The sequence below is a fragment of the Ictidomys tridecemlineatus genome, chromosome 1 (genome assembly GCF_052094955.1).
Source record: "Ictidomys tridecemlineatus isolate mIctTri1 chromosome 1, mIctTri1.hap1, whole genome shotgun sequence".
Taxonomy (NCBI): domain Eukaryota; kingdom Metazoa; phylum Chordata; class Mammalia; order Rodentia; family Sciuridae; genus Ictidomys; species Ictidomys tridecemlineatus.
Genome location: NC_135477.1, coordinates 9,003,258 through 9,291,615, shown reverse-complemented (window position 1 = coordinate 9,291,615; position 288,358 = coordinate 9,003,258). Strand labels below are relative to the sequence as shown.

At 49.0% G+C, this 288,358-nt stretch overlaps 2 protein-coding genes and 3 long non-coding RNA genes across 28 annotated transcripts in view; 1 reads left to right on the top strand and 4 right to left on the bottom strand.

The window, feature by feature from the left end:
- LOC144374982 (uncharacterized) overlaps positions 1-113,488 on the bottom strand; it is a 262,307-nt gene extending 148,819 nt beyond the window's left edge. For 5 of the 8 annotated variants that reach the window (XR_013434224.1, XR_013434266.1, XR_013434269.1 and 2 more), the window contains exons 1-5: positions 113,313-113,488; positions 84,366-84,493; positions 79,362-79,508; positions 63,902-63,962; positions 26,823-26,923 (exon numbers count right to left, since the gene is read on the bottom strand). Coding sequence is in view for 1 of the 8 variants with exons in the window: in XM_078037890.1 (XP_077894016.1) it covers positions 5,259-5,294; positions 26,823-26,923; positions 63,902-63,962; positions 79,362-79,433 (270 nt within the window). In the remaining 7 variants the exon portion in view is untranslated. Of the gene's footprint in view, positions 1-3,094; positions 5,295-26,822; positions 26,924-63,901; positions 63,963-79,361; positions 79,509-84,365; positions 84,494-113,312 lie in introns of those variants that run through there. The other 3 variants (XM_078037890.1, XR_013434273.1, XR_013434250.1) reach the window with 3 other exon arrangements.
- A 28,266-nt stretch (positions 113,489-141,754) lies between these two features.
- On the top strand, positions 141,755-142,866 carry LOC144366174 (uncharacterized). Its single transcript, XR_013425090.1, has 2 exons — positions 141,755-141,876; positions 141,992-142,866. It is a non-coding gene; the product is annotated as an uncharacterized LOC144366174 (long non-coding RNA).
- Positions 142,867-157,313: 14,447 nt separating this feature from the next.
- Fgfr2 (fibroblast growth factor receptor 2) lies at positions 157,314-256,525 on the bottom strand. Of its 17 annotated transcripts, none has more exons than XM_078034014.1 (18): positions 256,056-256,525; positions 251,909-252,186; positions 231,410-231,676; positions 230,322-230,399; positions 218,054-218,223; positions 207,595-207,718; positions 190,932-191,122; positions 189,804-189,951; positions 186,293-186,495; positions 177,737-177,888; positions 174,732-174,853; positions 173,305-173,415; positions 171,631-171,821; positions 164,432-164,554; positions 163,823-163,893; positions 161,883-162,020; positions 160,380-160,485; positions 157,314-157,609 (listed from the first exon to the last, which is right to left on the bottom strand). In XM_078034014.1, the coding sequence occupies exons 2-18, from the start codon at positions 252,072-252,074 to the stop codon at positions 157,445-157,447; spliced, it is 2,526 nt and encodes an 841-aa protein (XP_077890140.1). In that variant the 5' UTR covers positions 252,075-252,186; positions 256,056-256,525; the 3' UTR covers positions 157,314-157,444. The 17 variants fall into 17 exon arrangements, with proteins under 17 accessions (XP_077890140.1, XP_077890478.1, XP_077888165.1 ...); XM_078034352.1 differs by lacking the exon at positions 256,056-256,525 and adding an exon at positions 252,334-252,481; XM_078032039.1 differs by lacking the exon at positions 256,056-256,525 and having other exon boundaries at positions 186,299-186,495.
- Positions 256,526-257,922: 1,397 nt separating this feature from the next.
- On the bottom strand, positions 257,923-264,634 carry LOC144366173 (uncharacterized). Its single transcript, XR_013425088.1, has 2 exons — positions 264,526-264,634; positions 257,923-259,775 (listed from the first exon to the last, which is right to left on the bottom strand). It is a non-coding gene; the product is annotated as an uncharacterized LOC144366173 (long non-coding RNA).
- A 9,195-nt stretch (positions 264,635-273,829) lies between these two features.
- On the bottom strand, positions 273,830-281,483 carry LOC120885642 (uncharacterized). The gene is made up of 2 exons (XR_013430465.1): positions 277,954-281,483; positions 273,830-275,807 (listed from the first exon to the last, which is right to left on the bottom strand). It is a non-coding gene; the product is annotated as an uncharacterized LOC120885642 (long non-coding RNA).
- Between the last annotated feature and the right edge of the window lie 6,875 nt (positions 281,484-288,358).

The following is a 288,358-nucleotide window of genomic DNA, read 5'->3' as shown; positions in this document are numbered from 1 at the left end:
AGTGTTTGCTCCAAATTCTAATCACTGTTCTCTAAACATCCCACCTTGGACTCTTCTGTTGGGAAGCAATGAGACGTTAAGCATTTCAAAGTCTCCCAGGATTATCGAGGAACCAAAAATAAATCCCAAATTGCCTCTTAAGTGTGAAATGTGGTTTTTTTCCACTCTCGGTTGAAAAATGGCTGCCGAGATGTACTCAGATTTTCCAAGCTATAAATCTCTCTCAAGCAAGGACTAGGCAAGGACATTTTTAGCCTCAAAGAATATTTTTGTCAGAAAGATATGACCAAAGGAATCGGGGACAGGGATGGCTCTGGGTGCATTGCCTTGGCATGGTAACTTGGCATGGTAACCAGGGTGGTGACATAAGGTCATTACCAAAGAATCAGGATACCAAAAGTAACAACAAAAACAGAAAAATGCATGCAATCCAATCAAATCCAATGAAAACAGTATCCATCAAGGGCCATAAAAATGTTCATGTTCTTGGGTTCAGTGATCCTGTTTTTAGAAATTTATCCTAAAGAAAAACAAACCACAGCAGTGTGATTTACAACAGGAAAAGATTGCAGGCAGCCCCAACTTGAAACAATAGGAATTGGTTAATTGAATTATGGTACATCCTTTGATGGAATGTTATGTCTCCATAAAGGACTAAACGACATGGAAATGAACTCATGATATATAGCTGTGGATATAATGGGGAAAGGGTAGAATATACGCACACTGTAATAATTATGCAAGCAAATGTACCTGTATGGGAAAGAACTAGAGGAGAGACTTGGAAGGGTGTACCACTGAGCTAGGGTGGTGGGCCGTGGTTTGTCTCCATGTTCCTGAACTGCTGAAATATCGTCATACAGTCTTTAGAAGAAAATGAGTCAAGCGTACCAGTTTTATGGGAAGGAATTCCATTAATCAAGATGGACGGTCACTGCTGACTACACTTTTACTTGGCTATTTATGTCAAAGTAATGGCCATCAGAGACCCCTCAGTCAAAAGGCAGGGAAAGGAAACCCCGGGCTTGGCTGTGGGTCCAACTGTGATTCCACCATTAACTCAGCAGTGAGAATGATTTTCTGGGCAACAGAAGTAACGGAAGAGGCCCCTTCTGCTCTCTGAATGCTGCACGTGTACCAAGAAACTTTACCGTTAAAGTCCATTCCATGTCTTGGGAGGAAATGGCAGGTGGAGGAAGATCAGAGGGTCTTCCCTAATCTCCTGAGCCCCTTGGTAACTCACTCTTCTGCAAGGGGAGCAACCCGGCTCCGGCAAGTGGGGCCAGACAGCCCACCACTCAGAACCCTGGTGGCAACATGGTGGGCAACTCCGTGGGTCAACTTGACTGGGCCAAGCTACCCACATATGTGGTCAAACATTCTACTAGGTGTTTCTATGAAAGTTTTTAGATAAGATGAACACATCAATAGACTTTGAGTAAAGGAGATTATCCTCGACAATATTGGTGGGCCTCATCCAAAGAGTTGAAGGTCTCCATGGAAAGAAGACGGACTCCTTGAAAGAAGAAAGACTTTTACCAGCAGATGGCCTTGGACTTGAGCCAAAACATCAGCTCTTCCCTAGTCTCCAGCTTGCTGGTCCACCTTGCAGATGTTGGACTTTCCAGCTTCCATAATTGCATAATCCAATTAAAATAAATTTTTCATATATATATATATATATATGTATATATTCTTGATGTTTTCTATACATACACATATGTACATAGTACACATATAATACATATACAGTTGACATCGTGAATGCACGCACACGTGCACACACACACACACACACACACACACACACACACACCATCCACATCCTTTCTGTTTTGTTTCTCGGGAGACCCCTGGCCAGTAGAGCCCTAATTCCTGAAGGATTGTGTGAGCTGTCACTTGGCACAGAAGAGGTGTTCAAAAGACATTTGTGGAATGAGGAAGAGAGGACTGAGCTGCCCTGGGTCCTGGAACAGAGCCCTCTGGGGACAGTTGTTCACATGCCTCCGGGCAACTCAAGTGAATTAAAACAAGAGGCAAAATCCACAAAGTTGCTAACTCAGAGAGCTCCTGCGCTGTGGATCTTCCGTCTCATTAATGTTGGATGTTTGTTAAGGAATCCCTGTTGCCCCTCCACTCCCAACCCTGGTCCACCTGCCTCTGAAACCAGCAGGTACACACCTGAGGCCATCGTCGAGGACAATGAGGTCACAGCTGTCTACCAAGGTTGGTCCAACGTGAAGTCACAGCGATTGCAAGACTCAGCTGCTTCTCCAACTCCCCCTCCCAGGTGAACGTCACAGTGTCCCTAACTTCGGTGAATACCACTGCCACAGATGATGCGCCCCTCTCTTTTCCGTGACCTTTCTGATGAGCCCTGGTCCTCAGTGTTATGAGGACTTCTCACATTTCAAGACATGTATCTGCTCGTGTTAGTATTTAATCTAATTCTAGTGTTTAATTTTCAGCTCCTCATTTTTGACCACTCTAATCCTATAGTTCAGTCCAAGTGAGACATCTTTGGAATTTTAAAAATTGCCCTTACAAAGTTTTTCTTTTCGTGGTAAAAACCAAAGTTCTGATTTTAACACAACCTTTTACATAACTGGTTTAAAGGAGCAGAGTGTACCAGAAGCATACTGATTTATAGTTTTAACTTGTTTTTACTGAAAAGGATGATCTCTTACTTCCAGGAGTGAATTGCCTGATTGTTTTACAGTCCTAAAGCCACCCTGCCCACGGGCACACACACCCGGGGCTCCAGCAAGGTATGGGAAAGTGTCATCCTGAGGCCGCACTGACACCCAGGACTTAAGCACCTTCGTAAGGCAGAAAATGCAGAAGAAAAAATCAGCATTTTGCCTTCTCTTCATTTCCCTTCAGTGAAGACATTCTGAAGCCCAGTCTTAAGGGAGAGTCAAGAGTCAGTCTCCTTTGGGGGACTTGCTCTATCATGGAGTCAATGAGAGCTGGTCTGACTGAAGGTCATGTGACATTGACGCTTTAAGGAAGCCAGTCTGCAGATGAATGACAACAGAACACCCACCAGTGCTCTACTCCCCAGGAACACCGATTCCATGATGAAGTTGTCATTGCAAAGAGCCAAACATCCACTTCTATCCCCAGAGGTGGACGTGCGCCCCTCATATCTGCGAGGTAGCTTGAATTAGGACCGTGGACCCTGACCACCAGCTCATCACACCTGCCACTAGATCAGGGGTTCTCCATCCTAACTAGAGTCATAGGATCGCCATTGTCCAGGGGGACTTTCACAAAGCAGGATTGCTGAGCCCCACCCCAGACCAGTTAAGTCAGAATGGACAGGGTGGAGCCTGCGTCCTTCCCAGTGAGTCAGGTAGAATGCTCCCAGGCACAGGCAGAGGGCTTTCTAAAGAAAGCCTCGAGATTCAGATGAAATAACCCCCTCTGACAACTGCCCCCCAACATGCTGCAGGCCCCACACCTCACTGAACAGGTAGACGGTGGGCTCCAGAGTTCCTCCACTGCACCCTCAAAGTACTTTTCTAAAATGACAAGCCTTCCAGAGAATTCCCCAGAGGTTCCTGTGTGCAACAGTTGAATCTATGTTGTGTTGAGGGTTCCCCCCCCCCTGAAAAACACATGTGTTCTTTTGTTTCACGGTCTCACTTGGCACCAAGTACCCAGTTCATGTGCCCATCAGATTAGCTCGAATTACATGCTTTCACTGCTCCACAAGCTAATGCAAGAGACCTACAATTACCTGTGGGCTGGTTTAAGCTCTAAATGGAACTAATGTCTGCCCCGACCAAATGCCTCAGGACCCGCTCTTTTTTTTTTTTCCTGTAAATTGCTATTTTTATAGGCTGTTTTCCAGAAGCTGAGCCCCCAAACAAGTTGGAACTGCAAGCCTCCCAGATTGTGCCCACAACTCTTGTTAAGCCTTTGCCACTTGCACTGTGTCCGAAGGCTCTGCCAAAGGCACAGCACTGTCCTCACAGTGGAAGACAGAATCGCTACTCCCAATGTAATCTCATTCCAGCTCACAGGAAAGCCGAAGTGAGGGGAAACCAGCCACACCCCGCCTTCCACGGGCAGGTTCCAAGTGTCGGGCCTACCAAGGCATGGTATCGCCCGCCTGTATCTGCATATCGAAGAGCTCACTCGTGTCTAAGGAAAATGAAATCTATTTGGCGCTCGAGCTGAAAATACCAGGGACGTTAGAAAATTCCAGCGCCAGTTCTCAAATGATGACAGGGTACACAAATTTGTTCTGGCTGGTTAAATTGTGCAAACCTCACAAAGAGAAAAAGATGAATGGATAATAAGCATGATTCTTGCTTATGGGCCCCCATGGAAAAGTAGCATGATATCAGTATTACATTACCTTTCATTTCCATCAGCATCGAGCTCCACCATGTCAGTCCCTGAGAGGGACAATCAGATAAAACCCCACCGAGCGCCTGTGGAATTCGCTGCTCCTGGCTTTGGCACTGAAAGAGCGAGAGGGGATCCAACAAAACCCCTCCCAACAAAATCCCTCCTCAGAGGCCGGAGGGACGGGCCACCTGTCTCTTCTGCAGAGCTGCAGGCTTTGTTTGACCACAGCTCTGTCGCTGCTGTCATAAAACCCAGGGGCGCAGCTCTCACTCACGGGAGCTGGAAGTGGGAAACAGGGTCCCGAGTTCAGTTCTTCCCTTGCCTGACTCTGAATCCATGTCCTCTGCGACGGCTGGGATCAGGACCTCCCTGAGAGTCAGATTCTTGGCCTGACACCCTTAACAGTCGAATCAGAGTGCCATTTCCTTGGGCTGGACTTTGGTATCAAACCATTCTTAGTGGACCATGGTCAGTGGTAGCTTCTACAGAAAGGTCAAAAGGTCCACCGGAGGCTAAGAAGATGAACACCGTCGTGGTATTTGAAAAATACCCATTTCTCCCTCCCTTTGGGATTGAAATATACCTGGAATGATGGTTCCCAACCTCTGGGTACCTACGAGTCCACTTGTTCAGGAAGCAGCAAAGAGACGGTCTCCACCATGTGGACACGACAGTGTTCAATACGGGGAGACGATATCTTAATGGTGACGCACAAATTCATTTAAAGGCATTTCTGAACTTAAAATAGCTTTTTGACATTATGTGTTTCACTAATGTTTGATACTAAATATACAACTGTAACCTGTGAGCACCTGCACAACTTCTGGAAATCAGGAACAGCTCTGCCACATTCAGGATCACTGAGCCAGGGGTTCATCGGATTTCGTCATCGTCTAAAGTTACTTTCGGATCCCCAGAAACATCCTCTTGAAGGTCTGAGAAACAAAAAGATGCTGTAGCTTCATTTTTCCTGTTCCACACGTTGGGAGTGACACACCAAAATGAGAGTCATCCTGATGCCACTGGGAGCAGCTTCCAGAAATCGCGAAGACCTGCCCCAGGAGTGTGGGGTCCTTGGGTTCCGGACCCGGGGCCTGCTCTCCTCCAGCACCCTGCACCCTTCCTCTCAGGTCCTCCTGTTGGTCATTTCTCCAGGTCCACGTTCTCCTTTGCCTAGGTAACAGCTAAGAAGGCAGACTCTGGAGTCAGGCCGAATTTGGATTCCAGCTCTCCTCCTCACAAGCCCTGGTCATCTCCTCTCTCCACCGCAGGATGCCCATGGGAAAGACGAGTGCCCCGTGAGATGATGGGCCGTGGGGGCCTTTGCCTCATGGTCAGTGTCTGCCCTGCAGACTGGCTGCTGCTTCTCACACTTCCCTCCTGACAGTTCACCCAGCCCTCCTTGACACATTATTTTGGAAACACCTCCAAGCAAGGCACTGACCACAGTATGGTTCTGTTCCTGCCTCATCCAAAAACTTTTCCACATTTTAATTTTTTTTTTTTTTTGAGTCCTCTACATTTTCAAGCTTAGCTACAGATTTGTTCACGATACAATGCTTTCGTTTTCTGGATCTTTATTTTTAAGCCCTGGCCATTCATGTCCAGGGGTAGAGTGTAGAACATGCTCCCAAGCTGTCTGCAAAGACACAGTTAACCACTGCCTGAATGTGCACCGCACACGCGCGCACGCACACACACACACACACACACACACACACACACACACACACAGGTACACATCAGAGACCTGTCAGCAGGTAATTATCTTCCGTGCTGATGGCTCTGAATTGCTGGGTGCCTTCCAGCCACCTTCACTTTGCAAACTTCCCTTCCTGTCCTCCCCAGCTCTTCCTGACTCTGGGCCCCGGGGCAGCAGACCAGCCCAGCCTTTCAGTCATGCCTCTTCTTGCCCCTATAAGAAGTGGGCCCCGAGCTATACAATTTCCAGAACAAACAGGCAGGACACTTTACAGCCAGCGCAGCGCAGGAGCAGAAAGCCATCTTTCTGTAAAGTCAGTCCAACTGCTCATATTAATTAGTATTTTATTGGCCAAACGGTGCTTGCCCAGACACACGGGGGCTATTTTTACCCAGGCTGTCACTTTGCAGGTGTGGCTGGCAGTGGCGCCTGGGCCTGGGTGGAATCATCCAAGGAGGGGATGGAGGGAGCACACAGGTGTGGGCTTGGTGAGCTCAGACACCTGCGGGCCCCTCCCTGCCCCACGGGTGAAAACTGCTGGGGCTTTGGAGCCAGGCAGGAGCCTTCCCCCGCCTGCCTGCGTTCCTCAGCAGAGGGGGCTGCTCCCGTGTGCACTTCCTGAGGGAACAACAAGAAGAAAAAGACAAGCCAGAGGGCGAAGTGGTTCTGCAGAGCCGGCCTGACACCCAGGCGGCTCTGGGGTCAGAGGGTCACTGTTCCCGCTGCTAGTCAAACCGTGTCAAGGTTTCACTCCCTCAGCCTTATTATTCTGCCGTCTTTCTGCATTTGTATGATGGCTAAATGCCTCCCAATTTGACCTTGTTAGAGGAAAATTGCTCTCATTTGGCACTTTGGGGATAATAAGCAATTTTAGAAGCAAGGTGTGAGGGCATTGTAACTATTCTGAAAGATTCGCCTAGACCAAACCTCATTCCAAAACTCTTGTATGTGACTGTCACTCTCCCCCTTCTCCTTCCCGGTCCTCAAACAACCAACCCAAAGAGCATTGCTTCTTGTTTTCTCTTCATGCTTTCAGAAAACCCTACTCCATGTGTGTTCAGGACGAATACACCCCTGTGGCTACTTGCAAGAGAAACAAACCCCAGCAGGAAAATACCAAAGCTTTCCTCTTTTCTTATGTAAATAAATCTCCAGATGGCTCATTTGCAGGACTGTGTTTACTAATTCTTGTTTTCTTTCTAGACAATCTGTTCCCAGTAACCATTTTATCATTGAAATTTGAGGTAATGCTTACAATTCCATCCAGTGAAAAGCTCATCAGAAGACTTGCTCCACCTGGGGTACAGCTTGGTGGTACCAATGCCCCCACCATACACACACACATTCACACACACTCAGAAAAGCTAGCAATTCTCATGCAGTTGTCCTTGTTGCTGGACAGAGATGTTTGTAGTGAGAATCAGAAGAGAAGATCAATTTCAGAGTTACTGGAATATCAGTGCTGGACAGGGCCACAGACAGTTCTAGTTGAGGAATGGAAAATCAATCGTGCCTTGTACCTCTTTCCCCTCTCTGTGGTTTAGCTCACGGCAGACATCACCAATCACTCCTGACATCCTTTTCAGAGGTGATCTCAAAAATGTTTTCAACTGGACTAAGTCATTACCAATCAATCACAGCTAGCATGAGCAATCACAACGGACAGATAAGGTGATACACCCTTGCCGTCACTAAGCCTCTCACTTTACTGACCAGGAAAGGCCACAAGGATAAGAACAATATCCCTCAACATCTCTCAGGTAGTTGGGAGCATTAATTCTTAGGCCAAGAAATTCAAACAGGGCATTATGACACTGGGGGCGAACCTAAAGTAGCTTACCACTGAGCCATATCCCCAGTCCTTTTTATAGTTTGGTTTGAGACAGGGTCTCACTGAGTGGCTTAAGGCCTCACTAAGTTGCTGGGTCTTATTTCAAACTTGCAATGCTCCTGCCTCTGCCTCCGAGTGGCTGGGATTACAGGCATGCAGCACCATGGGGGGCTCTAGTCCTTATTTTCACTACCTCGACCATGATTCTTTCTTTCATCTGAGGACAGGTGACATATCACAGTAGCATTAGAGTGTCTGACCGTGTCCACAATCAGAAATAACAGAGGTTTCATGTAATATCAAGTCGTGTACTTCTCAAAATGTCCCTTCTGCTCATGGCTAATTCTACATTATAATGGTTATTGAGCCTATGATGACATCTGATCTTTTAATGTATTAAGAGGCACATCTATTACTAGATCCAAATTTTTAAAAAATGTTTTGATAAGTATACCTCAATATGTTTGGCTTCCTTGGTAATTCTATATATTTTACTTTATGTGTTTAAGGCATTGTTCTAAGGAATCCAAGACTTTCTCAGACTTCAACAGGGTTCATGACACAAAACCTAAATGTTCACCCTCCTGTTATTAACACACAAAAAGAGCCTCCTGCCATCTGGGGATGGGTGTAACACCTACTCCCATATCTAATAAGGGCTTTTTAAATCAAAAATCAATCATGTTGAGGCGGGGGCGGGGGGTTGGGGACCGAGATACACACTTACAAGTCTCCAAGTTCCTCTTCCCAGAACTTCCAGTTGGAGCTTCCGAGTTCCAATCCAGTAACAGAAACTAGGCTGCGGGTCCTGTGCTCCCCATGGTCTTGGGCACACTACAGCAGATGTCACCATCAACGCTCTGGGAGGTGGTGATGAGCCTTGAATTCTACACTGCAGGACCCAGCTAGAGAGGGTGCCACTCTGGGCCATGGGATGATTCTCCTCCTCAGCCCTCTGTCCCCAGATTCAACTCCTGCTCTGGCCATACAGGACCCTCTACAAACCCTTCTGCTTCAGAGTCACAACCAAGCCCAGCCTCCTGGGACTGTCATCAGTAGCTACGGGGTAGATGAAGAGGGGGCTCATTAGTCAAAATCACTGTGCCAAACACTACTACGGCGCCCAGGAAACTCGGGCCAATGCAAGATCAGAGGCTACAAATAACAGGAAAAGTTGTTTTCAGAAAATGAAATGATGAGACAGTGGGGCCCCACGGAGCAGGCAAGACCCCAGCAAAAGGCAGCTCTTGGCTCCCCTCAGTGCCTCAATGTGCAGGAGCCCTGGACCTGGAACCCAGGTCCCCTGTGCTATAGGAGGTGGCTTCCGTGCTGGGACCTCGTTTCCCCCACTGTGACATTAAGGACCAGCCATGAGAGCCCTTTCTACTGGACACCATTGCCCTGCCTGCTGTCCTTCATAGCTACCAACACTCTGCACCCAGCTGGCCCCAGAGCAAGGGGAGGCAAGACCTAGGAGAGAGCTCCGGCCCCGACACCTTTTCTTTCTCTTTGTTTCTGTGTTTCTCAAAATTGGGCTGCCACATCTTGCACCTAACCCAGGTAAGAAGTTCTCTTCTCTTCCCACACACTCTCCAGCTTCCCATCACATCTTGCCGGCTCCATTCTGCTTTGGGTTTCAGCAATTTTAAATTCTCTGGCTTGGAGTCAGCTCTTCTATCAGAACCAATGTGGCTCCAGACTGTTCTACCCCATTCGATGCAGGAAATAAAACAAAGCCGGGCTTGTTCCCAGTTTGATAGGCTGCAAGTTTAGGGAACGGGGGCTTCAAATCTTTTTGCGATTTTGTTTTGGCACCAGAGCGTCTGTGTTTAATTCTGCGTCTCCTGCCAGACTTGGGAAGCTGAAGTGATAATATCAACATGCGGAGAGATGGAGAGCACCGCCCGCCAGCGTCTCCAACCAGGCGGGGGGGGGGGGTGCCCTAAATGCACAGGGACACACATGAGCACACAGAGACACACTCTCACATACAGAAGCACACATCCCTCAGTCATGCGAACACACCCACATGTGAACATGACATACAAGCACACACATACACACATACACAGTGACACTCCCACAAGCACACAGACACACATGCACACATTGACACTATTGCACACACTAGAACATATACTCCCATAAATATAGTTATGTGCAGTCACCCACACGTAAGCACACATGGACACATATATCCATTATACCCATCACACACATTCTCACATTCTCATTTACGCACATATATACCTCCCCACAAAGTCACGATCACACACACACACACACACACGCACACGCACATGGGTGCACATTTCTACTCATCCACAGAGACGCACAGCCATACACACACACATAGGCACACACATATCCACAGGTATGCACGTTCATGTGCACTTCCCACTCATTCACCAGCAAAGGCTCATACGATTGTCACAGGTGAGTGGTCACAACTGACCCTAAGCCCAGGACCTGAGAGAAAGCAGTTCTGATCAGCAGGCCTCTCCAGGAGGGCCCATCCTGAAGTCTAACCCACGAAGCCTCCAGTTTCTATGGAGATGTTTACTTTCTGGGTTCTGCAGTTCAGCAGCCCTGCGCCCTGGCAGATGGGATGCAGGTGCAAGCTGTGGTCAACCTACAGCAACTGAGAAACATAATATCTTTGGATTACTCTCTGCAGATAACTGAGTGGTCATTCATTTAAAAAATAATAATAATAAGGCATGGGACTGAGATGGAATCAGCTGACCTGAGTTCCTGAGATGCCCAGAGAGCATCAGCGAGCACCCCAGGAGCCAAGCAGGCTGGGCTAGAGTTCACCACGGCCCGATCCAGCCAGGAATACCCCAGAACTGATGGGAATCCCCTCTCGGATGCTGCAGGCCACCCAGGCCTGTCAATCACCCACCCTCCTCCTCCCCTACTCTCATCCTCAGCCAGGCATTCCTGAGGGCCATGCCGGAGCCATGCAGCTAGAGCCCAGGCCCTCGGAGCAGCTCGGGGAACCAGGTCCAGTCACAGAGAGTTAGGTTAGGGTTTGGGTAGAGAGGAGCCCCAATTCCCCCATCAATTAAGGTAGGGGAACAAGACCCTTTCACGCAGTAGCAGGGGACCAGGAGAGATAGACATTAGGAGCCTGCCACACACCTGGCCCATGTGGGTACCCAGAGACATTACTGCCATTGTTAATGTCACCTGATGCTGTAGAGCCCAGAATCAAGAAGTCGATAATCTAAAAACTCATGAAAATCCCCCTGGTCGCACATGTGTGTGCAGCTGGAGATGTCTTCGCACGCTTTTAGCAAGAGAAACAGATTTAGGAGAAACAGGCTACTGAGAAAAATAAATAAGATAATGGCTGTGTGGCGCCAGCAGTGCGCCTGGCACCCAGAGGTTGACTCCTGAGAGTGGCTGGTGCAGTGGTTAGATTATTTAGTATCCAAGTCAGCTCGCCTCCAGGTCTCCAGCAAAGAGGTGTGTGTCCCTCAGAGAGAAAAGAACTGGCCCTGAAGGTGGGAGGGGTCCAAACACCCCACAGGGGGTGCAGACAGGAGCCAGGCAGGTGGGCTAGAGTTCACCGCTGCATGATCCAGCCTGGAATAAGCCAGACCTGATGGGAATCCCCGCTCTGATGCTGCAGACGGACCCTTGGAAGAGTGCTGCTAAGTACATGGAAAGGAGAAGGTCACGGCAGACGGTCACATAATGGGGAGGACATGGGGCGGAATGGAGTCTGCTGTCTTTTCTGAGCAAAACCCACTGCCAACAGCCTGTGCTTCCCCAGAGCTGCTGGCCCATGAGTACAGGGAAGGAGGGCGCCACCAGCCCCAAGTGTCCGGTGATCGCCATGAGGGACTCCTTCTCCCCTGAGCTTAACAAGTAGGTTTCATGGGACCTCTGCCCTGCCCTGTCACCAGCTCCTCCCGGAGGTGTAGACCTACCCTGAAATCCAGTCCCGACGGTCCTGGATAGCTGAGGAGCAAGGTTTCAACATGATGTGCATCCACACACACCCACACACAAAATGGTATGACCCAACGACTCGGGATTCTGACAAACCCTTAAATCCTGCCCTGGCACTGACAAGCGGGGACCTTGGGCAAGTCTATCATCACTCAAGCCTTAGTTTCCTTATCCTCAACATGGGAAGATTAGCCGGGCACTGGGGTGCACACCTGTAATCCCTCAGGAGGCGAAGGCAAGAGGATGACAAGTTCGAGGCCAGCCTCAGCAATTTAGGGAGACCCCGTCTCAAAAATAAAAAGGGCTAGGGATGTAGTTCAGTGGTAGAGAACCCCTGGATTCCATGCCCGGTACAAGAATAAAATAAAGAGAATCAAAAGACCTACATTGTGCAGTTACTGTGAGAATTAGAGGAGACAATGCCTATAAATAGTGCACCATTTGACACGCGATGAGTTCTATGTAAACGTTAGCTTCTATCCATTCCTTTATACTCCACCTTTGTCCAGAAGAGGTACAGGGGGTACGCGTGCGGTCTAGGTTGGGTAAGTCAGGAGGGTGGAAGGAAAAGGGGAAGGATACATAAAGCTAACACATTCCATGAAGGCGTCCCATGAAGATGTGGGGTGGGCCACCAACACAGCCCTGGTAAGCTGTTCGGGCCTCCACCCTCGCACTGTTGGTGGGTTCAGCACATACCAGTTGTTCAGCAGAAGTATCACATTTCATAATGGTAAGATCATATAGAAATTTTCTCCCCAGGACACACTACTTTTTTAATTATAAACACATTCCAATCAATGCCTGATGATCAAAATGGAATTTAAACTATCTCTTGTAATGGTGATTTAAAGCCTATTAATCCCTGTACATCATTTTGACACCCAAGCGAAAAGTCTTCTGTAAGGCTCTTAGAATCCCATTTTTATTCAGCATTAATTAAGAGGCCACTAGCCATAACATATTAATAAAACCAAATTCCCCAAAGGAGCTCCCAGCTGACAGGCTGTGGCTCTGGGCGAGTTAGGGGACCCTGAGCAAAACACAGGCCATGATAAAAGTTTAACCATGGAGATGCAATCAGCGTGACGGTGACCAAGAAAGGGCATCTCCCAGGAAGATAACAGATACTTTCTGTAGTATATTTTATGATCATCATTAGCACAACTCTAGCAGTTTATGGCTATTCTGGGCTACTCAGCAAAAGACTTTCAAACCAAACAACCTTAGAGACACACTGTAATGCTGAGTGCTGCTCCTTGATTATCCTGTAAATATCGGGCCCAGGATACGTATCGGAGGGAGGGAAGTTGACCCTGGTGGTATCAGAGCAGAAGAATGTGAGGCTAAGACCACAGACAATCCCTGGACAGTGACCAGAAAACTGAGAGAAAGGCGGACGTCACTCCCAGAGTTCATGTCCTAAAGAGCCAAGGTTGCCCACCCACGCCCTTCCTCAGTCAAGGCCAATGTCAATTGCTGTGGAGTTCCTTTGATCCTGAGATGCTGGAGACTGACTGGATGTCCTATTCGCAACACCAGCCCCGCAGCTAAGCCCAGGTGAAGGTGGAACTGTCTTCCCAGGCAGCTGCGTTTCCAAGGTTACGCCAAGAAGCCATCATGGCAAAGGAGGGACCCTGGGAGATGCGTGCACATATGCAGTGCTTCTGCTTGAGTCTGAGACTTCTCCTGGGACGGCTCTGCTGTGGTTGGACACCACTTGTCCCTCAGCATCTGGGTAGGAGGTGTTGAAACTTCAAAAGGCGGGGCTTAGTGGGAGGTGATCAGGTCACGGGCACTGCTTGGACACTAACTTGGGACCCGGACTCTTGAGAACAAGTTTGGCTATCCCCTGCCTCCATGGCTTCCTGTCTAGGTGTGGGATGTCCCCTGCCCTCCCGCCCTTGAGATGCCATCAACTCTAGGCCCTCCTCACAATCTGATGCTGGTGCTGTGCCCTTGAACCTCCAGAACTGTGAGATAAATAGATCTCTTTTCTGTATAAAGTTATCCAAGTGGCGGTGTAACAGAAAATGGACTAATACTGACTTCAGCAAGTCACTGTATTATGTCCCCCCTCCCTGCCTTGGACAATTCAATGGAACCCAGATATTTTTAATCTATACTCCATGAACTAAAAACTGTGGTTAAACATCTTTAACACTTCTTGCTTCTACACATGTCCCTCTGAAATCCAAATGATTTACTGAAACAGAGGTTGTCATTAATAAAGCTATTAGTCCCGATTCGGGCCCCAGCTTTACACACTGGGGGCTTTGTTGTCATTAGACAGTGCTCTTCAGGTGTGGAGAAATGTCTCCGCTTGGCTTTGTGGCATAAAGTCCCCATGAAGATCACTTCTAAAATAACGATAATTGTTATTGCTTAGCTTCCATCCAAATAAGGACTTTCTCCATGGTAGAGGTGCCACTGTCCAAAGACAACACTTCCATTCCAACAGCTTAATGATCTCCATTGCATCCATTAAAGTCCCTAGGGAATTCATCTTTAGGACCATCTCTAGAGCCATAGAGAGGTGAAGGAAGAAGGATCTGGACATCTCCCAACCCTGTAACTTCATGTAGGATAAATCTGAATGAAATGACTATTGAGTTGTCCAATTCTTGTTGGAGAAGAAACAGCCAAGCCCCTAACTTTGGGAGAGGGAAGGATATTTAAAGATGCTAATTTCGTCTTTGAAAGTGCCTGGACTTTTTCACATCACCCTTCCCAGCCACCGCAATCTCTCTTCAATCAGGGCCCCCCAGTGCACAGCTCCTCCATGATGTGAGACCTCAAGAGAACACTGTGATCCTCTGCTTTTGACAGTGCCATTCACTTAGGTGGGCAAGGATCCCCCAGCGTTCTGCTGCAAGCTCACCAGCTGAGCAGGCAACAATGAAAATGAGGAGCAGATGGGATAGCAGAAGTGATGACAGGCCAGCCCTGCCAAGGCACTTGGGCCCTGCCAAGTCACTTGAGAGGGGACCCTAGGGTCATGTGACCAGGGTGTTCACAAATCCATTGAACTTATCCATCTAAATGGTGGCTGTTCTCAAGAGATCACCTTAAAAGGAAGTATAATTGCTCTTTTCCTCAAAATCTACGCAGGGTAGACAGTTCCCAAGTCACTTGGTAAAAGGGAAACTTGAGGATTAGGTGAGAGGATTAAATGAGGTTGATTGAAAGCACAGCTACCATGGTGCTAGGTATGTGGTAGGCACTTAGTAGATGCTGGTTTTTATCATAAGTAATACCTCTGACCTCCCGAGATGTGGTTGGATGCAAGGAAGCCTGAGCCAAAACAAGTAGAGGCTGTCAGTCATCCAAATTACTTCTCATCTTACTCCCATGAGGCACTGGGAGCACATTATGCAAATCAAGGAAGAAAACAGTATTCCCTGGTTAAACAATGCTACTGTGGTGCAGGATTCCATCAAGGCAGGCTTGGAGCCACGTCTTCAGAAGCACAAAGCAAGTTCTAGTTTTATTCTGAAATCTGCTATACCCTAAGGGCTAGGGATAATCATTCTGCTTCTATCTCTTTATTCCTCCAAAGCAGGAGGCCAAGTTACTGTGACACAGATAGCACCATTTGCATACCAAGCCTGGCCCGCCTCCTGGCCACACAGGAAGAGGCCTTCACAACATCTTTGAAGTTTGGCTGAGAACATGTGCTTCCTGGTGCTGCCGTCTTCTTCTTCTTCTTCTTCTTCTTCTTCTTCTTCTTCTTCTTCTTCTTCTTTTCTTCTTCTTTCTTCTTCTTCTTCTCCTTCTCCTTCTCCTTCTCCTTCTCCTTCTCCTCCTCCTCCTCCTCCTCCTCCTCCTCCTCCTCCTCCTTCGTCTTCTTCTTCTTCTTCTTCTTCTTCTTCTTCTTCTTCTTCTTTGTCTTCTTCTTTCTCTCTCTCTCTCTCTCTCTCTCTCTCTCTCTCTCTCTCTCTCTCTCTCTCTCTCTCTCTCCCCCTCAAAACCATCTCAGATAGAACAGAACCAGAGGAAAAAGTGGATCAGCTAAGACCTGGGTAGGACACTCAAGATGTATTGATAAGGTCCTTGCTTAGCATCTGGACGGCCATCTTAAGAGACAGCCGCCATTTTAAGGAAAAAGTCTCTCTTTTTTTCCGCCCAAGGTCATTTCTGAGAAAGGCTCAGCATTCCCTCATACCAACCCAACCCCTAACCACCTGCATTAGGACCCACCCGGCTCTGATTTCTGAGCCTCCCCCCAAAAGTCTCAGAACCCATGCCTGTGTTGCCTCTCTCTCCTATGGAGAGATGGCCTTTATTTGTCAGCTCGACACACAAACTCTCTGGTGTATCTCTGCCTGGTCTCTGCTTTCATTTCTCACTCGCCCATCTCTTGTTCCTCACTTTCCCATCAGTATTCCCATCTCAAACAGGTTGGAGCTCTAAGCTAAAGTCTAAAAAAATCCTTGTTCTGTGGGGAGGAGCTGATGTACTGCCGAGGAAGACTGTAGATCATCTGTTTCCTGCTTCCCAACTAGTTCTGCAGATGGTGGAGATAAAGACATCCATCCTAGAAACTTAGCTCGAGGGCTAGAATCAAAGTGAGATGGGGACACAGAGCCCAGAGAAAGCTGAAGTGGATTAGGCAAGAGGGTTAAACGAGGCACTACCATCTGAGGCACCACTGTTAGCACAGAGCCCCGGACCCTCACCTTCCACCTCTAGTCAGCCTGCCCACTTCCTTTCTAGTCTAAAGAACTAAAGCCTGGATGCTTCAGTGAGGGAGAGAGGGTATTTCTACAGCAGGTGGCTCCAGGGGATTCTTCATAAACTGTGCCTTTGAAAAACTACTGAATGGTTGATTCGGCATTGTTGGGTCTTGACTTCAACCAAATAAACAAAGTGATGAGAGAATCAAAAGGTTCTTCTTCAAAGAAGCCATCTCCTAGCTTCTGGGGTGGATGTAGAAGTTCACTGCTAGAAGGGCCTTGATTTGAGAGAACAATAAGAACAATCTTTGGAAAAGAAAGACGCTCTCTTTCAGCATCACTGACGCTGGTCCAAATCCTGGTTGAAATGAGAAAGACGTTTTCCAAACTGTCTCTACACGAAGAACAGCATCCACCGAGCCATCAGGTGTTGCCCAGCTGCATATTCACAAGTAATTAGCAATCACCGTGGATGTTTGGCCCAGGTCCCGGAGAAAGAGGCTCCGTGTTCAAGTAAGGGGCACTGACTGCACACAAAGGGCAAAGGACAGTCTGAGTGTGCTTCCCTGCTCCGTGAACAGGACAGCATGGGTGACCGGAGGGAGGGCAGGGGCGAGCTCAGGCCCTGGGCTGGGCTGTGTGTTGGTGGAACCAATCTCCGATCTAACCAGAGGTCTGGTCTTTCAGCTGGAGCCTGTGAACCTCTAAGACTCTGTCCCCTCTGCACGACTCACACCTGGGGGTATAGGGAGTTGAATGGTGGCCCCCAAACAACATGTTCAGATCCTAACCCCAGAACCTGTGAATGTGGCCTGGTTGGAAAAGGGGCCTTGGTAGATGTGATTTACTCTAAGATCTCAAGATGAGATCATGCTAGATACACAGATGGCCCCTAAGAGCCATGACAGATGTCCTTGTAAGAAATGAGAGAGAAGAGGGGATACCAGGAGAAGACAGCCAGCAGAGAGACACAGGCGCAAGGCAGGGGACACCTGAGCCACCGGAAGCTGGAAGAGGCAGGAAGAATTCTCCCTAGAGCCATCTGCAGGACAGTAGCCCTCCTGAGGCCTGGGTGCCGGACTTCTGGGCTCTGGAACTGTGAGAGGATGCACTGCTGTTGTTTTCAGCCACCAGGTTTGCGATGCTGTGTTACAGCAGGTCTGGGAAACGGATCCAGGGACTACTGGGAAACGAGACCTGCCCAACGTCTGTGTCACCTCAGATCAAGCCAGGGACGCCTCCCTCCTTCTCTTAGAGTAACAAGGAGATATTCAACATCGACATTCATTTATTCACTCAACAAACCTTCGCTCATCGAGATGTCCACTACCCTCAACCGGTTCATGGTTGAGCAGAGAAAGGTGGGACTGGGAAGAACTAACAAAAGCAGTGTGCGACCCACCAGAGGGAATCCAATGGCAGGAGACTGGGATGGGGGCCCTGAGTCCCCTAAGACACCTCCAAAAGGAGGAGCATGGCTTTTGTCACCCAAGAATGCCAGGGTCGTGAGCAAAATAGCCCTGTGCATTCCTCCCTTCTCTTCCGCTCCGCACTCTGGGCAGGCAAGGCAGGGAGCAGGGAGGCCGAGAGGACAGTGAATTGGTCTCCATGGAGGGGCAAGGCTCAGATTCTCTCCAAACCCCCTCCCAAGTCTATGGTTGGATGCACAACTGGGTGAGGCGGTAGCTATACGGTAACGCCTGCTACTTCACACGGAAAAGTCGATTCAAGCAAGGTGCCACCCAGAGCAGGCACACACACGAGAGTCTTCCCTCGGTGGTGCCCAGCAGAGTCCTCGGTTAACTATGAGGACCAAGCGAGGGCGGGGAATTCTTCCTGAAAACTCACACTTTCCACTCGGTTTTTCTCAGATTGGAAAATGAAAGGCGAGTTCTAATCTGCTGAAAATAAACTTTGAGGAGGATTTACAGATTCCACGCATGGAAGATCAAATGTTGCAATCGAAGGGAATGAGGATGTTTAATCTAACCGGAAAAGAAAGCTCCACACTGAGGAGCAATCAGAATCCACCGCGTCTGTGCTTTTGTGACAGGAAACCACCAACTTGGACACTAGAGATGTTCATTCAGAAATCCAAAGTCTTGGTTTTTGATGGCTCCGGTCCTTAAAAAATAACAGCAGGGGCCAGACCCGCAGGAGTGGAGGTCTCGGGGCTGAGAGTGAGAGAGGATGTGGATGTGGGGTGGGCAGATGCCCACAGGACCTCCAGAGCCAAGTTCAAGCAGGGCTCGGGGTCAGTGACCCCAAGTGAAATCGCACAACTGGTCAGCAGCCTCCGACTAAAACCAGTTCTGGGAAAGAGACGACATCCCTGGAAATGTTTATAGCACGCACTGGCTCGGCTCTTTTCTGCTCTCCGAGGAGGACTGAATCCATTTTGCTCAACACAGCATTTTTAGACAATGTGGGTTTTATGGGTTTTGTGAAACAGAGGAAGGAATGAATTGCAAAACCAAATATAACTAGCAATGTCTTTGTAATTTTAAAATAAAATAAATGAAAACAGTTCAGACCAAGGATTGCCCTCCAAGAATGGAAACCCAAACACAATCTCTTTCTGCTAAAATATAGGGGAAGGAGCAGAAATAAATCCAAACAGACTGAGCTCCAAAAACTGAAACCCAATAAACTCAATGGTAGAAATTAAATACAAATTATTAAAATCTTACCGACCCTAGAGGCTAAGAGTAACATACACAAAGAAATCTATTGTCCTTCCAAATTTTCATGGGCCAGCGTCAAATGTCGATTTTTAAAGCTTCCCATTGCTTTGGGAACATAGAGGTTTATATTGTGATCAGTATTTCCACCTGAGAAATCCTGTCTTGAGTAGCCAAAGAACCAATGAATTGCAAATGCTCTGTAAATGCCCCAGCAAGGTGAGACTTAGAGCTGTCCGACTTATTTTTCTTCCAGAGCAAGTGTGGATACAAAATCAGGGTCTTCTGTGTTTACCCAACCCATCTTACTGTCCAGAAGGAGAATGGTTGAGTCAGTACTGAATAGCCACGCAGGAGAATAACACGCAGTCCTTAGAGATGGCTGAGACGCCTGACAGCCAGAGACGGCTTGTAAATGAGGCTCTGGCAAAGGCGGGGTTAAAGACACTGGCACCATCAGCAACACCCCATCAAGTCCACTGGGCTCACACCAGAATGTGAACCCCAACTGTCAGTGGGTGCTAGGATTAGGCATGATATTTTCCTCTTGCTTTTTCAAATTTAATAATACGATTATAATGAAGAAAAACAATGGATGACAGATGCTCTTAGAAGTTTCTGGAAAACATTTGATCCTCAATTATTTGACTCCACGTTGTCTTCCCAGTCGAGAGGCAGCAACAGAAGGGAAGGGGAGATTTGTTCTTGCCCTGGACTTTGTTCTTTCTGGGGCCCTGGGGTGCAAGTTTGGGGAAGGAGGAGCTTGTTTTGGACACTTGAGGTCTGAGGCGTCTGCGAGGTATACAAGTGGTAGTGGCAATTAAGGGGCTGAGCCCATAAATCTTCAATGAAGAAGATTCTTTTTATGTACTTTAAATTTTACAATTGGGACTATTGGGGGAAAATATTTTCTATCTTCAGCTAATGGTTCTTTGGACCAATTTTAATGTGAAAAGGCATTGAAATTGTTTTGTTTTGTATCGGGTATTGAACCCAGGGGCACTCTACCACTGAGCAACATCCCCAGTCCTTTTTATTTTTCTTTTGAAATAGTCTCGCTGGGTTGCTGAGGCTGGCCTTAAACTTGCGATCCTCTTGCATCAGCCCCCCCAGTGGCTAGAATTAGGGGCATGCACCTGATCACTTTTAATATATGAAATAGTCATACAATAAAATAACTTGGCCAGCCATTCAGATCCAAATTTCAATGCATTTTGAGTTTAAGTTTCCATCCAACTGAAATTCTACCATTTTAAGTCAAATACAGATAAATACTGAAACAGAATTTCTGCTTGCTGGTGACAGAATCCAACAATGCTAAACAGCTTCCATCCATCCTTTTAGCAATATGCAGATTGCCAAGAAACATAATTCTGACAGGCTTTGCTTGGTCACGTGGTCATATCTTGACTCAGGGAGGGCAGGGTATCCCAGTTGATAACCCCACCATGACCGGACATAAGGTAGAAGGAAAGACACCAACCCCAGAGAAGGAACAGACAGGGCAGGAAGATGACCAGTGCCCCGTTCCCTGGTAGCCCATGGACATGTGTCCCATGAACGGTGTTTTATACGGGTGCGACGCGGAGAGAAAACAAGAGCAATACCCACCACTGTGCTCACAGCCATGTGCATGAGACGGCGCAGGGGCGCCCCGCCTGACAAAGACCTTGAGTGCACACACTGCACACAAGACCCATGACTCAGAGCTTTAGAAAACAGAACAAGAAATTAATAACAAAGACAGTGACTTTGCAGTTACGTTTATAAATTCAAAACCAAATGAGCCAAATAGTGGCTGGGGGGAGGGGACAATTCCTTTGAGTGAAATGCTTGGAGAGTCAAATTAACAACAGAGGCCCCATGGTACCCGGAGATGCTTTATTGACTTGTTTTCTAACTCACTTTTGAACACAATGAAAGTTGTGTTTTTAAATAAAACAAATATATTTTTTTCCCCTTCTCAATACTACATAGAAACCTCCAGGGCAAAGTAAAATAAAACCTCATTATTTCGGATTCCACTCATTCCAGAATTATAATAATTTGGCTTGGGCTGTACTGAAGCCTGCTTTGTACTCAATCTTTGAGTCATGGTTTTACTAAACAAATCACTGATACAAACAGGATTGCTGGGAGTCAAGTTCAAGAGAGCCTCCGGGCACAGCTCACACGCCAGCGCCTGCGGCTCCTTAAGGAGCCTCTTAATCACCATTAAAGCAAACGGGAAGGACTTGGTAGCAGCTGGTTCCCATTTCCACAGGCCCCCTGTATTTCTTTTAAAACTCGTCTATAATTCCAATCTTCCACTTATTACAATAAATTTTCATTCTGTAAGTTCAATCAATGTTGGACCAAGTGGTTTAATGTAAAAAGATAGAGACCGTAGAACCCGTTTGCCCATCAGCCTTGAAGTACAGCCATGGGGGCTGCTTTTCCTTTGGGGTGAGGCAACACTATGGAATGGCATGTACCAGTGCCAGCAGGCGTATCTGAGTGAGCACATCCATGTCTTGTAACACAATCCTCTTAGAAAGGTGGTAAATCCCTTAAACATTCTATAATCTCTAATCTCATTCAAACATCATGGGACATACGTGAGATCCCTGTGGCAAAGACAGGAAGTGCTCAGCCAACAGTCCGCGGGCTCCCTGGCATTTCCCAGCCTCCCTCGAGGGACGAGGGCTGGGAGCACAAGTAACAAGTGGCACTTCCGTCAGGGCAGGTAAGAAGGCAGCGTGCTTCCTCCACCTGCCCCTCTTCCCTGACACCGTGACTGCAAGCCCTTTAGTGAGATGGCGAAAAATAAGATGTAGAGCACTGAATCCCTGAGTCACCAGATGGAAGAGACACTCGGGCGAGCTCCAGAATTAATAAATAAATAAATTGTGCTCCTGGAAAAAATTAGGTGCTGCGACTAAGCCACGGAGATTTGGCATCCTAGTGGCTACCTCAGTATAGCTTAGCCTACTCTGATAGTGCACTACCTGTTGGTGTTTTTGTCTCACAGATAAGAAAGCAGAGACTGAAAGAGAATACCTGCACAGATCGAAAATCACCTTGGTAGTAAGTGGCAGGGCTCAGAATAGAACTTAAACCTTTTGATTCTGGGGTGCTTTCTCCCAAGATCCAAATGTTAAGATGTTGCCTGAATGCAAAAATTAATAACCAACTGATATTCAGTGACAAACTATACGACCAATATGCGCTACCAGAGGGACACTTCATTCCCAATTTGTTTAAGCCAGGCCTCTCCCAGTTCACACACGGGAGACCAGAGAGTTGTGCACACCAACGAGGCCTAGACCATGCCGTGGACCTCTGTAGCACTTTGTCCTTTTTTGTAAAGGCTTCTTCATACAAATCAAAAGAGTATTGTTAGGGGCAAGTGGTGAGAACAGACTTGGGAACCAGAAAAATGTAAATATAAGTCCAATTTTTCATCCTGCCAAATTCAAACAAACATCATTTTAAAGACCTGGCAGCCCCCAAAAGTCAGCAGCCACCAGTTAAATAAAAAGCCCATTCACTTAGGAGCAGAAGTGTCAACATGAGCCTTTAACATAAGTCAGGTTTCCATAGCAGAGCGACCCTGTGTGTGTATGGTGACAGGCACATGTGGGCTGGAGTTAGCCAAACAGCATCACCCAAAGTAAATGCAAGGAACACACAGAAGCCCCCCCTCCCAACTCACACTCCATCTCAGGGGCAGATCCTAATGCAAATATGGGGAACTTAGTTGGGATTTTCTAAGGTTGTCATAATTCATCACTCTGGGAGGTAACGTGTCCTCCATCAGTGTTCATAGGTTATAAAAGTAGCAACTACCAACTTTTCTTGTCAGAAATATAAATTGCACTATCTATCCAGAACAAATTAGCATATGCTTCATAAAAACACAAAACTCATAGAAGAAAACTTAAGAACACATCCTTATGACCTTGGAGGAGACAGAGATTATTTAGTGAAGTCAAAGAAAAAACAATTATTGAACAAAGTCAAAATTTAACATTTTTGCTTATCAATAGATACTTTTTAAAATTTATTTATTCATTCTAATTTGTTATATAGGGTAGCAGAATGCATTTCAATTCATGGTACTCATATAGAGCACAATTTTTCATCTCTGGTTATACACAAAGTAGAGTCACACCATTTGTGTCTTCATACGTGTACTTAGGGTAATGATGTCCATCTCATCCCACCACCTTTCCTATCCCTCTGCCCACTCCATTCCTCTCCTTTCCCTTTGTCCTATCTAAAGTTTCCTCCCATGCTCCCCCCACCCCTTTCCCATTTTGGATCAGCATCCTCATATCAGAGAAAACATTCGGCCTTTGGTTTTTTGGAATTGGCTTACTTAGCATAATATTTTCCAGCTCCACTCATTTACCTGCAAATGCCATGATTTTATTATCTTTTAACACTGAGTAATATTCCATTCTGTATATATACCACAGTTCCTTTATCCATTCATCTATTGAAGGGCATCTAGATTGGTTTCACAATTTAGCTATTATGAATTGTGCTGCTATAGATATTGATGCGGCTGTGTTACCAATAGACACTTTTTAAGTGAATAGGCAAGCCATAGACCAGGAGAGATGATTTGCAACCTGAATATCTACAAAATTACCTGATTCTGGAATACACACACACACATATATATATTCATATAAATCACTAACAAAAAGACAACTCAATAAAAGATAAGGAAAAGGTCTGAACTGACATTTTACCAAAGGAAATATTCAAATAATCAGTAAGCACCTGGAAGAGTGCTCAGCATCAGTAGTCATCAGCTGAAACCACAATACCTGTTCCATACCCTCAGGATGGCTCAAATGAATGACTGGTAACACCAGGTCTAGTTGGGATATGCGGCAACAGAACCCTCATAAGATCCCTTTTGTTACACAGGTTGAGCTCCCTCAAACTTAAGTTTTGGATTTCAGAGCATTTCAGATTTTTCAGAGCATTTCAGATTTCAGATTTGGGGATTAGAGATGCCCAACCAGTGAAGTCTATGCAAATGCTCCAAAATCTGAAGTACTTCTGGTCCCAAGTGTTTCAGATAAGGATGCTCAACCTGTATAGCTGGAGACATCTACCCTATGACCCATCAGTCTCCTAGCCAGGTATTAGGAAATCAAAACACATCCAGAGACTTGCTCATAGGAGCTTTATCCAACAGCACAAGCTGGAAACCTCCCAAGAGCTAATTAATAGTGAAATGGATCAGTGAATTGTGGTAGAGTCAGACAATAGAATACCACAGGGAAACAAGGTTCAAAGGGCAGAGACATGAAACAGTGCAGATTTCCAAGACATGACAGACGGACGAGTGTGGAGTGAAAACATCCTATTGAATCTACCTACATGCAAAGTAACACATGCCAGATCATCCCATCTATATGGAGTTTTTAACATGGAAAAATTATTGTATGGTGATAGAAATCAAATCAGGGATTGCGTCCAGAATGGGGAGGGAAAGGCTGGGAAGGGCACAGGATGCTTCCTGGCATGGTGGGAATACTCTCTATCCTTCTGGGGTGTACGATACACAGGGATATGCATTTGTCAAAATGAATCAAACAAAAACACTTAAAATCTGCACATTTCACTACATGGAAATTACACTCTGATTTTTTTAAAAACCATTGAAAAAAAATCTTCCTTTATTAGGCCAAGACTACGGACTCAGCTCAAAGGGAGCACGTATACACACCAGAAGAAGAGAGCAGGCTCCCTCCAGGAAGCAAAGCCCACCTTCTGACCCAGGAGGTGGCTGGGCATTTATTTTCAGCTAGTCTGCAGTCTTGGGCCAAGGTAGGGGGTGACTGCATGAAGCAACCCACATGTCCCAGTGGACTGCATGCCTTTGTGGCATTTGGTGAGATGAGGGCCAGTGCCAGATGCCCCTGTGCAGGAGCATCTTCAGATCTGGTGCCGTCCCTCTCCTACTGCTTGGTGCAGGGTCAGACGGGGTTCACTCAGGGCAGCTTGACAGTGCCCAGCCATGGCCTCACCACAACCTCCCACCTTCTGCCCTGGAGCTCCCCTGACACCTGGAGGTGGGACCCAATAAGAATGCACATGCGTTCAGGGAGCACAGGTGAGATAGAGCCCTGGGGGCCACCTGGACAATACCAGGTGGAGGCTGGGAGCTGATGCATCCCTCTGCAACACTGTGCAGGTCTCTCTTGTCCTAAGGCTTCTCAGCAGGTCCTTGGGGAGAGAGTACCAGTCCCTACATGGTGGGCAACACAGTAACACAACCCTGGACTGACTCGCCTTCCTTCCCTTGTCCCTCCCTGCTGTTCCCTGGAACCACTTTTCAAATAAACCATCTGCACATGGTCCTTTGTCTCGAGCTCTGCTTCCAGAGAACTGGCTAAGACAAGGTTTGTGAATGTGTGTGTATAGAAATACACATCGACATACACAAATGCTCCTCCAGGTACCGAAGCCTTGTATAACACAGATCCCCATTTGACTGGTTGCTTGCCTGGATGCTGTCCCTTGTATAAACCCAGGAAAGACTGATGACCTCCTGCTAAGAAAGTCAGCTCTTGCGAAGACACGCACCTTGATGGGAAACAGCGCGAATCATGACCTCCTGCCCACTCCAGAACCCTTGCGTGGTAAAGGATGAGCCCGTGGCTGGACTGAATTCAATCCTGGGATGAGTGATTGATGGGGGAGAGACTGTTGCCTCCAGGGGAGCATCTATCTTGTCAAAGAAAAACTCTAAAACTTGTGATTTTAACTTTTGAGTGGCTATTGACTTCATACTCAGTGAATCATGATGAAGAATCAAAGCTGTATTGAAAGAGCCCTGACCCATGCCGAGCACAGCTCTGTTCCATAGCATGTTGGTGTGGTTTAAAGCTCCTGCGTGAGACAATGCGAGAGGGTTTAGAGGTGAAATGAGAGCCTTCACCTAATCAGTGCATTAATATGGAGGCTATGGGCAGGTAGGGCTGGAGGAGGTGGTCACTGGGAACTGTGCCTTTGGGGTCTATATTTTGTTCCTGGTGAGTGGAGTCTGTCTCTGCTTCCTGGTGCCGAGTCCTGAGCATGCCCTTCTACCCTGAAGCTCTGCCTCACCTTGGGCCGAGAGCAATGGAGGTCTATATATTAAGACTCTGAAACTCTGAGCCCCACAATAAACTTGTCCCCCTCTGCATTGTTCTTGCAGGACTTTTGGTCACAGTGGTGCAAAATCTGACCAAAACACATCTCTTGTCGGGCCCCGTGGTCCCGCTGATGCTCTGGTCACACAGAGGAGCCTCTGGACTTCCCGTCTCAAGTTCCCCTTTATTTACCCCCTGTGAACTCTGTGTGGACCACGTGGCCCCATGCAAGAAATTTTGCCCTTTGTGTTCTGTCTGTCTCACCTGGGCAGCTGTGACTCACTTTTAAGATTCTTTCTTTTGTTTTGTTTTTCAGCCTCAGAAGAAGCTAGTCAGTGAAAGACAGAGTGTAAATACGGCAAAATCCCTTCCGAGGAGATAGTTCATTAAAATCAAAGGGCTTGTTACAACAGGCTTCCAGGAGAATTGCTTCATGTATGTGTTATAAGGCTTTACAAGGCCTTTGCCAACACTTACCCGGAGTGGCAGGTTGGTGTGTCGGTTCTCTTCTGCAGGGAAGATTCGAGAGAACGGTAATGGGATGTGAAGACAATTACTTAGAAGTATGTTGATGAAACCTGGAAAAATAAATGAGAAGCTATTAAATCAGCCAGAACTGAAGCCAGGCTCTAACCACGTGCAGAGACAGACAGGCCTGGGCCCCGCGGAGGCATGTGGAGATCAAGGCCGCGGAGAGTTCATCAGTCCTAATTGCGGCTGCTGCTGTTCTCTGTTCCACACAGTTATCGCCCCAGACACAGGGCACAGAGAGCCCTGCAGAGATGCAGCTTAAACTAGAATCCCTGTGTGCAGGAGGGACATGAAATGCATCCTGACGGATCCTGTTCTCTCTAGTTTCTAGATTAACCCAAAGAGACTTGGGTTTCACTGACAAAGAGGATGCAATCTCTACTGGGAGGAATATCTACTGCGAAGTGCCCCAATAACCTTTTTTGACATAAACTGCTCAAAGTTGAACAGTGAGGAATGCCTGGGCGCGTGGCTGCCACTGTCTGCCCCTCATACCCTCCAGCCGCCTCCACCCACGTGTTCCAACGTTCCAGATGCCTGCTCTTCCTGTGCACACCTGGTGGCCTCCGGTCTCTGGGCTTTCACCCTTCCCGCCCCTGGACCACAGTATGTCACTTTTTGTCTCCTCCTCCTCCATGACACAGCTCACAGGCCAGCTTCTCCAGGAAATTCCCACCCGAGCTTTCCCATTTCTTCTTTGGTCTTCCCTCTGCAGCTAGTTCCTCCTCCCATCTAGTCTCCCAGAACACTACAAAGCAGATTCCTCGCGAGAGGGAAGCTCTGTCAGGCTCATTTCCACACTTCCCTGCTAGCCCTACCCTGAACTCAGACAGCTGGATTTCTTTCCCTGAGAAAGTAAGAAAATATTCAAGGGTTGCTGTCTTGAAAAACACCTGGAAGGATTCAGGGCTACGTTCAGCTGGAGACTCCACCACACTGCACACAACACGCTCACAATGCCCCAAGCCTCCTAACACTATGAAGAAACAGGTCCTGCAAAGTGACGAAATCCACCCGGAGTCCAGGTCCACGCAGGCTTAATCCACAAGTGGCCACATGTGGATTTCCTGATTAAAATGCACACTGGGCTGGGTGCAGCGGCACACACCTGTAATTTCAGTGGCTGGGGAGGCTGAGGCAGGAGGATCACCAGTTCAAAGCCAGCCTGTCTCTAAACTCTTGTCTCTAAATAAAATATAAAATAGGGCTGGGAGTGTGGCTCAGTGGTCAAGTGCTTGAGTTCAATCCCAGGTACAGTGGGTTTCTAGAAGAATCACTCAGCCAGACAAATGAATGAGGAAGATGAGGGAAATCATTTGCATGGTGAACAACAAAGGCTCTTAAAGTCTGGACTTCTCTAACTTGTGAGAATGTTCCTCCTGGAAGAACCCTTGAGTGAACACAGCACTGTGATCCTGAACATGACCTCTCTTGGAATCTGAAGGGCCGAGCGGGAAACCATGACATTCCTAATATCTCATGCATCCAGAGACCCCTTCTTAATATTTCTCTGTCTTCCTGCCTTCATCATGAATACACAACAAGGCTCCTTCAAAAACTGAAAATTTACTTCAAGTAAAATTCAGTGATGACATAGCGAAGAAACCAGAAGAGAGGAAAAAAAGAATATAATTTAGAAATGCTTTTCCTCCTATGAAGGAACAACGAGTTATTATGTCACATTAAAAACAATGGTTTCACCAGGCAAGGTGGCGCTCACCTGTAATCCCAGCAGCCTGTTAGGCTGAGGCAGGAAGATGGTGAGTTTAAAACCAGCCTCAGCAACAACAAGGAGGTGCTAAGCAACTCAGTGAGATCCTGTCTCTAGATAAAAAAAAAAATACATAAAAGCACCAGGGATGTGGCTCAGTGTTCGAGTCCCCTTGATTCAATTCCTGGTACTCTGGTACCTTAAAAAAAAAAAAATGGTTTCTCACAATTCATCAAAGAGAGAAATCTGAACGCACCAGCCATGGCCTGATGAATGTCCTGGGCAGGCCATGGACTCAGGCTGCACACCCCACAGGGGGGAGAAGGCTAAATCAGCTGGAAAAAGGTGGAGCCAGACAGCTCCATGAGCATGAGTGTAGACAAGCGTGGATAATTTTAACTCTCACTGCAGCTAGACTGACCACGGAACTGTCACCTCACATCGAGCCTGTAACTGAGAAACCACAATTATCCTTTTGAGCACATTTACGAGGAAGCACAGGGAGCCCACGGTGGTGTCACAGTGAAACCATTTAGAGCAGGTGGATGGGGCAGTGAGGAGGATTGTCACATGCGGGTGCCTGCAGAGATGGAGAAAGGCAGCCAGAAGGCCAGCTCCCCAGCAGCTGACTATAAAGGGGACCGCAGAGGCAGGGATGAATAATGGAGCTGGAAAGGGGACGAGGAAGGGGGCGCAGAGGACAGTGGCTGACTTGGTCACAAGCACCCACCCTGCAAAGTCTCTGAGGTCCAAGAAGTGGCTCTGAAATGAGGGCAAAGACGAGTTCCTTTTTTGCTTGCATGGAAAAAGCTTCCCCCAGCTAAATCGGATTCTCCTTTCCTTTCCAATCTCTGAGCCCCAGGCGGTGACATGTGCAATGTTATCTAGAGCTTGATCCAACATTTAACCACAACCTGAGAACACCCGCTGACATGTTTGGGATCATTAAGATAATGAATCATTTACATTCTGTGAATTTCTTTAAAACTCCTCCAAAGAAATAAGTCATGAGTGCAGCCCCCAGTTTGGGATGCACAAACGGCTCCTGTTTCTAACTGTCCCCAGCGACTCCCCAGCTTCAATTTGGAAAGATCATCAAGCAGTCAAATTCTGTAGCTTTCACCATGACGTGACGGTCCCATTTTCTCCCACTTTAGAATCCTGGTACGTGAAAATCCCCTCAGGTCTTACCCTGGTCATACATACATTTGGGGGCAATGATGAATCTGGGGGATTCAAAACCCAGGGCACTGGTTTACTTTACACAACCCCAGGACTTCGATTTACAGCGTTCTCCAGGCGTGGTAGAAGATTTGGAGGCCAGTGTCTCCAAGTGAGGCCAGACGTTGTCCACTCCTGTCAGTCACTAGGAAACTCAGATAACAGGAGGAAAGTTACATTCTAAGCACGTGTCAGGCGGCATCAGTGAGGAGCCATGGGCCAAGTGTTGCGACACAATAATAAGGTAAGAAGAAACTGGCAGGAGAGATCCCAGGATGGAGAAAATTATCTGGAGGAAGGTGGAGCCATACAGTTCAGCAAGCAGGAGTGTGGGCAAGGCCAAGGCCGGGACTCCTGCACCAAAATGCCAGAAGCCCGGCACTGGGCCTCTTCCTTACCTGAGCTCTCCTGCTCAGCTCTCTCAGAGAACCCCACTCCTGGGGAACACCTCCCTTGTGTTACTAGTAGGGATCACCAAACAAACAGCAGCCATCTGTATAGAGATTGCTCTCTACAAACAAAGCCAGGATTGTGCGTGTTTACATTTAAGACCAAAAGAAAATTACAATAGTTCCCCCTTATCTGTGGGGGATACATCCCAAACCCACAGTGGATGCCTGAAACCACAAATGGGGTCAAACCTTATACCTACTATGTATTTTCCAAGGCATGGATATTCATGGCAAAGTTCAATTTATAAATTAGATACAGTCAGAAATGAACAATAAGTATAATGATATACTATAATAAAAGTTATGTGAACATGGTCTTTCTCTCTTCAAACAGCTCATTGAACTGAAGATTTTATAAACTTTTGTATAGAATTTGTTTTCGAAAGTTGAGGACTTTCACGTTTTTTCACTTAAAGGAAGCGCTTCACGGCTGGCTTCTCCCTGGCATAGCTGAATTGCCAGCCTTACTAATCTTGCCTTTGGGGCCATTAGTAAGTCAGAAAAGTGTAACTTGAACACAACCACTATGACACCATGATAGTGGTTCTGATAACTTAAACTGCTTCTAAGTGACTAACAGGCAGGCAGTGCATACAGGGTGGATACACTGGACAAAGTGGCAAATCAAATCCCAGGCAAAACAGAGAGGGACAGTGTGAGATTTCATTATGCAACTCAGGACAACACATCATTTTAAATGTAGAAAATGTTTGTTTCTGGAACTTTCCATTTACTCTTTTCAGATTGTGATTTACCCTAGAAAACTAAAACCATAGGAAATGAAACTAAGGATAAAGATGGACTATTGTATTTTTCACATGATAGTTTCTCCTCTAAAATGGACAAGAGAAGTAAAGAATTATGTCCAGCATGAAAGTTTGGCCTCTTTCCCTTTGACCTTAAATGATAAGGCCCTTTGTGCCTTTTAGCTTATATCAGTGATGTTCAAAATATGCTCCAGCAGCATCTAATTCACCTGAGGATTGGTCAGAAATGCACATTCTCAGGGCGACCCCTACCCATGGCTAACTGAATCAGAATTCCTCAGAACAGAGCCCACAACCCAGCTTTCATAAAGTCTCTCAGTAACTCTGATGCTCAGAGAGAGCACAAGGACCGTTTCTATAGATGAACCAACCTTCTTCTCTGGCATTCTCCATCGGTGCCCACAGGCTCATTCTCCCTGCAGAGGGGCACAGGCAGAGGCAGCTCCCTGCTCTGCTCTCAGTTGTTCCCTTCTGGTCTGTTTACGGTCTGCTCTATTCTCCCCATGCACTGGGAGGGCACGTGCTTAACTAGGAACAGTTTTCCTACAGACAGCGAGAACACCTTGTGCCGAGTTCTGAAAAACATTTTTTTTTAGCCATTTCAGGTGACGATCCCCCAAGTGACCATAACCCCCAGAACTCCGGTGGAGGTTCCGAGTGCTCTGCGGACAGGAAGCGACTGCAGCATTTACACTATCCAGAAGTGAGTGGTGATGAACTCTGGCACTGCTACAAAAAGAAAAACCCAGGCTCAGAGACGCAGAAAGTCCAAGAATACATTCTGCAGTGGAGAGGAAAAACCCACACAAACTCAAAACAAAACCGGTTCAAATAAACCTCACTGCTCGCCATCTATAAACAGAGCGAGTTCAAGGGAGAATCTTTTGGCCCCAACAAGAACCATGGGATGAGATAAGATGTTTTCTCCTTCATTTGAACGTGTGAGCCGCACGGCTCCCCATTATCATGGCATTTCAAACATCCATTAATGATTTAATTGACGAAGTCCTTTTCTCCCCACGTTGGGTTTATCTGGGCAGCGCTTCCTGTCATTATCTGACATGTCTGGCAGCTTAATGAAGGCTGCATGTCAGCAAACACTATTTCTTAAAAATGGGAGGGTAAACTTACAAGGAGGCAAGTCTCCATCAGACGCCGAGGCCACTCGTGCCCCGACTTGACTTGCACGTCTGACACAGCTGCTCTAAGTGGTCCACGTGGCTTGGGGCAACGGAGCTGTTAAATCATGTTCACAGAGGACGTGCTTCGGGCTTGAAATACAACCCGGTTCATGAATTTACCTTCTTCACGTCCCAGGTACCGCTCTGCATACCCGACGTGAAAATCTTTTGTGCTAAATATTTTCAAAATCTCTATCATATTGAATTCCGACAGGAAGTCAGCCCTGGGTTTTGCTTCTCTGAAAAAGGCATGCTTCCAGTCCGTGGTGACATATCTCAACTGTTCGGCCTGGCTGTGTTTTCCAGGAGCCATGGCTGGAATTCTCTCTAACCCAACAGAACCCCTTTTAACGACTTCAGGGGAATCAGCGTGTTTGTGTTGGCTCGCGGGGTTCCGAGGCTGCGGACCTGGCCCGCTCAGGTCCGGAGGCAGCCGGGGAAGGCATTAGTCCCCCCGAATGGCTCCCCCACCAGCTTCATGGCCAAGAGCAATGCCAGGGAGTTCAACTGATTACTTGCTTTGTGGAAACAAAAGCCAAAGCCCAGGAATCAACGTCCCCTGGGAAAGGTCAATAGTCCTCGGTGCTGTAATGGATGTAACAAATATTTAAATAAGGATAATATAAAAATGTGTGCAGTCATTTTGATTTATTTCCAATTTCTTGGCTTTCACTCCACGGAGTGGTTCACAAATTCAGACCTGATTTCTGCTGACTTGTCAAGCCATACCACTTTTATTTTCCTTCCTTCTACTTGCCTTTCAATCATATTTCACAGTCGCTTCCAAAAGGACCACAAAGTGTAGCACCAGCCATAGGCTCAGCCTATCGAGTGACTCCATATTATGTGGTTTTACAGAGCAGGCAAGCTGAGCGGAGCTCTGGACAATGGAGAGAGAAGGTCAAGGCTCTAGCCATCTAGAGGTCCAAAGCCAGTGAATGGCCAGCCCCAGTTCAGCCCCAACCCTTAGGGCAGCTTCTTCCCTGGCCAAGGCATGAGTCCTACTGGCATGGGGAAGATGAGAACCTCTTGAATTTAGAATTGCAATGTGCTTCAACTGGAGGGACCCAGAACCTTCTCTGGGCTGGATGAAGTGGGTTGCCGAAGATGCTCGGCAAGCAGTACGTGAGTCAAAACACAGGGGGAAGGGCGTGGCCTGGCATGACATTCTCCCTCACACGCACCAGCTGCAAAAGCGTTCATTCAACTTCATCCTAAGTGAACTCAAAGGGCAGCGAGGCCCTGCTCTGGCCCCTGCTGGGCCATAGCCCAATTCCCAATGTAGAGTGGATTCCGTGGGGTGGGAAGGAAGGCAGATGGGAGATGGGCTCCACGGACTGGTACTGGTACCTCCCTCCATACCCATTCCACACACTCTCTCAGGACACCAATGGGCATGTGTGCTTCTCTTCTTTTATTGTGAAAAAAGTTTCCATGGGCATGGCAGCACCACTTCAAGATCATTGGCTGCATCCTTGTCACTGTGCCCATTGGTCTCTTAATGAGGGCCAAAAAATGATAGTCTTTAACCTCAGCTGTTCTCTCAACTCAAAAAGTTACCATTGCACCAGGAACAACTACAGAAATGCATTTTCTCACTGATTCTTGCAACAGCCATCAGATCAGTCTTATGACCACTCTGTAAGATACGACGATATTTGCGCTGAATCATATAATATCTATTTTTTTGCTCCCTTTTTTTTATAACTTTAAATTTCAAGCAGAATGCAGGTTCGACAATAGTGGTGACCTTGTCTCTCTTGCTGACAATTCTATTTCCAGCACCTAAAAGCATACACACATATTTAGTAAGTTTTTACTCTATGAATGAAAATCATCATTTCAGTTAAGGAAGCTCAGTCTTAGGGAAGTGAGTTAATTTATTAGAGGGAAAGTTGTCTTTCAAACACACACGCGCACACACACACACACACACATATATATATATGTATATATACTTCATAAATATAATTAGATGCAAAAGATGTCCTCATGATAAAAGGAACAGGGAAATATCCATATTCCCAATGGTCTTTTCTAAGGCCCATATAGCACAGGTGAACTTCCTAGAGACCCTGACCTTTATGGTTATAACACAAAATAACAAAATATGCTTTTAATAGATGGAGCATTGTACCTCCAAGACATATTTCTAAGACTCTGGAGACTGGAAATTTGTTGAGAAATCGCATCTACTGCTACTAACCTTACCAGAACAATGGCAGCTAAGTCCATATCAACCCTATAGGTAGAACGCCGGGTTCTTCAGGTAGACCACAGTTGGTGACGAATTCCATGTCACACAAAATGAATCATTAGGAATTTTGCTAAACACCTAGAGTTAACAGGCTTCCATGGTAGATATAACAGAAATCAATCAGGGAGAGGAAAAGACTGCTTGGGGAACCATTAATGGGCTTTGGGTTCCTGAACGTTTATTGAACAAAGGATATTTTCCAGATGCTCAGGGTCTTCACAGAACCAGGCAATAACTGGAACTGGAGCCTGCAGTGTGGCAGTAAGGGCTCTATAAAGGAGAAACTCCCCTGAGGCCAGGTGGAGGTGGGGAAATGCTATGTCCACAAGTTTTCTGAAAATAGAGCCGCCGCACGGGGCTGGCGGTGACCTAAGCCAAGGCAGGAGTGAAATGAGCTGCCCATCACAGGCCCGGAATGATTCATCTTTTACATTAGAAGAGGGTAAAGGCCACCTCAGAAAAGAAAGTCACCAGCATTCAAGTAAGCTGCTTTGTACCGTGTTACAAATGAAATTTAAGGAATCTAACAGACTCTTAATGAAAAAAAATAAATCTTCAGAAGTTATTATCTGGGAAACCTGGACATTGTCTGAGGACCTGGTGGCCTGTGACAACTCAACATTTGCCTGGTGGGATTGCCAAGGGGTCAGATATCAGCCCATAAAGTCGCTACTATAATTGATGCAGCTTGATGGGAGGGAAAGGATCAGCCGGAGCTGGAGGTCTGCAGCAGAGGGAGGTGGGCGGGCGTGCCAGCTCCACGGCCTTGCTTCTGAAAACAGAAGGGCTCTGTGGAATTTTTCCACAGGCTACAATGAGAGGCCAAGTAAAACCAGGCGCCAGGAACAGGTGATGAGCCCCAGACTGGACTTCTCCACGTTCAGGATGTGGCCTACTTATTTCCTCCAAATTACAGCAACCGAAAAAATTTACTTCTTTCTTTCAAGGATGACTTCGAAGTTTAGAAAATCCCCATTTTAAGTCGTCCATGTTTGATAGCAAACAAGAAATAAAGAAACTACACATGAACAGAAATATACAAACATGGAGTCATTTCACTTGGCTTTCCAGATTCCACAGGCGGAGGGTTGAGTTTATTTTATACCTGGGTTCATGAGCTAATATCCTCCACAGTCTTGGAAAATCTGCCTCTTGCATTATTTTGATTATTTGCTGTCTCCCCCACCCCATCTCCTGCTCCTTTTCTCCTCTCCATACAAGCCACAGTTCTAAAGGATTTAATCTGTATCCTCAAACTGGTAAGTATCTCTATAAAATGTTTGACTGTTTTGCATGTGTGTCTATAGTTTAATTTTACATCAATGGCATTTGGGCTAAGGACCATATTTTTCCCCTTTTGAAATTCAATGCCAAGTTTTAAAGATCTGTTCCCATTGCTGAGAGTACATCAGTTGTAGCTCTGTCTACTTAGTGATGCCCTCCTCTACATGGACTAAACCACTCCTCTCCAATGGACGTGCACATTGACTCCATTTCCGCAAGACACAAACAGTAAGCTGCAAGCATCTGCACCTATGTCTTTCTCTGGACTCATGCATGGAATTTTTTCGGAGATTGCCCATAGGTGGGATTCTGAGTGCCCTATCCCCATTGCTTTCCAGGATGCTGACTAGTTCCCCTTTCCCCAGCAGGATACAAGGGTTCCTATTATCCCATCACTGCCAACCCGTAGGCATAAACTTGATACAATATTGCTGATTAAAATGGGTAGAGAATTTATCCTACTCTAATTTTAATTTGCATTTCTTTGAAATCCACTGAGTTTGAGCATCTCTTCACGTATTTGTTAGCCACACATTTCCCTTCCGTGAACTGCCGCTCATATGCTGTGTCCATAATTTTCTAGAGTTTTCTCTCTTATTTCTTCGTGGAATTCCCTGCATCCTAGTTACTGGTCTTTCACTGGTCTGGGACATATGTTTTCCTAATCCCTCATCTGTCTGTTAACTTTGTCTCTGTTGTCCTTTTTAAAACAGGTCCCTTTGTGTCATGTATAAATAGTTTATTCCACGGGGGTCATGTTGAAGAAGTCCACCTTTGGCGTGAAGTCCAGTGTCTTCTCCCCTGGAAGTCTAGATTTACTTCACACACTGTGGTTTTCCATCCAGCCTGGTCTAGGCTCTGTATGGCATGCGGCAGGGCTCTGGCTTGGTTTTTCTCTATATGGTGTCTTCATTTTCTCCACACTATTAAGAAATTTCTTCTACTGCCAAATGACCTTTATCATATCCAATTGCCACATCTAAAGGAATCAGTTTCTGAGCCATTTACATTCAAGAAGTCTGTTTCTCCATTTTTGTAACAGTAGCACCCTGTTTTATTCCTGGAGGTTTGTCCTAGGTAGGTCTCAACATCTGGTAATGGAAGGTTGTCTTTTTCCTCTTCTTGTAACATAGCTATTCACGGACTTATACATTTATGAACATAGAGTAACTTTGTCACATTCCTTTAAAAAAGAAAAAATAAAGTTCACTGAAATTTAGATTAGTTTGGAGAGAATTGGCGTATTTAAATGTCAAATCATCCCTTTTGAAAGAACGGAGAAGCTCTCCATTGAGTCATAAATTCTTAAAATGTTACCTGTGACCTACATTCCTTGTTAATTCCTATATGATTTTACAATTTTTGTTTCATCTCTTCCTTTCTATACATTTATACTTGTGTAGCTTGTATTTCACTGTGCATTTTTTAATGTTTATGTTCCAAGGTGAAAAGGCCATTTGCACTGTCTTTGATAGAAATGGAGTCAAGAATATCCTCGTCTCAATGATTAAAACAAATAAATACATAGAAGGAAGACCAGTGGAAGAGAGGAAGGGGATCGGGCAGGGAAGAGGTGAGGGAAAGGGAAGGTACTAGGGATGAAATGAGAAAAATATGTTGCATGCATTTGTGAATAGGCCCCAACGAGCCCCAACATTATGCGTAACTATCGGGCACAAATAAAAACAATATATACTTGTCTCATAAAAGGATCTCGATGCCTTTACCATTTTTCTCTTTTCTAGAGTTGTCTATTTCTTAAAACTTTGGTAGAACTCACCAATAAAAACCACAGGATCTGGGACTTTTATGAGAGAAAAGACCTTGATTGCCATTTTTTATTTTATTACCACTTACTGATCTATTTACATTTTCCAATTTTTCTTTCATCAACTGTGGCATTTTATATTTTTCCAGAAATGTAGTTTTCACAGAAAAGTTTCCATGAATGTTTCCATTTCCTGTAGTTTTTAAATCTACTGATAGTTTTTCATTCTATTCTTTCACAGTACTTTCCTCAACTGTGTCTCGTTTATTTCCTTCTTTTTCCTGCTCTATTTTTATTATTTACTTTTTTACTCTTTATCCTGATCATTCCTGCCAGGAGGAAGTGGCCTGCCTTCTAGGGTCTTATATTTGTTTTCACACAGTACTCAATTCAGGTTTTGTTAACCTTCTCTATTATTTTTAATGTATCTTAAATTCCTATCATAAATTTATTGTCTCTATCCTTCTAATGACTTTTTTTTCTAACTCTTCCATATGAACTCTTTCTACACAATCCCACCAAGTCCTATTTTAGCTGTATAAACAAATTTTAATAGGTGACTTTTAGAAGCTTTTTTATCCTTTTGTTCTTTGTATTTTTTATAATTTCCCTTATGGTTCCTGGTTTAACCTAGATTATTTAGGTTCCAGATATTTGGGCTGTTTTTGTGATCTTTCCTCTGACACAGATTTCTCATTTTATTAGCTTTATTGGAGAACACTTTCTGCATTAAATATGAATCTTCAGAATATAGAAGATTCTTTGGTTGCCTAGTAGATAGAGATTTTGGTGAACAATCTATTTTAAAAAAAAACTACCTTTCCTGTTGGTTGGGTCTAGAATTCCATACATATCTTAATAGTTTCTCAGTTTGCTACATTAATCAGATACATCTTATCTTTACCCACCTTTGGTCTACTTGATCCATCAGTTTGAAAGAACTGTTTTAAAATTACTGTCCAACAACAAATCCTATCAGCACATATAACTATAATGCACCAATTTTTAAAAAGTGAGAAAAAAATAAAGAAAGTTATTATCCACAGTGGTTGACTTATTTCTTCCCAGAGTTCTGACAATTGTGATTCGATATATTTTAAAGCAGTATTATCAGGAGGACTTGTGTTCATTATGGTGACACATTACCCCAGAGTTGCACTAATAAATACGTCATGTTTCCTCTGGGTCCCTTCATAGTTTTTATCTTTAACTTAATTTCATCCGAATATGGAGATTCCAGCTTTCTTCTGTTTCACATTTGCCTAGAATGTGTTTTTTTCTTTCTCTCGTTATTAGTCTTACTGAATTCTTTTCTATCACTGTTCTCTTCCTGACAAAATATCATTGGAGTTCAGTTCTGTATCGGATCTGCATACTTGACTTTTAATTGTAATGTAATTATAGTTACATTAGGATTTTCTTTTCCCAACTTATTTTATTTTTTTGAGTCACGATACTTATTTTGAGTTTTTTTCTTCTTCTTTCCCGCTCTCCACTGGGTTGACCAAACTCTTTGCCTTGTTGAAACATTTGCATTCTGCTTTTGTTTTTGAGAGTTCCTCCTAGTTCATTAAGATCCATAATCACATTTCCCTCCCCATTGTTTCTCAAACTCATCAATAACTATACCTTGCACTGAAGGAAGCCGAGCCTTGGCCTGACTGGCCTGCCTGTGTCCCTGCTGCCCTCCCCTAACCCCCCGAGGCTAGGTTCATTATGGCTCCGACTAGGTTCTTGATTGTTCTGCACATCACTGATGGGGGAAGCGCATCAGTTTCTCTTCTGGAGGTGGATAACTTCAAAGATTCTTCTCCAGGGCCCTTCCTTCTTTACTCAATAAACTTGGACGCATGTATGGTAAGAACATAAGCTTTCTCCTTGTAGAGCATAACATAGCTGTTGACTCACAGGCAATTAACAAAAACAAACTTGACCACATGAATGAACAACCCATCATCACAACAACGCCAGACCAAACAACTTGGAGACCTTGTGGGTGAGAAAGGAGTGTTTCACCATGCCCAGGAGACGAGTGATCCCTCTTTGTGGCTTGAAGAGAGCCAAGGGTGTTAATGGCCCCAAGTTCCAAACCACACTCTCCTGAACAGCTAGCACCTATGTTCACAGAAGGTCCAAGGATAAAATGCATAGCAAGCAAGCAGGCATAAGCCAAGGCCTGCCCTTGTGTGTGCTACCTTGCAGAGAGGCCTTGGTGGCAGCTAGATGTGTGTTTCTACACGTGCACACATAACTATGCACACTCACATGCATGCACACTCTAAAAATACTTAGTTTCAGGATTCAGTAATTTGACCATGCTGTCCTCATTCCCTTTCTAATCTAAGTCAATGTTATTGCTTGCACTACCACTCACCAACAAACAATACTCCTCTGCTCACCAAAACCAACGCTAAAATACCTACAACAGACCTCTTCTCTAACTCTCCCACTCACAGACCTTGGCATCAGCCAACCTGTTTAGCCCTGTTCCTTACACAGACTCTTTCAAATCTTCTTGTCACACAACTGGAATGTCTCCCAGCTTCATAAGACTTTGGATAGAAATGGATTGATATTAAATGAATGCCTAGAATCTGCAAGCTCCTAAACTCCCCTGCTTATCTGCAAAAGCTCAGCCCTCCACTTCCACCTTCCCCAGCTACTTCCAGGATGACACAGGTGCATCTCCCCTGTTTCCTCACTCCAGCCTGCTGCTCAGTGCTACCATCTGAAGAAGGCACCTCACGTGTGCTCCTTCACAGTCACAATGATGCCACAGCCACCTCAATGAGACCTTACTGGACAGCAGGGGAAGAAAGAGGAGGTGGCTCCCATCTTCACTCCGGGGTGCTCCACCATCATTGAGACCCCCGCCCCACCCCTACTTCTGCTACACTACTTCTATCCAGAATCTTACAGAATACTTCATCAAAACCACTCCTACAGCTCTTTGTGAAGCTAATTCTCTCACCAGCCCTCTTAGTCCAACTCCATGGCTTTCTCCAATAAAGATAAATATCAAGTCATTATAGACAGGAAGCCATGGAAGGAGACGTGGGAGGGGCATTATTCCAACACAGCCACTCCCTAAATCTCGGTTTAACCTGGTGAGAAGATCTCCTTTATACTAATGACTCTTTTTGTAATTTCCTTTCTCTGAAAAAAAAAACTATGGATATTTTGAGATAATCATTTTATTCAACAAATATTTTTGAGGACTTGTCATCAAGATGGAAAGGTATCCCAGGAATTACCTGTGTAGTGTTTCCTTAATAATATCCTATTCACACAGTACTATTTTTTTGCATTTCGAGGTTGTGGTGGTTATTAGGCTGTTCACAAACACTCTGCCTCACCTTCTCCCAGGTGCATGGTAGGACTGTTCTTCTCTGTCCTCATGAAGTTAGGCATAGCCTGTGACTTGGTTTAGCCAAAGAACTTTACAAGAAAATGATGAATATCACTTCCAGAAATTTATGATTGCCAGTGTAAGACATGAAGCACTATGAAGATTTTGACATGCCACAAGAGAGTCCATAGCAGCTTGTGTTTCCCAATAACTACAAAAAGCAGAGTTATCTTTGACCCTACAGGATATATAGCATGAATGAGAAATAAATCTTTGATGTTTTTCATCACTGAGATTGAGGGGATGTTTGTTAGCATAGCATAACTTTACCAGTCCTGACTAATATAAAGGGAGAAGTATTCTAGGGACTTCTTTAGGATCTGTAAACTCAGGGCTGATGTCTTGCACAACTCCAGGTGGCACCACTCATGCTGACTCTATGGGACTAGCATGCATGAATCGTAGATGTTTGCTTTGTGTTCTGTGTCCATGGACTTAGGCAGCACTTTGAACCTAAATTAATTATTTCCTGAATCTGTCAGTTTAACTCCTGAATAGGGACATTCTTACTGTGATATAATAGTTTAATGCCTTTAGAAAAAAAAAATCTTTGTTTACTCTATACATACTTTTTGAAGTTCTTTCTTTGCAGTGCCGCCACAGTAGCATGATTAATCACAAGGGTGTAGTTCTTAACCAGGGGCGGGGGTCAGGAGGAATTTTGCCCTCCAGGGGACATTTGGAAATTTCTAGAGGTGCATTCTGTTGTCTTCACAGAGGTAGGGTGCTGCTAGTGTCTGGTACATGGCACTCGGGAATGCTGGCAAACCTCCTCCAAAGCAGAGGTGGCCCCATGACAACAAATCATCCTGCTCAACACATTCACTGTGTCACTGTGGAGAAATCTGGTCTGGGGGGGAAGCTGAGGGACATGTAATCATCATCCTCAGGGGTGTCCTCGTTTTATACTGACCAAATGCACTCCGTCACTGAGAAAGGGGGAAAACATCTAAATGGTATAAAACCTATAAAGCTCCAGTGGAACTTTCAGCTCCTTTGGGGTGGGCTGTGCCTCTGACTTCCTTTCCCAGGGAACACAGAGGAAGGAAGAAGCAGCCCACTATGCAGTAAATAACCCTGGCAAACCAACAGGGCGCATGGTCAAGGTCAATGTCGACAGTGATATCATGCTGCTAGAGAGTCCTCTTGATATGATGGGACGAGAATGGCCACTCACCTCCCCAGAGCCCACAATCCTAGTCTGTTCAAGGAAAAAATATCAGAAAAATTCCAGGTGAAGGATAATTCAAGAAGTACCTGATCAGCACTACTTAAAACTGTCAAAATTGGGCTGGGGCTGTGGCTCAGTGGTGGAGCGCTTACCTTGCCCATGTGAGACACTGGGTTCGATCCTCAGCATCACATAAAAATAAATAAACAAAATAAAAAATATTTTTTTAAAAAAAACGTCAAAGTTATCAAAAATAAAGAAAGTCAGAGAAACTCTCATAGCCAAGGTGAGCCTAAGGAACATGACGTGGAATTCTGGATGGAATTCCAGAACAGGAAAAGGGTGATAGGTGAAACCAAGGAAATCTGAATGTAGGATGGACTGGTTTATAACGTGTCAATATTGATTCAATGCACCACACGGATGCAAGTGTTAATAACAGGGAAACCAGGTATGGGGTACATAAACACTCTTACTTTCGCAATTTTTTGGGGGGTAAATCTAAAAGTATTATAAAATGAAATGTTGAATTACTTTTAAAGATGGTATGAGGGATGTAGAAGAACTAGAAATAATTTTCTAGCAGTTGCGGAGGCCAGAAGTGGAATTGCTCATAGACATACGTACATAATGAAAGGAACTGGACAGACAACCATTCGTCAAGTTTGACTCACAGCCATTCTATCTGAAGACAAGCGGCTAAAGCTGTCATGAACTAAACAATGCTTTTTCAAACTCTTATCATGAGACAGGACACAAAATAAACGTGGGCTGCAACAAGACCGAGATCTACTCCACCACGATAGGACTGGACGAGGCTAAACAGGGTCGGAAAGTGTTAGCAGTGCGTTTCAAACTGTACCATCCAAGCCTATGACCTACAAATGCTGCTCTGGATCTGTTTACATTTTCTCAGCTATTTTTAACCCTGTAATAAAGAGCAACACAGTGCCACAACTGTTCTCCATAACCCAACACACGGGAGGCAATGACACACGCATGGGGTTCTGAGAACAAAGGCGCCGACGTCCCTGAATGCACCCGGGATGCCTTGCACAGTGGCCTCCGTCGGGAGGCTGGAGCTTCAGGCTCCTCTTTACAAGCACCTACCCCCGCAGGTGCTCTACGGTCAGCTGTGCAAGGGAAGACACTTTCGATGACTGACCAAATGCACTCCGTCACTGAGAACAGAAAGGAGGAAAACATCTAAATGGTATAAAACCTACAAAGCTCCAGCAGAACTGCCACACTGTTTCATCACAGGCAAAGGTGGAGGGAAAAAGTTGGAGTCTGGGGGATGATTGAACACCTGGCTGATGCAGAGCCCTTACAATGCTGCCTGCGTGAGATGAGCACTCATTGAATGCTGGCGGCTGGGTCCCCCCTCCCATTACACTACATCCAGCCCGTCCCCCTCGCCAACCTTCACCAACCTTGCAAGACGACTCAGTCCAGAAGCCTTGGATGCTACTCACACCGCCATACTCTTCCTCTTCTGCCTGGACACATCCCCTTCTCTTCAGGATCCTGTCCTCATGAGGTCACTTCTGTCCAAAAACCTGTCCCATCCAACACCCCAGCCAGGGACACCTCTGTCTCCACCCAAGTCCCCCAGGCCAGAATCACACATCTCTTACACCCTCTAAAGCCATTAGCAATCACTGTTTGCTTTTTTAACTAATGTATCTATATTGCAACAAGATTGACATAAAATTACCATTTTAAATGTATCATTTAGCACCACCCATTCTAGACTCTTGGGTCACTCCAAGAGGAAAACACTGTGCCCATGAGCAGCCACTCCCATTCCTGCCCCGTTCCTGCAGCCACTCTTCTGTTTCTACGGACTTGCTCTTCTTAACTGAAAGCATTCGATATGTAGTCTTTTGCATCCATCCACACTGCATATCAGCACTTCATTTCTTCTTTTGGCTAAATAACATTCTGTTGTATGGGTCTGCCATATTTTTTTTTCATCTGTCTATTGATGGACATTGAGGATGTCTAGATCTTGCAGCTTTTGTAAATAGTGCTGCTATGAACATGAGTGTGTATTTTTGTTTAAGCACATGTTTTCAATTATTGAGGGTATATACCAAGGAGAGGAATTGCTAGGTTAATATGCTAATTCCATGTTTAACTTTTCAAAGACTCTTCGAACTGTTTCCCACAGTGGCTGCACTGTCTTATATTCCTACCAGTAATGCAGGAATATTTTAATGTCTTTAAGTCCAGCCAACATGCTATTTTCCATTTTTTCATTATTATTATTGTTTTTGCTATTGTATAGCCATCCTAATGGGTATGAAGTGGTTTCTCATTGTGGTTTTGATTTACATTTCTTTGATGACTAAAGATGTTGAACATTTTTTGAGTGTGTGCGCTGGCTGTTTATGTCTCTTTTTCAGGAAAAAATGTTAGCTATTTGTTTTTTGGTGTTTTTTTTTTAATCAATCTTGCCCCCAGTGTCAGCTCAACAGAGGAGGCACACCCGCTTCTTATGGGGTCTTCAGGGTAAAGGGCAGTCCCAAGTTCACAGCTGATACACTAGGGGGGGACTCCTCCTCTTTTAAAAATAGGCTGAATTAAGGAGTGACCTTGAAAACCAAGTAAAGAAAGGCCCGAGAGTTCTGCCAATAATACAAACTACAGGAACCAGGGTGGGAAGGACCCACAGGTGTGAGGGTAAACTCCACCTGGGCCTGGAGCGAGCAGAATTTGACTCTGAGTCCTGCCTCTTGGTTCAGTCTCTATCAGTTCATTTGTTCATTGATGTAGTAAATAAATCCTGAGCAACTACATCATGTCAGGAGTCTGGGTGGGCTCCCGGGGGTTTGAGACAACGTTGTCAGCCCTGGAGACCTCACAGCTGCCTGGGGTCAGCTCCCCACCTGCTGGGGTCCTACCTGGTGCCCCAACTAGGGCTACTCAGAGCCAAGTGATGCTTCTCTCCCAAACTGACAGGCCTCGGATGTGTGGAAACAAGAACGAGATGAGGGTCTCAAAGGACTCGGAGCAACATCAGGTTGAAACCCGTTGTCCTCAGGTTCTCTTCCTGCCTGTGCTTACAATCTGCTCTCCACCATCTTCCAAACCCAGTCCCCAAGAGTTAGAGCGGAAACATTGGCCCCGGCTTTTTTCTTTGATTATTTAATTAAATAGTTATAGGGATGTAAACGAAAAAAAGGCTGAAATTCATATTTCCTAAGTATTACTCCAGTGCTCAATGATGAGCCTCCGCTTGTGACTGTCACCAAAGTTATCAGACACATTAGCATAAGCTCAAAGTGGAAAGCTTGATCTCATTCATCCATCTCAAAAACCTGTGAGGTGCACAGGACAGCTCCCCATTTACAGATGAGTAAACTGAGATGACTTGCCCATGTTCATGCCATTAGTAAGTGACAAAGCCAAGGCTTCTTCTTGGCCATTTCACTTTAAAGCTTCTGATACGTCTAATTACCCACCAGAGGATCACAGACATGACGCGTAGAACAGATTATAGGTTATTAATGAGACAGAGCAGCTCAGCAATCCTGCTTTCTAACAGGTTAGCAATAGTTAAATTTTGACAAGCAGAGCTTCCTGCCTTGGTTTCCAATTCTCTTAACATTTTTCATATTTAATTTTTGGACACCAATTTCTTGGCAAGGGATCCAAACAAAATCTCCGACCCAAGCCTTCCCCTTGATGAAATGACTGTTTTTCCCAAAATAGTCCACGGGCAAACTGTTACACATCGTGCTCCATGACCAGGGACACAGCTGGCAGAAAGCACTGCACAAAATTTTTCTATTTGTTGAGATGGTTTCGTGCTTGATCCTCACGGACTGCTCTTAATAACTCAGTCATGAACACCACTGGAGCGTACTGCGTCCACAGCGCCAGCTTGAACCACACTGGTGTGCGTGCAATATGACTGACAGTGGCTGAAGCTTTAAAAAAGGAACTCACATTCTTCAAATTAAATGTGTGCCATTCATCTGTGAACCTCGGGCTTGAGTTGCTATTTAAATTCTCTCTCCCTCCCTCTCCCCTACCCTCTCATTTCCTCCCTCCTTCTTTTTCTTCTCCCTTCTTTCTTCCCCTTCCCTCCCTCCCTTCCCTCCCTTCCTTCTCTCTCTCTCTCTCTCTCTCTCTCTCTCTCTCTCTCTCTCTCTCTCTCTCTCTCTCTCACACACACACACACACACACACGCACACACAATGCCTGCTGGATAAAGTCCAAGTGTCTAACACGCTCCTTACTGAAGCAGGCTGCCCTGGACCACACACACAAGAGCAAATGGCCTAAATAAGTCAGATGCATAAGCAACAGCCACTCGGGTGCAAAGAATGTTTAAACTTTAGAGAAAAAACAATAAATGAAAGTGGTCTTTCTTCTCAAGTGATTCCTTATTGAGGCTTCTGCTCTGAATTAAAAGGAGCTTGGGTTGGGGTGGTATACATATCTGGGGCCCACCCTGAACTCGTCCTCCAGGACAAGTCAAGTGGTTCCATGGGGAGGGACAGCCCTTGGAAAGAGCCTGCACTCTTCAACGAAGCAGAGGTCGGAGCTTGGGCTGCACTGTCCTCTGCTTTTCCAGGATAGACTGAGTCCTTTGAGACAGACAAACTTCTGAGGCTTCAGGTCATTCTTGCAAGTTTCCGAAACTGCCCGCCCTGCAGGCCTTACCTGCCAATAACAGACACCAGACCCAGCAAAGAGTTTTCATGTGAAACACAAATAGGTCACCCTACTCTTCCCACTGCAAAACCCAAACTCATCACTGCGCTCCACGGGTCCATGTGTCCAGGTGCCTGTCTAGTTCCCCAAGTCTCCTTCTTGCCCCCAGCACTTCAGCTGCCCTTGATTCTGTTTATCCACTGCTCCAGTCTGCTCTGCAAGGGCCCTTCTCCTGCCTGAGCCCTCTACCTGCGACTCTTCATCAAGATCAGCATGGGGCTGGTTTCTTCTCTGTTTAGGTCTCAGCTTAAAAGTCACCTACTTTAAGGGCTTCCCAATCCAGGGGACTTTGAAGCACCTCTCACCATGGGCAGGCAACTTCTAAGGACATAGGTCACATGACTTGCTTTGGCCAGAGACACAGGGTGTCAGGACAGGAAGCCAGGCCTGAACTGAAGTTCCAAGAGCTATTATGTGTTTCCACCCACCCACTCACATTGCTGAGGTCCAGCACGAGAAGCACATGCCTAGATCATTACCCAGCGCCATTCATCCAGTGCAGATGAGGAACCCGCGGATGAATGAGGAACCCCAAAATAAGTCTTTGTTGTCATAAGCCACTGAGATTTTAATGTTTCCTGCTACACAGCAAAAAAGCTAATATACTATGCAATCTAAAATGGCCCATTCCAATTACAGTGTATCCCTTTGGGATTTTTTTTCCTGTTATAATATTAATATTCCCAACATATAGTTTCTGATTCATTTGTCCATTTCCTTCCACTGTAATGCAAGTTCCATGAGGGCACTACATTCCCATCCCTGAAACAGGGACTGACTCATGGTAGGCACTCAATAAATGTTTGTTAAATGAATGAAAGAGTTCCAGTTCTTGTCCTTGGGAGGATTCACATATTTTTCAGTCTGAAGACCTAAACCCTCTGAGTTCTAAATCAAAAGCATTATTCTTTTATTGTTTATTTTTAAAAAATTGACCAAAAAATATAATGTCAATATCGGAGGCAAATTTCATCAGACCTATGATGTTCCGTGGAACTGGCATGGCTAGTTCTTTTTCCATAATGGAAAAAGACTAACTGATCTTACTGTGATACCAGGTTTAAGATTATCAAGATGATGATGATGGTGGTGGAGGAGGTGGTAGTGATAATAAGGATGGAGATGGAAATGATTGAGGTGGTGGTGATAGAGATGGTGGTGATGGTGGGGATGGGAAAGGTGGTGCTAGTAGTAATGATGATGGAGGTGGTATTGATGATGGTGGAGATAGTGCTGGTGATAATGGAGAAGGTGGTGCTGGTAGTAATGATGATGGAGGTGGTGGTGGTGGTGATGATGGAGAAGTAGGTGCTGGTGGTAATGATGATGGAGAAGGTGGTGCTGGTAGTAATGATTATGGAGGTGGTATTGATGATGATGATGATGATGATGATGGAGGTGGTGGTGATAGAGATGGTGGTGATGGTGATGATGGACAAGGTGGTGCTGGTGGTAATGATGATGGAGGTGGTATTGATGATGATGGAGATGGTGGTGGTGGTGGTAATGATGATGGAGGTAGTGGTGATGGAGATGGTGATGATGGTGAGGATGGAGAAGGTGGTGCTGGTAGTAATGATGATGGAGGTGGTATTGATGATGATGATGATGGAGATGGTGGTGATATGGAGAAGGTAGTGCTGGTGGTAATGATGATGGAGGTAGTATTGATGATGATGGAGATGGTGGTGGTGGTGGTAATGATGATGAAGGTAGTGGTGATGGAGATGGTGATGATGGTGAGGATGGAGAAGGTGGTGCTGGTAGTAATGATGATGGAGGTGGTATTGATGATGATGATGATGATGATGGAGGTGGTGGTGATAGAGATGGTGGTGATGGTGATGATGGACAAGGTGGTGCTGGTGGTAATGATGATGATGATGTTGATGGAGGTGGTGGTGATAGAGATGGTGGTGATGGTGGGAATGGGAAAGGTGGTGCTAGTAGTAATGATGATGGAGGTGGTATTGATGATGGTGGTGGTATTGATGATGGTGGAGATAGTGTTGGTGATAATGGAGAAGGTGGTGCTGGTAGTAATGATGATGGAGGTGGTGGTGATGATGGAGAAGTAGGTGCTGGTGGTAATGATGATGGAGAAGGTGGTGCTGGTGGTAATGATGATGGAAGTGGTATTGATGATGATGGGGATGGTGGTGGTGGTGGTAATGATGATGAAGGTAGTGGTGATGGAGATGGTGATGATGGTGAGGATGGAGAAGGTGGTGCTGGTAGTAATGATGATGGAGGTGGTATTGATGATGATGATGATGATGGAGGTGGTGGTGATAGAGATGGTGGTGATGGTGATGATGGACAAGGTGGTGCTGGTGGTAATGATGATGGAGGTGGTATTGATGACGATGGAGATGGTGGTGGTGGTGGTAATGATGATGAAGGTAGTGGTGATGGAGATGGTGATGATGGTGAGGATAGAGAAGGTGGTGCTGGTAGTAATGATGATGGAGGTGGTATTGATGATGATGATGATGGAGGTGGTGGTGATAGAGATGGTGGTGATGGTGATATGGAGAAGGTAGTGCTGGTGGTAATGATGATGGAGGTAGTATTGATGATAATGGCGATGGTGGTGGTGGCAGTGATGATGACAATAATGATGTCATGATGGAGGTGGTGATGAGAGAAAGCACTAGATGAAAGCAGGTTTGGGGTGAAGATCCAGTTGTACACGCTGAGTTGAGATGGAGGAGATGACATCAGCAGACATCAGACCCCCAGCTGAGAGGCACAGACTGATGGGGCCAAGTGGGCCTGTGACCTGCTGCTCCCAGGAGGAAAGAGGAGAGATGTGCTGGGCATAGATGCTCCAGGAGGAGGGTAATGAGCAAGGGCCTGAGAGAGTCCAGCACTGCCTTTCAAACCTCAGTATCTTTGGGCTCAGCAGATGAGACTCCAAAGACAGGGAGATCTGGCTGGGTGGACAGGAGGGATCTGCAGAGGGCTGGAGCCTAGGGACCCCCTCCAGGGGGAGGCAGGGAGCAGGGCATTTCCTTAGGGCCACCGTCCCTCCTCACTTTAACCAAGCGCACTGAAGAATCCGCTTCACTTGTTTCAAATTGCAAAAATACAAATAATAAATCTTTCAGGTGTAGCAGGAGCTCTGAATGGAACCTGTTTTCTAAGACTAGGCCTGACCTCTTGGCAGGCAAGGCACCTGCCCCCTTGAGGAAGGTTCCAGAACCAAAAACGCCCCTCCCTACTGTGAGATTTAGTGTTCAAGTACAGTGGCTAAAGGCCACCATCAACTCAAGTCACCCAGCAGCATCAACAGCCCTGCTATAGGCAAACCCTACGATCAGAAGTTACTAGTGAGGATGTGTCACTATAAAGTGACCCCCTGGTGGCCTGGGCCTGGGGAGGAGGAAGCGGGAAGGAAGATGGTGGGTGGGATGTGCTGTAGAGTCAGATGGTGAAGACCACATTCAAGGCCCATCCAGGCCACTGGACTTGTGTGCAGCTCAGGCAGCCCTTGGCCTCTCTTCAGCAGCTCAGGGTCTCTGGCCACAGAACAGGGCGAGAGCCATTGCTTCAGAGGGCTGAGCACTGCTGTGTAATTCCCCTGGAACAGCAGTTGTCAAAGTGCCCCGGAGCCCAGGAGGGTGGCAGCAGGTAGAACTGCGGTGGGGCCTCCAGGATTCCAGAAAGGCCCCGACAGTTCCCATCTGCACCCATGCAGTAGACGCAGTACCACACAGGCCCCTGGACACCCTAGGCAGACAGTCTGGCTATCCAATTCATCCAAACAAGGTAAGTCATTTATCATTCTACTCTGGGGAGAGGAGGATAAAACCGCCAGCTAGGTGGTGCTGGGAAAGAGCAAGGACTATGGAGCCAGAGGACAGGCTTTGATCTGTTCTGCCTTTTAGGGGCTCTGAACTTGAGTGACCTTGGAAGTAAAATGGGGACAACTTAATAGAACACTAGCTCCATCTCCATCACTCTTTATTCATAATCTTATCGGTCCTGAAGTTACCTTATTCCTTTTGCTTATTAATTAATTGTCTTTTCCAAGTAGACTGTAAGCTCCACAAAGGCAAGAAACCCAAATTGCCTGGTTCAAGGATGTGTTTCCGGTGCCCAGCGCTCAGCAGAAGCACCGTGTGTGTGGATGAAGGAACAAGGGAAGACTCAGTCTAGTGACGACGTGAATCTGACTTCACAGCCAAGATCTGGGGCTCAGAGAAGCCAAAGGATTCTTGAAGGTGGTGCTTGGCAGGAGGTGGAGGCAGGTTCAAGGCAAAGTCTGTTTGATTCTCAAGCCCACAGCTTCCAGAGGCTGCATGTCTGAGAAAGGCACAGCACCCCAGTGATGCAGACCGCCACGCTTCAGAGTGGTCTGTAAGCTCCTGCCTGTGTTACCCCTGCTCCTCTCTCCCTCATCTCACCCGCACCAAGCTCCTTGTTCATTAAGTCCCAGCTACATCAGCCAAGGCTTCCCCCTCAAATGCATAAAGCTTGCTCCCACCCAGGACCTTGGCTAGACCTGCAGCACTCCTGCCCCAGGTCTCCCTCAGGGTGGTGTCTTCTTATCACTGGAATCTCAGTGCAAACAGCAGGTGGGAGTAGGGCAGGGGCCAAGACATTCCCAGCTGACCTCAGGCTGTTATCTCCACCTGCCCCCTGGAGCCACTCCCCAGTCCACCCACCTGTTCTAACTTCTTTCCAGAGTTGATCAATACCTGCACTTATCTTATTTGTTTTTACATGTTATTGTCTGCATCCCCCCCCACCCACCTAGAGTCAAAGTGCCATAAGAGACCCATGCACTGGGAACAGCACGGGTACAAGGTGATAATTCACTCATCCTGAGCACATCCCTGAAAGGTGGGCTCACACCAATTTCTGCTATAGAGTGAAAGAAGGAAAGGGCTCTTCTCTCTTCTCAGAAGTAGTCGTCCCATGCTGAAACTGCCAGGAATTGACCCAAAATGTTACAGGACTCAAATAAAATGGCATTATATGTGATTTTTGTCCAAAATGTAAATGCAGGTAGCTCATTCATTTTGTTTCTTAAAATATTTATAGCGTGCTTGGCCATGTCCTGGAACTGGACTTACGGAATAAAACAGAAGTTCCTGAACTCAGAGAGCTGAGAGTCGGTCAAAGACAGTCACGTTTAAATATCAAGCACAAAGCGACAAGAGAGCTGGGCAAGTGCTGTGTGTCCAGCCGAGAGCCAGCCAACCTCATCAGGTGGGCAGATGACATTCCAGCCAAGGACTCGAGGAAGAGGGAGGAAAGGGACATAAGAATAAAGTGACAAATGCAGATGAATTCAAGGGCCCAGTGAATATCGCCAACAGAGCTTGGCCTTGGAAGCAGCGCACTTCAAGTTTTGTTAAGCATTCAGCCACCTGGGTAATTTTCTACATTTCTACTTGGAAAAAGACATGAGTACAGAGAAACATTTCTCTAAGAAAAGCAAAGGTGCTACGAGAAATTGCCAAATCAAGTCTCTAAGGCAGAGAGACAATAAGGAGTGGTGAGGACTATGGAGTCAGGGCGAGCACAGGCCCGCAGAGACCTGGTGTTGCTGGATCTTCTGATATTTCAAGAGAAGACAGAAATTCAAATCTCTTCTTTATGGTGATTCATAAAATATTTAAACAGGATATAAGCCAAGGAAAATGCAAGGAGAAGCAAGTCTATGGATCTATAACATGGAATAACAATAGCAAAGCTATTAAACATACTCATTTTGGATTTAGTAGAATTGGAACTATTTGCAGCTACCACTCGTCTTGAACATGCCCAGCCGACAGTAATAACTATAACCTACCCAATAGTAGAAAGGAGGCCACAAGTAGGCACTTTTAAAGTTTTAGATAATGACATAATACTGGTACTCTAGATCTTTTCTAAGTTGTCACAGTGCCATGCTACATACAGACTAAGTCAACCGGGCAATTACTAGGATTCTAATTGCAAAAACATCTGTCAGTTTTCTTTTCTTTCTTTTTTTTTTTTTCAAGTTTGTAATTGCAGGGAGGAAATCTTCTCATGAAGTAACTGTTCCACGTATCAGCTGAGTACCATAAATTTATATACGATAAGGAAGGCCACCAAGTGGGCAACCCAGTCCCTCCCTTTCTTCTTGGGGGGTGGTCTTTTCCTATATTTTTTTCCCCATTTTGCAAGTAAGAACTGCACTAAGCAAACGGTTCCTGTTCAACCGTCCAACTGCAACGCCCTCATCATTCTTCAGCAAGAGCTTTATTTAGAAGTTCCCAGAGAAAGAAAGTGAGAAAACCCAGTTCATAAAGGCAGTGGACATAAAGAGCCCCATTAATACAGCTGCTGGGCTTGGAAAGTCAACAAAGCCTGATAATGTGTTTTATTTGGACCTATCCTCCACTGCGCTGGCGATAAGGAGGTACTTGAGGCTCAGACACTCACTGTACAACACACATTCAGCCCCTTATTGATTCAGAAACAATGCTGCCTTTCACATCACACCCACCTATGTGAAGAACAGTGACGCCCGGGGGCGGGGCACCCACGGTCCTGGGAGCACCAGGAGGCAGCGCTGGGGGCTGGTTCGGGTACCGCAGGCGGGTAGAGATCGATTCATTCAACCATGCCGGGCTCTTGGAGCTCTGCTTGCAAAATGTGGCTGGAACACTTTCTTGCAGCCACAATGCTTTTTAAAAAATTATTATAATTTTTAAAACCACTTGATTGAGATCTGGCTGATGTAAAAAGTTGTACATGTTGAATGCACACAACTTGGTGATTTCAGGGATACCGACACCTGTGAATGACTGTCACCATCTAGTCTATGTTTCCTTCTCCTCCTGAAGTCTCCTAGGGCCCTTATTAAGGCTGATTTTAGCATCCTTGTCTGATCTCCAAGGAGCTCTGGAAGACTCAAGCTCCCATTTTATGGATAGCTGGGTGGCCAGTCTCAATGGGACCTACGCAGGCAACAGTCAGAGTCTCAGAAGTGGATTTGGAAAGGACGTTAACAGGTACCGTGGGTACCATGCCCAGATCCTGCGCTAGGATACCTAGGGTGGCTTCCACTACCTGCCCCCAGCCGGCAAGGACCGTCACCCTGCCGTCATCTCTTCCATTGTCCCCGACCCCTGCCCCTCAGCAATTTCAGTTTAGCCTCTTGCCTTTGCATCTGCCGCTCCCTGTGCATGGAAGGCCACTCCTCTCAATGTCACAGAGCTCAGCTTCAGGCCTCCTCTCTGTGACTTCCTTTACCCTCCTAGGCAATGTCCTTCCCGGTCACCATCTATCAGCTCAACTTCCACTGTTTTCTAGAGAGCACACCTCTCCCCTAGAAATGGCCTCTGTAGTTATCTAATGAGCTGTTTTGTTTCGTTCTCCCCTTCTGGCAAGAAAGCTCCACGAGGCCAAAGCCTTGCCTGGCCTGCCCTCGGTTATGTATCCCCGATGCCTGGAAGTGGGCACGGCAGAATCCTAAGTGGGCTTGGAAGTCAGGCAGGCGCGAGCTGTAGTGACAAGGACAGGGTGAGGCCCTCTGTGAGTCCACACTCAACGTGCAGGATGTGAATCGCGCCTCAGGAGGTTGGCAGTCCCCTCTGCCACCAACTCCACCTGGGCCAGGTCGTCTCCAGATGCAGTTCCCAGTCTCCCACCTGCTAAGCCAGATGGGGCCTGGCAAGCCCCAGGCGGACATCCTCTCTCCCAGGGTCCAGCACCCTCCTGGTTCCTTGGTGTCTGGGCTTTTTCTTGTTTTGTTCTCAGTGACTACGCCTCTCTGTGGGCAAAATTCATATTCGACCAAAGAACCAGTTCAAACTTGTCCTCCAAACACAACTACCTTCTCCCGGAAAGTGCATCTGAATTACAAACTAAATCAAGAGAAAGAGAATGCAAAAAGAAATCAAGAAGAGCAGGTTATTTTTTAATATCAGGGATGGGAAGAGCAGAACACGTTGTCTGGTGTGCTCTTCAGCATGATTTATGTCCTCTGAATGCCCCTTGGTTTAGGTTATCAGTAGAAAGAAATTTCTTCCTGGAGTCTTGGAGCAAGCACTGACAGACGCAGGCTACCAGGAAGCAGACCCTCCACGTCAGCTGGCCTTGGACGTTTTGCCAAGGGTCACACACCATCAGGTAATCACCATGGAGATCTCTGAAATAAACTTCTGTATTCATCAGGAGGAGCAAAACCCCCAAAGGCAAGAAATTCATAGTCCACAAGCAAATTCTGAGCAGATCTGAATCATTTGTCAAACTTGGGGGGAAAAAAATGACTGAAGAGTGGAAGTATATGTTGTCAGAAAGCTGTTTCCTCCAGATTTTCTGTTTAATCTAAACCAAAAAACCCATGGAAACCCACCAGGCCAGGCTCTGTGTCTCGTTCCGTTCCCACTGTGGCTGGGGGCTTTTCTGCAGGCACAACCCTTTAAAGTCCTGGGGTCTATTTCTCCAAATAAGTTCCCCTCTGAGGCTCTTCATCCACCAGCCATTAAAACTCACAAGGGGGATTAATCTGAAACTTCAGCGCTCTACGTTCTTAAACCAGATGGATGGGAAGGGACAAAGCTAAACACTGAACATCTAAACACTGATACCCCAACAGGGGTGCCCAGCACCTCCCAAATACTTTGTCTGGTTATCAGCTCTTGAATGACTTGGGGACAGTCCAACACCCCTTCCATGTTGCCAATATGGGGTGATGAGTCAAAGTATCTTTGATCTGCACACTTCAGTCCTTCCACAGTCTTTTAAAGTCTTCTGTGGTCACCGGGCACAAGCAGGGATCTGAACCATCCAAAAGAAAATCAGGAATCCCTAGGACCACCCCCCCACACCTCTTGCTGACAAAGCCATCAACCCACGGCACCGCATGCAGCCTAACATGAATGACTCTGCTAGAGACCTCCCCCTCCCTTCAGCCTCTTCCTCCCATCTGGAAACAAGACTTAGGGGAGAAATGCAAACGCCCTGGCAGAGCTGCTTACACCCTGGCGTTCCCACAGTCCCATTGTTAGGCTCAATTTGGGGGAGGTCACAGGAGGCGAGTTCACAGGGCAGGGCGCAGTGCTCTGAGTAGCCAAGCCCCCACCCCATTGTTCCCAGCCACAGCTCACAGGCTCCCTCCCTCCTCTGAAGTGGCCAGTCCCCCACCCCCTCCAGGCCACTCAGTCTCTGAAAGGCCCCGTAGCCGCTTCACATAATGCAGGAGGAGGAATATTTAGGTTCATTGGGACTATGGCCCCAACAGCTCACCGCCCTCTCTCCAGGACTGGACATCAAACAAGAAAAGGGCCAGCCTGTCCCAAAGCCCTCATCCCAGCAGCAGACTTAAATAAAGTCCTCTGCTGTCCCCACCCCTTGGGACTTGCTTAGTCGGACGGGGTAAGCTTCACTGGGGTCTTTATCTTGCTCTGTGCACTCCTGGGCGGCGGGCTGCAGGGGTGGGAGGGGACACACAAACCACATCCCCTTGCCCCAAGTTGCAAGTCTGAGGGTGGAAGAAGGCAGCTGGGAGGGAGAGTGCCACGGAGGTCCCCCGCTGACACTCAGAGGTGTATAAGAGAAGGGGCGAGGGATCTGAATGGGGGACACCAGCCTATGAGGGGAGACCACTGCAAGCCACAAAGCTTCCCGGGGCGGTGCTGGTCATGAAAGAGGGCACAGTCAAGGGTCTCCTTGGGAAGGGCCTCTTGAAGATCGATGAAGAGTTGGAGGCAGATGTTGGCATGTGGGTGGAGTCTTTACAAACTTCAAGATTGGAAAGCATTCTAAACCCCCATTGTTAGCCAGGAATAAATACGTGATTGATTCCAAGAGCTGCTCTCCCGACAAAGGAGGCTTTCTCAGAGGGAGAGACGCAGTCCCCCAACGTGTGATGGTTCGACTCACAGCTTTTCTGCTTTTCGAGGGTGCAGGATCAGTCCGGCCTGAGGGGGAACCATGGCCGCCCTAGGGTGCTGACACCCAGTAGGTTAGGTGCGTTAAGTGCATTTGCAGCTTATGATATTTTCAACTTATGATGGGCTTCTCACTGCAACATCACCCCAAGAAGCCCATCCTGAGTTGAAATTTGAAAGTCAGGAGCCCCTGCCTGTCGCCTGTCAGATCACCAAAATTTCTACCCATTTTAAAAGAAAGACAAGTCATTCATCTGATTATCCAGAAAGTTAAGGGGTAAAGGGAGAGTTCATTGGCAGATGGATCCCAGGCCAGCTGATTTCCTCGCCAGGTGCCTACAAGGACTGACCTCCTGTTTACCTTTAGTAGGACAGACCTGGGGGCATTTCTGGACCTTCACTGCCGGCGAAGTCTGTGAGGACCAGGAGGCCCCGTACGTTGACTGCCCATCAGGGAAGGAACTCAGACTCTGGGCTCCACCATCCCTGCCCGCTGCCAGGGTGCCGCTGAAACTGAACACAGAGTTCTGCAAATTGGTTACAGAGACACAGCTCCCAGGGAGAAAGCAAGTCTAGATGATCAAACGCACAGGGCTTAATACCCACGGACACCTCCGTAAAACAACTGCAAAACCTGAGGCTCCGCCAAAGCTCAGAGATACCCGAGGATCTCCGTTCATACCCACAGCGTGAAGGGCAGGCCCTGGAGACAGTTCTGCTTTTATGGGGATTGTTTCCCATCTGCCAGTAACAACCCACTTTTTGGTTAATTCTACATTCATTTATCTCTTTTGAATTTAGGGAAACCATGCAGCAAATACAGCTTCTTCAAGTACCTCCATATTCTTAGCATTAGTTCCACATTTTTAATTAAAAAATGTGGGTTGGGTACTTGAGTTACGGGAACTGAACACAACGAAGCAAACATTTATTTTATTTTTAATTATCTGGCTGGTTGGTGTTCTCTAGAAGGGAAGAGCCGGGGAAGGGGTCTGTGGAAACCCAGGGTCCTCACCGGCAATGACAGTTGGGTCTGACCCTGTCCTGAGCCTGGGCAGGCACTTCCTGGGAATGAGCCGCTCAACCATGTGAGATGAATTAACTCTTTAGATTTCTTCGCACGCAGAGCAGGGGCTGTCAAACTGGAGTTAAGGCCAAGGCAGTGACCCATATAATTTAGAGATGGGAGGGGGGGGCAGATTGTTTGGATAAATACTTTATGGCTAAATACTAAACAAAGGCTACTGTCCAAAGCGGAATAGAGCAACCCGAAATGAACTAATTAAGAACGTTTTATACACACTTCTATTCTGAAAGATAATTATTTCTTTAAGAAAAATCTAATCGGCCCGTTACAGGCATCAGCGCTGGAGAATGTCGACTCAGCCTGCTAATTTTAAGACTGTAATCCATTTCTGGGAAGACAAGCAGGTCTTCCCTTCCTTGTGAACACGGTTGTCCTTAAAAAGAAGCCCAGTGGCCAAGGCCACCGTTTCTCAGCTTCATGGGAGAGAATGTGCTGGAAACGCAATGTTGGGAATGTAGGCAGCGGATGACCCGTCTTCAGGCCCAGGTGCACCAGCTCCCCAGCCACACTGACTGATCCGTGTGTTTTACCAAGTTTCCTCATGGAACTGGTGTCGCTCTGATAGGTACCTCTGCTAGAAAACACAGCCAGCTCTAGCTCAGCCTCTACCCGGGGCCATCCTGCAAACTTCTCCCTAGATCCCTGATTGGATCTGTGTTGTCTTCTCTGACATCATGAAGCACACCCTCTTCTTTCTCCTGGAGTATTTCTAATCAACAGGAGATAAGTCACTTTCTCACTGAAGCTCGGTTTCTTCATCTGTGGAATAGAGCTCATGCCTTACAAGAACGATACCAGGAAACAAACTCCGTGGAAGGCAACCCAGAATCTAGTGCCCAGCACCTATCAGGTATATCATAAGTGTAGTCGCTTCTTCCCTTCTACCTATATCACTTTTTTAGAACGTGTTTTTTGTGAACATTCCCTGATGTTCCTTCTCTGAGTGACAAGGACCTGCCCTATTCATTTGTGAAGGCCCAGAATACAGCACAGGGCCTTAGAGGTAGTGTTTGATGAACGAGCTTCGAAATGATATTGAGTTGATAAATTGATGGACATTTATTTAGCACTTAGCACGTGCCAGGAAGTTTCCCAGGCCTGGGGGATACAGGGGTGAACAGGACACACTGGACATGTACCCCCATGGCAGGTATGGTGTAGAGGACACGCAGGAAATTGTGCGAGGATAAGAAATAAGCCAACCACAGTGCTTCTGTTTGGGGATGGCATTGTCACACACGGAGTTCGGAGATGGACAGATCCGTGGGGAGTGGACTGACAGCAGGTGGTATATCCGAAGTTCTGAACTGAAGTTCAAAGCAGATCAACCCAGAACCCCGTTGGGCCGAGGAATCACGCACTGTCACTCTGGCCCTTCACGGGCCTCCTGCCGGCAGTTACTGGCCCTCTCTGCACTGCAGCCTTTAGAAACTCATGTTCCCACAGAAGCTTCTGGAACACACAAAAGTGCCCCATCCTCCATGGCTGCCTGCTGGCCTTCCTGCAGCCACCTCTGGGGTCGACATGGCCCCCTGCCTCTGCTTGCTGTGGCCTCCAGCATCTCTTCTGGGTGCTCCTTTCCCCCTCATTCAACTGGGCCCCTTCCTGTCACCCCAGGGTGCCTGTGCTTTGTCACCGCCCCATCCAGCTTGAATAATGTGGGTGACACTCCCTCCCTGCCCAAAGAAGGGGTGAGACAACCTTCCCCTTGTTTGGCTTTGAAACCTCCGATGCGGGAGGAGACTCGCTGCCTGACCATAGTTGACTTTTTTAAACTCACCCCAGAATCACAGCCCCAAATAAAATGGGAAGTGCTTTGCTTTATTTTTAAATAAAAGAAGAGCCTTCTAAGTCCAAGATTTCTAACTTGCTCTTAGCACAAGTCCCATTTACCCATCCATGTAAGGGTTTTTGTTAGAGGGGAGGAAGAGGCAAGAACAGAAAGGGACTCCACCCAGGGGACAGCTGGTATCCTCAGTGAACCCACGAGAGATGCCAAGACCCAAGATGCCGTTCGGAAGAATGCCCACGGAAGCAATGCCCCAGCCTCATGTCCCCACCTTGCCCCAGCTGGCCTCCACCCCGTCAGTCAAATGGGAGTGGCTGCCATGCTCCAGCAGACGGTGATCTCACCGCCTCAGCAGCTCACAACTTTCATATCTGCCTCCACCCTCACCTTTGCCTCCCATGGGCCCATCAGCTTTTCAAGGGTCAAGTTCACTGTCATTTTCTCTATGAGACCTTGGCACAGGAGTATATTTGACCTTGATGTAGAATTTGCTGCATGATTATGGGACCTGTTTCCCATCAGCACTACTGACCTGTGTACCCTGAATTTTCAGTAGAACCCAATGTCAACTGTGTCTCATCGAGTTCTGTAGCAATGGAGCTTATTACCGTGCACAGCCGGAGGACCAGCACACTGATGCTTGCTAAGGGAATGAACTCGTGAACGCACGGCTCTGTCACTGGGGAGGGCTCCTCTGTGACCTGAGTCCTCTTCCATTACAGATCTAGTAACCACGAAGATGAGGCAGTTAGGGCTGAGGGTAAAGCTCAGCAGCTGAGCACTTGCCTAGCATGCACAAGACCCTGAGTTTGATTCCCAGCAGCACAAAAAGGAAAAAAAAATGATGTAGTTAATTTTTTTCTTCTTCTTCAGGCTTAATTGTAAGTCTCTCAAGCTAGATTTTTCTATTAAACACCTTTCAAAAGTCCCCTAGGTTTTGTTAATAAGACTAATGGAAATTTCATTTCCGCCACTGCTGCCTTCTAATGGGATTCTCGAGAGGTACTTTTCTTTCCTTCTTCATTTTTTTAGACAAAATGCTATTTTTTAATTTTATATCAATAACTTTAAACATCCAGAAACACTGATTCTAATGCATAACCAAAGCCAAAACTGTCATTTTAAAAATCTTAAATCTCAGAGATAGTGAAGGAAAAAGATTTAATGTCATTTCCCTGTGATTAGATTTCCAATGAGCAAGATCTGGGCACCTCTTACAGAGATGTGTGGATCTATTTTGCTTCTTGAAATTGAGGCCAGGTGAGCTAATTATTAATTCACATTCAAGTTTTAATTCCCAGAGACTCCAGCCAACTTTATAGCCAATAGGCATTCCCTCATGAAATGAGTAACTAAAGAACCAACAAGTCCATCCCAAGGGCTCTGAGAGCTGTCTTTTCATTAAAAAGCATCCTGCCGCCATACGGAAACGTTGGCATTTCCAGATGCCTTTTTAAAATTATTTTGAGAAAGCTACATTTTGTCCCATTAGAAAGTCTATTTGAAGATAAACTAAAGGCTAGAAGAAATGTGTTGCCTCTGAATTTACCTGGAGAATTACTAGGAAAGTAATTGCCAGTTCCTGGAGTCCAAGTGTTGATCTAATTTCTTCTGTTTTCAAAGGAATGTGCTCTTCTCGGATGTCCTGGACTAGATAAGCTGACCCAGATGAAGAGCCCATTAACCCCAGTAAGTTCCCTCACTGGTTCCCTGAGCAATCACACATATCAGAGAGTTTGTTTTCATTGAGGTAAAATATACCATTTAACCACTTGAAAGCATGGAGTTCAGTGGCATTGAGCACAACCCCAGTGTTCTCTCACCATCGACCACTCATTCTGTTGCTGTAATTTGCCTGTTCTGGATATTTCATATCAATAGGATCCTATAATACGAAGGTGCCTACCTTGTGGGGCGTTGGAATCCAAGCCTGGTTTACAAAATGTTTATTCCCACTCAAGAGCAAGCAGGTCAACAGTGAGTCCTAACAATTGGGTAGGTGTACCAAAGGCTGGAATATGTTCAGATGGCTAATAAGTAAACATCTAAGAATTCATTCGAAGGAGATAATGATAGATGAAAACAAATATTATGTTCCAGGGTGTTTCTCACATGGCTAATCATACTAACAACAACAAAAACCCTCACATATATATCTAACAAAATAAGAATGACTAAAGACATTATTATAAAGACAGTTGTTCAAATAATAACAACAAGAATGTTTAATACTATAAACCCATTTTTCTTAAGAACATGTATGTGGCTATATGTAAATACACATGCACCAGCAAATAAATACACTCACGTGCTAGAGAATGGCACAATCATGGGATAGTCTTATTTCTTCTAATTTTCTGGACTTCCATGTCCTGGTGTTACACATGCATGACATTTAGAATCATGAAAAGATCAGCAGTCGTGTGGGAAAGCAACCAAGACATGGCGCCTGTGGCCCAGCCCTCCGGGCCCCATCTAGAGACTGCTGAGGACCTGCAGGTTCCTCCTCTCCCACAGTCCATTCACGACATCCAGAGCAACTGGGCCCTCGCTCTCAAGAGTCGCTTCCAAATAAAACACAGGCTCTGCTCATCTCATAAAAGAAGACGGGGCTCCCCCAAGCAAGACCCTCCACTAGGAGTCCTTTTCCCACCCTGTGCCTCCTTTTTCCAAGTCTGCTGTGAACCCACCTGACTCTGGCCTGACCCTTGGCAGGCCCTCAGCCCCTCCCCCACCACTTCCAGACCCCCTTCCCCCAGTATCTGTGCAGCCCTTAGCTCCAGGCTGCCTTTTCCAGCTGAACTATAAATACGGTATTTCACCAACTTTGCTTTGGGGTAGAAGGAAGTCCTCGTTCCATCACAGCTCTATCAACACAGAATGGAGTATTTTCCCAAGGGGCAAACATGATGCAGTACCTGGCACAAAGCAAACATTCACCGCCTGCTTGTCAAAGGGACAGTTCTTCGGGGGCAGCTGTACACCTTTGAAAGTCAAGGCAGTAGGAAGTTTGGCGGGCAAAGTTTTCTTTTATCCCACGCCACAGTACACAACTCAGAACATCAGTGTCAGATTGCTGCTTCACCTTTAATTTCTCTGTGACTTCTTCTCCCGCACTGATCTGACCGAGTTTCAGTGACCAAGTTTTCCCATCCAAAATGATGGAGGACAGCGAGATCCCTGAGCCCGATCCTACTTCTGGTTTCTCACCTGGAGTCCCTGAGGTAGCCATCCCAGTGACGGCTCTGTTAGAAAAGCTTAAGGTTGGCATCAGACCTGGGATCCCAGCAAGAAGAAATAGTGTTTCTCTCAAGTTTGCGTATTTCAGAACTACAGAAATATTTATAGAGATGTATTAGCTTGACGGAGAGTTTGTTGACAAGAAGAAGCATTGCAAAACAGAACTGCAACAGGTCTGCTGCAGCTTCCAGGAGCCCCACTCCAACACATCCCCTCCTTCGGGGGCCACCCCAGGACTATCAACAGTGACACCAGATTACTAAACCGTCAAACAGAAGTCCCCCACCTACACACCTCCACAGAGCAGCTTCTATAAACAATGGGCTCAGAATTCCCATTTGGGTTCAGTGGAAAGAGGGGTGTTTTTATCAAATTGCCTTAAGGACACTTGATTTTCCAAAGTTGAATCCAAACCTTCACAGACACTGAAAGAAGCCGGATACTTTTCCCCAGGGAGAGTAGAAAATCTCTCGGAGACAGGCTGTTGCTCTCAACCAACCTCCTGTTTTCCGGGGCCAGCCCCTCTCTGGCTTCCCCACCTTCTCTCTCTGTGTCTCCTGCTCTGGGTGCAGCCAACACCTTCAGCAGGGCAAGCTCTTCCCTACGTCCTGAGCCACGAGCACATGTCCTTCCGTCAGCTGCTAGGTTCTTCCCTCCTTCCGCCCTGGTCAGCCTCAACTTCAGGTCTCAGTTAGATCTCTTCCTGGGTGGGGGCACCCTGCACACCCCACCCCTGACAATCTGGGTAAGTTTCCCTAACTCTGCTCCCGCAGAGCATCCTGTGCTTGGTTTCCATAGCCGTCGTCACAGTTTGCCGTTCCACCTAGGTGTGATTATTTATTTGAGGTCTTGTCACCTCCACTAGGAGACGAAGCTTCTGGGAATCTGCCTATTTTTGTCATCCCGGGAGCCGCCCGGGAGAAGGTGCTCAGTAAATACCTGCAGAATAGCGGAACCAGCGACAGATCCCCCAGCCTGACAGATACACTGAACCCGTTCTGTGCTCGCCCTGCTCTCCCGCTTCACGGAACAGGTAGTTTCTGACAATTTCCATTTCCTCCCCTGCACATTTAAGAGGACAACTCACCTAACCCACCTTCTGTGGGCACACCAGGGACTTGAGCATGTTTACTGGGAAACTCTGAGACCTGCAGAAGAGAAAAGTTACTATTAACATGCCTTCCAAATTTCCAGAAGAAAAACATGATCGCACAGATGTGGTGTCATACACGTGTGTGTGTGTGTGTGTGTGTTGGAGCAGAATTGCTCTCCGCGGTGTCCGTTTACTTCCTGAGTTTTATGGTTCTTTTGGAAACGCAAATGAGTAGTGAACCCAACCTGGAAATGGCGGCTCCCTGGCACCAGCCAGAGGAAGCATAGGCCCCCGCGCCACGAGGAAGGAGGAATCAATGCCCCGATTGTGGCTGTGCATCCCATCCAAGATGGCCGCAGCAGCAGAGGCCAGACTGAAGCTATTAGAGGCCGGCTTTGAAAAGTTATGTATTTTACCGATGATTGTATTTTTAGCCCCCTATAATTCACTCCATCTCCGGTAAATAATTCCTTTACGTCTGCTGCTGACAGTTCAATATTCCCTCTGATAATGTTCTCAGGTGTCAACAGATAAGGCAAGGACGCTTTGATCTCCAGGCACTGATTGTCGTCACTCGCCACACTTTGGAGACATTCCCCTTGGAAGCCCATCCAACACACTGGCACGTGTACAGGGCGAGGTTTCAAACACGCTCAGACTCTTAAGGCCCCTGCCTAAAATGGGCCTAAATGGCTTCCACTGAATAATGCCAGACTCCTGACAACAAAAAATAATAATACTCTGCACCCCCACCTGTTTTACTCACTCTTTCCCTAATCCGTACCCCCAGTTCTCAAAAAAAAAAAGCTTGCAGCACTGCCAAAGTTTTTCAAGAACCATTCCAAGGAGCCTCGGACAACCCTGGCTCTCTAAAAGGATACCATTGTAACGGCGAGTGCTCATATTTCAGTGACATACATATATGTCTCACAGAAACCAAGGTTTATGTGTCTCAGGATTTCTCCTTAGTTAACCACAATTGCAGGGAAATGGTACTGCGTTAGTGGAGTTAAATGTGGTAGCAATTACTCTGTTGGCAAAGGAGACAGAGGGTCTTGATGGCCTGAGTTCCACGAGTCAGGATTAAATAAACGTGTCTTTTGGAGTTATACTGATAACGGGGGCTCTCCCCCGCTCTGCTCTATGTTGCAACAATGACCAAACCAGCATTTCTCACAGACAGGCGCATTCAGGCCTGGCCAGCAGGCACGTGGGATAATCTCAGAAAACAACATCAGTTTAAAGAGAAAAAATTTAATATGTACGTGTGTGCATTCATGCACACACAACACACACACACAACACACACACAACACACACACAAACACACACACACACAGAGACACATGCACTGATTGAGAAAAACACTCCCAAATAATCTTGAACTTGTAGATTATTAAATGCCTTTAGATATCAGGAAATAACTTGAAAATTGCTTTCCTGTATCGTATTTACTAAAATGGCGCTATCACATACTTTAGGGAAGGAAAGATACGGGTCGAGTAACCTGAGCATTGCTTAATGGTCACTGATTTCACTAATAGCCAGCCAGTCTTTTGGATTTCATTAGAACACAAGAATGCGATAAGCTCCCTGTGAGCATGCTAACACCACAGGGTCATTTTCAAATGCAACATAGTTCACGTTTGAGGTCCCAGTATCAGTTGGAACAGAAAATGATTCCCTTTCGGTATTTTTCCCCAGTGACCAGGATACGACATACAAATGACTTAGAAATAGAGCTTCGCAAGTCAAAAAATATAAACAGAAATATAAACCTCATCGCTCCTTCCACTGCTAACATGTATCAGTTCCTGGGCTGGAGGCTGCAGGTAATGGGACATAGCAGAGAAACAAGCAGGAAGGAAGCATTTTTCCGGCATTAAAAAAAAAAAAAAATGGTGAAGTCAGGCGTTTTCTTTAATTGGGAACGGCAGAGATAACTGACTTCAGAAATCCAATAATCCTGCAAATTCACCAGTGCCTCTAATAGCTTTGGCCAGTCAGCCCAAGGTTAACAAGCAGTCCCCAAGAAAAATGACCCAAAGAAATGGATGAGGTGGTTATACGGGAAATAAAAAGCATTTATGAAGCAGAACGACTTTATTGGAAAAGAAATGTCTTAAAATAAAAGGGTGTATTTCAGTAGAGGATGAAAAGGTAGGTAAATGGTAGGTGGGCGGGCAGGTGGACAGATGGATAGATAGGTCATCTCTCTGTCTACTTACTTACTTTGGTACCAAGAGAGACATGAAGACAACAAAGTGTCAGATTCACTCCACTTCATTCCCAATTTCGGAGAGTTAGAACCACATTTCTTCTTGAGAGGTTGACTAGTTCTCTTTCCAAAGAATTATTTTCTACAAATCCCTTTGGAGTTGAAGTGGCTGTGACTGACTACAACATTTATAGGACCCAGAACAAGAGTAAAATTGGGGCCCACGTACTTCAAGCCTAAACATGTGATAAATCACAGTAACAAATTGTTAAATCCAATCCGTTCTGTCGTCCATTAACAAATGCACCACCATAATGACCGGAGGACCAGGTTCAATTCAGACTTCTCAGACTGTCTTTCCAGAATGCCGTGGAAGACCTAGCCCATTACTCCATCACCAGGGCAGTCCCTAAGGGCGTACAAGTGGATACCCTTGCCTGGGTGTGTCAGACCTGCAGAAGCCACAGGAACAGCTTCCTCTGTTCCCACAGACCACCAGCAGAGACCAAGCCTAGGGCTGATGACCCCAGGTCCTGGAAGCAGGTTTGGGAACCCTGAGGCAGAGAATCCCAGAGACCTGGATGGTTGCCCTGTGGGGGACAGTGTCGGCTGCAGTCCTCTGAGCTCTGATATTCTTACTCCATAGAAAGAGGCTAGAGTAGAGCTGGCTATAGCACAGGCCTGGGACAAGGCATCTTTTGCCACATCCAAAGGCAATACCTCTAGCACCTTGGCTCCTTATTGGCCAGTATAGGCATTAGAGAGAGGCACCGGACAGTGACTAAGATGAGACAGAAGGTAGCCTTCATTTTACTTATCACTTGCTGTAATAGCAAACTATTCCCAAAGTTAACAGATTAAAACAATAAACATTTTTAATATCAGATTTCCCAGGTCAGGATTCTGGGAGCAACTTAGCCCCGTGGCTGTGGTCAGACACTCTCATGAAGTGCCGGTCAAGCTGCTGGCCTGGATGGCTGTCTCAGCCAAAGGCCTGACAAGGAAAAGGAGGAAGTGGCCACCTCCAGATTTGCTCATGGGGTCATTGGCTGGCCTGGGTGCCTCCTAAGATTCTGGCTGGAAATCTCCATTCCTTACCGTGAGGACCTCTCCTCAGATTGGAGAACCCGTCCAAATTCAGAATCCCAGCCTGTCCCCAACACTCCTGAGTGTTCTCATGACAAGGCAGCCGGCTCCTCCCAGAACAAGTGATCTCAGCAAACAAGGGCACAACCACGAGGGAACCACAGTCTTTCTGTAACCCGATCTCAGAAAGGACAGTCGGTCACTAATGCTATCGATCACAAGAGCCAACCTTGGCCCAGTGACAGAGGAGACTACACCAGAGTATGAATTCAGGAAGGCCCAAGAATTGGGGGCCAACGGTCCTACTGTTCTGGAATAAGGTCGTGATCTACCAGCTTGACCCAAAGAGGCCCTCAATAAATATCTTTGGAAGAAAGGAAGAAAGAGGGGGATGGAGAAAGAAATAAGGACGGTTAGGGAATCGCAGAGTCCCTTTTCCCTAACTCTGTTTATCAGACCTAAAAGCAGCCTGAAGGACCAAGGCGCCCCTCCCCACATTGCTCTTTAGGAAATCAGTGTTGAGCCCTTGGGCTTGGAAGTGGACCACCACATATCCCTCAAGTCCAGCTTGAACTTCCCTGTCCCATCTGTGAACAGGGTCTGAGAACTCCTAGCTGGTCATAGCTCCCTGGTGACTGTACTCCCCTGTAGCACTTTTCATATTCTAATGCAATTATTATTTATTTATATGTTTCACTCCTTCACTGACTATCCAGCTCCAAGACTTAGCTTTTGAGTGGTTCTGAAGCCTTTCCACTTGGATGGTATTATCCCAAAGACTGTTCTCACTATGAAGATGTCCCCCTGTGGGAGACTATCCACACTACCCAACCCAGCAATGGCTTCTCCTCTCCTGTGTGGGGCAGGCCGGTCCTGCAGGGCATCTTCTTACCTTCCCCTCCTAGAGCCAGGTTCCCTGATACAACTGAGATTTTCTCCAAGAAAAAAAAAGCCACCAAGCCAGTGCCAGGGAAGAGGATTGTAGCCCAGAGAGAAAAAAGTTAAACGTCTCTTATCCTCACCCCTCTTCCTAAATCACACTGGAACACAGCTTGGCACTTTCTGGGAGTCACAAGAAAAATGATACTCTGCTTGCCTAGGTTAAAAACCATCCTCGGTGTAATTTTGTACTGCAGCAATATCACAAAAATTTGCATTAATGCACAGGAATCGTTTTAAGACACATTTCACTGTAGCCTTTAGAAATATCACTTGAAAACTTTGTAGTTTTTCTTCTTCAAAGGATAATTACCCTGCCCCCGGAAGGCAGCAGACCCTAAGAATAGAAGGGAACCCTTATACTGTGTCGGGAAAAAATGACTGTGACATTTATTGATGCCTTACTTATTCCCTATTTCATTATGTTCATAACATCTGTTTTAATTTTTAATAACTCTCAGACAACTTTTGACTTCGACTGGCTACTTAGCAGTCATTCAATCATTTCTTATTTCTAAGGGTCGCTCCAAGTAAGTATCAGTTAAATGAAAGCATAACGTGGTAAGTTGAAGTTAAGAAAAAGTATCACTTTGGCCTTGTCCTCGTCCCCGCCGACAGGCACTGGAATGCAGGCCCTCTGTTTCTGAGAGCCGTGTCACATCTGGTTCAGGTTGCTGATGGCCCACAGAGGCCCACATTCATTACCATCTAATAACTGCTTGGCCTCTGTCAGGGCTGTCCAGGGCCGAGTCTGAAGCCCGGCACCCACATCTGCTGCGAGTCTCTGAATCCCTGAACCCCTACCCCGGTGACCCTCTTGCTGGCTGCCACAGAGTCAAGGGCACGGTGAGTCAAGTGGCCAGCTGTCCCACTTCAGAGCCACGGGACCTTGGAGATCACAGGGTGAGCCCACCTCCTGGAGCCCGCAGGAAGGAGGAAGCCATGGGTGCCAGGGCCTGAGCAGCAGGAAGGTCCAGCCTGCAGGCAGGAGTGCCACCCCAGCCACACAGTGTGGACTGGAGAGTCACTGCCAATGCCCACCGTAGCCTGTGCCTCTGTCCCTAGGCACAGAATGGGCACAACTGGAGTCTCCACCTCTGGAGTAGAGTCCAGAGCCTCGGAAGTGCTACAGCTGTTTGTTGAATAAATAAACAAATAGTCTTTTTCAATGTGGAGCGATTTTGAGATGTTCTGTGTTAAAGTTGAGGAATTCTTTGTTTAAATAAAATCTTACATACCTACCACACGTACGTACTCTGGATGTGGGTGTGTGTACATACAAATACACACAGTGAGCACCTTCACAGCTACCCCGTGTGCACGCTGATCTCGGCGTTCACTCTGAAGTTCTGGCAAATGGCTTGGGGCAGCCTTTGGGCTGGGTTACTGTCCAACAAGCCCCAAAGCTCTGAGGACGCAGGATCTGAGGACTCGGCAGTCAGGGGTGATGTGTGCGCCCGGGTCTGGCCCACTCAGGAAAGTTGTCATGCCTGGTGCCCTGCCTGCCTCTGGAGTCCCCTGGAGACCCCCAGAGGGAGGTGGCGTCTGCCCTGGAAGCCTGTGAGCACATATGGCTTCTCAGGAAAGTGAGAGGACAGTGTCTCCCTTTCTTAGGACCCATCCCTGTCACAAATGTCCACAGTGGCTGCCTCTGTGGAGCCTAGAACCACTTGTCACCCCCAGGGACAGGACGATCACCAGGTCGGGCAGTGCTCACGTGGGGTGTTTAGGGATCTGCCAGCAGGTTCAGAAGACCGACTGTGAAAGGCCGAGGCAGAGGGACTTTGACCTCGGGTGGAGCTCGGCACCTTGAGGAAGCTGTGTGCCCTCTGCGGCAGTCAGTCCTTCCAGATTGTGATGTGGAGAAAAACGTGAATTAGAATTCCAAGTTAAAACATGTAAAATGAAGAGAGATCTAGGGCATTCCCCTCCCACCCACTGTCTTAAGGTCACATTTCTTTCCTCCTCACCCCTCAGCTGTGGGTTTGATACATGAAGCATGGCCACCTCAGCCCCTGCTCAGCAGGAACCCAGGGTGATTCAGGCAGAAACGCAACGGGAAAGGGCGGACGGGAGACAGCACCGGCTTTGCTTCTAGGTCCACAACTCACACGGCGGCTGCAGGGGCTCCTGTTGATGTCATTGGTGGGGCCTTACGGATTGTGGTGATCCGTATTGCAGACCACCCAATATGAAAATAAACTCCACTGCTAATTCCTTCTGCGCACAGCCAAACAGAACAAAACCGAAAAGAAGGAGCAGGCAGACCACCCCTTGCAAGAAGGGAGATCACACAGTGGGAGGTTTGCTCTGCAAGAAGAGAGAGGCGCGGATCCCGTGGAAAGGGCCTGCTGCCTCTCAGAGCACGAGGCTGTGGACAGAGGCAGCTGGTCAGAGGCACAGAAGGACTTGGACCCCTGGGAACCTTCGTCTTCAGCTCGATGCAAACCCCCCTTCATCTTAGGAGATGACCATTCATTCATCCAACACCTATTTTGAGGCTCATTCAACAACCATTCAATCAATATGTTCTAGGCACCTGAGAAGCCCAGAGTGAAGACTGAGATGTGAAAATAGAAAGTGTTCTGCTCTGCAAAGTTCTGAATCTGCTGGGACAGCAGACACACACCAAATTGAAAAGGAGCCTGTGAGTAGCAGAGCTACCAACAGTCCTGGACACCAGGGAGTAGGAAAGGACCTCATGGCACCTTCTCAGAGAGGGCACGCCTGAACACAGCCTTGGGGCCAGGAAGCAATTCATTCAAGGGAGAACATTCTAGAGCAAGGAGTAGAGTAGACCCTCCTCATGGCACTCCGTGAGTGTTCAGAACACCTGTGAAATAATGTCGAAAATACATTCTTTGGTCACCAGGATGCAGCCAATATTCCAATGCTCAACAAACCCAGAACATTCACTGACTATGATAAATCAATATCTGAAAAAACATGACCCACTTAAATCCTATCCAGAAAGCTTTTGACGGTGCTACTGCCAGGAGTATAAGTCTGTGCAGACTCCAGTTCGTCTTGCTTCATTATATGTTGGAACAGAGAACAGCAGGGAGGCACGTTTGCAGACCGCAGAGAGCACTGCGCAACGCTTGCAGAAGACGACTTAGATAAGCACCGTGTCTGCAGATTTCCAATAGATGTTCCTTTCAGATAAGCTTGATTAGGAGAGCTGGAAGATGAAATGTAAAAAAAATAAAATAAAGTCTCAAGGGAAAGCCATTGAATCAGGGATAAGGTTGGGACGCTCCAGGTAGGGATCGAGAACAAAGCAGCTCTTTGCTTCACTCCCAAGGAAATGAAGAGCTCGATTCATCCGGCTGATTTTATTATGTAAGAAAAATTAGTAACTCAGGGGCCCACAAACCTATTTATTGAAAAGAAACCTGTGTCAGCTCCTGTCCCTAGTTTACACTACCACTGGGTACTCACTCTATGAAGGGGACATACACGGCATGAAATGTCACTGCCTAAGACCAAAATTACAGCTGTGTTCAAAGTAAATCTCCTTAACAACACTCATTGCTCATCCTAAAAGGGCTGGGAAACGTGAGTAACTACAACCGGTCCCAGGATTTTATTAGAGATCAAGAAAAAGAGTCAATGCACGCATCTGGGAACGCACGTTTGAAAGCCCACCGTGTGGAAGAGGGTTCCCGACAGGAGAGAAGGGGCTGCAGGGAGCATGGCCTCCTTCAGACAGAGGGACCACCACCCATCGCTATGCCCCAAATCTGAAATGAACCCAAAGAGATCTCGAGCCTCGGAAAGCATGCCTTCCCTCCCTCCGCCTCTTGAGTCCTGCCCCTCGCGGTTTCCCCATTCTGGCCCAGCGCTGCCAAAATACACACGGGGCTGCCTGGACCCGGAGCAGGAAGCTCCAGAAAGCGTCTTGTGAAATCTAAGCTCCTTTTGCAAGCCTGAAAGAAAGGTCAGGCGATGTCCTCAAGTGTTGAGTGCTCTTGGAAGCCCAGGGTTCCCTCCTGGGGGCCGAGCTGGGGCGGAAGTCAGAGGCCTGAGCTCCCTCTTCCCGTCTCTTCCAGCAGCACCCAGGAGGCCCCCTGCCTCCACTCGCTGGAACCCACGGTTCCTGATCACTCAAACTGCAAACCCCACACCAGCTGCTGCTATGCTGCTTCTGTGTTAAGAGGGGGCCTGAGGTGACAGCAGCGGCGGCTGAGGGTTTCTGAGCCCTGAGCCCATGCCCAGTGCTGTGCTAGGTGCCTGACTTGATCCTCACACACCTGTGAGCCCAAGAGCACTGTCCCATTTTATAGTCAAGTAAACTGAAGCTGAAAGAGACGGCAAATAACCCGCCACAGCCACGTAGCTTTATGTGGAGGGCCCGGCATTGGAGGCCATTCTGCCAGAGCTCGCCCACCCAGCTCCACACAAGAACAGCTGCGGCTCTGAACCAGCCCCAACCAGGCCCATCCATGAGGTTCTCAACACCATCTCCCTTTAGCTACAGGAAGTCACAGCTGGAGTCCATGAGGTCACCAGCAGGACAGGTTGACTGCTATGTCGTTGCCTTGGTCATTCAGGGCCATCAGGAGACAGGGCCGACCATGGTAAAACCGTTTTTCAACAGAGAACCCTGAGGCTTCTTGGCTGACCTGCGGAAGGCCAGGTCACGCAGGCCCCACGGCCTGAGTCATCCTCCTATTGAAGACCTTCACAGCAGTGGGTTCCCAGCTCAGAGAGTATGTCCACAGGACTGACCTCCACGTGTCAGCCAATGAGGTCTGGCCACTTTCCCCAAACAAGGACCCTCCCCTGGCCGTGAGCTCTCCAGTGAGGCACGGGAGTGACTCTCTTGGAGGATAAACAGGTGAAAAGGATTTTCTGTTGCACTGGACCTGAGAAGTGAGGCCCAGATGGTCACGTTGTCCCCAGGATCTAGGGTGAACAGTGCTACTGTCACTTTGAGAAGGAAGTCAGTCAGGCGGTCCCTGGGAGGTGGCTCGTCCTTTACTGAATGGAAACTTGGCACCCGGTAGCCGCCACCCACTTGTCCTGTGTGTCCTTTGCAGCTGCAGTAAATGAAGAAATTTGGTCCCTCTGCCAGAGGGATGGCACTGGGTTTCTGTGTACCCTGATGAAGCCACCCGGCAGGATCTGGAAGACAGGTGTGGTCCAAATCAACCCCTGAGGAAGGAAAACTGGCTCAGGCTCACGTCTCTAATGCAGACCACTCATTGATCCTCGGGAGAAACCAGAACACCAAAGACTAGGTGAAGTCTCATCTTCTCCTCCAGCTGGTTAAGACCGCCTTTTCCTCATCAGTGAACTCGTTGGAAAGACAGAATGTCAGAGTATGACGAGGAGTGATTATGGAGCCTGTTTTACTGAGGGGGAGACTGAGGCCCAGGCGACACGGGTCTTGCCCAGGCACCATGACGGCCACATTTCCTATAGGCAGGGGTGTGACATATGACAAGCTTGGGGAGGCAAGGGAGACTATTTGATGCTGGAACCCTTCCAAATAAATTGGGATGTGGAATAAGACAAAGTATGCCTCCCTGCCTACCTCGGAGGATTGATGCTCACGTTGGAGGTATTAAACATGGCACCACGTGAAGTCCACCACCAGGCAGGCCACGAGTCGGGACCTGCCCGGACCTGCCTGCCCAGTTGCCTGGTGTCCTGTACCCAGAAGGCCCTCCTCCTCTCCATCACTTTCACATGTTCACATCATAGGATTCGGATCAAATGCCGTAGCAGAAGTTTGGGATTCAATCTGACCTGGATCCAAATCTTGGCTCTCTGCCTTTTAGTAATTATGTGGCCGAGACTATTTAATTCTAAACAACAAATATTATGGCCATTCTAGAAATGACCATAATATTTGTTGTTTAGAATTAAACTAGCAAATCCAAAACTCAGTAACACCATATAACTTCCTTCTGTCAGTTATTTTCTATTAATTTCCCGTGCGTCCGTAGGTCACACCACAGTGTGGGGGGCCACCTGTGTTTTCCCAGCTATTTATTTGTAGCTCTGGTTCAGGCCTTCAGACTTTCTCCTTCCCAGGCAGATAGCACAGAAGGATAACAGGCAAGCCAGAGAGAGGGGGAAAGATAGATAAGCACAGAAACGAATAACAGAAAACTACAATTTTTAGATACTAAAAATTGATACTAGGTAGATACTAGGTGCTTAATAATGGAAATGCATTTTTATAAACATCAAAATCATTATTCATATATGAAGTAATTAATGTATCAATGGAATAAAATTCGAAGTTTGTGTGCAATGAGAAAGGGGAACACAGAGTCAGAGGCAGATGAACTAGACAAGAGGTGGTGACCTAGCTGAGTTCTGAAGGCGTGGCAGCCAGTGGGATGGTGGAGAAGGATGACGGGGACCTGGGTCCCCAGAGCATTGTCACATGGGGTGAGCTTCATGAATGTGTGACTAGCTCAGTCACCCAGGGCCCTGGGCTCCAGAGGTACCAGGCTCGGTCTGATTCTCTCCTATCACCATCTTGAAATTCTTACTGCTTTTTGAGCAGAGAGCCCTCATTTTCATTTTACACCGAGCCCTACAAATTGCACAGACAGTTCTGGATATACAGTGGTGCTTTTTCCACTCGCCCTAGAAAAACATCTATTAATTCAAACATTTGAGGTATTTATACAGCCGCACCACCCCCAGATTGAATAAATTGATTGAAGTAATGCTTAGAAGCGAAACCCTTGCTATGAATGGGGGGAGGGCCGCACCACAAGCAGAAAGCCATTTGAATCTGATTTTCCTGGAGAGGTGCCTTTCTGCAGGAAAACATTTCGTACCAGGTGACAACTGGGCTATTTATCATAAGCCAGGAAGAAGCAGAAATCCTTGTCATGGAATGTGAGCCACAATTATTTGGTGACATTCCAAGAAACCGTAAAAGGAAGGTCATTCAAAAAACCAGGATCCAAGGGGTTAACTTTTTTTCCGTGCCGAACAGTAGGGTCTCAGAAGTTTTACACTGAACCAAATATCTATATACAATATGACAGCGAGGGGGGCCGGCTTTCAAGTCTCTGTGTAAACATCACGGCTGACTTTGGGTTTTGGAGCTCTTACTCTTGAAAACCTTATATTTTATTTTCAAATGACATCCCTCCTGCCAAGAAGTTACATTTTTTTCCCTTCTTCAAATAAGCAGCAAGGGCAAGGGCCTGATGAACAAATCTCGCTTCTTCTGTGCAGCTTTTTTCCATCCCAAACGCGGCCTCCATGAGGCCAGATGGCACCAAAGCAATTGCTGGTAAGTCAATACATCTGGCGACTTTCCCAAAACACCCAGCTCCTACACAAAGCCTCTTTTCAGAACATTTTCCCGGGTACTTGTCGGCTATAAGCAGAACCTAATGTGTGAAAACAAAATAAAATCGAGCTCTTTCACCGCCCATGCTGAAGTTCCATTTTGCTGCTCTTACGAACGCGACCGTCTCCTCGCCCCACTTCTGTACCTTGACTTGACACCAGGGAGCATTCTGCCCGACACCGGGGGCCAGCGCTGCAGCCTCCGCAGACTTCTTGGAGCGGCTGAGAGTTCAAAGGGCCTACCATGGCCCGCGGGTCCTCGCATTTCAGGCTGCCAGCGCGTTTAGGAAATGATCTGCAGAAAAGGACCATGAGAGAGGCCAACCTCGGAAGCAATTGGAACCTGCCCTCATGCCAATCTTTCACCAGTGGAGGTTATGAGGGAGGCCTCTGAGTGACCTCTGACCCCCAGGAGGACTAGGACCTGTCAGAGAATGGCTGGCAGAGCCACAAAAGCTGATGAGATATGGCCAGGGGCCGTGGTCTGCTGGAATAAGAGGTTTGTCAATCTGAAAGCCACCCCCCCCAAAAAAATGGGCGTGTCCCCACTCAACCAAGTTCCCACTGTCAGTACCATCCTTCAGTGAAGTCTCCACCAGGTAGAGATGGGGTCATCTGGTCTACTTTAGCCAGCATCTTTTCATGATTCTATTCACCTGTGGTTTATTAAATGCCATCAAGGTATCAGACTTCAGGACACAGTGAAAGGCAACGGGTTTACCTAAGGTTTACCTCCATACAGTGAGTTCCTTAGTCAACCGACCCTCGGAGGAGAGAGTAAGAAGCCAGTGGAATATGACAGTCGTCCCAGGAGGGATCAACATGATGAAGAAAACAAGTGGGTAGGACAGGAAAGAGGAAGAGAGAAGAGCAGGGAGGGAGGTGGCTTCAGACAGGAAGACCAGGGGAGGCCTTTGACATGAACCTCTGGGACAGAGGGAGGCAGCCAGCCACGCTCAGACCTGAGCAGACGGCCTGCAGGCTGAGCTGTCCGCCCTGAGCAGAAACCCAGAGGAGGGAAAGAACGGGGAGAGAGCAGGAGGAGGAGCCCAAGAGGAAGGCATCTCAGGCACCCAAAGGAGGCTCGTGCTTGCTAAGTCAGGGGCTCTTCAGGGAGACATTTTGGCTGGTCACAACTGGTGGCAGGAAGCAGAGAGGTCACTGGCATCTGATGGGGCAGAGACCAGAGATGCTGCCAAACACAGAACAGCCCTCCTCCACATAAGTTACCTGGCCCACAGTGTCAATAATGCTGGCCTTTGGGTGGGGACAGGGGAGAGACTCCATCAGGAAAATGGCACAACAGCAAAAAGAAAATACTGGGAAAAAAAAAACAAAACATGATGTGAAGCTCGTCCTGATCACCTGATGCTTTAAGTGGATGGTGGGAACATTGTTCGGCTTTGGGAAGAAAGCCTATAAACATCTCAGTGCCACCTTCCCCCTCCCAAAATGTCCCCAAGACGAGGCAGCACCAAACACTCCAGCTTCCCGGAGCAGCAGCCAACTTGGCCTCGCTTCATTTCTTGTTCCCATTGGGCGTCTTCCCCTGGCACCAGTGGCTTCGCTTCCCAATTCTAAGTGACATCCAAGCTCCACGCTGGTCGCCTGAGACTGCCGGAGACGTACGAGGTAGGAGACTCTTCCAGGTTTCCCTTGGTCCTGGCGACGGGCTCCGATGCCCGGGCGTTCATTCACAGACACAGATCTGCCCCCAGGGTCGAAAGGCAGGTTTCAAGTTCTGGCCGTGGAGAGTCCACTGGTTCCACTGGGTGATGAGGTGACTCTGCACGTGTTCCCCACGGAGCACCAGCATCACTCCATTTCCTTTCTTCAATCATTCAGCGTCACCAGGTCCTATTAATCAGTGGAAGTGAAGATAACAAATGGCATTTCCGATGATGCCACCTGAGTTTCCTTCTCTGGCTGTTAATTTCCTACGAGTTCCTTCCAATTCTGCTCTGCTCTATCTGTCTTGTTCCTTATTTCTGCAACTTAAAATATAGAAAATGTGTCATGCACTTGCTAATACATTGCTACAAATCTGTTGCTGAATCGTTTTATTGGGAAGCTCCCGTGGCTTAAATTCCTTAAAAGTGGGGACGATATCTGGCCATTGTTAAGAAGCTTTCCATTTCCGGTCCCCCGTTCTATCCCTGTTCCTTCCGCTTTGCTGTGAAAGGGTTAAATTCTTTGAAATAGTCCGGATTTGTTTTATTAATATGAAGCGCTTCTCTCTTTGAAGCCAAACACTGGAAGAATTTAACAAAGCATGTGGGGTATTTAGTATCTTAGCAAGAAATGAAAAACATATTCAAAAGGCATACCAATTGGAGATTTGGATTATGGGCCCAGAAAAATTGAAACGAGGCTGTAAAAATGGCGGGGGCACACATTACGTTTGGCAGAAAGTTAGAAAGCAATTTGAAAGTCAAAAATGCAAAATGTGTAATGTCTCTATTCAAATTTTGCTAAATGCATGTTTCACCAACTCATTTCTTCGATTTCACAGAAATATTTAAGGTTGTTTTTGAATGTCACTATACCCCCAGTCTAAAGGTACAAACTACAGGAAAACTAGAGAACAATTTGTCAATATATAACAAAACGTGCTTCCTTGCACTGTGGTTACTCCAAGAGGGCACCTCTGTACACAAGGTTCACAAGTGAGCACCACCATATGCAAGGGACAAGTGTGTCCCTCACAGCTCTGTGCAAATGGAAGCCACCTGTCCCTCGGGGGTTGTTTTGGCAAATAAACTATGTGTTAGTCATTTAGTGAAATTTTATTGATCAAGTAAAATGCACTAACTACACTTATGCATTTCAATACCGTTCATTTAAAACTCTAAAGCATGTGAAGATGTACTGCTCATGGGGACATATACACGTGGTTCAAAGTATACAAAACACACACACCAAGTCCAAGAGGTAGAAGTGGTCTGAGGGCACTAACAATGTGACAACATTAATGCTGTAAATTAAAGAAGGACCTTCACAGAATGAGTCAGCTGTGAGAAGGCAGACAGACGGAGGACCCAACTTTGGCTCCATCCACGGTTGTTCCTTTTAACGGACCCTGAAGCTCATGTGATAATGGTCACCTTCATGTTAGTAGGTAAGTGACTGTTTCTCTCATTTCTGTGGAAAAGAATGATCATGTCTTTAAGTATTTTAAATCCCAAGCTGAAACCCAGTTTCAGAAGTTAACTGTGACTCTTCTCCTGCTCTACAGCAAAGCACACACCTCTCCTGTCATCTCCCTGCTCCCCTCAGACCCCAGTTCCAAAAGTATCATATTTGCACCATCTTTACCCCTCCGCCTGAAAACTCATCTAAAAGATTCCCCTCTTGATTCTGAAGACGCTCAGCCTGTGAAACAAGTGAATCATGGGAGAAGCATTTGGAAAAACACAAAACTGGATTTCTGATAGAGTTGACTTTTTAAAACCAGAGTAAGCAAACATTTCCTCCACAGACACAGAACCCAGGTCCTGACCCCCTGGGGAACAAGAGTGGCAACGGCACTACCAGTGACAACATCCACTGGCACATGGAGAACCCTATCTGTGTGCCAGGCATCGGCTCAAGTGCCGCCTGCCTCACTAACCACGTAAGCCACCACCTATGATGATCCCTCTATCGCGGGTGGGGAAACTGAGGCACGCGGAGATGAAGTCCCCTATCCAGTGTTACCCTGGTCGTGTTGGCAAGATCCTATTGACAAGCTTCTAAGGATATCAGCCACAAAATCCCTCACCACCTCCACTGACCCTGGGCTAAGCCACAAACGTGAAACCTTGGCCGGGTCCTTTCCCACTCTGTGGTGACGCTATAGAACATTGGCCCCACGGAGGAGCTGACCACCCGCATGTGGACACTGACCTGTATCTTGCTGCCAGGGTTTGGAGCGTATGTTCGTTTTTCTTGTGACTCTCTCCAGATTTGGGTCTCCATCAGCACAAGACTCGGACGCTGTGGCTTGGGCACATCCTCAGGGAGGATGGAGGAGGATAAAAGCCAGCTCCGTTCCTAGGGCACCAGAGGATGAGCAGTAACAGAGAGAGAAGGATCCCCACTGTTAGTCCAGAGGATGCCAAGCAGTCCTGTCTCATACCCACTGGAAATACCCCCCAGCAGCCTCATCCAGGCAGAAGACAGAAGAAGAGCAAACCTGGGCGGCCCCATGCTCGCTCTGGCCTTAAAAACACTGAGAGCATTCACGCTCCCTGGTCCCCATGAAGTCCCAGGCCCTGTACCAGCCCCTTAATTTCCTCCCTGAATCTGAAAAAAATCCATGGGCTCACCAACAAGATCTTCCTTTCATAAATGAGGAAAATGCAGCTCAGAGGGTTAAAGAACAGGCAGAGCCTCATGGGCCAGAGTTGAGATTCGAACTGGTGGCTCTCATTTCTAATCTGCGCCCCCCCCCATACCTATGGCCTCTTCTCCCTGGGCTACTTGTGGGAGGCTGAATCATTTCCTCTCAAAGATATGCTCAACAGCTGACCCCAGTGCCTATGAATAGGGCCTTCTTTGGAGATAGGGTCTCTGTAGCCATAATCACAAATCGCCAGACGAAATCGTGCTGGATTTAGGGTGAGTCCTAAATCCAATGTCCAATGAGTGTCCTGAAACAGACACGGGGGACAGGCTACGTGAAGAATTATGAAGCCAGGCAGAGACAGCAGCAAAGCTGCCACACACTGAGAACCCCTCTCTCCTCCCGAGCCGAGAGAGAGGCCAGGCACCAGGCACGGGGCAGGGCCTCCCTCAGAGTCTCCAGAGGAGCTCACCCTGATCCTGTCTTCATTTTGAACTTCTGGCCTACAGAACTATGAGCCAATAGATTTCTGTCTACCAAGTTTTCAGAACTTTGTTGCAGCAACCCTAGGAAAGAAATTCTGCACCTCACAGGGCCCAGGATCTTCCAAGTTTCATCAGGAAACCCAACAGACAGCCACTGAAAGAGGCATCCTGCTCCACAGCTTAAGGCCCAGCTGGCTCTCCAAGAACGTGACCGTTTAGCTCTTTAGAAAACAATGGAAAAGCGGGTGTTCACAAAGAGCTTGCGATTTCTGCCCGAGAGTGTTACAATTGATAATGTTTGGGGCCCTATCTTCAAGGCTGGACAAGTAGGGTGGCAAGTTTTATTTGTGTGGCTGTCTGCTAAGAAGCACCGACCCACAAGGACATGTCTCCTGTGTTATCTCCTCTCCAGATCAAAAGAGGGAAAAGGCAATTACTTGTAAGCACTGTGACACATTTTCCTCACACCACAGTCTAAAATCTCCAGTCCTAGTTGCAATGCTTTTGGATAGATAGTCACTGAATTCCAGCAAATCCACAAGTTCAAACATCATCGCTCTGTGCTGAGCTCCGAGCTGTCAAAAGAAAAATGTAAGACAAGCCTGATTTCCAAGGCGCCTCAACGTGGCCCACTTGGAACTCTTCCCCTGGGGAAAGAGAAAAAGTCACCCCAAAGCTCCACCTTGTTTGGGGCCTGGGTGAGTATGGAAATGACCGTTCTCATTCTCACATGAAATCAGAGCCTTGTAGGGCCATCCTGCATGGGAAGTCCACAGAAACGAGATTGGTAGTGACCACTGTCCCTTGTCATAACAGCAGAGATTACAGTTTTATAAGTCCAAACACTTTCAAAATTAGCATCTTCGGGACATTTTCTCATGTCCTTAATGAGGTGCTGGGTTATTAATTGAGGGACTCTCTAACTACGTTCAAGCTGTAGACCATGCTTTTTACACCCAAAATGGACTTGGAGTGAGGTTTCTAAATGAGAACATTGTTAGCAAGAGATATTTCACTTGCATCTCAAAAATCCAGAGACGCAGTGTTTTTCTCTGAATGTATATATGAGGTCACACTTTGGGATGCTGTTGTCCCACAGTCATTAAGAGTGGCCCAAACTCTCTTTATTTGTGATCGTGAACTTTCTCCCTCAGGTCCTGCCTCATTCCCACAAAAATCTCTGCTAAATTCCTCCTAGTCCCTCCATCTAACCAACCAAAGGGTACAGTCCTACCCTTGATTCATCTGAGCAATTCTGTAAGCCTGGCGACTGACCGCTCTGAAGTGTGGGATGGAGACAGGGAAGCAAGGCCCAGAGAAAGACCTGGGCGGCTGTGGGATTCCAAGGGATCTCGACCTGACTTCATGGAATACACAGGGTCCGTGACCTTGGATGGGAAAAACAGTACATTGGCATCTGCCCTCCCCTCTAACTGAAATGTGGCACTTCCTGCAAGTATGAAGAGTGGACAGACCATGATGATATTTATAACAATAGACAGCCAAAATATTTCATATCACGTTATAATTGTTGCAGCTCTCAGCACCCTTTTTCGCCCATCGCTACCCCCAAACCAATGACCAGATGAATTAATGACCAGACCAATCAATGACCAGACCTGCCTCTAGTGCTTATTATCCAATGAATTAATTACAAGTGGATATAGTATGATTTTTAAAGATCTGAGGGATCCTATTTCAATATAGTCACTTTCCCTCTTCATCCTACTTAAGAATGTTGAGGGTCTGTGGCACCCGTGCAGGCTGAGCAGGCTCAGGCCTCCTGCACCCTCTCCTCAGCGCCACTGGATTCCTGTAGAGTCGCCTGGTGTTTCTCTTGGGTCCAGTTGCTCTTGAGCACAGTCCCTCTCCCAAGCAGAGCCCTCCACCTGTCCTACGACTCCCAGGCCAGCCCACACCTCCTCCTCACTCTTACCCGCTACAGAGTCAAGCAGAGGCCGCTGCAGGCAGCAGGAAGCCTTTCACGTGCCGCCCTCTGCATGCACCAGGCTCCCACACCCACGTCCCCGAGCCCCACTTAGCCTCCTCTGTCCCTGTCCCTAAGCTGTCCCCTCTGCTCTCAAGTTCCCACGCACCCCCTCTTAGGGCCCAACTCCCATCCCCATGACTCCCCCAATCCCCCTGGTTGGAACGAATCTCCTTCCCCCAGAACTGACACACCTTCCTTCTAGCATCTGTGAAGTCAGCCTGGCTTCATGGGGCAGGTCACCTGACTCACCTCTGCTCCGGGCACCACACAAAACTACACACGTCCACACCTGCAGGAACAGTGAAAGAACACAGGGAGTCCTCCTGCCGCCCTCCACGCAAGGCAGACACGTGCATCCACCGCCCCAGCTGCCCCTGCTCCTGTGCACACCTTCTTCCCTCTCTGGGAATACTTCTGCAGTTTAAAGGTGTGTACTTTTAGAACAGCACGACCCTGAGCCAGCTTCTCTAGATGGAGCATGAATAAATGAAAGAATGGTGATGTCCTCCACCGTGGAGGAAGTGGGGCCAGGGGATTTGTTGAAATGACTCTGAGTTGTCATTTTAGCCCCCTGTGGTCTAGCCTTGGAACCCCACTCCCTTCTAAGACACGATGCCCTGTGGTCCAGCCTTGGAAGCCCATGTCCTTCTAAGGAGTGGTACCCTCTCTCATTCATTAGGCTCCTCCTCTAAACCTCGAGGCCCTGGCCCCCCAAGGATGTTATTCATTTCCACATCAGCTCCAAGACCAGCCGCTGAAAGGCGGGTAACAGTGTGAGCCCTGACCTGAGCAGATGGATCAAAGACCAACACCACCCATGGAATAAACTGCAACGTTATTTAATTCACCTCGTCTGAACCACAAACCCAGACCTCCAGGAACACTTGGCACTAGATATATTCCCATCCACAAAATTATCATCCATCTGAATAACAGATCAGCTTTCTAAAATTCCCAAATCCAACGCTTTTTTCCTGTGTTACCATATCAAGAATCACAACTCCTTGATCCAGGGCTGGTGGAGCCCGGCACTGATGTCTTATCAGAAGTTTTGAACCTATTTTCAGACTAGGTTCTCATCTATCTGCCACCTGCCTTTAAAACAGCATGTCCTCATTTAGTTCAGGCCTCGGGCGTAAAAGAAAAGCAAACCAAATAACGATAACAATGAAATATACACTACATTAATTGCAAAAGGAAATGAGTTTTAAGCAAAGTGAACGCTGCAGGCCATGAGTTACCCGGCTGTGGCTGTGTTCTGAGCATTTCAAAGGACAAAAAAGAAAAGTGGAAAAGATCGCTATCAAGACAGCAGTGATCTGCAACAGTAATGAATAAAGATGTCTTTCAAGGCCCATTAACCACTAATCACATCTTGGATCAAAACTAGCAGAATAGCTCCGTGGCTAAGGAAGGGGCTGCCATTGGGTCACCCTGAAAACCAAAGGCGGAGCCCTGGGTTCGCTTCATGTTGGTAACACTTCCATTGTTTGTGTTGCTGATTAGGGGATGGAGGGTCTCCAGAGGGGCAAAGCATGTGGTGCTCTGGGGCACCGACAGGATAACTGAAGTCCCTTCCAGCTCGCCTCGGGCAGATTCCTCCGAGGACAACAAAGGGAGCAGGGCAGACCTCATTCCTGAAAAGACAAGCAGCACCAGGTGGGAGCACAGCAGAGCTACACCTTGCCACCAAGCTGGGTTCCCAAGGACTTGCACTGCAGCCCCAGGCCTCATGAGCAAGGCCTTCCCAGCTTAGAGGTTTAAAAAAACAAAAAAGAAAGAAAGAAAAAAAAAAGACTCGGCTCTCGGGGAAGGTTCCTTGTACTTCAGGGTGACCATTTAGGGGACGCTAAAAAGTGAAGCCATTCCATCGACAGATTCACAAACTTGCTTTCTAGAAGGATCTAGTCTCTGGACTTAAAGTGGGGTCCGTGGATCTGCAGCACCCACCCCAGGCAGAAGCCTGTTGGAAATGCAGAAGCTCAGGCTTCCCCTGGGCCACCCGAGTCCATCTGCATGTTTTGGAGATCCCTGGGTGACCTCAGATACGGGACGATCTGAACCACGTGGCCCGGAGCTGCTATTCTCACCTCAGCTGCATGAGAGCTGCCCAGGAAGTCGGGCGCTGGTCACTGTATGTCAATGTCTGGGCTCCACCTCCAGATTCTTAGTGGACTTGAGTGAGGTGCGGTAATCAGTTTCCTTTTCAAAAAAGTACCTGGAAGACATTAAGTCCTGATCACTGTTGCTGAATGATCCGCACGAATGACCTCACTGAACGACTCACTAATATAATCACCACAGCTTCCAAGGCTGCCTGGCTTGATGAAGGAGGAAGCAGAAAAAGAGGAGAGATTCAGAAGAATTTAAAGACCACTGCCTCCCAGGGGCTCAGATCAAATTCCTCTTCATCCATTCTCATATTCTCATCCTGTCCTTTCCTCTCTTCCTCTCTCCCCCTCTCTGGGTGCATACTCTTAAGTTATAACCCTAGACTCAGCTATTGAAAGTTTTAAAATTTTTTCTTCATTCCTGTCTCGAATCAATCTTCCCTTTGCCTCAGCGTCTCATCAGTACAGATGAGAACACATTTTTCCTCTTTAGCAGCAGGTCTTGACATCAAAGCTTGGGGTGTCTTTCCACTCAACCAACTGTGCTCCTTGGGCCCATGGGATCTGTGGACCGCAGAAGTGACTCCCTAGCTGTGCAACTGGGAGATGGTTATAGAAACTGGTCCTAAATAATCAGGTGTTGCTAGAGTATCACACAAATCCCATGAAACAGCGAGAAGATCCATTTCCCAATCGATGGCCTAACCCACACAGTCAGTGCCCTACCTGAAAACCTACATTGAGGTAAAACGGGGTTCGTGTTGGCACAGCCAAAGGCTTGTACCTAATCTGCAAACCTGGAGGCCATAAAAGAAAAGATTCACAGGCTTGGATACATGAAAGTAACAACAATCCAGGTTCTGTGGTGCACACCTGTAATCCCAGCAGCTCGGGAGGCTGAGGCAGGAGGATCGCTAGTTCAAAGCCAGCCTCAGCAACCTAGCAAGGTCCTGTCTCAAAATAAAAATTAAAATGGGCTGAGGTTGTGGCTCAGTGGTTAAAAATACCTGGGCTCAATCCCTGGCATGAAACGAAGAATGAAAGAAAGGAATGAAGGGAGGGAGGAAGAGAAAGAAGAAAGAGAGAGAGAAACAAATAGTTGAAGGTGTTATTTAGTTATGTAAAATCAACTGACAAACTGGAGAAGATATCCACAACATATCCTATAGACAAAAGGCCAGTACCTTAATATAAAAAGATCTCTTAAAACTTACAGAGCAGGGGACTAAAAACCAACAGAGATTTTTTAAAAAGGAAAAAGCCATAGAAAGACAATTTGAAAACATGCAACTCTAACATTAACCCTTGAACAAATGACAAAAGAATGTTCAAACTCACTCAAAATTAGAAAAATTAAAATATTCCTGAGACACCATTTCTCACCTATGAGATTGGAGATTTTTCAAAATATGACGATGTACTCCTGTCTTGTCTTGAGCATTTTAGACACTCACACATTTCTGGTGGGAATGCAAGTTGGTATAACCCTTATGTGAGAAATTTTAGCAATGCCTAATAAACCCACATATGCACACACCTCTGTGACCAGCAATTCCACTTCTAGAAATCACTCTTGAAGACACACCTTCAGTCATATGACAATATATATGCCCACAGCCATGTTTTGCAATGGTTGAATACAGGAAAGAGCCTGGTGGCTTCTAGGTGGGAGAGAAGGTCAGTCAACAGCGGCTCACCAACACAGCCAGAGACCATCCAGCCATTCAAAAACACAACGAGGCAGATCTCTACGCCGAGGGATTCTGAGACACACTGTCCAGGGAAGGCGAAGCGCAGGAAGCTCCTATAGTGCCTGTCCGTCGTATCTTAATAAAAGGAACGAGAGTGTGTTCAGTCACTAGGGCTACCGCCACAAAGTGCCGCAAACTGAGAGGACACTGTGTCACTGCTCTGGAGGCCCAGCCCAAGCTCCAGCTGTGGTGGTCCTGAGGTCATAAGAGGAATCTGTTCCCTCTTCCTGCTGGCTTAGGTGACCTGCTGGTGATCTTGGACACTCTTTGATCAGAGAAGCATCAGCTGGCTCTCTGTCTTCACCTGCGCTCGGTGCTGTCCTTGAGGGTCAGCCAGTACAGGCTCCAGTCTGGTTGGATTAGGCCCACCCTAATGCCTCATTGGAACTAATTGTATTTCCAATGACCCTATCTCCAAATGAAGTCACTTTTTTAAGGAACTAGGACTTCATAGGAATTCAGAGGAGAAGGACACAATTCAACCATAAAAGGGACTATTAGAAAATACCTGCTCATTTGTGAGAAAATAATAATAATAGTAATGAGGAAAGGATTAAACCAGAAGCCAAAGATCCTGATAACCAGAAAAGAGTGAGAGAAGGGTAAGAAAAAAGTGGGTAGAGCTGCCATAGGATGAGGGGTGACACTTTGGAATATACAGTCAAATATACGTCTATGTATTTTCCATTTGGCACTTAATCTGAGAACCGTGGTACTGTTCAAATGCCCTTCCCATCTGGCAATCCAGGATCTGGTCCTGGGTAGGAAGCTCATCCTACCCACAGTTGAGCACACCCGCCAAGGTGTACAAGAAACCCCAAACTGAATGTAGACAGAAGCATGAGCTTAGTTGCCATGAGATGACAGACCCACACTGAGGAATGGGGGGAAGAGAACCAACCCAAGGAACCCTGGAGAGCAGTGTCCTGATCAGAACACAAAGCAAAAGACAAGACTGGGCACAAGTGTTAAAACCTGGTCAGCAAAGGTGTTTCTCAGAGGCATGTGGACTGGCAATTTCAAGTGACTTTATGTGTGTACTAGAATCGAGCAAATGAAGAAGTTTCTAGCAAATGAGAGGCAGGTTTCTCATTGTTAGAAATAAGCAGAGAGGAAAGGCTAGCAGAGCCCCGCGGTGTTGAGCTCGAGGCAGGGATTAAGCTTGGTCACAGATGCATGTGTGCAGATGGGCTAGCACACGCAGTAAGGCCGGGCGGTCTGCAGAGGCCCTCGGGTAGCAGTGAGCACACTCGGGACCCAGATACTGGCATTGACACATCATTCTCCAATAGAACAAACCTGGGCCCCTCAGGGAAATGACGGATTCAGGACTGAGTCAGAGAAATCCCTGAGATGAGACTTTCATGTCTATGCCAGAAAAAGAGCGGAAGTACCAAAAAATAAACCAGTGAGCTGGAGGCTTACTAAAAAAGCACAGGAGGCAGCCTGAAGGAGGCCCTAATGTGCAAAGCTCGAACACTCTGAGCAAAATTTTAAGATGACAGTATTGAATTTTAACCCATAAAACAATAGTTCAGTGTTTATAATGATTAAATAATCAAGTGAATAAATAAATGCAGTGGAAAGAAGAGCTCTTCCTTCCAGAAGAATTCTGATTAATGCATTCAGAAGGAAAGTGGGAAACAGAAAATCACTGTTAGGCAAACATCACAGTAAGACCTGTTCTAGACAAGAGGCGTAATCTTTCACCCAGGAGGCTCATCCTACCCACAGTCGAGCTTTCTGACCCTGGCTCTCTGCGCTCCTACCACACTTGGCTCCTTTTCATGGCCCCAGGCCCCTGTGAATGTTTTTCCTCCACCTTCTCCCCCTGGTTCTTTCACCTCCTGGCAGATCTTCCTCATGAAAACCTTTCCCAACAACCTCCAGGCAGAGGAGCCTCCTCTTGCCCTGCTCTGGCTCCCACAGTTCTTCCAAAATGCTGTTTACCATCTTACCGCAGTGCCTGCCCCTTTGCATTCCCCATGTCTGCCTGCGCCCCTGGATCCCCAAACTGACTAGGCTCTCTGCAGACTGAGTCACCTAATCCAACACGAGTGGAGATGGGAAATCCCTGAGTTTTCTAGCCAGTCCTGCACAGCGTCTTAGCACCGGCTCATGCTCACTGTGGAGCTGACAGGGTTGGGGAGCCTGGGGCTAGCGCCTGGGGCTGCGTCACCCCTGTGCCACTCTCCCGTGGCTTCTCTGTTCTGGTCGTGGGGATGTTAAACCCAAGTTTCTCCAGCTTTCCAAGCTCTGTGTCCTTAGGCTGGGGAATCTGGCTTGCCCTGCTCCACCCGCTGACCTGGGACGGGAATCCTGGCCCCAAGCCTCAGGTGGAAACTGCACCACTACTTTTTAAAATTAATTTTTATTTTGTTTTCTCTACAAATGGAGCGCAGCTTTTCATGTCTCTGGTTGTACATGATGTAGAGTCGCACCTTTCATGCAGTCATACCCACTCATCGGGGTGATAGTGTCCATCTCATTCCACCATCTTCTCCTGACCACCACTGTTTCCTTATGGATGAGGATTTTCAATGTCAGGTGCCCTGGCCTCTCTGGACCAACCACTTGCTGCACAATGGCCCTTTCCATCCCCCCCTATCCATCCAACCCCCCCCCCATTCTTCCAGAATAAACCATCTAGAAACCAGGCTTTACTGCCAGAGTCCACCTGGCTCACCATTTCACAGAAGAGCAAAGAGCTTCAGAAAACTTCCAAATGAACACAATTATAATTATTAACATAATAATGTGATAACGCAACCCAAAGCCATCCTTCGATCTTATATGATTATAAGCAAGCTTTCTGACGGTTCCTCACTTCAAATAAGGAAGTCCTAGTCTTACACAAGCAAATTATCTTATAAAAATACCAGCCACTGCCAACCACCTCCAGCTTTTCTTTCTTCCTCTGTCCCCTCTGAGCCAGGTGGCTGTCGTAAGCTGCAAATTGTGGAAAATACATACTGTGAAAACTATTGGCACTTACAGTGACAACTTGCAGTGCCTTGAAGTAGAAGGAGGGAGGAGGACCCAGGGTGGGGGAACCATAAATGCCGCTGAGAGGTAAGTCTCTTGCAGGCGCTAAGTCCCTCACAGATTTAATTAAGTCAGATTACCTTCCTCCTGAATCCCGAGGTTGCCTGCACCCAGGGAATGGAGTTTTAATATAGGATGAGAAACAAGCGTCATACCTTGGGTTCAGAGGTCATTTGCAGGAACAGAACGGACCAGATAATGCTACGTCAGGGAATTAGCATGTGGAGTGCTGAGGAGGTGGACACAGACAGGTCCAAGGGGGTCTGACAATGAACGGCCTGGGAGGTTTCACAACCACCAACAGGGAACCTCGGGAAAGCTCCTCAGCCCGAGATCCACGAAATAAACTTCTCAAAACATAAAAGCCAGAGGCTATCCTCACGCGTGACACAGACTCCTCAGCACTGCAGGCGTAAAAAGCCCAGAAGGTGCGGCAACCTTACCTGAAACTACATACCAGACTCAGAGGGAACCTGGAGGAGAAGCCAGGTTAGAGAGGACCCCGCCCAGCGGTTCTCAACTTGAGTAAATGGCAGAAGACTTCACAAAACCCCTCACGATATTATTTTATCTCTTGACTCAACATTTTTAAAAACTATATTTGAAACTGTCTTTGGAGGGAAACCCAAAAAGAAGAGATCCTGTTGTTCACCTTCTGTGAGAGGTGAAGGTCAAGGACGGTCTCCTCTGGCCCGCCACACTAGAGCAGGGCCGCACCTGGAGCGACTCCTCAACAGTTTCTGAGTTTGGGCACAGGACGTGAGCTGTGGCTGGCCTGAGACTGTCACCTCTGCTCCATTCTCCCTCCCAGATATTCCATTTTTTACAACTATCATTTGTGCTCCGTGACAGAGGAAAATACTTCTTTTGCAAACAGGATTCTTCTGAGAGCATGGGGTCCCCGGGATATGTGGGGTTGAGCGTCCTGTTCACGAAGGGCCCTGACACCCCACCCTGTCCAGGGAAACATTCTGGAGAGCCATCTTGGAACTAAGACAAGGGCAACCGGTGACCAGAGAACAGAACCAAAGCACCTCAGCCTCAGTCTCCCCCAAAAGAAACGTCTCTGACAAGGCAAGGCTATCGTTCCTGCTCCAGCTGCCTGGAGGGCTTGCAGACATTCTTTATTTCTTGCACAGGCTATAAATGTTCTTTTGTGTTTAATATTTGATTTTTTTTCAATTTTTCTTTAAAAGGACTGAAAGAACAGCAAAAACCTCATAACCAAGAAAGGAAAAGATGTCTCTAAATGCTAAAGTAATTGCACAAGGGCAGAGTTAGTAAAACCCCGTAAATCATCATAATGAACAAAAATGGATTCTGAAAGCAGCTGCCTGCTTTGTTCAAATATCAAAGAGCGAGTGCTTTGCAGATGGGTGATATTTTGGACTGTCTTAACGACACCAGCAGGGCTAGGGAACTGGCCTGAGGTAACCACAGGCTGGAGTTTTGCTCCTTATTCTCAGTCCCCGTTTCTTCTTCTGTAATATGCTGGTAAGAGTAGTTTGACCAATGATTTGTCACAACAATGACATTCTCTAAAACATGTAAAATAGCAAGCACACGTGGGGAAGGTGTAATGAATAATAACTATTATTACCAGCTATCTGCGAGAGTTCTCAATTGGTGGGGGAGCTGCTCAGTACGTAAAGATCACCTCGTTTGTTGCTGCTATGATTTTGTTTTTTAAATTCAAACTTGACTTCCCATCACTCTCCCCAGAGCTACTAACAAATCAGAATTCCTAGGATTAGGATCTAAATGTGGACCTTTTTTTCAAAGCTCTCTAGATTTTCTAGTCAAGTCAGAGTAACAAGAATGGACTTACACTCTCATCAGAAGAGTAAAAAACCCAAACAAAATTTACAAGGCAATAGTTATCACGACATTAGGCATCAGGCAATGAAGAACAGTGTCCCCTGTGAATTAGAAAACAAACAAGGTAAGCCCTATGATTGCCTTGAGAATTTTCAAGATGTGGCACAAACAAGAGAAACAGGCAGAGCTTCACAGACTCCCTACGTTGAGACTACAAACTGAGGCTCTGGAAGGACCAAGGCAACTAACGTTCAGACAACAGAGTACCAAAGAGGAGTGAGCTTCCTCGGGAGAAAACCCAGAGACCTGCCGAGGACCTTCTTCAAGGATTCAGCAGTACCTGGGTATAAGAAAACTACACAGGGCCAAGCCAGAGCCATATGAAAGGACTAGAGGAAATAATGCCTGGTACTCTCACAGAACTAGGAACAGCACTGTAACTAGTGCCCACTGACCAGTCAAAAGTACACAATGCCTCATGAATTTTGAGTAGAGTCCTCAGGGAGGTCTTGCTTCAATGGTGGGAATAATTAGCCCTGAAATCAGCCCCACTCTGGCCCAGCACAAAAAAAAAATCATACACATAAAACTCTAAAGAATCAAATTCTTCCCAAGAAACTTAACTGCATGCTAGACCAAAGCTCAGGAGTGATTAAAGTAATACAAAGTATTCAGCACCTAACAAGATAAAACCACAATAGCTGGTGTCCTGTTAAAGATCACCGGGCATGCAAAGAAGAACATGATCCATAATGAAGAGAATAATCAACTAATTGAAAATGACACAGAAGTAACCCAGATGTTAGAATTATCAGAGGAGGATATTAAGTTGGTTATTAAAACTCTTTGAACATATGAAATACAACTAAATGCATTGAAGACATTTTAAGTCCCAAAATAAATATCTGTAGATTTAAAATGATAGTAGATGGGATGAATGAGAGATTAAACATGATGGATGAAAAATTAGTAAACTTGAAATTTTAATAACAAACTATCCAAAACAAAATGCAATGTAAATAATAATAATAATAATAAATAACACTATAGTATGTTGCAGAACAATTTCACATAACCTAATTTATGAAAAATTAAAATTACCACAGGAAGACAGAAAAATATTTAAAGAAGTAATAACTTAAATTTGTAAACTTTAAAAAATAAAATTTGTAAACTTAGTAAAAATTATAAACTCCCAATCCAGGAAACTTAACAAATCTTGAGCTGAAGAAACATAAAGAAAACTTCAGTGATACATCATATTAAATTGATCAAGTGACAAAGAGAAAAATCTTAAAAGCAGCTAGTGAAATAGACATGTTATATAAAAGGAATGAAAAATAAGAGTGACGACAGATTTAAATCTCAAAACAATGCAAGCAAGAAGACAGTGGATCAACATCTTTAAAGTCCTAAAAGAAAATATTTATTAATATAGAATTCTATACCTGGCCAAAAAAAAAATACCTTTCAAAATGAACAAAATAAATAACATAGGATTGGATTTATAATTTAAATTATAAAATAAATATCCATAAATTCATACTAATATAAATTAATGATTAAATAAATGGGGAATAGACAAATCCCCCCATGTAAAAGAATTTCAAATAATTCATGTAGATCCTGCTCTCCAAGAGATAAAAATTACCCTCCACACTTAAGTATGGACTGCGGAGAGAAACTTCCTTCCAAAGAGTATGGTATGGAAGGGGACAGCAGGAGAGGGTGTGGCTTTCCAATAAATAAACCTGACAGACACTATCAGCCAGTGATGAAGGTCAGCATCAACAGTGATACGTCATGGTGACATGGTGCACGGCTTTGATATGATGGAATGAAGGGGGCCCTTGACCTTTATGATTTTTCTCCCCAAAATCCAAAACCCTAGTCTAATTGTGAGAAAAACATCAGGAGATACCATAAGATAAGGCATTCTACATAACAGCTGATCAATACACCTCAAAACTTTCTAAGATTTTTCTCATTTTTTAAATTATCTTACAACGTCTTGACAAAGAGGAAACTAAGGATACATGATGGTAACTGTACAGTGGCATCCTGAATAGGTTCTAAATGCAAATGAATTATAGAATTCAATCCAGACAGATTGCCATTACTCATGACAAACCATTTTACAGTACCATAAGATGTCAACAGGGAGGTGCTTGTGGCATACTTGGGGTCACTTTCTACTATCTTTGCAACTTTCCTTAAGTTTACAATCATTCTGAAATTAAACTTTGTTAGGAATAAAATGAAAGCAAAACAAAGACTGTGTCAGGTACATAAAAGCTGAAAGAGTTTATCACCAGCAATTCTACCCCATAAGCAATGTGAAGAGCTGTTCTTCAGGTAGATGGAATATACCAGATGAAAATCTGAATGTACGCAAAGGAATGTGGATGATCAGAAGAGGCTACTACATGTGTAAATATAACAGATTTTCTTGGCCTGGGGAGGCAGCTCAGTGGTAAAGTGCTTGCTTGCCTAGCATGCCTGAGGCCCTGGGTTCCGTCCCCAGCACCATCAAAAAATTTAAACTAAAAGATTTTCTTGCTCTTTAAATATCATTAAAAAATAACTGACTTCAGTTCTACTAATATGGGGTTGCCATTCCTCCTTGGTATTCTTTTTTACAACTGAAAAATCCTGGATGTGACTCTGACCAGAAAAGGAAGAGCAAAACAAGCCCAGAGCAAACAGGAAGGAAATAACAAAATACAGAAATCAACAAACGGAAAAAAACACATTAAAAAAATCAATGAAACAGAAAGCCAGGTGGTGGTGGTGGTGGTGGTGGTGGTGTGGTTGTGTGGTGCTAGGGATTGAACCCAGGACCTTATGTGTGTAGACCAGTGTTGTGCCACTGAGCTAGAGCCCCAGCCAAAACCAAGTTCTTAAACAAATAGTCAGTAAAATTCATAAACCTTTAGCAAGACTGACACAGTTTTTTTAAAAAAGAGAAAAAAAATACAAATATCCAGTCTTGAGAACAAAACAAAGAGTATCAGCTCAAGTCCATTAAAAAGCAAATAAAAAGAACTACAGAAAACTTTGTGATCATAAATTTGACAACTTAAGTGAAATGGAGCAAATTCTTGAAAGTTACAGACTACAATTCACCAATATGAAATGGATGGCTTGCATAGATTAATGACAAATTAAACCAGAAAGAGGCACATCTATCAGAAAGTCTAGAATATAGTGGCAGCATCAAAAGCTGGTAAGAAAGTGGAGAAACTGGATTCTTCGCACGTTACTGGTGAGAACGCAAAATGGTCTGGAGAAGTTTCCAGTTTCTATAAAATGAAACATGCAGCTGTCATGTGGCTTAGCAACTGAAGTCTTGGGTATTTATCCCAGGAAAACAAAAACTTACATTCACACAAAGACCTTCACAATGGCATTATTTATGATTTTTCCACAGAAATGGAAGAATCCAGATTTCCTTTAATGGGTAAATGTTTTAACAAATTGTGGTTACAGGGCTGGGGATGTGGCTCAAGCGGTAGCATGCTCGCCTGGCATGCGTGCAGCCCGGGTTCTATTCTCAGCACCACATACAAACAAAGATGTTGTATCCACCGAAAACTAAAAAATAAATATTAAAAAAAATTCTCTCTCTCTCTCTCTCTCTCTCTCTCTCTCTCTCTCTCTCTCAAAAAAAAAAAAATGTGGGGCTGGGGATGTGGCTCAAGCGGTAGCATGCTCGCCTGGCATGCGTGCGGCCCGGGTTCGATCCTCAGCACCACATACCAACAAAGATGTTGTGTCCGCCGAGAACTGGAAAGTAAATATTAAAAATTCTCTCTCTCCCTCTCTCTCTCTCTCCTCTCTCACTCTCTCTTTAAAAAAAAATTGTGGTTACATCCATTCCAAGGAATATTACTCAGCAATAAAAATAAATGAACTATTGATACACACAATGACTTTGATGAATCTCTAGAGAATTACGCTTCAAAAATAACTGACTTCAGTTCTACTAATATGGGGTTGCCATTCCTCCCTGGTACTTTTTTTTTTTTTAAAAGACATCCCCAAAAGTTTACATACTATATAAATCCATTTATATATGATTTCTTAAGTGACAAAATTATGAATATGGAGAACACATAATAAGAGGGACAGAAAGAGGGAGATGGGTGTAGCTATAAAAGGTCAACAGGAAGAATCCTTGTGGGGATAGAAATGTTCTGTATTTTGACTGTATCAAGGTCAATATCTTTGAAGTGATATTTTTTTATAGTTTTGAAAGATGCTACCATTGAAGAAAATTCAGTAAATGATATATGTCATTATTTCTTCCAATTGCATGCAAACCTACAACTGTCTCCAAAAGTTTGAAATATAAAATAAAAATAGATCGTAAATCTAAAGACAAATCTTAAACTACTAAACTTCCAGAAGAAAACCTTTGTGGCTTTGTGTCTCTGTCTGTTCAGGCTGCCATAACAAAGGACCATAAACAGGTGGCTTATAAACATCAGAGGTTTATTGCTCACCGTTCTGGAGGTTGAAGGTCCAAGATGAAGATGTCGGCAGATTCAGTGTCTGGTGAGGGCACACTCCCTAGAGAGCCATCCTCTCGCTGTGATCTCACAAGGAGGAAGGATGTCCTTTATAAGGGCTTGAGCACCGTGCATGAGGGCAGCCACAACTTAATCACCTCCCAGAGGCCCCGCCCCCTAGTGCTCTCTCTGGAGGGTTAGGATATCAACCTCTGACTTCAGGGCATGTTAGGGTCTGTAAACAAGTCAGGGTGGCGCCTGGCATTTTGCCAGGGGGAGTGGTTTGTGAAGTAACACCAGTGAGCCATTAAGTGTGGAGATTCCTGATTGGTTGACTGCTGTATCTAGTTTATACTAATTAAGGTAAGCTGTGTGGAATGTATATATACCCCTCCTGTCCTACAATAAACGGCTCCCACTCCTGCTGTATCAATCTACACAACTTGTAGGTCACCCCCCGGTTATTTTGCTGCAGCCGGACTCCGGCAAGGGCAGACATCAATGTTGAGTCCGCTGCACTTTGAATTAGGCAAGCATTTCTAAGCTTGAACAACACAAGGACAATCCATAAAAGAACAAACCTATGAACTGGACTTTATCAAAATAAAACTTCAGTTCTTCCAGGCACTGTTCATTGAAAGACCAGCCATAATTGGGGGGTAAAAGCTCTCAAAGCACATATCTAAAAAAAGACTTGTGTCTAAAAATATATAAATATTTTAATGTATATTTTATACATATTTATATAGATAGATATATCCCAAAATTCTTAAAATTCAACAAGTGAATGGCCTATTTGTTTTAAAAAAAAATTTATTCTTTAGTTGTACCCTACGGCCTAATTTTTTAAATGAGTAAAGGTTTAAACATATCACCAAAGATGATATACATAAAATTCACATAAAAGATGCACAATATGATTGATTATGAGAAAATTACAAGTTAATCTCCTGAGGAGATGCCACTACCTGTTAGAATGGCTAAATTAAAAAGACTGAGCATACCAAGTGCTGGCAGGGACATAGGAGAACTAGAACTCTCACCCTCCACTGGTAGAGATGCAAAATGAAAGGCAGTTTGTCAGCCTCTGGGGTAGTTAAACATGTCTACCACATGACCACTACCCACTCCTAGGTATTCACCCCAAAGAAAGGGAAGTATATGTCCACACCAAGACTGGTCCATGAATATTCATAACAGCTTTACTTACAAAAGTCCCAAATTGGAAACAGGCTAGTGTTCAGATAAATAAACAAATCATGGTTATCCATAAAATGGAATACTGCTCAGCAAGAAAAAAAGAAGGAATTATTGATACATACAACATGGATGAATCTCAAAATAACTATACTGATTGAAAAAAGAAGCTAGGAAAAAATCTCTGCCAGCTACTATTTCAATAGGAAATTAATAACCAGAATATATAAAGAACTCAAAAAGTTTAACACCAAAAAAAAACCCTAATAACCCAATCAATAAATGGGCAAATGATCTAAACAGACATTTTTCAAAATGGCCAACAAATATATGAAAAAAGGTTCGGCATTCTTGGCAACCAGGGAAATACAGATCAAAACTACTCACTCCAGTTAGTATGGCAGTCATCAAGAATATAAATCACAATAATTGCTGGTGAGGATGTGGGGGAAATGGCACACCACTGCATTGTTGGTGCAACTGCAAATTAGCACAACCACTCTGCAAAGCAGTACGGAGATTCTTCAGAAGACTACATATGGAACCACCACATAACCCAGATACCCCACTCCGTGGTATTTATACAAAAGAACTAAACTCCTCATACTATACGGACACATGCCTACCAAAGTTTACCACAGCACAATTCACAACAGCCAAGTTATATAACAAGCCTAGATGTCCATAAATAGAGGAATTGATAGGGAAAATGTGGTGTATATACACAATGGAGTTTTACTCAGTCATGAAAAATGAAATCATGTCATTTGCTGGTAAATGGATGAACTAGAAAACATCATGCTAAGTGAAACAAGTCAGACCCAGAAAGTAAAAACCAGGGTTTTCTCTCGTATGCTAAAGCTAGAGAGAGGGAAAAAATAAGAATTAAGAAGGGGGAGTCACACAAAAATATTTTATATTATTATAAAAGTATTTATATTATTAATTAAAAAAAAAGACTAGTAGGGTAGAGAAAGGGCATGGGGAGGGAAGGAGGAGAGAAGGGCATGGGGAGGGGCTGGGGAATGAAACCCACCGAATCATCTACGTCCGGATCTGACCGGTTAGCCCTACAGATGCACATGTGCACACAACACACCCGTTAGGAATAACAGAATGAGGTCAGTAAAGAACACAAACGGATCCGAGGGAGGCGAGGGAGGAAGGGGGTCAGATGGACCAAATCACCTTGTGTGCGAGAATCCCACTGCTGTGTATGATTATACTGCACCAACAAAAGTCCACAGAAAACACGGCATGTCATGAGTCCATTTATATAGAACCGTATAAAATGCAAAGAATCTAGAGCAAAGAAGAGTGATGGCTATAGGTAGGGAAGGGAGGGACTGAAGGGACACTAGGAAACTTCTAGAAGGTTGGGTAAATCATGATGGTTTCGAGGTTGTATGTGTACATCAAGTAAAGTGCACATGTTTAATATGGATCGTTTGATATCAATTATAACTCCATAAAGTTTAGAAAAAGAAAGTAGGTTTTTCAATAAAGTACCCCAAACATTTTCATATTCATTCATTTTTAAATTTTAGAATGTTAAACACGGCTTGGTTTTTAAGTGGTAACATTGACAGACACCCTCAAACCCTTAGAAGTCCTCAGCTCTAAGGGGCACAGGGGTCCTGCCACCAAGTAGCTGGTGAACGGCTGTCCGGCGCTGAGACCCTAGCTTCCTCATCTTTCCCAGCGTCGGCAGGAGCCAGCCCATTGGCACAAAGTAGGTGCAAGGCAGGTGCCTGCGACCCCTTCAAAGCGACCGCAGGAGCCTCCCAGCCCTGCTGGTCATTCCGTCTCCCCTCCTGGCTGGGGAAGACTCGGAAACCCCTCTCCATGGCAAAGGGGAGATGCTCTTAGAAGCCATGTCCCCCAAGTCCCGGCCCTCCTGGGGGCCCACTGTGCACCAGGTTCTGGAAATTTCTCCCATAGCTTCCTCCAGCCTAATGGAGTCTCCCTGCCCAGGCCAGCACCGGGGCATTGCAATACGCCAGCCACGGCGGCTTTCAGGGATGCTGGGACAGGAAGGAAGAGGAGCCTGAGGAAAACGTCCCAAGGCCCAGGGGGAGCAGCTTCCCAGTGTGCGGCCACAGGGCACAGCTCTGTACAAACAGACACCAGCAGGAGCAGCAGCCCGTGGCCTCCCGGTGAAGTGCTCCCACGCACTGAGGGCCTTCTGCTGCCCTGGAGCCAGCCCTGGACCTATGCAGCCCACCTACCACCAGAGTGGACAGGACGCAGAGGCATGTGACTACAAAACTGTGTCCTTTAAACTAAGTAGCCCTGAGTCCACAGACCTGGAGGGCAAATTGTCCACTGTGGATAACCCTGGGAGGGGAGAGGGAGGGGAGAGGGAGGGAGAGGGGGAGAAGGAGGGGGAGGGGGAGAAGAAGGGGGAGGGGGAGAAGAAAGGGGAGGGGGAGAAGGGGGAGGGGGAGGATGAGGGGAGAGGGAGAAGGAAGGGGAGAGGGAGGGGGAGAAGGAGGGGGAGAGGGAGTGGGGGAGCTCTCCCACCCTCGCCAGGCCTGCTTGTCCCCGACTGCACAGCCACGTACCTGTCTTAAAACCTGCAGAACTTGACCAATGCCAGACTCCTGTGCTCCTGATGGCCCCATGTCCCAGGTCCATGGACTCTGACGCCCATCTCCCACCTGACCCCAGCGGTCAGTCCCCCACAGCTGTGACAGGTAAAGCAAGTGCCTGTGAGAGCTATGCCGAGAGGCGTCTTCCCTGGCCCAGACTTGAGCCCACCTGGACTTCCCTGAGCCGGAGTCTCTGGGAGGGGAATTTGGCTCTAGGAAGACTCATGGCCCCGATACCCAGGATGAGGGTCAGAGAAAGAAAACCAAAAACAAGCCAAGTCTGGGCGGTGGGCTGGTCTGCCTCCATGGAGCCCCCCGCACGTCCCCTCAGTTCTGACACCAGCCAGCAGCAGGAGAGGCAGTGGATACTCCCTTGTCCAGTGGGCTAAGATCCAATGCCAGAGTCCCACGTTTAGGAGGAAGGATGGGGTGAAGGGGGAGGGCAGGGAGGGTGGGAAAAACAGGTCATTAAGAAAATGAGAGCCACAGTGACCTAGGGGACTGGCTTGGCCCGAGGGCCGTGTTCCCAAGGTGCCTCTGGGACAGGACAGCGGGACCAGCCAAGCAGCCCCTGGAGGACTGTTGGAAACACCAGTCCTCAGCCCACTGCCAACGTGCCAAATGAAGTCTGGACCCGGGCCACCATCTCTGCTTCTCCTGCCCCAGCTCGAGTTGACCATGCACGGGGGGCCCAGCCTCAACTTCACATGGCACTCACCTGGGGACAGTGACTAGGTGTCCCCCACCAGAGCTGCTGATTTCCTTGATGGATTGACGCGGTTGGTCTGGGCCATAGTCTAGGCATTAGAGCTTCAAGCCCCGCTGCGTGTGAGGTTCCTGGGGACTTGCTGAGAAACACCTTCCCTGGGGGCTCCCCTCTGGCTTAACCAGAATTTTCCGGGGGAGCCAGGTGATTTAACAGACGCCTTCCACCCATGTGATTCCAATGGACCTGCTGGTTTCAGAACCACTACTGTAGAAGCTTGCCCAGAGGATCAGTGCTTCCCAGCCTTGCCAAGGAGGCCCCAGCTTCTAATATTACCCCCAGCCCCGTTCAACCATCACGACAGGACGTTGATTTGATCACCCAACAGATAGTATCACACGCCTACTCTGCCCCGTGCACCCATCTCTTAAAAAATGCAGAAATAAGTTGGCCACATCTTATAAGGAGTGTGAGGCAGGGATAATAAGATGAGCATGGGCTGTGGGTAAGGAACAATGACAAAGGTGACTTTTTTAAAAAAAAATACAATGGGGAAAATAAAATCAGGTGCATCAGTCAGGACTCTCTTTGGAAATATCCAGGAAGGTCTGCCCACAAGAACAATAAGCATGCTTCCCTTCCCACGCCCCCCCTGCCCCACTTATTCCTGGGGGAGGTTAAACAAACAATTTGTTTTGTCTTTTGCAAAGGGGTGTAGAAATCCTTCACCAGGGGAAAAAAAAATTAAAGTGCAGTAAGCCAGCTGAGATGCTTCCAAGAAGGGTGAAGCCAGTGGACAAGGCTGGGGAGGAGGGTGGGGAGAGATTAACCGGTGAGCAACCTGCCAGCTCAGCAGCACAGGCGAGGCCCCAGGGCAGCCGCGAGCCCACGTGGAGCTGTGCCCCAGCACAGTGAGGCAACCTGCTGGAGTCTTGCTCTGCAGAGTCCTGGGCTCTCACCAGCCTGATAAATAGGTGTATTGTAACTGCTTGTTTCTGTGCCGCTCTCCTCCATTAGACTCAAGGCTCCTGAAGAGCTGGGATTCCTGTCACCTTGCTCCCAGCATCTGGCACAGACCACCTGGCAGGAGCCACCTGGCAAGTGACCTGACAAGACATTTTCTGAAGCCTTACATAAATAGCCTATTCTTCAGAGGGGATGGAGGAAGTCACATAAAATCCTGCCGAAGTTCACGTGTGCCCGGACGGCAGAGGCCGAACAGGTAACTTCATTATCTGAAAGACTGGCACCGCCCTATGAACCAGGTAGCAGGGTGAATAGTGTCCCCCCAAAATTCGTGGTGTGTCCATCTGCCACCTCAGAATGTGACCTTATTTGGAAATAGGGTCTTCGTAGACATTATGAAAGTGGGGATCAAGATGAGGGTTTGCTGGAGGAGGCGGAGGCACCACCCCGTGAGATTGACCTTATCAGAGACAGAAAATGACACTCAGAGAAGAGAGAAGAGAGGCCGAGGCAGGAGTGGCACTGCCATCAGCCAGCAGGCACCTGGGCCTGCAGGGGCTGGAAGAGGCCAGGAAGGAGGGAGCCTGGCACTGCCCACATCTCGGTCTCAGACTTCTAAGCCCCCAGAATTGTGTGACAATAAAAAAGTTTTTATGGTTTGAAGTCTGGACAAGTTGGTAGCAATTTGTTATGGAGGCCCCGGGAAATGAGTACAAGCTGTCCACGCATTTGGAGTGCAGCTCTCATGATACCCCTGAGAGGGAGGCATTGGCCGATTTGCAGGTGGACAAGAGGACTGAGTAGCCAGGGTTGTCACTCACGTTGACACGGCCCGGAATAGAAACCCATGAGCCCCGGCATTTCCACCACAGTGGAAAACCCTTCCCAAGGAAGGGAAAGAAACACTGCCAATGCAGCAAGGACGGACAGATGAAACCCAGCCCAGAGGCCGGAGCCCCGGGGACACAACCATCAATCACACCACTCTGACCGCTGCAGACCACTGCAGAGCGCTGCATGCACGCGCGCTTCGGGGGTAACACGGCCTGAGCCGTTTCTGCAGGACTCTGGCGTTTATGAGGAAGGCTTCACCTCTCCAACTACAAAGACCCGGAGAGACAGGATGCATAATCAAAAGGAGCACATGAAAGGCAGAAGCACATATGCTAGCCATAATGTGCTATTTCTACTTAGAGAAAAAAGAAAAAAGAGCCCACATTTTTCTGGAGTAAATGTCTCCTGATTCTGTTTTAAGATGATAGTAAAAAGCTACTTGCATCTGACACAGGCATGTTAAGATCTTAAGAAAGCAAGAACATAATAAGGGAGACATTTAAAAAAAAAAAAGAAAGAAAACTTTTCTTAGTTCTTGCTCTTGTTGGCACTTTCTTTGAAGGATATTTAAAGTGGCTGGAGCACTGGAAAACACGGGCTTCCATATTTGGAATTCCTCTTTTTATCCTACACAATAGAACATGCTTACAACTAGAAGTGACATCCCTACTTGCCCCTGAGGTTGTCTTGAAAGTTTTAAAGCTCCTGAAATATAATGGATGAAAAAAGACAAAATAATCCCAATTGTCAAAGAACCTTCTTCCCCACCTCCCCGTCTGTGCATGAAACTGGAGAATCCTCCATTTAGCTTTCAGGATACAGTGGGTGGCAGAGCCAGAGGACAGGTGACTTCCAGCGCCAGCACGGGGCCCAGGCAACCCTGAGAGGCTTTTATTTTAAAACATCTACGTATATTTTAACTGTGTATGCTCTAGACCCTCTCCCCGTCAGCCCTCAGCTTATACCAACTCCCACCTCTTCCAGGAAGTCGTCCTGGTTGTGGAAGCGCTCACAGGGGTGCGCCATCGCGGACAAGAGAGAGAGCAGGAGTGTGGAAGAAGAAGGCTGCCAGATCTAGAAAGAGAAGCACAGGACTTAAATTCAAAATTCACACACCATGCACTAAATATTTTATAAGTATATCCCAAATAATGCTTGGGACCTACCTATTTTTCAAAAAAACTCTTTGTTGTTTGTCTGAAATTCAAACTCAATTGGATAGCTGTGTTTTTATACCAAATCTAGCGCCCCTTCCTGAGTGTCTGGATGTGGAGCTACCAATTACTCAAACTGGAGCAGGGCAGATACCCTCTCCAAGAGTCAGTCCCTTTTGCTGTCAGATGTGGACCACTCCACACCAGCCTATAGGGCCAGGCCCAGCCATCAGAACAGCGCTTCTCGGGTCCTCAGACTCAGCGCTCCCAGCCGCGTCTCTAGCTGCCCACTCTTGGCACTCCTCTGGCAATGACAGGATTCTCATAGACTCCTGCAGGCACCAGGCTCTTCGCCACCTATGCTTCTGTGCATGTGCTCACATTTGCCTAAAATATCACCCTACCCACAGCACAGGCTTACACATGCACACACTCGTGCTCACACACACACACACACACACACACACACACACACACATACGTCTCTATCCCACCCTTGGCTGGGCTAACCTCCGGGGATCCTCAGTCCCTCCAGCAGTCTCCCCCAGCTTCACTGCCCCCTGACACAGGGGCTTAGAGATCCCCTCCGCCCTCCACACCCTGCACTCTCCTTGCTGCCATGTGGGACAGGCTCCTAAATCTGTAGACTCAGTCCCCTGTCTCCACTCCAAGGAGTCCCTGGACTTGCCTGTTCAATGTTCTCTGGGTCATTCTTAAGACCATCTCTGTCCGGGTATTCACATGGAATGGGCACCGACATGGTGTTTGATGGTGATTGGAAACAGAGAAACATTCACAATCATTTTGACCAGCAATGTCACGTTCAAGAACACGAGTACACACTCAGGTACAAATGTGGTAATCGAAGGTCAAGGGGCACACAGACAAGGCCTTTGCCTGCCAGATGGCATCTGCGACTTGACAAGAGACCCCACCCCTTCCCGCAACTGGGGCAGGAGGCCAGAGACCAGCAAAGCCGAGTGCCTTGTTTAAGGCCCAGGAGAGGAAGAAAGGAAGATGGCAAAACTTCATAAGAGAAAGGGCCAATAGAAAGGACACACGGGCAGGGTTCAGAGGCCCCCTGCACCCCCACAACCCTGCCCCATCCTCACAAGCCAGCTTGAGAGGCAGCCAGTGCCCACACGCCAGCGTAAAGTGCGTGCCTGGCATTCAGGGAGGGGGGTGTGCTGCAGGCATCCCCACCACTCCGGCACAGGCCACAAGCTGCCCAGCCCAGCACACTGTGCCCTCAGCCTCCACTTTCCACCAGCTCACCGTCAGGTGACCTCCCGCCCCACCCCCACAACCCAGAGCACTAGGCGACCTGGAACGGAATGACAGCTGGGAGCCGCAGGGCTTACTGGGGGTGCCTCTGCCACGTGTGCAGCGTGGGCACACTGTTGACAAGGTCCACCATGGCCTGATCTGACCTCCAGGGAACAGGGAGACACACCAGTGTGCAGGGAGTCCCTGCCGTGGACACAGGCAATGATACACAGGTCACTTTGGGCTCACTGCTTCCCTGAATCTCAAAGCAACTCCCATGGGGCAGGAAAGAAAGCAAAGGCCCACTGCAGGTAGCCAGCGGTCAAGGTCCCCTGGACAGTAGCCAGAGCGGAGCTGGGAAGTGAGTTCTGATCATGCTGTCTCACCCACCCCTGCACGCCCCTCACGGGATGTCTTGTTGAAACTCCAGATCTCCCCGAGTGGAAGGTGCCTGGCCAATCCCTCCACCAAACAGGTTCTGAAGGTCATCCAGAAAGGAGCCTGGAGCACCCGCTGACAGACACGGCGTCCCAGGGGCCGGGAAGGAGCCTGAGGAAGGGAGCTACCCGGAGGCTGCCCCTGGGCTCAGCAGGCGTCTGCTAGACCTGGCAGGATTCACAGGGGCTGACCCCAGGGGCTCGGGGAGAGGTAAGTCCGGCCTTCCGTCCAGCTCTCCCCTGTGGTCGCCGGCCAAGACAGTGGGAGGCCTTCTCTAGCCCATCTTGGCACAAAGCCAGTGCCACCATTCTGGCCAAAGCCATTTGTCTTTCCAAAGAATCAGTATTCTCAAATGCGAACTGGCAAGCACTTAGGAGTTATGTGTCTTAAACTCTTCAAATACACTTGGTTTTGACTTTATCATACACACAAATTCTGACTTCGGAGACGGCAAACCAGGAGAGAAGCGCTGAGGTGCATTTCCTCCCAGCCTCGCCCTGCCCTCTCTGCCCAGCAGACCCCAGGAGCAGTGCTGGCTTTGGGACAGTGACAGAGCTCCAGAGGAGCCTCTGCCTGTCACTGTCGCCTGCAGCCAAACTCTCCTGGGCTGAAGACAGATGACTGACATTTTCCTGAAATGATGCTATCCCTACATAAAACTCCTACATAAAATCTAAGCAAGATCCCAATGCTGTCGTTGGCGGTACCTCCAGACTGGCCCCTGCAGCCCACTTTCTATGGGCTCGCCACCCCCAAGGCCCTGCCACATTGGAATCCTGGAGGGGCCACTGCACAGCCCAGCCCACCCTTCCTCTGTAATCCCAGGGGTTACTCAACTCCTCCTCCAACGCCCCCAACTCCTCCCCCCACAGCAGACACGTCCCCTCTCTGTGGCACACGGCAAGTGCAGGTCCGCATGTCTATGACTGTGAAGCGTGCGAGGCGAGACTGAGAGCCGACACGTGAGGTCACCATCACAGGGAGAAATCACAGATTGTGGCCGAGGGAATTCCAAGGTGGCCCCAGATTCCTGGACCTGGCATACCCGCCCTGGGTAGCCCCTGCCCTTGAGTGCAAGTGGAAACAGCAACTCTCACGAAACAGCCACTCTCTCAAGTCACACAGCAAGGGGATGGGACTGTCACCCTTCTGTTAGTCACAAGTCCGTGATAGACAGAGAATGCCCCAGGATCCCCTCCTCCCAGACTGGAGGGAGACACTCCTTTGCCACCAGACACACGGAGCTGCAAGGGGGCCACAGGGCAAGGCTCTGTGGTGCCCATAGGATCTGAGAACGGCCCCCACCAACAGCCAGCAGGAAAGCCAAGGCCTCAGCCGGACAACCAGGGGCGGCTTCCACCAGTCACCACGGGAGCATGGACGAGGGCCCAGGGCTCAGGAGGAGCGAGGCCTGAAACACGGCTGCAGCCCCACGAAACCCCGAGAGGCGGCCAGCGCCCACTGGCCAGCGTAGTGCCTGCTGCTGAGCCCTGCCCAGCTCCCGGCCCACAGGCCACTGGGCGGCAACAGGTGTGAGCTGTTGCGAGCGGCCAAGGTGTGGGAATTTACCACCACAGAAAACCAAGACAAAGGCACACTCGGCATTTGTCACGTGAAAGGGTCTGAAGGATGTTGCCCAAACTCCTGCCTTCTGCAGCCGGGTTCACTTCACATGGATGCTGCCAGGGTGGCGGATGAAGTCTGCATAAGGCAAGCACCAGAGGGCCATTGGTGTCACCTTGTCCCCAGCAGCAGCACCCCAAAAGTCAAAGCTCGGTGCACTGACCCTCTGGGGTGTTGAAGATCCTGTATAAACAAAAGAGCCTGCTCCTCAGGGGAAGAAGGGCTCATCTGTGTCACCCTGATGTCATCACATATTCTCCGCCAGGGTGAGTCCCTCATTCTGGAAGACGGGGAGTGAAGTGACACCTTGCCTCCAGCCACGTGTGGGAGGGTCTTTAGTGGCCTCTGCCAGACACACCCTAGACTGCCACGGCTTTCCAGGAAAGACACATCTTCATTTTCTGCTCAAGTGTGACAAAGTCACAAACAGGACCGGCTGTCTGTCCTTGAAACTCACACTAAAATGTTCACACTACAGTCCTTTGTCACATCACAAACGTGTCCTCCCAACCACTGGACAGTGAACCACGAGTTGTGTGCCCTGCACCAGCTCATCAGCTTCCCAGGCGTGAACTTAAATCACGTCCTCCGTCAGGCCGGCGAGAGTCTGCGCGGACGGGTCTGCGTCCCATCTGTAGGTGACGGTGGTTGCCACTCATCACAACGGAAAAACTCCAAGAAAAATGACCCAGTACAGAAAAGGAAGCTGATTGCTAATTCTCGGCATGGACTTTCAAAATGTGTGTGTGTGTGTGTGTGTGTGTGTGTGTGTGTGTTAAAAATGAGGGTGCTAAAGAATGAAGTGTTTTAAAGCACAAAACAGATGTTTTAAAGACCCTAAAGGGGCAGGAAACATGGCCAGTTTTTCCAACTCCACTTTCATTTGCCCTCTGGGAACAGCCCCTGATTTCTTTTGGAAAAGAGACTCTTCCTGTTCCCAGCCTGGGGACAGGCAGGTGAGCCGATTTTACCTGTGCAGCGGGGAAAGGCTGAACTGAAGCATCCCATTCCCTGGGGACTCTTAGGCAGTTACATCCACGGAAATAATGGGTCTTCCAGGGACTTTGGGAGGAACGTGCCCTTTTGCTGCTGGACTAGAACAACAGAGGTGGTAGTCCAAAGCTGATGGAAGGAAGCCTTGTGGCTGCCACATGAAGCTGGAACACAAATCAACTCAAGAAGATCAGAACCGAGGGGCATGGAGGGACCAAGACTTAAGGACGTCATTTGGGTCCTGGATCAAGCTATGCCTGAAACACACATCCCACATTTCACTTAGTGAGTTAGTGCTTTCCTTTCATTGATTTTTTTAGTCATTTGCAGTCAAAGTGTCCCTTATTGGGATAAGTACCTTTGATATTTTAAATAATACTTTGTTGCATCTTATGGGTCTATCATTGATTTGTGACTAACGGATGAATCAAGGTCTCAGAAGACAACTTCCATGTTCATTAGAGTTGACTCAGAGAATTAGTCAATCTTCCCTTGATTTGTTCTTTACTAATTAGCAATCATTTAGTTAGGAATGCTTTCAGCTACAAGTAAAAGAATAGCCAACCGAAAGTTAACTTACACTATTAGACTCCCATAAAAATTGGACTAGAGGTTAGCCAGCCAGGGCTGATCAAACAGCTCAACAATGCCACTAAGGAGCTCTGGTCTGTCATCCTCACATGTGGGTGGGTCTCCCCTCACAGTCACAAGATGACTGCTGCAGCACCAGACATCATGTCCCCCCATGACAATGTCTCATCCAAGCAGGGAGGCAGAGGGTAAGGCAAAAAGGCTTTCTCCTTATAATACTCTCTCTCTACCTCTTCTGATCCAGGAAGGAAAATCTTTTCCCAAAATTACTCGCCTACCTCCACATCGTTAGCCAGGACATAATAGACCACTCACCAGCTAAAAGGATGGAATTTCCATGAGTCTGAGACTTGTAAAGGAGGAAGAGAGAGAGCTCTGGGGAGGCATCTACCAGAGATTTCATCAACCTACCTTCTTGGAAACAGGGATCGAAAGAAGAAAAAACACCAGGCAGGTGAATTCCAGTGTTACCCAAGCCAAGCACAGCATTCCTCTTAGCCCTTAAAGTAAGATCAGAATGAGCCCGAGGGGAAGGCACCAGTGTTAAGAACTGTATTTGGGAAAGACAAGCCAAAGCCCCAGGGCTGGGCCCAGCCTATGCACAACTCTCTCCGCCCCTGGCAAAGAACTCTAAAAATACAGACCTCTGACAGTCACCTGGTGTAAATAGCCAACTCCACATTCGTCATCCCTACTCTTTCCTTGCTACATATTAATTTTTCATGATGAGGAAGATACGGTTTTCTTTAGCAGAACAAGGAAGGTGACATTGGAATCCGGGGGCTTGCCTTCCCCAGCCGCATGGCCACGGGCAAGCCAGGCCTCTTTTCTGTGCCTCCGTTTTCTTATCGGTGGTGTGAAGATGTTCGCGAGACCCGCCTTGTGGGTGCCAGCTGCAGCGCCACACCAGTCCGCCTGGTTATTAGTAGTTTCTCTGGGGAACTGGCAGAGCCTCCTTATGACTCCTCCTGGGTTACAAGGAAAACTAGTCTCCGAAGATCCCTGCCCCAGATGTGAACGTTTGTTTGCAAGCTGGCAGAAAAAACAGTCACACAACCTACTCTAAAAACTCGAGAAACCCTGAACTGTCTTTCTTTTAGATGCTTCCACTACTCTTTCGTGAAAGGCTTGGTCAAAGTCAAGGTCACCATCTCTGAACTTTGGAGAACAGTACTGACTGGACTAGATTAGTCCAAAATGGAGTTTGGAGCATCCTTCTAAAGGGTCATGTTCACTCCTCAGGGTCTCTTCCCGATGCACCTTCCCCAGGCTGTCTTCCAAGAGCACAGTGAACCATTCTCCCTAAAGAGTCTTCTTCCTGCTCATGCAACGGGGAGGTGCCTGTAAAATACCGCGAGCCAATTCACCCACCTTCAACACATAACTCATCAGTAGGAAGTAATTTCTCTCATCTGTTATGCCATTGAGAAAAGCCTCTGGACTTGACTGTAGATAAAAACCGAAAGCCCTTCAGGAGCTACCTCCAGAGAGTTCCCTTTGGAATAATCTTTCAAATGCTTGCCGATCTCCTCCGGGTGACCACTGGACCTTCATAGGAGGTAAGAGGTGGAAATGCTCGGGACTGTCACTGGCCGACAGGAAGGGCTCAGTATGTGTTGAGTAGGACTCATACCAAAAGCCAGAAGCTCATGCCTGCTCCTTCTCCCACCAGGGAATTGCCATTGCTGGCCTGTGTTCCCAGCCTGAGGATCACGGATGCTGGACGAAGACACGAGACTCCTGGGTCAGAAACGAAGCGTTCCTTGCTCACAGCCCAGCAGGTATCAGGAGCTCCCAGCAGACCTGCCTAACTGTAGGTAGACAATACCTTTATTTCATTGGACTAAAAACAAACCAACCTACTTTTGTTTGCAGTGGTCCAGAGGAAAATAATCTCCTCCGAGGCTGTTTGCTAGCACCCATCCCGGGAAAGACAGTCAGCAACAGGGGTGCCAGTGACCAATGGGGAGTAGACATTTCTTCCTGCCTCCTCTCGGACTTACCAGGTCAACTATGTGCATCATCCTGCCCTCAAAATAATTCCTCTTAACTCTCACGCTTCTCTCCACCAGCCTACAAACCCCAGTTCATCTCCTCTCTTCCCTTCCCACCATCTCCACCTGCCAGACCATGGCTACCTGTATCTTGAAAGGTTCTGCACGCTCCCCATGATCTCTCCCCATGGTCTCTTCCTGATCCACCCTCCCCAGGCTGTCTTCTAAGAACACAGCTCAGACTGCTGTGCCCCCATCAAAAACTGCCCATCCACTAAGCCCTAACTCCTGTAAGACACTGTATTTCTTATTAAATAATGAATATCTTGAAGAGAGGGAAACTGGGTCTTGCTCTTTCTCTCTCTCTCTTTAACACTTAATGATAAATATGCATAGATTAAATTGCATAAGGGTTTTTTTTTTTTTAGCTGTCCTGTCGTTAAATATAAAAGACAGTAAGTGTCCACCAAACTTAGGATAAGTTAGAAGGGGAGAGAAAGAAGCAGGGATAAGCCTCTCCACAGCAAACTTCCCCTTTCATAGCATTTTGTTTCATTCAGGAGGCAGGTGTTTGCACTTTGGGGTCTCAATTTGTTTTTCAGATAGATAGAGAAAATTTTGCTCAAGCAAAATCTGTCTTGGACACCCAAAATGCAGGACACTACAAACAAAAGTCCTTAGATTGCAAGTCCCTCGGGAGGTTACATTGCAAGGAACTCTGGACTCCGACTCGGCATGCCCTTCCTGTGGCTTCTGGTGAGGGGAGAGGGGCTGCCCCGAAGTACTCTTAGGACCAAAGAACTGAAACCCTGCACCCAAAGAAAAGGTGTCTCCAAAGTGAGATGACTGGTCCTGTGCTCAGCCTGGTCTGCTGGCGTATTGCTGTGCTTTCGGGGCTGAGATTTTAATGCAGGTCCAGTCTTTTTTAAATGCAAGACACATGGAGTAAGTCCAAGGGGAATCTCACCAATCTTCGCCAGCTCCAACAGGTGACCCCACGACCCCTGCTGATCCCGTTACCCAAGGTCAGCTCACACATCACTAGAAAGGGTCCCTTCAAGTCACAGGCGCTCTCCTCTGAAGACCCCATGTTCTCTCCCCGTTAGCACCCTGTGTGGTTCAGGATCCCCTGGGCTTACTGGAATTTCTCCAAAGCATCTGATTCCTCGGGAGTAATTTTGTAAAGAGTCGAATTTTAAATAACAGCTTCAGGAGGCCATGGCTTGTACCAGGCTCTCCTCCCCCAGCCCCACCCTGGAGCAGGCTATCAGCTCCCATCGGAGGAAAGACAACCAGCTCAGCCCCTGCCCACCCTCCTCACCCACATCAAAGCCAAGGAGCAAGAGGCTGGGTCACTGAAGCAGGGCCGTGCTGGAGCTGGCTGGAGCTGGCTCTCAAGGACTCAAGACAACACGTTCCTCAGACCCCTTCCCCACCGTGTTCAGCGACGTCACTTTCATAGCCTGCAGTTAGCTCTAACGGGAGTGTTTACACCCTGGAAATCGGCAGCCGCCCCCAGTCCTGCTTCTCCCGCTCCATCCCCAGAGCCCCTTGTTAGCACTTGGCAGCACACCACTGTCTACCTGGCAACTAGCTGTAGCTCTTAGCTCTCGTGCCTCATCGACACTGATAAACAGAAACTCAAACAGCCCATAATCTTTGCTTTGCTGCAGTTACAGTGAAACTTCCCTGAGTCCCAACAAGTTGAAGAAGCCTCCTCTCTCCTGCTGCCCTCTAGAACGGTCTCTCATTTCCCCCATTAGGGCACCTCCTCAGGCTTTCCCCTCAAAACGTGCAATAAAACAAACTAGACTTTATTGCTGCCTCTCCCCAGGCCCCCTTGAAATTACATTTTCCAGTCTACAGCCCTCTCCTCCGCCCTGAGGAAGCCCGGAGAGGAGTGTTGGGTTTGATCGGGTTTCACTGGGTGTTTGCGTTTGCAGCTGTGCGTGGACTCACACTCAGGAACGACTTTGCTTTAGTCTCTTAAAAACCTCCAAACTTTTCTGAGGGGTTGCGAGTCCCTCGGGGGGTCACATGGCTCCATGAATTCCCAGCCTCTGTGATCCACTTTGTGCAAATCAAGAACACCGGGCGGGCTGGAGTGTGCACCTAAGCTCACAGTCCATACCTGGGCCTTCCCACGGCAGACCCATGGGCATTTTGCCACGGCTGGGCTGCGGGAGGAGAGCCAGAGAGAGGCCACTGTCTCCTGAATTTAAAATTCTACTGTTTTAAAATGATTCCTGAGTCTGTTGATCCACTTTGCATCACCGTAACTAAAATACCCAACAAGAACAACCTAGAGGAGGAGAAGTATGTTTTGGGCTTCTGGCTTCAGAGGTTCAGTCCATGGTTGACCGACTCGGTTGCTCTGGGCCTGACGTGAGGCCGGGCATCACGGACAAAGGTCACAGCAGAAGAAAGCTGCTCGCTGCATGGAAGCCAAGAAGCAGAGAGAGAGAGAGAGCAAAAGGAAGGGGCTTCAGAGAAGATGAACCCTGCCAGGCAGGCCCCCCGCCACCCACCTCCTGCAGCATGCCCCATCTGCCTACAGCCACCACACCGTTAGTCCGTCCAACCTAGGATGGACTGACCAGGTTACAGCTCACCTCAGCATATTCCTGCACTAACAAGAGCTTTGGGGGGACAGCTCATATCTAAATCAGAACACGGAGGAATCGAGTGCTTGGGAGAAATTCACACCTATTATTCCAGAGACTTGAGAAGCTGAGGGAAGAGGATTGCAAATTCAAGGCCAAACTGAGCAGCAGCGGCACGCATAGTCAAGAAGTAGGAGCTCGGGTCTCGGGTGCCGAGTCGAGTGTCCTTGACATCCTCCTCATGCCTCGAGATACCGGAGACCTCGGGGCCCTCTGCCAGTGACCATGCACCCCGCAGCCTGCTGGGAAAGCATTCTAATCTATAACTTGCACTTTCTAGAAATGGGATGTTCCTTTTGACTGTTGAAACCCTGATGTTAGCCTTCCACGGAGCTGTGAAGAAGACAAGAGGTGTCTGCCCCGCCACCCTTTCCCCTCGGGCTCCCCTTTCTGCCCGCTGCCACCCACTGCCACAGGGTCTGCCCTGGTGTTGTCTGATCCTTCCACAGGCAGTGGCCCTGGAGTGCATGAACACATGCACTTCAGTAGAAACTCCTGGTGACCAGAGGCCCCTCACAGCCCTGGAAAGGACCTTGGCAGGTCGACTCTGGTCACTGGACAGGCAGGTGGGATGACAGGCAGATGGGAGAAAGATTTGGGCACCTCTCTATACCTAAACTGTGCCCCAAAAGTAATCAGCAGCTTCAGCCCATGAGAGACCCTCTCCCAGTGGCAGACGCCGCAGGGTGAGAACTCTTTAAACCCTAGCTGGGAGGCAACGGAGTGTGTCTCAGCTTATCAGAGCCACCATCCCAGTATACTCTGAGGTCAAAAGGAAACCCTACCTGTTCCAACAGTAGGTTCAGTTGAAGGCATCTGTGACCTCCTTTCCAACCAGTAGTTAGAAGTGGAAGTTACCAGAATGGAGAGACGGTGACGGTGGCAGGGGCACGTGCATGTGTGAGCAGGCCTGGGGACGTGCTTGGGCACTCGGGGAGGGAGCTGTGCAGGGGCTGAGCTGACGGGTGGCTGGAAAGAGACAAAGAAGGTCACTCGCTCCCCAGTGAATCATCAGAAGTTGCTCCAACTGCGTCACCAACTGAAAGAGGTTAGAAACCTCTAATACAGTGAAAGCCGCAGCGAGATGATCCTAAGCCCTGCTGGAAACCAGCTTTTCAGTAAAACCTTGTGTATTCATGTGTCTCTGAACAGTATCCAGGCCCATTTTTTCCATTCAAAGAATTTTCAAATCCATTTCCTTTTGCAAACACCATTTAAAATGGGCGCATCATGTGCATACTCTGTGGTACAGGGTCTGGCAGCACACTTTCGGATTGTGTGTGTGTGTGTGTGTGTTTTAAATCAGGATGCTTGGCCTTTTCTATACTTGAAGCAACCTTTTACGGGCATAAGTACACAAGCCAAGTCCCAATTTGGCAGCCCTGAGGAGCAGCTTAGCACCATCGTGTACCCACCCAGCTGAATTTTGCACCACCCGAAAAAAATTTTAAAAAGCTCCATAGCTCAGCATTGAGCTTTGGGATGAAAGCAGGAATTTTCTGACCCACGCTGCAACCTCAGAACCACAGTGCCAAGTACACAGGGAGAGATCAGATATGGAAACTTGGTTGATCATCCTCAGTTGTTAAAAAAATTAGAGTTCTGATGGCCAAGGGAACAATCCAGGCCGGCCCTAAATACCAGTTGCTGCTGAGATGATTACGAAGAGCTTAGGTAAGCACAGAGTTCCAGGTTTTAACAGCTTTGGCCCGGGAATGTGGAGATCTGCCCGTCATGGCTGTATCTGGAGTCACTGTGTGTTAGAGCTCAGAGGGATTTCTAAAACCCCTTGGACCACAGCAGTTGTGGCTGGGAGAGAAGGGGACGGCCAGGAGGGGAACCAAGGAGCACTGGGTGCTGGCCCCACTCCATTTCCGCTTCTTGACTTGGGTGGCATTGACACCCCCAAACCCTAGTGTTGGCTTTGTGGAAATTCACATGTTCTGTGCATGCGTGTTCGTTACTTTCTAAATGTTCTTAAAGAATGATTTAGTCCCAACCTTTCTGCTGTCAACCCAGTTGTGCTCCTCCTGAAATTCAAAAGCAGAAGCCCTAATCACCATTGGGAGGCACCTGGAGAGCAGGCCTCGTGTTAGTCCATCCGGGCTCCCGTGACCAAACCCCTCAGGCAGGAATGCATCGCCCACGGTTCTGGAAGCCTGAGGTCCAAGGTTGAGTGACTGATGAGGGCTCACTCTGCTTCAGGGACAGCACCTTTCTTCGGCAGCCTCACGTATGGCAGAGGCAAACAGTTCCCTCTGCGGATGAGGATGGAGTCCCATCCATGACGGCTCTTCTGTCCTCGTGACCTGATTCATTAGCTCCTAGAGGCCCATCTCTTAATTCTATTCCACTGGGGGTTTGGTTTCAAGATATGGAACTTGGGGAAATAGAACCATGCAGGCCACAGAAGGCCTTTATCGGGGAGTTTTAAGGTTGAATGAGGGCAGAGCCCTGATCCAGAGGGAATGTTCTCCCCCTCTGCACACGCTCAGAGGAAAGTCACAAGGACACAGCAGCCATGCAGGAGCCCAGAGCACAGCCCTTAGCAGCCACAAACCCAGCCAGCGCCTTGACGCCAGGCTTTCCAGCACCTTGAGAGCATAAATGATCGCTGTTTAAGTTGCCCAGAATGTGTTGTCATGGCAACCTGAGCAGCCACCTTCACCTTCTAGGAGGGCAAGCAAACCAAGGCACGCACACCAAGTTACAGGAGCAGACAGAGGATTCTCCTTATCAGCTGAGTTCTCTATCCAACATATTTTCATGATTCATTCTGGCCTCTGTATTTTGTGGATTGGCTGCGTGTTTCCAAGTGGATTGGAAATCATCACTAAGGATGATGTCTCAAGCCTCCTGTCACTCACACACACTCACACACGTACACGCACACACGCACACACGCACAGGGCTGAAATCATGGTAGACGCTGGCCTAGAAACCAGGCTTAGCATCCTCTGTTCACTCTAACTACAGAGCCACCCTGTTCCAGGGAAGCCCTGCTCTCCACGTCACCCTCTTCTTGTTTTCACTCTCTGGTCTCCTTCCTTAAACAGCTACTGGTGGCTCCTCTGGCTTGGGGACAACAGGTGCTTGCTTTGTTCCATTCTCCACCAGCTCTCCTGGGCTCTCACTGGTCCAGGACCTCCCAGCCCAGCAGAGACCATCCACTCCCAGGAGTGGGGGGTGGAGAGGGTAAAGGGAGGGCAGCCGGGGATCCAGTTCAACAACAGACCCATCGCGGAGCTGCCTCTGAAGCTAAGCCAAACTGGACAACATCAAGGCTAATTGAGTGAAATGACCAAGACGCTGGACCACTGGGAAATCTGAGCTCTTCCAGCGACAAGAAGGACCCGGCACAGACTGCTCAAGGAAGCAAGAAAAAAAATGATGATGGGAATGGAGAGGAGGTGACTGACCCAGAGAACCTCCAGGAGGAGCGAGCTGCAGGCACCACTGGCTAAGGGCAGGAGAGGAGGACAAACAGGAGGAACAGTCCCAAGACTCAGGACCCACCACCCCCACCTACGTTGACTTCATCCCTGATTCCTCTCTTCAGGGGGATTGGGCCCGAGGAACTTAGAGGTCTGCCCATCCCTTGGAGTCTTCTTAACCATCTAATATTATAATATAGTGAAACCATTAGCAACCACAAAGATGTGCATTCCTAGAAAGCTTTGCCCCCGTATAGAGAGCTTTGTGCCCCAGAAAGGCTCGACTCCTGCAGCATGAAGAGCGACCTAGTTATGTGCAATGCAGAAGGAAGCTATTTCTCTGACACTTGGGATTTTGCCAGGTAAATAGTCTCATATGAACCCACTGATTAGACTTTTGTGTATTCGTGCTTTTATAAACAGGTGACCTGGGCTAGGAAGGTCACTGGGCTGCCAGGAGTTCTTAACAGAATTTAAATGTTGGCCTTTCACACTGGCCTCTGCAGGCATATTCAGGGAAGCGGCTCTAGCCCCTTGAAATGTCAGGATGATAGAATCCAGGAATTCACATCTGACCTCCACAGAGCTAAAGACCAAGGGCCCGATTCTGGCCTGGGTTCCAAGAGTGCAATTCAGCTTCCACATTAACATTCTAATTGCTGCTTCCAGTTTCTGTTTTCCTAGCAATGAAATCCACAAACCTTCCATATCTGAACCTTTGCCCAGGCCAGGGAGCTGAGCCTTCACATTGAACTTTATCTTGTGAGAGTTAACAAGTTGGAATCCAAATACAGCAGTCTTATATACCTATCAAGATTTATTATCTATTTATGTCCACGTTTGCACCAACAGAGGTTTAACAGCCTCTGTTTTACCAGAAACCACGCAGACCCAGATACTGTGGTTTTGACAATGTTGATATTGAAAAGAAATGTGTTATTTTTCCAGCATTGCTCTGGAACAAAGTGACCACATGTGAATGTGTTTCTTATAAGTTTAGAGATTACTAAGGATAAAAAGGGGTCTCAGCCAGCCCCTAACCCCCACTGACCACATAGGAAGACAGTCCAATGTCACATCTTGGTTAATAGCAAAGGCAGCCAGACCTTTGCTCCAGAGCACCTTGCACCACGTGGTACTGTCCACTCACCTAGCACAGGAAAGGCAGGGAAGGAGGTGTGTGTGTGTGGGGAGGGTATGCTGCACAAAAGCAGCCAAACTCCCAGCTCTGCGGAGGCAGGGCAGGATCATGAAGTTTTGCTTCCGACCATGTCCACACCCTGCTCCTCATCTGAGCACTTGGCAGCCTCACGGGGCACATCAGCAGCTCTATCCAGAAGCACTGTTCAGCATCCTGCAGATGGCCCTGCCTGGGAGCCAACTCTAGCATGATGGATTGGCACCCAGTACCCATGGGCACCCAACACCCATTCTATCTTCCTTCTTGCATGCCTACTTGAAAGGCAGAGCTAAAAAGCTAAAAACTATACATCCCAGAACCCTCTGCAACTAAGATTCTGGAAGTGACTCAGTGTCAGCCAATCCGGTGCGAGCATGCATCAGTAGAAGGTGGAAGCTCTTCTCTTGACTCCTCTTCGAGTCCGCTTGGCCTTGGGCCCAGGAAGCTTCTTTCTCTACAGCAGTGCTAGTGTCTCTGGCTTATGATTGTCAGCAAGCAGGGGGCATCCGTTTTGCTGGTGGCAGATATGGCATTGTTCCAGGGCTGGAGGGGGCAATGGTGGCCTTCTGCTTAGGGTGACTTCTGAACTGCAGGAGTCGATAGGTTTCTTTTTCATAGAAAAGCCCACATCTTCCTTTGTGCCAATTCTGCACTCAAGATTCAAGGCTATTTTCTCAAATGATCAACTTAGAATCTGTTTCTTCAGCCTTCTTGACAATATTTTAAGTCATTTAACCTTCTGGGGGTGGGTATAAATCAATAAAATTCTATTTGCTTAAATGAATGTGAGTAATTCTGATCTCTCTGAATGAAACTTAAGTGATATTTTAGAGAGAATACCCAGGCTAGACTAACCTATATTTATTGAGTACTCACCATGTGGCAGGAATTTAAATTGAAATCTATTTAACTCCTTCACTTTCTCCATTGGGGGAAAAAAAAAATCGAAGAATTGAATAATCCTCCCAGGTCCCACAGCGTGAGCAGGAGGAGGGAGATGTACCTTGATGCTCAACGAGGTTTCAGGAACATCATTTAATTCTCCAAAGTGATAGAGTGCAGGAACTCAAATCGCCTGGTCTCACAATCCCTGCTCTGCTGCTTAGTAGCAAACAGCTTAATATCTATGTGCTTTGGCTTCCTTGCCTGCAAGGTGGGGACAAAAGAGTCCATACAGTGTAGGATTGCCATAAAGGTAAAATAAGCCAGCACAGGCAATGCCGAAGTGTAGCAAACACAAGAGAACCATCAGATGCTGTCCATTTTCTTCCCATCCACAGGAAAAAACCGGACCTTTTTCTTCTCCCACTCTCAGCAGAAGTGAGCATAAGGTCATCAGTGAACTCTTCTAGACACCTTCCAGAATATGATGTCAGACTATCCAATACCTTGTGTTCAGATTTCAGCTGCAGCAGGAAGTACAGGGTGGCTTTAAGATCCTCAGTTTGGAGTCTCTGGCCCTGGATGGGACTCCCAGTTCCGTATCTTTCTCGCTTGGGGAACTGGACCCTAGCTGAGCCTCTGTAAATCTTTGAGTCTTTGTTTCAGTATTTGTAGAATTTCACACTCTCATCCAGCTAAAGGTTGGTGTCTGATTAACTGAGAAGGAAAGTCCTGCACTGCTCCCGGCAGGGCCTCCTGATCGTCTGGACAGACAGGTGAGCAGGCACCGGAGCCAGCAAGGAGGACACCATCCCTGACACCAGGGCAGAGTCACTTCCGGGCAGGGATCCTGGATGCAAAGTGGCGAACTGGCCCCCGCAACCTAATCGCTCTTCCCTCTGCCCAGAAGTGGCAGACCACATGGTGTCTTCTGAATCCGGACAGTCATGAAATGTGCTTAAAGGACGCAGGCTCTTTGACCTCAGAGGGACAAACAATGAGTGAGCGAGCCCTCGGCCTTCAACACTAAGAATCACTTAGGTAGATGAAAGGAAGCATCTTTCTTCCGCAAAACAAAGACCTTTTTGGTCTTTCATAAAGAAAAATTTCTGGTAGTGATTTTGTGGCCCTCGTCAGAATGAGCTGCCCCAGCCGATAACCAACAGCCGTGGCAGCGCGATGCCCATGTGGCTGGCCGAGGCCTAGGCCACTCTGGGCAGAGGTCACACAGGAGGTACACATGCAAAACAGAGGACAGAGCACCATGCAGGGTTAACATAGAGCATCCCCCAAGATTTCAATCCCTTTCTGGTGGGAGCTGGGGAGTCTGGAGATTCCCCACAGCTACTGGGAACCTGGCTGAGCAGTTACTCTCGGAGAAATTACACTTGGGGTTCACTTGTTGCTCCCCAACCACAATTTACCTGAACAAGAGAGAAGGAGGAACTGTGAGCTCCCACCTGTCCCATTTTGCTCTGGTGACCTGATCTGAAATCTTACCCTCCCACAGCCTCCTGGGAAATGGAGCCTGGTCCTTCCTCCCTCCACCCACAGTTTTCTCGGGAACCTCCTGGACGCTCAAGATGTGCCAGCCGCCATTCCTCCAGGCTCAGGTAAATGACCCCATCGATCCTTCATCTCTGCTTGCTCCTGTGACAAACAGCCATGTGGTCACTCCGCCACTCCCCCTCTCCCACCCCCCACAGCCCCCCATCACCTGGGAGAAGCTTTGGGTGTGCGGGCAACCCTGGCACACCTGTCTTCTCAAGCCCTGGACCACCGCTTCCCCGGACCTCACTGTCCACTCCCATCCAGCAGCCCAAGGCCTTCCCCTTGTGTGGCAGATCCAGACATGGCCCTTTCCAAACACAGCCGCTCTTCCTTCCAGCCCTGCCCTCCCCGTGACTCCCAATCCTCCATCATTCCTCCTATTTTTCATTCACTCTCCCCTTCCGCCTCCTCTCTACTAGCCTCCACATTCAACTTAGTTTCCATGTTTTTCACATTCTTTTCCTACCAGCATTCTAAGCCCTGTCCATCATCTATCCGTCATTGTCATGGGGTGGGATTTAAACGCCAAGCCCACCTGGTGTCCTCTCTCCACCATGCACACCTACCACACCGTCAGGCTGGAGGGACAGTCACAGGAGGATCCAGCCAGCCTGCCGTCTCCTCACCACCACCATCTGGGCCTTTCTCTGTCCGGCAACTCTGGGGGGGCGGGGGTCAGCCTTCCAATCTCTACGGTAATTATTTCCAACTCACATTGTGCCTCAGATCCATGGCTTTCCACCCTCCTGGCTCTCAGCAGGAGGCGGAGAAACAAAAGACCTTAGTTAGAACAGAGGATTCTCATCCAAATCTCCAAAGCTGCCTGTCCAACTGGGGATGTCCCCCTCCTCCTGTTCAAGATGAACCTCTCCCCATAAGTTCTAGATTCCAGTCCCCTCAAAGTCCCATGCGGTGGGCTCCTCCAGCACCTGTGTCCTGCCCCACACCCTCAGCCTCTTTCTCTAATGACTCTTTTCAACTAGCATGTAAGTTTCTGAGGTCTCTTACATCTTAACGAGCTCTTCGCTCAACCTCTTGCCACCACCAGCCACCACCATTTTGATAGCCCCCCTTCACAACCAGACCCCTTTTTAAAAAAATTTTTGGGGAGTGGTGCTGGGGATTGAGCCCAGGGCCTGTGCATGCAAGGCAAGCACTTTATCAACTGAGCCATATCCCCAGCCCCACAACCGGAACCACGTTTACCAGTTCCCATCCCTGACCACCGGAACCACAGTCATCTAGGGCATTTTATGTATATATGTATATATCTATATATATAATTATAGATATATACATATTATATATGATTCCACCGAATGAAATTTCTAGAAAAGGCAACACTGTAGAAACAGGAAGGAGATCAGCGGCTGTCAGGGTTGGAGCAGGTGAGCAGGACTGACTGCAAGTGGCATAGGAAAACTTTTTGGAGTGACAGAAATGTTCTGAATCTGGATAGCAACTACATAGATTTGCAAACACTCAAGTAACTGAATGCTTAAAGGTGAATTCTATGATGTGGAAATAACATCTCTGTAAAGTTGTGTGTGTGTGCATATGTGTGTATGTGCGTGTATATATACACCTATACAATTATACACCTATACACGCACACACACAGTTTTTTAAGTCAGGGAGCAGAGGGAAAAGGAATCTCCCAAGAGGACCAGATGGAGCATAAATAAGGAATTCTGAATGGAAACAACGTGAGTCTTGCCCTTCATACAAGATGAAGATTCCCAGGTTGGGAGAAAGGGAGTCAGGGAGTTAACATAGACAACTCTGAGTTCCTAACAAGGGATCCCAACTTCACACACACACACACACACACACACACACACACACACCCTAAGAACTGAGTGTGGAGGAAACCCGAGAAAATCAGGAATGAGTGTTGGAACGTCGAGTCGAACACTGAAGGGCCATCCCCGGGGTGGAGCCCCAAGAATGTGGCTGGACTCCAGCCCAAACAGTGCTGCCTCTGTGATCTGGGTCCCTGTGCCCCAGCCTAGTGTGTGAGCAGCAGATGGGTCATGGCACCCTGGCATGGCACAGAGAGCCACCACACCTGGGGGACCATCCCACCTGGGGAGGGGTATTACAAAAGGGAACCAGGACGCCAACTCAGCAGCACCCTTCATGCCCATAAGGGGCAGCGCACTGCCCTGCCGATGTCAGCGTGAGCGGGTGGCTGTTAAGGGCCTGGACCCGTGACCCTGGCAGCTCAAAAGCCTCTGGAAAAGAGAAGAGCTTCTCTCAGTTTATGAGGTTAGAGTTTTGCTCTTCTGGGATTCAAAATAGACATGGAGTTGAGAACTTAGCTAAATAAAGGAATTCACCCTTGGCCACTGGGTTGATGAGCTGCTACCAGGAGGACGGAGGCCTCTCTCTGAGGGAGGCAAAGGGCAAAGGGGCCCAGATGAGACTGCCATAGCCTGGGCCTCCCAAATCACCCAAAACCAGCAGCTTTGTTTTTTGTAGATCAGCAAAGAGAAATTCCATAGAGCTTTAAACAACAGGGACGGAGGGGTGCTCCCCTGTCACAGCTAGGTAGGCTGCTTACTAATGGGGGATCAGAGAAGCAAATGGCTGGGAGAGAGGAGAGGTGCCTGGGAGCCCCAAGACCAGGCCTGAGAAAGTGGAGCCCGAGGGGCATGGAGGGAGTGGGCCCCCCGTCCGCCCTGGTCTCAACCATAGAGGCAAGAGCCTCACCTCACCCAGGACCCTCGGCCAAGAGGGAGCCCATCCTCTAAGCCACAGCCAGTCTGAGAACACGCCACACAGAGGGAGGGCAAGAGCCACCTGTCACAAAAGCCAGAGCCCAACCCAACCATCGCCAGCTTCAACGCCCCACACAGGTGAGACCTGGTGACTCATGTGCAGCAAGAGGGGTAGGAACTAGCTAGGGCAGGAGAACTGGGTTTGGGTCATGTGACGCTGAGCAAGTGACTCCACCTGGCAGCCTCACTTTCCTTTTGGACCTTGGCTGGCTGAAGAAGGCAGGGAGATGGCAGCCAGGCTCGTTGTGGTCCCTTAAAGCTGAAGCCCTGGGGACATTTCGACTTGTCAACTCAGCCCCCAGTCCACACGGGAAGAGGGGATCATGTGGACACACCAACTTCCTCCCTTGTCCCAAATTCAGGCCCACGCTTGGAGCTTCTGGGCACCAGGAAGCTGCTCCCTCCTGCCACCCCAGCCACCCAAGAGCTGCAATTGCTTTTTTCTTCCTGTTCTACCCTTTGTTATCAAACAACTGTGCTGGCACGGCAAACATGAGATATCGTTCCTCAGAAGCTGCATCGATCAAAAGGTTTGCTTCTCTCTTCTGAGAGAGAGAACGCAGAGATGAGAAAGAGCCCTTGGAAATGAACACTTCACCAAAACAAGGCAAAACCCAATTGTCTGCTTCTAGCAAATGAAAACGATTCCCCCAGCAAATAATTTCCTTTTCTATTTGAGACAGCATCAAAACAACACTGAAGAGACACCGGGGCCTCGGTGGGCGAGTCCTTAGCACTACTTATAGGGCCTGAGCGCCTGCTTCCTCCCTTGTGATCTAAAAAGTCAATAAGGAATCAAGGGCTGCGCTACAAGCCTTCCTTGGCAAGCAGACACGTATTAGAGAGGCTTATCTCGGGGAGCCGGGCCCTGAACCCAGTCCTCCTTCTGACCACAAACCCCAACACTGCAGGTCACATTTCTGGGCACTTCCTTTTCCTCCTTCCCTAAGTGTTTTTCTTTTTTCTTTCTTTCTTTTTTTTTTTTTTTTTAATAATAAATCTGTGCTATCCCACTTGGAATTCTTGCTGCAACTTTGGTTTGGAACTTTTGTCTAATTTTCAAACAGCAACTGTAACAGCAATTCACACCAGCTCGGGCTCCTCTTTTGGCAAGACAGCATCATAATTCCATCCAATTGACTCAGTCTGCTGAAGTTGATATTCTGAAATGGTCTAACACCCACTTTATTAACATGAAGGCTAATTTCTTTAGAAGGGAGCTTAAAGCAGCCAGGACTCTGATTCCGGGGTTAATTGGTCTGTTTGCCACTGTTTGTCAGAACTGTCTTTAAAGAAGATCTTCAAAGACTTGCTCTGATACTGGCTCCAGCATTGTCTGAAATGCCTCAGATGTCTTTATCAAGGCCAAAATGCAGCGAGTGAAAGGGCTTTTTGCTTAATTATTTCTGAAAACCAAAAAGGGGAATCCATGTAGACAGATAATGAGAACTGACAGTGAAATTAACATGCATGCTCGGGCCAGGCGAGCTGCTCTTCCAGCGAGAGGAGCGGCGGCCAGGCGACTTTCTCGCCCACCGCATGGCACTGGGTGAACCCCCACCCGGAGCTTCACTTTGCCTCCTCCTGAAAATTTCCACCTTCCAAAGGGGCTGATTGGGTTGTGCCTGTTGCTTAGCAACCCACGGGCCAATAAGGTTTGACTTTTAAAATGTCAACATCTGTACAGCCTTCAAAGTAGAAGTTTCAATTCAAAAACTTACCTCCGGAGACAGGGAAGAAAATATAATTTGAAAAAATAAAGCAAAATTCTATTTTCTTATAGAATTCCTCCCGCCCCCGGCCCTGAGCGATTTGTGGGCTTTGTGGCAGCTTTTACCTTCGCATTTCCTCTTTTCTTTTGGGGGGTTGGTATGAGCTGGAAGGGGAAACAAGCCAGCATTTCTTCAGGTGTCCAGCAGAAAGGTAAAATGGAAATGCATTACATTTTCTATGTGATTAGGAATTCCTCAGAGCAGAGGAAGTAATTTTGGCTTTAGCTTAATTGAAAAGTGTAGTCATTGCGGATCTGAGTTTCCACCCGGGTCGGGTGTGCACACAGCCGTGTTGGGCTGGGGCATTTGCTCCACACCAAGATATTATTTGCTGCATCCAGAGAACACAGGGCTAATTCCTGCCTCTCCCGTCCCCCAAATCACTGAACTAAAACCCAAAACAAAATCAGAGAAACCAACCAGCCAAGCAGCTCCCACTAACCCAAGGCCTAGTTAAGAGCTGGCCTCCTGCTCTCCGACTGAGCTCATCTCCTGAGGCCCTCCGTCTTTATGAAACACAGGCTGCTTGGGTGCTGTGTTTGGCTTGGCCGTCCTTGGAAATTGTAACTTGCAGTTTTTCACACTCTTTAAGCTCCCAGGTGTCAATATGTTTGCATGTTGTTTGGGTAAAAAAAAAAAAAAATGCAACAGAAATCCCCACAGGGAAAACCCGATTTGGAAAGCATCCGGGCAACTCCAGAACAACACCTTTCTTTTTAAAAATCCAAATGGCCTTGCAAACTGATGCTATCGGTCAACCTGCCTCTGCTGGAGTGAATGCTTTGCCTTCACTCCTCCCGATCTAGAGAGGTCAAATTACCTGCTGGAAAGCAAAGGAAACCCTAAATCATTTGGTACAAGAAAAACCAGCCAGGAGAACTTGGGCAGGGAGGGGACCTAGGACCTCTGTCTCAGGGCAGGGTCCTCTTTCCTGCCTCCCAAGGGCTTTAACCAGGAGAAAGTTCTGCAGGCAAGAAAAAAAGTGCTGGCTTCTATAAAACAAAAACACATACATATTTTGCCGCCTTTCAACATAACACCCAACCCCTTGTGAGGTTTTGGGCCATTCATTTTTTTTTTTTTTTTCCCAGAGCAGAGATCTGATTACTGTTATCTCTGCTTGCATAACTACAAATGTTATCATTACTTCTCCACTGATATGGCTCTGTTTTACAAACACAATGGAAGGCTGTATGTACACTTGCCCTCTCACCAGAAGGGCTGGCTTAAAAGAAAAAAAAGTGGGGGGGGGGAGAAAAAGAAAAGGAGGGGTGGTGACCGAGGCGGGCAGGCCTGTTGAATGAGCCTTTCAGAAAGAATTATGTGATAGGTTTTGTGTGTGTGCGTTTTTTAAACGCTGCTGCCAAAGCTAAGTATTGAAAAGCATGCTATGGGCATCATGTCAGAAGCACAATGATTTATTTTGCTGGTTCATTTTCAAAACAAGAGCTTTCTCCCTTTTCCCTGAAATGTGTTTTGGGCCCAAATCTTCCAAATGTGAGGAACAGAAGTTATGCAGAGAGCCGGGTCTGATTCAAGATAAACAAGAATTCGATTATAAATATGACGGTGGCATATCCCTGGCCTCCAAAGAGCCTCATCTGTTTGCCCAGACTGTAGGCACTTTCTCCATCCAAAAATGCACAAGGTGGAGGCAGCGTCCCTGGGCCCCCTGCCCTGCTTCCCCACCGCGTCCAGGACAGGGGGAGGGCTGGTCATAGAGCCCCTCTAAGCTAGAACTTGCACATGCGCACAGGTTGAAGGCAGGAGTACAAAACTGTGACTTCTGTCATGTCCTGGTCCCACGAAGCTGCGGCTTCATCCCATCAACTCCTGCTCTCTCTCCCCCTCACTCTTCCCGGATGGCAAGGAGGTTCTAGAACCCACCCAGGCCTTGGGAGGGGAAGAAATCCAGGGACACTGGAAGATCTGCTCCTAGAAGTGCTATCACCAACAGTGTCCTTCCCTCTGGCCCTCTGGCCATGCCACCTTTAGCCACTCTGGCATGCAGACCCAGCACCGAGAGACTAACCTTTGCTTAGTGTCCTCTCTTGTTTGGGCCCCTTCTAGAATTTTTAACTTTTTTTTTTCCCCTAACAATCAACATTTTTTTGTAATTGAGTTCTAATTCACATGCTGTAAAATGCACCCTTTTAATGTGCGCGATTCAGTGAGGTTTTTTTTTTTTAGTATGTATTCAAATGTACCCAGTGATCAACGTGCATTTCAGAGCACTTCATCAGCCCCAAAGAAACACAACCTGTGTGCCTCACTTTGAATTCTGTTTTCTAAAGATGGTCCCAAATTGTGCAAACCCCAGCCCCATAAACATTAAACCCACCCCTGGATTTGGAGACATTCTGCAAAGCAACATCAGGCCAGCTTCTCAACATCCCTGCACAGCTGATTCCACTCAGAACCAGCTTCACCAGGAAGGGGAGACGCGGGTGCCCAGGACCATCCCCAGCTTGAGATTCTGGTTTTGCCAGCCCTTCCCCCAGGGGTTAGCAGCCCACTGAGTGCGGCTTAGGACCCAGCTGGGCCTGATCTCTCTTTCTTCCCGGGTCCCTCCCCAGTTCTGACAGCCCAAGGGCCAGCAGCTTATCTCCTCATCTATTTCTCCTTTTAAACTTAAAAGGCAAGAATTTGACTCCTTTATTTACTGAATTGTATCATCCCTTCCCTGAGGCTGGAAGAGAAAGAGGCCTCACAGAAGGTCACAGAATCACAGAAAGTAATGGTTAACGCCTCTCATCACCACCCTCGGGCTTTGGAGACCCCAGCGCCCACTCCCAGCAGCTGGCAGGGTGCTGCTCAGAGGCCCCCCAGACAGAACTACCAACTGATACAGGGACCCTCCCTGAAACGGAGGCCCCTCCTCAAGTAAGGAATAAGGGGATGGCCTTATTGACCATCTTTGAAGTGGGGGAGGGGATGCAGGGACTGGGGTGGGTGAGAACACCCTGAGCCCTGCTTAGGGAACCAGGACCTAGGGTCCTGGCCTACCAAAAATTGTTCATTTGGGTTTCTGAGTTCGTTTTGCATTGTGAACCTCAGTTTACCTCTGCAAAATGCTAAGCTAATTCTCGGACACCGGGTGATAACCCTTGGTGAGACTGCATCTCTCTTGGGGCTATACTTGATTTTTGTTTTTACTTGATTTCACCTCATTAAAAAGATTGAGCAACAGGTAAGATAAGAATCACCCTAGGTCACTCTCCTGGCCCAGGGCGCAGGGGTAGGGGAGTAGAGGTGCATCCCTACCTCACGCCATAGCACCAAATAATTCCAGCTGAATCCAAGGTTAAACAATGTATTCAAATCATGAAAATGCAAGAAAAAAAGAAAGAAAAATACTATCATGTATTATCGCATCTGAATGGGAAGTCTGAGTAGCTACTTAACTCAAAAGTCTTAAAAGGTTGAAACACTGTAGATGATTTTTTTTTTCTTGTAAAGAAAAAACACTATTAATAAACTAACAGGTAAATGACAAACAGGCATAGACTTTGTGTGCTTCAAAACTATCTCCTACAAAACAAAGTCCAGGACTGGGGATGCAGCTGAGTGGCTGAGCCCTTGCCTAGAAGTGTAAGGCCCTGAGTTGGAATCCCAGTACATGCAACCCCCTCCAACACACACACACACACAAACACACACGCACAACCAATAAACTAACAGAAAACATAGGTTAAGGCTATGAAAAGTTCATAGCAATAAAAAGATAAAACATATGTCTTAAAATATATAAAAAGATATAATCCATTGCTGCCAATAAGAAATTTCCAAATTAAAACTGCCCAGCTGGTTGGCAAATATCTACAAGGGTCAGAAAAAGGGCAGGGAAACACATCCTCATCGGGTACTGGAGAGTAGGCACTCACACTGACCCCGAAATTCCACTGTAGAGAGCCCACACATGCACCGAGATATGTGGGAAACAGTTACATGCAAGAATATTTATTGACTCATTGTTTTTAGTAGTAAAAGGTTGGAAGTAACCCAAATAGTACAGTAGAATAGAAAACTGTTCAAATAAACTCTGGGAATGAATGCTATGCAGAGATTTAAAAAAAAAATGTGATTGACATGCAAGAGAATTAAGTTGGATCTTTACCTTATGCTACATACGAAAATCACCTCAAAATCACTTAAATATAAGTGCTTAAAACAAGGTCGTGGGGGCTAGAGTTGTGACTCAGTGGCAGAGTGCTCCCCTAGCACATGTGAGGCACTGGGTTCAATTCTCAGCACCACATATAAATAAATAAAATAAAAGGTATTTTTTAAAAAATTAACTTCTTAAAAAAAACAATGTCGTGGGTATATGCGTGTGTGCATGTGTGTATCTGTGTGTGTGCATGTGTGTGTGCATGTGTGTGCGTGTGTACGTGTGTACATGTGTGCGTGTGTACGTGTGTGCATGTGTGCATGTGTGTGCACGTGCGTGCATGTGTGTGGTGCTAGGCAGGCCCTCTACAACTGACCACAGTTCCAACCCTGCAGTGTCTCATGTTCATGAGCTTGGATGTGGCAATGGGTTGCAGCTATGACACTGAGAGCGCAAGCAACAAAAGAGAAAAATAAATAAGTTGGGCTTCATCAAAATTAAAAATATTTATGTATCAAAGGAGATGATTTAAAAAGTGACAAGACAGAATGCAAGAAAATACTTGTGAACTATGTACCTGATAAGGGTCTAGTGCTCAGAATGTATAAAGAACTCTTAGGAGTCAACAAACACACACCCAAACAATGACCCAATTGAAAAACAAAGAAATCTGAATAGATACTTCTCCAAAATTAAAAAAAAGAGAGAGAGAGAGATAGCCAATAAGCCCAGGAAAAGATGCCGGACATCATAGGTCCTTAGGGAAATGCAAATCAAAATCCTGGGCAGCGACTTGATGGATACAGAGTTTCTTTTTTTTTTTTTTTTTTTTTGGTGATAAAACATGCAATTAGAGAGCAGTGATGCTCGTAGGATGTGGTGGCTGTAATCTTGGAAGCCACTGAATTCCACACTTTAAAATGGTTAAAATGATGAATATTATATAAGGTAGATTTTACCTCAGTAACAAAAGGAGGAAGTTCTTCACGTACCGATAAGAATCATAGGTTTATTTCATTTTAGTTATACATGGACACAGTGTCTTTATTTTGTTTATTTATTTTATGGGGTGCTGAGGATCGAACCCGTGCCTCACACATTCGAGAGGCAAGCACTCTGCCACTGAGCCCCAGCCCCAGCCCAAGAATAATAGTTTTTAAGTTAAAAGAAAAAAACAAGTAAGTACACAACTGCAGAACTGTGGACTCACTATCCCAGCCTTTCTTAGCACAAGCTTCTATAGGGCTCAGCTCCCCAGGAGGAGCAGCACAGAAACAGACCCGCAGGGAGCCATCTCCAGACTCAGAGGAGGAGCCTGCCCCCTCCCAGGGGAAGAGGTTGCTGAGCAGGCCCTTGCCACTGGGCCACTTAGTCACAGGGGCCAGGTCAAGTCGCTCCACAGCTGGCTCTTACACAGGGCCACACGTGGACAGCTTCGGATGGAGGCTCATGCCCTCTAACACAGACAACTTCTTGGGCCCCGTCATATAGTCAGCTGGGCAGAGGGACAAGCCAGCTGACCAGATGGAACCTCAAAGCGCACATTGTGTCCATAACCAAAGCTGGGCCCGCAGGACCCTCCCACAGCCAGTCCCAGCCATTGCTGTTGCTTGGATTCCGAGAGGATGCAGATTCAGGTCTGTTATGGACGACACACATCTGTCCCCCAAAATCATGTGTTGAAGTCCTAATCCCCAGTGCTCTTAGGAGGCATAAAGAGCCAAGCGGGAAGGGGGGGGGGGGCTCCAGGGCACACCTCCCACAACCTAACTTCCTTCCACCAGGCCCCACCCCTTAAAGGGTCCACAACCTCCAAAGGTGCCACAGGCGCAGATCAAGCAGCCCAAGAGGACTAAGTAAAGAGAGAGAACAAGGATTTGCAGTTCTACCTGTCCAGCCCAGGTGCAGATGGCCTGCCCTCGGTTCCCAGGGACCCTGTGCTGCCAGCACTCACCCTTCCAAGTGTCAATTGAGTTTTGGAAGTTAAGCATTGTCCTATAGCAAGACCCAGAAATGCAAGTCAACCGCTTCACCTGCGCTCAGCCGAAAGAAAACAAAACACAAAAAAAAGTCGTGATCCGTGCCAACACGGCAGGGTAAACTGGCTCCAAAGAACTATTTGAAAGATAGTGCAGTACTCTATTTTATGAGCAATTTCAGGGATTTTCAAGGGTAATTTTGACCCTATGTGAGTCTCAATTTACACGATGGCTTTGGGCTCTAACACCTGAGGTAAAAATGACTCTGCTGTAACAAGAGGGCGCAGCTGCCTTCCCTGATTAGGAAAGAGCCAGATGAAGTGATGTGCACCGGTAATACCAGCAACTTGGAAGACTGAGGCTGGAGGATTGTAAGTTCGAGGCCAGCCTGGGCAATTTAGAGAGACCCTGCCTCAAAATAAAAGGAGCTGGGACTGTAGCTCAGTGGTAAGGTGCCCCCAGGGACAGGTGACTACCCAAAGTTTCCCCAAGCGTCCCATCCCCTGTCTTCCCCTCCCCCAAGTCTACGCCGATAACATTCATTCTGCAGGTGCCCAGGGAAGAGGTCACACCTGTTCCAAGGGTGACGTACATGCAGATCGCCTCCAAATGTAGGATATCTACAGAAAGTAAGAAAGAGTGTGCTCCGTTTATTGGTGGAGGACAAGTGAGACTCCGAAAGGCTAAGTAATGATCCCCAGCCAAGTGGCAGAGACAGTGGTAGCCCCAGCTTGAGATCCCAGCCCACCTGGGATCCAGTGCTCCACTCTGCCCTCCAGCGCTGGCCAAACCACACTGATGGAATCCACTCACCTGCTTTTTGTTCCCTGTGCTAATTTCTTTCTTCAATTTATATCCAATTTAGTCTTTATATGCTGGCAGCTTCCTTGCCTGAAGATACCTACTGAGCAGATCTTTAAGACGACTCTAACCCAGAATTGTGCTGCTTTTGACTGGAGCCCACGGGCCCTGGAGACTGGCAGCCGAGCCGTTGTGTCATGGACCGTCCTCTCCAGGAGTCGCTTTGCCACTCTACCTAAACCCTTGTCTCCTTCTCACCCTGTGATATTCCAAATACTGCTCCCTTCCAAGACTACCTGGAGCTCTTGTTATTTTCTGTCATGGACTCCGTGCTGGGGTTCCTAACTACCCAATTCAGCTCCTGCACTTCCATCTCTTTTTCTGTCCTTGGAATCTGAAGCATCTCCCAACTTACTACCATCTGCTACCTTAATTAATAGGCTGTTTACCTCCCCTGTAAGACCTTGCAGAGATTCTCTTGGACTCCATCCCTAACTCTGTGCACATTGCAGGCTCTCATTAGTCTTGGTTTATAATCCAGCTTTCAATCTATTTGACAGCTCTCATCTCCAAGCCAATTTGAATTACATTTTTCTCATAGGATTTCATAAGGCACAAATACGCTTTATTCAAGCCTGGAACAAATTACATCTACAACATTCCCTCTGTCCACTCCTTTTATAATTTGAAGGGAACCAAAAAAGAAAAAAAAAATTAAGAAAAGAACACTAATGTGGTTTGTGAGATGTAAATTCACCGGCTTCTTCCCTGCATGGAAGTCTCTAGTTTGCATGATCATCTCCAAAGCGCTCTGTCTTCTCCACAGCCTGACGTGCCCCCTCCACTCCACCACCCTCATCAGCAGATTGGTATTGTACCCGCAGCACTCAAACCCAAATGCATAACTGAAAAAATAAATGAAGAGAGTGACTGCTTCTGTAATACAAACTACCAACACCCTTTACAGTCAGAGATGACCGATGAGGTGTTCAGAATGGAAAATGATCCATTATTAGAATTTTTGTTGTGGTACATGACATGGTCATTGTTGCAAGTGTCCCTTGAAATGCGATCATCCTTTGATAGGAAGAGTAGAAAGAAGGGGAAGAGGGAGGAGGGAAGGACCAGCATTCACCAAGCTGTTCCTGAGTTATCAGGTCCCAAGTGTGGGGTTGGCTTACTGTGCTCGATTTCAATGACAAGTTTTAAACTCGCCTCATTTGCATCTCCTAAAGATTTTGGTAAAGATGCAGATTTCCAGGTCTCGCTCCTCGATATTCTAAGTTAGGAGTTTGGCTGGGGATCATTACTTGGCCTTTTAGAGTCTCGCTCTCCCTCCACCAGGAGTCTGTGTTCTCCTCAAGTCACTTGATTATTGAGTGAATCTGGGAAGCATCAGATTTTCAAAGCAGCCACGAAATGTCAATTTCAGCTTTTTTGCTAGCCAATTGTCAGATAAAGAAACTAATGCCCAAACAACTTTAAAAGTTAAAGTTTGCCCGACCTCCTAAGTTAGAAAAAATCATAAACCCAGCATTAAAGATAGGCCTATAGGCTGCTGGGCCCATGCTCCCGCAGAACCTCCATTGTGATGGGAAACTTAACTTTCTTGTACGGTCATTGAGGATACCTCAGTGCAATTTTTGTGAGATGAATAATTATTCAGCACTGCCAAAAAATGTGTGGTGCACAACAATATTCATAGCAGCACGATGTATAATAGTCACATGTGGAACGACCCAGGTGTCCATGACGAATGAATAAACAGAATGTGGCACATCCATACAATGGAATATTATCTACCCACAAAAAGGAATTGTGTTCATCAGTTTTTTTGTCACTGTGATGATGAAATGCCTGAGAAAAACAACTTTATAGACTAAAGTTTTAAAAAACTATTTATAAACTTTATAAAACTATTTATAGATCATAGTTTCAGAGGTTTTAGTCCATGGCTCCATTGCTTTTGGCCAGAGGTGAGACAGAACATCATGGCAGAAGGGAATGATACAGGGAAGCAGGAAGAGACAGGAAGGGGCTAGGGTCAAGATACACCCTTCCGGGGCATGATGCAGGGACCTACTTCTTCCAACTAGATCCCATCTCCTACAGTGTCCACTGATAACCCCATCAAATCATGATTCCATTGATGGATTAGTCCACTGATGAGGCAGAGCCAATGATCCAATCACCCTCCCTAAGTCCCACCTATAAACACTGCTATACTGGGGACAGTCCTCAATGCATGAGTCTCTGGGGATCATTCCAGGTCCAAATCACAACAGGAAGGAAATTGTTGAGAGCCACAACCAAGTCAAGATGGCGCCTGGCATTTTGCCAGAAGGAGTGGTTGAGGGGGAGCACCAGCAAGCCATTAAGATGATGATAATTAAGTTAAGCTGTGTATAATCATTAAGATAATGACTGATTGCTGTGATTGGATGATGCTAAATTGAAACAAGCTGTGTATTCAGTTGTGTAAATGGACCTCTGCTGACCCACAATAGGGCGGCTCCTGCTACCTTGGGTGCCCGCTACTTTTGAGTTCTCGCGGAGTTCCCGTTGAGTTCCCGTTGAGTTCTAGCGGGGTTCCAGTGGAGTTCCCGTGGAGTTCGTGTGGGTTCTCGAATAAAGTTCGTTCCTGCTTGAATCTACAAGTGGCTCACGACCTCCTGGTTATTTGTGCCCAGCCAGACTGTGACAGGAAATCCTTACACATACTAGGATGTGGAGGAACCTTGAACACAGCATGCTAACTGAGTGAGTCAGACACAAAGGACAACACAACGTGATCCCATTTACATGAGATCCCTAAAATCAGCAAATTCGTGGAGACAGAAAGGAGAGAGTTAGTTGCCAGGGAATGGTGGGGGGCGGAGTGGGGGGGGTGGAGGGTTGTTGTTTAATGGAGACAGAAGCTCATATTTAGGATGAGGAAAAGGTTCTGGAAATTGAGAGTGGTAATAGTGGCACAGCAGTGAGAATATACTTAATACGACTGCATTGTACACTTGAAAGTGATGAAAACAGCAAATTTTATGTGTATACATACATTTAATCACAACTTTTCACATAGCATAAAAAGGCATTCGGGAACACTGGGAGACGAAGCCACATACACATGGCCCCTGGGACATGCTCCAAGAGCCAGAGGTGGGATCAACCCCCGAGACTCTCTTGTGCTCTCCCCCACCGTCAATGGGATACGGATTTCTGGTTAATTGAGGGCTCCTGTTGACCGAGGCACCTGTGTGTTCCCATCTTAGGTCACTTTTCTCAAAGAGAAAAATAAAGGAGAGGATTTGGCGTGGAGGGAATGAAGTGACCCATTGATGGGACAGAGGCATTCCCTGGGGCTCCAGCAGACAACTCTCCTGCACCCCAGAGGGACAGTCACTTGGAGGTTTTCAGGTGTCCCTTCTCACCCAAAGAGGCAAGTTGCTGAGGCTGGGGGTCAGCTGCCCGTCACCTGCTCTTCCTGTGCTGGCTGAGCCCGTGACCCAAGTCCCACAAACCACCGTCACCCTGTTTTTGTCCCCCCCCCAACTGCACAAACTGGGAAATCCTGCTTTTTTGTTATAGACACAAGCACCAAAGATGTCCCCGTAAAGGAACCCTGACCATCCAGGGTTGACAAGCTGGCAGAGTGGCCAGGAGGGGACACAGGCAGCTTGGGTGGGTGTCTCTTGTGTTTCAGGGGCTACTCCCACCATCCTCACACTGCCCTGCCCCAAAACCTGCCCTGCAATTCTGGGGTCCCCCTTATCTTCTCAATAAGTTGCTCTCTTCCTCCAGGAGCGTCTCTAGTACCTGCAACCCAAGGAATCCTGACTACCACGGTGTAAGTCTGATTAAATGACTGCCAAGATTTCTCGTGGTTTTTTTTTTTTTTAATAAAAAAACAAATTTAAATCCTCTGTCCCTGAAAACATGGTCCATACCAATTGGACCAAGCGAAAATTTTCCCCTTCTTAAACAAAGTGTCTCATCCGATAATCAGAGAGCCAGCCCAAGCCCTTTATGCTAAGATCCTTTATGCCTGCAGAATCCTCCCATCCAAAGGCAGATGAGAACAGGAGATAGGAGCCCGAGAATCATGGAAGAATTTGAAGTAATTAATGTGTGTTTTAAATTTGGGTTTGAGGAATTATTTAAGAGCATTTCTCCTCCTCTGTGCTCTCCTAGATGATTGGTATCTTCAAGGAAAATGTGATTGCGTCCTCCAGATCAAAGATACCCAAACAGGAGGCCTATAAAAGAAGATTTTAGGCACACAAAGATCACGGCATGTGAGCTCCTACAAAGAAAGATGCAATCTGTTCTGTCAGAGAAGGAGAGCGAGCGAGGATCCCCAGGCCGCCTGGCACTGGGTCTGCTCAGGGAGCTGCAAGTCGGAGAAGAAAGGCCATGATGATCTGTCCCCACCGATCCCGTGACTGTGAGTCCTCTCTGACCAGCATGGACGCTGCAGCCGGGCACGTCCATTCCATGGCAGGAAATGAGCCAGGTCATTTAATATGACGTTGAAGGAAGACACCATCAATCTGGGCCGGGAGAGAATGGACAGCAGATCTCCGGAGAGCCAGGGAAAGAGCAAAAGCTCCAAACAAGACCAAAAGCAGCCACAGGAGTGCTGTGTGCCTTACGGAACAGCAGGTTTTGTTTAGATATATTTTCTGTCTTTTTTAATAGCTAAACCGACCCCTGACTCAAGAATCCAAGATACCGAGGCCTCCAGTGTGCACCTGGAGAAAACTTTGAAAACCTGAATGACTTACAATCTTGGTTTCAGTGAAAATCCCGGCAACGCTCATCTGACCCCCCTCCGCTGCAGCCCCCAGCTGCTCCAGACCCACACGGAGCTTATCTCCAGCAGGAGACTCGGGTTTTTATGATTTTAAAACATAGCTTGAGCAAGTCTCCATCTTATCTCGGAGCACAAGTGGTGTCACTTGCCAGGAGGAGTCTTCTAATAAGAGTCTCCCCTCTCGGTGCCACGGCTGCTTCTTGCAGCCCGGCCAGGCTCCTCCTGAGATAAAAATGCAACTCATTTAGGTCAATGATTAAATTGAAAGTTATAATATTACCAATGAGGTTTGAGCAAAGAGAGAAAAGAATGAAAAAGAAAATAAATTCTTGGGCAGGGTCACCACACTGCCCGTCCACACTGCACCCAGCCTCCCGCACCCTGGACAGGGCAAGCCTTAGGAGAGCCCTGGGAGGAACCGCCCCCTCGCCTTGTCACCAGGGTCTCCGCTTTCAGCCTCAGAACAACTACTTATTGTCTCCTAAGCACATTTTTATCTGGGAGTCTGTGTGTTCGTTGGGCTATGGAAGGAAGCTTCCAGAGTCAGACATTTCTAGAGTGGCTAGCCCTGAAGGAGCCAGGGAAGAAGATGCACGCTGGGTGGACAAACTGGGGGACGAGGGACATGAACAGTTATTTACACTGTGCACAATTCAGGTGAGGGGAAGGCAGGTGGCACCCCTGGAGATAAAGTCGCTATCGAGGGAAGGCGTACTTCACGCCAGGTCAGGACTAGGATGCACTTGGGGTGAGGAGAGAGAGGCACCCTGGGGGGTCACTGTCCTTGCTCTCAGGGGTCAGCCTCACACCTGCACCAGCCCGAGACAGGACCCCCTGAAGACATATTTTCCAGATGCCACTCTTACTGCACCTTCATGCCAGCCCTGGGGTCCCCAGATCCCCAAGGATGGCAGTAACAGACTCCATTCCCCCAGAGTGGCTGAACTTAGGATTCAACGGGGGACCAGGAAACATTGTACCAAGCCACAGCTTGTCTGCTGGTGTTGGCCATCTATGGACAGTTGCTGCATCTTCTGACCCACCCCTCCGTCACCAAACATCTTGCTGTTGAATTCCCAGCCACAGGAAGCCCCAGGTAGCCTGAACAGAAGAGCTGGGGCCCCTGCGGCAGATTCCCCCTGGTGCAGAATGATACCTGCTGTTCCCACCTCCTTGAACCTCAGAGCCTTTAACCCTGCAGGGACAGGCTGGCCTCCCTCACTGGACAACACCAGCCATCTTCAATGGTTCTCTAGGACGGTCTCACCACCAAATCACACGCTCCACGTCCTGGTCAGGCTCCTGCGGACTTCGGGGAGCCAATGGGAGGAAAGACCTCAGGAGGATGTCTCAGCTAGGGGAATGAGGTTTGATTTTTGTTCTTGAACGTGGTGTTTTTAGAGCCATTTTTGGCTGATGGAGAAAAGATCTAAAATTACTAGTTTCCCTTGCACCACCCCCCAACAGACATCCCCTATACATCTAACATTAGAGTGATAGGCTGTTCCCGATATTGGTCCATGACTATTAACTGAAGTCCACAGTTTACGTTAGGGTCCATTCTTGATCCCTTACATTCTCTGGGCTTTGACAAATGTATACTGACACATGTCTGCCATCACAGTTACCATACAGAAAGGACCCCAAAATCCCGTGCTCCCCTGGCTCATCCCTCTCTCCCTGGAAATTGGCAGCGGCACATTCTCTATCTCCAATCTGCTAGAGAAATTCATAATTTTCTTGTTTCTCCCCTAAAATAAGTGGCGGTGATTGATGGAAGTCCCAGGATCACCACAAAGCTGAGTCCGCAGAGTCCCAGGAAGCCTGGTCAGGAGCCCGCGGCCCCGGAGTCCTGCACAAAGTAACAAATGTCATCGGTTGGAACGCAGAAGCTGATCCCCCGAATCTCAGCAGCCCAGAGGCACTTGGGGCAGCTCTTTCCTGGCCACAAAGGACGAGGAAGGGTGGAGGACGCTCATCTCACTCCCACCTGCGAGCACGACGCCCAGATGGTGCCAAAGAGGTCGGGCGAGAAGCCCCGGGCACGGTGAGGACCAAGGAAGACAGAGCGTAGAAGCACAGAGCAGGTTCCCAAAGCATTGCTGAGGCACCCGTGGGGTCCCGAGACCTTCCCCGGGACTCGGGAGTTTAAAACACGTCTCATGGTGATATGAGGAAGCCGTGTGGCTTTTCTCTTGCATTCTCTCAAGTCAGGTTTCACCGACTGTATGGCGGGCGGTCCCCCAGCAAGGCACAAGCAGATACAAGAAGCCAGCTGCCTTCTGTTAGCAGACAATAAAGAACTTTGCAACATTTAAAAAAAGAAAAAAAAAAAAGAAGAAGAAGAAAGGCACTTTTTCCTTCTGTATGTGTGTTTTGGAAAATACAGTTAATTATCATTTTAATGTGTGGTGGGTTTATTATCATCACTCTATGTGGAATGAGTATTTTTTTAGTTTCTAATACAGTAAGTATGACTAGCGGGGGGAGGGCGGGAGGAGTCACAGTGCAGGGAGCTTCCTGTGGCAGGCCCCTTGAGGAAGCAGGGACAAGGGGCCAAGTGGCACTGCTGGCCTGAGGCCACCTCCCAGGAAGGCAGTGGAGACACAGTAGAAGGAGTAAGTATCCCAGACTCCCTCTTCCCTTCCTCTGGTCCCAAATCCAGTGGAAGCCAGTGGCCTGCTGTGTCCTCTCAGGTGGAGAGAGTGGCCCTGGGCGAACAGGAACTTGGCCCAGAGTCGGGATCAGAGGAGGCTTCCGAGCCATCGCCACAGTGCTGCCCAGCTGGAGGAGGGGACGCACAGTCCCCACTCCAGGGCTATCAGCCAGCCTGATCCCAGAGTGTGCAGAACGTGGAGCCAGCCGCAGCAGACACGCCTCCCTGTTCGCCAGCCCTCGCTGCCCAGCCTCGGAGGACTTACCCTGCAGTGACCCAGGCCCGAGGGGCCCAGGTGCCCAGCCCACGTGCACCCCATGTGCAGTGCGAGAGTGGCCCTGGTCTCAGACCCAGGTCTGTGGAGGACTCTGGGCTCTGGCCGTCCCATTATGCTGACCCGTCCCAGAAAAGAAGGAAGTGAGTCTGGACTGGGGACTCTGGGCGCCGGCCTTAGGGCACGAGTGATTATGAGGGTGTGTCAGGGGTTACTCCCCCCGAGTCTATTTCCTGCTCCCACTACGCGTCCACTGCAGGAGGGGTCTCTGCTCATAGGGGTCATCCAGGGGCCCAGGGACATCTCAACACTGGCTTCCAGTCACAGATCTACAGGAAGGGAAAAGGCCCGCAAGCACTTCTCGCCTACCACGTCCCACGTCTCACTGCCACGCACATGGCTTTGGCCAGAGCTGTGGCCCTAGAGCCCCTCACAGGGTTGGAAGTGCAGGCGTCCAGCACCATGTCCTACAACCTCCTTGCTCAACTTTGGGCTCCCACGAGGTGCCAGCATTGTGCTGGGGAGCCCGCATGTACCACCTTGTTTGAACCCATGGTAACCTAGTATGCAGAGTGCATTTTTATCTCCACTTTATAAATGAGGGCCACAAGCACAGAGAGGTAGAGTCATTACCCAAGGCCACACAGGTAGCAGGAAGCAGGGCTGTGACTGGAACCCAAGCAGTCTGACCACAGATGGCACACACTTGACCACTGGACTCCACGCATCTATCCATCACTCAACTAACATTTATTTGTGCAAAACCTGTGTGAGAGGAGTGGAGGGCACGATGAAGATCCTAAGAGCCTAGTGGCCCTAGAGTGAGCAGAGCAGGCCTGGAGACTATGTCTTCATAAGGCCCTGCTGGGATTTCAACCCCAACCTCAAGTCTGGAAGAACCTGCAAACCCCAGATGAGACGCCCCTCCACCCACCGTCGCCCCACATAAAGAGCAGCACCCTCACTCCCAGAGCCTCTCCGGGGACAGCTCGCCTGCCAGCACTCCTCTGAACATGGAGCACTTGCCCTGGCTCCTGTCCTTGCTGCCATGGCCGCTGTCGTGTCTGGGGAAGAATCCCATTGGGGCAGTACTTGAAAGGCCCCATCCTGCTCCAGGATCACAGGGTTCCTTAAAGGAGGGCAAAGTTCCGGTGCCGTCCGGCCCGCGGCCTCCACATGTCTGCCTGGGGCTCACCGCTGCACCTCCTCTGGGGCTGGGATGCCACGTTTCCTCTGCTTTCCTTGCAGCGGGCACACCCTGAAGATAACATCAGCCCGCGGAGCTCGGCCTGACCCCCACGCAGATCCCTCTAGTTATCTAATCTTTCCACATCTTTCTCTTGGTTGTAACCTTTTCAAGAGCAAACAGCAAGGACCACAGTTTGCCAGATTTCTTTTTCTTTTCTTTTTCTTTCTTTTTATCATAAAGATTAGGCCCAGGCACTAAGATTGGGATCCTTCTTTTTTTCAAATGGCTCCTATCAAGTGTCCTTACTGAATGTAGAGTGGCCCTGATGAGGAACCCCTGAGCTGGCCCAGGGCAGACTCACAGTTCTCCACCTGCCGAGGGGCTCTGGGACCTGCAGGAAGGAACGGCTTCCAAAGGGGGAGTGCAGGAGCCCTGGAGGCCAGGCTTGGAGGGCCACAGCCTGGCAGAGGCCCAGGCCAAGGTCAAGGAGCTGCACGGCAGCAGAGGCAGCCACGGCCAGGTGGGAGGCTGTTGCCAGGGAACCTTTAAATTCTTCATTCTTAAAACCTCTGGCTAAGAACATGAGGGGCCGGGGCTGGGGCTCAGTGGCAGAGCACTTGTCTAGCATGCGTGAGGCACTGGGTTCGATCCCCACATGAACAAAAATAAATAAATAAAGATATTGTGTCCATCTACAACTTAAAATAATAATAATAATAATAATAATAATAATAATAATAATAATAATAGAGAGTGGATTCTTAAATCCCAGCCTCTATTCCTGCAGCAGGGCTCTGATGACCTAGCTCCCAGCAACCCCTGCCAGGGAGGAGGAAAGGAAGAGGATCTGAACACAGGCCTCAGCCGTTCCTGCACACACGCCTGCGCCTACACACGCCTCTGCACGTACACACACCTGCACAGACAACCACACACACCTGCGTACATGCACACCTATACCAATGCCTGCACATCTTCGAACACTCTCCTGGACACATCCCTACATACCTGCCCGTACACACCTGTACACACACCTACACGCACCTGTGCACACATCCTCACATACCCACCTGCACACACACACCTGCACACATACCTGTACGTACACAACCCACCTGTACACACAGTTACACACACCTGTTCTCAGGACACAGGCACAAGCTCAGGTCCACCTGAAACCAGAGAGGGAAGGAGGCTCCTGCCTGAGTCCCCCGGGTGAGCCCTGCCCTGGTGGCCTTGTGTCACGGTGGTTTCCTTGTTTCTTCCCTATCAGCTGAAACCTCCCTCGGGGTAGAGGGTAGGTTTCATGAGTCCTGTGTGCCCACAGAGCCATGTACACAGTAGGTGCTTAATAAGTGGTGTTGGTAGATGGAATGGAAGGGTGGATGGAGGAGCAGCAGGAGAAGAGAGCCCAGCTGGCGGTGGCATGCCCTTGAGCAGGTGGGGAGCTGGGAGGCCCCGAGTGCTGCCTACCACCATCAGTGGATGGCACCCCTGGGCCCTGCCTTCCGCTCCAGCCTCAGCCTCCCTCCCCGGGGTGAACCACTAGAGTCCCCTCTAAGACCCCGGGCTCCCTGCCCCTCTTGGTCTGTTCCTGGCAGCTGCAGCCGCAGAGAGGCGTCTGCCAGCTCCCCGCTCCTAATCTACTGGCCTATCTGGCCCTCGGAGCTTCAAAGTTCAGGGACAGTAGGGGAATTCTGGTAGTTGGTATCCATGACGCCCCGGCACCGCCCCTGCTGGCCCCTGCAGGTCTGCAGGCTGCGGCTGGGGGCTGGGGTGCCAAGGCCAGGCAGGCGTGTTCGAAGGAGGAGGCTGAATCTGACAGCCTCCATTCCTCACCTCGCCATTGCCATCGACCTGCTGCTCCACGCCAACCCAGAAGGACCTCAACACACCGGCCTCCTGCACCTCACAATGCATCCCTGGCTCTCAGGTGACAGGAAGGGGAGGGAAAAGACACCTTCCAGTTCCCATCCAGCACCAGCACCAGGCCTCGGCCCTGCTGGCCACTCACCCACATCCTCTCTCCTTCTCTTTCCTTCAAGCAGCAGCATCCCGACTCCTTTTGGGAAGTGACCCTCTCCCACCTGGACACGGCCTGGTGGGATCACTGCTCAAGATGCGCCCTCCCCAAGCAAGAGACGGGTGCCTGACCCCAGCAGCGCCCTCTGCTCACCCCGCGCTCGTATCTGAGTCCTGACCAGACACCACAAGGCAGGAGACGGCGGGGCCTGTGCTCAGCAGCCGCATAGCGGACACAGGCCCTGGGGGCAGCCTGGGCCCCTCCGTTTGCCCTGACTCTTCTGCCATCGGATTCTTCCGGCTGCTCCCTCATTTTCAACCTCCTGTTCTGTTGCTCCAATAACCTCTGACTGACTCCTCCTCCACCTCCCGGGGAACAGGCACTGAGACAAACACCTCCAGTCACCTCCAGGTAGCAGAGCAGGCCCCCTCCTCCTGAGACCCCGGGCCACCCACCCTGTGGTACAACGCCAGGCAGAGCTGGGGCCCCCGGCCTGACGCTACCCCTCTGCTGCCTCAGGACCTGCCTTTCTGAACCTCAGTTTCCTTATCTCTAAAATGGGCAGGTTTGCCTCCCTGGTGGGACCAGGGTAAGGGTTAAGGAGACAGAAAGCTGGAAACCCACTGGGCACTCAAGAGTGGTAGGTGGTGGTGGCCACTGTCCTGAGCAGAATCCCCCCTGCTCACCATCCATGAAGCCCAGGATGCGTCTGAGAATCACCCTCAGCTTCCCGATGATGTATAGTGCACCAAAATCACCCCATTAATTTCTGGTTACAAAACATCGGCTCGCCAAGAGAAGTCTTCCAAGGTCCCTTTCAGGAAAGGGCTTTTTGTCTGACTCGAAATGAGAAGGGGCCAGTTGCCAAACTGAAATAGCACATAAACCTTAGAACCCATGGATTTGAGTGAATTCTAATCTTGGCCAAAACTGGCAGGAGGGAGCGGGGTGGGGGAGGGGGAGATGAGTCAGAGATTCCACCCTTCCGAGGGGGCAGCCTAATATGGCATTGGGGAGCCACGAGAGACGACTTAGGTATGCCTGGACTTTCAGACTGGAGCCATGACTCTGGCCAGCAACCAGCTGCGTCCCCCCTCCAACACCTACCCTCCCAGACACAAGGGGCACAGTCTTGGGGTGGCAAACTGAGACTGGAGGCTCAGATCACAGTGGAAGGAGCTAGTCCACCATCTAGCAGCTCGACCCCCGAAATGATGGCATCAGTCTTCCCCCAACACGCCCAGGGTCTCAGGCCCCAGGCGGGCCTGTTCTTCAGGCATTGTGTGGTCCTGGGGGACCCTAATGCCACCAACATTGAGCTTGTGATGTGGCACCCAAATATGTGAGAAGCAGGGAGTCGCAGCCCCGTGTAACCTCAGAGCCCAGGAGTTTCAGCCCTGGAGGAAATGCCTGGGGCAGGAGGACTTCACCAGGTGAGGCTGCCCAGGCTAGGACGGTTGTACATCTTATAAAGACACAGAGGCAACTCTTAAAGGAAGGGCGCAAAGCCTAGTCTGACCCCGACAGGGTCCTCACTAGTCCTGTGACTGTGGGAAAGTCACCTTGGTTCTCTGTACCTGAGCTTTCCTACTTGTATGTTGCATGCAGTGCAGGAGTGGTCCTCACACTCCGAGGGCTTCCTTGGAATCGTCGGGACGGCCTGCCTCCTGAGCCAGGGCACAGAGATTCTGATTCGGTACACGTGGGGTGGGGACTAAGAATCTGCATTTCTCACAGGCACCCAGGGCTACAGGATTCTTTAAGCACCTGCGGAAGGAAAAGAGCCTCCTTGTTCTGCCTCCCAGCCCAAGTCTCCTGATTGCACCAACTTGGATCACATGCCCACTTCTGACCGAAGGCTGCATGCCCACTCCCGAGGTCCTGGGCTCCATCCCTGGAGCCCAGAAGGTGAATCAGCTTCCCCAGACCACATCAAAGCGCGGAGTGGGGCTTGTTGGGATGAATGGGGGGGGGGGGTTCCCTGGGAGAGAGGAGCAGCAACTGCCCATCACAGTGACAGAGCCAGCGCTGGAGCCGGATGGAGCTTGCCCCGAGCCTCCGCCCTCTCCGGCATACCTGGCCATTTCCACGTGGTCCCTCTGCTGAAGAGAGCAGCTCTCGGTGGTGTTTGCCAGACGCAGGCTCCTGTGTTTGGTCTGGGAAGGATCTTCTGCAGGGAGGACCTGCCTCCAGGGAGGACAGTTCCAGCCCATTCCAGACGGATGAATCGCACCCAAATTCTTCCAGAAAAGAGGCGATTAGCTCAGCTCTCCTGACTCGTGGTCCTGGGGAAACTTCACCCTCCAGTTTCCCAGGGTCATTCATGTACCAACCTGTGCTCGGTGAGGAACGTACAGAAAACCGTAACTCCGTTTTGGGTGTGAAGACTTGTGTATAGTCTATTACTGACCTCCAAGAGGCTCCCAAAGAGTGAGGGTGAGATGGTGGCCATGACAGAGGTGCCCGTGTGTCCCTGCCTTTGTCCTTGAGGTTTTCACACTATCTATAAAGTATTTGTTCAGATCAAGAACTCTAATTTCAGATGATCTGCCCCCAAAGGCAAGCCAGCAGCACATCCCCCTCTCTACTTGGTGTCTCACCCGGGTCTACAGCTGAGAAGGTGAAGACCACAGAGATTTAGCACTGGTCCACGGTGTGAGGGCGAATCTTAGGTCTGGGTCGCTTCTATGACTCGCACCCCAAATCTACTCAGAGATTATCCGGGTGCTTGACTTGGGACTCACTTACTGGAAAGCAGAATAATGTCAGGATTCAGGAAGACTCTGTTCTCAGGCAGCCTGGGTTCAATCCACGCTGTTTGACCTTGGGTCACTCACATTACCTTTTTGTGCCTCTGTTTTCTCATCAGAAAATAGAGCATCTAAGAGCATCTGTTCCTAATAGGTCAGGTGGCGGTGAAAACTGAAATGTGGCAAACACCTGAAATGTTGCCTGGTGCCTGAGCCGTGCTTAGCCCATGTTATCAAGGATCACTCAGTCGCTAGGCGTTAATGAAGCAGCTCCTTCGGGTCAGACACTCTCTTGGGTGATAGAAACTCAGAGCAATAAAGATCCAGAACCGTACCATCAAAGTGTCCATGATTTAGGAGAAGATCCAAAGAAAGACAAAAACACAATCCATTATGAGAAACGCTATTTGCTGAGCTTTGCTTAAAGAGCTCACTGCACCTGGAAGGGACCAGAAAAGCCTCCTGAGCCAGGGGTGTGGTGTCTCACCCCAGCCTTGACTGAGTTGGCCCAGGAGAGGTGGCTGGGGCGAGTTGTCCTAGGAACAGAGCACAGAAAGCTCATGTCACGAACAGAACAAAGATTCCAGAGTGACAGGAGCGTGAGGTTCCTGCTGGGGGCAAGGTAAGTCAGGCCTGGAGAGCGGCTTGTGCTGCCTGCCGTATGGGCTTTGTCCTGGGCACCGACAGCCAACAGGAGGTCTAAGCAGGAGAAGGGAATGGGGTGAGACACGACTGCTTTGGAACTTAAACAGGTAGCAGGGTGGAGGGTGGGCCAGACAGGGAGAGAGAGACAGGGCCAGCCAAGCCGATCAGGAAGCTGAGCCCAGCAAGAGACGGTGAGCTCCCTTGGGCGGTGGAGAGGGCAAAGAGGGGGTGGGCTCAAGTGCTTCTATCAGGACAGACAGGAAGTGGTGGTGACTGGATCCCAGGGAGGAGGCAGAGGAGGACTCCAGGCCGAGTCTGGAGCCTCCAGCTTGGGAGGCCGGGTGGATGGCCTTGCCCAAGTGTGAGAACACAGGAGGAGGAGCAGCTGGCCCAGCTGGTGTGACTGTGCCCACTGGGCAGGCTTGCCTTTTCTGCAGGCCTCTTCCTGCTTATAGTCTCTCCTGTGTCTTGAAACAAGGAAGTCTGTAGAAAACACAGATTTTCCAAAATTTCTCTGAGAATAATTATATCAGGCCTGGAGCTCTGATTTCTGATCATTAAAATGATCAAGGCAATTATAAAAACAAAACCCGTGATGGCCCAACCAGGCCCTGCTCACGAGTAACAAGCAAACACCACTGGACGTCCGTCTCCCCGCCCCAGCTCATGAGCCAGTCACATCCCCTGGATTTTGTCGGTCACATAAATTAACACACTTAAGAGACGTCCACTTCAGATTCTACCAGAGCCCACGTCTGCCTGCACCCCCACCAGGGACGGGAGACAAAGTCCCCCTTTATGTAACCTACCCTGCACAGAAAAAAAGAAAATACCAATCTTAACCATGGAGTAAATATAGGAGATGATGTGGCTTTAAAATGAGAGGTTGGAAAAATGTCATGCAGCAAAATCCAAAGCCCCAGGCGGGTCCAGTGAGCCGCAAACCACACAGATTTGTACTTCAAGAGTAAAAGATCTTTTGAACGGGTTGGAAATAAAGATTCCCAGGTTCGGCTGGGAAAGGACCGATTTTCATCCCAAACACATCTTTATGGCTGGGGTTCAGGCCCAGGAAAGTGTTCCTCATGGAAATGCTGAGCAGTCTCGCCACAGCCACGGCAGCGCGGCCCAACTCTTCAGAAAACGAGACTTTCCCCTCGCAACTAGGTCAGCCGGGAGGGGAGCAGAGTCGCCTCTGGGAAGAGCTCCGTTGTGGGCTCTGTCACCTCCCCTGTCCCCCGAAGCCCAGTAACCTGCTTGTGAGAAGGAGGCAGTCAGACAGGCACCACGTGTGGCCCAGAGACCTGCCACCCGGGGAGAACCGAAATGGTGTGTGATGGAGAGATGCTGGCCAGGCGGGCACTGCCCAGGTGAGGGCATGTGTCCTGTCTAACAGGAACAAGTTCTAGCCACCCCCTGCCCCCAAGGATCGGGGCCAACGTGACCCACGTCTGAATCTCTAAGACACACTACAAATATGCACGTTCCTACGAAATCTTAACACCAAGAACCAACTCCAAAATAGTTTAGACACAACGTGCGCCAAACAAAGCAGGGCTGGCTGGCGCCCTTGGAGATCTGTCTCTGTCGCCTCCAGACGCTATCAAGGCAGACTTTCAGCAGGGCAGGAGGCGAGAGCGGAGAGGACTTGCAGCCTGCAGCACCAGGACTGTGCACGCCCAGGGACCCGGGTTCCCGTCCCTGGGCTTCCACCGCTCCCTGTGGGTCACTGGCCCCGCCACCTGGCCCCTTCCCGTGCCTCAGTTTCCCCCTCTGTGGAAAGAAAGGTGGGACAAGGTGAACTCTAGGGCTCGTCCACACATGGGATTCCGCGCCTTTGGCCGGTGGGGAACATGCCGTACGTCAGGGGAATTTTTTGGAAAGCAGAGGCAACCTTGGGCTCAGGGAAGCGGGAATTCAGGTAGGCAAAGTCCTCTGTCCCACCCTCGCAGGTGTCACCCCTCGGGAGGACTCAGGAAGACCCTCCCAGCCTCTGGAGGAAAGGGAAGAGGTAAAGAGGCTCCCGAGACCCCGTGGCCGCCCCGTGTTTGTGCAGGTGTGAAACCCTCACTTCTGTCCTCACTCTTGACCTCACAAGAAGCCCGGGCAGGAGCCTGTCAGTACCTCTGTCTGTTTGCCTTTGAAGATAAAGAGATGGAGGCCCAGAAGAGTTAGACGTCTCATCCCAAAGTCACCCAGCAAGGACGTGGCCAAGAAGAAGCCGTGGTAAACCGAGGTTGGCTTGGTGAGGAAAGACCACCCAGAGACAGCCGTGGGCAGCCTGGTCTTCCACCGGACTGGCCACACTCCACCTTGTCCTGGATCAGACCTTATTTTCTAAGGACTTTCTTCAACCAAATAGCTGACCCTGCTCTTCTCCTTCTCTACTACTCAGTATTTTTTTTAATATTTTTTACTTGTCAATGACCTTCATTTTACGTATTTATATGTGGTGCTGAGAATCGAACCCTGTGCCTCACACACGCTAGGCAGGGGCTCTTCCACTGAGCTACAGCCCCATCTACTACTCAGTTTTAAAACAGTTCAGATTCATTTGTGTAAAAAAGTGGGGAGGTACTCTCCTCACTTTGATTTTCTCTCTCTCTCTCTCTCTCTCTCTCTCTCTCTCTCTCTCTCTCTTTCCTTCTGCATTGCTGGGAATGAACCTCAGGGCTGGCACATGCTGGGTCAGTGCTCTGCCACTGGGCTCCATCCCAACCCTGGGGCCTCCTGGCATTGGGGAGGCGGTAGCAGACATGCTGCTGTTTCCAGAGAGAACAGCTTCCCCATCTTCTGGGAGAATCGGGCTCCCCTCCTCTGATAGTGCACTTGGGGTGGCTGGAACCAGCTGGAGGGCCCCTGCCTGCCCCCAGCATGTACCTGGGTCCCAGGACTCAGCCACCTTGGGCTAAAGTTCAGCCCAAACCTGGACCTGGGCAGGGGGTCCCTTTTTTGGCTGGGGTTGGCGGTTGGTGACACACACAGTTGCCCTTCAGACTTGGACCAGGCTCTGCCTCTTTCCAGGGCCACACCCAGGCGCCAGGGGTCGTAATCCTGCCCTTACACTGTGCCAGAGAAATGGGCGGCTGCAAGGGTGGAGAGCCTTTCCCAGGCCCATGGGCTGGTGGGGGCTGAGCTGGGGGTGACATCCAGCTCCTGGACTCCCCTGGGCTGAGCCACCCGGCCATGCTGCCACCCCTCTCGCCTCACTTGGCGGTGAGGGGCTCCTGTGGCCCAGGCAGTGGGGGCAGGCAGGAGATGCTGGCGCTGGCTGTGAAGCCAGTGTCCCTTCCGAAGCCCCCTGACAGGCCTGCAGGGGAGGGCTTCTGCGCCCACAGCCCCTGACTGTGGTTCGCCACGGCGGCCAGAGCTGAGAACTACAGGGACAAACGCAGAGCACCAAGGGTGACAAGGACCTCACAGGGCCAGCCACCACCCTGAGATCGCCCCTGAAACCACAGGGATCCCGTCCCCACTCCCATTCCACAGACACCTGGCTGAGGTCAGCTCTGGTCAGCTCAGGGGCCGTTTCCCTTAGTCCTCCCCAGGGCAGATGTCCTCTTACCACCCCCTCCCCTGAGGGGCTTGTTTCTGAGGCTGGTCCACCCAAGGGGGACCCCAGGCTTCCTCTGGCCTTCCTTCCTCAGCCTGTCCAGTGCAGGTCCCACCTCACGCTGGACGGTTTCAGAAGCACAGAGGTGGAACCGGCCGGCTTGGGTTTGAACCCCAGCGCTCCCGTGTGACAGCCTGTCGTTGTGAATTGGCTGTGGAATCACCTGACAAGTCAAATCCCCCACCTCCACTTCTGCAATGAGTCAAATGCTCATCTTCAAAAAGACGCGCCCCTGGCCTAGCCCCTGGGGCCTGTGAATGTGGACTTTGCGGATGTAATTAAGGACCTCAAGCTGGGACCACCCTGGATGATGGGGGTGGGCTCTAAGTCTAATGAGACACATGGAGGAGGGGAGAAGCCCGAGCAGAGAGCCTGGCTGGCGCAGCCACAAGCCAAGGAACCCGGGAGCCTCCAGAAGCTGGAGGAAGGATTTTCCTTTACAGCCTTCAAAAGGAGTGTGGCCCCGCCAGCACCTTGGTTTCAGGCTGCTGGCCTGCAGATACAATAAGTTAGTTAATGACCTTTCTGCTATTTGAAGCCACCACTTTGTGGTTATTTCTTATAGTAGCCCTAGAACACTAACACACAAGTCCTTAGGATTATTTCAAGACTGATTAATAACTAATACAACATCCCATCCCTGGTGCAGAAGCTGCTCCCACAGTGCTCGTCACCACTGGTGACGTGGTGACTTGCTGGCTTGCTGGGGAGCAGGAGTGAGCCTAGAGACTGTCACAGGGGTCAACCTGACAAAGCAACTTCACAAACTTGCTTTGGGGCAGACTTATAGAGCCATCTTCAAAGGTATCATCTTCCTTTCTCCTCACCCACTGCCAGCTCTGACCAAACAGCATGTGATCCCCTGGAAACAGGTTGTGGCCACACATTTCTAGAATGTACCATGACCTTTGGCTCTGCTGGGCCTCAAAGCACCTGCTCGTGGGAGCTGAGTTAAACGTGCTGCCTGAGCCCCTGTGTGCACACACTTTGGTAGCACCTCAGCTTTGCAATGAGGTGCTGCTCTGTGCGCACCAGACGGTGCTGTGTCGGTCAGCAGGCACTCCCAGCACCTCTGCAGGAAGGCGTGGCTTAAGGGGACGCAGGTGGGCATGGGGAGGATACTACATGGTCCTTGCGACTTGCAGGGACAGGGAGTGGGATGGTCAGGAATAGTTAGAACTTTGGTCTGGCTGACTGCCTGGCTTAGAAGTGAAACTACTCGGGCTAATCAGACCTCTTGGAAGCGGTGGATCAGGGTGGGTGGACTGAGATCTTTCGGACTATACCCTGTTCGATCTCCTGCCCCTCAAATCCAATCCCATAAAACACTTGGTTTATACGAAAGCAGTGTGTTTCTTGTGCAAAACCAACTCCAAGTCAAATCCCAATTCTCCAATCCCCCTCTCCTGCCCGCTTCAGACCCTCAACTCATCCCTTAAGAAATTTTGACCAGGCATGTTGGCGCATGCCTGGGATCCCAGAGGCTCAGGAAGCTGAGGCAGGAGGATCACAAGTTTGAGGCTAACCTCAGCAACTTAGTGAGACTCAGTCTAAAAATAAAAAATAAAAGGGGTCGGGATGTAGCTCAGTGGCAAAGCCCCACTGAGTTCAATCCCCAGCACCACACACACACACACACACACACACACCTGGAACTATCCACACCTCCTCTGCCTCTGCCTGCTCCTGTGTGGATGGCGAGCCCATCTGAACTCTGCTTCTGGGATGCTCCTGGGTCACCCTGGAGACCTTAAATAACCAGTCAACCCTACATGGCGGAGCTACCAAAAGAATCCTGAAAGCTTTTATTGTTCTGAGAAGCTGCACAAGCCTGGTCTGCAGGAGTGCGCACACACGTGCTCACGACTACAAACACCCTTCTCAGGTCCACCTCGGGTCTGCAGCGCCCTGTACATCAGGGCGGGCGCAAGGTGCACATTCACCAGCACCACCTACGTCCCCCCTGCTCCCCGGCACCGCCCCATCTTTGACAAGGTTCTAGGCTTTCACCTGGGGATCTGCCTGGGGCTCGCCTTCCCACAGTGACTCCACACACCCTGCTTTCCGTTTATTGGGGGTCTCCGCTTCATCTCACATCTCCTGCACTTGACTAAATTCACCTGCTTTCAGGTCAGAAAAAATAAGGGCTTAGTGCTTGATTTGCTTTCATCCTCATTTAGAAAACAAGGGAGAAGCTGAAACCAGATCCTAGCATTTTTATCACCCGTCTCCATTCCCTGTACACGTTTATTGCATATTGTTTATTGTAGATTTTCCCCGGATCTGCTTACGTGGGGGAGTTGCATGCTGATCGACAGGGCAAGTGGCTCTAGGGTCATTCACACCTTCAGCAGCAGGCACTTTAGAGACACTTTTAACTAAAGTTAATGGGAAGCCAAAAGAAGTCACACCGAGTTATGTGTCCAGGCAAACTACAGTGACTCCAAACCAGTCTGTCCCGGGATGGCCTTTGTGCTCTGAGAGGACATGGGAGAAGGGCACACGTGTCCCGTCCGTGGAAATCTTCCTGAGCACCAGAGTGATGGAAAACTCCACCCAAGCCCATCCTGCCCCTGAACCCATGTTCTGGCCCGACCCAGGAATACGGTGATGGTGTCCTGGTACAAAGGTGCTCCTTAGCCGCAAAGGCCTGCTTACTTCCTGCCAAACAAGCATCACTCAACCTGAATGTCAGCCTCTCACCTTCCCTCCTTCTGGAAGAACCACATTATTTATTTAGCCTTTGATTTGTGGATCCCTGTGGCAACCTTGTTTGGAAGGGCTGTGGCTTGTTGCTACATGGTGCTCCAGGGCAGAACCAGCACCAGGAAGCCTGGGGTGGATGCCCAGGTGGGCCACGGACTGTCTCCAAAAAACCTCAAAACATGGCTCTTGGCCCACGGGCATTTCTCACCCCCACTCTCAGGTCTCACTGTCAAGTGGACCCCATTCTTGAAGGCATCCATCACCGGGATTTAGGACCTTGCCATCTGCTACTGTCTTTGCCCATAAGCCACATGCAGGGGCCTGGTATCCAACGGATACAGCGTCACCTAAGCCGGGGTCACAAACATGACTTTGCAGAGAGGAATAGATGGTATTTTCTGCGTTGCAGGCCATCTCTGCTGCAACGCCCCCACTCTGACCTCACAGTGGGGAAGCCTCTCGTAGACATTATGTCAATGAAAGGGTTTGGCTATATCCCAATAAAACTTTACTTATGGACTCTGAAATTGGAGTCCTGTATAATCTGTATGTGTCACAAAATATATCTTTCTAAAATCTTTTCCAACCATCTAAAAACATTTCTTAGCTCACAGGCAGTACAAAGACAAGCAGTGGCCGGATTTGTCGACCCTGGTCTGAGATAGAGCAAGCTCTCCCCCAACCCCACCCGCACCCCCAGCCCAGCGAGTCACTACTGGCTTTGTGGTTTAGTGTTTTGACTTTGCCTTTTTTGTTCACAGCTCTGGAACTCCTGGGAGATGGCCAGCAATGAATGAGAAACTTCTGCGCTTTGGCTAAACCTAAATCCAGCAAGAGGCAACCAAAGAACTAGTCTCCCTGGGAGCAAAGGCAGGTCAGGAAGGAGGCCAGTTTCGGATTTCCTCCCTTGCTGTGACATGTATGCAAAGACACACAGAGCCTTGTTCCAGAAGAGGCAGCAAGTCAGGTCACCAAACAAGGTGAAACGGCAGTCCTGAGTCTGCGTGAACATCCCGTTTCACATTCCTGCAGGCACGAGACACCCCTGAAGTCAACCAGGCCCCTTTAAGATTTCCCCACAGAGGACAGGGTGGTTTCAGCCTCCCCAGTCCTGCACGTTTCCCAGTCCTCCAAGAATTGGCGGGGCCCTGAACAGTGCACAGCCTGCCACTAGAACACTGCACCAGGCTCCTGGCCCTGGGTGGTAGAACTCTGCATCGGTGCCCATCCTGATTCGCTTGTCCCAACAGCACCCCTGGGGCCGGAGGGTTTCCATGGCAAAGCCCTCTGGAGCCTTTGTTCCTGCTCTGGTCTCAATACCGAAATCATTCGCTAGCTTGGTCTATGCCGTTCTCAAAATGCCCTTTCAAGATCAGACAGGGCTTTGGTTGCCTGGCGGTGTTTGGAGAGTAAATGCCTGTTCAAAAAGGGAAACATACAACCTAACTTCATGACTTTCAAAAGTTTGGGTCATCACTTTCAATGTTTTAACACATATTAAATGTTTTTTAAGAAAGAGTAGTGAGGGCTGGGGATACAGCTCAGTGGGTAGAGTGCTTGCCTTGCATGCTCGAGGCCCTGGGTTCAATCCCCAGCACCACAAAGGAAAAAAAAAAAAAAAAAAGAGTGGTGGCGGTGGATGGGAAACATGGCCCTGGTCACATTCATGACTGACTAGCAATAATAATGACAATTGTATTTATATATATAATAACATATATTTTTATATTTGTCTCAAGACCTACTTTTATGTCTATATCCAGAGAGAAAAGCTAATATTTGAGTGTACATAGGAGCACTGCTCAGGTCAAACCTCATTCAACTCAACGTTTATTTGACACCGTGATCATCTGTCACATTTACAGACCATTAGTCTTCATTTACCAATCTGTAAGCATCGCGTTCCTTTCCCAGTACTTTGTACTGTGGATTTTGACTTGTAAGGGATACAGGCAAGATTCATTCAAGTGTCCTCAAAGAAAGAATTAGAAGATGGAGCTAAGAAGACCCAGCCCAAGGCCGTGTCCTGAGCCACGGAAGTCACTTGTCTGCATTTGTATTTGAAGCTAAATTCTGTGGCTGAACTGCTTCAGGCCCCGGGGTTCCACTTTGTGGAAAGGCAGGAATCCACCACCTTTTATAGTTCCCGAAAGGATAGGACACTGGACATTGACCATCCAGCTGTCCACTGTTTTTCACAGTCCCTCATGGGACCCTCTGAGATAGGACCACAAGGCAGTTTTGAGGAGTCCCTTCAAAACTCCAGAAACCAGGGGGGAAAGAGTGTAAGAAGGGCCCCATTTAGAATGTCACTTGAAATGTGAAAGGCTTCTGCCATCCCTGCCCGGGGTGGACAACCAAGCCACTTCAAGTTTTCCTGAGGATGAAATGTGAGAGAAGATAAACTTTGCTTTCATCTTTTAAACATCAGAAAATAAACAACATCAAAACGCAAGCTGGACAAGAAACAGTCCACTCACCATCCCCAGGGCTTGCTCAAGCTCGCAGGCCACAGCTGGAATAGAGGCGGGGATGGGAGGTAGAGCCGCGCCCCAGGATGCCAGCCAGAGAGTCTCTGCCCTGCATCACACCAGTGCTCCCTTCCTCTCCCAGCAGAGGGAAGAGAGCAACTGACCAGACCCTCAGCCTCTCCCCGGGTGTGGAAGCCAGGCCAACTCACTGAAGTACCCTTTTCTGAAAAGCCCAGGAAGGTCCATGCATGCATCTTTGGCCCATGATCTGAATGGGATCTCTTCAGCTATTAAATCTTTAGGGGGACACTTCATGCCCACTAGGGTGCTATAATAAAAAACAGGGACAACAGTACTGTTAGGGAGGAAGTGGAGCCCTCTTACGTTGCTAGGGGAGATGTAAACGTGCAGTGACCCTGGACCTCACAGTGGCTAGACACAGTTACCACAGGTCCCCACAGCGCCCCTCCTGGGTGTGCACTAACTGAAATAAAGAACACAGGAACGTTAGCAGCAGCGCTGCTCTTAATAGCCAGGAAGTGAAAACCACCCACGTGCCCATCAGTGGGTGATGGATAGACAGACTGTGGCATGTCCACACAGCGGCATGTCATTGGGAATAAAAGGAATGAGGCACAGATACATGCTGCATTGTGGATGGACCTTGAAATAGGTGACGGGAAGGAGCCCAGACACGAAGGCCACGTACTGTAGACTCCATTTAGGTGAAATGTCTAGAAGAGGTAGATGCACAATCAGCAGCTGGAGGCAGCAAGGGCTGGAGGTGGGGAAAGACTGTGAGTGGTTTCATATGGAGTGATGGAAATATTTGGAATTAGGTAGTAGTGATGATGGAACCACATTGTGAAAATTTAAAAAAAATACTGAAATGTATTTAAAAATTCTCAGGAAGAAGAAAACTTTGCGGGGGGGGGAGGGGAATCTTCTGCTGGAGCCAAGCTCCTACAGGTCATCCTATGGGAGGCCTGGGAGGCTGGTGACAGCAGGTTACACAGAGGAGGCAAGGAAAGTTCAGGCACAATCTGTGACTTGCCCAGCATTACCCTGCTACACCTCTCATTAGCGGGGAGCCCGCCACCCCTCATCTTGGTCCCCACCACACAGACTTCAGCCTTGTTTTCATGGACTCTTTCCCAGCCCGGTGACCCTCAAACCTTTAGGCTGAGTCTCAAGTACCTGTTCTGCAATAGTGCAGCTCTCTGGACCTGGCCCTTCTGGAGCCTGAGACAAGACAAGCTGGCGGACCAATCACTAGTTTTCTGAATGGTGGGGGACTCCATAGCTGCTCAGGTCACAGGTCTTGTGTAGGTGCTAATTTCCCAAATGTGGGCTAAAGGACTTCTTGCAAATCAGGAGAGTAGCTCCCTGAGGTAAGGAGGGAAGGACAGGCTGAGCAATGGGCGTGGGGTCACCTCTCCACCCTCCCATCACCAGCAGGACCTCCAGCAGCCTCTTGAAAGCTCCCTTCCTAGCGGGGATCAGAAGGGCCCAGGCTCCACCATCTAAGCCAGCTGCCTGTAGGATTTTGTAGATCTGGGCGTAAAGGCTATCAGCCGCGGGATTCTTATCAAGTTCAGACTTTTTGAGGTAGGTCTAAAAAAAAAAAAAAGGGAAGAATTTGCAGTCTTTTAAATGGACCATCCTGCCCCTTGTCTCTTCATGACAAATGCCCCTTTCAAAATAATTCTAAAAACTCTGTCAACACCTCCGAGCACAGGAAACCATTTGGTGAGACACGAGTATTAAAAAAATAAGCTGCGTGACATTTATTTTGTCTTGTTAACATTAATATCTGTAGAAACATTTTTATTGTCAGTATAAAAATTAACAGGTTTTATTAAATACTTTCTCCAATTTCGTAACACATAAAATCAGTGTCTTCTGCATTCATGTTGCATGGCTATAAGAAAGTGAGTGGGTGATCCGAAAGCAAAACACAATACTTTAGTACAGAATGAACAAGACGGAGCTCTTCTGTCTGATGGGCCGGATCTTGAGGTGAGGTCTTGTCAGCAGCAGACGGAAGCAAACTCTTTAAGAAGATGGAAGCAGCCCCCGACTCTCAGCAGAGCATTTCTGTGTTTCCATTTTTCTATGATAGTTCTTTGAAGATCCTAAAAGGCTTCTCTGATGCCAAAGAACCTGGAAGCCATTATCAAAACTCACTGAGGAGGATGCAGACTCATCTGACAAATGCACAGCTCAGGGGCAGAAGGCCAGCTGCCGGAGAGAACCCGTCCTCTTGGGGCTCCAGCCGAAGTCTGTCCTCGAGGAATGGATTAAGGCACCTTTGAGCAAGGGTGCTGGTACCATTTGTCTTGGGAAATCCAGCTAAATGCAGCGCCGGCCAAAGACAGAGCTGCACACCAACACCAAACACCTTCCTATGAACAGGTTCCTGTGATATGGGCATTTAGGTGGTTTAAGCATAAAATTATCTGACAGCAGAGTTTAAACACAAATAAATCAAAAACTTCCATTTCCCCCAAGTTAGTCATATATTGTAAATATTTCTGTTCTCATAGGATCTGATAACTAGTTAAGTCCAAGCAATAGATTAACTAGTCCGCTGTGCTGCCCGCATAGAAATGCCATTTAAATTACAAAAAAAAAACTATAAATGATTAATTGCTTTTGTATATTACCAATTCATTAATAAATTAATGTTATACCATTTTCCCTGAAAGCAAAAGTATTTTTCCCACCTCTGCTTGGTGAAAATTAAGAAATTCTGTATAAGAACAGCATTTAGCAAATAACTATTTAAAAAAAAAAAAAGGAGAGACCAATTTTCTAGGTGTATTGGGACATCCATTTAAAATCAATACAAAAAATAATTCCTTGTAAATATATAATATATATTTATACATAATTTGAATATATTTACATACATCCAGCACCTATATACTGCATTTGTGCTCTGTAAGTGTGTGCTGACATATATTTTCTCCAATTATTACAAAATTAACAAGAAGGCAGAATGTGTGTCTGCCTTGAGTCCGATGGGGCACAGCAGTACCCACAGTGGGTCGGGGTGAGGGGGCAGTGGCTCGTGGCTGTCCACTGCTCCAGAAACATCCTCCTCCTGGTGAAGGTTAACAAGTTTTCAAATGTATAAACCTTTACACGTGTGCCGATTCCTTTTCCAATTATTTACTCCTCTGATCCATATATACAAGCAGAGACCACAGGCCCTGGGAGGCAAGGCCTGCCTGCTCAGTGTAGGTAGGTTCCTGGCGCTGCCCTGTCCAGGGACAGGAAGACACGCTCGCTCATGTTTTAGTGCTGCCGTTTATGTGTGGAAACTGAGGCAGGCAAGGTTCGTAAGGCATGGGGTCCGGAGAAAACACAGAGTCATCCCCTGAAGAACAAGAGCTCCTGGTGTCGGGGTAACTAGGAGAATACTGCTCGAGAGGCTGACTGAGGTCCAAGTAGTCCTGAAAGAAGGGAGAGAGATGTTTTATTTCATCTCGGGTCAGGATAACAAGGTGAATACGGCTCGAGAGGCTGACTGAGGTCCAGGTAGTCCTGAAAGAAGGGAGAGAAGAGTCTTGTTTGAAATGCAGGTTCCTGAGAAGTGGGCGCAAGCTGGGAAGGGACAGGGACCCCCTGGAAGGCCCACAGAGGCCGCCCCCACCCACAGCCAGGGACCCCTCCCCAAGCCCAGCTTCATCTACCCCCCACTGCTGGTGCTGGGGTCTCCTTAGCCTGCAGAGACCTACGCCAACCCTGGGCAGTCACCCCAAGTTCAAGGCCCAGCAGAGTAGAAACACCTAATAGGACACGGTCCCCGGGACCCCTGCCTAATGAGATCATGAGTATTTATCTCCTGAATTACATCTTACTATTATAGTTTCTAGGACAATTTAAGGGGGACACTTCTTCATTCAGCACGTAATTTAACAGATGTAATTCATTACTCTCAGAAGCTCACTCGCTTGAAAATGTAAACAGGTTTCAAAAAAAGGCTTGGATCCACTCATGCACGTTAAATCCACAGTGGGCCACTAAAGGGAAGCTTAGGGGAATGGAGGTCAAGTTTCAGAGTTCTGAAGGTCTGGATTCCCCAAAGCACCACCTTGGTGTGGCTGCCGAGGTACCCCTACATCCAGAAGAACAGGCCCTCCTCCACCCAGGCCTGGGCAAGAGCTGGTGGCCTGCTCTCACGCAGCCCGAGAGCTAAGGACAGTTGCTAACATTTGCACATGGATGGAAAACCTCAAAAGAAGAGTAATATCTTATGGCACTCAAATGACATAAAATGATATACAATTCATAACAATTCCAATTTCAGGGTCCATAAAGTTTTAGTAGAACACAGACACCCATTTATTTACATACAGTCTGTAGCTGCTTTCAGGCTATGATGGCAGAGTTTCGACAGAGACCATATGGCCCTCAAAGCTGAAAATATTTACTCTCTGGACCTTGGCAGAGAGCGTGTGCTGACCCCGCTCTGAAGCCAGGGGAAGATTTCTAAATGGGGACTTTCTCAGTCTCGCTGCCTCAACCGAGCTGGCTCGCTGGTGGTTCCGCTCATCCGCCCAGAAGCCAACCCTGTTTCTGTGACATGTGGTTTCACCCAGAGGGGACTAAAAAGTGCAGACCACAGCAGAAACAGCCTCGGCGTTATCAGAAAAGAGCCCACGGAATGTTGGCGACTATATGTTTTAAAAGACGGGGAAAAATAAAAACCCACTATAATTCATCACCAGGGCTGGCAAGAGAAGGAGTCCCCATCCAAGAAAGGGGATGTGTGGGTTCCAACAACACCACAGTATGAACCGCACCACTAGAAACGAACACGCCCACCACATCAAAAGAGGACTTTTTGCTTACAATGATAAAAATGAAATTTTGTCCTAAATGGAACCATTTTTCTTGAGCATATGGTAATGATTTTCAGAAGGAAAGAGACTTCGATTTTTATATCCGTTAGACAATATGGCATTCTGCTTTTTTTATTTTAGGATACTACACATAAATTTCAGTATGAACGGACCCCTCTTTAAATGTAAATATATAAATGTGTAACATGGAGCAGGGACATGGGATCATTAAAAGAGAACTTTAGTGCTTTCTCCAGTTTCTAAATGAAGCCATAAACTTTCAGATCTGATAGGAAAAAAATAGGAATATCAGTGGATTCCAAGTGGAGGGTTAAAGGAACTTATGCTAGAAACAACAATTTTGGCAGGAGAAGAAAGTTGGTGTCCCCCCTCCTACCCCCCGCCCTTTCTTTCAACTTCTGAAGGTCAGCTGCATTCATTTAAATGCAATCTCTCCCTTTATTCGGCACAAGCCACAGTCGGACGCACAAGATAAAAGTTGCTGAGTTGAGCTTCGTATCAGTCCATTCGACTGTATTTTTATTTAAAAAAAAAAATCACTGTAAACCTGTTCATTAAAAATTAAGTGTATAATTTGTCTAACATATTTGGGAGATGTTAACATTTTGTGGCTCCAAAGACAACTGTGTACTCTAGGGTTGTTTTGGTTTTTTCCCCATGTGAGGGAATACTGTTCCTACATCCTCATTAAATATCTCAAATTTCATTCCTTACTAATTTCTCCCCTGTGGGCTTCTCCTGGACTCCAGAGTTTTATCATCTTTCCTGCTCAGAGCATAACCACACTTTCGTGCCATAGCCCTAAAGACCACTCACTCTCTGGATTGGGTATCGAGTGACACAAAGTATTTCTTTGGTGGACATAGATTACAAACATTTTGGAGAAAATAACCACTTTAACCAATAGGTACCAGTTTTCACTAAAAATCCTAATGGTCACTCCCCATAGGAGGCTATGTGTGTTTACATGCACAAAAAGGAGGTGCGAGCCACAGCCCCTGCCAGCTGAGATCACCCACGACAGCATGGGTCACACAGAAGGACTCACTAGGTGCCATCCAGGGTCAGCGACAGGGCGTCAGCTGCTCTCACACTCGTGACCAGGCACAGACTTGGTGGGCACAAAGCCTGAGCTCCCTCCCTCCACACCAAAATGCAGCAGCTGAACACTTCTTCTCCCTCCATCCCAGCCACACGCCACCAGCAGCCACCGCTGGGCAGCCTCGGCATGGCCTCCATCTTTGGTTTCATTAATCAGAATTCACCAAGTGCACTTCTGAAAAAGCTTGTGCTTTGAAGCTGAGCTTCTCTCCTGAGCTGGGCAAGGCCCCCGGAGCTTCTGGAAGGAGGTTCTTACCTCATTGGTTGTGAGAGTGAGGATTCGATCCAGGTCCTCCACCAACTGCTTGAACGTCGGTCTCTGTGAGGGCACGGCGTGCCAGCAGTCCCTCATCATCATGTACCTGGCAAGAGACGGCCCCTGGTGAGCTGGTTTTCAGCACGAGGCTACGCCAGCTTTAACAGGAACATGCAGAGGCGCCCCGAGTAATGAAAAGGTACCAGAACCTTCCAAGCCACTCAGTGAGGAGGGGGTCGGTCACTATTCAAGGACCCAGTGCTTGCTTCCTCCAAAAGGCACTTGGACTTACAAAAATATCGCTTCACCCAAAACGTCCTAGGAAGCCATCTAGCTAGGCGTCCCTGTGGCGTCGCCACGGCCTCTCGATTTCAAGGCCCTTCTGGAGGTCAAGGGAGGAGACGGGTGCCGCTAGTTCTCTAGCCTTCCGCCCTGAACACGCTGCTGAATACACTCTGGGTTTTGTTTTAAAGATTCCAACTGACAAAGGTTCCTCAGTTTAAAACAAAATAAAGTGTGAAAACCACAACTTTAAGCCAAGGGTTTCAGGGGCCCATCTGCCCCGATGGGCTGCACGCTGACTTCCTGATTAGCTCTCGCAGAGACCAACGTTCCTGGCCTTATCTTGATGGGGAGTTTCCACAGACCCTCTGCATCAGGAAAGGCAAGAGGAACGACAAGGAGCACAATAAGTGCCTTTATATAATACGCTCTAAAATGTGGCCATTCACCAGATACCCACTGTACACCTAAAAGCACTCATGGGATTACTGACATCAAATCCCCGTGAAAAGACGCACAATGGAGCGCAGTCTCCGGGACAATCGCTGCTCTTAGTTCACCCCAGGGCTAGAGGGGGGACAGCCTCCTTTTCCCAGTGCCACTTCTATTGCACAAGGCACACGTCACTGACACAATGTAACTCCACTTACAGTGTGAGGTGGCTTTTTCTAGAAATCAGCTACTGGTTTTATGGTCAGATGCAGTACCCTGAGGATTTTTAGTTCTCTGCGCTAAGATGTGGGTGAAACCTGGGTTTGCAGACACTCACTGTCGGCTCTGAGCAAGTGTGGTTGATGTCAATCTGCAGTGGCGGCTGTCAGGGCTCAAAGGTGCTTCAGAAACACCCACTCTGTCCACCTGCCACGCTGGGGCTGGCAAAAGCACCTCGGCTTTGTGAGGGTGGCCCCATGGCTTCCTAGCTCACTACCTGACCCAGGACCTTCCTGTCCCTGAGGCCCAGGAGGCACCCCAGGAAGATCACTCCAGCTGGCTCTGCGCTCGCCCGGGCAGCCGCTGGCCCTCTGTGCACCGCAGCAGGCTGTGCTTTCTTTTGGACAAGGTGCGGTGGCCAGAGTAGCTATCTCAGCTCTGGGACTGAGCACGGACACCTTCAGCAACTCTTCTCAGAGCATCTTTAGAGAATCGGGGCTTTAGGAAACGGAGGGGACTCAGAAGGGTGGTTGTTGTGGCAGCAGGCCCGGCGGGGAGAAATGGCCTTACAGCTCATTGGTGCAGTTGGCTGGCTTATCCATCCTGTGTCCTTCCTTCAGCAGCTTAAAAAGTTCCTCCACGGGAATCCCTGGGTAGGGCGAGCCCCCTAAGGTGAAGATCTCCCACATTAACACCCCGAAGGACCAGCTGCAAAGAAAAAACACAGCATGACTGACCCATCCAAACAGCAAGGAAAAATAAAACACCTGCCCACTTCTCGCATTCACAGATAAACGAGCCCTCCTGCGACTCATCCCATGTCTCCCTTCCTGCTCCAAGGAGGCTCCTTGGACAGGGAGGGCTGGGGTACTCTTGATGGAATTTTCCATTGCTCTTAAAAGTTCCTGGTCTCAAACATGGCACTAGAGACACAGGATCTCCACTCCTAAACTCCAAAGGCCTCTGCTCCTCTCTCTTCCCGGTGTGCCTGACACAAGGACTGTGATTCAGCAGTGCCAGCAGCTGACACAGTAAGACCAGCAAGACTGTTCTGAGAATGGCTGGCGGAGTGCTGCAGCAGACGCTCTGTGACTTACTAAGATGGCGCAGGAGTCGGTGCAGGGCCAGGGTCAGGATGGGAGAATGCTGTGCCCACCTGAGTTTCACCAGGACACCCCACAGGGCACATTCACACAGGCTTCTTAGAGACCTGCATTGGATTTTTTTTTTTTTTTTTTTTTTGAGCCTAGTTCAGGGGACTCAATCCCTGGGGCCATCAAACACAGAACCACAGGTTTAACCTGTGTCATCGAAGCTCTGGAAACTGTCCTTACTGACTCTCTGCTGGTCGGGTTTGGGAATGAAACTGTGCCTGGCTTTCTATGGAGCAGAAGCAGAAGCATGATGTAGGCAGAAGGAGCCACTGGGCTTCAGTTTGCTCATGGCACAAACGGGAATCAGGACCCTCCCTGATCGAGTTGCCGAGAGGGCTAACCCTGCTGGAAGAGTCCAGGCCTACCCCAGGAATCCTGCTCACACGGGAAAAATAGACCAAATGACTTTAAAACAAACAAACAAACAATAAATAAATAAATATTTTTTAAAAAAACAGGCCAGGCATGGTGGCACACGCCTGTAATCCCAGTGGCTCAGGAGGCTGAGGCAGGAGGATTGCGAGTTCAAAGCCAGCCTAAGCAAAAGCGAGGCACTAAGCAACTCAGTGAGACTCTGTCTCTAAATAAAATACAAGATAGGGCTGGGGATGTGGCTTGGTGGCAGAGTGTCCCTGAGTTCAATCCTCGGTACCAAAAAAAAAAATTAATAAATAAAATAAAATACAACTTTTTCCTTTGGAATAATTATAGACTCCCAGAAACTTGCAAAAAACAGTCCCTTTCACCCAGCTTCTCCCAAAGGTAGCAAGATCTTTCAAATGAATTTTCAAAATCTAAAAAATCAGTTGGAGCCTGATAATAACTGCATTTTTAAGTGCATAACAGAAACATTATGTAATTTCTACTATATTTCTAAAAGAGACTAAGGCCAGACCAGATTTTTTTAAGAGTCATCCCAGTGAGCAGTCACGGTAGAGATCTTCTGAGACGACTTTGCCTCACTCAAGTGTCCCCCAAGGACAAACCTGGGTGGGGAGCACACAAGCACCCTGAGCAGGGAGGGTGCAGGTGCTACTTTAAGGGACTGAAGAGAGTAGCAGCTGTGGATTGGATTGGCAAGCTGGGCAGCAGCTCTACAGGTGCACACCCCTGGGGGCGTGGGAGGGTCACCCTGCTCCAGCAGGGGGAGGCAGGCGATTCCACCTCCTGTGCTCTTCCAAGGTGGCAGACTAGTAACAGAGCCCTGGTTACCAGCCTACTACAACCTCTGCGCTCTCTGAGGCCCTCCATGAACATGGGCAACGTAGTGGCCACCAAAGGATGAAGACAGAGGAAGAACGTGCCCTGTTCCTGTGACCGACCCCACGAAATAGCCAGAGAACGGAGGTCACTTACACGTCACTCTGGTGTGTGTACACTCTGTCAAAAAGGGCTTCGGGAGCCATCCACTTGACAGGAAGCCGCCCCTGCGAGGGTGGAAGAAAACGTACAAACGCACAGATTAGAACTGTGGCAGCAGGCTCGGCGGGATGCACTGTAGCCAGGAGGTGGAACCTAATGGTTCCCCTGGGTCAGGGTCAGTGGTCAGGACAGAGACAAGCTCCAACTAGGACCGGATGCAACATGTCAGCTTTGGGTGCGGTAATAACCTGCCATCGCCTTGGATTCTCAATACCTTTTATCCCCTGCACAGACACACCCTGGCCAGGTCCTAGACAAAAATTAACCCCGTAACTTCCAGGCTCTGTTCTGTGCTATGAAGGTTCTTGACAGACAAGAGTCATGTTAATCGCCTGGAGGCTCCTGCTTACTCAGGATAAAAGAACGTTTCGCGTTGACTAAGATCATCCTGAATTATTGCCTGAATGTGCTTATTGAGAGTTTGTGAAGAGTATGGCCAACAAACAGGAATGAGGGGCGGAAGCTCCTTCCAGCTCCAAACGCCAGGAACCTGGAACCCTTCTGTGCCCCCCGCCCCCTCTCCCGATGACCACCTAGACTCACATTCGTGGTCTTCTTGTAATAGTCTATATTGTTGATGTCTCTGGCCAGTCCAAAGTCTGCTATTTTCATCACATTGTTTTCTGTTACCAATACATTTCTGGCTGCTAAATCCCGATGAATGCACTGAAATCAAGAAAGAAGGAATTTCAAAATGCTTCAAAGAAGCAAAAGAAAATATAGGCTCATTTCTTAAAATACGGACAGAACATACATTTCAAGTCAAAAACTGGTTGTTCCATCTTCCAGAGATGAAGCTGGTCAGCTGAGACCACCAAGAGCCCCCAACACAACTCTGGTATTTATTTTCTAATTGTGAATAACTAAGCCAAGGCCCTGGTCATTTCAAGACCACGCTCTTTCACTGGTAGCCCCGACGCACCAGGGTCCTCCTTCCAGCACACAGAATGGCACTGGAGTGTCCACACCTGCCATCCATCCCAACACCTGATCCTTAAACCTACTTTCAGAAGGGCTGCTTCACCCCAGCATCAATCTTTACCTCCTGGACAAGTCCCTTCTCTGACGCTCTGACCTGATACAACTCTGGTTTCAGAAGGTCTACAATTACAACTTTGGTATTCTCTTTCCACAGATGACATGTTTCCCTGCTCCTCCTAAAGAGGATGAATCAGCTCTCCACTGCTAGATCCAGCAGCCCTTGAACCCCCCTAAGTTCTTCCTCTCTGATTGCTTGCTCATTTTTGAAAACTGTCCTTCCCTAAGCCCCGCTCTCCCTCCCCTTGCTCTTGGCTCATTCTCTTTCTCTCCTGGACACTCTCTGACTCTGTGGTTGGCTCATCTTTTCCTCTGTCCCTCAAAAGTAGAGAAAGTGCCCCATTGCGTCTGTGCATCTCTATCTACCCTCACAGAGTCAAATCCTAGATGATGTATAAAAATGGTCACAAATTCCCGTCTCCACTCCGACCTCTCCTGAGACCCATGTTCTCATTTTCAACTCACTGTGGGACATTTCTACAGCGGTGTCCCCTTAACGCATCAAGGTTCAACTTTCTACTCCCCTGATTCTTATTCCTTTTGTCTCTCTCAATCAGAAAGGGACACACCAGCATCCTTTATACCCAAGTTCTTGATTCCAAATCCAAAGTGCCTCTCCAGTTTGCCACCTTACTGCTGACCCCTCAGTGCAGGCTGTGGTCACTGCCCGCCCGCTGAGGACTGCCTCACTGCCTGTTCTCCATGCTTCCTTCAAACTCGGCCGACTCCTCTCCCTCCCTTCCCTGTGTTTTAGACGCAGACAGTTGTGCCCCTGAGAGGTTTGTGTTGCAGCATTTCCCATCTATCCAGGCCCTTGGCCCCATCTGTCAGAACACCTGGCCCGCACAGGGACGCAGGCTGTGGCTACAGGGCTTGCTAGGGGGACTGCGGTGAGGGCCGATGCTTCCTGGGAGTCCCTCTGGTCTCAGAAAGGCCTAGCTATTCTAACTTCTGTGTTTCCTTCCTACAAATGAAATGCCCTTGCTAGAGTTTTACCTGCACTCAAACATACCACGATCTCATAATGGTACCTGGTAATTAGGGTCCCGAATCATCACCTTGTAATTTGAGGAGAGGTAAGGCACAAAGAAGCAAGTCAATAATATCATCAAATGCCTTTATGCAGGTTACCAATAAAGGATAACTGTCACATGACGCGGAGAGTCTGACCAATCCACTGGACACACTTAGACAGGCACTTAAAAAAGAGCCAAACCACTTCAGAAATAGGAATTAAGGGTTATTTTACTCTGTCCACACCCCCAGCTAGTCCTTGTGTTTACTTGCTTCCGTGGGACGGCTGAGTTCAGAAACAGGGAAGCAGGAAAGCCACCAAGTCTGTGCGTCCCCGGCCAGACAGGAGCAGGGAACGTGAGCACTCCCAGAGCTGCCTGCAGATCCGCGTGGCTGGGGCCGCCTTCCTGGTCTGGAGGCCTCTTCAAATTGAACTTCCAAGCCCCGGGCCAAACTCTCCCGGTGGTACGCTGCCTCCAACACGTGCTGTGAGTTTGGCAAGCCATGTGGTCAGGAGAATCCAGCTTCCCCTGCACTGGGCCCCGACCACACATCAGGGCTCAACTGGGAAGAGATGCTGCCTAGGGCTACTGCCACCACCTTGTCCAGCTTGGACACCCCTCTTCCTGGGGAGCCCGGACACACCAAAGGCCCCGCCAGGCTGAACAGAAGACTTGGAACCAGAGCCAGAAAAGGGAAAATAATTTAAAGCAAGCCAGATCCCATCACTCAAGAAATCTGAGTTGTTCTCCAGCCCAAAGAGCTGACTATTTATATAATTAGGGCCCGAGACAGTTTGGCATTCCCCCCTCCTACAAGAAAAGGGTCGCTCAGGAAGGAAAGCTAACGCCCCCAGGACACCTCCGAGATGGGGTGATGGGCCTGCTTAATAGGAAAATCCAACCCGCTCGGGTTTAACACTCTGGAAGCTAAACTGGATGTGCAATTTAGTTACAAAAGAAAATATGTGCTTTGAACTGAAAATAGCAAGGAGTTTATAAACTGTGTAAGGCCAAACACCCCCTTACGAACTGCACCCTGTTACCACATGCTCCCTAGTGGACTCCTTCTGCACCCCCACCCGGATCTGCAAAGTCCCCCAAAAGATCGGGCGCTGAAGCAATGCAGCACCATCCAGAGCTTTGGGGGAATGACTGGATCACAGGGCTCAGACCTCATCGATGAATACATCCACTGGATGCATTAAGAGAATCTAAATGGACTCCTGGTGGGACCACCATGATGGTCAGCCTCACCTTAGGTCCAGAGCAATGCAACCGCCAATCATGAGCTGAAACCTCAGTTACCTTGAGCCAATAAACCTTCTTTCCTATAAGTTGTTTTTCCCAGGTATTTGTCACCGTGCGGAAAGGCCAACACACCTGCATACTCCCCACACCATTGACAGCTGCGTGAAGCAGGCCCTGTGCATGACCTCAGTATTCCCAGCACCGAGCACAGAGCCTGGCCAGGGAATGGTCTGCTGAGCTGCCCTCCACCCCTCCTTCCAGGGAGTGGGTCTCTAACAAGGCCATCTCTTGGCTGTGAGTGGGAGGCTGTGGGTAGGTAGGCAGGATATGACCCTTCCCCTACTTTCTCATTCTCGACTGTCAGGAATGAACCTTCTGGGTCTGGAAGCAGGCGATTCCTAAGGGGAACATTCTTTTTTTTTTTTTAATATATTTATTTTTTAAAATTTGTTCTACTTAGTTGTACATGACAGTGGAATGCATTTCAATCCGACGTACACAAATGGAGCACAACATTTCAATTCTCTGGTTGTACATAGTGTAGAGTCGCATCATTTGTGCAATCATACATGTACCTAGGGTAATGACGTCCATCTCATTCCACCATCTTTCCTACCCAAGGGGAACATTCTTAACATCTTCACCTCCCACCCTTCCCATCTATTCCAATGTCTTTAACTTCAGGCAGCCCTGGGCCAGGGACTTTGGACCCATGCAATGCCCCAAGGAAACACTACTGTCCCTTTGACTCTGGATTCTTCTGAAAAATCAAGGAGTGAGCTCACCAGGTTACTAACTAAAGCCCCAGAACAGGGACTCTCCTTGGTCCTGCTTGAGTCCAGAGAGAGGTAGAGACTGCCTGAGAGCTGGGCCCGGCTGGGTAGAGGACCAGAAGACTTAGCTCCAGGACCAGCCACGTTACCCTGGGGGCCTACAGGCCTCACTCCATAAGAAAGGACAGCGATTCTGCCATGCTTGGGATCAGAGCCTTCCTTCCTGTCACTTTCCAACAGTCCTCAGCACCCTTACTTTTAAAACTGGGATCTTAGTCCCACCAATCGCAAATTGTTCCAAGGCTTCGTTATGTAGGATCCTGTAAGCCAGGTGCTTGACACCGTGGGCTCTCAAAAGGTCGTCACTGATGAGTCACAACAGCAGCCACGGCCATCCCAACCCCATCTATGAGGCATCCACCCTCCCACTGTCGTCCTAAAATGTTCTCACGCGTTTTAAAATGTTTGCACATTTTGCAAAGTTCCTTTGACTCCTAGTTCTCTTCCCTCTACTAACAACTCCAAACCAAGAAGGGCTCGGGGTGCACAGGTTAGGTGGTGTGAGGCTGCCACTGGCTTTGCTGCCACACTCAACACGGGTGCTTCTCTCCTCCTTCTGAGCACTGATTCCAAGCTTTCTGTTTAACCCAGAGGGTCCTAACTCCTTGGGGTAAGGGGTGTCCATACTCGACAAGACGGTTCACAGTCCACCTCTCCCCCTTCCTGAAGCCCTCCTTTGGGGCCTCTGCTTCCCCCTTGAATCTCGGTGAGGGCCTGCTCAGCCTCCACGGCCTCCTGGGCTTTTCACCAATCTTGGGATTTGAGTTTTCCCAGGGTCCCACTCTCGTCTTCCTCTTCTAGGTTTCCCTCTAGGTAACTGATTCGCTATCACAGCTTGAGACCACCTTCCTTCGCATCCTTCCAGTTGCCTGCCCAGTCCATGAGTCTGCATCTGTGGCATGTTGGACACCTCCCTTTGAATGGCTCTGGGATACCTGAGTTCTGGGTTTTCCACCAAAACCCATCCCTGCCCTGCCTCCCAATTCCCAAGTCTTCTTCACCTTGGAAAGCTGGATCACGTCCAGTTTCTCAAGCTGGAAATCAGAAGCCATCCTTGGCTAGTCCTCTCCCGGGACCTAATCAAGTCACTAACTATCCTCACAGCAAAATTAAGTCTGAAATCACACTAGCAACTTCGGCCAGTGTCTTGGGCCCCACTAAGCCCTGGCCCACACCTACTGGCACCTTCCACAGGACTTGGTGTTTTCCATCTGCCATGCAGGCAACAGGAAGAGCCATCTGTAAAGCACACTCCTGACCCTGTTACTCTCCCTTAATGGTTTCTGGCCCCTTGCATGGGGCCCTAAGGCCCTGAACGAATGGGGCCTTATCACACCGTTTGCATTCAGGGTTTTTGTTGTTGTTGTTTACATACTAATTTTTATTTTCACGTTAATTGGAAATCACTCATGGGTCCCGCTGCAAGAGGTCAAGGGCTACATCCATTCTGACTAGGGCTTTGTCCATTCCGACTAGGGCTTGAGGCTTCCAGGGAACCCTGCTGAGTTGAAGGACTGCATAAAATGCTGAGGCCAGTCCTCCCACCATTTTGTATGAGCAGTAGCGCCCTGTGCCTCTCCCATCTCCCACCTAGGGACAGCTGGGAGAGACCAGGCCCATGAGTGACCAGGCTGCCTCCAGCTAGACTGTGCCCCCAGAGTTCTATCTGAAATACTGCAAATATTTCAGAAAAGGTGAAATAGTGCAATGGATAACCAGGGTCACCAAACTTGCTTACTATTCTTACCTGCTTGCCTTCTCTCTTTGTATTCAGCACGTGCACGCACACACACACACACACACACACACTCTCTTACTTTACCGCTCAGCTCTTTAAAAGTTGTGTCACTAATGCTTCACATCTAAATTCTTCAGCATTTACAGGGTGAACATACCTAATTCGGAAATCTAAAATCCAAAGCATTTTGAGTATTGACATGACACAGGTGAAAAATTCCATACTATAAAACTTGGGCTTATGCACAAAATTAATAAAAATGTTGTATAATGATACCTTCAGGCTCTCATGTGCATTTTGTGTTTAGATTTGGGTCTTTCCTTCAAAGGTGTATGGAAATATTCTAAACTCTGGAAAACATCCAGAGTCTCAAACACTTATTTTGGACACGAGCCACTTGACCTGTGTCTCCCACCTTAACACAGTCGCACTGTTGCCCCAAATTCAGCTTTGACACAGTAACGTTACCTAAGACACAGGCCGAGCTCAAGTTTAATTGTGCACAATGTCTTTTGTAAAAGCTGGCCCCACCTCCCACCCCCAAAGGAACCCGCCCAAGTCCACTCTCACACCTGGCTGCCATCTCTTTAGCCTCCTTTACTCTGGAATGATCTCCCTGGCACTTTTTGTCTCTTGTGACATTGACACTTTGAAGCCATGTCTTGTCAAATGCCAGCATCCCGGACCTGTTTCCAGATGCCCAAGATGTTCTGGTTGGCAAACTCCCCTGCTTACATGCACATGCAAAATCACAGGACTCAAAACTGTTTGAGTTAGTTTCCCAAAACCTATATACTAAGAGATTTTATAGGGAGAAATCTGGAAAAGTTTTGAGCTCTGAACTCTCTGGAATATTAACTTAAAATATTTTTTAAAAATCAAAACAATGTCAATAAAACAAAGACAGAACCCACAGGACCCAGGGCGGAGACCAGGGCTGCAGCACGGCTGCCCCTCCCGTCCACTTCACGCATCAGACTCACAAGGCCCTGTGGGGATCCAGGTTTGTGACCATCCAAGCAGCCCAGGCCCCCCCAGGTGACAGAGGTCCACACCCACCAGACCTCAGCTTTCTGGGTTCCCAGGAAGTTCCTGATGCTACATCATATTTCCCAGCAGAGAGGAGTGGAGCTCGTTGCCTGAGGAGGGGGTCTCTGCACCCCTCCCTGAATGTGGGCTGAGGAAGGGTGTCTGAGGTCCCCTGAAATGCCCCCGAGCACATCTGGGTACCTGCTTAACTGCTTCCAGAATAACTCACATGTTTCAAGTTCCTTTGAAAGTGGCATGCTTGGAATGCCAGCGATTTACCTCGGGGGACCTGGCCAACTTCTGACCACAGAGGGTCACTCACCAAAGAAGCCAAAATGAACTCAGATGTCCAGGATTCTGTGTTACTAAAATACCCTTTCACTTGATCCCTCTTCTTAGCATACTTAAGGCCACATCAAACTCAAAATCCTAAACACCTCACCCAAAGTCCATGTCCTCACACTCAGTAACTACAAAACAAATGAAGCCCAAACAAAATAAAACAAAAAGTCCCACATCAGGATGACAGGGAACGCTCCTGGGCCAGTCACCCTCCACTTCCACCGGGGGCACTGAATTCCCAAGAGCACCAAACCCAGCCCCATCTCAGAGAAGAGACGTCTTTCCTGCTCCTCTCTGCAGCGTCCCCACGAGTTTATGAGGCTGCTTTGCTCTTTAGGGTTCGTTCAACTCGAATGTGCATCAGGCCATAAATACTTTCCAGCCTGCACGAGACATGCGAGGGCATGATCTAGAGAATGAGCACAGCCCACAGCCCAGCGCCTTCAAAGGCACTTTTAATTGGCATTCCCCCGGCCGAGAGGAATGGGAAGGACTCACTTTTTGGGAAGCCAAGTACTCCATGCCTCTGGCCAGCTGGTAGGTGCAGGACACCAGGTCCTTGAAGGTCATCTGCTCTTCGGGCACTCGGTTGATGTCATAGGAGTACTCCATGCCGGGCGGCCTGCGGGCTCGGAGGTACTCCCGGAGGTTGCCTTTCGAAGCGTACTCCACTATGACATAGAGTGGCCCTGTTGACAGAGAGGACACGCTTCCTGAGGCAGCGGGCCAGGATCTGCCCTGGGGCCACTCAGCAAAGGGCCTCTCGTTACTGTACCCAACCTGGCACCGCCATGTTGCCGTCTGTGGCTTCTGCAGTGCTAAGGATGGAGACCCAGGTGCTGGGTAAGGACTCTACCACTGAGCCACACGGCCAAGCATGGGTGGTTTTATTTTTTGCTTGTTTGTTTTTTAAGTTTTTACATGCAGAAAAGCACACATGAAAATAGAACACTTGTGTCCTGATCTTTTCAAATGAGAATCAACATAGGGTGGTGACACTGGGTGGTGACATCTTCCAAAGCCTTCAAGAAATGAAGCAGAGAGGCGGTGCCCTCCCTATCCTGGAGCGGAGTGGCTCTCATAAATCTGCTCCCTCTACTATTTACTTCCGATTCATCTTAGCTACTCTACGTACATCTAGAATTGATAAAATGTATGTATTATTTTTAGTCACAGAAAGGAGCAATAAAGAGAACTTTGCTACATGTTCACTGATACATTCTCTTGGGGAGGCTACATGTCACCCATACGTCATTCTCGTCCGCCCAAGCTGATCCCTCCTTTCCACAGCAGCACAGCACACTGTTCCATCTCCCATACCACCCTTCCTCTGCTTCTCTGTACTGGTGGGCATTTAGGTTGCTGTATCCACCATAACTGAGTGTGCAAGGAACATGGCTGTGTGTCTCCTCCTACACATTGCCATACTTCTCCATGGCACAGACTGGAAGGTCAGCAAACCAGAGCCTGCAGGCCAAAGCTTGCCCACTGCCTGCCTGGGTCACTGACTTTCACTGACACACAACCAGGTCCATGCATTTCTGCACTACGGCTGCTCCCCCAGGACAATGGCAGTGACATGTGGTTTCCACAGAGACCACAAGGTCCACAAGACTCTAAAATATCTCCAACTGACCTCATGGAAATAAGTTGCCAATGTCGACCTAAAGGAAAATTATCAAGACAAATGTGCATTTTCAAGTTTATCGGTTGTTGTCAAATTGGTCCCCAAAGCGCCAGCAGATGTTCAGCAGCAGCAGCCAGGGAATCCCTCCGAGGAGGAAGAGGCACCCCTTCATACTGCTCTCCTCTTTCCTTCAGAGCCCACTATCTGTAGCTGACAGCAGGATGGGGCTCCTCAACTCTCACCCAAGGGAAGAACTTCTCAACCAAACACAGGGTCTCATGTTCACACTTACAAAAACATAAGGAGACTGCCCTTTCCAAAATGGCCCTACAGATCATGACCTAGAGACAGCAGGACCTGACACCCGCCTGTCCCCAGTCCCCAGGCACAGTGCCCCCTTTGTGTCCCTGCCTGGGAACATCTTACAAAGGGTGTTTTAAGGAAAACTATAAACATGCACATGAGGCACCCCAGGAGCAGGATTCAGAAGCTCAATTGCTAGAAAGACGTCAACTCTCATCTGGAATCATTTTCCCCCTACTCACCGTCCTGTGTGCAAGCTCCAAGAAGGTTGATGATATTTTTGTGTTTTCCAATCATCTTCATCATCTCCATCTCTGACACCAGATCAGAAAGGTCCTTTTCCGTGGCATCATCTATGAATAGTAGGTGACCACCAATCAGACATTTCCTCTGATTTGAGGGCTGTCACGGTTAGTGGCCAAACTCTTGGTTGAAACTGAATCACAGAACCAGGAAAGACTTCCCCAATCATCTCCCTCATTTTATCAGCAAAGGAACAAAGGCCCGGACAGGAGTGCCCTGTTCAGAGTCAAAGGGTTCTTCGAGGGTCACTAGCAAACAGTCGGGATTAAAACAAGGCATGTGACCCTAAGCCCAAGTCTTCTGAAGCAAACATCGCAGACATGAGAGTGTTCTCTCTACGGTGAGCCATCCCCTCCTCTGTCATACATAAGGAATCTTAGAATCACTACAGATTTTCTCCAGAGCAAGAATTCCTAACGCAACCCCAGTGGCCCTTGGAACACCCAAAGTTGGCTCAGGAGGCTCCCCACAACTGTGTGTGTAAACTGTGTGCAGCATCCTGGGCGGGCCAATGGCCGTGGCTCCCATTGGCTACTCAAAGTGGCTCCAGTTCCCATCTTAAAAAAACCTCCAGCAAGAACAGCAAATCCTGCAGCCCAAGGACAGACCTCTCCGCTTGGAAACCACAGAAACACCTGGCTTTGGACCTCCTTTCCAACATCTCTACAATAGGATTTATAATGTGACCGTTCCCTATTACCCTTCTCATAAAAGACCAGCTCAGGAGCATAAGTTAATGGTTAAAAGTTCTTCCAGCCCCCGTGGAGCGGCTCAGAGGGTTGGTGCACGCTTCAGATTCCCAGGAGTGACAGCAACTGGGCGCTTATGTCTCGGCTGCTGTCCCCACGACCCAGGTCTCTGCACCAACCCCGATTCTGTTAGATCCTTTGTAGCTTCTAAGTGACTTCCCCCAACGGGAGTCATTTCTGCTCCTCTCCTCGAAGGTGTCCTACTCCCCGAGCCTCTAGTTTCCTCTTACAATGTCAGTCTCTCTGTTTGTGAGCTCGAGTTTGAGTCCTGAAGCCAGTGGGCCAACCCCCACCTAAATCCACCGACCAGGAGTGGATACTTTCTAAGCCCATAAAAACACAGAGCGGGTGAAGAGCCACAGTCACCTGCAGGAAGCCCCAGGACAACTCAACCTGGACGGCCACCACTTGCGAACAGAGGGGGCTTTTCTTTCTTGGTAAGTACACATGGCTCAAGATAAATAGTCTGTCCAGGACGCTGATTTATCTTGAAAACTCCTCAACCTCTAGGTCAACTATGTGCCCTCTGACCCCTGCCATGACAGAGTTCACATGCCACAAAAGGGGCATTCTTGATAAGACCCTCTGCGCCCCGCCCCCGCCGCCTTCCCACTCACCTTTCAGCATCTTCACTGCCACGGTGACCGCCTCCTTGGGCTTGTCTTTGTCGATGCCCACCGCTTCCGCCATGACCACTTGCCCAAAGCAACCTTCCCCCAGGGGTTTGCCCAGCGTCAGCCTAAATGTGTAAACAGGGGATTAGCACACGGCATCTGGTGGAGGGGCGCCGCGAGGGAGAGGCCAGAACTAAATATAACAATCTTTCAGCAGCTTGCAAAAGCATGGCGCATTTATCATATGGAACTAATGAGACTTAGGGTACACACGCGCTGGGGTATTTTCTTAGTGACGTTTCAGAGAACGTCAATTACTGGTGGAACAGCTATTCGGTTTCACATTTGTATTCTCGATTTCTTTTCTTTATGAAAGGAAGGCCCCCTTGCTAGGGAGCTGGTCAGTGCCCCTCTCCCCTACCACCAAGGGCCAACAACGAGGTGCTTCAGATCTTGAGCCAATTAAACATTTGTAATTAAGAATGTCCCAAAGAAAAATGTTCAGGTTGTTCTTATTTTTTTTTTTTTGTCCCTGTAAAGTGGCAGCTTTAAAAAAAAAAAAAAATCACTATTATTCAAATACCAGTGGATTTTATGGTCACATTCCTTGCCAAGTTATAGGATCTGTATCTTAAATGTGTTTCAAGGAATCTTTAATTTCTCACTATAGGAAGAAGAAATTCTAGAAAATGGGGAGCATCCTTTTTTGACATAAGTCTAGATAGAGATCCTTATGACTACCTGAAATTAATCCTGAAAACGCCTCACCTCTAGGTCAACTATGTGCAAAGGAAGAAACTGCAAAGTGAGCCTCACAAGTCACATTTTTAAGTCCAGAAGCTCTGTGCCCATTTCACAAAGGGCCACATATCACCCTTGGACATTCCAGAAACTAGCAAAATGCAGTCTTTGGAATGCTTCTGAATGTGGTTTCTTAAGCCTAACAGCAAAATATTGAGCTGCCATTAGTAAACGATATTTACGGTAAGTAAGTACACAATGGTTTGCAAAAGTTCAGCAAAAAAAAAAGAAAAAAGAAAAAAAACCACCAAAAAACAAAACAAAAAAAACCTGAGGGCAGCATAGGCTATGCTGAGGTCATCCTGTTTCCATTCAGAGCTAAAATTAAATTTAACATCTTGGCAGAAAATAAACATTTGCATTGGAAAAATGGCTAATTTATGTCCTACTACCCTGCTACTACAAGCATAACAATCCTCTCTTTGTATAAATTCTGCCTCCGATCTAATAAACTGCTTCTAAATAGCCTTCATTCATTGGAAATCAGCTCCACCTACATTTGGGCTAAACACTGTTTGGAAATGCACAGTACTCAGATTTTCCATACTTGGGGGACCCCCGGGTGGGAGCTAACAGTGCAGTACAGACTCCTACTGTTGACCACGGTGTCACAGGTGGCAAAAGCTACAGACCTAACCTGAGGCTGCAAAGTTCCTTACCCATGAGCACAACTCCCCAGCTCAGTGCTATACACAGAGGAATGTGTGAGAGAACTAGCTTATTTATATAATCACACACAGCCAGGGGCTGGCAGGGTTCAAGAGAAACACCCTCTCCCCTCTCCATACTCTGCAGGTAAAGAAACCGTTCTTTGTGTTTCCCCTGTGCCTCACCAGTGCACGTCCGACAGCCAGGCCTTGATGAACGGTGTTTTCCCCACAGTATACAGAAACTGGAAATTACTTCCATTAATACGCTAATTGAATAATACCTGGACAATTACTTGGTTCTAGCTTATGATATGCATTCGTAGCTCTATATTGGCTGTTGGAGAAGGTAAGCAATGTGAAATTGTATAAGTCAAAATCACCAGTGACGCATCAACTTCCTCTCCCTTCCAAAGAGAACTCGTCACAGGATCTCCAGAAAAGCTGGTCTTTGTGTTTCCAAATTTGTACATGTATATAAGAGAAGTGCATCTCTAACATAATCTTAGGGAGACAAATGGGGTAATTGTTCATAAGCAGGTTAAGAGCTCTTTCCAATTTATCTGGTACAGAAAGAGAATCAGCATGGCACCTTTCACCACTCTAGAGCTGTTGGGACTCCAGTTAGCACAAGTACCCCAGAGTGAGCAGCCAGTCCTCGGGAGCTCCCCTTCAGAAGGTGGGGCTGGTGGGGGGTGGGGATGTCTCTACTAGCAGCCGATGGTCTGCCCCACTGGCTCTGTGACTGGCACAACCATCTGCTAAGGGTTTTCAAGGTCGCCAAGACATGAGTGGAAATGAAAGGGACTCCCATAGCCAAGAACTGCGCTCAGTCCTGGGAGCTGTGCACCATGACCCTCATTTTATAGGAACTGACTGGCAGAGTCAGGGTTCAAATTCAGCCCAACAGAGTCCAAAGTACATGGACTTGCTCAAGTGAGACCCAGAGACACACAGCTCCCAGCAATGCCTTCAACAAAGCCCAAATGGCCACCTTTCACTATGGCAACACCTGTATACCACCCTGGGAAGACAATACTATACACCATAGAAGTCAAACATTAGGTACCATATCTGAAGCTTTTCAGCCCAAAATCACATTAATAAGCATTGAAAACAGCAGCAATGGGTAAAGATCCTAAAGGTGATTTACACTCTAATTTCTCCAAACAAATAAACCCGAGAACAATCATTTTCCAGTAACCAGAAGGTGGACTGTCAGATCTGTTTCACAGATTGGATCATTCTGCTTTTATTCCATTTGACTGGTTTTGAATTGTCCAGAAATTTAAAAAATGATAACCAGAGGCCATCTTATTTGGGGAAAAAGCCAGAACTTTGTAGCTCTGATTTAAATAAGCTATTTTTAAAAATGAAAAAATTTAAAAAAAAATTTTAATCTTTTCTAGGAGTTGTTGTCTGGAAAGTTAATCTCACTCCTATTGACACCATCAGAGCAAGCCCTTTGCCGTCAAGACCTAGAATGACAGTGTCCACCATCCAGGATTCCCATTTCCATCCAAGTTTCCATTCAGGGATGTGCGTGGCAGAAATACTCACTTATCTCTGGGGAACTCCCATTTTGGGTCCTCTGGCAGCTCGTACTCCGAGACCCCTGCCAGCATCGGGGTGTCAGCGGCCGAGGACAGACGAGTCGTTATCCTCACCAGCGGGGTATTGGAGTTCATGGAGGAGCTGGACTCTGCGGAAACCTGGATACAAAATGCAAAGACAGATGTAATCCTGGCTCCACCTGGAAAGGCGGGAAGGCAGCCGGAACCCAGCCAGAGTATCAATTCTTAGAAAGAAAGCAGGTGGGGTCTGGGAACTAAAGCCATGAACTAAAATGAAAGCCACTGGACTCTGATTCCTTTGTCCCCCGTCGACGCAGCACTTGGATCGGGTTTCAAAACAAAATTTTTACCTAAGTCTGATTGAACTATTGTCTCCTTTCTATCCTAATTAAGACCATTGCTCCAAGCAGGCAGACCTCAGTGGCTCGTCCTAGCCTCTCTGCCTGCACCCACACCTGTACCTGAGCCCCCAGTAATCCAACTCCTCTTTCTGCTCTTCATTGACCAATGCTGGGCTCATGAACTTTCTCCAAAACTTGTAGGAAACAAACTTTTCCATATTTCCTCCACGTCTGGGAATGTAAAGCAGAACATCTCAAAGAAAGAGCTCTAGGACCAGATGTTCCAGTAGCTCCGACTGCCTCTGTTCAAGGTCAGCCAAGACCCAGGCACTGGGCCCAGGCAGTCTCCCCAGTCCTTTAGAAACTTGCTGATCCCCAAGCCGTCCGATGAGAATGAGCTGCCTCTGGTCCGCTTCAGCTTCAGAAACCAGTGCACAGGCGAGGCAGAGCATCCAGGGAGAGACACCTTCGTTCGGTCACCTGGGAGCAGGTGGGGTTCTTTGCTCAGGCACCCAGATCCATTTCCTTCTGTGCCTGATAAGGTGATTATTTCCTAAGTCCGTCATCTCCCCTGGCTGGTATCTGTAAAGGAAGACCCACGCAGAGCCCACCTGAAGGCCACCTCTGGGTGTGACTACACAATCTCAGATGGTCACGGGCTGCTAGCAGACGCCCTTACTCTATACTAGGAACTAGACTTTGGCCCAAAAGTCAGAATGTGAGGCTAAACATGAGCCACCCAAGCAGCCCACCAAGCCCCTGGCTTCTTATCTTGCGAGGGCTGACAGAATGCCCAGCTACAGGGACAGATACCTTGTCGGTCGAGCGGGTAACAACCAAGCCCAGATGAACCGATGAGGTTGGCTGGGAGGGACTTTTCCATGGTAGATCTTGGACTCTTCTCACGGGGAACCAGAGGACTTGTACTCCCTGCTCTCACCCACTCAGGAAGCATTGTTTCTCTCTTTTTAAACCCAGACTACCCTTAAGTCAGGCTAGAAACTCAAGAAGATGCTGAAGAATGGATGGGGGGGAGGGTAGTTGAGAAATCAAACTGTTTTCAGTATAAAAATCAAGAAGCTGGCCAATGCTTCACATAGAATTTCAATTCTCTTTTTAAATGCATGTGAAAAACATAAAAACAAAATGTATATGAGTACATTTCTGAGCCTCCTGAACTGTCTTTTGGGCAGGGGGAGCTGTTGATCAAGTTTACCATGCAGGAATGACAAGTAATGGTTTACTGATTGTGCCATATCAAAACTCAAATTTTGTAGGTGAAAGACCCACACCCAAGCATCCAAGATGCAAAGGCAAATGGCAGAACAGGCAGGAAAAGATGAAACGGTAAGTATGGGCTCCTGTAAAACCTACTCGCACTGCCCATTAAGGTCACAGTCCAGGCAGGGGCCCTTCCCTGGACACAGCAGGCAATGACTTCCAAGCCCCGCCACAGTTCACGTGGAATCCAACCTGGCTCTGGTGGGCTGACCCCTTGTGCAGGACACATCAAACAGCAGGCACTTTCAGAGATTCTCAAGTTTCCAGTTTCCACTGACCACACAAACATCCTTCTCCACAGAGAAGGGGCTCGGGAAGATTCGGGAATGGGATTGGCCAAGGATGCTTCTCACATCTTTCCTTCTAAACTTGATTCACTCTGTATCCTGGCTGCGTGCTGTGCCTGCCAAAGGTACAAAAGGCCCCCGGTGTTTTCAAAAATTAAAAAGATCTTCTGGAAAGTTCCTCCGCATGAACCAGCAAAAATCACCACTTGCTGAAGCGGACACTTGGGCTGGAAGATCACAGGCAAGAAGTCCCAGCCAAACTAGTAAAAGTCGGCCTAGCAATGAGACAACACAGGCTCCCTGTGGCCAGGTTCCAGCGGATTCTGCAGCCAGGACGCTCTGCAGGACCACCAGCGTAGACCCTCACCAGGGCACTCCAGAGTTCCCAGAACTGCACTGTTGGGGTGCACCCTGTGCTGCGATCGATGGAAGACGGGAAAGTGATTGGGAAATCACTGGCAGCTGAGGGCCGATGACGTCAACATCCAGAAAGCACATGCAGCTTCTACGCCTTGTCCCCAAAACTTACCCCTCTCCTGAGGGAGGCTCAGGGGATAGGATGTGGGGAGAGCAGCCTTCCCCCAGTGAGGGTGAGCACACAGGCATTCAAAACGGCTCTGGGGGGGTGGATCTAAGAGACTTAGTCACCCTTGGGGGAGAGACCAGGAGCAGGGAGAGGGTAGAAATAGGCCTTACTTCAGAATTTTCTAGACCATTTGGGTTTTATTGTCATGTATGCATATTTCTTCTATGTTTTAGAAACAACACTTTTTCTTTAACAAACAGAGCATACACCATCTCTAACAAGGAGAAATGGCAAGATTGACGCTTCTGTGGCTCTCTTCTGCTGCAAGGTCCTTGTCATGACACTGTGTGCACTCCAATGTGGGTACCCCATGGACTGTCCAGGCCACATCCCCCAATACCGAGGGTCCATACTGCAGGTCCAACAGCATTAGCCCTGTGAGCTTCGGGAAGCCACGCACCCCTCCAGGCCCGAGTTCCCCTCCGTTACTCAGGAGGCAGCCCAGCTCCACCTCACAGTGACCAGGAGGCGAGGGTGAGCTCAGGCCCTCAGCACGAGCTCAGTGATATTTGCCCCCAACCCACAGCATTTTCCCTCAGCGCCTTGAACATCAGTTGTATCCAGACCCCGGTAAGTACAGATGGCACCTCTCTGTGGACCACCCGGAGCCTCGGGTTGTTAGAGGTCATTAACTGCACAACCAGGAAGACAGCCAGGTGACAGGAGGGCTGCCTGCAGAACAGGATATGACCTAATGGGCACATCTGAGTTGGGTCACATAAGGCCTCTGCTCCCAGCCAGGTGGGATGGGGCTCCAGCAAACGAGAAATGAAGAATCCAGGAGTCGGGGAGCATCCAGGGCGGGAGGGAGACACAGGGTAACACAGTCCCAGGGACAAACAGGACGGAGAACTCTAACACTCAGTCTGACACTGCTCCACAGCAAACCTCTGACCCCAAGGGAGCCTGCATCCCCCAACTGTGGCATAAGTTCATATACATGTGTTCCTTCCCCCAAACACAGCATCTCCATAAGCCTGTAATGTGGACGCTGTTAAGATGGAAAAGCTAGCCAGGCACGGTGGTGCACACCTCTCATCCCAGCAGCCCAGGAGGCTGAGGCAGGAGGATCGCAGGTTCCAAGCCAGCCTCGGCAATTTAGCAAAGCTCTAAGCAACTTAGCGAGTTCCTGCCTCAAAATTTAAAGAAAAAAAAAAAAAAAGGTGGGGGGTGGGCCACTGCTCAGTTGTTAAGTGCCCCCGGGTTCAATCCCCAACCCAAAACAAAACAGAAAGGCTCAAATAAATAATAGAAATGGAAACCTTGACACAGTGTGGTTCTCACCGATATTAAAATACAACACTGTGTTTACTTTGTTGAGACGAAGGGTAGAGATTCAGATTAAATGTACAAATCTGGAAAATACTTTGGTTATAAAAACACAAAGCGGAAAAGGGTAAGAAAATGCCCCAGTATAAAAAGGCCTGGGCCTGTGGTCCCACCCAAGGCACCTCTTAGTTTTACCTCCAGGCATTTTTAGTGTGCTTTTAAAACCCCCGCGGGGACTGTAAAGCTCCACGGCTTCCCCTCACTCCCTTCCTCTGGAAGGGAACCTGTTAGGAGGGCTTGTCGCAACCCCGCAGGCAGGTCCCCAAGGGCCACTGCTGTCCTTGGGATCGAGGCCCTGGGCCCCCACGGAAGCCCTTCTTCCTCAGCACTATTAGATGATCACTTTTTCCTTCCCTTTTTCCATGAAATCATAATTTCCCCTGTTACATATTCTTCACTTCCTACTTAAAAACTTCAAGTCTGAAGTTTTCTTTCCAATTACAAAAAAAAAAAAAACACACCCCCATTGTTGGTGAGAAGTTACTTGTAAACAGTAAACGCTAACGCTGGTGAGCGGCTCTCCCACCCTAACCTCGGAAGGCCTTTTTTTAAACATGGATTTCCACAGTCTCCAATTCAGCTTCCTTGCTTTCCGGAATGTCCCTTTACCATGTGCCGTAAATCGAGCTTTTCACTAAATGGGCTCTTCGTACATTTCCACAGGACAGACGGGAGAGTAAGCGAGAAGGTGGGGTTGGCTTTCTAAGGGGCCACCACGAAAGTGTCGTCTCTTCATACGAGATAAAGCTGAACACCTAGGGGGACCTCCCGGGGAGGACGGCGGGCAGGAGGGCGCTCTCTGTGTTGATGACTCCAGCCCTGGGCCGCAGCCTGCCCAGGAGCCTGCCCACCCCGAGGCTGCGGCAGCTTCCCAAACCAGGCCAGGCCTGAGGACGGCACTCTGGCCCCAAGTCTCGCCCACGTGGCCTACAGACACAGAAACGTTGTCACCGGGTCAAACCGGGGGTCTGCATAAAGCTTCCAGGGGCTTCTAGGTTGGGTTTTTCCCCTCCACAGCCAAACTTGGGTAATGAGGTGAGGAAGTTTATCCGACGCCGAGTTTCTCCCTTAACGAGCCTCCGCCGCCCCCAGTCTCTTGAGCAACCTGTGAAGGCCGTGACGCACCCGGCCGGGCAGCCTGTTTCCACTTAGAAGGTCCTGTCAGCTAGAGTCGAGGTCAGAGCTTAGGCCACGTGTCCTTCAGAGGCTGAGAGAAGAGAGCCGCCAAGCAGGGGCAGGGGAAGGCCAGGGGCCCACAGAAAGGGCAGGTCCCAGTGAGGTGGCCCACGACCATGCTCAGCACCCAAGTCTTTCTGAACCAGCAAGGTTTCACGGGGCCCTTGGACTGCCCGCCCTGCAGAGGCCATTCGTGGGGTCTGGCTGCCAGTGAGCAAGCTTCCGGAAGCAGAGCTCCCTTCTAGAACAACTTCCTTCTGGAAACAGCAATCGCCCTCCGGAACCAGAGCCCCCTTCTTCGGTTTGCTGTGATCCGGAGGCCAGTCTCACTGGCCCAGAACTGGCTCCAGAGTCACCTACCCCTCTCCTGCATCTCTGCCCCACTCCTAGCCTCAAAGACATCATCACAAAAGACACCCATGATACTTCCTCTGGTTTTACTCTCCCTGTATCTGGCTGAGAGGGCAAAACTAAAGCCTGAAGAAACGCCCCACCCCCACCTGGTTCCCACCCCCTCCTCAGCCTCTGGTGAGCTGCAGGGGGCAGTGGGAGCTGGTGGGAGCTGCACAGGACATGACCATCCAGACAGGGCCAACTCTAGGACACTCGAATCTCCATCCCACCCTATGGGTGCTTCTGGCTCCAGAGCAAGGAGTTGACATACTCACTGAAAATCCTCCTCAGCACACTCTGCTCGTCCCCTGTGTCCCCTCCTGTACCTGCACCACCCCACTGCCACCCCCAGGTGACTTGTGGGCATCGCAGGGATCAAAGCCCTCCCTTCAGTTCATAGGTGCCCAGGCTGCTTCTCCCCTGGCCACCCTACAGGGCCACAGGAAAGCCAACAGGCTCACCAAGAAGCCCTTGTCTGGGTGGACAGCTGCTGGTCCCTTCTGACACGCCAAGTGCTCAGGAAACAGCAGCAGGTGGGCAGGGCAGCACAGAGTCCGAGCCCTGACCCCAGTGAGGTATGAGTCCCCACCCAAGGGGGCTGCCCCACGCCACCTGAGTTTCCCCAAGCACCAAGGTGCATGAAAATTCTCAAAAATTCATAGTTACTGGAACATGATACCAAGAAATTCCTTCTTTAGTACTGGGGAAAAATCTGTTGTTCCAAAAAAATAACATAAATGAAATGTCTGTCTTGCACCCAGTAAATCCAGTGCAAATTAGAAAACGTTAAGAAGGAAAACTCACAACAGGATAAATCACCAACCTCTGGCAGAGCACATCAAGAGAGAGGCCTTGGAGCCAGGAAGACTTGAGTGTGACCTGTGTCACACAGGAGCTTGGGCCACTGCAGGATGCAAGTCACTTCCTGAGAGCCTTGGGGCAAGGGTCCCAAGACAGGCTCACTTGTCACCCGGTGAAGACACACTTTGCATCCCTGGGGACTTTGTGTGGCTTCTCCCTCCAGCATGGTCTAATAACCCTCTTTTACCTAGACATGGGACAGGTATCTCCCCCTCCACCAACGGGGCTCACTGAGGGGTGCTCTTTGTGAACAATGAATAATGCTCCCCATTTCACATATATGAAGAACTGGGGTGTGTCGACGTTCCCCAAAAACTTAACTCCCAGAGATGTTTCTCCACTCCCATTTCTCTTGCACCACTTGCCCCTCTCCAACACAAGGCAATCGCATTTCAAATAACAGCCTCAAAAAACCTTGAAGCCTCCTGTGGAGCCTGGGTTGGACCCAGCACCAGATGAAGGAGGATGAGTGAAGGGAAGGAGGGAAGAAAGGAGGGCCTCTGTCCCCATGGCTTACACAGCAAGCGAGAAGATGACCACCCTAAGTGGACATGGATGATGGAGAGAAGTCAGGGGAGTTTAAGGCCACCTTCCTCTTTCATCCTAATAGTTACCAAAAAAAGAAAAGATGACATAATTACAGGATGAGAGCCTAGTTATGCCAAATGAGAGGGTTCCCCTCCTGCCCTATTAGAGAAAAATAATAGCAGTGGTAACACCACTCCCTTTTTCCAACTCCCTGTGCCAGATCCCAAGCGTGGATGCTTTAAGAGCAGCCCAGAGGTGACTGGTGAGGAGGGAGGGTGGGGCAAAGTGGCCACGTGGCCTGAAGCCACAGCACTATCCAGCCAGGTGAGGGTCATCTCAGGACTAGACTTTCCAGAAACAGGACAGGCAACTGGCTCTGGGCCATCACTGCTTCTCTGGCCTCACAAATGACAGTGCTGTCACTCAAAATAACAACAGCATTCTTGGTAGCAGATATGACCCAATGGGCCCCCTTTCTCCCATGTTATTGGCACAATGTGATCATCTGCCCATACTTAACACACACCCACATTCTATCTTCAGCCTCCACAAAGACAGACCTGTGCAAGGGACATGGTTCCAAAGACGTTAGCAAGGACCCATTCAGTCAGGAGTTTGGAGCTGGCCAAGGACAGCCAGATCCATGTTGCTGATCAACTGGTCCTTAACCCTTCCCAATGCCTTGTCCAAAAAAATGCCATGGATACCTAAGTCCTACAACCGGAAGGGAGCTGAACCCTGAATTTCCCAAAGCACTTTTAAGAATACCTGGGAACTTGTTTAAAATGCAGATTCCTGGCTCTGATCAAGATCTACTGAATAAGAATCAGGGCTGGGATGATGGAATCTGCAATTTTAGCAAACACCTCATAAATTCTACTAAAATTCACATTGAAGCAAGGCCAGTGAGCTGCCGTGGCACTTGCTACTTTAAAAAAAAAAAAAAAAGGAAAACACTTTATCAGAATCAAGTTCCAAATACTTTCCTAAGACTTCACATTCATATATACCCTCCCCTTGTTCCTTCATAGCATTTCCTGACCCTTGGCTTAGGGCACAGTGAAGACAATCTCGTCCCATCTCCCAAAGCCAAAAATCAACCAATCAGAAGGCAAATACAAGAAAAGCAGCCACCAAAGACCAGGTTTAAGGTTAAAAGCAATCTTTTCTCGGTTTCATAGAAAAATCATTCTACCACCAGGCCCATGGCCACACCTGTGACCTACTAACAAAAGTAAATATATATAATATATGCATTCAACGCTATTTTAAAGAATCAGAGGAACTCAGCCAAAATTCAGTTTGGAAATAAGTAGTTCAGGTACATCTCTGAGCCCCAGGGTTCAGATCTTGACTTAAATTAAAGAGGACTAGAGTTTCTTTTCCCATCCAATATCCATGCCTACCTCAAAATAAAATAAATAATAGATAGAGGACACTAATGTGGCCTATGATGAATAGACAGCTATACTTGGAGTCTCATTAAACACACAGATGGAGACACCTCCAGAGTTATATCCAGTCCTGCTGAGGACCTGACTCTCTTATTACTGTCCTTTCTTGACCTTGGAACTAGACCTCATTTACCACCACCACCCCCCAAAGCACTGTGACTCTCCAAGCTCCAAATGCTGAGCCCACCAGGCAGTATCACACAATGATGCTCAATGAAGAGAGGACAACAAAGCAGAGGGAAAGATCCAAGAGCTGGCTGGGTGGTTGGGGAGGAGTAAGGTTCTTTAAACTCTTTATCTACTTTCTGTTACCTGTCTCCGCAGGGGGATGCGCTTGGTCAGCTTGTGCACTGCAGGCTGGCTGCTGAAGTCTGGCTTCTTGGTGGTGGTCTTCATTCGGCACAGGATGACTGTCACCACCATGCAGGCAATGAGGAAGACCCCTATGCAGTAAATGGCTATCTCCAGGTAATCTGGGGAAGCTGTGATCTCCTTTTCTCTTACAGGAGCTAGATGGCAGGTCGCAGGGGGAGGAACAGATAAGCAGGCCAGAGAGTTAGGACAGGGGAGTGATGAGTCACAGTATAATTAAAGGGATCAAGGGCGACGGCCATTCTCCAGTCAACACAGGCTTCCCCGTAACTCAAGGCTGCAGGATGACAGGGGCCCAGTTGCAAGTGCCTCTGGCCTGAGGCTCTCCCAGATGCAAACAAATGACCGTGGGTTCCTCACTCCACCATCAGGGCCCAGGAAGTCACCATCTCTGGTCTTAGTGGGTGTCTGCCAGCACTGAGTGGCTGACACCAAGTTACAATGGGCAGGCTACAAGCCACATTCTGTTGGTCATTTGGGCAGAGCTGGATCATTGACTGCACCCACAACAAAGGGACCATCTTTCACAGTGGCCTCTGAAGGCAAACCAAATTCAAAGTTCTTGAATATGAACGTGCCTCTTTTGTTCCTAAGGAGGACATGATGGTGCTTCATGTCACTGGGGTGGGCTCTTCCACAGCAAAGCCCTACAAGATTGTTTTTTCCCAGATGAACACAGACAAGTGTTCAGCTAATAGGCTGTCCCTCAAATGTTTTGATTTCTTTAATACAGTCCCCCATGCTATTCAGTTAAACCAATGCATTCTTTATAAAGACAATTATGATAGAAAATCTTTATGTACATAATACACAAAGTTTATAATATTCCATAATAACCATTAAGAGTTTTCCATAAAAATATAAATGGCATTGCATGTGCATACTTATGTAATTAATTTAGCAACTTTTTGTATCAAATATTATCCGTCCCCTTCTTAGTCTTCAGTGATCAATTTACAAGCAGTGTATTTCCAAACAGTATTTTTTTTTTCCCAAACTGCATTCTTAGTTAATGGGCTAGTATTATCAGGCAAACTGGTTAAAAAGTGCCAGTTAGGCACCTGCAGAATGCAGTACTGCAAGTTAAAGCAAGCTCAACAGGAGAGGCATCCCATCGTTTTTCAAAGCAAATATTCATAGAGCAGATTCACAACAAAAGGAAAAACAGATGCAATGGTATTAAAGCTTCTACATTTTAATCAGAAAAAAAATAACTTGCAAAGATAGTCAACTCTCAGCAGCACAGCACAAAATGAAATGATCGATTTATTTTTACTAGAAATAAAACAGGCATGCAGGTAGGCACTGTACTCTAAAAACGAGGAATTAATAACTGGAGTGGAACATCATGAGCTAGCAAACCATAGTCTATGCAGTTTCACAAAGGAAACAATAGCAGCAAATGTAACAAAGAAAACAGGGTTTGTCAAGACTAGAACAGAGATGTTGGTTAGACTTAGCAGCAACGTTTAGCAACAGGGCTTCACTGATGTTTATTTCTTTGCAGGGCAGAAATAACATCAAGCCTAAGATGGCACAAGCATGCTCCCTAGAAAAGGCCAATGAGAGTCCATTCTATTGCAACATGCAACAAGCCACCGATTCCCAAGGTAGGTAACACACTGCTTCTGCACACCTACGTTGCAGGGTGCTTCCCCCAGGCACCCCAATGGACATCCATCTGCTCGCATTTCATTAGAAACATAAGAGGGGGAAGAAAAACCACATATGGGATTTCAATGAGATGGAATTTGCAATGAGAAAAAATTACTTTGAATGTTATAAAGTAATTTTTACGTCTTCTTTATGAGAAGGGGGATGGGCTAATTTATACATTGGCTCCATGACTCACTAAAAAAAAATATAAGATCCCTTTGGGTTTTAAGGGTGAAATTTTACTTGATCATAAATGTGAGTGTGGGATCTCCTTGTAAGTGAATTTCCAAAGCAACTTTCTTAATCCCTGGGGGATCATTTTGCATATTTTTCAATCTTTATGCAAGGATAAAAGGGGCCATTTCTGAGAACAGAAGCTGTGTTAATTTTATAGCAATCAACCAAGAAAAGGGGAAAACCCACGGAAAGAAAGAGCAGTATATACCTGGCAGAACTGTCAACCATGCAGAGTGAAAGGATATCCCAATAGAATTACCCGCCAAGCACGTATATTCCCCAGCATCCTCAAAAGTTACATTCCGAATATAGAGAACCTCAATCTCTTTGTCCGTGGTGTTAACACCGGCAGCCTAGAAAACAAAGGAAGCGAGAAAAAGGCTAGAGACAGGAAGGACTGTGGAGGGGCCACGGAACCACGGGCCTCCACGGCGGCTCCAGGAGACGCTGGCCACCGAGAGATTCCAACTGCAGCCATCCACAAAGCCCACAACCAAGACCCTGAGCACACCGGCCAGCTCACCTCCGCAGGCCCGTCACCACACCGGCTTCACCACCTAGACATGCATGCAATCAAACACATGGAAAAATCAACCCACAGAGGTCTGTTCGCTGGGCCTTTGCTTTGGTTTGGATTGAGGGGGTGGCTTTCCAAAGGCACAGTGCCCAAAAGGCTAATTTGGCTTCTGGTCTTATTGGCTGCAGACTCCCAGCTTGAGAAAAGGATGGTTCTATCTAAATGGTTGTGTAAGAAAACAAAGCACTGTAAACCATCCCAGGTGGACACCTCTCTTGTCCCCATGGCCCTGTGGGAACCAACCAGGGTGGGAAGGTTGTCTTGGTTACCAGATCCTTAATTTCATTTTTGCAAAACCATCTTGCATTACAAAGTGTTAAAATCATGATCTTGGCAAGAGAAAAACTGGGCTTTCTGTTGTGGTGGTTTTTCTCCTTTTGTAATAAAAAAATATACGAACATGAGTCATGACAAACTAAGAAGGTCCACCTTCCGCCTTTGACAGCGTCCAGTAGTACGTTCAGTGGGTAAGATGCACTACCTTCAAATTTAGGGTAGGATCCACCATGGAACCAAAGAATTTATCCAAGAGACTTTCCTGGACAAATAATAGCATGCCAATATTTCTCTAAAAATCTGGCGTAGAAGGACATATATTGCTGATATTTGAATGCTACAAATCCAACAATTCTGCCAGTGTGTGTATAAAACGGTGCTAATGTGCAGTCATGGTGGGAAACGTGCAGCCCGGACAAGATAAACCAGAAGAGATGACTTAGAAAACTGGGTAGGGGTGGAGGTCACTCTTCAGAAGAAATGACAGCAAGCACCTTGAACATTGTGGGCATTTTTCCATGGCTGCTGGCACCATACCAGCCGCATCACCAAAGAAAGATTATTATGAATATACCGAGGCCACAGGGGTTATCCTAGAAGCTGCCTGCAGGCTCCCAAAGCACCAAGTCTTTTCAGCTTCTATATCCAGCTTTCTTTTAAAAAAAAAAAAAATGAAAACAAAAACGAAAACATGGTTACCTTGCTGTTTTGGCAGGACAGTGAGCCAGGCAGACTGGTTGGCCTGCCCTATATAATTGGAGACCTTACATATATATTCCCCAGCATCCGCCTCAGTCACATTGAACAGAGCCAGCACTTCTGCATTGGAACTATTTATCCCCGAGTGCTAGAACAGACATAGGAGAACAATATAACGGCCAACCAGGAAGGACCGAAGGCTGTCTATGGTCCCACCACCAACACACCACAGGGAGACAACCTCCATTACGTTCAAAGAGCTGTGGGCTGAGGGAGAATGAAAAGAGTGGGGTGATGGAGAGGGTGTGGGGTGCGGTGACAGCAGGTGGAAGGGGGAGAGCTGCTGCTCATCTCTCTCCAGCCTTTGGACCCTGGGTATTGTTAGCTGGAGAGGCTCGTGGTGGGGAGTCGTTGAACACCTATGGTTCTGGGGAAGCCTGTTCTTTTGAAGGACATTCTCTATAAACAACTTAACCCAGGAGACATGGGAGGCAGGGGGCTGAGGATTAACTCAGCTGCCACGTGCTACTACGTCCTGAGAGCGAGTGAGATGGGAAACAGAGGCCGGTGCTACGAAAATGGAGGCTTGCAAAAAAACAAACAAACAAGGAACACAAGGGGGAAAAACTTTTCACGGGCATAGAAATATGGCTCAAAGTTTACTCCTAAACCAGTGTGAATGGCTTAGGGAATCTTTGAAAAAAGTTTTTAGAAAAAAAAAGTTCTAAAAGGTGGCTACTCAAATTTGATCCTAACATATTAATAAAAAACAGAGTAACATCAAGGTCTTTCCATCAACTCCATCCCACTGACAACTGCACGACCATCTTGTAGGGGAGACAATGTCATGAGGCCCACTTTTATAGAGGTGCAGCTAAGCCTCGACGTTTTGTCTAAGATTTTAGGGCTAACAAACAGCTGAACTAGTCTGACTCCAAGTTTGGTCATTCTTCCCGGACCCCATAGTTCCCTTCTGATATTTTACTAGCAAGCCTAAAGATCTGCTCATTCCTTAACATACTGGCCAAAGAGAGAATCATCCGTCAATTCTAACAGGAAATCAAAGAACCTGGCCAAACCCACCGGGGAGCCCAGTCTGGGGCCCCCTGGGATTTGGAAAGTGCTCACCTTTAGAACCTTGAGGTAGGGCAGCCCGTCGGGCCCATATTTACTGCCGTTCTTCTCGACATGCTTGATCCACTGGATGTGGGGCTGGGCGTCGCTGTACACCTTGCACACAAACTCCACATCCCCTCCGACCACCGTGGAGGCATTTGCCGGCAGCCCAGCCTGCAGGATGGGCCGGTGTGGCGACCGCTCTGATGGAGAGAGGGGAGAAAGGACAAGCAGGGGTGGGAGGAGGAAGAGACCCATGAATAAGGTGTGCTGTCCAGAGGGCTGCTGGGGGAGCCAAAGAGGCCTCCGTCTGCTGGCTGACTCCTCTGGAATAACACGGAGGCCCCATGCACGACAGACAGCACTTCAAAGGAGCCTGCTGGAGCACAACCCTTGTCAAAACGATTCTTATTTAGAAAAATCAGAAAAGAATTTATTATATCCCAAGTTATTGGTTATCCGTGGCCACCTAACGAATAAAAGGAGAGATTTTATTTTGATAATCTGAAAGACAAATGGCCACAGGGGACCGCTTCACTGAGTGTGCTTGGGATGGTCTCCCAAACCCACGGCAACACTAAGCCTAACATCACGGGCAAACGACAAGACACCTCACACAGCCCCAAGGTCTGGAACTTCTAGGCCCCAGAACTAGAAGCAAATGTGTGTTGTATCAAGCAAATTCATTTGGGATCCTTTGTTACTTTAAGCCATTCATCTGTCCCAATACCGCCCATGCAGGCCGAGCAAAGAGACCAGCCACCGTGAATACCAAAAAAGGCTCCACTCCTCATGGTGTCTCCTGAGCATTTTTAAAATGTCCTGAGAAGACCTGCATCCCTTATTTTAAAATATAAACTAGAAACCTAAGTCTCTAGACCAAACTCCAAACTGGATTCACCTCTACCAAGGAGCTTAGTCATTGATTGGCTCCCTATTCGAACATTCTCTTATTTAATAAACATGAATGTCACTGTATGCCAGGAACTACAGGAACTAGCAGACAGTCCTTGCCTTAACAGACGTGGCCCCGAAAGAAACACAAGGAGAAGCCAGTCCCCCAGCTTGGGCTAACTTTTGGACTGTCGGGGAGAAGGCCCAACACAGGGGATGCCTGCCATTGCTTCCGGGGCCTCTTGTCTTGTAGCTCTTTCTCTGCAGAGGGCGTTCTCAACAAAGTGCACCCCCCACACACACTTCCTGTTGAGCAGCTTTCAGGAAGGTTCCTCTCCAGTGGAGAGGGCTCTCTGCAGAAATCCTCTTGAGGCCACCAAGCCAAGGTGTGCTGGCATCTACACCCAAGGTTCCTCAAGAATTAAGCAAAAAACAACTGAAAGATGGGCTTAGAACTGGAACAGATATTTTTCCAAAAACAACATACAAATGGTGGAACAGGTATATGAAAATATGCATCATTACTAATCCTCAGCAAAATACAAACCAAAATCACCATGGGCTGTCACCTCACCCTGTTAGGTGGCTACTGGGGAGGATGTAGAGAGTAGATCTCCTGCCCACACAGCTGGTGGGGGTGCAAAACAGTGCGGCCTCCATGAAAAACAATATGGAGGCTCCTTTAAAAAAAAAAAGTCAAACAGAACGACCATTTGGTCCCACTTCGAGGTATTCATCCAAAAGAACTCAGGATCTGAGACATGAGCACACCCACGTTCCTCACAGCTCCACTGTCAATCAAGATATTGATTCAGCCAATAACCCAAATCTCCACTGACCAATGAATGGAAAAATTAAAAATGTGATCTCTACATGCAACGGGAAACCATTAGCTTTAAAAAACAATGGAAATCTTGCCCTGGATGACGATGTGGATGAAACAGGGCAGCCGAGAAAGCACAGGCACTGCAGGATGCAGCTCGTGTGCGGGGTCTGCATGAGCCAACTGTATACCCTCAGAGTGCAGGGGTGGCCGCCAAGGCAGATGGGGGGTTGCTGGACGGGGGCATAAATTGTCAGTCAAGCAGGATGAATAAATTCCAGAGATCTGCTGTACCACCTTGCACTTACTCAACTGAAAGATGTTAGACAGCAGATGAGGACATGTTAGGACAGAACATCTCGTGTGAGGTGTTCTCAAAAGAGGCACGGTGGCCCACGCCTGTAACCCCAGTGGTTCGTGAGGCTGAGGCAGGAGGATTGCAAGTTCAAAGCCAGCCTCAGCAATAGCAAGGCACTAAGCAACTCAGTGAGACCCCATCTCTAAATAAAACACAAAACAGGGCTGGGGATGTGGGTTAGTGGTCAAGTGACCCCAAGTTCAATCCCTAGTATCCCCCCAACTAAAAAAAAAGATAAAAACCACAAGTTCACACAGCAATGCTGTCAGGGGCACACTCCACCCAATCAGTGCTCCATCCTCACACCTACATGTACCAACCAGCCTCCCACTTTCTCCCTGAAGTGTAGGAACCACTGCCTTCAATCTGCAGCTTCAAAACAGCCAGGGGAAATGAAGATGCCCGGGCCAGCCCAACACACCAAGGATGCCTCCATACCACACCTAGGACCCTGGTGCTCTAATCAGAATGATAGATGTCTAGGCCTTTCTATATTTGGGGCTTTCAGATTAAAATATCATTTAGTGGAATTTGTTGGACAAGAGCCAGACCATGTGCAAATTGATTTTACTCCACCAGCCTGTTGCTTGCCCTCAAAAACTTTTTAAGAAAGAAAAAGTACCAGTGGTTATCTTCAGCACATTTATTTCTATAATCTCCCATCGCTTCGCAGATACCTATGTCTCTACGTTATAAAGATAAGGATGTCAGAGCCCTCAAGAAGTCATTCATCTGTCCCAATATCACCCATGCAGGCTGAGCAATCACCCCACAAGTCAAGACTTCTCGTTTTTCTGGGCAGAAAATGTCAAACCTTGGTGTCTTCAAATGTCATGTGAAAGCGCCACTCTTTGGCTGACATGTTTTCTCAGGCACAGGCCTTGGGGCCTGGTGTGTCACCAGCAGTGGAGGAGGTATGGTTTCATGGTGGCTGGCTCCGTCCATCTGGGAAGGACTAAGTTGGGTCCACTTACACACACTCCTCTTCCTCACTCCCCAACACACCTCCTACCAGGAGGTTTAACAGCTTAGAGAGGCCATTGCCTGGGCTGGACCCCGCAGTGGGTTCACAAACATGCCCCTTTGTACCTGTCAAGACCAAAGACAGCTCATTCCTTCCCACAGAAAAGTGAATTGTAGGTATCAACTCATTCCCTGGCTCAGTGTTCCACTCAAACGTGTGTGTGTGTGTGTGTGTGTGTGTAAGACAAATATTGACAGTGGGCCTAAGATATCTTTTGAAACAAAAGTCCTATAAAACCTTTAATGTTATAAGCCAGATTTGCCATAATTCACAACAAGCCCTCTTTCTGAAACATACTAGTTTCTAGTAAATCGTTTCACAAGCAAACACTTGAGCACGTCCTGCCCAAAAACGCGCCCCGTGAACAAGGAGCGCTTTCAGAGCACCGCCGCCTCTGGCCTGTGCCAGCCTCCGACGGGCATCAGTCGCTGGGGCAACACTGGCAGGGCCCGCTTCAGGGCTGCGGCCTCGCTTTCCTTGTGGTCAGGGCACTGCTGAGCTGCAGTTATTAAGTTATTCCACTGTTATCCGGACTATTTTCGCCAAAAAAAAAAAAAAAAAAAGCCCCGTGCAATGGTTTAATGTTATTACATTTGCGAATTACAGCATGCCAAATGTCACCGCTGGCAGACCTGAATTCATCTTTGCAAATTTTCTCACCTTAAATGAAATAGCCTCTTAGCCACCCCTTCACCCCCTCTGCTCTTTCTCACTTGAGGTACAAAAACTGCAGGCAGGATCGTTCTGTAATAGAAACCTTACACCATCTTCCAAAACTTATTACAGCTGCTTTCGTATAAAATGAAACCTCCGAGAACGTTATTTAAAATGTTTTTAAAAACTCAGTAGGCCTCATGTTTCGTTTTTCCACATCAGGCTTTGATTTCCTTTGCAACCTTATTCTCTGCCCTTAAACAAGTTGGAGAACGAGGCCTGAAACATCTTGGAAAAGGTCCCAGGATGCCAGCATCTGCCGAGCACCACACGCCTCTTCTTGTCACCTTCAGCCACGGATAGCGCCTTGGTGTCCACCACCCTGAAGAGCAGGGGTCAGGAATGGATGACGGTGTGCGGACTTCTGTTCTGACTTCTGAGGTGCTGGGGCAAAAGCCAGGCACGGATGGCCATGACAAAGCTGTCCAGGCAGAGGGGACAGGCCAGGGCAAGAGGAACAATGGCCCTCCAACAACGAACCTACTGCCCCGGAACCTCACCAGGCCCTGGGCAAGCAGAAACCCTGGGTTTGCAACTTTTCTCAGCAAGCTGAAATCAAAGGAACTAGTCCAGAAATTATTTCTGCATGAGGGACGGAGCCCAGCGCTGGCTCAGCTCTTCTTCTGTGTGATAACCAAGTCACATCTCCCCACCAGGAGGGATTTGCCATGTTAAGCAAGGTTCTCTTTTGGCATGTTTCATTCAGGTGTTATATAAAACAGATTTCTCTCTCTGCAGGAGGAGTGAAATAAATCTGTGAAAAACCAAAGGGCTGATGAACAGCTCACCTCTGATTTTTTTTTAATACTTTTCTTTTAATAATATCTTTGTTTTATTTTTATGTGGTGCTGAGGATTGAACCCAGTGCACCCTGCGTGCGAGGCGAGCGCTCTACCTCTGAGCCACAATCCCAGCCCCCTCACCTCTGATTCTCGACTGCAATTTTAAAATAGGTGTGTTCTGAGCTCGGCAGGTTGCACGTGGACCCTACGTGGACCTGAAGCAGGGTGAGAACCTTCATTTAAAATAGCGACTCAGAGGTCCCTGTGCGGATTCCAAATTAAGACACAATGGAAAGCCGTCCAAAGGGTGCGGCTGCGGTCGACAGGACAGTTGGCTGCACTGCTGGAATGAGGTTCCACCGAATCAACGCGTAGTAAACACAGACTGGAGCCCTTAAAACACATTCCCTCCCGCCTTCACTCCCTCTCCCTCTCCCGCCCGGTTTTCAAGTGTCCACTTCACTAAAGCAGAAAGCGCAGCTGCTAAGAGGCTAAGTATCCATGCTGGCCCTCTCAAGTCCAGCTCTGTCGCTGGGGGCCATAACCAACGACAGACTGCAGAGGAAAACACAGCCTGCTTCATTACAAGAAGTAATCATGGAGCGAGAGGGGAAAAAAGAAAATACCTGAGTGACAAAGAATAAATCTTTGTTAATTGACCATTGAAACTTTACAACATGCCAGTCCTCTGCTGGACATAAGAATAGGCTCACTCATAAGAGATCTACAGCTTTTGCTCTGACATGGCTAAGGCCATAAAAACGTCCACAGAGCAGAGAGGCCTCCTGTCTACAGGCTCAGTAAGCACGCATCCCAGAGATCAGGAGGAGAACCAGGCTCTTAAATTACACCTATAAATTAATCGAGCCCAGAGCCGCTGGTTCCCCAGCACACACTGGTTGCTCTATTTCTCCCCCCAAACTTAAGCAGCACGTGCCACAAAGAACCAGCTCAAAACCACTCTCTGGCAGCAGGACACCAGGAGTCTGTGAATCGAGTTCTCCGGGATCGATCTAGAAGTGGCCAATCTCCTGCTCTCCGGCCCCCATTCACTGAAGAAGCGTGGATCACCTTACCTGCTCTGCCTCTAAATTAAAATCAAAATTTAATTACCCTTCCGACGAAACGGCAGTTTCTTAGCAACTGCAAGGAGCTGAATAGGGAAAGAACACTCTGAGATTTAGAAAAAAAGTGAAAACAACTGAGAATTCTGTTTTCTAAAGCCCAGCCTAGCTTTCTTAGAAAAATAATAGGCAGTGGTTGCGTTTGTTGCATAAAAATGCACTAAACCACTTAGCATGAGGATCAGTTAGGAGGAGGAAGAGGAGGAGGAGGAGGAGGAAGAGGAGGGAGGAGGGAGGAGGGAGGAGGAGGGAGGAGGAGGGAGGAGGAGGAGAAGGGAGGAGAAGGGAGGAGGAGGGGAAGAAGGGGGAGGAGGAGGAGGAGGGGAAGAAGGGAGGAGGAGAAAAAGGGAGGAGGAGGAGGAGGAGGAGGGGAAGAAGGGATGAGGAGGAGGAGGAGGAGGAGAAGGAGGAGGAGGAGGAGGAGGAGGCCCTGCTTATCAAAGCCTTCTGAAGTTGGAGGAGCCAGATAACTTGCTCAAGGCTCACTACAATTACTAGAGTGAGTTCACTGCCTTGTCTAGGCTTGGCCCCAGGCAGCCAAGGCAGACAGGCTAAATCCAGTTGGGTTCTGAGTTTTGTTTTGTTTTCCCCAAGTTTTAAAAATGATCAGCAAAAAAAGGTAAGACGGGGTTGGGAAGAAACCATACACCTGGGAAAGAGTCCTACTGGCCATGGCCAGTGCTTCAGCATGTCCTGTTCTGAACAGATGAGGGCCCTGGGCGCTGGGCACCCTGAGTGACTTCAAGAAACAAAATCACACCCTGTACCTGACCAGTCTGCTGCCCCTGACCTCCTCCAGTATTGTTCTCCCATCCCCTTTGCTGTACGGTCACCCAGCGCCTCATCTTCTGCCCAGATACCTGCCTCTGGACACTCATGAAGAACGGGACTGGGGATCCAGCATCATTTTGCAGAGATGGCAAAGTCTGCAGAACAAGCTTGTTTGGGGAAACATGAAGTGTCTTCCCTCCGGCATGGGCTGAAGTCACAAAGTGACTCGTGAGACTGCACCATGTGAAATGCTAGAAGCCAAACACCACTAATTCCTTTGTGCCTGCTCACCAGCGTGGACAAGCGGGGTGCAGGGCAGGTGGGGGCTGAGGCCTGGGAAGACCCGCAGGGGAGGCGAACACCTGTGAATGTCACAGACCATATGATTTGGCTGGGACTGAGCAGCTTTTACCTGCAGGGTGTCAATTTGAATCTTCTCCTGAAGACAAATTACAGGAGCAGGACTGTGTGTGTTACTTACGCCTCCGATGTTTAAAGACATCAAGCTCTGAGACTTCATAAAGTTAAGCCAGAGCTGACCACTCTTTGGTGACCAGAAAGCCATGTCAAATTTAGATTTTAAAAATGCCTCTCCTTTTGTTAAAAGGAGAAATGCCTTTGAGATGATGAGAAAGTTCTAAAGATGGAGACAGTGGCGAAGGCTGCACAACGATACAACCAAGGTGCTGAACGTTGCAGAATCGTCTGTTCAAAAATGGTGAAAAATGGTAAATTTTATGCTATGCGTCTCTTCCCACCATTTTCTGAAAAAAGAAGATGTGGCGAAGCCGACAATGGCAGAGTGCATCCGATCTGTCTCCAGGGTCACGGGAAAGGGCCCTTCTCAGATCGCTAAGTGTGTTTATCTTGTCGGGTTTACCAAATGAAAGCTTTTCTATCTTCATTGCAAAGAATCCACACAAGGTCCCTCCCTGTACTGTGCTCCAGGGTGGACACTGATGCAAACTCAGACGTCAGGTCTCTGCAAGCTCCCCCCTGAGGAGTGGGGGTAAACACAGCTGAGAGCAATCCCGCTGGGCTCCAGCACCTCCACTGGCTCAGGGGAGCACTCCTTCAGGAATGCAACTTTATCAGCTGGTGTCTGCCTAGCTGGGTTTCCTCCATGGGAAGAGCGTGCTGGAAAAAGTTAGCTGGTTTTCTGTTTTGTTTGTTTTGTTTTGTTTTTTTAATTGTTCAGGAATTTAAAGTACCCTTTTGTTAGAAAGGCTGAGTTCCAAATTACAGTAGCGTCTCCTAAATGATTTGCAAAGATGCTAGAAATTTAAAAAAAAAAAAAAAATCAAACCAGCGGCAAGCCCCTAGTCAAGTCAAATGAATTTCCTTAAGCTTAAAATGTTTTGCAACTATTTACCAAAAAGACCCTTTTGAAATCTGTCCTAGAAAAATATTCACACAGGTGCCTAATAAATGGGTGTAGACAAAGCTTGTCATTGTAGCATTTTTTCTTTTTCTTTTTTTTTTTTGGTAACTGGAAAATAAAAGATGTGCACAACCTCAAGGTGATTAAATGACTTATACTATATGCATGACAGACCAGCACACTGCTGCTAATAAGCACGAAGATCAATGCGGACATGAAGGAATGTCCACAGTACAAATGTTCCTAGCTTTCATCAACCCCCATCCTCTGAAATGCCTTTCTTCTAGAGGAAGTCCAGAAAGACCTATGCTAATCTCTCAGATATGTTTTGCTCCTGGGGTGGATGGAGCAGAAGGAAAAGCTTTCAGCCCATCTGAGCAAACAAGAAATGCCGCCCTTTGGCACAACGACATGGGAGGTTGAACAATAAACCCCATTTGTTTTCTTGGGGACAAAACTCAGACACTGAAAATAACTGTGGTTCTAGATACTCCTTAGGACAAGCATCACCTAAAGAGAGGCTTTGAAATTGTCACCCAGATCTCAAGAGGCTCAGATCCAAACTCTCCTTCTGAAGGTGCTATTCTGCTCTGTGCTCAGGGGGGGCGAGATGCCGCAGTCAGCCCCCACCAGCCCATAACAAGCACTCCACCATGATCGCACAGACAGGATGATCTGGCTTCTTTTGGACAAAACCACAGATTTTAAGGACTATGTCCTTCACCTTTCTGTCTCATTCCAGGGCATGAACCAAACCAGTAAGGTAAGAACTTCTTTTTTCAAGTGAAACACAGCTTCCAAGACCCCTTGAGAGACCAGTCAGTGCTCCTCAGACTACTACCTCCCTGACCCGGGGGAGGACTGGCTGGGCACTGTCTGATGACCTGAAGGACGGATGGAATCCTACAGCGAAGGTGCTCCAGGAATTTCCATGTCCCCCCATCATCTCCTCACTGTGAGGGTTTGGGGTCTCTCACGCTATGAAATGAGAACTCCCAGGGGACAAAGTGTGTCTCATTCAAGTGACTGTCACCAGGGAGGCCAAGTACAGGCTGTGCTGACATGAGGTGCCCCACAGATGAGGGTTCAGCATGACAAAAGAGTAAACACAGGCAGCCCCAGCTGGAGTGTTCTGTCCTCCAAACAGGGACAACAACAGTCTCCCTGGCCCACGTCTCTCCTCTCAGAAGCAGGAGAACCACCTCTCCACAGCGACACTGGTGTCCTCCGCCACCTTCTCCCCACAGCCTCCTGCACCAGACCTGTTTGGGTGTCAGATCCAGCCTCAAAGCCACCCTTCCCATCAGACCTGTTCTCCACGTGGAGACCACAGCCTGTCACAGCCTCCCTTCTCCTGGACTGGGAACAGGAACCACACGTGAGCAGGGGAATACGTGGTAGGGCCCTAAGGGAAACCCGGGGACGCACCTCTAATAAGGAGAAGAACTCAAAGGCAGGTCCCCATGCGCATTCCAGGGAGATGGCATGAAATCTCCCAGTGGGGTCTGTCAGTTTGTATAAGTAGCTGTTGATGGAGCTGTGAGGAATACTGGGTTCACAGAAAACCTCTCTGAAGGTCCTGCACTTCAGAACTGGAACACCAAGCACTACAAAACTCCAAATGTAAGAACTCATTAGCACACTTTTCCATTAAGGTTAGCATGCCTCACCTAAAACACTAGGAGCTAGAAATCTTTCAGAATTTGGACTTTCTCAGAGGTTAAAATATTTTCATAGACCTTACCAGTTGAGCATCCCTAATCCACAAAATCTAAAATTCAAAAGGCTCCACAATCAAACTTCTGTAATTTTGTCAATCAATGTGACAATCGTTGGCCTACAATGCAATCAATAGATTGTTCAAAAGTTTTGGACTTCAACCAAGGCACTGTAGCATAGACCTATAATCCCAGCTATTCAGGAGGCTAAGGCAGGAGGATCGTAAGTTCAAAGCCAGCCTCAGCAATTGAGTAAGACCTTGTCCCAAAATAAAACAAAAAGGGCTGGGGATGTGGCTCAGTGGTTAAGCACCCCTGGGGTCAATCCCTGGTACCAAAAAAAAAAAAAAAAAAAAGTTTTGGATTTAAGCTTTGGGACTTTCAGATCAGGGATGCCCCACCGTGTTTCAATTTGGCACACAGAAACCTAAAGTTCTGGAACACTGTGCATTCTGTGGCTGCTGTAGATAAAGTCTTATCTTCATGCCAAGCTCACTGCCCAGCTCTGATAAAGTGGCTCTCTCTGTGCCCAGCCTCACCTGCATCTCACCTGCAGGTATGGCAAAAAGACCTGCTTCTTATATAAAACTGCAAAACATTGGGGCTGGGGCTGGAGTTCAGTGGTAAAGCGCTTGCCTCGCATATGTGAGGCGCTGGGTTTGATCCTCAGCACCACATAAAAAATGAATAAAGACACTGTGTGTTCATCTACAACTAAAAAAATATTTTTTTAAAAAGTGCAAAACATTAACCTGATCATAACACTTCTGCATCCTCTTTGCCCACAGACTCAATGCCAAAGATCAACCACAGACCAAATATTAGCCCTCTCTCCAGCCACCTCAGCTGGACCTCCTGCCAGAATCGAAAGCAATCAATAAAGCTTCCTTCCTCAACTGTGGACCAAAGGGCACCTGGCGGCTTGCAGAGGACATGACAAAAAGGCTGATATGGTCAAGCACTAACATGCCCCTTCCACGCTGGCTCCACAGACCCCCTGCTCCCAGAGCCTGGAAGGAGTCACTTCTTGCTGGGAAAGTACTTAGTTGCCGGGCAGTACTTGGAGCCATCATGCCGTCCGCTGGCCAGCCTTTGCCCCTGGAAGCTCTGCTGCGAAACAGGAATGAAGAACTGCTCTGTTGCAATTGGACACTCATTAAACAGTGGCGACCAGGAGTTTTGAAAGCTCTGTCCTGGAGGACGGGCTGACGCCGACCACTCCTTTCATCAGGCGCAGGCTGTGGATCTCACTGGAGACGGAACAGGAGGTGTGGGACCACCTGCTGAGGGTCACCTGGGGCTGTTACTGATGGCAATGCCCTTCTCACCACCTCACCTCCCAGGGCGCTGCTCAGCATGTGGGTCATCACCCCACGGGACACCACCACTTCCTCAGGCTACAGAGCTGGCAAAGGATGGTCGGGATTTGACATCCCCACCGACTCCGTAATTCCCACCTGAACATCCTCAGGTCAGCGCTCTCTGGCAAGGAGACCCCCCCAGGCCAATTGCAGTAACCAAGGGGTTTGGACAAAAGACCAAAATGGCCGCCCAAGCCACTAGAGCAGCTCAGGTACACACTTCCGGCTCAACCGCTGCTCCAGTGCTACTCAAACAGGGCCTGCCTGTGACCTGGCAAGCCACCTCCATCCCACCTCAGTAGGGGGCTCTCTGCCTCTCTCCAGCTGGACTGCAGAACCCCAGCACGGGCGCACCCAGCCAGTGTCGGCCTCGGGCCCCACGTCTTAGCCTCAGAGCAAGAAACGGAGAAGAATTCACTGGCTGCGAGATCACAGATATGGAAAGATCAAATGAAGGCTGGCCAGGAGGCTCAAGGTCAAGACGCTTCAAGTTCAGAACCTCACAGGACTCCAGAGAGCGGAGGAAACAGAGCGCTACAGCCAGAGGGAGGCCGGGCACGTGGTGCACTCCAGTGCTTCTGCCAAGGCTGCTCCTCACCGCGGGGCAGAGTCGGCATGAGCCTCGCCCATAACTAACTAGGCCACCCTCTTCACGGATGTAAAGGCCATTCTGCTCCGTGTTCCCATTCCAGATGTGGCCCAGGGCCTCCGACTCCTTAATCCCTGGGCCTTCACACCAGAGCCTCTGCACAACTCGGGTCGTGTCTCCTGCTGGAGCTGGGGACTGGGCTGCAGCCGCGCAGGGCCAGGGGGGACGCCTCCTTCCTCCTGAGCACACACCTGAGGGGAGTCAGCGTGGAACGGATTCCTTCATGCTTTCGGGCCGTGTCCCATCATGTCCAGAGCCAAGTTACAGAGGATTTATGTCAAGGCGAGTCAACAGAGCCATTCTGGTCTGTCACCAGGCAAGTTGGGGCTGGTGTTGAAGCTTGCACGATCTCCACCCAGCCAGAGGGCAGTGCAGCCCCCGATGGGCCCCAACCCGCCCCTCCAGCACGGACTGCTGCTCACGCTTCAACTCCGGGGTGGGGTGAAGTTCTAGAAAGGTAAATTCACAGGGGAGAGGATACGGCCAGCCTCAGCAAATGCACTTGTCATCCTACACACCCAGTGCCGGGTGAGTGGTCTCAGGGGGTGCAGAACCGGAACCCCAAGCAGGAAAAGCTCACAGTCCAAAGCCAAAGGGTCTTTGTGGGCGAGGAAGAGCATCCAGTCTTTGAATACTTCCGCCTCCTGTGGTTTTGGCAGTGAAGAGCTGGAGGTCGGGTGGGGTCGCAGCAGCTCCTTCTCAGTTGCCACTGGCCCACACCACAGTGAGCCCAACAGGAAGGTGCTGGCACGCCCTGACCCAGGAGTCAAAAACGCCTGGCTGAGACCTTGCTCTGCCATCTTCAAGTCCTTGCACGAATCACTCGCCCTCCTGGAATGGATTTCCGCTGCTGTGAGACGGACGGACGGGTGGAGGTTGGGATCCAGAGGCCAACTCAGTGAACTTCAAGCATTTGAACCCTAGGATTCTCTTCTGCAAGTGCAACAACCCAATCCGTCTTAGGATGGCCTCAATCAAAGGTGGAACTAGGAATCGGGAATGGCAGCCAGCCACTGGCCACTTCTGTTGGTACCAAAATGGCATTCAGTCTGTTTAATAAAACTTCTGATGGAGCAAATGAAAGCTATTAAAGATACCTTCTAACCCTCAAAAAAATCCAGCCTTTGAAGGGGGGAAACTGGCATTGGTGGCTGGTCACCCGCGCGCCAATGTGGCATTTTCACCTGCTAACCCACCTGAGGCCTCACGAGCAGCTGTGGGTTGAACTGTGACCCCAGGAGTAACTGTCCATGTCCAAATCCCTGAGCCCAAGGATGTGGACTTACAAAGAAACCATGCCTTTGCAGATGTAATGAAGTTAAGGATACAGAGATTAGATCATCCTGGGTTTAGGGTGGGCTCTGAATCCAGTGACAGGTGTCCTCATAAGAAAAAAACAGAGGGGCTGGGGATGTGGCTCAAGCGGTAGCGCGCTTGCCTGGCATGCGTGGGGCGCTAGGTTCGATCCTCAGCACCACATACCAACAAGGATGTTGTGTCTGCCGAGAACTAGAAAATAAATATTAAAAATTCTCTCTCTCTCTCTCTCTCTCTCTCTCTCTCTCTCTCCTCTCTCTCTCTCTCTCTCTTTAATAAAAAAAAAGAAAAGAAAAAAACAGAAGAAGATCTGAGATACAGAAGTGAGATGTGTGGGGGTAGAGGCAGAGACAGAAGTGATATATCTCTAAGTCAAGGACTGACAATGGCCACTGGAAGCTGTAACAGAGCCATGAAACCTGGTGACACCTAGATTTTGGACTTCTGGGCTCCAGAATTATAAGTGAATGTGTATGTATTACTTCAAACAAACATGTTTGGGGTCATTTGTTATAGCAGCTCTAGGAAACTAATACAGCCATCACAGGAATGAAGCAAGGATCGTCATTCCCATCCAACTGATGATCAAGGTGAGGGTTAGGCTAAGAGCTAAGCCACTTGTTCCAACTCACCTGGTGCCCAAGTGTGCCCTCAGACAGATGTTCTACTCCTGTTACACCACCAGGCTGCTTTCGTTTCTAACACTCATGAGTCAGGCACAGTGAAAGTGAAGAGTTCATGACTTATCCTAGATGCAGCTTCTTGGTGGCAGGGCTCCCATCAGATCCAGGGCTTCAGCACCCCCCACTGATAAACCACAGCAAAGACTGACCACCTCCCACAGCCAGCTGTTTTTCTTATTGCCACAATTACGAGACGTGGAGCTTCGAGCTCGTTTTCCCTTGAAGTAAAAGGTTGAAAAGTAATGGTGTCGATTTTAATGAGGATCACGCAGGCTCCTAAAAGGACTTCCACAAATGCAAGCCCCCCCCACACACACAACAGCTTGCTGTTTAATTCCGGAGCACAACAACGTCACTTAAATTACACGGCCTTTACACTAAAGTGCTTATGGGGGTTGCCTTTGCAAGGAAGAATTTCAGTGAAAAGGTCTCATCCATTTTGATGCTTCCTCACATCTGAGCCACAAACCCAGGTATCATAGCAACAAAAATAAAACCTCACGAGAATGTGAGCAACAACAGAGCTCCTGACTTCCTGTGAGGCAGGGGGTGTCGCTGATAAGCCGTGATCATGCAGTGACACACTAAATTTGGGCCCAAGGGCCACTAGAAGTTTGTGGCCGAAGCCTGAATCGTTCTTGTTTCCCTCGCTAAGATGTTCAGAAGGACTGCCGACCCTGTACGTCTACACGAGGCTCTTTCGCTGACTCAATTCTTATTTTATTAGTGCTTCTCAAAGCAATTACTAGGGTTCTGAGCAAAGATGAGAGTATTTCACGCCTCCATCTTTACTGAAAATGTCTTATACTTCGCTGACTTTTGGCTTCTATTTATAAAGAAGGTTCAAGGCTTGGAAAATTATTGGAGTTGAGCTTTAATGGATATTCCCAACCAGCATTGTGTCATTATTGGCCTGTGTTTAGCTGGGCGATCTCCCAAATTTGTGACATAATCAGGCCTCTCTCTGCGTTACTCCATACACTCGGGCTCCCTGCACATTACCCACTGAATCACACGCTCTTTTCAGCAAGACCGATTGCCAGGGGATTAACATTAGACAGCACAATTCCATTATTCAGCAGCCCAATTCAAATCCCAACCCTAAACTCTAAGAGAGATTTCAGGGCTTCACAGGGATGAGCTGCCAGAAAGCTCAAAGGGGAGGTGGGTGAGGGGCTTTTGAATGCCTGACATAACAACTCAAGGGAAAACCTGCCCTAAGCAAGAGCCTGCTGCTGCAGGGCCCATGACAGGACTCTGGGATTCCTGGAGCGGCCCCAACCAACCTCAATGGACAACTGATGGATCTATGCAAAGCCTAATCCCTGAAGATGGCTGGAGCACCACTGGTGTTTTTTTTCCCCTCCAACAATAAATTACTTAATTACAAAATTAGGTATTTAGAACTTTTAACCCAAAATTCAACTTGCTTTCCTTAACTGGAAACACTTCTTGTCAAATGCAGTACACATGCGGCCCAAAGTAAATTCCAAGTCACGCACCCTTTGATGGATGGATTTATATATAGTACGGTAATGCCAAAATTCCTATTAACCATTTTCTCCTCATATTTGAATATTAGGCCTCTTTCTGTTTTGTAAAATATATGAACATAGTAGTTCTAAGAATCATACCACGAATCTCTACAAGAAAAGGGGAATGCAAGTCATTCTTTATCCATAGGTCAGACATTGTACAAAGGTCTATCAAATTCCATATTAAGGCTTCAGAATGACTCAAATGCTCAAATAAATCTTCTTTTCAGGGGATGCTTATGTGCAAATGCAAATAAAGACTTTATCGTGCTTTCTAAGGCAGAGTGTCTTGTGAATTTAACTTCATTTAATTTGACAGAAAGCCAAAATAGTTTTAATTTTCAGTTAACCTAAATCTTCAATTAACCAAATCTACACCATTTAGTTAATCCAGTTTTTTTTCCCCCCAAAGGTTTTTAATGGCTTGGAGGGCAATTCAAATACCTATGGAATTTCTCTCTGCCAGGAGTTAACCCATTTTATCATGAAAAGAGAAGAGATACCTACAGTGAGATAACGCTGGGGGCACCTGCACAGGAAGTGACATGAGAGACCAGAGACCGTGCCCCAGAGCACAGTGGGTGGGCATGTGCTCCCAGAGAGACCAACGGGTAGGGACCCTCCAAGACAGAGGAGAACCCTACTGTCATCAACAAAGCCCACCACAAGAGGCAAAACTGGGGAAGAGATAGGAGCTTGCGAGACACTGGGCTACACGAGCTCAAGGTGTCTGTTAAAATGCCTCTTCCTCCGCGCACTCGGAGGGAAAGGACTCACAAACTCATCCAAGTGGTTCCCTCTGCCCAGAGGAAATGCATTCCAGGAACAGACCCTGACCCAGAGAGTCAGGCAACTCCTGACGCAAGGGGTCGGGCACCTGGACGTCCATCCTCCTGCATCCCGCGGGGGCTCAGCGCTGGTGATACCTTTTCCTTTCCTCTTCAGCCCACGTGATACTGTGGCCCTGCTTTAGGAAATGTTGTCTCTGTTTTTTGTTTTTTTGTGGGTGTGCGGGGGCGGAGGGCATGTGCTGTGGATTGAATTCGGGGGCACTCAACCACTGAGCCACGTCCTCAGGCCTATTTTGTATTTATTTAGACACACGGTCTCACTGAGTTGCCAAGCGCCTCACTTTTGCTGATACTGGCTTTGATCCTCCTGCCTCAGCCTCCCGAGCTGCTGGGATTACAGGTGTGTGCCACCACGCCTGGTGCTGCCTGTTATAAAAACAAAGTTCTCCTACAGCATATCAGACCCCTTTTCCACTCACATTTTCAGAATAAATCTCAGCTTCTAGAATGCCAGACGATTCTTACCCTGTCCACCTTATAAAAGGTCAGGTTTGGGAACAACGAAGATACAGTGAAACCCAGAAAACCAGCAGATCAGGAATCAGAACAGTCAAATAACAGAGTGCAGAAATAATGTGAAAATAATTTCCCCCTTAGATCTGGGGGAGGGACAAGTAAATCCACTATCATGGCTTCAAATGATTCCACTAGAGCCGGCTGCGAAAGGCCGACCCGCAGCAGCAGACTCACCAACGACGTCGAGGTGGTAGGTGTGGTTGATGGACCCGTACTCGTTCTCCACCACACACGTGTAATTGCCTTTGTCGGACGGGACCACGCTTTCCATAATAAGACTCCAATGCTGGTTTCGTACCTGAAAAGATTCAAGTAAAGGTGGTTATTCAATAATCTTAGCACGGAAAACCAACTACTCTGCTTTCTTATTGTAAAATGAAGTTGGCTGGGGCTGGGAATATAGCTCAGAGGTAGAAAATGTGCTTGGCATGTGCCAAGGCCCTGGGTTCAACCTCCAGCACCCGAAAAGAAAAAAAGGGCAGAACAAGAAGTCCAGGGAGGGCAGAGAAGAATCCACACTGCGCTCATAACTGGTCCTCAGAATGGTAACAAATGAAAATAACTATCGTCAACATGTGAAGGCCTGTGGGGCAGATACTCACACATTCAAACACTCAGATGTGCAGGGGCATCTGCCACTGTCATGGATTAACTGTTTCCTCCAGGAGAACTTGAGTGGCCACGGGGCCTGAACAGCAACCGACATATGGATCTATCAGGTCACTCATCCACTGGGAGCCCCCAGCCCTACAGCACCCACGAACCATCTAAAATCGATGCTAGTAAGCACCAACCATATGCCAGGCACCACCCTGGGCCCTTGGTCCCGACTTAGCTAAGTTCATCCTCCCAGGGAGCCCACGAGAAAAACGCCATTACCGTTCCTCAACTTTCTGGTTTAAAGCCCCTCATTTCTCTCTTCCTGGCTTTCCCACGCTGCCTAGAAATCTCAAAAAGTTTCAGCTGAGAACACAGGTCTGCCCTTTCCATCCCTAGTAGTGGCTGGGTAGATGTCATGTTCCCGAGATACACCCAGAATTCCAAATATGGGAGCAATGAATCCTTACGGAACTTCAGTTCTATATCCAGTTGTTTGCAAACTTCTTGAGACTTTGCAAAGATAAGCAGCACATGTAAAAAAATAAATAAACAAACTATGGTGACTCCTACCCAGTCTGTAAATATGCAGACTAGATTCTAATGTTCTCACCCTGCTTTTGAAATATTTCATTAGACTTAGATTTTTAAACAAGATCGAATTTTCCTTACCAGGAAAAAAAAAATGCAAATTTTACTATCTTTAGTGTTCATGGCTTTAACATCTCCATCCGAATCATTCTTAGTATTTTGGACGAGGCACTCCAGAGAAATGGAAAGAAAAAATAAAAAGTGAGGGCCTACTAATCTCAGCTCTCGTTTCAGGAATCTCAAGTGACCTTCTGAATGTCGCCCTGGGCATCGCAAGTGTTTTCAGCCTTAATCACATAAAAACCCATAATACAGGCAGAGCCTTCGCAGGCACATGAGAGATTCAAGGAACTAAACCAGAGAATAAAGAAAATCATCCCGTAACTGCTCCAGTGATAAAAGCAGGAGGGCAGAGCAGCTGTCCACTTTGCCAACAGAGGTAAGGGACCAGGGAGCTCGCCAGGGCCCACCAAGTTCACGTTAGCAGCAGCACTTCACAGCCTTCCTGCCGTCACTGCCGCCAGGTTCAGACAGACCACTGCTTGGCACTGCCGGCCCCGTGGAGGATCACCAGGGGACAGGGGACTCTTCTCAAGAGCACAGGCAGCAAGTTCTGGGCAGTCACCTCACTCAGAGGCCCTGACCCTGGAGGTCATCCCACAGTCCCACTGTGACCTGGTGATGGGAAAGCGATGTTTCGCAAGCAAGATCCCTGACACTGAAGAGCACCTGGGGCACCCGATCCACTGCAGAGAGTCAGTCTTCACTCGGGAGATAAGCTCATGCACTTGGCTGGGCCAATAACTTGTCAGAGAACCAAAGCAAGGGGCCAGGTCTCCCCGTAGGAGAGAGAAAATTCTCCTGCGCAGGAGGGGTGTTCAGATCTGGAGGTGTGGATACCAAATGGCCCGGTTCTATGAGAACTCCTGACCCCTGGGTACCACTGGAGCTGTGGGACAGAAGGCCTGAGAGGCAGGTACCAGCTCCCTGGCTTACCAAGAGCCAGGTGGCCCCACAAGGAGATGCTCCTTCACCCAGGGGTACAGATACGGTTCTCTCCTTGCCTCTGAGCCACCATCACGTGGAAGGCAAGACAGGGAGGCAGCAGAGACCAGCGTCACCAAGCCACGTAATCCAGCATTTAGCCCTGCTGTAAATATTCAGTTCTTTGAGCCCCCGCTCAGATGTCATGCGCATAAGCCCTTAATCACCGCAGTGCCTGCCTCTGGACCAGGTCCAAACTGTCAATGTCTTTCTCGCGCCTGGACCCAGATTTGGCACATGGCATATTCCAAATGGAACTGAACCTGAACTGCATGGGGAGGGGACATTAAATCTTGGCACATGTAGCTTGGCATGGCAGCTACCCCAACCCCACCCCCAGGGGCACGTGGTCAGCCAGAGTGTCTTGTTGGGGCTGTGATATTCCACGCGAGATCCCTCTTCAAGGCACTATGCACCCTCCATACTGACTTCCTGGAGATGTGCTACAAATATTAGCAAGTTAATATTAATAAAATATTTTGATGATGAGAAGCACATTTACCAAATAGGTGTTTCCACCCTCCCAGAACCTGGGCGGTGGGTCAACGCTGCCTTGTACAGTCCTGTTAATATTTACTTTTTACATCACTGATCCAGGGTTTGATTCCTTGATATACCACCCCCAAATATTATGAGCTGTGGCATTTTCTAAATGGATGTCCTTAAAGCTGCCACCGGTGAGACTCTGGCTGGCACTTCTGTAGGGGACATCCTGCCACTAATTAGTGGTTGCTTAATAGCAAGCAAAACAACAACAGTAACTTTATAAAAACTGAGACAAAGCACAAAGTTAAATCCCTGTGTTTCCATTCCAAGCCTCAGTAAAAACTTACAGTGTCAACCCTCCAACAAAACAGAGGAAGTGCCCCTCGAGGTATCTTTTAAATCCTCCCCTCTCAGTGCTACAATTATTTTGTCAGGTCAAATGAACATATGCCGTCTTTGCTTACCCAGAACAGAGACTGTAAAATACCCAATAAACACTGAAAAAATGCATAATCTCATTGACAATCAGGGATATGCAAATTAAAACAATAATGAGACACTGTTATTCACCAGCTGATTAACAAAAATTAGAAGGCTCCATGACACTCAGTACTTAGTGAGTAGGGAGCAAAGAGGGACTCAGTTGAGAACAGGAACATCAACTGAGAAAAGGCTTTCTGTAGAAGAATTTGGTGGTACCTGTTAAAATTAGCAACGCATGTTATTTTACCTGGTTAATTGCACTTCTAGGAAACTAGCCCACAGAAATTGCACATGAACAAAACTTGCTTCAAGCACTCCAAGGAACAACCCCAAAGAGTAATCTATCAAGAAAAGAGTTGTTAATAATGTATGGGTCATCCTGCAGAAACTAATGTCTAGTTCCACTCACTGAAAGAATGAGATAGTCTCATGTTCAGCCCTGATAAGATTCCATTATAGAGCAATTGATAAATGACCCAAAAAAGCAGATTGCAGAGAAGTAAGTATATTTGTGATTCCCTTTTATAAAAAAAAACCCAAACACACACAGCACAACCATGTAGCGCACACAGGCCTAAGCCACAAGCAGGCTCCTGTGAACACAGCAAGCATCAGGGAGAGGACAGCAAGCTGTGAGCCGCGGGCTTTAATTAAATGGTCCTCATTTTCACTTTTGAAACTTAAACAGAGATCACGCACACAACAAAGAGTAAAACAGGAAGGCCCCTCGGCCATCTATGTGGTGCTGGGTCCTGCACTGTGGGGCCCCTGTGCCTAGGGCTCTCTAGCGGGCACACACAAAGGCCAGGAGGAAAGAAACCCTGCGCCAACCGACACACACACGATTCTTTATTTTCATTCCTGCCCATGGCCAGATCTTTGTGGAACTCATCATTATTTTCCATCTGCCAAGTAACAGAATTAGAGAGCACGGGGCTTCAAAACTATGTTCACTGCAGTCTTTTTAAAATAACATTTCAATATTGAAACAAAGCAGATAGGAGCGGAGGGCCTGAACTCTCTCACTCAGAAAGCGGATTCCACCAACATTCCACACCCCGTCCATGCAGAGACAAAAGGTGGCCCGGACAGGTTTTCTTGGAATTCTTCTGTTACCCAAATCTCCCCAGGGGCCTGTTAAATCCTCAGCTACTTTCGGGTGACAACTGGGAAGGTAGATGCAGATGGGGTAGCAACCCCCAGGTTCAGGCCAAAGGTCAAAGGTCAAAGGCCCAAAATGTCACCTGGATGTTTGGCTTCCACATTGCAAAATAAAAAGTCCACATTTCCAAATACCCCAGGTGTTCGATAGCCAGTGGAACGGACATCCCGAAGCTGTTCTCTGGGCCAGGTCGAACACTGTCCATGTGACAGTCCATACTCCTGGGACTTCCCTCCACTCAGAGCAAGGCCCACTTCCTCCAGGAAGACAGCCATCCTTTGTGGCCCTGGTCTGTGGAAAGCCACCCCAGGAACTACAGTTCCACACAGGCCAGCTGTCATTAAGATGCATAAAAAATCCCACCCTCCCACCCAAGTCCCATTCCCAGCAGGTTCCGGCTCCAAAACACCCCTTGCACATGGGTCTGTACCAGCTGGGCTCCCCGTGTCCAGGACTGTGGCCCTCGGAGCAGCTGGTCATGCAGAAGTGAAGGCAAACACCTGTTAATGCTCAAACTGCACCTCCACAGAGTTTGCTTTTCAGGAGGGGTCCAGACCACAGAGCCCGGCCACCTGATTCCCTGGGACCAGTAGCAGAAACCTTCCCTCCCCTTGGTACACAACTGCCGGGTCTCTCCAGAGGAGGTGGCAAGTGACCTGCAAAACACAAGGCTGCTCTCTTAGATGTCTGCTGCCTGCGGTGTTCTCAAGGTCGGTGACAGCAGGGCATCCACCACCTTTTGAACTGAACTCTAAAAATTGCATGATCTTCCACAAAAAGCTAAGCAGGGAACTACAATATGATCTAACAATTCCACTCCTGGGTATACACCCAAGGGAACTGAAAGTGAGGACTTAAACAGATTCTTCACCAAATATAGCACTACTTATGACTGCCAAAAGGCAGAAATGACTCAAGTGAAAATGTGGTATATCCACACAGTGGAATACTATTCAGCCATAAAAACAGAAGTTTTGAGTCAAGATACAAATATGGATGACTTTGAACACAGTATGTGAAATAAGCCAGACACAAAAGCACCCCGAGTTTGCTCTCCATGGTACTCCTTGGGCCAAATGGTACTGACTTGCACTGTGATGATTCTGAGTTAGCTGTTAATGATGTTCTTATAAAATGTGAAACCTCCTGTGAAGGACGCAGTTTACCAAGAGCACAAGCTGGAGGAGAAGAGCCAGGGTCCCGCGGGGTACGGGACGGAGAACTTCCATCTACAAAAAACGACACGGTGACAGCACCCATCCACCCCTTCAAGCTGTGGAAGGTCCCAGTGCCCTAAGGCACAGGAGGCACTTGGCAAAGGCACAACCTAAGGAACAATCAAGGCTGGCTGGGCCGACTTACCCCATGTCCTCCTCACAGAGGGCTCCGTCTGCAGTAAAATGTCCTGGCCCAGAGGAACCTCGGTCCAGTATGAACACACCTAGACAAGCTGAGCATCCTTGATTCCAATGCTCGGGACCAGACGTGCTTCAGAGTTAGGGTCCCCCCCCCCAGCCCTGATTTTGGAATATTCACATATTCATGAGGTGTCTTGGGGAGGGGACCCATGTCTAAACAAAAAGCAATTTGTTTCCTATGCCTTACCCACAAAACCTAAAGGTCATGTGATGCAGTGTCAGACACAATGTTTGACCTTGACCGTCATGAAGCTAGGTGGGGGGCTTCCCACCTACAGTGTCATGTCCGCTCTAAAAATATTTCAGATTTTAGGGCATTTTGGATCTTGGATTTCCAGATTAGGGATGTTCGACCTCTAAGCACATTAGTCTTAATTTTCTCCCTAAATGCACGTGCAGGGCTAGGGAAATCGCTCTGTGGGACCCTTGCCCAGCGTGTGGGCAAAACTCACGGCAGGTCAAACCTAAGCATTGCATCAAAAAAGTCACCCCAACGACGTCTGAGTAACTCTCCTAGAAAACGTAAATTGACTACGTGAGGCATCAAAAAGCACCAGTTTGGGGGTGATGGTAACGAAACACTGTTTTCAGCTATCTCTCCTCAGATCCGAATCCCTCTTGGAGATGAACAGTCCGTACCCCATAAATCACTGCTCTCTGCTGAGGGGCTCCGTGGGAGCTCTGACCCAGGACACTCGGGCCGTGGGCCTCGGTGGCTGTTCACAGTCATGTCAAGGGAGCATGTCTCTGTGCTCACTCCTGGTCTAAGCTCTTGTGCCCCGAGACGTGATGTCAGATGGGTTTCAGGAACCCCCTAGGCCAAGTGCTTCCACGAATGAGGTTAGGGTTAGGGGTTAAGAGGTTAAAGGCCCTCTAACTACCCCAGGTGTCTTCCTGCTTTCTGTGCTACGTCGCAGTAACTGTTCAGAGACTGTGAAGTACCTCGCCATCAAGGTAACCTCTTCACTTAAAAAAAAACTCAGCGCTATTGTTTAAGATGAAAAATGGCTGCTGCCACATTACAGTTCAGCAATTAACTCAAGGGTTCTTGGGAGCTGGAGGGGACCAGACGTTCTGTCCACCCTCCTCCCTTCAAGGTGTGGGAGCTGAGGCTGAGCTCGTAACGCGCTGGCCTCCAGGACAGACGTGCGGCCCAGGAGAAAGCCCAGAGCCACGGCTGGAGTCAAGCGTCACGTTAAAAACTTACACATTAATAACAGTCAACCTGCCCCGAGCACCTACTAGGAAAAATAATCATCTGACTCTTAATCACCCAGGGACAGCTTGGCGGGAGGTCCCTGATAAACAAGACCTAGCCACAGGACACGGAGTTCTGTGGGTCATTCTCACTAAGAGGAGCCAGCCGTCCATCCGTCCGTCCGTTTCATGACTCTCTCTGACTTCGTTTTGTTTTCTGTTTTCCCTTCTCTGGCCACATGCGCACCCCATTCCAGAACAAGCTGCGGCTCGGCACAGGAGGGCCGGGGCGCCCAGAGACGGGGAGAGAGGGCGGGGGGGGCGGCGGGGCCATCAAAGCTCAGGCTCAGTTGATGGAAAAAGCAGATTGATTTTCCAAGGAAAAGCAAAAATCACAGAAATAACAAATGTTTGTTTGTGGGCACTTTCGGGTCTTTGTTTTCTGGGAAAAACAAACGCGGTGGAAGACTTAACCCTCAGCTTGTTCATTAAAGTGGCTAAAAGGCAGGAGCAGGGGGGACGTCGGGCCCTCCCCCTCAGCAAGGCCTCTCCTCTGGAGGAAGCCCCAGGGAAGACTGGGCTGCAGAAGGACGGGCTCCCGCAGGGCAAAGACCCAGGGGACCAAGAAAATACCAGGGGCGAACTCCACACTGGGGCCCACCCACCCCAAATGCTGTCCTGCTCAGGCCCTGACGAGGACCCTGAGCCTGAAGCTGACCAGAGCCAGGCAGGCAGCTGGACAGGCCAGGGGGCCCGGCTCCAGGTGGGCATCAGCCGGGACCTCCCTGACTCCATGGGGACCTGGGGACCTGGGGCTGACGTCACATATCCCCTGGCAAGGATCTCTGCAGGTAACAGACTTCACCAGGGGATGAGCATTCTCCCCTCCCTTCCCAGGTCCTAGAAGGGCCCCTGGAATTCTGAGTTTCCGGAATCCCCAAAATGAAAGTCCGGTGCCACCACTGCTGTGCAAACCAATCGTCTGCCTCAGTCAGGCTCGCCTCCCGGCCACCCCATCGCTCCGCCACGACCAGAGAAAAGTCCAGAGGACAAGAAGCAGGCCCTCGCTGCCTCCAGCCAGGACACCACGTTCCAAAGATGCAGTACTCCTCTCTCTTGCTTTGTTTTCTCAAAAGCAAAATGTACTCTAGATTTTTGTCCCACCTACTCAGATTCCATTTCTCTTTCCCTCCAGAAAAGGATCAAACGTGAACCAACAAAGAAGCCGTGGCCACACCTGTCCCCACCGGCCAGAGACACTCCAGAGGGTTCCTGGTTTTGCTTTGAGAACACAGGCGCTCTTCACTGAGAAGAAGGTTGTCATAAATAATCAAAACGGAGCTGCACCTGTTAAAAATCAAGCAGCATTTCCTCATTAAGCCCTAGTCTCCCGGCGCATTCGTAATCACTAATTCAGGTCTGCAAAAAGCTCCTCACCCATGATGATGAGGTGGGTCCCGTTTATTTTGAGACCAGGAATCTCTGGAGGCTCCTGGGCTCTCTTTGTGCTTATTTACAAGGCTGTCTTAATTGACAGAATTAGTTAAACCCTGGGATTCTGACCACCATTCTGATGTTTAAATTATATTTAAATAAATTGCTGGAACTGCACCAATTATGTGAGTCTCAGCGAGCGCTTGGTGGTTAAGACAATCCCAGGGGCCACAATTTAATGGTTTAACTCTTCCTTTCTAAGCAGTACCACCTAATGAAATCTTGGTCTACTTGTTATTAAAGAATTTTTTTAAAGGGCCAATGTCCCAGACTCATGGTAGTTGATCTAAGGACTGAATTCAGAATGTAAGGACGAATCTCGCCACCGCCTCCGCCTTCACCAAGCAGGAGTCGTGGCAGACGATAGCAGTGTTTCAACATCCAGGGTCTTCAAAGGCTAACACCACCCACCATCTACCTGCCTTCCACCCGTTTCACCCTAAACTGTTCCCTACCTGCTCACAGAGATGGACTCGGGGTTTCCCATTTTCCTCTGGGTTTTGGCTTCTAGGTGTCAATTTTTAAATGTTAAAACAAAAAGGCAAAAACTTTTGCACAATCAAATAATCCTTTAAAGATGAAAACTGTGGATGGCGTTTCAGAAAAGGGCTCCCAGGCACTTTTAGGTGGGGGCTCACGTAACCACAGCAGTGATGGAACAGCGGCTCGCATGCCGCCAAGTGATGTTGAACAGGAGGGACTGTCCTACACGTCCCTCCACTGCCACCAAGAACTCCTCCCCACCTGACTTGGGATGGCTCCAGACGGCTGCATCCCCCATGACACCCAGGCGCACATTTCTCACAGGGAGCCCAGCGGTCCCCACCACTCCAGGCAGCGGAGTGCTGGGATGCCACTTCCACAATGAGGTGACCAAAAGCCACGACTTCTGTGTTCCTCCGCTCTGGCTCCTCGTCTGCTCACCCTGAGGACAGCACAGCAGCTGCCCTACAAAGAGGCCCAGGTGGCAAGGAGCTCTGGGCAGCCAACTGCCGACTTCTTGCCAGGAAGCGCATCTGACAACAGCCACACGGCAGACCCTTCCCCAGGTGAGCCTTCAGGTGAGACCCCATCCTACGTGAGACCCGGCGTTGCGTGCTGGGAGGCACCAAGAGACAGAAGAACCCACCAGACTGCACCTAGATTCCTGACCCTGGCAACTGAGATAGCACTATTTAAAGTCCCTGTGTTCCGGGGTAATTTGTTACACAGCAACAGGTGACTAACGTGCCCACTCACATTCCAAAGGCACAAAGAATTTCATAATAAGGGTTCCTCAAGTCCTGCGTCTCGAAGTTCTGTTTCCATACCAAATAGAGATTCCAAATGTCTCTTATGAGACACCCTTCCTTCCAACGCAGCCCAAAACTCCTGCTGGATCTCCTTCATTCTTATCCTCCCAAGAGCGGCCACCACGGCTCCTTGCCTGTCCACTGGACACAGCATGCTCCAGGTGGTGGTCCTCATCAGCATGGCCCCACCGCCAGCTCTCCCGTCTGCCTCCCTGCTGGACCAGGGGCTCTCTGAGCTGCAGCCACATCCTGGCCCCTGTAGCTTCCCCAGAGCCTAGAACAGTGTCGCCCAGAGGTGCTCAACCCACCTTGGCTGGACAGATGAACGAGGACCCGGAGGAGCCTTTGCAGGCATCTGCAGGGCAAGGTCAGCCTTACCCCCGCTCCCTCCCATGAGCAATGATGTCAAAGGTCAGGGCATCCTAGGATCCTCCAGAGGACAGAGGACAGAGGCCCGCCTGTCATCTTCCAGAGCCGTTCGTTAGTGAACCATTTTGCGTGCCCCGGCCTCTAGCCCGTTCCTATTAATGCAATCCTGCTCTCACAGGGCAACTCTACTTGAGACTTCTCAAATTCTGCGCCAGTTTAAGTTTTACAGACCATAAAGCATATAGAAAACAGACTCTCAACTTTCGACCCTTTAGTTATTAAATTCTCCTCATATAAAAGAACAATGCAAATGGGGATTGTACTTTAAAATCACAGGCAAGTCCCGGGCAGTTTTTTTTTAGATATCAAACACTGACACGATCCATTATGATAATCGCCCTTTGGTTTTTTGGGTTTTTTTTTTTTTTTAATGTTCCTTCCAGTTCTTGCTAACTTTGGAGGGGTTTAAAAAACACACACTTAAGAAAGCTCAATCCTACCTTGTAGCCTCCAATGCGATGTTCCTGCTTAAACTCCTTCCCGTTCTTCAACCACCTCATGGTGGGTGTTGGGCTCCCCCCAGCTGGACAGCGGAACTTGACCGTGTTGGCTGCGGGGACTGCGTGCAGTCTCTTCTCCATCTTCTCCGTGTTGGTCCAGTAGGGCGCCCCTGATTGGAAAGACAGCGTTACAATGCACATAGAAGGACAGCTTCATCTCCACCAGCCAACTCCAAACAGGTAAGAGCAATTTGTCTTAGACGACAAGGATCTGATTTTTTTTTTTAAATCTTTGAATAATATTTACATTAGGAAAATATTTTCAGCACTCGAATCCAGCTGGCCTAGCAGAAGGTCCCAGGAGGGACTGCCTATTGGTTTATGTCTATTAACGAGGGGGGGAAAAAAGCATTTGAGGCACCTTCTCTCTCTCATGCTTGGTGCCAGAAAATAATTTCACATCAAGTCATATTTTTAAATGCTACTTTATAGTCACAGTAACAACGCACGCAGTAACAACAGCACAGTCCTCCAAAAATATATCATTTTGGATCTTCACACCTTTTAAATGGCTACATACACACAATGGTAAAAGCCAGCTGTCCTCGAAAGCCCCAGAAACTTATCCAACAGAGCTAAACTTTAAAGGGTGATTGACATTATAAATTCTCATCCTATTGTGAGGAACTATCCAAACAGGCATCATTAACGGCCCAGCTTTATCTGACAAAATACCTTATCACAAAACATATTTTAATGAAAAGGTTTTTTTCCTCTCCAATGGTGGTTCTAAACACCAGAATCCTACCAGCACACCTCAGCAGATAACTTGACAGGAGGCCACCAATAAATGTTATGGAAAGCCGTGCCCTCTGAGTGGCCCTCACAGCCATAAATACGAGTAATTTTTTTTAAACCCAAGAAAGGAGGTAAGTTTTCCAATTGCCATACACTTTATAAAAAGCCACGGCATCAATCCAGGATAAGCTATAAATTTTCTAAGCTGGCTAATAATGGCAAGGGATCATGGTTGACAGAAGGCTTCTCGTTTGTCAAGCAGCGTGTCTCTAAGAGTTTACATGCGTAATGCCTTAACCCTCAGCAATCCAAGGGAACGGCTCTACAATATTCCCTGTGCCCAGGTGGGCAAACCGAGGCACTGAGCTGTTAAGTCATCAGAAAAGGTGTGGGCCAGAATTTGAACCCAGGCAGTCTGATGCCGGAGCCCACGGCTTTTAGCCGTGTTCTTTACTGATTCCCCAGGGGTTAGAATCCATGTCTCCAACCACTGTGATATTTAAGACTGACGTCCAGGGCAGCTGGCCTGGCCTAAAGGCACACTCCTTCCTTTATTACCTTCCAGAACCTCCACTGAAACGTTGGACAGCAATTGAACTTTTCACACACGTTTCTGTCTTAGTAAACTGGGAACCTAAATCCATGCCCTTAAGGGGTCCATCAACAGGGCCTAGAATGTTCTCGAAGGACAATTCATAACTGTGCTGTTTTCTGATGAGGGTTCACCTGAGCAACAGCACCCACATTCCATAAGCCAGAGACAAAATGGCCCCAGGGAGGGCCCAGGTCCCTGCCTGTACCTGGCAGTCTGCACTGCTCTACAGTGGCACTGCTTGCCTCCACAGTAGCAATCACATAACTGAGCACCCAGACTCCCATGTCACAACTCGGAACAGGAATGGCTGCATCCACGTATCTACGACTCTTTGCCTCGCTTGCTCTTGGGAGGACTCTGGAAGGTGGGGCCCAGACTCCCCACCAAGACCACGCTGTGCCTTGTTATCCTCTGGCACACTGAAGTGCCGAGGTCAGTGGGATCTAGGTGGTGAGATAGTACAGAGAGGGCAGAACCGTCCGGTGGGTCATCTTGCAGAACAGAGGCAGCGGGGAGGTCAGATGAGGGAGGGAAGAGATGGGTGCCTTCTTTCCCTGGACCCCAGCTGCATTTGGAACGAGCAGGCATCGCTGGCAGCCAGTGGGCTGGGTGTCCGGTGCCCGTGAGCACACCTATTCTTGTGAGAGTTCACGGGGCTCCCGGATCCCCATTTATTACAAGACCCCGGGGCCAGGCCTACACTGAAACAATTTCAATAATCTTTCATTTTCAAAGCTTCTACTTAGAAAAATCCATCCACAGCCACTGAAAAGAAACCTTTGAGAGCACAAAACAAATAAAGAGCTTTGTTGCTGCACAAAGACTTTTACAAATCTGACCTAAATGAAAAGCACACCTCATGCTGTCAGGTGTCTGTACTCACGTCATTTGTTTAAGTAAACACAACGGCCTATTCACTCGAATTAGCTAAATATTAATGTAGTAACTCTTTCAGAGAGCATCAATTACTGCTGAGCTTATCCCTTGGAATGTCTTTTTTTCTTCTCTACATAAAAGAAATCAGCAGATATGTGCTTACATACCATTAGGCATGATTTTTATGTTCCCTAAAAGGTCAAAAAGTGGGATTTGGCTTAAGGATGGTGGAATGTTGATCTTTTCCAATCTTGCTGAGCTAAGCCACCAGAGAGGCTGTACCCAGCACAGGATAGCCCCTGACCACGCGGCCAGGCAGACTGACCTGCCCCTCCACCTCCTGCCCTCCGCCGGGGCCTTTGTCTTGGTGCCTAAGGAATGACTGCAGGTTAGGGGGAAAGAATTTTGCTGGAATTTCTGGCAGGTAGCCACCTCCCTGGGGTGAAATTTCAATCATCAAAACTATACCTATAAAATCTGCTCGTGCAAAACAGACGCCCAGCCATGCGTCAGGGTGTGGGCACCCGCTTCTCTGCGTCTGAGGCCCATGGTGGGTGAGGCACCATGAAATCCAATCACTGTAAGCAGGAACAGATCACCTTCATGGCTACGGCTCCACGCTGAGATTTCACAAAGCTCCCTCAAGAACTGCAAGTCGTGACTCCACAGAAAGGCCCACGAGCCATGTTGTGCAAGGTGGCCTGGGTACCCCTAAGTGGTGCCTCAAGTCCCTGATGTTCACCTGACCAGCCTTGCTCTGGGGCCTGCTGACATCACACAGGCACAAGAGGCCCTGGAGGGAGGCTGAGTTCCTGAATTTCTTAAAAATGAGCCTGATGCTGGGAGGAAGGAACTGCTTTACGGGGCTGGGCTGTAGGTCAGGGGTAGAGCATCCGCCCTACCCTAATCCACGGGGACCACGGATTCAGCCCCAGCACCAAAAAAATAATAATAATTACAGTGGCTCTTCCTGAGATAAACTAGCTTAAAGAACACGGGTGATCCAGGAAATAGCAACACTGTAAGGACAGCCATACAGCACTCCCTTTAGCCTTGGTCCCCACAGCCTCTTCTCTCCTCAGTATTTCCTGCCGTTTCTGCAATCTAAGCCAATGCCAAAGAACCATGAGGCAGCTGCAGAGATGCAGCCGGGCACCGGGGACAGGCCAAAACCCAAAAGGCTGGACTCAAACAGCTTCACCAGCTTCATCTGGAGAAGGAACTGGCACAACCAGTTAAAAGAGTCAAAGGCAGAGACATCCTTGTACACAGCGGGCGACCGACTGTCAACAACCTGCTTAAAATGAACCCACAAGCCAAGGGCACCTTGGCTGAGTTGAAGTACGTGAGTATCTAGCGTCCACACCTCACCGGGCAGAACCCTGGGGATGGACAAAGATGGGTTTCAAGTCATGAACTGGGGGGGAGCTGCAGCAAGACCACCAAAGGTACTCGACCTGAACTCCGCCAGTCACCTGTAAGGAAACCACTTGGCCTCGCCCATGGGCATGGCCCCTTCGGCACCGACCCCGCGTACCTTCTGACGTCACATGTGGAAAAGAGCAATGCTCTTAGTCACTGAATCCTAATGATGAGCAAATTAAAAGAACAATAAAGACCCAGCCACAAGGAACAAATAAAATCCCATCTTCAAGGGATAGCAGGCCACTCGTTACCGTTGGCCACACTGAGGCATGTACTGTCTGTGCGTGATCATGTCGAGTGGCATTTCACTTTCCCACAGCAGAAGTGTCTTAGGATTGGGTGGTTGAAGAGGGACTCATAACCCCACAGAAACGAAGCCCCCTGCTGTATGTCCCTCAACACAGCCCTGCCGTCTGTCCCCAGCCCGTGGTGAAGTGCCTCTTTGCCTGGGCCACCGTCCACTTCGGCACCAGGTGTGTCTCGTGGTGTGTGCCGAGTAACGAGGGCGGAGGCCTGAATGCATCCTCCCCCTGCAGAGTGGGCTCTCCAGAGCTGAGGGACGGGTGAGCAAGCAGACAAGGACTGTTCCAAGGTGGAGCTCTAGAATGAGGAGTTGCTCTGATAGGGCCCCTGCCAGATCTACCATTCTTCCAAGCGTGCTAGGCAGACACTGATTCTGTCAATAAATGGGAGGATTAGAGGGGTTTTTTATTGACCCTGCAATTTAAACTTAATGAGAAACCATGGGCTCCGGAGCCCATCCCCGCAAAAAACCTTTACATATCCCCAATATACCTCAGGTTCATGGTCTGCTCTCTCCCCAGAACCAAAAAGAGAGCACAGCCCAAGGTTTTAAAGGAAAAACATGGAATCATGTTACAGAGCTGTACCAAAAGAGGCCTCAGCAACCATCTGGCCCGATGGCTGATGTGATCAGTGTCACCCAGAAAGGTTAAGTGATAGGATCAAGGTCACACAGCCAGAGGCCCCACTGAGGCGAGCCCCAAGTCTCCGGCTCCCTGAGCAGTGCTCTCTCAACCACTCCTGCCTGCCCTGTGAACTCTCCCATAGTAATTAAGTCAAAAGTTCAAGATTTATGTGGGCCATGGACGCTGATGACTGCCAACTGTATTTTTATTGATGCAAAAATAAAAACACACACATACACGCAGCCGGTTCCAGCTCCTAGATTAAGTCACAAACTCCCTAAAGCCCCAGTAAGGCCTCTGCCCTAAGTCTATAATTAGGGCTTTTAAAAATATCACTAATCAGGACATTTGAATGCTCTAACCCCTGAGAGGGGGAAACGTCACCAGCCTTGAACCGGCCTGGGGTTCATGTGTTTTCAGTCTGATGTGCACTTAGAGAAAGCCAATCTAACAGACGGTAGGGGTGTGAGCCGAGGGGAAGGTCTGTGGCTTCGTTTGAGAAATCTCAACCAGCTCAAGGCCGATCAGAAACACATTTAAAAAAAAAAAAAAAAAAAAACAGACAAGTTACCCAAGTGAAATGAGTGGAATCCACCAGGTGGCCAGTCACCTGTAGAAAAAGCCTCCAGCCTCTGCCTGTGTGTCTTGACCAGAGAGGTAGAGAAGCAAGTGGCCATCACTGTTAGCCTGAGATGAAATGCCCACGCCAACTTACTGACGAGCTTTCCATTACCAAGAATTTCCTAAAACAGCAGGGCGTGGTGGCGCATGCCTGTAATCCCAGCGGCTTGGGAGGCTGAGGCAGGAGGATCACAAGTTCAAAGCCAGCCTCAGCAATGGTGAGATGCTAAGCAACTCAGTGTGACCCTGTCTCTAAATATAATACAAAATAGAGCTGGGGGTATGGCTCAGTGGTCGAGTGCCCCTGAGTTCAATCCCTAGTACACTGCACACCCCCCCCCCCCGCCCGCCGCCGCCAAAGAAAAAAAATTTTTCAAAAACACAGGAGGCAGGAGGCCTGGGGTCTCTGTTTCTTGATTCCTCTCAACTCCTAGAAGTGTCAACAACTAAGAAAGCTCCATTCACCAACCTAGACATCATCCACCAAGTAAAGTTCCCAATGAGAAAATGGCTCAGAACCCTGACCACGGGCAGGTTCATCCATGAAAAGAGTTTGGAGCCTCAGGCCAAATACTTTTGTTTTCCCCAGTGACTTAAAAAAAAAAAAAAAAAGTGCCTTCCCTGTGACATGGAGTATGGGGCATCTGCTGATCTCAACAGGAATGAAACCAAAATAGAAAATCACCTTGCCTCTCTCTATCTCCGCTCAATAGAAAGAATCCCTCCAGAGGGAAGGGTCTCGATGCAGCCATCTCGCATCTTGCCATCATGTCCCTCTGGCTAAACAATGGGCCTCAACTATTGTCAATCACGACCTTCCCAGGAACTGAGACTCTGGCTCTGAGAAACATTAATCACTTAAACTTAAGCTGGAGGTAATAAAAACCCCTTGAGCACACCAGCATACACATTTACTTATCTGCTGCCAGGTAACCCATTAAGATCCCTAATACCTAGGGAAGGCAACGACTGGTTAAGTTATACTTTCCTATGCTAAGGCATAAATTCTGAACCTTTCAAAACCCTCAACCTGGATGCCTTTCAAAAACTAGCATTTGAAACTGTAACTTTCTGTCCAGAGAGAACGTGTTTCACTGACGGGCATGTATAGCTGCATGATTTCCTGGCAGCCGGCGTGTGATGACATCACAGGATTGCTCTGCTCGGGAAACATCTAGCGCTGGCAAGGTGTGAGGTCATCAGCTAGTCAGCTGCTAAAATACGACCAAAGAATGCCCTTTGTATCTGTGAAGGGAGAACTTGACTTAAAGAGGGGTGAGGGTCTGACCCACTCAGTCAGCCCCTGCCGGGTTTTCCAAATCATGTACCATGGTATGTTAATAGAGGCTGTACTATTTAAAAGAGTCTTATGGCCAATACATTTGGAAAAGCCTGGGAAAAAACAAAACTGACAGATGCTTTACTGTAGAACCCCTTGAGGCGTGGATTATACTGCTGGACACTGTACATCTCCAAGAAAGGGTTACGGCAGGCAACATTTCTAAAATTTCAAAACACAACTCACTTGGCAGAGAATCATTTGGAACCAGGGTTCCAAGGTATGGTCTTTGAGAAACACTGGCTTATTTCCTTCATGTACAGAACAGAACCTACACTTCACTGTTTTTAACAGATCCATAAAAGATGTAGGTAAGGCCTGTAATTCCACAAAATATTCACTCAGCCTCCGGGGAAGTTCTGCCCCCCGAGAAGCCAGCAGTCTTGGGGAAAGGCAGGCTCAAGGTGTCAGGTCTTATCAGACAAGATGCAATAAGGGGCGGGGGTTGGGGCTCAGCAGTAGAGTACCCACCTAGCACGGGCAAGGCCCTGGATTCGATCCTCAGCACCACATAAAAATTAATTAATTAATTAAAGGTATTGCATCCAGCTACAGCTAAAAAGAAAAAAAAAATGCAATAAAACAGAAAACAAGCCACTTGTTCTGCCTGTGTAAACACAAAGTCCCCCTCAGAGGAGCCCACTTTGGGACTGGATCAGAGCTGGGTTAAAAGTTAGGAGCAACCTGGATACTGCAAAACATTCCTATAAAAATCAAGCAACACCTTGGTCTTAATGGATACCAGTTTCATGTACAAAATTCTGCAATCCTGCCTTAAGTTCTCTTTTCTTTTTTTTTTTTTTCCTTTTTCCAGTGCCAGGACGGAGCCCAGGCCCTCACCTTGGTTCTTGTTGGTTGGGCCATCATAGCTGGCTACCCCCGCCTGCACCTACCAGGCCTCTCCCAGGAGGCTGCCTTTCCTTCTCACAGCTGAGCACCGACACGGGATGAGCACTAATGCACCCATCAACGTAGGCATCAGAACAGAAGAACCCGCCCCACGTTTCTCAAGCTTGAAGACAGAGAACTAAACATGCAATGTCTTAATCCAGAAAGAGACAAAAATCTCCCCAGCAAAGCCCCAAAATGTCACTGTCAGCAGTCAGCAGAAGTTCGCTTGTGAACTTCACTAGAGGAGCATCCAAGCCACCCACGTGGCAGTTCCCAGGCAATCAGAGGGCACCCGGTGTTTCCAGGCGGCTGGAAATGCTGAGAATTCTGCGCTTCTGCAATTTTCCCTATTAATCAGGTCAGGCATTTGACACTTGAGGTGGCAAAAAACTGTTTTAATGGCAACATCCCTTTCCCGCCTTGCCAATGACCCCAGCCACGGCATTCCTCTGTCCGCACAGGCCACAGCTGCTTAATCTCGGCCGCCCCAGGCTGCACCTGTGAATCAGACCAGCCTAATCACACTAACAGATGGCAGAGGCCACGCAGCCAGCTAAGAGCTGCTATCACTTTAAATAGCGTCTAATGTTTCACAGGCACAAACAGAGGCCCTCCCGGGGGTAGCACCTCCAGGGACAGCTAAAACTTGCCCTTCACCACCACAGAGCGCCCATCTCAGGGCCAGAGTGGTGTCATTCGAGAGCCAATTACAAAAACCCCCGGGTGCAAGATGAAAAAAGCAAGGCACATGCTCCCTCGCTGGCACCCACCGGACACCCACTGGGCAGCTGGCTCATGGTCACGGTGGAAACCCAGAGGTCTGCTGAGCCCTCAGAGGGAGGATCCATGCCCAGCCTGCTCTACCTGCTGTTGCACTCACTGCTTCACGTGGACTGTGGCGGCGAGCTATCTGGCAGGGCACCTGACCAGCAGGACCACACAGTTGGCAGGCAAGCCAGCCAAACCAAGCTGGGGGAATCTGATGTCCCGATGGGCAGCAAAGGCGCCCACATGCAGTATCACTGCCGAGCTGCAGACAACTGCACCAACGTGCTCACTCCACCCCCAGTGTGAGCCCGGGATGCCCACGGGCATCAGGCCTATGACCCACTCCAGCGTTGCCTTCTGCCCTGAGTCAGGTTTTGCAGATCAATAAAAGAAGTGCTCTCCACTGACTGCGACCCGCGGCACCAGCCAGGGCCACTCACAGCCCCTGACTCTTGGCCTCCAGCTCCACACCAGAGCCAAGCAACTAAAGAGGCCAGTGGTATGCTGGGCTGTGTCAGTGTTTTTGTATTAAACAATACTCCCGTAGAAGGCCAGGACGAATCACAGCATATGACATTTTTACTCGCCTCATTGCCCAGTTTCACAACAAAATGGCTCATGGCAAACTCTTGTCCAAGGCAGATCTGCACGTGCAAATCCTAAGCCAGTGGATCTCACAGTTCCATGTGCATCAGAATCACACCCAGCTTCTGCTTCAGTGAGTCTGAGAAGGTGCCTGAGAACCTGCATTTCCAACAATCCCCTCCACCCCCAGCGATACTGATGCTGTTGGCCCAGGACAACACTTTGAGAACCACGGCCCTAAGCTTCCTCTTGCCTGAAAGTAAGAACTCTCATCCACCAAAACATTTCCCTTTTTGCCTAAGCAACTGGGGGACTCAGGGACAAATCCAAACCCTCACTTACGTACCACATTTTTCCCAGGTGTCTAAGATCTATTGTTTCTTCTTCCTTTAAAAAGCCCTGGACTAAATGAGAGTGTTTAAAACAATTGGGACAGGCCCACCTGAACACCCATCCACAGGCAAAATATCAGACTGAGACCTTACAAAACTTAATTTAAAATTGATCATGACTGATATACAAAGAACTCAAAAACTTAAACAATAAGATAACAAATAACCCAATCAACAAATGGGCCAAGGACCTGAACAGACACTTCTCAGAGGAGGACATACAATCAATCAACAAGTACATGAAAAAATGCTCACCATCTCTAGCAGTCAGAGAAATGCAAATCAAAACCACCCTAAGATACCATCTCACTCCAGTAAGATTGGCAGCCATTATGAAGTCAAACAACAACAAGTGCTGGTGAGGATGTGGGGAAAAGGGTACACTTGTACACTGCTGGTGGGACTGCAAATTGGTGAGGCCAATTTGGAAAGCAGTATGGAGATACCTGGGAAAGCTGGGAATGGATCCACCATTTGACCCAACTATCGCCCTTCTCGGACTATTCCCTGAGGATCTTAAAAGAGCGTACTATAGGGATACTGCCACATCAATGATCATAGCGGCACAATTCACAATAGCTAGACTGTGGAACCAACCTAGATGCCCTTCAATAGATGAATGGATAAGAAAAATGTGGCATCTATACACAATGGAGTACTACGAGTGGGGGGAGAGAAAGGGAGAGAGAAGGGAAAGCATATGGAAATGGTAGGAGACCCTCAATGTTACACAAAATTACATAGAAGTGGATGTGAGGGGAAAGGGGGGGGAACAAGGGAGAGAATTGAACAACAGCAGATGAGGTAGAGAGGGAAGATAGGAGGGGAGGGGAGGGGGGATAGTAGGGGATAGGAAAGGCAGCAGAAAACAACAGTCACTAATATGCCATTATGTAAAAATGTGTGTAACCGATGTGATACTGCAATTTGTATTTGGGGTAAAAATGGGAGTTCATAACCCAATTGAGTCAAATGTATGAAAGATGGTATATCATGAGCTTTGTAATGTTTTGAACCAATAAAATAAATAAATAAATAAATAAAATGACTGTGATCTAAATGTAAAATGGGAAACTACAAAACTCCTAGGAGATAACACAGAACTGACCTTGCTGGTGGCTTTCTAGATAGCAACACCCAGAGCACCACAATCCACAGAGATCGGATAAGCTGTGCTTCATGCAAATTGAAGATGTTTGTGCTGTGAGAGCTGCTCAAAGGAATGAAAAGACAAGCCACAGACTGGGAGAAAATATTTGCAAAGACACACAGGACTGCTATCCAAAATATACAAAGAACTCTCAAAACTCAACAATAAGAAAACAAACAACCCAATTAAAAAACGAGCCAAAGGTCTTAGCAGGCACCTCACCCAAGAAGATGCAGGGACGGCAATTAAGCACCTACAAAAGGTGCTTCACCTGGCTCATCCTGAGGGAATGCAAACCAGAACCACAGAGAGACCACAACCACCTCCTCCAAAGGCCAAGACAGAACACGGACCGCACCAAAAGCTGGCGAGGATCTGGAAAGCAAGATGGCGCAGCCCCTCTGGAAGGTGTGCGGTGGCTTCCCACAACCTGGGCGCGCTCTTTCTGCACCATCTAACAATCGCGGCACCCGGGGCGATCACCCAGGAGAGCTGTGAATGTGCATCTCCACAAAACCTGCCTCGGAGTCGGCAGCAGCTTTATTCCTAGGCGGAGGCCACCGAGCCACCCCAGGGCAGGTGAGAGGGTCAGTAACTGAACTAGGGAACAGCATCAGCGCCAGAAAGAAAGGAGCGGTCAGGACGTGGCGACGAGGAGGAAGCCAAGCACACCGCTGGACGAAGGGGCCAACCTGAAGTGTGCGTCCCCAACACAGGACATCCGGAAAGGGGAGAGCCACAGGGACAGTACAAAGGCCAGGGCCAACTGGTGGGCACAGCGGATTGCTCTACATGACAGCAATGGTGGACACATGTCCTCGGACACTTGTCCTAACTCAGAGTGCTCAACACCAAGAGGGACCCTGAGGTGAACCACGGGCTTTGGGTGATGACAAAACTGCTCCTTAAAAGTCAATTTTCCAAAAAAACTAATTGTTTCACCATTTAGGCCCTGTTTAGATTAACTGACCAAATCGTCTGGAGAAAGTGCAGTCTATACCACACAAGCAAAGAACTCCAGGACCATCACTGTGGGACGCTGCAGCCAGGTCAAGGCAGGACGCGACTCATGCTACCCAGTCTTCTTTACAGGAGCACTGTGCCAATGCCAACTCATTTACGCCTGCTAACCACCTGGAAGACATGATCATGGTTACTGTTCCCATTTTACAGCCCAAGAAACCGAGGCACAGGTGTTCAATGGGGAACTGAGATGCGGCAGGTAAAGCAGGACTCAGACCCAGGCTGTCCAGCCCCGAGAGGCCAGTCCCCTTCTTACCACCAAGTAAAAGGGGCTCTTGGGGTCAGCGCTCAGGGTGAACTGCCTCAGAACAAGCAAACACCACCTGGCCCCTCTCCTGTCACTGCCTACCACACGAGGCCCTCATCTGGAAAGCCAGGGCTTCTCAGCTGTGGCGCACGCCATGGCGCACTGACCAGATCCGTCTCTGCGGTCCCAGCAGCAAACCTGGCCCCACAAGTGAGATGCCACTTGTGCCCCTCCCCCACAGTGACAACCAGACATTGACGGAGGTCACAGGGAGAGGGACAGGCAGTCGCCCTTGGTCAAGAGTCACTGGGTGAAGCCAGACACCGTGGATAGCCGTGGAGATGGCCAAGGCGGGTGTGGCCAGTCTTGCAACAGTGAGAAACCGGAGGAAAAAAGAAAACCACGAGAAAGGCAGCCGCGGTCTCCACAGAGTGGACAGACACAGAAGAAAGGACGAGCGGTGGTGAAGGGGGGACAGTGACACGGTTTATTCTCAGGTTTGAAAGTGAGGACAGCAGACACACTGGACAGCGAGAGCCGCGGGGCCCAGCGCGGACAAGGACACGGTGGCGGTGGGGGTCGCAGCTCCCAGCGCTCCTCTCTCGGGCCTCGGGGCAGCGGCTACTTACTCTTGTTGTTACTGCTCTCACTGACCAAGTCTTCAGAGGCGTCTGTGTCGTCCTCGTCATCTCCGGACGAGAGGGCATCTGTATGCAAGAGAACACATCCAGGCCTGTGTTTCTGCCCAGCCAAGGGCCGCCGTCACCACCGCCAGCCCCGCGCCGGGCTGAGCTCACCACCCAGGAACCACCAAGCCTGAGACCACGTTGGGTCGCTTTTAATGGCTTAAATGGTCCCTCTGGAAGGACAGTGGGTCTCTGTTGGGATTCGACGCCTCCTGCTCCCGGGCTATTTAAACACACCGTCAGGGTGGATCTGCTGGAACTGGATTTTAAGCTTCTAACAACATTCAAGTCCCCAGCAAATTTACTGATTATGTGACAGCCAGCGACTCCTTTCCTCCCCAAGAGAAGCTTTCCGCATTCGGGGACCCCTTCCAGAAAGAAATGGGTCCCTCACAAAACGTAATCCCTGTGTGGCCCTTCTCGTTATTAACATTCTGAACTTGACCACAGACAACTTTGACCTTGGCCCCAAAGGGGGCTTGTTCGGTTCCCCACCTCACATGGAAAGAAAGCTGAGAGGAACTCATATTTTAATGAAGGAATCAGAAATTCGGAGCTTCCAGATTTCAGTCCTATATTCAAAATGCCAAAGATGTTGGTGGCATAAAGAGAAACAAGACTTATTAACAGTAAAAGTGTGCTGTCTTAAGACGTTGCCTTGCACACAAGATCTCGGTCATTCATAATGATGGGCCTCTCAGAGGACCAGGTCCCACCATAAGAATTTCAAAAACGGGTCATCCGGGTGGGGTGACAGGCACCTATAGTCCCAGCTACTCAGGAGGCTGAGGCAGGAGGGTCACTTGAGCCCAGGAGTTCAAGACTAGCCTGGACAACACAGCAAGACCCGATCTCAAAAAGTAAATAAATAATTTTTTAAAAACTGATCAATAACAAACTCTGAAGCTGTGTGCCCCACAGCCAGCCAACTAGCAGATGTCACTATGATTTCACTAGGCAAAAAAAGTAAAAAAATCAACTTTAACCAGGAAACAGCCAGAGAAGAGGGCGCAGCCTGCAGGCCAACTCACCTGTGACATTCACCATGAAGTACCAAGTCTCACTGTCTACAGTCCTAGAGGCAGAACAAGCATAGAGGCCGGAGTCTCTAGGTGTGGCGCTTTTGACCTGCAAGTACTCCCCAATAAGCACTGTCCTATTGCTGGGCCCCAAGTGAACCCCATCCTTAGTCCAACTGATGGCGGCGGCATCTTTCAACAGGCAGCGCAGCTCTAGCGCCTCCCCTGGCGCGGCCACGTACACTTCGGGTTGGGAGATTTGGTATTTGGTTGGTGGCTCTGCAGAAAGTGGGAGAGAGAGACAGAGACAGATGGGACAGAGCGGGAGGAGAGAACGTCCAACACGGTCAGTGGGGCCCTCCGTTCCAGGAGGAGCCGTTCCTGTCTGACAAATGGCCCCGGGAGGCGTCCGTCTCTCCCCGCACCCCAGGAAGCCAGGAAGCAGCCCACGCTCCAGGGTGGACTGGGGCAGACTGAGCCCCGAAACAGCAGCCAGAGGAAGCACCCAGCTCCGGTTCCACAAGCTGAAGGTCTTTAGAAGCAAACCAGAGCCCCGCCTGGAAGGATGTGCCACGGGACCGTGCCGAAGCCGACCGCCAACCTGAAGCCTGCTCGGCCGTCCCCCTGGGAAAGCCCGTTTCCGTGGCACTTCCCGTGGGTAAGAGAGTTGCTGGCCCTTACCAATGCGTTGATCTGACGGACTATGTGCGTCGCTCTCCCTCGCGCTCTACTTATCTATTCATATGTGCCACACTTGGCCTCTGGTTGTGAAACCAAGTTCCTTAAAATGAAACGCCTCAAATTCAAGGGAAACCAACCGTCCCCTGGAGAGAGATCCGGTACAGAGCTATTGCTGGTCAGGAGGGTGCTGGGCTAGGCTGGACATGCCCAGAGGCCTTGAGACAAAACTAAAGAGCAGAATGTCCACGGCTGAGAGGGGGCTGTGCCACACTGACCCTGGACGCCTCTTATTCCACGTCACATGGCCCAACCCCACCTGCCACCCACCCTACCCCACTCATCCAGGTCCTCAGCCTCCGGCTTCCTGTGCCTCTCTCTTCTTTGGGGGTATCCCTTCCTCTCTCTCATTCCTGTTCAACCCGACTCTCCTTCAACCCCAGATCAAGGGCCCTCCACAGAAGCCCTGGACCAGTCACCTGGCCAGAGGGAAGTGGCCCTGCCCCTCACTGTACACCTGCCTGCCTTCTCGCTCCTGGGATGTACATATTTCTCATGAGCGCGTCCCGCCTCCCCAGGACACACAAAGCTGCCAGAGAGGGACACAGTCTTGTGGATCAGTGTGTCCTCCCACTCACCCTCGGGCCTGTGGCATACACAGGGACAGCAGGACTGAGCATATCACAGCCCCCAGAGACACAGGGCAAGATGGAACAGACCCAAGAGGATCCCACCCACGTTCACTTCCCCAAAGGAGGAGGGAGGAAGCTGCTGGCCTCTAAGAACAGCCAAGGCCACCAGGGGCTGGCCACGAGGTCCGTGAAGCGAGCTTTCATCCCCGCAGCGAGGGCTGTGAATGGTACACAGAGCCCCAGGCCTGGAAAACACAAAGCCTCCTTCCCAGCACTGGACGGCTCCAAAGCTGGGCAGTGTCACAAGGCGATTGTTTTGCCCAGAGTCCACTCAGGACACATCTCCCACATGACCGAGATACAGTCCGTCCACGCCTCGGTCCCCACTCCCAAGAAGCATCTGATCCACGAACCGCGGCCACCACCACCAGCCCACCTGGGGACCCCGGCCTTCCATGGGGCCCCACCAAGAGGGGCCCAAATGTTGAACAGACTGGAACACAAGGGTCCGGGGGACACAAAGACCCCGACATGGTGCAGAAAGAGCCCCACTGGCAGGCGGGCTTCCTTTCAAAGGCTTGTTTTCCTCTCGCACAGCTCCTTATTGAACACCCCCGGGGGCCACGTTTTCTTCTGGACCCTCCGGAAGCAACACAGGAACCTGCCCTCGTGGGGCTTACACTGTGGTGGGGGTGACAGAGGGGACATATAAATCTACAAAAGGATATAAAGTGTGTGAGGTGGTCTTCAGCAGGGGAAAGAACACAGCAGGACAGCAGCCCACACAGAAGTGGCAGGTGAGGGCTCCATCCAGGGCAGGAACTGGCCAGCGGTGGTCCAGGGGCCAAGCCAGCCACGGCCTGCTTTTGTCAACCGTGTGCCTGGGGCCCGGCCACCCTCACAGGCTCCGCACTGCCCGGGCTGACCCGTGGCCTGCAGGTGCGGCTCCTGTGATGGGAGACGATCAGAGACACTCCTCCAGGAGCGGCCACTTGGGCTGAGAGGCAAAGGACAAAGGGAAAGATGTTGGGAACTCGGTGGGAAGGTTCTCAGATAGGATCTTCCAGGATGGAGCTGAACTGAGGCACTAACAGAAACGCTCAGAAGTCGGGACTCTGAGCTGAAAAGGGAGAGGAGGAGAACTATAGGAGGGACGGCGGACCACCTGTCACTCCACTCCCTGGGCCAGGTATGGTAGTGTGTGCCTGTACTCCCAGCTACAGCCACTCAGGAGGCTGAGGTAGGAGGACTGCAAGTAAGAGGCCAGCCTACGCAACTTAAGACTCTGTCTCAAAAAAATAGAAAAAGAATGTTCTGGAATTTGCTTTCCTCTGAGCCAGAATGTGTCCTCAAGGATTCCTGAGCAGGGAAGCAGCTAGGTCAAATCACAAAACTTCCCTCCTTGAAAGGAGAGGCGACAGACCCTCGTGGCCCATCTGCTCTGTCCTGTCCCTCAGATAAGGGGAGGCCACGGGCCTACTCCATGTCATAGAATGCTCGCAGACGACATGAGAGGGAAGAAAGATAAGCAAGGCATTTGCAATTACAGAAAAATCCCTCTCCTGAGAAAATACAATTATGATTTCTCAGCCTTTAAGTTAGGAATCTCAGTTTGGAGAATCCCTTTCTTCGTGTGAACTCAATGAACCACAAAGTCTTACTGAAACCAGGGGTGTCCCCATGACGGGAACAATGTCACCAAAACACATCCCCACCTGCCAGTTAAGCAAGGTCAGAGAATATTACTCAGCAATGAGAGAGAATAAAATCATGGCATCTGCAGGTAAATGGATGGAGGTTAGAGAAGATAATGCTAAGTGAAGTTAGCTGATCCCAAATAACCAATGCTAAATGTTTTCCTTGATAAAAGGAGGCCGATTCATAGTGGGATAGGGAGAGGGGGCATGGGAGGAATAGATGAACTCTAGATAGGGCAGAGGTTGGAGGGGAAGGGAGGGGGCATGGGGTTATAAATGATGGTGCAATGTGATGATCATTACTATCCAAAGTACAGGTATGAAGACACGAATTTGCGTGAATATACTTTGAGTACAACCAGAGACATGAAAAACTGTGCTCTATATGTGTAATAAGAACTGTAATGCATTCCACTGTCATATAAAAAATAAAAACAAAACAAGGGACAGAGTCTTGTTCTGGGTTGGACACGAGATGATGGGTTCTGGGGTGCTACCCTGGGGGCAAAGAAGATGACACCCTGGGACTCTCCATCCAGCCACAGGCTCCCCAATGAAGAGCAGGGGGGCCCAAATATCCAGCCACTATTTGTGAGGCTCCAGGGAGGCTCCCCGTGTGGACCTGACCTTCCAACTATAACCCACCGAGTGGATGACAGCACATCACGGTGGCCCTCCAGAGACACTCACCACCACTGGGAACACCAGTGTTCAAAGGACAGAGAACCTCTGGATTCGACATCAAGACACAAAGCGACTTCAGGCTGGGCTCCCGTCTCTGTGGACAGTTAGGGTGTCTTCAGGTACCAAAAATGGATCTTATTTCCATTAAACCCAGGTCAAAACTGTCATCCATTTTCCAGTGACATCATAAACCACAAGCACAGTAAACTCTCTCTGCTGAATGCATCAGTAAGATAATGATGTTTATCCATAAAATCGAGCCGTGACAACTTTAAAGGCAAACTCAGAAGACATCTCTCCTCCTCCCTGAGCTAGGCAACAGGCCCTCCCACCGGAGCTCTGCAGTGTTTGCCACACCCTGGGCGTCCCAGGCAGACTCCAGCACAGGCTAGAAGAAGAGGGGATACATGAAGACAGGCACAGGAAGGGGACAGCAGGAGGGACAGGCTGAAGCTGTAAGGAGAGGGGAGGGCCAGAACGCCAACCAGTGACCCAGCTCGCAGGTCCCTGCCCAGGGGCACACAGTAGAGACCACACAGCTGGCCCTGCTGAAGCTACCCTGTTCCTGTCCCGCCTTAAGGCCATTTGCTTTCTTGGGGCTTTGGCTTCTGTGTGTGACTGCTTCAGGTGGCCTCAGAGCCCACTCCCTCTAAGTAGCGTGACCAAATCCCCTCATGCTGCTCTGGGAGGGGCCAAGACAATCTGCTCATCTGCTGGAACCAGGGGTGCGTGCCCGCCACACCCCACCTGCCACCCCAACCTGGACTGCCCGCCACTAACGCGGGCCACTCCCTCCCTGACTCCGCCTCGCTGCATGGCCTGCTCTGTGAAATATGACAGTTGACACAGGGCAAGGAGCTCCCTGGGAAATCTAAACAATGCCTTTTATAGCAATATCAACATTTCCTGGATTTGGTGTTTCTGATGCTGCAGCACACGGTTCACCTCTCCCAAGGCCCACAGCCTCACCTTGCGCCTCTGTCCTGCCAAAATGCAACAGGGAGAAGGTTCCAGAAGCCACTCTGCTCACACCACATGCTCTTCCAGGGGGTTCCACAGACAGAGGGCTTGTCCCCACATAGTTTCCATAATATAAACTGAAATTCAAAAGGGAGCAAGCAAGCAAGCTGGGATGAACCCTGGGCATTCTTTGTCATGTTACCTAAAACTGCTCAATAAACAAGGTGACAAGTTTACTTTCTGGGCGGGCTCGGCGCTCTGGCTTCCACCTGCTGCAAGCGCATGGGCACCAGGCACTGCTGCCCAGGAGCGGGGACCGGGTGGCCTTCTCCCCCAGCTTCCAACGCTGGAGAAGCTGGCAACTGGTTCAGCTGGGGCGGGCTCAACAAGTAGGCTGCTCTGAGAGTCAGAAAGAGCGAGGGAAACATCCCCAAGAGTCACCCACATGGGCCTGTGACTCTGCCCTCCTCGAGAACTCCCTCAGTCCCATGCTCCTCCAAAATTCCAGTGGGAAATTGGAAATAAGGGGTCTCCAAGCAGGGAGAGGGACACTGAGGCAGGGTCTCATGACTCTCCCAGGCCCTCAGCAGATCCAGGGAGAGGTCCTGACCTGTGGGTGAGACCTCATACTGATGTCACCTGGGACAAGCTCTGTAGGTAAATGAAGGGGCGGGGCCTTGCTGCAGGTGAAGGCAGCCCCAGGAGGGGGAACCCTGCCCAAGCGGCTGCCCCCTCCACCCAGCTGAATCCTCCCCAGCCCAGCGGGAGGACATGCTGTGACCACAGAGGAGCCTAGACAGGGGAAGCTGCGTGGTCCCACCTCCTGTTGCCGGTCCAGCTACAGCCGCACCCAGACTGTCACTTCTCATCAAGCCTGCCCATGAACTTCTCCCCCGGGGTTTCTGAAGTGGCGCCCAAACGCCAACAGAGAACAGATGGGAGCCCCGGCCTGCCTTGTCCAGCCATCCCAGGGGACGCTCCGTGGGCTTAAACTTCTGGGGGGAAAGGGCAGCTTGTGCCAACAGGACAACTAACCACACTCCACTGTCACCAAGAAAGCGGTTTCTGGGGTGTCCCCAGCATGGCGCCTTTTCAAGTGTCCACAGGATCCAGTTTCAAGGACACATAGGGTCCCGGGACCAGGCCCCTCCAAGGGCTCCTCCCTACGGGGTCACCCAGTCCCTGCGCATTCCCACAAAGAGGAAGACAGGTAGGGGAGAGAAGTCCTTGAACATAGAGCAGGAGGAGAGAAAAGGGGCAGAGGAGGGGGCCAAGAGAGAAGAGGGGACAGAAGAAAGGGAGAAGGGAGGAGGAGCTGAGGGGCAGGGACAGGGGGGGCTAGCGGGCCTGGCGGGCTGTCATGTCCTGTTGGGGCTAAACCCATCCGCACCTGCAGGCAGGGCTCAGGCCCAGGAGCCCTGTCCCGGGGACATCTGCAGCAAAAATAGTAAAGTGGCCTCGGGCTCCTGGTGCCCCTCAGACGTTCTGTCACCTGGTACAAGACAAACGCGATGCTGAGGGACTGCCAGAGTCTTGACAGCAACACACGGGATCAAGCTGTAAGAGTCACTGCAAAAAGTCACAGCACATGCAGGTGGGGGCAGAGGTCCCCCATCCAGTTGGCCTGCACCAGGGTCCTGGTGAGACGCTTCAGCTGGACGACGCCCAGTTCTCTGTCCACAGGATCAGAACCCCCCTCACACGCACTCCTGGAATATTTTCCACAACGGTGAAATGAGGGAATACAGACAGACAGACAGACAGACAGACACCTGGCATGGGCAGCCTGGCTTTTTAGAAACCCAGAGCTGTTTAGCAAGATCTGGGGCTTTGGAAGAGCCCAGCCTGACTCTTCCGTGACAAGGTCTTGGTGAAGCTCGCACAGAACTCAGGCAGTGGGGTCCCCTCGATGGCGTCCTGCAGCAAGGACTCTACACAGACCCCGAGTCAGCGCCCACGCAGCTGCTTCAGCTAAGGCGCCTTAGACCCGCCCCCTTCACAAGAGCCAACGTCAAACACAGGCCTCACAAGGCAGAGGTGCTACTTGTCCTTTAACAGGGGGTGAGGGGACATACACTCTGCCCAGTATAAAGACGAAAGTCCTCACCCATGGGGCCAGGGATGTGGCTCAGTGCTCAAGCCTGGCCTAGCCTGTGGGGGGCCTCAAGTTCAATCAAAGAAAGAAAAAAAAGTTCTCATCCTCACGAAATGCTGCCAGCACAAAGTTGGGGACAAAAAGCCGAAGTGGTGAAAAGGTGTCCAGGAAAGGGCTGCAGGCCTTTCTCCCTCTTCCCAGCCAACTGCCTGGCGTCCTATAGCCCTGCATGGGGCTGAAACGTCACATGTCAGAACTCCACGTGCTGCGTCCCAGGAACCAGGTACTGTCACCACCGCTAATAGCTACCTCTGTGGCAGCAGCCTGACGGCTCCAGAAAGTCTGGCCTGGCTCCCCCACCACGTGACCAGATAGAGCATAACTAATGTCTCCAATATGGTGACCATTAAGCCGTACTTCTAGGCACACCCTTCACACCCTTCACACCCTCTACGAGAGGCAGGGTGGACAGCTCTCTACATTTGAATGACATCATACTGTTGGCCATGAGAAAATAAAAATGTAGAAAGAGCAGAGGCCTAGGAATGTACTCACTGAGGAACAGGGCACCCTGGTCACCCTGGTCACCCAACACTGGGACTCAAAGTGGAATTGAGTGGAATCACTTAAAGTGGAATCAGAAAAAAACATCCCGATTTGGTCAGCATCCCCCTCTCCCCCAATTTCACCAGCTCGTGACAATTTTTTCCAAAAGGCATAGAGGCACAGAGGGACAGTCCCCCTCACCCCGTCACAATACCTGCATTCAACTCTTATACTCACAAGAGCGAAATGCCTACTGGACCATCAAGATGTGCAAATCAAATCCGCTCCATAGGCATAAAATGCCTGGATGTTGGCGGCTTTGCTTGGGCAAGAATTACAAAATTGAGCCTTTGTTCAAAAAGCATGTCCCAAAGAGAGAAGCCATCAGGTCCTAGAGCGCCCAGGAAGTAGAAACCTGCACTACAAGTTATGTGTAAGTGCTCCGCGCTCCTTGCTCTCCTTGCTCGGGGTTACAATGGGGAGTCTGTCACAGCCGCCCTGCCCACTGGTCCCGGGCCTCTTGCCTCCTGAAATGCAGAGAAAAAAGCTGGTGCTTCCCATGCTCTGCAGGGGTGCTGAGGACACGCTGTTCTTGAAAACCTCACCAAAAGCTAGCCCTGAAGACCAAAAGCCCCAGAACCCCGCTTGTCCAGCAGCAAGCCAGGTATGTCCTCCCCACATCCTGGCATCAGGAAAAGCACCGGAGCCCCCAGGAGGGGAAGAAATGAGCCACGTGGGTCACCTTTAGTGACATGACCTTAAGGTTGGGAGGCTTGCTGAGGTGTCACCTTGGAAAACGAAGGTTTCTCTAGTTCTGAAGCTTAACACTCTGCCCCTCCCCCAAATTCCTCATCTCCAAGACCTGGTGACAGCACCAGCCCTAAGTAGCTTTCTGCCTTTTACCAAGTGGCAGAGGAGATGCTGCCCTGGGGTTCACGGCCACACCCTGAGCCCTCCTCTGCACCCCAGCTCTGTTAAGGCTGCGGTCTCATCTTGGTCCCTTCCCTAGCAAAGAGGCCAGGGTGAGGCCAGGGACACTAAACATGCAGGCTGAGCAGACCCGAGTCCCAATTCTGCCCCCACCCACTGTGTCCTTGGAACGAGCCCTCGGCTTTTCTAATCCTTCATTTTTTTCCTGCCCTGCAAACTGGGAACCTTCTTAACAAATGAGAGAAGGCCCCAGGAGCGAGGCCCACCTCAGTAAGAGCTCATCCCTCAGCACCCCCTCCCCCGGCCTCTTGCTGACGGGGGACTCACCGATGGAGTCCAGCGGCTCAAGCTAAGAGCTCCCCCCGCTCCAGCACCCCTCACCTATTAAGCCCACCTCAGACAGCGGTCAGAAAGCCCAGGCAAAGCACCACCCCATGGTCCACGCCATGCCTCCTCCGTCTCTCCACAGAACCTCTGCACAAGCCTGACCCATCACCAGGGCCTCCCCATCCCCTCCCCGGGCCATCGAGGACACGGGGGTGTTCTGAAAAGCACATCTGGGCTCCACCTTTACAGTAAAAAACTAAAAAAAAAATAAAAAGGCACGGACCTCTCTACGCAGAATACACTGGGGCCCACCTGCCGCAAACCACTCTTCCTCACAGCACAGACTGCCTGCCCCGCCTGCCCTCAGGGGCGCTGTTCCTGCTCCTCTGCCCAGCAGGCTCCTATTCAGTCTACAAAGCCCAGCTCAAGTATCTCCCTAGGAAACTTCCTGCTTCCAAGGCAGACACTGCTGCTCCCATCTCCAGGACACCACAGCCTCTGTTTCTCTGTGCAGCCTGTGCAACAAACACCATCTGCCTCCCAGGTCACGCCATCCACCTGAGTTGCTTCTCAGACTTTACTGTGCATGAAGGTCACCTTCCTAGGCCCCAGAGAAAGGCCCAGGGGAGCCGGTCTGGGCTGGGGACTGAGACTCTAGTTGCCCCAGGTTCCCAGATGAGGCCAACCTGCTGCTCTAAGGGCCACACTGTCCCAGGACAAGAGTTCCAGACCCTTAATCCTGGTTTCCAGGACAGAGGCACCTCTAAGTCTCCTGCTGCTGGCCAAGGCCACCTAAGGACAAACCCCAGGCTGCCTCAGAAGGCCTCTGTAGCCCCTGAAAAGAGGCACACCTGAGAGAAGGCACCCCACTTGCAGCTGGCCCCACCCTGGCCAGGGGGTCCGTCCTGGGCTCCCCCTCATGGGTCACAATTTGATACTAAGGGTCAGCAGACAGCTTTCTCCAGCCCCGGGAGAACCTCCATTGGCCTTCCTCTGACTTCAAATGAACAAATCTTGTCACATCATGTACATGTAAGTTACCTAAGCAGGGACTCCTGGAACGCACCCAAATGGCACTAAACTTGGGAAGATCTTGTGAGATTCATCATCATCAACGCCCAGGCCCAACACCTGCTCGACTGATTTAGCAAGAGAAGCGGCCGACGGCTTATTAAACGCCACCTACTACACCTCCGCCCAACCGACCTGATGTTTACGCGAGTGGCACAGTAATACCCCACGGAATTCCCTAGAGACCAAGATCCCAGGAGGCTCGGGGCTGAATAACTCATCACAACCCCCACAGCATCCTGGGAATAAGCCAGTGAATCAAACCATGGGCAGGAGGCCCAGGAGCCGAGGGCCAGCATGTCGGGTCACTGGCCTGCATTCCAGAGTGCCTCAGGCCAGCCGTGCAACTGCATTCCAGAACCAAGTGTCCACTGTTACCTGTGGCTCCCAGAAGCTACAGCAGCGACAAGGCTGCCCCTCCCTGACACTGAAATAATCAATAAGTGGTACATATTCATCAAGTGCAAACATTCGTTCTCAAAGTCCCCTAAAGGGCAGATCAATGTCCAAATCCTAGGTGACATTTTCCCTAGCCACAGAACAGGCCCTCTCTTAACGAGTACTTTAGAAATAAAAGAATCCTTCTAATGGCACAGCTACAGAAGAAAGGGGGGTCAGGGTTAAGAGTTATTCCAAGAGGGCAGGGCTGCCTCCTGCTCCTTTGGCGAGGACCTTTTGGGGGTATTGTTCAGCAAGTTTATTTAAAGGCCTCGGCCTTTCTTCTCTCAGCAGGACCCCAGTTCCAACACCCGTTCAGAGGCTGCAGATGTGTCCCAGGACTGGTCCCTCCCAGCAGCATCCCAGCCATCTGCAAAGGAAGGGGCAGCAGCTGGAGACAGGGAAACAGATGGCCCTCCTCATCTGAACGGGTTTGATCCCACTCCTGGGGCTCTGCTAGTAAGGGCCAGGCCTACGTGGTGGCTGGAGGCAGAGAGGTAGCCCAAGGAACCCCGGGCAAGCAGCTAGATGGGAATGACCTCACAGAGGGTTTCCCAAACTCACTCTGACTCCCATGAGTTTGTACCCCAGGGCCCAGGGAAGGCAAGTCAGAGGCACAAGAATCACTTTTCTTAGGTGTTTTGCAGAAAAAAGCAAAACTCCCCCTCCTGGGGACACTGTCCTAGAGGACTGAAATCCACATTAATTCAGGAAATTCCAAATTAAGATGGCTCCACTTGGTCAACTTTTTCCCCAGCCCTGTACCACAGCTTTGCATAGAGGTAAAAGCTCTGAAGAGCCCCCACCTCAGTAAGTCCCCTCCAAGACCCCAGAAGCGCTGGACCCGGAAAAGGATGGACAAACCTCCTGACACGCTGGCCTCCGGCAGCCAGGGCATCCCAGGAGCGCAAGGCGCAAACCACTACCTGCCGGGCCACGCTGGGCTCTCCTGTCTGCCCAGCCCTGCCAGCTCCCTGCCCCCAAGGTGGCCTGGCAAGAAGCTGCCAATCAGAGAGAGAGAGAGAGAGAGAGAGAGAGTGCCAGGAGCAGACCACCAGGGAGCAGGCTGGCCTGGCATTCTCACAAGCTGCACCCAAGGATGGGCACCTTTCTGCAATGGAGGCAGGGTGGCCTCTGAGCTGCACAGGGTCACCAGACAGCCTCTGGGCCACCTCTGTCAACAGAAGCCAGCTAGGGACAGCAGAGAGGCCCTGGATGATCCACTGACTGGAGGAGGGGCAACCTGATGGGCAAGAAGGCTGCCGGAAAGTCCAGCAGCAAGTTTGCTGGAGAAGCAAGGGGGATGTCCACCTCCTTGAGGTGAAGGCCAGCCTCAGAAGGTGCACAAGTCCCCAGAAAATCCTCAACCTGGTACCCAGACCCACCAGCCTCATTCCAGGGCAGCACTCGGCCTCCTGGGGTTCCCCACGTCCCCGGGCAGGCCAAGCACTCCCTCACAGCACCTTCACCTTGGGATGGAAGTGGCCCTTCCTTTTCACCATTATTTCACAAAAGCTGGTCTCCCTGCTTGACAGGACTTGAGGCTGTTTTCTGCTTGCTATTCTTTCTCCACAGAAAATAACTCATACTAGGGTCTCAAAAAATAAACTGAGAACAAATGAACGATGGAACTCAAAGAAGCCACATTAATGACCTGCAACCAGAAAAGTCTCTGCCGAGCTCCAGGGTTGCGGGCATCAGAGGGGAAGCTGCCCTGCTCCTCAGGCAGGAATTCCACAACCTCCCCCACCACTAAACCCTCACTTCTACATGCCTGCGGCCCTGGGCGTCCACAGCCACTGTGCAGAGACCCACGCAGTCCTTTTTTCTTTAAGTCACCAAATTGAACTTTGCTTGCTTTAAAAAGCGCTCTATTACCTGGCCTCTTTTCCCCTAGGGACATCATTCCTGGCCGGGGAAGGGAAGGTGTCTCCACTTCTGCCCCTTCATTCTTGGAATTTTTCTCTTTTGTGGAGGGAGTTCCTAGTCTCTGTTCCTAATCTCTGTAGGGAAGTAACTGGAAGGGCCAGGCAGGCTTTGGTACTTGTCATTTCCATAATCACAGGTTGTAGGAGGTCCTGGTACAGCGGGTCCTACAGGTGGGCCTTCGTTTTCCACTGAATCACTAATCAGAAATGCTGGAAGGGCACAGTGGTGCACATCTGTCATCCCAGCAACTTGAGAGGCTGAAGCAGGAGGATCACAAGTTCAAGACCAGCCTCAACACTTCAGCAAGGCTTTAAACAACTTAGTGAGGCCCTGTCTCAAAATGAAAAATAAGAAGGACTGGGGATGTGGCTCAGTGGTTAAGCACCTCTGGGTTCAATTCCATACCAAAAAAAAAAAGATACTGGGAAGAAAAGCTTGACATATTAAAAAAGCAAGAGCCAAAAAGGCTAATGGATTGTAGGCTCCAGGGCAGACCCCAAAAGCACTGGGTCAAGGAAGATCTGGAGTGACCTGCATGTCCTTATGCTCCCAAATTGGCCTGGTCACTGGGGCCCAGGGAAGACTTCCATTGGTCTCCCTGGGACCAGAAGCCAGAGAGAAATGGCTTCTTACTGATCAGCTGCCCCCTAACAGAAGCCACTCCAGAAGAATCACAAAGTGGTATTACTAGTTCCATTGTCTGAGAGCTTTCCTCAAATTACTTTAGGAAAAATAGGTGTAAATACACGAGAAAGAAACAACCAACCACCAGTGTCCTTGTAAGTTTCACAGTCCCATGGCAGTTCCAGCACAGAAAGGAAGAGGAAATAGAAAGAAGTGCTCCTCAAAACATCCTCCTGCTCAGGAAGGAAGAGGCAGCTGTGAAATCTGTCTTGGGCCAATAAAATCACTCGGGGGCCTGGGCCTGCTCACCACCTGGGAGGTCTTAAGAGGAGTCACTTAGGACCTGATCCATAAGATGAGAATAGGAGCACCTAGGATCTGTCGATTGGAGATTAGAGATAATAATGTCCAAGTACCTAGTGCAGCCTCCTACACACAGAAGCCACCTAATGAACCGCAGCTCCGTCCTGTCTCCATCACTATTTCATCCTCATTATCTCAGGCAGCGGCTACAGGAACAGGACCTCATCCCCCAGGTGGGTCCTATCAAGCAGCTCCCAGAGGAGACCATGCAAATGAATGCTCAGCCCCACCCCCACTGTGGGTCCCACCATGACTGCTTGAGCAAGCCCAGCCACCTGGGCACCTGGGGACTTTCAGCAGGCAGTGGCCACAGGAGGCAGAGCACTCCCTCACTGACCTGAACAGCAGAGCCCACTCCACCACCCCCGCACCCCACTACCCCCTCCCCATCTTCACAGGGCCTAAGTCAACCCTTGGGAACCTCAAACAGGAGACTCCTTTGCCAAAACATGTTGTGCCTCTCGGCGTCTGTGCCCCACTGTTCACTGTACAGATGTAACTGACTTTTTTCAGCAAGAGAGAAAAATGTGAACCCTGAGCCATTTGGACTACAAATGGGAAGTAACTGGAAGGGCTTCATCTCTCCAAAATCCTTGAGACTTGCAAAAGCCCAAGATAATCAGAAGGGCTGGACAAACCCAGGGCTTAGAGCTTGTTTTCTGTTTCATTAATGTAAAACTTATCATCAGATCTATATATTGCATGGTATCTGTATATTGTATGGTAAACATCTTATCAGCCTATGAAATATTGTTTTTAAATTCACTTTGACAAGGAGGCAGGGTGGGGTAGGGAAGAAAGCCTCATTTGCTAAGCACCTACCCTGGGCCGGGATTTGCAGAGGGGCTTTGCGTCATTTGCCTTTAATCTGCACAGTCACCCTTCAAGATAGATATTATCTTTGAGGCTCAATATCTTTGACAAGTTATCTAACTTGTCCAAGGTCACAAGGAGATACTGGAGGCACTGGAACCCAACTCCCAAGGCCAAGTTCCTCTGCAAGTTTGTCTCCAGAAAGCAACCTTATTAATTCATGTTTTAATGTCATTACAGGATTTGGATCCAACGTATAGAGAAGTCCTAGTCTTTGAAAGATGTGAATGGTTTCAAATTAATATCACCTAAGATACATTCAATACTGTGCCAACGACAGCCATCTAAGAATGTAGCATGTCTTAGTGGAAATCCGGGAGGCTTAGCAGGACAGGAAGGAAGTCTGATGAAGGCAGCCTTGGGACTTCAGGGCAATCCCACGGTCAACTGACTTCTGAACTTGAAGGGTACTAAAGAATTTAAACTCTCAATCTGACCTCTGAAAATCTTGATATTCAGTTTCTAACACACCCAGGTCCCCTGTACATGTATGCACATGTGCATGCACACACACACAAACACACATACACACACACACACACACACACACACACACACACAGTTGGCCTCTTTCAATGTCCGGACACTTTTAAAATATAACAATTGGCCACATGTGGGGAAAAAACTTCATAAGTCAACTGTCAAGTGTCAAAACAGGTCCCATATAGTAACACAGGCATTTTGAGGTTAGAAAATAATCACAGTAATTTATACAGAATTCACTTTATTCATAATAGACCTGTGAATTGAGCTGTTTCTAGGAAGGTGCAACATAAATCATGTAAATAAATATGTCCCTTGTTCTCATTCCTAATTCTATCAGCATTTTTCTTAGGAGTTATTTTTAACCTCATAAAACATGTTCACCATACCCTGAAATTCTAGATGCATGCATTCTGGTCAAAAATGACTTGGAATTTATAATTCGTCAGACAAGGAGTTAAAGGAAAGCATACGCAACAGCTTAGGTCCCTTACTCAGGCCAGTCAAAAAAATTTTTTTATTCATAGGACGTGGCAAAAGTCCACAGTGGGGTGTGAGTACTTATGGTAGTCAGAATAAATGACACATCCAACGTCTTAAAACTCCATCATGGAACAAGTTTTCCAAAATCAAAATTACTGACAATCTAAAGCATGCCTACACTTTGACCATGGTTTGTCCCAGTCATTAAATACGTGTTTGTAGAAACAAAATATAAATGGTAGGCTGGGGCTGGGGCTCAGTGGTGGCGTGTGAGGCACTGGGTTTGATCCTCAGCACCACATAAAAATAAACAAACAGAAATAAAGAAAATTGTGTCCATCTATAACTAAAAAAAATTTTTAATATAAACGGTAAAGGCCTGACATTATAAAAACAGAGGCCACAAAAAGCCCGTGGCCACACTGACGGAGCTACCATCTTGGATTTTCTATCACGCCCTAACCAGGGATAGAAAGCAATCAGAGCCAGGGAGGGAAACCACATGGAGGTGTGGCCTTTGTTCATTTCTGAAGGGGACAGACAGGAAGGACAGCCATGTGAAGCACCCAGCGGCCTGTTCACCACACTTCTCCATCAAATGCATCAGCCTTAACCCTTTCCTTACACCTCCCCTTCCCTAACCAAGGCCAGAGTACAACCAAGCCAGGTCACTCGGTGTCCTGCTGGGTACAGCAGGAGGGAGCGGGCAGTTTATGGAGGATTCAATGCCTCACTTTGCTCAAAGCAGAAGCCACACACAGCTTATATCGCCAGGTTCCAGGGCCCCCAACAGGTCAAAGCTAAGCTCTTGGGATTCACTCCAACTTGACACCACCACCAAAAAGACAGGAGGCGCACTACTCAGAGCCCAGCCAGGGCTCCGCTCTACACCAGGCTCAGTGGCCAGTCACCGGGCCTGGGACCCCGCCACTGACAGTCAGTTCAAGGAAACTCTGGGAGGAGGGTGTGGGATCTGCAACACAGCCAGGAAGCAGCCTTCCTGTTCTCCAGCTCTCACTGGGATGAGGGACACAGGGGAGGGATAAAAGACCTCAGGACCTTAGGCTAATGTCAGCCCTTAGGGGAAAAAAAAGACCGGAGACTGCTGAGGGCCAGCCAAGACTGCGGCAGGAGACATCTCTACAGCTGCACACAACCCACGGCACCCACTTCTCTGCTGAGAACCGAACCAGCAGTCAGAAAGCCAGCCCACTGCAGTTCCCAGCTCATGTAGGGGGCTGGCACCCCGAGATCAACGTCCCATGTCTTCCTTTAAAGCCTAAAATTGGCTGAAAGGGGAATGGAAAAGTCAGACGGGCTCTGATGAAAGCGGGTAGGCAGCCTGGAACAGTCACTGGGCTAAGTAACAGTCCACGAGGGGTGGGGGCACCGCCTACACTTCGCTGAGAGTGAACATTAAACACACTCTTCCTGTTTAAACCCTGCCCCAGCTCTCTCCTAACCAGTAATTACTCATTAAGTCTGACTGATATTGGGATCCTTCCTATGGGATGGCGCTGGCTATGGGAATTCTCACCCTCAACTGGGCCCCAAAAGGCTTAAACGAGGTGGGGCTGGTGAGGGGCTTTTTTGCATAAGTACATGTTCGGTCTTTTAACTGGTTAAAATGAGCAGGCAGAACACATACACACACACACCCCAAACTCAGATCAGAGGGAGTCAGTATAGAAATTTATACCAATGTCACTTCTGGACTTGCCAGATTTTTGCCCTAGAAGTAATATTAAACACAGCTCTTTGTCTATGAATTGTGAAATACTTTATATACTAATAAAGAATGAGTACTTCATTGTGTATTTAACTGCATAAGCCTGCATTTGGTTTAATTGACCAAGAATAAGTCCTTGTTCCTAAGCTAACTCTCGAGTTACAGTCAACTCTTAAATATTAACACTCATATTGAGGAACAAAGATGCAGATAATGCAAAACAGAAGATTATTTTAAATCATTCACTCTTGGTATGCGGATATATTCTTTTTTTCCTTGCTTTTCTTTTAACTTGCAATTAAATGCGTATGGCTGATATTATGGCATTTACAATACTTCTAACAAAGGACTTAAAGCACACTGGAAAAATCTGACTTGGGGAGGTCTCCATGCAGATCCCACACTCAATTCCTCTGCTATGAACTTTGGATCAACCTGCTCTGGTCCGGGTCAGCATGGCCCCTGGCCCCCCCCCAAAAGACTGCTGGGAAAATGGCTTTAAAAAAAAAAAAAAAAAAAAGCATGTAAACTGCTTGTTTCCCAGGTTGGTGGTTTTTGGAATCATGGCACTTTGTGAGGGTGGGAAAGTAATTAAGGGTTCAGGGTTGGAAAAGCCCTTTTATTTTAGCTCCTACTGGGCGGGTGTAAACAAAGATTCCCTTTATGTCAACAATGACTTAATTAACCAGAGTAGGTGACAATGTCAGGAAGAATTTGAAAGTAAGAGTTCCCTCCTCTCTGTAATCAAGCTTCACTATACTCTAAACATTCAGAATATTAATCAGCAGAGTAGTACTTGGCTCTGAGAATCACTCCCATAGGAATCAATAACTGCTCTAACTTCACTCAGCTGTCCCCATAACAATGGGTGACACACAGAAACAACCAATTTTAATCTGCAATATTAACCAAAATCCTCCAGAGTGTTCTCTCAAGTTAATTAGGTAGACCCAAGCCACGGTTACCACCTGAGAGAGTGCTCAGAAGACAAATGCACACCAGGAGGTGACACAGGTGACATCTGATGTGGCACTGGCCAATGCTGCGGTGACTGGGCCATCAGACAAGGTTCTGCAGGAACTTCTCAGGCACACTCTTCTCTGATTCAACAGACATAATCTAAACTGAGTTTCCAAGTTAGCAAACCAAAAAGCCTTCCAAGATAAGGCCTCAGAAGGTCAAAGCGGAAGGTACCATTAACCCTAGCTATAACTACATTAACCACAGAGGACAGACAGATGTACAGGGACAGATGTAAGGGGACTCACACACACACACCAATCTGGAACTCCAGAACCCAATTTGGAGCTGCTCCGGCTGGCTTCCAGGAGCTTAAAGCTCCTTTCTCACCTACAATTCAATGACCTTCAAAGCAAAACTCGACAGATAAACTGGTCTTAAACTTCCAATCAGGTGGCAATATTGGATCCATAGACACGAGACCCATGGACCCTATAAAGGCAGGGTCCACTGCCACCTCTGTCCAAGAACAACTTTCTTCTCATGTTTGTGCTCCTTGACACTGCCCCAACTGTCCCACCCAAGCCAGTCCTCACTGCCGGGGACAGTGCTCACGATAACATGCACTGGTGGCTTATGAGATGCCAGGCCTGCTGTGGCGATGCCCACACCTGGAATCGAAGTGAGTCGGGAGGCTGAGGCAGGATGGTCACAAGTTCAAGGCCAGCCTCAGCAAGAGACTCACATACTTAGTAAGACTCTGTCTCAAACTAAAAATTAAAAAAGGACAGGGACACAGCTCAGGGGTGAAGTGCCCCAGGGTTCAATCCTCAGTATGAGAGCAAGATGCCAGGCCCCAAGCTCACTGCTCTTTACAGCCACGTCAAACAGAAATCCAACAATCTTTTGAGGTCACTAGTCAGAAGGCTTCTGAGAAGATTATAGTTCATCAAATATTAATAGAGACCCAGAAGACCATTGTATGCAACCCTCAGAAGACAGAGAAGAAAACCTCGGCCCAGGGGCCTCTGTGCTTTTTCAAAGCCCCCTCCCTCCGTGGGGGCGCTTGGCTTTCCCTCTAAGCCACTGTCTTTCATCTTGGTCTCTCAACTCTGGATGCAAACCTTCATGGGAACTATGAGCTCAGAAAAACGCTCACAGGGACGGTGGTAGAGTGTGACCTACACTTTGGGGAACTTTGAGCACTGCACCCCGACCCCAGAGTGATCCACAAGTCAGCAGTGGGGAGACCTGCTGAGAACCATGTTCACGCCGCTGTTGGATATAAATTCTTACACAAAGAACCACGGAGGCACGGCACCGCTCTCCCCTGCTCTTCCTCCTCTGCCTCAACTGTCTGTCCCCACATACGCCTGTATTTCAAACTTCCTTCAATAATTAAATGTGGTAAAAGAATTCCACCAGGACCATTTTACACTTTATGTTGAAATAAACTCACCATAACACTGCCCTGGAATCTAAAATGGAAAATGACAGTTATTCCTAACCTGGGCCATTCCTGAAGCCCACATGGTAGGAAATCCCAGCTCAGCTTCCCCACCGTGCAGAGCCGTGTACTCAGGGGAGAGCCGGCAATTAGGGAAACATCCATTTTAATTATTAGCAATATTAAAGAATCACAGGCATGACTTTCAGAAACTGGGAACGGTTTCCCTCACATTAAGTCCTTTAAAAATGTGTCACCATTGCAAATTACATCGGCTCTGATGTCACAGCACAAGTCACAAAGAGGCGGTTCCATAATGGTCTGGAGCGAGAGCTTGTAACAGCCTCAGACACAACTCCTCCCAGATCCCTTTCCAGAGATGTGGTAGGCACCGCCACGATGTCACCACACCTGGCAATTACAGAGTTGCAGTGCCTCTGTGTAACCATGAATGCCCCAGCCTCCCTCACAGCTTTGGAAGAGCAATGACTCGGTCTCCCTAGGGACCCCACCTCTCTGGTTCTCATCTCTGGATGGCGGCACAATACTCCTTGTGGATGTCCCCCTTTGGGACCAAGGAAGCTGGGCTTTCTGCCCCTCCCAGGCCACCCCTCTGGGTCAGCACGCTGCTCACCCACCCCACACGCCCCATGCATCCCCACAGCGGCTCAGCCAAACCCAGACACTACGCAGGACCGGGCGGGCTCCCAAAGGCCAGCAGGCACCAGGTGGGCTCAGAGCAAACAGGTTCATTAAGTGGCGATGAGTGCCGGGATCTGCCGTTTTACTCTCGGATTACCACTCGAAAATAACTCGGCTACCAATATTCCCTCTTGATGACAGATTCAATGCTGCACCAAGTGGAGGCTTGGCTAGTGAACACTGTCTCCCCCGGACCTGGGAAAAAGGTTGCAGATATGCCCAGCTGAATACAGGAGCCCGGTGTAGTCCCCGCCAGTGGCCTTCCACTTTTACGATCAGGTCCCCAAAGACGACATGCCAGTCAGTGTCTGCCCCGTGAGAGCTGAAGTTCTCAGAGAGGAGGGAGACCCCTGGGTGTATTCACTTCCTGGTCTCTTTAAAACAGAGTCTGCCACTCTGGGGCACATTGCTTAAGGATTATGAACTACAATGGCTTAGAGAAGCAACCTGTCTGGCCTCTCTCTGTAGCACTTCAGAGACTCCAACAAACAATGAAAATCAAGCGTCAGCATTTCAGATGTTGGCAGTTTCCTTTAGTGGTCCCCTTTGGTCAGAAAACAGCAATTCTTTACACTGAAAGCAAGATCCCTCCAGCGAGAAAGCTCCTGCAGGAGGCTAGAGCGGACAGTCATCTTCCCGAGGCACATCCCTTCCGCGGCTCTCCTGGGCACTGGCTAAAAGGGAGCCGCAGCTGCCTCCCTCGCCCAGCACTCAAACCTCCAAACTAGACCTTCTGCTGGCCACCTGGCAGCCAGGAAAGGGCAGCCCATGCTGAAACAGACCTCCCCATTCCGTGCCGCTTCCCCCAGACAAATCCCCACACAAACTTGGTACCCTGAAAGCGAAATTAAATAACTTACCTTCCGGCTCTAACGTGGTATCCTCAACTAAATTGAAGGAGGGCCGGGCCCGGGACAAGGTTGCCATGGTGACCACGACCAGGCAGATGAACCGACCCCAGTTGACCATGGTTACGGTGCCAATCCCCAGTCCTCTTCCATATCTCCATGTGGACGTTAATCCCATCTGCACACTTCCTCCTGGAGCATGGACCGCCTGCAGCGCCTCGGCCCACGGGGGGCTCAGCAGGCAGGGCACTGCGGCGGGGCTCGCTGCTGTGCTGCGACTGCAGCAGCCACTGAAAGAAAGAGATTCGGCCAGTCAGTGCAGTCCTCCCCAGCGCCACGCACTTGGACCCAAATAGGATAAGACCGTTTCTCGGCATCGCCAGCGTGTGTGCAAACACAGCTCTTTTTCATTATCAGCCAGGGCCTTCCATCCTCACCTCGGAGCCCCAGGTGTGTCCACCAGATGGGTCCTCAAGACGCTAGGCTGATCTTTTTGAAAGAGCACTTTTAAGAAATGGAGATACAACAGTAGCTACAGGGTCCAGAGCAACACGCACAGCCATGGGTTAGGTAAAGTGTGCTCTTCTTTTACCCACCATCGCCTCTACAAAAGGCAGAAGCAACGTGACCTTAGTTTCAAGGGCAACTACAAACGCAAGTTAAAAATGCTCGGGTTGGCAGAACCAGCCTCGTTAACTCCTCAGTCCAGCTGGGTGCTAGGAAGCTGACTGGCGGAGGCGGCTGCTAGCAGCCCGGGATTTCAGCTGGGCTGGAGCTGGCGGTGTGTCCGCCGGCACGGTGGCTCTCAGAAAGAAAGGAGGCCAGCAGAATCAAAAGAAACCCGGGAAGACTACAAAAAATTCCCACCAGTTTACACTTGTCAGGATTCATTTTCAAATGCAGACGTGTATTTCAATCTTTCGCCAAGCAGCCACTTACAAAGAACGAACAGAACTGCAATACATTCAAAGCAGCTGATCCAAACAGGGATTCAAAGCCTGAATTCCTTTCCAGGGACTCAATGGCAGTGAAGGCCTACTAAATGTCTTCGACCTATGTCAAGGGGCTTAAGAAACAGCAGAAGCAGACTCTGATGAATAATGCAGGAGGTTAGCAGTGGTGATGACGAAATCTAAGTTATCCTGGTATGTGATGGCCCCAGAACTTTCAATATGCTAACCTACTGGCAGCGGTTGCAAGGGGAACTCAACTTACTATTCTGTTCACCCACTTGATCCAAGGCAAAGAGAAGTTTCCAAGCAAGCTCAAAACAGTCCAAATAACTTTAAATTCATTCAGTATCTTCAGTGATAGTGTTGAGGCGGTAAAATGCACAAACTTTGGAGAATTTGTATAAAGCAATCGCAAGAAAAGAAAGGTAGGCCAACCTTGGGCTTCAGACTGTGAACCACATGAATGAACCACATTTTATAAGACTGGGGGTGGGCTGAGACCTACAACAGACAAATCTTTACCCTTCTGCTTTTTACTACAGACTTTGGTGTTTCAAATCACCACATAGACTTTCAACAGCTCCAGGGCCTTCCTAAAGCTCTAGCCTAAATACTGCTTCTTTTAGCCTCCACTGAGGATGGAGTGTGGGTCCAAGGGTGACATCATGAAAACCTCTGCTTTAAAGAAAGCACAGGTGAAACAGTGTTACCACCAGAGAACTGTGAGTGTGAAAACCGAGGGGGCACAAACCCTGTGTGTTCAGATAGCTTGAAGCATTTTCCCCACAACTTCTCTTTCCTCTTAAAGCCCTCAAAAGATAACTCTGTATCTATTTCTACATACATGTGGGAGGAAGTACACAAACATTCTCATGGATTCAAGAGGCATCTCCACAGGCAGGGGAATTTTCTGCCCTTGGGGCAACTTGAGGAACAGGCTTGCTTACATCCTGGCAGGAGGTCTTGCCCCCAGCTGCCTCCCCAGCCAACACCTGCCTCTGCCCTGCAGACACTCCTTAGTCTAGGCCAGCAAAGGTGGACAGTGCCCTTGGCTGAATCTCAAGCCTTTCCCTTGCCCTCACCAATCGCACTAGAAACTTGAATTTCAGCCCTGTGCAGGCCCAGGCCCACGGGGGACCCCTCCTCAAACCTCTGGAAGGCGGAGACGGAAGGCAGCAGGTCTGCACAGCTCCTCACCAGAGTGGACAAAAGTGTAGTGCGACCTCCTAGGCAGGATAATTAGGTCCCGAGGCTCCGTGTTGGGAACACAGGCCCAGCATGCTGCTGACGGCCACAATCCCGGCTTCCTGCCTTCAATACCATAATCCTTCCTGGAGTCTGAGCCCCAGTGAAAGCCCAGCGTGTTTATTTTTCCCCCTGAAAGGGAACTCTCTGCTCAGCCTGTGTGCGGGAGGAGTTGTCACTCTGATGGATGGCTCTTCAGGGCCACCCGCCCCACGGGTCCATTTTCACCTCGGCACAAGCTTGCCCCCAAAGACAGGCAAAGTGACCAGCAGAAAGAGCCTGGCTGGGGAGGGGTCACCACACCAGACCTGCACAGGGTTCTTCAAGTTAGCAGAACATGCCCAAACCCCAACCCTCCCAGAAGACAGGATAACACAGCCCAGCCTTAACGGGCTCCACCTGTCCTCTGCTAGCTCACCAATTAAACACTTTTGTTCTGATGTAGCTTTTGTACGGACAAAGTCAACAGTACCAGAAAAGTTCGGAGATGCTGGCCTTAAGTGCAGACCCATCTCCTCCCTGGAAGCCTCCCTACCGGCCAGCACTTTATGGGGCAGAGAGCTATCAAGGGGTCAGGTCTAGGGAGGATGGAAAAATTCCTCAACATATTGAACTCTCCAAAGACACCAGCAGACACAGGAGCACAATAGCTGCCTTAATGCTGGAAATCCACTGAGCACTGGGGAGCAGCTTAGGGGTGCTCATCATCACCACCCCGGTTTCATTGTAACATTTCTTTCATTTGTCTGCTTGGAATATCCTGGTTTCTCCCCCAACTCGGGGCGCTAAAGAGCTCAGAGAAAATCTGCATTTTAATTGACATTCCAGCGAGAGGGAGAGGGGCGCCTGATTGCTTTTCTATTCAAACTAAACAGGCTTTTCAGATGAAAATGAGTCGAGGCTGGTGGAAGATTTACAGGGATTTGGGACCAAGAGGACAATGGAGTTTTAAATGTTGATAGCGTTTCACACCAAACACATAATGGGTGCCCTGAGTCTGAAAGCAGGTTGGCCTTTAAGGGTGGGTTTTATTGAGCTGGGGAGAGAAAAGGCAGTCTTGGAGCAGAGTTTCTAGGGAGCGGACTGCGAGCGGACTGCGAGCGGAGCGGTGGAGGGCAGTCGCTCCCGGGCCGCCTCCTGCGCCAGTGCCCCTGGCCTCAAGGGTCGGAGCCAGCGCCACGCAGGGCCCTCGGCCGATTCCCCGGCGCGGCCCCGGCGCTGAAAGAATGAGCGCGCAAGTTAGAACTCGCCTGCGCTTTCGACATCTCGGAGCGGCAGCGGGCAGAGCAGGCAGGCGAACTAGGAAAAGTCGGTCCAGCTCGCCCCCTAGCCCCAGGCGCACAGCGCTCCCTGCTACGCCCACTGCTGCTGCGGGCGCCGGGCGCCCAGCAACCAAAATCCGGGATCCGAGCCGCCCCTCCCCAAAAAGTGCCACCTCTGGCCATCACCACCCCTTTGGAGATGTCGCTGCCCCCCCACACCCACACACACAACGGCCCCCTCCAGGGAAAGGTCCCCCTCCCCAGACTGGATGGGGCGCGGAGGGCGCTCCGCGGGCTCAGGAACGCAGCACCCCGAGGATACCCCTCCCGAGCGCCAGCCAAGGCGCCGTGCCACCGGCAGGCAGCCCCAGCCGTACGCCCGCTCTGAGCTCGGAGGAACGTGCACAGCCGGCAGGACTGGGACCGCCGAAGTTTGACAGGGTGTGGGTGTCGGGGCAGAGGCAGATGTCAGCATCTGAATGGGGGTGCTAGAGGCAAAACTCTCCCCAGATGCCAGCCGTCTGCACGCACCCACTCCCCTATCACCTATCTGGCCAAAGAGGGAGGACCGGGAGCGCCCCCGCACTGCCACTTCCCCTCGCCCTCCGCGGGGGGACCGTGCGCCCTGCATTCCGGGCTCCCACGGCGCCCACTCTCCCGGCTGGCGGAGCTCCCGGAGGCGTCCAGCGCGGCGATTACCTTGAATGGCAACGCTCCTCCTCGGTCGGAGCTGTCCCGGAGCCCGGCGTGGGTCGGGATGGAGCCAGCGACAAGATCGGGGAGAAAACTCCAAAAAGAGAGCAGCCCTCGGGTCCCGGGCGGCGCAAGGGCTCCGCGGCTTCACGCGCACCCCAGGCTGCGGAGGAGCGCGGGCATGACGCCGCGGCTGCCCTCGGGTTTGGGGAGCGAGGGGAAGAAAGGACCCGGGCTTGGCGTTTCCTCCTCCAAACTTTGCTCCTAAGTTGCGAAAGCCCGGAGCGCGCAGGGAGCCGCGGCCTGGGGCCCGGGGGCTCGCGGCCGCCCCCGCCAGCCCGAGAGGAGTCGCCGCGCCGCGCCGGGCCAGCTACGCCGCAGGCAGCCCGCGGCGCCCCAGCTTTGTGCGGCTGCGCTCGCTCGCCGCGCTCCGCTCCGCACCGCCGCCCGCTCGGCTCTCCGGCGCTCTCCTGCGCCGCGCCCGCGCCGCCGCCGCCGCCGCCCGCGGGTCACGCCCCCGCTGAAACCCGAGCCGTTTCCTGGACGGCGGCGCCCGCTCTGCCAATCAGCGCCCGCCGGGCCGCCCCGAGCCCCGCGCAGCTCCCGACGCCGCGGAGCCGCCCCGAGACCCCGGCGGGGAGGCGAGGGGCCCGGTCGCGGTGGCGGCGGAGGGGTGCCAGAGTGTCCTCCCAATAAGGCCTGGTCCGCGTCCCGCGTCACCGCCTCCTGCCTTCCCGGGCGAGGGAGGCTGGCCCACGGCTTGCCCTACATTGTTTTATATCAAGTTAAGAAACAAATGACAGAATACTCTACCCCCTTAAAAAACGTCCCCATTGTACTCGGCGAGAAATTTAGAGCAACTGAAGCTTTTGGAGAGGAAGCAACTTGCAACAGTTTGCAGGACGATGTTGCATTTTTCTGTTCCAAACAACATTTACGGAGACGCTTCTATGGGAGGGCATAGTGATTAGGGGATTTTGCTTAGTTCGCTCATCTACCCTGTAAGCCTGACTTTGAGTGTGGCTTTCTTAGAAAAGACCAAAATCTGCAACAACAACCAAAAAAAAAAAAAGAAGAAGAAGGAGGAGGAGGAGGAAGGAAGGAAGGAAGGAAGGAAGGAGAGAGAAAAAGTGTTGTTTAGTTATGTATATTTGGATTAATTTCGATAGGGCCCTCAAGAGGGCCTGAGGATGTAGCTCTTGGTAGAATGCTTACCTAGCAAGTGTGAGGCCCTGGGTTTGAACCACAGGGAAGGGGAATAGAGACTAAAATCTCAACTACCATAAACAGCTAAATGACCTTAAGCCAGTCAATTCCTCTCTCTGAATCTTAGATTCTTTAACTGCAAAATCTGATTCTTCAAGTGAGCACCAGGCTGCAACTGACCCAGTTCATAGTTTCCATTTGTTTTTGTTTTTTTGTTTTTTCACTAGGACCTATCTTCTGCATAATTTATTTTTGAATAAAAATAACTCTCCCTTCTTATTCTGAGCAGTTATGCATAAGTTCAAGGCCACATAGATTAAAACCTTAATTGTTTTTCTTTAGAAAAGGTCACTAAACCCAGAAATGCTTTAGAATTCTCCTGAGGCCTGAAGACAGAGGAACAGGGAGAAGAAACCTAACCTGCACATCCACTCTTCCTGCCTTTGAAAGGGCAATTGTCTCTGGTCACCATCATTGCACACTTTATGACGTTTGCAGAAACATTTTTTGAGATGCCACCTGATTAGAAAATCATTTCATTTGTGTTAGAACCTGGAAGACTTTTATGTCAATCACTCAGGAGCTGGAAGTAACCAATGCACTCAAATGTCTCAAGTTCATAAAATTATAGTTTGGAAATATGACGGCAAAAATAGTAGGCTGCTTCTCAAGTAAAAAATCATCAGTGTATAGACTTTGCAGGAAGGGGATATTTTGGGTCAAGTCCAGTACCCTGAGTCAGTCCCAGGACCTTTTAATTAGTGGATACTTCTTGCCGGTGACACTCAGCCAGCCATTCACTCCCAGCCTGGTGGTTCTGTCCATCCCCGTGTGTTCTCAAGTTCTCAGACCTGGGATCACAAAAGAGATGTGTCTGAGTGTCCCCCGCCCTGAGCTGGCACTTACATCTTTATACTTCCCACCAATGGGAAGCGGGAGGGTCCGGGGACAGAGCCCTTTCCCATCCCGCAGTGCAGCCATCAGCCTTTGAAACGCTGTTAACACATTCTCACATAAATTAATGGTGCAGGAAGCGGGTCCCTCTCTCCATTCATCAGTAGCTGGGTGTCCGCTGAATGGCGGGGAAGCCCGCGCCTGGAAAGGGCCGCAGCGCATCTACTGTAAGGCCCAGATGCGGTTTGCAGAATTTATTCTCCATCGCGGTGAAAAGACAGCCATCCACCCAAAGCCCCGTATCCTGGGCTCTCATTTTGAAGTGGGGAAGCCCGCGACAACAAACTCTGCAGTTCTGAGAAACCTACAAGCACGCTTGGAATTTTTTTTTTTTCCAAAAAAAAAAAAAAATCAATTCTGGCATCATATTTAGACTTCAAGTGACCTCAGACGGACCGGGAACGCTTTCACACCAGCGAGGCCCCTGAATGAGAAAATAATCTCTTTACAGTTTTTTCCCCCTCTCTCTCTCTTCCCCCTTCAAGTGGCTGGAACCCCTTTTGTTCCAGGGCCTCCCTTGAATGGTGTTGCTAATAAGCCTATTAATGGGCTTCCACGGCCGAGTGTGAATAGGTAAATAAGCCCCAATCTGTTGAGGTTCTGGGGCGAGGGCAGAAAAGCCAGCAAGAACTAAAGGGGACAGTTTGAACTGAGCCACCGAGGCCAGCACAGGTTTCGGCTGAAAGAAGCGCCAGACAAGGGCGCAATTCACCGTCCTCCGCCCCCCGCCGGGGCCCCTTTCTTCCCAATTTTCCCCCCTTTACAAAATGTCTTGAGTAGTCATCCCCCCTTTTCTTCCCCGAAAAGCCCTCGGGACGCCCTTCTTTCTTCCTCTCTAGTAATGATACATCAATGGAAGGACACCAGAGCCCTGTCCCCAAACGTCTCCAAGAAACAAATTGCGCTGCTGGCCCGTCGGGGCTGGGAAGCGAGAGGCGAGGCGGGTGGGACCCTCGCTGCCACGGGCCCTCTCTCCTCTCTTCTTGTTCCCTCCTCCTCCTCCTCTCTCCTCTTCTCTCTCTCTCTCTCTCTCTCTCTCTCTCTCTCTCTCTCTCTCTCAGAAATTTTCCTTTCAATAATTTACTTTTTAATGGTGGCTGCTGAGAAGCTAGATGAATAAGGGTTGTGACATTTAAGGGCTCCTAAGCCCTGCCCATGGGCGCGCGAACTGCCTGCAACATCATGAATCTCATTCCTTATTGACATCTCAATAACATCCACAGCATGAAAGAAGGACCCAAGAGCAGGGATCCAGCCTGTCCAGGGCTGTGGTAAGGCCACTTACTCCCAGGTTAGTCCGGGCCAGGGAGGGGCAGGATCCCTGGTAGCTCCCGCCCTACGTTAATAGCTGGCATTTAACTGAAGCAAAATCACCCATCGATTCACTGCAGAACATGCTCAAAGCTTCTAAACTTAGAACTGGGCCCTGAATCTCTAAGCCAAGGACTTCCCTGGGGACAGTCCTTCCTGAAGCATTCTTCACCAGCGAAGCTTGGGCAGCACACTTCAATAACTGGGTGACTTGGGGCCAGTTGCTTGAGTCCTCTGAGTCTTCCATGTTCTTAGCTGCAAAATGTAGAAAAGAAAGGTTCCCACATGTTAGCGGCTGAGTGGGCTCACTAAAAGGACGGATGAGTTAGGACAGGACCAACTCAAAACATTTTGGTTCAGATGCTGGTCAGTGTTTTGAGAAATCCACCCTTGGGTGAGAATCTGTGTTTCCTCCAGGGACGACTGGGAGGATTAAGAGCTGCAAACTACCAACCCTTCAACATTATTATTATGTTAGCTATTATGTTGTTGTTCTGAAGCTGATTTTAATAGCCTGAGGCCACTGCAGCCCACATGTCCTCCCATTCTCCTGGTCCTGCAGAACCTGGCCTGGCCACCTGAGGTGAGACTTGTCCTGGGAAGGCAGCCTCACTCAGCTCCTGTCTTGAATAAGGTCCTGAGCTAGGCCTTACTGCAGTGGGGGGGGGGGGGGAGGGGGGACCCTTGTCCCCCACAGGAGAACCTGCAGGGGCCCAGGGAGGCAGAAAGTACTTTTCACAAGGGAGGACACATCTGGACCCAAAGAAGGAGCTTCTTTGAGACTTTGCAGGGAATCTGAAACAAAACTGCCCACTGTGCTCTGCCTGGTTACTGTGTTTCTCCTGGTTTGAGAGACATGACAGTGTCTCCTAAGGAGACCCAACACTGTGAGGGAGTACACAGGAGGACACCCTCAATCCTCCAACCAGGTGATTCCACCCACCGAAGTCAGGGGACAGGCCACTCGAAGTCAGGGGACAGGCCACTCGCTCCCCGCAGAACTGAGATATTTTCAGGAGAACTCATTACTTCCCCAAATATTTGTATTTCCAGGAAATAATCACCCACACCAGGGGGTCCACCTCCCTTCCTTCAAGTGCTCCAAGAAGCATTTGGGTTAGGGTTAGGGTTGTAAATGCCTCAAAGAATTTTCAAGTTCAGGTGTATTAGATGCTGCCACACCTCTTTTCACATGCCTATAGTTTTGTCAGTTGAACCTGCATGGTCTTCAAAATAGGGAAAGAATTCAGGGCCAATTTGTGGCTCATAGGATAATACTTATTCATAATATTTTTCAAATATATGGAAGTGGGAAATGTTTATAAATTGCAATTACTAAGGCTTGTGTTGGAAAAGTTGACCCTTAAAAGTCTTACACACAAACACATACACACACACACACACACACACGCACGCACACACATCTTCTACACACTTGTCATTTACCAAAAATGACCAAGTCTGGGGCTGGGGCTAGGGCTGGGGCTCAGTGGTAGAGTGCCCGCCTAGCACTTCCAGTCCCTGGGTTCAGTCCTCAGCACCACATAAAAATACGCAAACAAAAGAATGACTAAGTCTGTCACTTAAAATGCAAGGGAGCAGCAATTTGGGAACCCTGATTACATTCTGGAACCACTACAAAAGATAACTGGGAGCATCTTCAAGTGTCTGGATATCAGGGATTGTTGTTCATTTGCTTAGGTAAGATTACGGCAGTTTGGTTTTGTTGGAAAATGCCTGTGTTCTCGGTAGATCCATGCCAGAGTCTAAGGATGAAACGTCTGGGTGTTTGTACCCAGTGGCTCAGGAGAAAGGGCACAAACACAAAGATGAGCAGAGGTGTCACTCATAATGTGTCCCAGCCTCAGCATACAGTGCTTGCTGACTTTTTGGACTGACTAATTTCATAATAAAAAGCTGGAGGAAATACCTAGGGAGGATATTTGGGACTCTGGCCTCAAAGCTGTCCTCTTGTGCCACATGCCCCCTCGGGCCTTTGGCTCCTGCATCTGCCAATCTGACCTTATGAAGGAAAAGTGATTGGTCAATTAACTGATTAGCCAAGCCAGTCAGATGTAAGGTCTACAAAGCCCAAAGCCTCCAGGTATTTGACAAGCAAAGTGGGGAGCAGAAACAGCCCTGGGGCCAGGACATGCAAGACTTGGGTCTTCATCCTGGTATTGTCAAAGGGCTACTGTGTGATTCTGGGGAAGTCACTGAGCATGCTCCAACCTACCCTCTTTTGCATAATTGAGGTGTGCCCCCCACCCCCCAATTTAAAAGATAAACTTACATAGGATCTCTGGTCCTTCTCTGAACATTCCCTGCCTCCACCTTGAGGTCCAAAGAAGCTGGGACTTGTCTTTATACATCACCGAAGGCTGGCCTAGTGTTACAGGAACTCAACGTCCACTTTACAGTATTTTGAAACCACAGTCTAGGAACACTGCAGTTGATCCCTGTCCACTGGTAACGAGTATCTACCGGAAAAGTCCTGTAATCCTGGCCGGTTGTTAGGAGCAATTTATGGCATGTCATTTCTTTGTTGCAAAGACTGCATGCCCTGCCATCCCCCCCACTCCCCACTTCAGGACCACTTCCACCGCACAACGCTCCCAGGGGACCAGAGAGAAACTGCACAAGAGGCTTCAGCCAGGGGGGGCAGATTAGGAAGAAGTATCAGGTTCCCTCCCCTCTTAGGCTCCCACTCCTCCTCTGCCACCTCCCTCCTGAAGTTCTGCTTTCCAGCTAGCCAATGTGATTAATTAAAGCTAAATTAGCTAAGAGATAAGTACATCTTAAACTTGGGCCCCACGGTAGCATCAGCCACCCCCCAAGGGCTCCATAACCACACGTGGTCGGGGCAGCCATATTGGACAGCGGAGACCTGACGGGATACTCTGTCATGGTAGATGCCGTGCTGGACTGCACTGGGGGTATCCCTGCTTCTCACTCCCTCCTCCAGGAAGTCCCCAGGATCTGCTTCTGCCTCCCTGCCCCAGGTCCCCTGTGCTCACCACCTGGGACTACTCCCATGCCTTGGACGTGGGCACTTGGGCTGCCAGAGAGGTTTAGAGACAAGAATTCCATTTCTCAGAAGGAGAGCAATACGGGAGACACACAGGGCAGGTCTTGGCTTAACAAACACAATACCTGGTTCACAGGAGGGTTCCATTCTGTGAAGGGATTTGGCCCGCAGCATCCCCTCCAGATCCTGGGCACCCTTGATGCAGCCCCTGGTCTCAGAGAGACTTTCTACAGGTCCTAAATTTCTCTCTGAGTGGGTTGCTGTTCCCTCAGCTCCTCAGAAACAGCAGGGCCCTGAGCCCTGGAGAAGAGGGGAGGGGGCTACTGACTGCCACGCTGGAGCCCTGGGGGGAACCAGGGAAACTGACCTGGAACGATCTCAGGGAGGAAGGGATTCAGGGGGACCCCTAGATTATCATATCAGGAGAGGCTGGGCCTCCCAGGGCTGGCTCTGCCTGGCTAGTTGGGGCAGTTGAGGGCCGTGACTGCACCCAGCAGACCCTCCGTAGATTGATGGTGACGTTTCTCACTGGTGGCATCTGGGAAGCCATTACACAGGGTTTGCACACAGTGGATGATGTATGTTTAGAAGCGAGGGCAAGGCCATTTTAGGGTGAGGCCAATGATCTGATCTCCACAGATCATTCTTTTCTGTGGATTTGTGTGGTTTTGTTTAACTACTTCCCGAGGGGCCCTGTCTACTTTGTCCAAAGGTGAAAAGAAGTTCCCTTTAATAAACTGAAGGGAGAAAACTGATGCTGCCAGGATCCTGGTAAACTCCGGGAAGGAGCCAGAGAATACAGAGCAGGATGCGTCGTAAAACCACAGACCCAGTAACCCTTTTAGAGTCCCAGCGCTCTTATATTTGTCCCCAGAATGGGGGGAAAGGCCATCAAGGGGGCGGCGATTTCTTTAACAGACTTCTAGGAGGAGCCTTGAGAAAAAATTAACTCCTTCCCGGGAGGGTGAGGGGCGCCCTATCCTGCAAGCAGGTGGCTCCGGGGGAGGCCGGCCCCAGGGATCCTTTGTTCTCCCTGCTCTGTGGAGGGACTGCGCAGAGGGCGCCAGCGCCCCCTTGTGGCCATAAACGTCAGCACACGGGGGTACAAGGGGCGGGTGGCCAGGCGGGATGAAAGAGGGGGCTGCCAAGCCGCCAGTAGTGGTCTCCCACGCACCCCGCCCCGCCTTGAAGTCTTTCAGGTGCAGGAGATGAGCGATGGGTGTCAAGGCGGGTCGGCAGCAGGTATGCAAGAGCTTGCCCCAGCACAGCTGGAACTGAATGTCTTGCCCCAAGGCAGAATTCTGCAAGGTCCCTGGGCTTCCTCCTGTCTACACAGTGGCTTTGCTCTAGGGAGCCCTGCAGTTCCTTCTCTTGGTGGCATCTTTCCATCTGGGTGTATGAGGCTGAGAAGCACTGCTGCAGCCCAGGCTTAAGCCAGCTTCTACTCTGGCCCATGTCCACCTGGACAGCCAGCATCCCTTCCCACCAGCTCCACTCCCACCCCAGCCAATCAGTGCCCGGCTCTGGGCTGACGCTTCTTGAGAGTTAAACACCTCCCTGCTTCCTGGCATCACCACCATCCCCCTGGAACAGGAGCTTTAGGACCCTGGGTTTTCCTGTCTCTTCTCTGCCTGCCACCCGCCCTTTCATCAGGTCATCCAGAGCTTTCGGGACTCCCCACTTGCAGAACCACAGCAACTGCCCGTGAGCACAGAGTGGGTGCCTGCTGGAGGGCACTCGTTGGTGCTCACTAGGTTCCAAGCAGCTGCAATCATGGCTTCAATGGGTGTTCACATTTCAGTCACAAGGACCTTGTGAGATTGCCCTCTTTGACCCCCAAGGTAATGGGGGGCTGTGGAGACAGAGTTTGGTCAAGTGGAGACAGAGTTTGGTCAAGTTTGCAGGGTCACAGGAAAAAGTGTGGCTTTGGCGTTGTCTTTCCCTGTGGTGGCGGGAGGGGATGTATTCCGGTCTCACCTGTGTCCAGATGTGGCGTGGGCCCTACATCTGCCCCTTCCTGCCACAGTCTCCTCTGCAGAATGAGGTATCAAAGTTGGCGTTCCAGATCTATAGCTTCCAACATCTGCAGATGAGACAATAAGTGGAGGGAACATTGTATCTGCAATGAACATGTGTAGACTTTGGTGTGTCATTACTCCCTAAACAAGACAGAACAACTATTACAGCATATTTATGCTGTATTAAATATCTAGAGATAACCTACAGCATCTGGAAGGATGCGTGCAGGCTATATGCAGACACCCTGCCATTTTATACCAGAGCCTGGAACATCTCCAGATGTTGGCATCTATAGGTGGTCATGGAACCAGCACCCCACAGACAGGTACCAAGGGAGGATGGAATGCTGAGACCTATTTCACAGAGGCTGTGCAGATGGGATAAAGTGCCTCAGTGAAGTGCTAGGTTCCTGGTTAATGATCAATACGTGTTTTCTGGTGTCATTTCCAGACTAGGGGCATTCAGACCTCCCTTGCTGGATCCCATCCCAACCCTGGCCTTACTTCCTGGTACTTCTCTTTGCTGTGACCCTGGACAAGTCTTTCGACCCTTTTGAGCTTCTGAGTCTTTATTTTTAGGCTGTGACTATTGGATGAACCGTTGTCAGGATTGACCTCTAACACCGTGGATCCTGGTGTGGCTTACGCTGTCTGGGGCAGAGAGTTTGTTCTCTTTTTTTCCAAAGGTCCCTCAACATCACACGGAAAGTCATTCCCTTGTTATGCTCATCTTTGTAGTCAGCAGATTCTTCATTTTATCCAACCAAGCCTTCATTTGTTTTAAATCCCCTTTGTGCTATCTTCTGTGGACCAGGAAAGGATCCATTTATTTTCTTTGTAAAAATCTCCTTTATGCTTCAAATCAGAAATAAAAGACGATTGTTGGTCTCGTTGTCTCCAAATAAGACACAACACCACTTAGAACACAGAAGGTCTGATTGCCAAATCTAGCTGATAAAAACACAGAAAGCCAGGGCTGGGGTTGTAGCTCAGTGATAGAACACTCACTTGGCACACGTGAGACACTGGCTTCGATCCTCAGCAGCACATAAAAATAAATAAAGGCATTGTGTCCATCTATGACTAAAAATATTTTTAATCATTTTTTGCAGAATGCCCAATTCAATTTTAATTCCAGATAATAAAAAAGTTTTAGTATAAATGAGTCCCTGATATTGCACGAGCAAATATTGCACGGTACATATACACATTGGAACAAAATTAGTTGTTTTTTTTTTTTAATTTTAACATTTATTTATTTTTTCTTAGTTCTCGGCGGACACAACATCTTCGTTTGTATGTGGTGCTGAGGATCGAACCCGGGCCGCACGCATGCCAGGCGAGCGCGCTACCGCTTGAGCCACATCCCCAGCCCGAACAAAATTAATTGTGAAATTCAGATTGAACTGAGTATTCTCCTATGGCGGCTGTATGCTAGGTCAGAGCCCTTCTCTCAGGACAAGTGGTCAGGGCAAGTTCAGGGGGGCAGACATTCCTCCCACAACCACTGAGAACTCCCTCCATCCCAGACCCAGGTCAGAGAAGTCCTTCAAGTATGGGGGATAGGCCTGACCAGGAGCTCTGCACTGTCTCCCCTGGCGTTGGTTTCCAGGGCCACTCTGGGGCAGTTCGGGCCTATTTCTAGGTGGTTGATTTACGGATTGACAGCGCCATGTGGATATATGGCAATGATGATCATCATCTGTTATAAATCAGGTCTCCTCTTGGATGAAGTGCCAAGCCCTGGGGTTGAGCCTGAGCCTCTGAAATGTGCAGCTGGGATCAATTCTTGCTACAGTGATGGCCTCCACACCCCAGGCCATCACAGCACGGGGTTCACCAGGAACGAGACAGAGTGGTCACTGCCAGCAGGTCCCTGGCCGCCAGTCTCTGGTACCTGTTCTCAAGAGGAAGCCTGGCTACTATCCAGCGCCCAGGGGCCATGTCTCCAAGAAATGACATCTCCTGGTTTCTGCCTTCTTGCCCAAGGCCAGTGTGGGGACCTAGGAGGGACCAGCCACAGAGCCTGTGCCAGCAGCCCCTCAGCCACCATGGCTGACTCCCTCACCCCTCTTCTGCCATCTGATGAGGAGCTGAGGGGTAAACGGAGCCCTTGTTCAAGATGGAGACAGGTGAGCTCCTGCTGTAGATGTGCCTGCCCTGGCTCCCTTTCTGGCTGTTTCCAGCGCCGGCTCTGCTGCTGCTCTTCTAGGCTTTGGTCCTCAGAACCTGCCTTCTGCTACCCCAGCAATCTCTGTGACTCCACCAGAGTCAGCCACCTGCTGTCAGCACCACCCGAAGCCATCTCAACCTGAGGGACCACAGATCCCTGTCATGTCATGTCCAGTGCCGCTAATCCAGACTCAGTTCACCTACTGCCTACCACTGCCACAGATTCCTTAGCTTCGAATGGGCAAGCCTTGGGGACTTGGGGTCAGCAGACCTGGGTTTCCGTCTCTGAACCTGGGCAAGCTCACCTAACCTCTTGTTTACTCAGCTCTTTCACTCTGCCACTCAGAGCACCCAACCAGAACAACTGTGGAGGAGGAAAAGTTTATCTGAGGTTCACGGTGTCAGAAGTCTTAGTCCACAGAAGGCCAGCTCCAATCCTTGGGGCTCAAGGTGAGTCTCAACATCATGGCAGAAAGTGTGGCAGAGGGAAGCAGCTCACATGATGATCAGAAAGTGGAGAGAGAGAGAGAGAGAGAGAATCCACTCTCCAGATACAAAATATATACCCAAAGCCACACCTGAACTCCCACCTCCTCCAGCCACGTTCCACCACTTCAGTTACCACTCAGTTAACCCCATCAGGGATTAATCCACTGATTGGGTTAAGACTCTCACAACCCCATCATGTCTCCTCTGAACCTTCTTGCATTGTCTCATGTGTGAGCTTTTGGGGGACACCTCACATCCAACCAAAACACCTTTCATGCTGTGCCTGAGCTGCTACCCCTGTGATGGTTAAGTCACTTCCTATTGCTGCTGTCACGACTCGCTGCACACTGTGGGCTTCAAATCACGCAATACACCACCTCACGGTCATAGTCAGAGGTCTGGGTGAGCTTGCCAAAATGTAATGTCGCAGGGCCCTGTTCCTCACAGGCTCTGTGGTGCTCGCCAGATTCTGTCCTGTGCTGTAGAGCCCAGGTCCCCTCTCCTGTTAGGGCCACCAGCAGGGAGCCTCTGTCAGCTCCTTCCTCCACTTTCGAAGTCAACAAGGACAATGAGCCTCTGCCGCCTGGCTTCTGCTTCAGCGGAAGAGAGTTCTCTATTTTGAAAGGCCCCAGGCGATGAGATGGGTCTGATGTCGGATGCTGGGGTCTTTTCACCCAGTGATGGTAGAAACAGAATCAAGTCGGCTCAGTGAAGGTGCCGGCAAGACCTTCCCTGGGGCTTCCCTTTAGGAAGGGAGACGGCTCCAGTGAGAAGACGTCACGGTGGTTCCCCAAACCAAAGAAGGGGACCTGTTTCATGGGCTACATGCAGGGGTGGGGACTCTAATTGGCTTTGTGTACTCAACTCAAGCATCTTGCCCTGTGCCGTTACCCCAGCTGTTCAAGAGCGCACACAGGGCACCTGACCTCAATGATACAAAGCTGGCGCACACCAAGCCTCCTGGGGTCTGCTTTCAGGCCAATACTCAAGACCTAGAAGTGCATTTGTCCCTTGTCCCCAGGGTGGTCCCTGTCTGAGGTTCACCCAAATAACCTCCCTATTTCAAGGGAACATTAATTCCCTTTCCGTCAGCAAAGTCTATTTTTCCAGATTCTGGGGATTAAATTTGGGACATTTTGGGGGTCCTTTGCTCCACCTACCTCAGATGGGATAATGAATTTGTGGGGGAAACAAGGCACAAATCAGGTGGCTGGAAACCACAGGAATGTGCCGCCACAGTTCTGGGTGCTGGAAGTCCCTGATCAAGGCTGCTGTGCTGTTTCCGAGGCCCGCAGGAGGCGCCTTTCCGGGCTGTGCCAGCTCCTCCTGGTCACCAGCAGTCCCGGGCCAACCTCAGCATCCTCAGCTGGCTGCTGCGGCACCTGCTCACTGCATCCATCACCACACAGTGTCCTCCCTGTGTGCACGTGACCAACTTGATCTTTTTGTGAGGACACAAGTCATGCTGAGTTAGGGCTGGCCCTTTCAAACGTGTCTTAGCTTGATGACATCTGCCACAAAGATCCTTCTTCCAAATAAGGTCACATTCATAGATACCGGGGGTAAGACCTGAGCCTCTATCTGACAGGGTCACCATTCATCCCCAAACAATTCAAACACGGCTGAAAAAGCCATTAGCACAGGGCCTAATTCTGGCTGGCTTAATAAACAGTAGCTGGAAGCCATGCCGGGTCCCTTCTGCGTCACTGTGAGCACAGACCAGGACGGCAAGTGAGTGTGTGACAGGAGGTGGAGAACCGTGTCTCCTCCTGGCTTCCCTTCCTGGCTGGCCCCGCTCACCTTGAGCTCAGCTTTCCCTCTGGCCCCTTACTTATCCGTGTGCCCCATCCTGTGGTCCTCTCCCATCTCCTAGTCCATCCAAAGGCACATCTTGGCCATTGTCCAAGTCCCACTGTGCTGGGAGGCCACCCTCGGGTGCTGCACCTGGTAGGGCAGGTTGATTAAAGACAGGGCCTGGGGATCCAGGGCTGCCCACGAGTCCTACTGCTCCTGGCTGGAGAGAAAGGAAGGGGCTGACTCGAGGGCAGCAAGGTTCCCAAGAAAAGCAATTTGGGGACAAGAAATTGCAACCTCTGCCTCTCCTGGTCCAATGACAATCCATCTAGTAAGTGTAAACTGCTCTTCCTAGAAAGAAAAATAGCATTTGAGCCCTCTTGCCAAGCTAGCCTTCCAGGGGCCATAGCTCTGGGGCCGGCTTGCCAGGGCTGATTCCCCTTGCTCACTCATGTTACCTGCCCTGAGATGCAGAGGAAGAGGAAAGGTCTGATCCATCCCTTCAGCAGCCCAGGGGTCTGGCTCCAGGGTTTTTGGACGTCCGCATTTAATAAATTAAAACACGTGCAGACGCAGAGTGGTCCCCAGCCGCCGCGGAGTTTCATGGGGAGCAAAGAATGACTTCCAAACACTTTAGCATCCTGACCTCTTCTCATTTCCGGAAGCGTCCTTGAGCTCACTTCCCCAGGCACTCATGGGAAGGGAGCTGGAGGAGGACGAGGGACAGCTGTCGCTGCTGGGGTAACAGAAGGGACAGGCAGGCCCCTCAGGACACTGCTTCTCCAGGCTCTCCACTGGGAGAGGAGGGCTTGCCAGGGGCCAGCCTGATCTGGGCATCCACAGAGCCTAACACAGGGCCTGGGAACAAGCATTATTTGTGGAGTGAACACATCAATGAAATGATTTGCAACTGCCAGAGAAGATTCTGGAAGCTCTCCCCAGTGCATAGAGCTTTGGTCTCAACCCCACCCAGTGCCAGAAGCAGGCTGCCTGCCTCCCACAGGCTCATCCCAAGGCCAGGCTGAGGGCAGAGTGTGCAGGAACGTGGGGCCGTCGCTCAGCTGCCGTGGATCAGGACCCAGCGCGGCAGCCTCTTGGGGAGGCAGAGCCGTGTGCAGCTGTTTATGTGATGTGTATCTGGTGGATAAATAAACTTCATTTTCTGGGGCTGCCAATCTCTAAACATGCAGAAATATACATTCTCTCAGAAACTTTTAAGAAAATAAACAAATGTGGTGTGTTTGAATCTTCCTAGCGCCACAGCCCGGGTCCCCAGCTACTTGCCTTTCAGCTGGTTAATGAGCCTGGTTTATGGATCCCCTCCTGTGGGCCTGTGTGAAGAAGTTCCGCTCAGAGGAAACACGGGAGGCTGTGGGGGAGGGAGTGGCCAAGCAGCAGATCCTTCCAGCGCGTCCACCAGCTCCAGCCAGGCAGGCCTGAGGCGTGAGGCAGGTGACCTTCACGCGCCCCAGCATCTGCTGCTGCCAGCCTGTCAGCCTGCACAGCGAGGCACCTGGGCAGTGAGCTGGGCCTCCGCTTCATAGTGACTGAGGTCCGCAGGTGGGCATCTGCCCCCCTGTGGGACACACCGGCAGGAGGAGGAGGGAGATTTGATTGTGGGGTTTGCCTTTCTCAATCTCAGGCTGGAAGGAGGTGCCAGGAAAGCTCACCACTTCCTGCCTTGACTTGAGCCACGACAGAGAATTTAGTCCTGCAGCGCCGTTGAGGACGTACTCACCCTGGGTCCCCTCAGGCCCCTGCCAGGCCGTGACTTAGTCACTCACTCGTTCATTCGCTGAGAGCCTGCATGGCAGTGGGCCCTGTTCTTTGGGCCCATTGGTCACATAGTGGTTTGTGCTCAGAAAGCATTTGACTGTTAGAGGTTCGTGGTCCAAGGACACAGAGGCTGGGCTTCGGAAGATGGAGACCCAGACACATCTCAGGGGTTGGGCCAAGGCTTCACCTCGCAGGTGACAGAGAAAAGGGACCTGGAAATGGGTCTGATCCTGGATGGAGGGATCCCATCTGTGGGGGCTGCATCTTGTCCACACATTGGCTTATAGGGTCCAGGGGGCGGATGGGGAAGGGAGAAAGAAGGGAAGCAGAGGGGACCCTCCTTCAGAGGGCCCAGAGGCTTATTCTTTTTTTTTTTTTTTTTTTTTAAAGAGAAAGTGAGAGAGGGGGACAGAGAGAGAGAGAGAGAGAGAGAGAGAGAGAGAGAGAGAGAGAGAGAGAGAATTTTAACATTTATTTATTTTTTCTTAGTTCTCGGCGGACACAACATCTTTGTTGGTATGTGGTGCTGCTGAGGATCGAACCCGGGCCGCACGCATGCTAGGCGAGCGCGCTACCGCTTGAGCCACATCCCAGCCCCGCCAGAGGCTCATTCTGACTGACAAGGTTTGCCCTTGGTGTTGGGCTTGGGCCTGCCCCTCCCCTTCCCACACACTCCAGGCAGAAGGAGCTGCCATGTCCCTGAAACCAGAAGGATGTCAGGGCCTGTTGCTGCTGTCACTTGGACATGGCCAGGGACACTGGGGGGCATAAGTGAATCCCTGTGGATGCCAAGGAGGTGCCCTGCTCCTCCCTGGGGGCTGAGGAGTCGTGCCCTCTGTCCCCATGAGGGCTGGCAGCAAGGGCCGCTGTGGGTAAGTGCTCTCTGCTAAAAAGGAGCCCCTGCCCGCCCTCCCCAAGGCCATGTCATCCTCAGGGACAGCTTATGGACAACAACTGGTGTGGGGTGGGGTGACCAAGCCCTCCTGGTTGCCCAGACTGCCCCAGTTGTCAGATCAAAGGTCCCACATTCCAGGAGCCCCCAATTCTGCCATATTGGTCAGCCTAGCTGGTGGGGTGGGGCTGGGACCCAGAGCTCGCCCAGTGAGTGACAACTCTGAGGGCTCCCATGGTGCCTGGCCATGACCGCGGCCCAGTTCATCTGCACCAGTCCTGCTTCTCCAAGGCTGAGAACCCGAGGTCAGCCCTCTGTGAGCCCCTGTGCCCAAGCCCCAGCCCCAGAGTCTGTTCCAGGGTGCCTGACTTAAGGCAGGAGGTTTGTGGCAGTGTTGGCTTCTTAGGGTTACTTAACAGACAGCAGGTGAGGCTTACCAGGGAGCCGCGGAAGCAGTGACACTGGACAGGGATGGTCACCTGCATGTGAAACGAACGGTGGGCAGGGTGTGCTGCAAGGATCTGTTGGCTCTAACACGGGAGCCAGGTCCAACTGTCGCTGGCGATCCATGGCCCGGCCACGCACCAGCTTAGTAAGAAATGAGGAGAATGAGTCCTCTGCCTCCGAAATCTCGTTAGCAAGCCCAGCTCTGCGTCTCTCCACTGGCCATTGTTGCATAACAAATGATCCAAAATGTAGTGGCTTAATGTGACAACCGCTCACTATCACAAGCTCTGGGGGCTGACGGCTCAGCCAGGGGGTTCTTCGGCTCTCCCGTGGTGGACTCAGGAGCGAAGCTGATCCAGAGGCTCAGGGGGCTGGAGGCAACTCACCCTCCTTCACACGGTGGCCAGCAGCCCCACTCCCTCCATCTGCCTCTCCACCGCTGATCTCCTCAGCACGGCGCTGGGTTCCAAGCAGAAGCCTTCCAAGAGTGAAAAGCTATAGCTCTCTAAGCCCAGGCCTTGAAAGTTGCATCCTGCACATCTTACCAAGCAAAGCAAGTCAGAGGTGGGCTCAGAGTCCAGCAGAGGAGCAGAGTCCTCGCCCTTGGTGGGAGGTGTGACAAGCACCCACATCTTTACCCCCATAGGTGGCCTTGTTGGGGGATGACGAACTCCCTCCACTTTGGCCACATTGTTATGGTGGCTCGTGGGCTGAGGGCTGACTACAAAGGGGCAGAAGGATCAGTCAGCCCCAGCTGGCCAGGGGACTGGCATTCTGGGGGTGCAAAGCCAGGGAAAGTGGCCTTCTCCTCATCTTTGCCTCGACGTGCGAGATGGGCGGGAGTGCTGGCTTGGCTCCAGCCTGGCCTCACCACTCTTTCCTTCTCTTTTTGGATCTGGATGCTCCTGATGCAGACAGGGGCCTTCACTGGTTGCGCACGCCTGCTTTGGGGTCTGCCTTGCCATCAGGCCAGGAAAGCCACTTCCTCTCTGCACCTTTCAGTTCCAAACTCCAAACGCATTGTCCAACACCTGTTTTCCACAAGTGACAGTGCTGTAAACTAACTAAAGTGAAGCTTAATCCTAGGGCTGATTCCTGTGTGGTAAGTTACCACTACAGAGACAGAGCGCACGGGAAATTTCGAGGGTCTCTCACGCACTTCTGGTTTTTAACTCATTTCACCTCTCCCTGGCTGGTTTCATGTACACACACTGCAGATGTTACATCTCCAGCCCACCAGGGACCTCTGAGCTGGGCCCTCGAGGAGCCCTGCACAACCAGGAGGCCAGCTCTAGCAATTTCTGGGCAAATAGGGAGGTAGGGGTGAGTGTCAGAAACAGCGTCAAGAACCTCCCCAGCAACTAATGTGAAAACCACACTAGACTTCCAGAAAGTGTCTGCTCAGCCCCAGGGCAGCTCCAGAACCCAGGAAGGCAGAGCTGCTGCCTGTGGCTCTCCAGTGTGGACAGCCACTGCCCATGAGGGTCCCTACTCCTCCCTGCAATTAACATGTAGCCATTAGCTGCTGTCGCCACAGAGTTTTCTACTTTCTTTAGCAAGGCTTTCCCAGGCAAATCTGAAATCAAACAAAAGGGACCCAAAACGGACCGTGAGTAACCACGTGAAGGCAGATGCGGATAAATAGACTTTGTGTAGACAAACCTGCAGTGAGGATCAGAGAAACCCAGGCAAGTTCCACCGAGTCACAGACTCGTTTATATTTATTCATTCAACCAACATTTACCAGCACCTGGCATGCCAGAACCCGGGATAGGAACAAATGGGAACATGCCATCCCTGTCACCAGGCACAATGCCATTGGGTGGAAGCACAGGAGTTGGAGGAGCAATGACCCAGTGAGGGGCCTGGGAAGAGCAGATCTCCTTGCTGCAAAAGAACCCTGCAGTAGTTCTGTGATTCCATTAAAAAAAATTGTTTCTGCAGCTATAAATCAAAGTCCTATCTGAAAAAGTGACATAATTTGAACAATCGATTCCAGGGCCCATGCCATCTGCAGCTGCATTTTGATCACCTGCCATCCAACATGTGACGGCAACATGGCCACCAAATATCCTACAAAGGTTGCTTCAAATTTTGTAGCACTGAAGAATTGTCAGTAAATGGACACTTGATCATGGAGAAAAGCTGCTTCTCTGTGGTTCAGCCCCCGGCATCTGTGGGTTGAGTGGGTCATGGCTGCTTAGATTTTTGCTTGATCAGAAGACAGAGCCATCCTGGGACATGGACAAGAGCTGCGCAACTCCCAAGGGATGCAGCTGTCACCCAGCTCGGCCAGTGGAGGGCAAAGGGCAGGTCTCTGCCGTCTCTGGCTTCAGCATTTCTACTTGCAAAACTAGGTGGGAGGCATTGGTGGACGAAAGGTAGAAGAAAGGACAAGGATGGAGGCTGGGGTGTGAAGGGCCTCCGGCTTCTAGGCCTTGGATCCCTGCCTCCTGCAGGAGGACAGCCATGTTCCAAGGCAGGTGCCACTCATGCTTCAGGGTCCCCTCAAGCTTAGGGAATGTTACAAGGGCAGGGGCTGACTCAGTAGTCCTGGGGTGGGCCAGGATTCTGCATGCCCAGCGGGCTCCTAGGTGCTGCTGCTGCTGCTGGTCCAGGGGCCACGTGCTGTGTGATGAGGGAGGCTGGGGAGGGGCCAGCAGAGACCCACAGACCATCTGGAGTTGTGAAGCTGGCCTGGGCCATGGCTCCATCAGTCGCCAACATGGAGAGCTGCAGTAGAGCTCAGAGGTGCTTCGACCAGTTGCTAGGGCTGCCAAGACACTCAAGCAAATAAACCTGCCTCTGCCAATCAACCAATCAATGAACCAAAAAATAAAATATACAGCTATATATCTTCCAGTTGGGTGTGTGGTATGGCAGAGGCAGGACAGTGCTGAGATCTATGGAAGATGGGTTTTAGGTGGCCTTGACCTGAAACCACAAGATGCATCTGGGCACCCAGCAACTTACCCACCTTTGGTTTCCCCTTCATTCCTAAATCCCTGAGAGCTGTACTTAGCCCTCAGGTCCTGAAAGTGCTGAGGAAGTACACACATGTGGACTTGACAACACTGGAGCCCAGCTCTCCCGCTGACCAGCACCCACCCCGCCAGCCCCTGCACCCCCAGCTCTGGGAGTCCCATATAGGCTCGGGGCCAGGATCGTCCCTCTGTTTTCCTTGCAGTGTCCTGGGGCGGGGAAGGGGCTGGGAAGGAGACGGGCACTGCTAATACAGATCAGACACCCAGTGGAGGTTACCCAGCCTCAAAATGGGCAAGCTGAGACCCCTAGCTGCAAGTGGAGAGCCAGCTCAACTTGACTGACAATGTGGCCGTTGTCCTGGGGATTCGGCCCAGCATCAACGAAACCACAGCAGAGGGAAGGACACTGACCAGGAGTCATGGAGGAAGAAGGCATGTATAAGCATCTCTCAAAACTGGGTCCAGAACAACGTCTAACCCTCAAGGGACCCTCCTCAAAGGACGAAGCTCCTACACCTGCCACCTCCTTTTCACTCGCACCTTCTCCAGGGACCTGTCTCAATGTCCCTGTGTGGAACAAACCAGTTGTACCTGAAAAGCAGTGCTGCTGCCTCTTTAAGCCCCTTGTAGATCTCTCTGATTCTCTTTGGCATCAGGGTTGGGCATCTCTGGGAACCTGACCCGCATCTGTGCAGGATAAAGACAATTACCAAGTTGAAACATGCCCTGCACCCAGCACACCTACTAAATTAGTGCTTTACTTAAGCTAATGCCCCTGATTATTCCGGCTCCCCAGTGTGCCAAGCTGAAAAGGCGGGGCCACTCACTACCAGTCTCCCTCGAGGCCCGGCCTGTGCCGGGGCCTAAGTCATGATGCTTCAGCTTATTAGCAATGACCCACTTCACATGCAGAGCGGCTTTGAACTTGTTTCTAGAGAGCTCTGCTGGACCACAGAATAGAACAGGACATCAGACACTCTACAAATGTTTCTGTAGGTGGTGGAGCACCTGGCGGAGCCCCGTGGCCGGTGTGGAAGCTGGCTGGGCAGCAGGATCTTGTCTGAGCGTCACCTCTGCGGTGTGGCCTGAGGGTGCCTCAGCTTAGGTCTTCACAAGCTGAATCAATTACATGACATCATAGTCTACAGGCACATTATCTAGCAATGAGGAAGTACTTGACACATGCTAGCTGTTGAAGGTGACATGCACTCTGTTGTCCAGCGGGAACACTTATGGTTATGTGGTCACCAGAGCGAGCCATTGCTGTTTAATAGACAGGATTCGTAGCAATCACCAAGTTCAACCTATGGACACATACAACTGGTGAGCCCTGAACAGGTTAAGAGTGACCTGAAGTCACATTGCCTATCAGCAGAACCCGGGTTGGGGCACACTGGTGCTGGCCCAGGTTCAGGTCCCCTCGGTGGATGCTAAGCTCCCAGAACATGGCTGAGAGGAGTTGTGTGGAGGCAGTCTCTGACCCTCACCAAGGTTCTGTAGGGTCCTAATTACAAGAAAAGTGAACGTCAGAGAAGTTGGGAAGCTTGGCTGTGGCTCAGGGGTAGAGCGCTCGGCTAGCACATTTGAGGACGTGGGTTCCATCCTCAGTACTGCATAGAAATAAATAAAATAAAGGTATTGTGTCCAACTGCAACTAAAAAATAAATATAAATATTTTTTTAAAAAGATGTATTACCTACAACAGACTCTTCAAACAAGTTTCCCCCCAAAACAAGTCTGCTCAGCATGCTGCCTGTAAAGATAGGTTTACAGAATTTCTCTTCGATCTCTGCTTTACACACGCCTTTACTTGCTAAAAACATAACCCAGATCCCCTCCCCTCCCCTGTTCTGAGTCCCACACACAGTATGATTGTCATATTTTGTATCTCCAGCACACCCAGGGTTTTATCAGGTGCCCACATGTGGACTGGGTTTCTTCTCAAGAGGCTGAAGTTTCTCTCTAGTCTTTATGGATCTGACTGCGGCAAAACGCACTCCCCTCTTCCAAGCCAGGCTGCCAAGGAAAGGCCCCGAAAAGCACCCCCACACCCCGCCCTGCAGAAAAGAAGCTTCTGCTTGTTAGAGGACCTGTTAAGTGATGGCCAGACTGTTCAAACGCTGAGGCTGAAACCCAAGGGCGCTCTGCGGAGGCTGGTGATTTTCAGCAGAGCGCGCTTGTGCAGATCTGTCTCGCGATCCCTTTCCTGCCAGTCGGTTTCCCCGGGTATGGAGAGCCGGTGGCTTCCACCACCTTTTTCTGCTCATGTTTCCTTCCAGCAGTTTTTAAACCAGAGATGAAGCTCCTCTTATCTAGGAAGGCTTCTAGAATTCCCCGGCTCTCCCGCTGCTTCTGACCCTGCTGCATGTGACTGGTTGGCGCTGTGCGTGCATTTCCCAGAGAAGACTCGAGCCTCCGAAAGCCACCACGAAATGACCCCTCCTGGTTAGTTTTGCCATAGCTCAATTATTTTGGAAACAAACCAAAGTTGACTGTGGGAAATCTTGCTAAAAATAGTAAATGGTCAAAGCGGAAGAGTTCCACTATTAATTAAGACAATTAATTCTGCAGCAGTAATGGTCTTCATCATCTCCCAGGAAACGACTTGCTCACGGTACTAGGGAAGTCAAGCCAGGACCAACAGGAGCCCTTCCCAACTAGCCATGCAGGCCCTGCTGGGCTGCTGATTTCTGGTGGATTCTTATGGGGGTAGGGACTGGGGGGAGCTGGAAGCTCCTAGGCCACCTGGGAGTCATTGGGTGGGAAGAATCCAAACAAGTCCCTTTAGTTGGTGGCTCCCTTCATTAGGAGAAAATCCCCCCCCCATGCTTACCCAATTTTCCCTCATGTTACTGCACCAAAGCCTTGTGTTAGAACCGGCAGGTGGACTCTGCTTCCAGGACTGGACGGGTGCCGCAGTCTGGCTGGGCACAATTCAGAGCCACTTGTCAAAAGAAACGAACTTTATTTTTAGAACCACACACGGCCAAACAAAACAGCTCCTCAGGAAAAACCCTCAGAGCCCAACTGCCACCACCGGCTTCCCACAAGCCTCTCACAAACACAAGCCTCTCCCACTCCCACAATCCTCCTGCTCTTGAGGCCGATTGGCTGGGTCATGTGGGCGGAGCCAAAGAAGTCCCCCAATGAGCAGCTCCGTGGTCTGAAAGGGCAGGGAAACAGCCCAATGAGCATCACCGCAGAGGAGCCAATCAGCTAGATGTTGCTGGGGCCGCTGTGAGCCAATCATCAGCGGCAGCTGGAAGTTTGCTGACAGCTAGAAGTTTGCTAGGGCCCCTTCGAGATCCGGAGGCTTGCCATAGATCTTCACCATCATCTTATTCCAACTCTGTTTCATGCAGTCAGCTTGTATTATTGAGTGTTTGCTGTCTACCAGGTACAGTTCTAACCTCGGGACACACACTCTTTTTAAAAAAAATTCTTGTGGCAAAATGGACCTAACATAACATTTACCAGATTAGGCATTTTTAAGTGCAGCTTTGGTGGCATTAAGTAAGTCACGTCAAGGTACCACCATCGCCCCCATCCTGGAACCTATTTGTCACCCCCAACTGCACACACCCACCCTCTCATCCTGTGAGATGAAGTCTTACCCCCCACAGACGGTGAAACTGAAGCAGAGCATTGAAGGAGCCAGCATCTCTTTAAGGAGATGGTGACGTTGGGACCTGGTTCTGCAGCAAACCAGGCAGTAAATGAAGAATTAGCACTGGGAGGCAAAGCCACACACCCTTACTAAAAACACCGTGTTTCTGACTCTCAGTGAGAGCTTGGTAAACATCTTCTGAAAAGATCGTTAGAAATAACTTAGGCTTCCCAGCTCGTCCCATCTCCGCTGCAAGGACCCTCTGCCCCAGAACAGAAGCAGCCACAGAGCTTCCACGTGAGTGGACGTGGCTACATGGGGTAACAGACACTGAAGTTTAAATTCCATATAATTTTTTCTATTGGCAAAATACAATCACAACATTTTACCCTTTGAACCATTTCGAGTGGTTGAAGCCCCTTCGCAAGGCTGAGCGACCTCCCACCACCCACCTCCAGCGCTTTGTCAACTTCCCCAAGTGAAGCTGCTTCTATTAAAACCACCCCCATCCCACTGCCCCCAGCAAGTTTCCTATCTCAATGAACTTGGCCATCTAGGGGCCTCGTGGAGGTGGAATCGTGTAGTATTTAGCTTTGGGGGTCTGGTCTGGCTTATTGCACTCCACATAATGTGAATTTCATATCATTGTCATCTGTCACAAAATATCATTCTTTGATTTTTTTTCCAGTGATTTAAAAATGTAAAACCCTCTCCCACCTCAAGGGCTATGTGAAAGCTGGTGGCCGTTTCGATTGGGCCCATCGGCCATAGTCTGCCAATCAAATGCCAGTCTGACCATCTGCTTTTTACAAACATTTCAAATCAGGCACAGAGAGGCTAAGAGAGTAGCCTACACTCACACAGCTGCATGGTGCCCATACTCGAACCAGAAGCCAGGCATTTACACCCCAAGTTTAGCTAGAGAACAAGGGAATAATGTTTGGACCCTGAGTGTTTTTACTGGAAGTGGCTCCATGCGGGGTGACGTGGTGAGAAGTCACCACTGTTGCTCATGAATGCACAGAGGGGGTCTCTACCTGCTTTCCACCTTGGAGCCAAGGTTGGCAGTGCATTAGACACTCTGCCTTGGAAGAAATGTCAAGTGTGCACTTGTCCTGACTGTCCCCCACGACAAGCAGGTGGGGCCAGGCACAGGAGTCAGCTTCCTCCACTCAGACGCTGGAACAGGCAGCACATCTACCTAAGGTGATCTGCCAGATGCTTGAAAGACATTTAAAAGAATAACAAACACCGCTCTGTTCCTTTCTGGTGGCCCCGGGGACCTTGGGTTTACAGCACTGGGGTCTCAGGTACCCAGCCAGAGTATGGCATTCTTCTCCCATTGAGTCAGAATCTGCACACATGGGTTTTCTGCAGGCTGGTGTTGTGGGGTGGGGCAGGACGGGACCTCAGGGGGCCTCACCCATGCTGGCTCAGGCCTGCGACTGTGTGGATCTTTAGTGCTGGGTCTTGCTGCAACCTGCTGTCCTGCTCTTGTGGAACACCAGCAAGATGGCTGAGCTGAGCTTCTGTGCAGGAGAAGAACCAGTTCAGGCCTGTTTTCAACAGCTGTCCTTCAAAAGCTGGAAAATAATAGATGTGGCAGGAGCAGGGGAATCACTATATATACTGGCTCAGGCCTGTGCAGATCTTCAGTGCTGGTTCTTGCTGCATAGATACTCCCACACCAGCCACCAGGAAGTCAGATTCTTCGAATGGAGGGTGCTCTGCTTGGTCTCCGTGTCCCTCTGTGACAGTGTAGAGCGGACCTCTGCCCTGGAGAGCTCACCAGGCCTCTGCTGAGCTGCACACAGACACCTGCCCTCCGGATACTGCTGTCGGGGCGGTCCTGGATGCTCCTGTGGCACTGAGGAGCAAGCTCTGTTCTGACAGCTCTCATCTCAGGACAGCCTGCAGACACGTATAATTGTGACCTAGTGTTTCATCACTTGTACCAAAGACCCCTTTCTTTACCACAAACCTTCTGGAGCAAAGTCGATGGCTGGAGGAAGCCGTTCCCCCAGAGATTATGGTTGGTTGTAATTTCCATGTTGGATGAAGTGCTGGTCAATCCGGCCAACTTTGGGGATGGACGGATAATAACAGTGACAGTGAAAGTCGCAGAGAGGAGAGGGAGAAGCAGCGGCCCCATGCACATTCTGCAGGAGGTGCAAACCAAGCTGTGCAGCTGGTGCTCAAGGAGTCCAGAGAGGAGACGAGGCTTGGAGGCCCACAGTCTGGGAGGAGAGATGACCCTGTGCATGAAGAACCCTAACCAAGGCCAATGTGCTGAAGGGCAAACAGGAACGGGGAGGAGGGTGCCTCAAGCCTGGGAGGGAAAGGACGGTGAGCATCTGCAGCCATCAGCTCCTCCTGTGTTAGCCTTCAAAGTCCTTTTCTTGCTTCAGGTCTGACTCTGACCACCTCCTGGACTCTGGACCAGAGACATCACTTCGTTCCTGATGGTCAGCTTTAACTTTTACTTCAACGTCCAGAGTGGCTTAAATTTTGGGACCCCCAAGGGCCAGGCCCCGTCTGTCTGATCTTTCTATCCACAGTGCCTGAGTCACAGGTGCCCCAGACAAGACAAAGGACTGCTGCAGGGCACAGATGTCCTGGCCCTGAAGACAGACGAATGGTCACTGCAGTGGAACCAGGTGATCTGGAGCTTCTATAGGATCAAAGGTGCTTGCAGCCAAATTTGGGGCTTGGTAGGAAAGAATTCATGTGCTTGCGTTTTTCTGTTTTCTCTGCAATAAAATAGAAACTTTCATATATTGCACTAATTTGTTTCTTGTAAGAATTTTGAGAATTTTGTCTGCAGAAAAAAATAGAATTTCTGCACAAAGAAGATCAAAATCCAAATTACATGTGAGACAAGGAAAATGATATTGGGTAACAATCTCTACTAAGTAAAAAAATATTCCAAAACAAGAAATAGATGGCCCATTTTTGTAAAATGGGAAAAACATAAAGAAGAAACATAAACTAGAAATGGCTGTATGTATAAAAAATAATCAGTCTCCCTAGTAATAAAATAATTTCACATTAAAGAAAATCTCAGACATAATTTTGCACCTTCAAGGAAACAAAAGAGAGCAGTTGTATCAAGCTGCAGGGACAAAAATCACCCACACACCTTTGGTGGAACATAACTTCGGAAAACCTTGGTGACAGTTTTTGACACATGTCAATCATCTTCCCAAAATGTGTTTAGCTTTTGTCCCAGGGATTTTTTTCTTGTAGCATTTGCCCTATGGAAAGAAGAATGGGTGTGCACAAAAGTTTATTTATAAAGCCATTCACTGCACTATGGATTATAATTGTGAAAGCCAGGAAACTATCTAAATGACCAGCAGAGAGAGAATTAACTAAAAATAGAGCCAAACAATGAAACAGTGTACACCACTGCACTTTCGAAAAAACACTTAATGGCATGGAAAGATGTTCACAGTAAATTATGTGAGGAAAAACATATTGCAACACAGTGTGATTTGGTGACATTTTTGTGAAAAAAAAAAATCCCAACTGGTATTTACATAGAAAAGCATCTGGAAATATGTACTCAGAGGTGTTAATGGAAGTAGTTTCTGAATAGGTGGAATTGTGTGATTTAGTTTCTTACTCTTTTTCCCCCTATTTATTTATATTATTTGAATTTGGTGCAATAATTATGTTTTTTTAACAAGGAGAAGAGATTATTTGAATAATAAAAATCAATGCACACCCGAGACTGGAAATAGTACTCACAGCAAAGAAAAAACTTGTTAAGGAAAGCAAAGGTGGAGAGAGCATGTGAAATAGAAAATCCTGAATGTCCCCAGTCAACGGGGACAAGGAAAAGCCGTCCGCATGGCCATCAGTGACGAGCCACAAGCTAATCAGTGAAAGGGAATAATATTTCCATTTCCAATTAATTAAATGATTTATGTTATAAAAACTCTTTTTTTTTCTCTCTGTAACGTTTATTCTACCTCAAATAACAAAACTTATGAAACCCTGTGTTTTCATGTATAAGGAATATTCTCAACATCCAGAACAATTAATGGAGATTTCTGTCAAGTAAAATTAAAGAAACACATTTCATTTTCACATTTGTATATTTAAATTGGAAAAAAATAATGTTGTATGTGTTTTTAAAAAGACCTTTACGTCATGTAAGAAAATAACTATTTCAATTGAAAAGTGTTACTCATGTGCTTCATGAAAAAAAAAAAAAAAAGCTTAATCAACATAAAAGATTCAAAGACCCACACCAAATTTCACCACCCAGAAACCACAGCAAACATCATTCTGAATCTTTGTAAGGCTAAAAAGAAGGATGAGTCAGGAGCAGGGGTGCACGCGTACAATCCCAGTGACTCAGGAGGTTGGGGCAGGAGGATCACAAGTTCCAAGCCAGCCTTAGCAACCCAGTGAGGCCCTAAGCACCTTAGCAAGACCTGTCTCAAAATAAAAAATGAAAATGGCTGGGGATATGGCTCCATAGTAAAGCATCCTAGCTTCTTTATTTTAAATAATAATAATTATTATTTTTTTTTGTACCAGGGATTGAATACAGGGACACTTTGTCACTGAGTCACATCCCCGGGTTTTTGTTTTTTTGAGCGAGGTCTTCACTGAGTTGCTGAAGCTGGCCTGGAAATTGTGATCCTCCTGCCTCAGCAGGATTACAGGCCACAGGACTCAGCTAAAATAATTTTCTATTATGATGTTTCTGCTGTTTTTTCCTCTCTTCAGTTCCTCAGTGTCCAGAACACCGTCTTACACACAGAGAGCCCTAAGTACATGAATATTGGATGAATGAACTGAATGGTACCATATCATAATGCCACGTTTATTTATTTTTAAATATTTATGTTTTTAGTTATAGGCGGATACAATATCTTTATTTTATTTTGTTTAATTTTTTTTAATATCTATTTTTTAGGTGTAGATGGACACAACACAATGCCTTTATTTATTTATTTTTTTATGTGGGGCTGAGGACCGAACCCAGTGCCTCATGCGTGCAAGGCGAGTGCTCTCCCTCTGAGTCACAACCCCAGCCCCTCTCACATTTAATTCAATCAATTTGAATTTAGATTTCATGAAAGGTTAAAAAAAAAGCAGACTTTCTAAACTTCAAATAAATGTTTTTTTTTTTTAAATATTTTATTTGAAAACAGGGTCTTTTAAGAGAGAGAGAGAGAGAGAGAGAGAGAGAGAGAGAATTTTTTAATATTTATTTTTTAGTTCTCGGTGGACACAACATCTTTGTTGGTATGTGGTGCTGAGGATCGAACCCGGGCCGCACGCATGCCAGACGAGCGCGCCACCTCTTGAGCCACATCCCTAGCCCCTAAATGTTTTATTTCCAGAGGAAATACCAGTTCTAATAGATTCTTTAAGGTGAAAAGACAAAACAACTCTGGGATAAGGACATGATTGAAGTTGCTAAGGTTATTTTGAAATTTTTGTTTGAATTATGATTTGTTAACCCTTAGCTTGTCCTGCTCTTGCCTCTCTCCTTTGGCCCCGTGCCCAGCTCTTGCTAAGTGAATCTGTCTTGCAGTTCTTCCTGGGATGCGTCCTCGGGGTTGCCTGCGCTGTCCCCGAGCCGTCCCTGTCCAGGGCCGGCTGCTGCTCTGGGCCCAACGACCACTTGCCCTGGTTAACATTTCTGGCTTCAGCTTTCCTTCCTCCAGAGCCTCTAGACATTGCTCCATTGTCCTCCCCAGCGAGCCTCAGACACCTGACATTTCCCCTCTTGCAGGCTCTACCTGCCTGGATGTCTGAAGAAGTCTTTGTTTACCCTCCAAGTTCAATATCTCGACAGGATGCAGCTTAACGGCCATCACTACAAACCATTTTCCCCCCCAGTGCCCTTTTGATCTAAAGATTTGCCATTTATTTCTGACAATCTCTCAGAATGTAGCCTTTCTCAGTTCCCTTCTCGGGCCCTGATTCAGAGACATGAGCTCTCCTTATATTGGATCACCTCTGACCTTCGCAGCTGTTGCTTCCTCGAACCCACTGCAATCTTTTTTTTTTTTTTTTAATATTCTTTAGTCATAGATGGACACAATACCTTTACTTATTTGTTTATTTTTATGTGGTGCCGAGGATCGAACCCAGTGCCTGCCTCACGCATGCCAGGCAAGTGCTCTGCCACTGAGCCCCAGCCCCAGCCCCACACTGCAACCTTGGCCTTTTCTTGTGTGTTAATCTCAGCAATTCTCCCATGTCAATAATTAGGTTTTTCAGTGGCATCTTTATAGTCTCTTACTTGTAATTTCTGGAGCACGGGGTTTGTTTGTGTTTTTGTTTGGTTTGGGGTACTGGGGATTGAACCCAGGGACATTGGACCACTAAGCCACATCCTCAGCCCTTTTTCACTTTTTATTTTGAGACAGGGTCTCTCTAAATTGCCAGGCTGGCCTTGAACTTGCAATCCTCCTGCCTCAGCCTCCTGAGTCCCTGAGATGACAGGTGTGAGCCACAGCACCTGGCACCTTACTTATAATTTCTGAAAGAAATCATCGACATTGTTTTTAAAGTCTCCTAATGTGTTTTCTTTGCTCTAAAATTTCATTGTATTATTTCACCTCCTCTCTCCCTTCAGGTCTCATTTTCCTGAATTTGTATCCAGAACGTTCATGGGTAGTTCCACCAGGACAGGCTGCACATCTATTTTTTTTTTCTGCCAGCCATGTTCCTGTCTTTCATTTATTGTCTTTTCTATAACTTTCACAACTGTCTCGCAGTGTCTTACGGCCCTGTTCAGTGCAATGGGTGTGGCCCTGTGTACATCTATTTCCTCTGAAGCCGTCGGGGGATTTCCCTCCACTCCCTTCTCCCGTTACCTGGGGCCGGATGCCTGCAGGCTACAGGGTGGTGTGAATTTACTGACCTCCACGGTCTGGGGACACCCAGATGGGGGAGGGGGGCCTGGCCAGCAGCCTTCTCTTGAAAGCTTGGGTTCTGCTTTCTCTTTCCAGATGCCACAGACCGTCCTATCACCAGGTCCCCTCCTCCAGCCAGAGCTGTCTCGCACCTGCGGGTCTCAGCTCCCTGGACCACACCAGGCCTTGGCCACCCCTCCGCCCTGCACCAAGGTTTTTCTTGGGGCCCTCTGGAACCCAGGGGTCTTTCCCCTGGACTTGGGGGCTGCCTTCTCTCTAGAGCACCCATTTCTCCCTGGAATGAAGAGGGTTGGCGGCAGGCTCTGGGTTTCCTCGGCCCTCTGTCCTTCCTGGGAGAGAGAGGCTTGTACTCAGGAATTTGGGGGTTTCCCCCAAGGTCATGACTTTCCTAGACACAAAGGTCATGACTTGTTTGATTTCTACTGGGGTCTATTGCTGTTCTGGTGTGTTTGTTTCCTGATTTATTTCATTTTGATTTATCTCATTAGGAATTGAGGAGCGTGAACGTCCTGCCACCTTCTGCAGTCAAAAATCTCTCCTCTCCTGCGCAGAATATAACAAGCAGGCCCTCCTGCTGACCCAGGCCTCGCTGAGCTCACAGCTGCTGTCCCTTGGTGTGGTCACAGCCCAGGTGTCCGTGTGTGGCAGGAGGTCGGGCGACAGGCACCCCTCTCGGGACCTGGTCCTTGATGCTGGTGGCTTCTGGCCATCTCTGTCTCATAAGGACAAGGTCAGTCTGCAAAGCCACGCGGCCCTCTGACTGGGGCTGAAAGTGTGGCCCCCAGAAGTCCCCAGGAGGACTGCTTGCCGGTCATCGTGTTTACCCTGGCTCTCGGGGTGATCATGACACCGACATCGGGTGACAAAGCTGACCTCCCGAGCTCTCTCTGCTGCTCCAGGGCTGCTCCGTGGGCCTCACCACCCTGAGACTCTGCCACAGGCTCCCTTGCAGCTGGGCTTCTGAGCCACTCTGGGCCACTTAGGCCGAACATCCAGGATGCTTTACTCAGTTAAGGAAAGACCGAGGAGCAGGTGCCAGGGCAGCTCCACGCAGCTCTGGACTGTCCCTCCTGCGCGCTCTCCGGGCCTGAAGGCCAGTTGCTGAACTGCGGGACTGAGCTACCAGAGCAGGAGGTCTGAAGGACCCGCCCATAGAAGAGAGCCGGGAGAGCACCTGGGGAGGCAGCTCCGGAGCCTGTGCCGAACTCCTGCCCCCAAAGAAGAGGGTCTGGAGGCCGAACACAGCTGTCGTCCACAGCAGCAGCAGCAGACACGGGCCCTGGCTCGCCACCAGGCCATCCGACTTTGACACAGAAAATACCAGAAATTGCACCTTCAGTAGGATGTAATGAGTCAGCTTTTCTCAAGAAATTCTAAGCGATGCCAACACTTTATAGTCTGAACAACAGCCTGACACCTAGGTTTCAGCAGGGAAGAAATCTGAGAGGCAAGGTTCAAACCACGGTCTCTGCCACTGCACGGGGAGGTGCCCAGCTGCAGGTGAGCAGTAGAACAGGCTATCCCCCTCGAGGAGGTGGCAGAGGAGGGCACCAGGCCCGGGGGTCTAGTCTACTTGTCAAGAAGGCAGACTCTGCCCTGCCCCAGGCCTCCTGTGACGGGACCCTTGGGTGGGTGCTGTGGGTGCAGTGGAAGGGCGAGAGGCCCAGGTGGGTCGGGCAAAGTCCAGAGCCCAGCTGCCTGGGGTGGAAGCAGCAGACACTGGGGAAGAGTGTCGGCTAATGAATGCAGAGAGGACCCCAGGAGGGAGGCCCACCTGTGGCTATCCCCAGAGACAGTGGACCCTGGCCACAGTCATCGGAGGCTAAGTAAAGCAGATGAAGGACAGGAGTGGAGGTTTGATGGACCCCAGGCTGGCCCCACCTGTCCCTCCAGACAGGCCTCGTGTCCTTGGAACAATGACAGGCGGGGCTGCAGGCAGGGGCACCGAAGCCGCCTCCCCACTTCCAAGGAAATACGAGGACTGCAGGAACATGTCAAATGACACCACCAAGACGTAAAGAGAAAGTCCAGAAAATGGAGAATTTTACAGACAATTCCACCCAGGGGTAAAAAGCAGGCAATATGGAAGGATGAAAAACATCAGGTGAGGGCTGGGGATGTGGCTTAAGCGGTAGTGCGCTCGCCTGGCATGCATGCGGCCCGGGTTCGATCCTCAGCACCACATACCAACAAAGATGTTGTGTCCACCGAGAACTAAAAAATAAATATTAAAAATTCTCTCTCTCTCTCTCCTCTCTCTCACTCTATCTTTAAAAAAAAAAAAAAACAAAAACATCAGGTGAGTGTGGTGTCGGGCGATTGTTCCTGATTCAGACAAACCAACTAAAAAGGGGCATTTTCAAGGAGATCATGGGAAACCCAGAACAGGTGCTAAAGGACAGGTGTGATAACAGCACAAGGATCACATTAAAAAAAGGAGAAGTCCTTCTTTGTTACATGTGCTTACTGAAGCATTTACAGGTAAAATGGTGTGACACCCGGGATTAAAATACTCCAGAAAACAATAACTAAACTGAAGGGAAAAAATAAAACAAGAATGTCAGATTGTCCATAATTGTTCAAAGTAGGTGATGGATATATGGGATTAATTATATAATTCTCTACTTTTATATATACTTATCATTTTCTGTGATAAAAAGTTCAAAAAAAAAAAAAAAAAAAAAAGCTCACCAGGGATCATGTCCTGACTCCAAACTCCCTTGCTG

Coding starts and splice junctions, on each gene's coding strand:
- Fgfr2 (XM_078034014.1), bottom strand. CDS start 252,074: ATGGGATTAACGTCCACATGGAGATATGGAAGAGGACTGGGGATTGGC. Junction 191,123..207,594: donor CTACCACCTCGACGTCGTTG/GTGAGTCTGCTG, acceptor TCTCTCCATCAG/AGCGGTCGCCACACCGGCCC. Junction 164,555..171,630: donor AGTACTTGGCTTCCCAAAAA/GTGAGTCCTTCC, acceptor TCTTGATTTCAG/TGCATTCATCGGGATTTAGC.